The 288,358-nt window shown below is 40.9% G+C and overlaps 1 protein-coding gene, 1 long non-coding RNA gene and 1 other non-coding gene across 10 annotated transcripts; 2 read left to right on the top strand and 1 right to left on the bottom strand.

Moving 5' to 3' along the window:
* The first annotated feature begins 165 nt into the window (after nucleotides 1-165).
* On the top strand, nucleotides 166-3,914 carry LOC148147513 (uncharacterized). Its single transcript, XR_015759642.1, has 2 exons — nucleotides 166-2,381; nucleotides 2,685-3,914. It is a non-coding gene; the product is annotated as an uncharacterized LOC148147513 (long non-coding RNA).
* A 52,175-nt stretch (nucleotides 3,915-56,089) lies between these two features.
* Nucleotides 56,090-263,612, bottom strand: jade2 (jade family PHD finger 2). Of its 8 annotated transcripts, none has more exons than XM_087995275.1 (15): nucleotides 263,238-263,612; nucleotides 261,978-262,220; nucleotides 259,221-259,291; nucleotides 256,871-257,005; nucleotides 245,947-246,021; nucleotides 242,778-242,863; nucleotides 202,014-202,171; nucleotides 161,020-161,201; nucleotides 145,328-145,539; nucleotides 142,809-142,976; nucleotides 138,843-138,959; nucleotides 136,240-136,758; nucleotides 115,126-115,243; nucleotides 82,314-82,442; nucleotides 56,090-67,474 (listed from the first exon to the last, which is right to left on the bottom strand). In XM_087995275.1, the coding sequence occupies exons 5-15, from the start codon at nucleotides 246,011-246,013 to the stop codon at nucleotides 66,528-66,530; spliced, it is 2,703 nt and encodes a 900-aa protein (XP_087851401.1). In that variant the 5' UTR covers nucleotides 246,014-246,021; nucleotides 256,871-257,005; nucleotides 259,221-259,291; nucleotides 261,978-262,220; nucleotides 263,238-263,612; the 3' UTR covers nucleotides 56,090-66,527. The 8 variants fall into 8 exon arrangements, with proteins under 8 accessions (XP_087851401.1, XP_087851408.1, XP_087851403.1 ...); XM_087995282.1 differs by having other exon boundaries at nucleotides 82,356-82,442; XM_087995277.1 differs by having other exon boundaries at nucleotides 261,982-262,220.
* trnas-aga (transfer RNA serine (anticodon AGA)) lies at nucleotides 255,976-256,057 on the top strand. Its single transcript has one exon. It is a non-coding gene; the product is annotated as a tRNA-Ser (tRNA).
* Nucleotides 263,613-288,358: the final 24,746 nt, after the last annotated feature.

Here is a 288,358-nt window from a genome sequence, read left to right as displayed (position 1 = left end):
AAAATAGAAAAATTTGATTCTTTATGTTGAGAAAAAAATTTATAATTTTCCACTTGGGATTTAAATGGCAAGTTCTGAATCTCACTAATGAGTTGTGACTGCATTATTTCCATGCATCAGTATCTAATTATTAACTAATCATACCTTGTATATTTGCAGGTCCCAATTCTCTCCTCTTTCCAAAAGAAACCAGATGGCAGCAATACTTGACATGAAAATCAAAGTGATTACCTGGCAGGCATCTCACCCTTTTCCAGGCCTTCACAAACTCCAGCAGCATTATTTGCCCAGCATGCTCCATAGACACTGTCCCTTTCCCCTCTTCATCCATGCAAATGGACATCACCAAACCATCAGTGTCACCACATCATGATGGCAGCTTTGGTCCAACTTACACACCACTTCAGCTCTTCAAGTCTTTACTGTGGAACACAGGGATAATTAAGACTTGCATACTTAGAGTCATAGGGTCATCGAGATGTACAGCATGGAAACAGACCCTTCGGTCCAACCTGTCTATGCCGAGCAGATATCCCAACCCAATCTAGTCCCACCTGCCAGCACCCGGCCCATATCCCTCAAACCCTTCCTATTCATATACCATCCAAATGCCTCTTAAATGTTCCAATTGTACTAGCCTCCACCACATCCTCTGGCAGCTCATTCCATACACGTACCACCCTCTGCGTGAAAACGTTGCCCCTTAGGTCTCTTTTATATCTTTCTCCTCTCACCCTCAACCTATGCCCTCTCGTTCTGGACTCCACGACCTCAGGGAAAAGACTTTGTCTATTTATCCTAGCCATGCCCCTCATAATTTTGTAAACCTATAAGGTCACCCCTCAGCCTCTGACGCTTCAGCGAAAACAGCCCCAGCCTGTTCAGCCTCTTCCTGTAGCTCAAATCATCCAACCCTGGCAACATGCTTGTAAATCTTTTCTGAACCCTTTCAAGCTTCACAACATCTTTCCGATAGGAAGGAGACCAGAATTGCATGCAATATCCCAACAGTGGCCTAACCGATGTCCTGTACAGCTGTAACATGACCTCCCAACTCCCTGTACTCAATACTCTGACCAATAAAGGAAAGCATACCAAACGCCTTCTTCACTATCCTATCTACCTGCGACTCCACTTTCAAGGAGCTATGAACCTGCACTCCAAGGTCTCTTTGTTCAGCAACACTCCCTAGGACCTTACCATTAAGTGTATAAGTCCTGCTAAGATTTGCTTTCCCAAAATGCAGCAGCTCGCATTTATCTGAATGAAACTCCATCTGCCTGTCAGGTCTCTTTGCACACAGGGACACATACATATCACACTCATCTACACACGATGCATCTTATGGCTCTCAGCTTACTTTCTCAGCAGTTACTCAGAGGCTGCCATCATCTGTCACTTGCATTCTTTTCAGCACAGACAGAGAGGCAGGCAGCTTATGACTGTTTAAAGCACTGAACTGTCAAGAGGGTGGAAATGTTGCTGTATGGCACTGTGCTATGTCAATGTCACACCTGCAGCTCGTTCCTGCAGCTTACAAGGCAAACACACTGCATAGACTTCAAGCAAATCATAATCTCCGAAAATCAAATGGGCCAGTCCTTGATGAAATGAAGCTGGGGCCAAGCTCGGTCAGGAGCTAATGTCACAATCAGTCAAGGAGTTGGCCCTTTTCTAATCAAGAAAATTGGTCACGGTCAGTCAAGCACTTGGTGCTGCCAGGATCCTTCCAATCCAGAGATTGGGCCAAGGTCAGTCCTGCAGGTCAAGTGTAACCAGTCTGAGGATTACAGGTAAGTCAGTCAGGGGTTTTTGGAAATTTCAGTCCAAGGATTGGGCTGTGGTTCACCAAGGTTGTCCTCAAATGTCACTGCAGAAGTGTTGGCCAAGGTCAGTCCTGGGGTTTGGACACTCATGGACAGGGTGCATCTCAAGGGACAGTCCATGGAGTCCTGGAGAAAGTAGGAAGCCTTAGTCTGGGGATGTGGTTCACTAGACTGGGCTGCTGAGGGAATGATTACAACTCAAGATAGAGGGGTGGGATTTTATAGTGCCTGGGAGGGAATGGCAAGCAATGCAAGTCGCAGTAATTCTGACCTCTACATAAGGAGAGTGTATGGGCAACAGGACCTAGATTCAGGGGCTAAATTATTTACATTTATTGCATTTGTTTGAAGGGGATGAGTGGAAACAAGGGAATACTGAAGATTATTTGTGATGGAGAGACAGAAGCTCAAAAGGAAACATGGAAAATGGAGGTGATCATCATGCATCTCAGAAAGAGCCTGCTATCACTCCCTTATGTTATCATCTCAGCATCACATTTTATATCTAATACAAGAAAGCAGCACTTCAGAACTGCCATATTTGCACGCTGCAGAGTAGGTATAAAGAACATAGTCTATGATGATCAAGGATTTTTTTTTGTGGAAGAATATGCAATCATGGTGAATAAGAGCCGAAATTTCACTCTCCCAATGTAGCATTAGCCCTTTGGTTCTGCAACTTGCATCCGGATATGTTCACATAGCTTAGAGTTCCGTATCAGGACAAAACATTAATCTTCACGAGAAACCTCCATGCTACATTATGTCGGGGCATAACATCACACTTCATAATGATTGATATGAGGCCTGAGGAGTACCGTTATTGAAATGCTGTTATATTTCTCACATTCCCCACAGAATATCCGTTCTCCCACCTGGGATTAACTCTGCAGTTGGAACATTTGTTGTAGCTTTGGCTCTTCTCTGATGATAGCATTGAAGGAGAGAACAATTACAGCATTGTCAGCAAGCGCAACAACTCCAGCAGCTACTGCACAACCCTCAGAGGGACAAACAGCAAGTGAAGGGTCTACAAAGAGCTGGAGGAGAATGACGAGGACTCAACTGGTCTACTGACTTCATTGCCATTTTCCAGAGCTTTCAGAAACCCAGTGCAGGTAGAGTCAAAAGATGTCCCAGCTAATCACCATCCAACTGTGTCATTTGTTGGAGCAAGACCAGTGCTCAGAGGAATGAGTGACAATCCCCTCCTGGTGGACATTTAGGTTACATCAGCCCTGAATTTTTATGCAACTCTCAACCATTTCTTTATCTTTGACTATGTTAATGCCTCACTAATGCCCTTTTCTCCAGATTATGTGATAAGGAAAACCCAGCAGCAAAGGCAATAGATTGTCCTACACTCCTGACTTCCACCTGGTGCAGGCTGCTATAAAACTGCAAACATGTTCTTTGAAAGTGCAGAGTTTATCAGCTTGATTGTGAGCATTGCTGCCAGGATTTGGAGGTGTCCAGATATTCTGAGAGCCATCTTGATGCATAAAAGCTGAATAATTCAGAGATTTCTACCTCCTTTGAAGCACACTTGGCCATTCTGGGATAGTTGCAGGGAGACAATGGCCACCTGCTCAAACATAGCTGATGACAGTTTTACGAAAGTCTCAGGCTGACACTGCTCCAAGTGGAAGAGACCACTGGCCTCTTTAAGATACCTGGACTGCTCAAGCAGGGCCATACAATACAGCCCAGAAAGTATGTGCTGAATCATTGTGGCATGCAGTACCTTTCACAACTGGAGCTGACAGAGGATAGATGCCTTAGCTGCAGAGGAAATGGGGGACATCAGCAGCAAGCTGCTGAGGCCAAAACCAAGGATGAGGATCAGGCCATTTACAAGGCCAAGAGACCTTGATAGATCTGTGCACTATCTAGCACAGGAGGCAGAATAGAGCCTAATTGAACACTGCTTCCAGCCTGAATGAGTTGGGTTTGGACATGTTTGCATTGTACGGCTTTGTGTTGGTTATATAACAAGCTACCGTTACTCAGTCTGAAGTACATGTAGACCTGGTTATTTTTGCACTCCTTAAATACTTATGGTTATAAATTCATGTTTTCTGAACCATATGAATGTATGCATTGTATCTTTGGGCGATCCTGCTTTCAAATATCTCCAATTTACAGATCTTCTCCTCCACTGTTTGTGAGGAAGCAGTAGTCTCTTCCAGTCTATCAGACATGGCACTAACAATCACATCGCCCTAAGTTTAAATTTTAAAGCTTCTGAAAGTGTAAGGTATCCAAGTGATATGTAGCAAAGTCTCTTGTGGCAGGTTGCAGGTTTGAACAATCCTGAGGCACCTCCTTTTTGATCCTTCCATCATGTGTGAGCCTGTAACCTCTCAGAGTTTGCATAGACTGTAAAGTCACTATGAAATTCTTGAGCATCTTGTACATAGCATTGGACCTGTGTGAAACCAGTGTTTTGTGCAGCTTTTCTTGGCAGACCCATGTACTATGAGGGAGAGTGGAGAGACAAACTTCCTATTGCACACCTCCCAACCTTGAGTGGCAGTGTGCCCCCTTAAGAAGAAGATAATATGAACCATTGACTTCAAAGATACCTGGAATCATCATTGATTCAACACTCTAACTCCCAAGGTGAGTGCAAGCATGCAGGGCCAGGTTCCATGGTCTTCACAGAATCCCTACAATGTGGAAGCAGGCCATGCGTCCCATTGAGACCACACCAATCCTTCGGAGAGCATTCCATCCAGATCCAACCCATCCCTATAACCCTGCATTTCCCATGGCTAATCCATCTAGCCTGCACATCCCTGGACACTAAAGAGAATTTAGCATGGCCAATCCACCTAACCCGCACATCTTTGGACTGTGGGGGAAGCCGGAGCACCCAGAGGGAACACATGCAGACATGGAGAGAATGTGCAAAGTTCACACTTAGTTGCCCAAGGGTGGAATCAAACTCAGATCCCTGGCACTGTGACATAGCAGTGCTAACCACTGAGCCACTGTGTCACTCCATGTTATGACCACATTTAAGTCTTAGCTGCTGTCAACAACGTCCAGGATCCCTGATGTCTAATGGTATCTGCAGTTAAGCAGTTGGTTGCTTGTAAGAGGTGAGCAATGCTTGGCCATACAGCGTTTTTCATCCTGGGATGTCTGACAAGGCTGCTCATTTTTCACATGCGCAAATTCACCAGGTTTGAAAGCAACGAAGACACTAGACCAGGTATTTTAAGAGCGCAAGTGAACATTTATATATACAAAGATGCAATGTTATATACATTGAGGCATCATGTGTATCTCCTGGATAGCTTTTCTCTTTCTCTCCCTGTCACTCTATCAAAGTAGTTGCAGCTGGACCAGAGGAAGCTTGCTCTGTAGTTGGCCTGAAGGTCTTGGCTGGTTTTCTCGGGGACATTTGTGCTTAGAGGACCAAGGCCTGCTGATTATGTCCTTCCCAGATGCAAACACAATCCTCTCAGTTTGACTTCTGCATGCAATAATGAGAGTTGCAGTCTGTAAGCCTTGTGTGTTTGAGTGAGTGGTGGTCTGGATGTGAGATAGCAGAGAGAAAATGACACTTGTCCTTGGGGAGTGGAGAAGGTCCTGCTCTCTGCACAATATCATCGTGAACACTGCACTGACCTGGGTCACAAACCCTGTCCAAGCAGGCCAGATCTGGTGGTGTGACCTCCCTTGATGGTCTTCTTTAGACCATCCTGTCCACCAGCACCTCAAGGTCCCTGATGCTGAAATGGGTGTGAGGTGTCCTTTGTGAACCAGATTCTCAGTAATTACAGTGAAATACCACAATGTAGTTCACAGCACACCACAGGATGGTTTCTGTTTTTGGAAAAGTACTTGCAGAGTAATGGAGTGACAAGGAATGTAAACTACTTCATCCATTTCTCAATGTAGCACCAATGCTTACACTCTTAAATGGCTTTGTCAAGAACTTTGGAAAATAATATGATGGCTTATAAACACAATGGAGCTAATTTTAGCACTGCATGATCGAATAGACTTTGAGAGTTGAAATCAAACAGTATTCCTTGCTGAAGTATTCATAGCTAATCTGTTTTATTTAATGAGGAATGACTGTTCTATCTTGAATGTTATGACAATTCTACTCTGTTTTAATGTCACACAGCCATTTCTTTCAAACATTTTACTTCCTTTAGAAACAGGAGTATTCCTTTACTTGTCTGGTGTCTGGATAAACAATAATGAGATCCATTCTACTCTGGTTTACTGAAATGTATCATTTATTGCAATCTGATTAATTATGAACTCTATGGCGCAGGCTATAAATTCAGACAAATTTGTTTATTCGGGTAAATGAACAATATTCACTACAAACTGTCAATTTACATTAATTTACAAACTACTATAACATAAATGCATCTCTTGAACTATCATTCCAATACTGGCCTTTTAATGCAATTGCTCATATCTGCCTAGCAGAGCATTACCACAGAGTTGGACATGACCTGAATCATGTCCAGCTGAATCTGTCTAAATGTCTGGGCACAGGTAGATGCAGACAAAATGAAAGATTTCTTGCTTTCAACCAAAATAGTAAGGTCAACCATTGAATTTCTTTTTTTACTAATCTATTTTTCTAATCATCCTGTTTGGGGAAGTTGTTACACACCTCTTGAGCAGGTGGGACTTGAAACTGGGCCTCCCAGTCCAGGTATAGGGACATTACCGCTGTACCACAAGAGAGCTCAAAGGTCAGCTATTGACTCTTTGCCTTTCTAAAAGGTCTCACCTGTTAATCCACTGAAGGCATAATTAAAATCTTTTCTCCTATAGAAAGCCAGTCATCCCTTGCTGGAAATGAGTGCTGAGCATTGCACAAGATTATTCATGTCACACTGCCAGCTCACTATCATGAGTCAGGATTGCAGTCAACACTACCCAGGCTGCCTTTGGCTCTGAGCCTATTTGGGCACAGGAAAGCATGCATGGTGCTTAAGGCAGCCAGGACCTCTCAAAAGGATGGTGCACTCTGACTGCAAACAGTAGGGAATCTTTCTCCAAAGGACAAAATGTTTGTAAGAGTTACAGGGAGAGAAGCCAGGTTCATTAATGCAGCTTTGAAGACACGTGTTTAGAATATGACAGAAAGTGGGAGATTCATATTCTTCCAAGAGGAAGAAAGCTCTGACAACACCTCTGCTAATGGAAAATATTCACTCAGAAAATGAATGCAGGACCCTAGCTCTCAAGACAAGAAGTTCAATGACCTCACCAGAGCTGTGAAGGTAAGAATTCTACCTTTCGCGTCGCCTGTAGTCCCACTACTCACAACTCTTCCCTTTACAGATCGAAAAGCAGAATATTGTGAATACTGAAGTCTGAAGTAAAATAAAAACACAAAATGCTGGAATGAACTCAGCATATCAGGCAGTGGCTGTGCAGAGGGAGAAACAGAGTTGACATTTCAGGTCTATGTCCTTTCAGCAGTAGGAATATTAGAATTGTAATAGATTTTGAGCAAACATAGAGTGTTGGAGAAACCCCACAGATCTGGCAGCATCTGTAGGGAGAGAAATAGAATTAATGTTTTGAGTTTCCTTTCACTCTCCCACAATCATTGCACCACTATTCTGGCCACTTCATTCTCCCCACACTCACTCACGTACCAAGTTACCTATTCTACCATGACAACAGATTCCCTAAAGGTTGCCCAAATCCATTACCTATCTTTATTGCAGGAGAAGGTCAAGTAAAACATTTCCAACAATTAATAAGCAAAGAAAAACTGTCAATCTGAAACAAATACAGATGAAGATGTGAACGCTCATTTAATAATTCAACTTCTGTGGAGAAGTTGGAAAAAGATACTGTTTTGAGCAGGAACCTTTCAAAACAGAAAAAAACCCTTTCGAAATACAGGAGAGGCATTGACTGCACAGTCACCTTCACTGTACTCCAAGGCCTCTAATCAATTTTCATGTGAGAAATAATTTGCATATACTTCTCAAACATAATACTTGGTATTTTCTATTAGCTGTAGTATCCACTACAACCGCAAAATCAGTACAAAATTAGGTAAATGTTTTAAACACCTACATCTGGCTGTAAGTCCCCTAGTAGCTCACTAATTTGACTGCCCTTTCCATTCTAACTGTGATTTGACATTGGCTTCTTGTTTTTCAAACTAAGTTAACAGAGTCCCAGGACTAATGTTGAATTGTTTTCTTCGGTGCGTTGTTACTTTAATTTCTTATCCTCATAGCCATTTCACAACACATGATCAATGGTGACTGTAAAAAATGACTAAGAAGGGTATTGATTAAATATTATTTTATTTTTGTAGATAACTTGTACTTTAATTGACAGAAAGGAGCATTTTCTCTTATACATGTCTCACATTGCACTCAGCATTGAACTAAAGGCTTTATGCTAAACAGTCCACAGTTGTGCCCAACTGCCAGTATGTCCTTATATCATGTTTTTCTGAACAGTAACTTTTCAGTGATTATCTGTAGATCACCGTCCTCAGTTTTGAGTTTCTTACATCCATCACAATAGTAAAATCTGTTCTGATGATGCTTCTTTCTCTGAACATGCCAGAACAAAACTCTCAGAATTTGTAGAAGACTGAACGTTGCATATCTTTGGAGACCATTTCCTTTTCATATCTGGCTATGATACTTTGCAAAGGCAAGTAACCATTTCACACTGCGAGCCATGTAGAACCTTGATTGCTCATTATATCCATTGTTTTATTGTGAAGCCTGTAACCTAATCTCCAAAATGGCTTTTGCTGCCCTGTTCCCTCTGGCTAAGTGAAATATATTAAGAATATAAAAACATAAGTAATCCATTTAGCCCCTTGGTGTACTCCATCATTCCACAAGATCATAGCTGATCTGATTGTTGACTTAACCCAACTTTCCTTCTTGTTTCTATCCTTGCCAAAACCTTTAACTCCTGCTGAATCAAAAAAATTGTGTAACTCCCAAGAGAGATGAAACAGTCATACTTAGAAATGAATATTCTGACTGTACTGAACCTCCATTCTGAACTACTGTATACAGGACAAGTCAGACAATTATTTTGCAGATGGCAGATTTTTTGGTTTTTCCTTCGAGGTTGACTTTGAATATTGATTTTTGAGAAGATTTGTAGATCAGGTTGATGAAAAGCCTGTAAGTTAGCTTGCTGAGCTGGAAGGTTTGTTTTCAGATGTTTCATCACCATGACGAGGCAACATCATCAGTGAGAGTCTCTGGTGAAACGCTGGTGGTATGTCCCGACTCTCTGTTTATAGCACTTGGTTTCTTCAGATGGGTGATGTCATTTCCAGTTCTTTTTTTCAAGGGAAGATGGTTGGGATCTAAGTCAAAATGTTTATTGATGGAGTTCTGGTTCAAATGCCATGCCTCTAAGAATTCTTGTGCGTGTCTTTGCTTTGCCTGTCCTAGGATGTGTGTGTTGACCCAGTCAAAGTGGTGTCATTCTTTGTCTGCATGTATGAAAACTAGTGATTGTGGGTCATGTCTTTTGGTGGCTAGTTGGTGTTCATGTATCCTGGTGGCAAGTTTCCTGCTTACTTGCCCAATGTAGTGTTTTTTTTACAGTTCTTGCATGGTATCTTGTAAATGACATTAGTTTTGCTGGCAGTATCTAATGGATCCTTTAGGTTCATTAGTCGCTGATTAAGCGTGTTTGTAGGTTTGGGCTACCATGATGCCAAGGGCTCTGAGTAGTCTGGAAGTCATTTCTGATATGTCTTTGATGTAAGGTAATGTGGCTTTAGTTTTTTTGGTTGCATGGTGTCTGCTTGTTTGGTGTCTGAGGAATCAGTGGATTGTGTTTATTGGGTACCCATTTTTCTTGAAAACGTTGTATAGATATTTTTCTTCTGCTGTTTGTAGTTCTTGGGTGCTACAGTGTGATGTAGCTCATTGAAATAATGTCTTGATGCAGCTCTGTTTGTGGGTGTTGGGATGATTGCTTTGAATATCTCCAATGACCCACCTCCACTGCTTTTTATCAAAAAAGAATTTCAAACACTAACAATTTTGAGTGAAGAAATTCTTTCATCTCTATCTCAAATGGAAGTTCCCTTATTTCAAAACTCTTTCCCTATGAGAACATGAGGGGAAAAACGCTTTCAGCATCTACCTTGTCAAACTGCCTCAGAACCTTATCTTTCAAAATGATCATGTCTCATTCTTCTGAACTCCTCTGTCTAAAGTTCCATTCTACTCAGCATTTCCTCATAAGACAAAATCCTCATCCCAGAAATCAGCCTAGGGAACCTTCTCTGAACTGTTTCCAATGCAAGTGCATCCCTTTTTTTTAAGTAAGGAGACCAAAACTGTACTCAATTTGGGAAGCATTGAACAAGCATACATGAAGAATTGGCTGTGTAAACAAAGTACTGATAAACTTACATCAATTAAAAACCATATCCCTGAGTAAAATACATCCTTCAGGTGAGAAGGGGATTATATAAGAAAAAGAATTGCCATGTTAACATCCTTTAGGAACTTTCCTTAAAGGCATGTTCACATCAGTAGAAGATATTTAATATATCTGCTTATTGATATTTGGATAATTTCCACCAAAATAACTTGGTTTATCTAATGCAGACCAAGTAAAATTTTAAAATCTACAGGAAGATATATACAGAAGTTAAATGGGTCATCACATTGTCATTTTAAATATCTCTTCTTTTACCTAGAGGATCTGCAATTGAAATCACCCCAGCTTCACAGGGCACAAATCTCTCTCTAGCTGTCTATCGGCTCCTGCCTAAAATGGATTTGGATTATACACTAGTCTACTCACATGTCAATCGAGGAACTGGCACAAAACATTTATCTACTAATGGATAACCACTAAGCTGGACTCGAGGACACTTTACACTCGAATGACAGTTCAGCATTGTATTCTGTCTTCTTTCTATGCCCAGTTAATTGTATGCATTAACAAGTTGATTTGAAAAAATAATGATTAACAAAACCACTCTGTTCATGTGTTAGATTGAGACTATTGCTGACCTGAGATATATAAATTGATTTAAAAAGTCAAAGTTTGCTTTGGTGAATATGCAGCTGACAAGGTGCAAATTGTTTTGGACTAAAGATCAGTTGAGATCATTGATAAGATGCCCTAGAAACATGTTTACAGCAATTTGGATTGGCTGCAACAAGATGGTGAGTCATTTATTGAAAACAGGTTGAAGGAGACTGCGGCTGCAGCAGGAAGTACAATTACTTGGATGGTGCAGTTTAGTCAGTGCAACCAAAACAGTTTTAAAGAGGAAACATTTAAAACAGAAAGCATTTTGCATGGAGTGTTGGTTAGAGCAAATTGGGAACATTCTAATTCACTTCAGCATATCTGTGCTGAAGGAAGCGAAAAAATAGTTTGTGTTCTCAGGGGAAAAAGGGGGAAATTTGTAAAAACAACTATGAGGAAAATTGATCATTTTTACTCCATTTATCCCAGAAAACATTGCATAAAGCTGAAACTACATTTGATAATAGGCCAATGACTTGAAATAATAATTCAGTTTCTCTTTTCACAGATGCTCCTGACTTGCCGAATGTTGTTTTAGTATTTTCTGTTTTAATTACACATTTCTGTTCATGTGTTCACAGTTGTGGCTTTACCAGTGTGGTGTCTTATTGTTCTGTTTTCAGAAACATCTATTGCCCCAGAAAGTGCTCTGGTTACCTTTACTTGTAACAACCATCACAGATTTTTTAAAAAACTGGCTTAAACACAGAAAACAAAGCATGGTAGATGGTAATTTTTCAAACTGAAGGATTTCAACAGTTGCATTCCCTAAGGTTGGTATGAAAAGCTTGGATCTCTGCTTTTTTAATAACCTATACAAATGACAAAAAGGAATTTCAAACTTTGATGATGACACCAAACTTGGAGCAGTAACAAACAATGTGGATCAAACAGATAAAGGCCACAATCAAATCAATCATGACCTTATTCAAAAGCAGAGCAGACTGTATTAGCCGAAGAGGAGAAAGTGAGGACTGCAGATGCTGGAGATCAAAGTCAAAACGTGTGGTGCTGGAAAAGCACAGCCAGTCAGGCAACATCCGAGGAGCAGGAGAGTCGATGTTTCAAGCATAAGCTCTTCAACAAGAATGTATTAGCCGAATACCCTACTCCTGCTCCAGTTTCTTATAACCTTTTATTCTTAACACCCTAATCAACAAGGCATAGATTAGTAAAATTGACAGAAAAATGGCAGATGAAATTGAACACAAAAAAATGTGAGGTGACAATTTTAATTGAAGGAATTTGGAAAGTCAATAGAGACTTAAGGGCACAATTCTAAACATGAGTTAGGAACAGAAGAACATGGGAGTACATGGCAACGGTCTTTCAGTGACAAATGACACATTAAAAATAATAAGATATTTGACTTTCATAAGTAGACAGGTTGTGCAGAATCTTTGTAAAGCTCTGGTTAGGTTCTAACTAGAATATTGTGCCATTTCTGGGCACCACATTTAGATCCTAAGGTCATTGAGAAAATGCAGACAAGAATTATTGGAATTTTTTTATTCGTTAATGAGATGTGATCCTCAATGACTAGGCCAGCATAAATTACCCTTCCATAATTGCCCTTGAGAAGTTGACGGTGAGCTGACTTCTTGAACCTTGTGATCAATCGAGTTTAGGTAGACCCACAGTTATAATAGGAATCAATTCCAACATTTTAGCTAAGCAACAGTGAAGAAATGGCAATATATTTCCAAGTCAGATGTGTGTGACTAGGAAGGGAACTTGCAACTGATGGAGGTCCCATGTATCTGCTACATGTTGTCCTCCTTTGTGGTATCTGTTGAAAGAGCTTGGGTGAATTACAGCAATACAAATTATGAATGAGGTACACTGCTACCACTGTACATCAGTGGTGGAGGGAGCAACAGTTAAAGGCTGTGCTGTCAATCAAATGGACTGTTTGTCCTAGATGGTGTCAAGTGTTGGGAAATGAAGTGCAATGCATCACACTCCTGACTTGTGGCTAGTAGTTGGTGAATAACCACCAGGGAGACAGAAGGTGAGTTTTTGCAGAATCCCTGCCTCTGACCTGCTCTTGTAACCATAGTAATTTAAATGGGGAAGCAATTCAGTTTCTGATCAACGATCAACCAAGGTGTTGAGAGTGGGAGAACTCAGCGATGACTGACTGTCAGTGGAAGATGACTAGATTCTCTCCTTTTGGAGATGGTCAATGCACGGCATACGTGTGGCACAAATGTCATTTTCTACTTATCAACCCAAGGCTTATTGTTGGAAGTGAGGGTGATCATTGATTTCAAAAATAAATCAGGTGGCTATTGAGGGAGGTAAATTTGATGGATTCTTGAACAGAGTGGAAATGGCAGAGAATGCAGAGATCCAGCATCAACTCAATCAGCCACATGGCTCCTTTTGTGCCACTAAGACTCCAGCCCATGAAGTAATGAGGTAGTTATTAAATATTTAATACCGACTAGAATGTTCAATAGAGAATCCAATCCAAGCAATAAAACAGATTTCAATACTAATTGAAAACATAAAGAAAAGCAATACAGTTTGAGCTAGTAAATGTAAACAGTGTTCTCTAGCAGCAATTCCTGTTTAATTCCCAATGGAATTCTCTCTCAATTATGGAAGCAATACAGATTCTTCCATAACCCTACAGAAACTCTACCAATGCTTGTCTTTCACTAGGTTCTGGATGAGGGAGCAAAGAGCACTTGATTAAAGTCAAGTCATGTTAAGTGATAGAGCTGAAAATGTGTTGCTGGAAAAGCGCAGCAGGTCAGGCAGCATCCAGGGAACAGGAGAATCGACGTTTCGGGCATAAGCCTGAAGAAGGGCTTATGCCCGAAACGTCGATTCTCCTGTTCCCTGGATGCTGCCTGAGCTGCTGCGCTTTTCCAGCAACACATTTTCAGCTCTGATCTCCAGCATCTGCAGACCTCACATTCTCCTCATGTTAAGTGATAGCAGTACAAGCTATAGGTCACCAGATGCCTTCATTGCCCACATGCTCTGACAACAGGTTAGTCTTGTTAGTGATGCCATCTGAGAAATACAATTTACTCCTGACCATTGACTCTATTGAAATTTATACTCAGATTTGTACTTATAAGCAATTCTATTTGAAATTGAAGCATCTCTCAGAAATTCCTTCCATGCTGTTTCAACTCTGCAACATATTCTCTGCATATCCTTCATTTCCTTGATCTGGAGGTGTCTGTGTTGGACTGGGGTTTACAAAGTTAAAGATCACACAACACCAGGTTATAGTCCAACAGGTTTATTTGGAAGCACTAGATTTTGGAGCGCTGCTCCTTCATCACCTGATGAATAGGCAATACTCCAAAAGCTAGTGTTTCTAAATAAACCTGTTGGACTGCAACCCAGTGTTGTGTGATTTTTGTTTACTTTTTTCATTTCCTTTCCTTTTTTATTAATAGGGTATTTCCTAATAGGACATTTCCCTGTCCGGTGCCAGGAAGTGGTAGATTTATTTTTATTCAAAGAACCGTCCACTGATTACTCTGAATTTAAAATGGAGGATGTAGTGCAACCTACTGTCATTGAGCGATTATTTGATTAGTTGACTGATTAGTTTGACTCATTACTGTTATGAATCTCCTAGGCACAGGTCCATTTTGCAGCTAAGATCCAGCCATTACACCTACAGTTTCCGCATATTTAGTTTGGTTGCTGCTCAATTTCCAGTTATTCTATCCATCAACTATGTGCATCTTTGGTCACTAACACATGAGGTGAGTAAATTGGAAAAAAACTGTGAATGGATGTTCTACTGTTAATGCTGAAATCCAGTTTGCTGGTCTGTTAATGCATTAAATAACCAGGAGGTGTCTCTGGCTGCTTGCACATGCATCAATCTCTGGTACAACAGGAAATAGAGTGTTTAGAGTGAGTCTTTTTCTGACTGGCAAGGTGTGACAAGTCAATTCCCATGGGGGTCTGTACTGGGCCATCAGCTTTTTACACTTTATATCAATGATCTGGATGAACTGAGCAAAAGCAGAATAGCTAAATTTAAACCAAAAGAGAAAATGCTGGGAAATCTCAGCAGGTCTGGCAGCATTTGTAAAGAGAGAAAAGAGATGATGTTTCGAGTCTAACTGACCCTTTGATAAAGGGTCAGTTAGACTCGAAACGTCAGCTCTTTTCTCTCCTTACAGATGCTGCCGGACCTGCTGAGATTTTTCAGCATTTTCTCTTTTGGTTTCAGATTCCAGCATCCGCAGTAATTTGCTTTTAGCTAAATTTACAGATTGCACCAAGATAGATAGGAATGTGTGTTGTGAAAAGGACGTAAAGAAGTTGTAGATTGATGTAGATAGTTTGAGCAAGTGGGCAAAAGTCTTGTTGACACAGTATAATGTGGGAAAATGTGAATTAGTTCACTTTGGCAGGAAGAGTAAAAGTTTAGTGTAGAAGGTGCATAGGATACTAGGTGTGGTCGAGCATGAGTCATAAAAAATTACCATGCAAGTATGGCAAGGAATTCAGAAATCTAATAGAACATAAAACATGAAAAAGTACAACACAGAAAAGGCCCTTTGGCCCACAATGTTGTTCCGAGGATTAATCCTAATGTAAAATAAAATAACTTAACCTACGCACCCCTCAATTCACTGCTATCCATGTGCATGTCCAACAGTAGCTTAAATGTCCCTAATGACTCTGCTTCCACCACCACCACTGGCAAAGCATTCCATGCATTCACAACTCTCTGCGTAAAGAACCTTCCTCTGACGTCTCCTTTATACCTTTCTCCTAAAACTTAAAACTATGACCCCTTATGCCAGTCAATCCTGCCCTGGGGAAAATCTCTGGCTATTGACTCTATCCATGCCTCTCATTATCTTGTATACCTTGATCAGGTCACCTCCCTTTCTCCTTCTCTCCAGAGAGAAAAGTCTGAGTTTAGTCAACCTCTCTTCATAAGGTGAGACCTCCAATTCAGACAGCATCCTGATAAACCTTCTTTGAACCCTCTCCAAAGCCTCTGTATCTTTCTTATAGTAGGGCGACCAGAACTGGACACAATATTCCAAGTGTGCTCTCACCAGGGACTTGTAGAACTGTAGCAAAACATTGCGGCTCTTAAACTCGATCGCCCGTTAATGAAAGCCAAAACACCATTTGCTTTCTTAAAAACCCTCTCCACTTGGGTGGCAACTTTGAGGGATCTATGTATTTGAGTACCAAGATCCTTCTGTTCCTCCACACTGCCACAAATCCTGTCTTTAATCCTGTCTTGAATCCTTCAGCATTCAAGTTCGACCTTCCAAAATGCATAACTTCGCATTTATCTAGGTTGAACTCTATCTGCCATTTCTCAGCCCAGCTCTGCATCCTGTCTATGTCACGCTGTAGTCTGCAATAGCCCTTGATACTATCAACAGCACAGCCAACCTTTGTGTCATCTGCAAATTTACTAACCCACCCCATAACCTCCTCATCCAAGTCGTTTATAAAAACCACAAAGAGCAGAGGCCCAAGAACAGAGCTCTGCGGGACCCCACTCAACACTGACCTCCAGGCAGAATACTTTCCATCTACAACCACTCTCTACCTTCTGTCAGCCAACCAATTCTGAATCCAGATAGCCAAATCTCCCTGTATCCCATACTTCCTGACTTTATGAACGAGCCTACTATGGGGAACCTTATCAAATGCCTTGCTGAGGTCCATATACACCACATCCACTGCTCGACCTTCGTCGACCTGTCTTGCCACCTCTTCAAAGAACTCAATAAGATGTGTAAGGCATGATCTGCCCCTCACAAAGCCATGCTGACTGCCTTTAATCACACTATGCTTTTCCAAATAGTCATAAATCCTATCCCTCAGAATTATTTCCAAAACTTTGCTGACTACAAACGTAAGACTGACTGGTCTGTAATTACCACAGATTTCCCTATTACCCTTCTTGAAAAGAGGGACAACATTTACCTCCTTCCAATCCTCCGGTATGACTCCCATGGAGACTGAGGAGGCAAAGATCTTCGACATCATATAACGTAGGACTAATGGACTGCTATCCTTTATAACAAAGGGAGCTGGACATATAAGTAAGGATTTTATGTTTCAGTTATACAGGACATTGGTGAGAACACATCTCGAATACACTGCACAATTTTTGTCTCCTTAGTCAAGGAACAATGTAGATATGTTAATCACAGTTTCAAAGGAGGTTTACTGCATTAATACCCGAAATCAGCAGCTTGTTTTATGAGGAGTGGTTAGACAGACTGGTTAGACTCCACTGGAGTTTAGGAGAGTGAAGGGTGACTTGACTGAAGTGTGTAAGATCCTGAGCAGTCATAAGGTGATTGTGGCAAGGTTGCGATAGATGTAGGAGGCACAGTCTAAAAATTAGGGTTTGCTCTTTTAGGATAGGGTTGTGGAGAATTATTTTTTCTTAAAGGTTAGTGTGGCTTTGGAATTCAGTACCTCAGAAATTGTGAAGACAGAGTCATTAAATATTTTTAAGGCAGAGATAGATTCTTTTTAGACAACAGAAACAAAAGGTTTGGTGGTCGATGAGAATGTGGGATTCTCAACAGTGATCTTATTGAATGGTGGAACAGGCTCAATGGACTGTATGGCCTAATTCTGTTTTAAATTCATACGATCATATATCACCTGTTTATACAGTGGCAGATATCAGGTAATCTGAGTGTTCTGCCATAAATAGGTAAGTGGTTTACCTAACCTTTCTCATGGTACAATTGAAGCTTGATTTAAGATGTACTACCCTTGTAAGGGTTTCCCAAAAGTTGAGACATGTAGCTCCACAAAGTAAGTGCCTTTTGCAAGAATACTGCCCCATATTCCCAACAAGCATAACTTAGATTCATTTAGCACCTTTAAAATAATGCAACTTCCCAAAGTCCTTCAAACTTTGCCGCCAAATCATGCAAGAAGGTAGTGTCCTTAATTTTCATAAACATGGAGATCTCTTCTTTTCTACAATAATGGTGATGGAATCTCAAATCCTGATCATTGTACCTACCATTTGCACAAAGGTAGAATTTGAGTTAAATATTAAGTTGCATATCCATGATTTACGGAGGCTACTGGACATGTTGAAGAGCAATTGTCTCAGGTTGATCTGATTTATTGCCTGTGAGATATCCAAAACACACTTTTGTTCATTAGACCTAGTAGGTGAAGATTGAAAGCTGCTAGAATTCTTTTGAGGAGCAGGGTATTGGTTTAGAATATTTCAACTCAGTACATCAACATGCTATAAGTCAAACCCCACTATTCCCAAAGTTGTCACAAATGTGAAAGATTTTATAAAGTATGCAAAGTTGCTCAATTTACCTGATTTGCAGACCCAGCTTGATGGAAGGCACGGATCAGGTTTCTGTCTGTCAAGTAATCACTATTTATTAACAGTAAATAGACTCTAGCTAGAGATAAACAGTCATAAATATTTGGTATATAACACTACAGGTTAAAACACTAATCCTTTTATAAATTCCATCTGACACATATAGACAGAAAAATAAGGCAAATAGGTTATGGGCAGAGGAGAAAAATGGAAATATAGCTCAGTAGTTCCCAGGTTCTGTTGTTGAGTTGGTCCGTTTGACTTTTCTGCAAGTCCATGGGTCACTTCAATTATCTCTCTTGATGTCTCTGTTTGTTGGCATGAAACACAAGATGGTGGTCTCCTTAAAAAAATGAATCTCTGACTTATCAGTTAAAGTCACATTTTACAATAACTGTCGCAAGTTTTACTCAGGCATTTTGACTGCAGAGAATAGACATACTGTTGAGCTGGAGAAGAACTGAACATTTGAATAAAAACAAAATATTGCTGATGCTAGAATTCTGAAACACAGAATGCAAGAGGAACTCAGCAGGTCTGGTAGAATTTGTGGAAAGAGAAAGAGTTAATATCATGATCCTGTATGACTCATCTTCAGAACTTTACTGCCCTATAAATTCTCCTGAAAGAAATGTCACACCAGACTTGAGACATTAACTCAGTTTCACTTTTCAGAGATGTTGCTGGATCTGCTGGATATTTGAAGCATTTTATTTATTGATGTCTTTATTGTCGCATGTATTTGTTACAAATACAGTGAAGAGTGGTATATAAGTTACGGCTCTCTGGTGTCATCTTAAAGCACAGAAATAAACCATACATTGAATATAAAGGTTGAAAAATAGGGAAATAAAGTTAAAAGTTCAACATTACAGTTCTTCTTAAATGCATAGCTATGGGCCTGGCTTCAGGCTCATCCACCCCAATGCTGACACCAACATCAGCAAGAATCAACTGGCCAACCTTGAGTTCCTTTACTATGCCATTGCTGCAGAACTGTGTTGCCATTCTTCGGTGCCATCTTGCCTCTACCAACAATACCACCATGAGAACACGCTGAACTGTCCCTGTATCTCCTGGGCCCCACACTGGGCACTGCACCCAAAACCACCTCCTTCCACCATTGCTGACAGGAGCACAACTCAACTCTGTCTGCTGCTGGCAGAAACAAATCTTGCCTCCAACGGACACGTCAATGCCGTCCAAGTCCTCCTTAAGCTAAGTCAAAGTTTTTTTCAAAAAAATTTCAGAGAAAGAAGAAAAAGAAAGGAAAAGTGGATGAACTTCAGACTCCTAGGCCCAAATGTTGCATTGTTACTCCACCGCCATCTTAGTACAGAAATTTATGTGTTTGATTGAGAACTGAGCACTTCACTGTGTGTAACTTGTTCCCAACTTCAAGTTGTTTGGTTACCTGTGAACCAATCCCACATCAGACAAAAAATCTCTGCCACTGATAACTGATCACTAGTCCATAGACCATTTCAGCTTCTTATTGTTAGAAAAAGCTGCACTCATACACCCCATCAACTCCAAATTATCTGCAACTCCTTTGTTTCATTACTGCATGACAGTACAGTGGCTCAGTAGTTAGTGCCACTGCCTCACAGTGCCAGGGACCTGGGTTTGATTGCCTTGGGTGACTGTCTGTATGGAGTTAAAAATCACACAACACCAGGTTATAGTCCAACAGGTTTAATTGGAAGCACACTAACTTTCGGAGCGACGCTCCTTCATCAGGTGATTGTGGAGGGCTCGATCGTAACCCAGAATTTATAGCAAAAATTTGCAGTGTGATGTAACTGAAATTATGCTATAAATTTTGCTATAAATTCTGTGTTACGATCGAGCCCTCCACAATCACCTGATGAAGGTGCGTCGCTCCAAAAGCTAGTGTGCTTCCAATTAAACCTGTTGGACTATAACCTGGTGTTGTGTGATTTTTAACTTTGTACACCCCAGTCCAACACCGGCATCTCCGAATCATGTCTGTATGGAGTTTGCACATTCTCCGCATGTTGCGTGGGTTTCCTCCAGGTGCTCCAGTTTCCTCCCATAATCCAAAGATATTTGGTTTAGATGAATTGGCCATGCTAAATTGCCCATAGTCTTCATGGATGTGTAGGTTACATGCATTAGTCAGGGATAAACAGAGAGTAATATGATAGGGGTATGTGTCTAGGTGGGTTACTCTTCAGAGGCCTGTTTCCACACTGTAGGGATTCTGTGAATTACAGAGGAAGGACAGTGCTATGTTAGCTGCTATAGGTTAAGATAGTCACAATAATTAGGATGGAGCCACTGTAGCATTAACAAGTTATGTAACAGGACTTTTCCATGGCATCACTTGGGACTACAACCTGAAAGATCAGACTCTCGTTCACAACTGCATCAGGAGTGTGACTGATATGTTTTGAGGGGGAAATAACATTTAACATTTTGGAGAAGAGGACTGGAGATGTCACATAATTGTGATATGCTGGTTAATTTGTGTAAACCAGAGGAAAGGTGTTCCACTGGTTTCTGAACACAAGCATGTGATCTTGCACATTATTGTCCATTATCCAGCGAGTACATGTCATGCTATTATTATGCTGCAGTTCACGCTGGCTCCATTATTTGCAGATCTTAAGAGAATTAACAGTTGGTTAATGGCAGACCAGGGATCAGGATCCCAACTGGAAACAGTTACAGAACAGTGCATCATAAATATGTTGTGGTTCTGTTCGCCGAGCTGGGAATTTGTGTTGCAGACATTTCGTCCCCTGGCTAGGTGACATCCTCAGTGCTTGGGAGCCTCCTGTGAAACGCTTCTGTGATCTTTCCTCCTGCATTTGTATTGGTTTGAATCTGCCACTTCTGGTTGTCAGTTCCAGCTGTCCGCTGCAGTGGTCGATATATTGGGTCCAGGTCGATGTGCTTAATGGGTCGACCTGGACCCAATATACCGACATATAGAACTCGGCAAACAGAACCACAACAACGAGCACCCAAGCTACAAATCTTCTCACATACTTTGAACATCATAAATATCAACATTATTACTAAATACAGTTTAGAACTAAACCTGTGATTCTGTTGTTTATTTCACTTTTTTAGCAGTTTAGTTATTTACTCAGCTAATTACTTAGGCAATGGCTGACAATCCAGTCAAAATCTTCAAATCAACACACAGCCATTCCATCTTACACCATTTTATCATCCAACAAATAATAAGCATGGAGTTGGATCATGAGGACAACTGTGGACCTGCAGTCCCACAAGAAGAGAATGAAGTAACATAGAAGAATTTCATCCAGGATAATTCATAGACCCTGCCCCAAATTCCAGGGATGAAGTAATTTTCTTTGTGTTACCTTTCTGAGACTTTACTTAGGTTACTACAAAGAGATCCTATGAATCACTGAGGTCTACTGTCGCTGAGATCTGTGGTCCATCGGCTTCAGAACACCTGCTAAGGTGAAACAGACAAAAGACATGTTGTTGACAAATGGAGAGCCAACACTGATTAGATTCCCTACAGTATGGAAACAGGCCACTTGGCCCAACAAGTCCACACTGACCCCCTGAAGAATACCCAACCCAACCCAGACCCATTGTGGAGGAATATTTCGGGAACGTAATGCTGAATGATCCCAAAGGATAACCAGACAAGGGGAGATGAGGTTGTTTACAGATTTGTCTAAGATGAGGAGCAATGCAATCACCTCTATTTGAGCCAAACTCACCCTACAGGGTCTGATTAATTTAACTTTGTTTTCCTGTTGCATTTCTGTGCCTTAGATTAAGTTGTGTTTTGACTGAATCAATGGTGAATTTTATTTGTCTTTAGGGTTACTTGCCCAGATAAAGTTCAAGTGAAGGCCTGTAATGAGTGAAAAGCTAATTTGTGTTACTCAGCAGCAATGCAGTTCATAGCATGTTTAAAGCATTGTTACAAAAATCTAAACTTTATTGCCTTTTAGAGCTGTTCATTTGAAATCTGATACTTTTCTGACTTTTGACATTTTTGTGAGGTCCAGAGCAAGTGGGTTGGCATGGTGGCTCAGTGGTTAGCACTGCAGCCTCTTAGTCCCAGGGACCTGGATTCATTTCTACCTTTGGGTGACTGTCTATATGGAGTTTGTACATTCTCCCTGTGTCTGGGTTGGCTTCCTCCCACACAGTTCAAAGATGTACAGGTTAGGTGGATTGGCTGTGGTAAAGGTAGGGTAGGGGGATGGATCTGGGTGGACTGCTCTTTGGAGGATTTGTGTAGACCTGATGGCTGAATGGCCTGCTTCCACACTATAGGAAGGATATGAAATAAGTGGCTGCTATGCATTGTGTAGTTAGAAAGTCAAGTTCAAAACATCACAGCCTGCTACAGATGTATCTGGTGCTTTAGTTAGATTCCAAGGAATTTAACTATGTATGATACCTGACATTTCCAAATCCTGAACAGAATCCTACCTATTTTAATTATAGTCCCTGATCATATATAGTCAACCAATTGGTAGGTTCATGCTGCTCATCTCTGAATCCAGTAACCCACTATTATGCAGACACTCTTAAATTAGTAGTAGACACTCTTAAAACTGTAGTTCCCTCATAAATGAACAGCAGAATAGAGATGAAAAACTGTCACTATGTACAAAGTTGACACACAAAGTAAAGACCGCACTGAGATTCAAGTTATTTTAGCTGAGCAACATCAAAACAGTGATAAAACTGATCTAAGAAATTCTTAGGAAACTTGTAACTGAGTTAATTGGTAGCAAAATTAAAATTAATTCTTCATCGAGATGCTGCATTTTGGGAAAGCAAATCTTAGCAGGACTTATACACTTAATGGTAAGGTCCTAGGGAGTGTTGCTGAACAAAGAGACCTTGGAGTGCAGGTTCATAGCTCCTTGAAAGTGGAGTCGCAGGTAGATAGGATAATGAGGAAGGCATTTGGTATGCTTTCCTTTATTGGTCAGAGTATTGAGTACAGGAGTTGGGTCGTCATGTTGCGGCTGTACAGGACATTGGTTAGGCCACTGTTGGAATATTGCGTGCAATTCTGGTCTCCTTCCTATCGGAAAGATGTTGTGAAACTTGAAAGGGTTCAGAAAAGATTTACAAGCATGTTGCCAGGGTTGGAGGATTTGAGCTACAGGGAGAGGCTGTACAGGCCGGGGCTGTTTTCCCTGGAGCGTCGGAGGCTGATGGGTGACCTTATAGAGGTTTACAAAATTATGAGGGGCATGGATAGGTTAAATAGATGAGGTCTTTTCCCTGGGGTTGGGGAGTCCAGAACTAGAGGGCATAGGTTTAGGGTGAGAGGGGAAAGATATAAAAGAGACCTAAGGGGCAACGTTTTCACACAGAGGGTGGTACGTGTATGGAATGAGCTGCCAGAGGATGTGGTGGAGGCTGGTACAATTGGAACATTTAAGAGGCATCTGGATGGGTATATGAATAGGAAGGGTTTGAGGGATATGGGCCGGGTGCTGGCAGTTGGGTCAAGATTGGGTTGGGATATCTGGTCGGCATGGACAGGTTGGACCAAAGGGTCTGATTCCATGCTGTACATCTCTATGACTCTGTTTACTTCCCAATTAGAGTGTGGATAATGGAGGGAGCTATTGAGCTTGCCCAATAGGGAGGATTGAGTGCTTAATGCTGTTGAATCAGATTTTTCTTGCCTTGATTTTTCGGTAATTTTTGGACAACTTGCAAGTTTGTTTTAGTTGATCCTGGTTATTGGTTGGTCTCAAAAGATAACAGTGCATATTGAAGGTTGCATGGACATCGTCCATTTGATTCATCCTAATAATCCCTGATTAAGGAAACTAACTCCTTCATCTCATGATGCAGTGACCATATCATAAGCAATTTTTCATTGCTCTGGATGTGATTCTCTATTTTGCCTTCAGGTAATGTCTTTGTTCTACTAACTGATAAGGGAGATGTTCCAAAGTGAAGTAAAATTGCTTATTTGAAAGGGGTTTATATACAAATGGAAAGATAAGCTCATTCCTGGTAATATTATTCCACCTCTTCCTGCTTATCATAACTAAAAGAGGATTATTGCCTTCCTCTGATTACGTAGAGCAATTTCAATAGCATATTACTCACAATAGATTAGAGTGGTGCTGGAAAAGCACAGCAGGTCAGGCAGCATCCAAGGAGCAGGAAAATCAATGTTTCGGGCAAAACCTGATGAAGGTTGCTTGTCAAACTTCCCTGTGGGACTCAGAGTAAGGGTGGCAGAATGGACATTCCTTCAGAGATATGCTCCATTAACATTCCACCCTGGGCATTCAAACAAAAATTAGTGTCAATCCAATGAAGAGGAAGAAACACCAAAAGCTTGGCTAAAAAGGTAGGTTTTAAGGGTTTTAGAAGGATCATTTAAAAAATATTGAAGAACGTGGGATTTTTGATAGGTCAAGGCAAAAACCCCAGTGGTGAGGTGAAGGATGGTGAGAAACAGAGAAATCTAGTGTTAGAAGAATGACAAGATTAGCGGTTAAGCTATCAGGATGGATGAAATTACAATGTTTGGAAGGCGTAAGCGCATGAAAAGATTTAAACAATAAGTTGACAATTTTGAAGACTGTAACTGAAAGCCAGTGTAAATTAGCAATGCCTGAAATTGCAATGGTATTCTTGTGTTATCGAAATGTAGCACAAATGGGGATTCTGTTTACTTGAAGGCTTTCTGGCAGGTGGGTGTAACTTCCAGACACTGCGTGTGCCTACAGTGCTGTGGAACAAAGTGCCTATAGTTTGTGGTCATGTGACAACATTGGGACACTAAACTTATTTGCATATCAATCTCTTAAAGGGACCTTATTCTGAAGGTGTGAAATAGTGGAAGAACATGATTTTCCATGGAATAAGATCTGAACAGCAGCTCATTTGTTGCTGCTGGCTCCTGTCTAATTCTATCAAAATGCACCTTGCAACAGTTTAGAACTTGATGTGGACCAGTTTTGTCCCTCTCCATAACTATTTTAAAATTACTAGAACTATGGTGACTGCTCCCAAAATACTCCCCCGTTGTCACCTCCATCACTTGTCCTGCCCTATTTGCCAAGAGTAGAGTAGGTTGAGTTTGTCCTTTCCCGAGTAGGATCCTTTATAAACTGCTTGAGAAAACTTTCCTGAACGCACTTAACAAATTCCACCCCATCTAAACCCTTAAAGCTTTATGAAGCATAGGGTAAAGAAGTCAGCCAGGAGAACTGTAGAACATTTAAACCTGACAGTAAAAGTGAAGCTTCAGCTTTAGTCCAGCTGAGACAGGAACAGAGATAACTATACTAGGTGAAAATAAGCTGCCTTTGGAGTGGAGTTTATAGATTTGGAGTTCAACCTCAAATAATACACAAATATTATGAACAGTAAGGTTCAACATGGGACAATGGCAGTGGAGTTTAGAAATCATTAAGAATTGTATTGAGTTTGTTGCAGGAGTTGAGATTACAGTACATCTATACTGGCCAGGTGGTTGACCACAGAAAGCCAGTCACTGCACTGGGGATACAGTAGAATGGTAGAGCTGGCTACTGTTAAGATATATCTGTAGGCCCCCAGATAGTCAATGGGAATTAGAGGAACAAATATGCAGAAAGACTGGGGAGACTTGCAGGAGAATAGGGTTGTCATAGTAGGGGATTTTAATTTTCTGAACATAGGCTGGGACTGCCAGAGCTTTAAGGGTTTAGATGGGGTGGAATTTGTTAAGTGCATTCAGGGAAGTTTTCTCAAGCAGTTTATAAAGGATCCTACTTGGGAAAGGACAAACTCAACCTACTCTACTCTTGGCAAATAGGACAGGACAAGTGATGGAGGTGACAACGGGGGAGTATTTTGGGAGCAGTCACCATAATTCTAGTAATTTTAAAATAGTTATGGAGAGGGACAAAACTGGTCCACATCAAGTTCTAAACTGGGGCAAGGTGCATTTTGATAGAATTAGACAGGAGCCAGCAGCGGTTGATTAGAGTATTTGTTTGCAGGCAAAAGGACCTCTGGCAAGTGAGAGGCCTTTAAAAGTGAGACAGCCAGAGTTCAAGGTCTATATGTTCCTATGAGGGTGAAAGGCAAGGTTGGCAGGAATATGGAACCCTGGATGACAAGAGACATTGAGGCTTTGACCAGAGCAAAGAGGTGTGGCTCAGGTACAGGCAGCTGGGATCAAGGCAATCCCTGGAGGTATACAGGGAATACAGAAGTTTATTGAAGAAGGAAATCAGGAGGGCGAAAAGAGGGTATGAGATAGCCATGGCTGAGAAGGTTAGGGTGAACCCAAAGAGGTAAGCATAGTTAAGGAAAAATAATAACTAGAGAAAGAATAGAATCGCAGGAGATGGGTGAGGTTCTCAATGAATATTTCTCTCCTGTGTTTACCATGGAGAAAGACATGAAGATATGGGAACTTGGGGAAGTTGGTGGTGATATCTTGGGGACAGTCTATATCACAGTAGAAGAGGTGTTAGATGTATTAGAATGTATGAAGGTGGATAAATCTCCTGGTTCTGACAAGATATATACAAGAACACTGCAATAGACTAGAGAGAAAATTGCAGGGGCCCTGGCTAATATCTTTGAATGAGGTTCTGGAAGACTGGAAGGTAGTGAATGTTATGCCATTATTCAAGAAGTGATGTGGAGGTGCCGGTGTTGGACTGTGTTGGACAAAGATAAAAATCATACAATGCCAGGTTATATAGGTTTATTTGGAAGTACAAGCTTTCAGAGCGCTGCTGCTTTGCCAGGTCGCCAGAGGGGCAGGATCATAGGACACAGAATTTTTAGTAAAAGATCAAAGTGTCATACAACTGTTGCAATGTATTGAACAAACTTTCCATCATTCCTGATGAAGGGATTTTGCCCAGATTGTCGATTTTCCTGCTCCTCGGATGCTGCCTGACCTGCTGTGCTTTTCCAGCACCACTCTAATCTAAACTCTGATCTCCAGCATCTGCTGTCCTCACTTTCGCCTAGATTGCTGTTAAGTCTTAATCACTTAAAATGGGTTGCAGGCTTCGATACATTAATATGAAACCCTAGTCCCTTTCAAGTCACAGTCCCAAGATAACTTAAGGTTTTATAGAAAAAAAAGTGACATCTCAGCTCAGACAATACATTAAAGGTGTGAGGTTACAGTATCAGCCTCAGCTCAGTGACTCTGCATTGTTGCGTGTCCCGAAGTCTGCTTTGGAGGATGGTCACCTGAAGATCCGTGGCTGAATATCTTTGGCTCCTGAAGTGTTCTGGGACGGAACAACCCGGCCTGGCGATTGTTGCGTGTGTCCATTCATTCATTGCCATAGTGTCTGCTTGGTCTCGCCAATGTACCATGCCTGGGATATCCTTGCCCTTTCTCCCACACGCACATACACACACATATAAGTCTATGGGGTGAATTTGCATTTGGAGATTTATATTTGCAGATACATCCTACTTGTTCCAAAAGCACACAATCTGTAGGCAGTCAGTCCATGTGACATCTTATAAATTCATACTTTGGAAATAGAACTAGTCTGACTCAAGTTTGGAATACACACCTTTAATGCCTTGTCTGGACTGAGATGTCACCTTTGTTTTAATAAAACCTTAAGTTATCTCAGGAATGTGACTTGAAAGAAGTTCTGGGATTTACATATTACTGAATTAAAACCTGCAACCCATTCTAAGTGATTAAAGACTTAACAGCAATTTTTGATCTTTTACTGTAAGCTCTGTGTCCTGTCATCCTGCCCCACTAGCTATCTGACAAAGGAGCAGTGCTCCAAAAGCTTGTACTTTCCAGGAAACCTGTTGGACTATAACCTGATGTTGTGTGATTTTTAACATTTTTCAAGAAGGGCTACAAAGAAAAACCTGGGAACTATAGACCAGTAAGCTTAACATCTTTGGTAGGTACGTTTCTGAGGGATAAGATATACATGCATTTGGAAAAACAAGGTTTAATTAGTCAGCATGGCTTTGTGAGTGGGAGATCATATCTCACAAATTTGTTGGAATTCTTTGATGAAGTGATAAGGAAGTTTGACAAGGGCAGGGCGGTAAATGTAGTCTATATGGATTTCAGTCAGGCCTTTGATAAGATTCCACATGGTAGGCTGCTGTGGAAGGTTAGATCGCATAGAATCCAGGGTGAACTGGCAAATTGGATGCAAAATTGGTTTGATGGCAGGAAGCGGAGGGTAATAGTGGAAGGATGCTTGTCAGACTGGAGGCCTGTGACTAGTGGAGTGCCTCAGGGGTCAGTGCTGGATCCATTACTATTTGTTGTCGATATCAATGATTTGGATGAGCATGTACAAGGCATGATTAGTAAGTTTGTTGATGACACTAAAATAGGTGGTATCGTGGACAGTGAGGAAGGTTATCAAAAATTGCAACAGAACCTTGATCAGCTCGAGAAGTGGGCTGAGAAATGGCAAATAAAGTTTAACTTAGATAAATGTGAAATCTTGCATTTTGGAAATCAAGGTAGGAGTTTCATAGTGAATGGTAAGGCCTTAAGGCATGTAGTGGATCAGATGGATCTTGGAGTTCAGTTTCACTGTTCTATGAAAGTGGAGTCACAGATAGAAAGGGCATTGAAAAAAGTTTTTGGCATACTGACCTTCATCAGTCAGGGCATTGAGTATAGAGATTGGGAAGTTATGCTGCAGTTATACAGGACAATGGTGAGGCTGCACTTGGAGTATTGTGTTCAGTTTCGGTCACCTTGTTAAAGGAAAGATGTTATTAAACTGGAAAGAGTGCAGAAGAAATTTACAAGGATATTACTTGGACTCAATGGTCTGAGTTATAGGGAGAGATTGGACAAGCTAGGACATTTTTCTTTAGAGCGTAGGAGACTGAGGAGGGACCTTATACAGATGTATAAGATCAAGTGAGGTATGGATAGAGTGAATGCACTCAGTCTTTTTCCCAAGGTTGAGGGAATTGAGTTTAAGGTCAGAGGGGAAAGAATAAAAGGGAACCTGAGGGGCAACTGTTTTTTACACAGGATGGAATGAGCTGCCAGTGGCAATTGGTTGAGGCAGGCATATTAACAGCATTTAAAAGGCATTTGGACAAATACATGGATAGGAAAGATTTAGAAAGATATGAACTAAGTGCAGGGAAATAGGGTTAGTTTGGATAGACATTTTGGTTGGCATGGACCAGTTTGGGCCAAGGGGCCTGTCTCCGTGCTGTAGGACGGTATGACTATGACCTGATCTCCATGCCTGCAGATGATACTGGAAAGTGGAAATGAGGAAAAGAAGAGGATACAAGTATTTTTTCCTGGGGAAATACTTGAGATAACAGTGTCAATGCAAGAAGGGAAGGCATTTCTGATAATGTCTTGCAACAGTATCATTGCACCCAGTGGAACCAGTATAGGGTAAGTATATTGAGTTGTGGAGCTGACCAGTGCAAAAAGGAGGAATTGTGGATTACACTGTGAGAAATGCTGCAGAGAGGTACAAGTGCCTGAAGAGTCATAATGCACCATTATCACGACCACAGAGGAAGTCATTTATGATTGTGCTTAAAGCCATTTCAGTGCTTTTACAGGCAATTCTCTGAAGAAATTTAAAGACGGAGTTGCAGGACAGACAGTCATAGATAGCGGGGCAACACCAAACCCCATTTTCCTAGCTAGTGACTTCATCCCTCTCCTCTTTGAGACAAGAGTCGGAGATTAAATCAATCTTTTCACAACCTTTTGTCAAATTTAATCTTGAGATAAGATACTGACTTCTTTTGTGCCATCACTGAGACTGCTTCTTTTTCACCTCAGAAACATTATTAGACTTCACCCCTGACTCAACTCATCTGTTCCTGAAACATGCATTCATGTAAAGACAGCTTCAGGTAACTTCAAATGCAATTGTTCCAACTCACTCCTGCCGAATCTCACATTTTACCTTCCATAGACATGAAATCATCTGGGGATTCAAAATGGCGGTGACCCTGTAGGGTCCAAGGTTGCTGAGCTCTGCCCAAGACCCAGACAAAGTGGGGTATCTACCCTCCCTTCACCTCTTAAACTACTAAAAATAGTTGTTTTTTTTCCTGGCTGCTATAGCCATTTTGCACCACACTTTAGCAGTTTTGGACATTCTAAAATGACCAAAGGTAAAGGAGCATGGAGTTCGCAAAAGGCAGGGACCCACTTCGCCACCCCACCCAGTAGCAACAGAGTGTCCACAGCCACCCCCAGGGGACTTACTGGCAGAGGCGAGCCTGGTCTCGGAGTATGATGGAAGAGACCTGGTCCAGATGGGAGTCAATCTCGGTCATGTTGCCGAAGCATGACCAGGAGATCGAGTGCCTCGTGCAGCGTGTTGGAGGGGTGGAACAATGGGCTGCAGCCTCCAAGACCGCGGCTGAATCATCTGTGGCGCAGGTCCGGGCACTGAAACGCCAAGTCCAGGTCTTGGAAGAGCAGGTCGTTGGAAGAATATCCGGTTGCTGGGCCTTCCTGAGCAGGAGGAAGAAGGCCAGCTTGTTAGCTTTTTGGAGCAATGGCTCCCACAACTGCTGACGCTGGAGTCTGAGTTAGGCTGGGTGCAGGTTGAGCGGGCCCACCGGGTCGCAGTGCACAGGCCTGGATTGCAACTCCAGCACTACAGAGACAAACAAATGTTGTTGACGGCCTCCAGAGCACTAGGTAGGATCCCCAAGCTATGGTATACAAGGGATCCAAAATAATGGTGTTTCAGGACTTCTCTCTGGTTGTGATATGCAAGAGGAAGGCGTTTGATGAGGTAAGGAAGCATCTGAGGGATTTAAGTATTCAATATTCCATGAGATACCCAGCAACACTGCGCTTAAGTCATGGAGGGTCTGTGAATAACTTTGGGTCGTTGGAAAAATCAAAAGAATTTTTGGATGCTCTTAAATAGATTGATTGACCTGAATTATATGGACAATTAACTGGGTGTTGGGGGGTGATTTTGAGTTTTTCTTTAATATATGTCGGGATTGTAATTTTATATATTTTATTTCATGTTGCTGCTTTCCCAAGAATGCCTAGGGTAATAATATGGAACAGACGGGTTAGATGCCCACTTTTAATTTCCTTGTTATAAGATATTGGCATTTGTTTAGTTTACTTTGCGATATCTGGGGCGAGGGCGTGGCCCCAGCTGGAAGGAGTCATGGTGGGATTATGGGATGGTAGGAGTGCCCCTGTGTTTATGTTGTTATTTCTTAGAAGTCGTTTTTAGTAGTTTTGTTTTAGTGGTTTCAAAGGTTGTATTTTTAAATTTGTGTGAATATTGTTTACAGTCTCTATTTAATGTTTTTTGAATGGGGTTCTTCCTCCTGGGGGAGTCTCGGATTTTTCTGAACAATCTTGGTTAGCCATTCCTTTAAATGGTGCACCTGGAATGTCAAAGGGAGTCACTCGCCAATTAAAAGGAAAAAGATACTATCAAGCCTTCAAAAAAGAGAAGGTCAATGTAGCCCTTTTACAGGAGGCACACCTAACTGACAAGGAGCATTTGAAGCTGCAGCAGGGAGGATTTGGTCAGGTGTTCTTCTCAGCTTTCAACTCGAAACGTAGGGTAGAGGCCATTCTTATCCGGAAGAATCTTCTGTTCCAAATTTTAAGCCAGATAAAAGATGAATCTGGGCGGTTTATAATACTTAAAGCTCTAATATATGGAGAGGAGTATGAGATTTTGAATGTATATTGCGCCCCAGCATATCCTTTTAAATTCATAACAGATGTGTTTTCCAGACTGATGGCCCTTGGGTGTGTCACACAATTATAGGGGGACATTTTAATTGTATTATTGATCCCGTGGTGGACAGGATGCCTAGGAGCTCTGCGGGTATATCTCTGCAATCTAGGCAGTTGGTTGATCTGAATAGGGAGTTGGGACTGATCGATGTGTGGAGCTGTCTTCACCCCGAGGGTAGAGATTTTACTTTTTATTATAATCCACACAAGCGCCATACCAGAATCAATATGTTTTTTGTCCCCTCAACCTTTCTGAATTCGATACTGTCCTGTAAAATAGGGAATATGGCTGTTTCCGACCGCACGGCACTGTATATGGAGGTCAAGGCTAGTGATGATAAGATGGACTCCCCGCACTGGTGTATGGACCCATTCCTATTGAAGAATAATAAGTTTATAGAATACTTTTTGCAGGAATTTAAAACTTTCTGGGGCATTAGTTTAGGTATGGCCAATAACCCGTCGGTAGACTGCCAAGGCCTATGTGCGGGGCTAGATTATCTCATCTTCTACGACCAGGAAACAACAGAGGGGAGAACAATAGCATCTGCTTGAGGCATGTCTGAAGGCAGTTGAGTCAGCGTATGTTGATAGGCTGTCCATAACTAAATTACAGAGGATCACAGACCTCGCAGCCCTCAGGGCTACTTTGAATGCTGCACTTACTCAAACAGCAAAGAGTGAGATACTATTTGGGAAGCAGAGACTATTTGAGTATTGTGACAAGCCAGAAAGAGGAAGGCTCCCCAATCTATTACATCTATTAGAGCGGGTGCTGGTTCTTTAACTTGTGATCCTAAAAAGATCAATGCAGCATTTAGAAAGTTCTATTTTGAGCTGTATCAGTTGGAGGGCTGTAAGGATACAACGAAGAAGATGGAGTCTTTTTTTAAGAACCTGGACCTTATGGGCATAACCTCAGAGCAGGTACCTTTTTTGAATGACTCCCTGACAACTCAGGTAGTGCAGGAGGCGGTGAGGAAGTTCCAGAGTGGAAAAGCACCTGGACCAGATTAATTTCAGATTGAGTTCTATAAAGAGTGTTTAGACAAATTGGCTGGACCACTTATAGACAAGTACAACTATTCATTTAGTAAGGGTAGTCTCCTGCCCTCTCTGAGAGAAACAAATATTTCTTTTACCCTTAAGAAAAGAAAAGCCCCAGATGACTGTACTTTGTACAGGCCTATATCCTTGTTGAATTTGGACTTTAAAATCCTCTCAAAAATGCTGACATTAAGACCAGAGAGGATTTTGCCATTTATTATAAAAGAGGATCAGACGGGGTTTATTAAGGGTCACAGATCTACTAATAATATTAGAAGAGTGTTAAATATGGTACAAACATGCCAACAAAGAGTGACACTGGGAGTAGTCATCTCCCTAGATGCAGAGAAAGCATTCGACCGGGTGGAATGGCCGTACCTTTTTTATACTATGGAGCTTGAAGAGGTTCTTATCAGATGGGTCGCAGTGCTATATAATGACCTGAAAGCAGCGGTGATTACAAATGGCATAAGATCAGATAGTTTTAGTGTTGGCAGAGGTTGTCATCAAGGGTGCCTTCTTTCGCCACTATTATTTACACGAGTGATCAAACCGTTGGCGGAAGCCATCTGAACAGACCCCAGTAGAAAGGCCCCAGAGGAATGATCAGGCAAGCATAAAATTACTCTTTATGCGGATGACGTCCTTCTTTTCTTAAATGATCCATTGACATCTATCCCTCGCTTAATTCAAATGGTTAATTTATTTGGTATGTTTTCAGGGTATAAAATTAATTTCACGAAATCAGAAGCCATGCCAGTAGGAGATCTTATTAGCATATCCAACTTTGCGGATGAACCCGTTTCCCCTTTCGGTGGTCACAGGGAGATTTTCTCTGTTTAGGTATTTTTATTACCCCAGTATTTGGTCAGCTATATAAAGCTAACTATGCACACATATTAGAGAAAAATAAGGCAGGACCTCCAATTTTGGGAAGCTCCCCCGATATCCTGGTTAGGAAGAATATCTCTGGTCAAGATGAATGTTCTCCCTCGCCTATTATACCCTATGAGAATGTTTCCTTTGATGTTGCTGAGACAGGCGCTGCATAATCTTTATGGTTGGCTCGATTCCTTTGTTTGGAATCATAGATGGCCCCTTATTAAATTAGATAAATTGCAGCTCCCACAAGAAAAGGGAGGTCTAAATGTCCCAGATTTTAGGAAGTACCAACTGAGCTCCCTGCTATCATATGTGACTGATTGGGCCTCTTGCGATCCACAATCAATTTGGCTGGATATTGAGGCATCCCAAGCAAAATGCCCCCTCATCAGTCGATTGTTTATGGATAAGATGAGAACAGTCACGGATCATTGTAAAAGCCCGATTATCCTAAACACAATCAAAGCTTGGAGGATGATCCGATAGGTTGAGGGTAATCTACAAAACCTTCCCCCTTTACTCCGATAGTGGGAATGTTGGAATTTCAGCCAGGCTTGATAGATGCTGGACTTAAAATTTGGGAGTCCAGAGGAATCTCCTGCTTGGGAGATCTGTTCGATGGAGAGGTCATGATGTCCTTCAAACAGTTGCGTCAGAAGGTTGGGTTACCAAGCAAGGATTGCTTTCAATATTTTCAAGTACGAGACTTCATACAAAAAAGACCACATTGATGACTAATCCTTATAAATCAGATATGGAGAGGAGAGTGCTTTGATCAATGGGTGCCCCTCGGTCAGTACACTATATCACTCGCTAGGTAATAATGTATCGAAGGACATGGAATAGCTATATGAAACCTGGACTCAAGAATTAGGGGTGAAATCTCCTCAGAGATGTGAGAGGACATCTGGGAAAATGCCAGGAAGATCTCTCTCTGTAATAGGACTCAAGCAATTCAATTGAAGATACTTCATAGGGCCCAAGTAGCACCAGAGCAGCTTGTAAAGTTTAAGGCAGGAGTGTCGCCAATGTGCCCTAAATGTAAAACAGAAGTTGGTACTCTCACTCATTGTTTGTGGACATGTCATACGATCTATAGATACTGGGACGGTGTAGTGAATGCCTTGGCAAAGATTTTGGGAATGGAGATTGGGCTGGACCCGGTGTCTCTCCTTTTGGGCTTTCCTAATCTTTGTTCTCTAGATGCATACGGGAAGAAACTGTTTACTATCCTCTCCTTTTGTGCAAGGAAAAATATTTTAGCAAGCTGGGTATCGGAACGTCCCCTAGGATTTTCGAATTGGCATAGGATAGTTCTGGAACATATTCCCCTGTACTTCCTTACAAATATAGTGCACCAAAAATTGGAATTGTTTCATCGAACATGGTGGCCCTTTTTGAACTACACTGATGCAGACGTATCGGCCATACTATCTAGGGCCGTTGTTTAGCCATGAGGATGATGTCTATCGGCTTGGGGGCCCCTAGGAGGAAGATTCCCGTATAAATACGGATCTTGTTATGACTTGATATAATTTTACTTTGAATGTTTATTTATTTATTTATCTTCTTTTCTTATTAGTTATGTACTGTATTGTAGGTTTTTTTTGTATATAAAGAGTTTTTTTCTTATGTCTTACTTTGTGTTTTGGTAGTTTGTAGAATTGATTAAGAGTTTGTTTTCTTTATTTATACTGATGTTGCTATTATATTGTAAAGTAGTTGCACTATTTTGTATTAGTCCTATTTGTAAAAATAACATGAAATCATCCAAATTTCTGCTGTCTATTTCTTTACATGCAGCAACTATACCTCTATCATCTGTCAAATACTTTGGTAACTGGTCGATGAATCTCTTGATTTTAAAGTTCTCCATCCTTGTTTTAAATCCTTTCATGATCTCACGCCTCTCTGTCATTGCAATCTCCTCCAACAACACAACCCATCAAGATATCGATGCTCCTCCAACATAGACCTCTTATGCATTTCCAATCATAATTACTCTATCTAGGAGACCATGCCTTCAGTTTCCTTGGCCCAAATCTATGTAATTTCCTCCAAAGTCATGTAAATTCCTCCTCTTTAATACCCTCCTTAAGCCTTATGTCCTTTTAAGCCAAATATTTTTGATTTGGATGTGTGCGGCATTGGCTAGGTCAGCACATATTGCCCAGAGAGCAGTTTAGAGTCAACTGCACTGTTGAAGGTCTGGAGTCACATGTAGGCCAGACCCGGTAACAATGACTGATTTCCTTCCCTAAAGGACTTTAGTGAAACAGATGGGTGTTTTCAACAATCGACAGTGGTATCATGACATTCAAGTTGCCCCTTAATTGTGCCATAGCGGGATTCTTTTCTTTGGACGCTGTTTCATACTTTGCAATAAAGTGCTTCTGCAAAGTGCCTTGGAATGTTTTATTCTGTTAAAGGCAACATCTGAATGTAAGTTATTGTTGTTGCTGTTTGTGTGTGCTTGTTTACAAATTAGCTGTCACTTCATTGATCGTAAATCCCTATGGATTGTCTTGAACTTTTGAAAGTCACTATATAAACATAAATGTTTCTTTGAACCAAAATCTTTTGACCCACAGCTGAGAGTACGCTACTGAGCCAAAGCTAATACAACTGTTTTGTAATGCAGCAGCAGAAATCATTTGCTTCAATGACTCCAGTATATGCAGTATCCAAATCAATAATAACCACCTTCACGATTATTGTTGCACAGTACATAGCCTTGTCAGCTTTAAAGTCATGTGCATCTAGGTGATAACTTCTTTCCTTTCATTTTCTCCTTTTTTTTGTGTTGTCTGGTAGAAGACTGGAATAATAAACAAATGTGGCAGAATCCCTGTGGCTACTTTGTTTTCATAAGTAGTCCTTCCAGGGTTGTCACCATAACTGGAGAACACACCCTCAGGAACTGATGACTCGCAGACATGGAATTTCCCAAATGTCTTTTCAAAAATAAACTTCTAAAAAAATTTCATCCTCCTTTTCAATCTCACAGAATCATACCGTACAGAAGAGGCCTTTCAGCCCATTCAGTCTACACCAATAAAAACTGCTCTAACTCCACACACTAATCCCACTTTCCAGCACTTGGCCCATAGCCTTGAAGATTTTGACATTTTAAGCACTCATCCAAGTATTTTGTAAAGGCTGTGAGGTCTCCCACCTCAACTACCCTCCCAGACAGTGCATTTCAGATTCCTACTACACTCTTTGTGAAAAATAAATTTCTCAGATCCCCTTAAACCTCCTGCCTTTCACCTTTTAAAAATCTTTTCATCTTTTATGTACCCCTTGTTATTGACTTTTCAACTATGGGAAACTGCTGCTTTCTATTCAAATTGTCCATGCCCCTCAAAATCTTACAAACCTCACTTAGGTCTCCTTTCAGCCTCCTTTGCTCTAAAGAAAACAGCTCAGACTTTTCCAGCCTCTTTTCATGGCTAAACTGCTCCATCCCAAGCAACAGTCCAGTGAATCACCACTGCACCCCTTCTAGTGTGATCATGTCCTTCCTATGTTTACCAGAACTGTTTACAATATTCCAGCTGTGGTCTACGCAAACAGCTCTAAGACAACCTCTGTCATCTCATTATCTATGTCATGACTGATCAAAGCAAGAGTCATGTATACCTTAGTAAACTTATTAATATGTCCTACTGTCTTCAGGGATCTGTGGCCAAGTACTCCATGATCCCTGTGTTCCTTTGAGCTATCTAGAGTTCTACCATTCATTGTCTTGTCATTTATTCCAAAGTGTGTCAACACACACTTTTCAAGGTTAATTTCCATTTGACACTGATCTGCCCATCTGACCAATCCACCGATATCCTCCTGTAACCTAAGACCGTCTTCCTCACTGTCAACCATGTAGCTAATCTTTGTGTCTTCCACAAATTGCTTATTAACTCCCCACATTTTCTTTTATATTGTTTCTATATCATTAACAATAAGGGACCCAGCACTGATCTCTGTGGTATGCCACCAACCTCCAGTAACACAAAGAGCTTTCTACCATTACCCTCTGTCTTCTACCACTAAGCCCATTTTAGATCCAAGTTGCCAAGTTACCCTGGATCCCACATGCTTTTAACATTTTATCAGTTTCCCATGTGGGATCTTGTCAAGGGCTGTGCAGAAACCAATATAAAATACATAAACTTACCCTCATCCAGATATTTTGTCACCTTCTTGAAAAATTCAATCAAATTTGTTCGACATGACCTTCCTCTGACAAAACCATTTCCCGCAGCAAATCTTGCCTCTCCAAGTGGAGATTAATTCTCTCCTTCAGAATTTTCTCCAATAGTTTCCTGATCACTGATGTGAGACTCACTGGTCTGTAACTCTTTGGTTTATCTCTACCATACTTCCTGAAAAATGGAAACACGTCAACTTCCCTGCAGTGCTCTGGCACCTTACCTGTGGTTACAGCCCCTGCAATTTCCTTCTCATCTTCCACAGCATCCTGGGATACAACTCATCCAGACCTGGGGATTTGTCCACTTTTAAGCCCCCCAAAATTTCAATAACCTCCTCACTCCCTATGTCAAATTGCTCAGGAATTTCACAGTCCCACTTTTTGAATTCTGTACCTATATCGTCCTCCTCCAAAGTGAAGATAGATGTGAAGTAACATTTAACACCCTATCAATGTCACCTTGCTCCATGTACAGATTGCTTCCTTGCTCCCTAAAGAACCCTACTTTATCCTTAGTTATCTTCTTCTCCTTGATATACTTATAGAATATCTTGGGATTGTCCCTAATTTTACCCACCAGTGTTTATTCACACCTCTCTTTGCTCTCTTAATTGTTTTCTTGAATAATCCTGCACTTATGCCTGCACCTTCATATTCCGTTAGGGGCTCCATTGTTTTGCTCCCTTTGTATCTGTTAAAAGCTTCTCTTCCTTCTAATCCAGTCTTGAATATTCTGAGACATCCTGTGTTATCTGGGCTTGTTGCTCTTACATTTCGCCCTAAAGGGAACACGAACGGCCTGCACCCTTGTTAATTCCATTTTAAACGCTCCCACCTCTCTCTCCACCCCCCCGCCCCCAGCCCCCCACTAACTGTTCAGTTGTAGGTAAAAACAAGGACTGCAGATGCTGGAAACCAGAGTCTAGACTAGAGTGGTGCTGGAAAAGCACAGCTTGTTCAGTTGTCGATTTACTTCGAAGCAGCTGTTTTCAGTCTGCCGAGGCCAGACCTTCCTTTATTTCAATAACATTTGCTTTCCCCAATACTGCACCATTTGTTTTTGAAGACTTTTTGTTTGCTTTTCCATAATAAACCTAAAACGTATAGTGTTGTGGTAGTCATCACCAAATGGTTTCCCATTGCCATCTCAAACACCAGTCCAGCTTTGGTCAGCAGCATTCCTTGTTGGGCTTTCTGAATGTTGATATAAATAGCTTTCCAAAATATGCTTAAAAAAAATCTGCCCTTGGGGAAGTTGAAATCCTCTGACAGAATTACCTTAGTATTGTTTTTACACACTTCAGTGAATTGTCTACATAGCTACTCCCCTATTGCCCCACTGACTGGAGGGTCTATAATACAGTCGTAGAAAGGATGACTGCTCCATTTTTATTCCTAAACTCTGCCAAACAAAGAAGAAAAGACGCTTCTAAGATATCATCCCTCCCTAATGCAGTAACTGACTAATTAATTAATAATGTGACACGTTCTCCCTTTTACACCCTCCCCTGTCCTGCCTGAAGATCCTGGAATGTTGAGTTGCCAGTCCTGTACCTCCCTCAGTCGTGTCTCTGTAATGGCAATATTGTATTTCCATGTATCAATCCATGCCCTTAACTCATTTGTCTTATATATAATCCTCCTGGTATTAAAGTACAGGCCATCCAGCCTCACTTTACTCCCTTGAATCTCAACTTGGCTGAATTCCCTTCACCTTGTGTCATTTAGTACAGTATACATTGTGTCCCAATTGTACTAACACTGTCCCCCTCACTCACCAGAACTAGGTTAGATTCTTCTCAACAACTCTTAGCAAACTCACCTCAAGGATGTTGATCCCATTCTAGTTTCAGGTGTAGACCGTTACACGTGTACAGGTGCCACCTTGTGCAGAAACTGTCCCAGTGATCCAGGAATCTAAAAACCTTCTCTCCTGTATCAACACTTAAGCCGTGCATTCATCTGCTCTATTCTCCTATTTCTGTACTCACTAGCATGTGGCACTTGGAGTAATCCAGAGATTACAATCTTTGAGTCAAAAATCACACAACACCAGATTATAGTCCAACAGATTGAATTGGAAGCACACTTGCTTTCGGAGCGACGCTCCTTCATCAGGTGATAGTCTACTGCCTAGCTCCCTAAATTCTTGGTGCAAGCTCTCATCCCTTGTTCTACTGATTTTATGTTGGTACCAATGTGTACCACGACCTCTGACTTATCATCGTTCCCCTTCAGGATATCCTGCAACCACTCAGTGACATCCTTGTCCCTGGCACCAGAGAGGCAACACACCATCCTCGTGTCATGAATGTGGCCACAGAAATGCCTGTCTGTTCCCTTAAGTAATGAAACCCCTAATCATTATCACTCCTGTTTCCTTCTTCCTCACCTTCCTGTCCACTCATGGTGCCAGGAACTCAGTTCTGACCAGCGCCCTCCTCAACTTCCAAAACAGAGAACCAATTTGTGAGCGGGACCCCAGGGACTCCTGCACTCTCCGTCTCTTCAACTGCTTGATGGTAATCCATTCCCTTCTTTACTCCAGACCCTTCAGCTGTGGGGTGGCCATCTCCCTAAACCTGTCTCCATGAGCCTCTCACCCTCGTGATTGTATCACAGTATCTCTAGCCACCTCTTGAGCTCTGAAAATGGAGCTCAAATTTCTGCGGTTGGGAGCATTTCTTGCACATGTGGATGCTAATCATGTATATGACGTCCCAACATGAGTACAACAGAGGTTCACTAGACTGATGCAATGGATAGCAGGAGTGTCCGATGAGGAAAGGTTGGTTTCGACTGCGAGAAAATCTGATTGAAATGTATAGAATTCAAACAGGGACGGACAGACTAGATGCAGGAAGGATGTTTTCCGTGGTTGGGGAATTTAGCACCAGGGAACACATTCACAGGATATGGGATAGACCATTTAGGACTGAGATGAGAAAGCAAACCTTCACTTAAAGAGTAGTGAACCTGTGGAGTTCTCTACCAGAGAAGATTGTGGAAGCCAAGTCACCAAATATATTCAAGAAAGAGACAGATAAATGTTTAGGTTTTAAAGTCATCATGGCATATGGAGAGCAGGAATATGGCATTGACTTGGATGATTAACCACGATCATACTGAATGGCGGAACAGGCTCGAAGGGCTAAATGGCCTACTCCTGCTCGTAATTCCTATGTTTCTAACACAGTAATAGACCACAGCTCAAATAGAAAGAAGTACATTATTGAGTGTCCATATCCTCATCCAGAGGCACCAGACTCATAATCTGCCCACATTGAACATGGAAGAGAAGGTATGGAGCATGGACCAGCAGAGAGGGGGGCACTGTGATCATGGGCTAGCAATAATCATGATCATACCTTGACTTCAATTAAAAATAAATGCTATTGACTAAAAGGGTTGCATACCTCGGGATACACTCTTACTACACAATCAAAAATGACAAAGAAGGAAGACTAGGAGAAAGTGAGGACTGCAGATGCTGGAGATCAGAGCTGAAAATGTGTTGCTGGAAGAGTGCAGCAGGTCAGGCAGCATCCAAGGAGCAGGAGAATCGACGTTTCGGGCATGAGCCCTTCTTCAGGAATGAGGAAAGTGTGTCCAGCAGGCTAAGATAAAAGGTAGTGAGGAGGGACTTGGGGGAGGGGCGTTGGAAATGCGATAGGTGGAAGGAGGTTAAGGTGAGGGTGATAGGCCGGAGTGAGGGTGGGGGCAGAGAGGTCAGGAAGAAGATTGCAGGTTAGAAAGGTGTTGCTGAGTTCGAGGGTTGGAACTGAGACAAGGTGGGGGGAGGGGAAATGAGGAAACTGGAGAAGTCTGAGTTCATCCTTTGTGGTTCATCCCTTGGGGGGATCTGAGTTCATCCCTTGGGGGAGGGGCATTTCCAACACCCCTCCCCCAAGTCCCTCCTCCCTACCTTTTATCTTAGCCTGCTTGGCACACTTTCCTCATTCCTGAAGAAGGGCTCATGCCCGAAACGTCGATTCTCCTGCTCCTTGGATGCTGCCTGACCTGCTGCACTTTTCCAGCAACACATTTTCAGAGAAGGAAGACCGTCAAAGAATGAATTTGGATCAAACATGTCCACATCTTCCACAAAAATAAAACTTTATATGCATTCAGGTTTATGAAATCACCTCAGAGATTATCCCTGTAAAAGAAATTTTGAGGGGACGTATAGGAGGATGTGTAAGCACCATCTGGGGACAAAATCTTTGAGGAAGATGTGGAATAGAGGATTAATTGTTTCAGTCCTCTAACATGTACATACTGAGAATCATGATGATGTAAAATCATAAGAGACTGAGACCTGCTGAAAGAAGTTACTAGTGAAGGCCTGCTTTACCTTGTTTCAGCATATACTTTCAAATTAATAATTGCACTAGTCTGATTGAACATAGAACAGTACAGCACAGTACAGGCCCTTTGGCCCTCAATGTTGTGCCGACCTTTTATCCTACTCTCAGTTCTAAATAACTTACAACCATCCATTTTACTATCATCCATTTACCTATCCAAGAGTCACTTAAATACCCCTGATGTATCTGATTGTACTATCACCACTGGCAGTGCATTCCACGCACCCACCACTCTCTGTGTAAAAAAAACAACCTCTGACATTTCCCCTAAATCTTCCTCCAATCACCTTAAAATTATGCCCTCTTGTGATAGCCATTACTACCCTTGGAAAAAGTCTCTGACTATTCACTCTATTTATGCCTTTTATCATCTTGTACACTTCTGAGTTGCCTCTCACCCTTCTACACTCCTTATTAGTTTCCTCAACCTTTCTTCATAAGGCATGCCCTCCAGTCCAGGCAGCACCCTGGTAAATTTCCTCTGCACCTTCTCTGAAACTTGCACATCATTTCTATAATGAGGCGACCAGAACTGAACACAACATCCCAAGTGTGGTGTAACCCAGACTCTACACAGCTGCAGCATAACCTCATAGCTCTTAAACGCAATCCCCCTGTTTATGAAAGCCAACACACCATACGTTCAGTTCTTGCATGGTCTAAGCTCCTAAAGGCTGCTAATAGTATTCCTACAATCAGAGCTGATGGAGTGTGTAGATAAGTCTGAAAGTTTCTAAGTGGCCAATCATCAGTCTTGGATGTCAGGATGTTGGAAGAAGGATTGTTATTACTTGAACAACAGTCATAGTACAATTCTGCTGATATCAAAAGTGCTGTGCTTCACTGAAATAAGCAGAAAATGTAACTGCTGACTGGCTAATACATTTAGAAAATTTCTGTACAATAAATGAGCAGTACATCAATTTTTGGGAAGTTTTGTCTGGCGATTTTCAGAAGAAGGGATTCTGGCTCAACACCACAGATGCTGCCAGACCTGCTGAGTTACTCCAGCACTTAATTGTTCTTGTTTCAGATTTCCAGTATCTAAAGTATGTTTGCTTTTATTCTGACTCATCCATCCTCTTCCCTAAACTTGGGGCATTGTAGCAAATATTTGTGACCCTATTGTTCTGTTGATAAGAATGGATCCCACTGAGCACAGCATGTAACTCATGTATCTGTCAGGATTACTGGCCATGGTTGTTATTGAAAAAAATCGATGCAAAATTCCTTCTTGAACAGCTGACATCCACGTGATGTAGGAACACCCAGCAGTGTTTTTCGGGAGGGAGTTTCAGGATTTTGAGTCAGTGATAAAGGCTCAATGTATTTCAATGTCAGGACAATGTGTGACTTGGAGGGGATCTGGTAGTTGATGGTATTCCCATGTGCTGGCTATCCTTGTTCGTCAAGACAATAGAGGTCACAAGTTTGGATTGTTAAGGTGCTTGCCCATGTCAGGGAGCTCTGTAAATACCAGTGAATGGGATGTTCAATTTATACACTAATTTGTATTTATACACTATTGGTCAATTTATTATTGATCTATTGGAAGATGTTTCTTGTGCAATTGGATTGCAGATATAAAAATTGCAAACATACAGGAAGCATTACTAATTCCTAAAGAAAGACATTGTTGAACTAAAGTATAGATTGATGTCATCTGAGGACTTGATGCTAATGAGTGTTCAGTTGTATTGAGTTGGCATCCCTCAATCACATTAATGAAAGGTTTCTGACAGCTGAAACTGATTAAAATTGAGTCCTGGAAACATGTTTGTCAAAAGGAAAATGGACTAAACAGAAATTAAACTGGTAAAATATCTTTATATCATTGATTACAACTTGTATAAACAATAGTAAATGAATCACTTGCATTTTAAAACATGACGCAAAATGGTTAATCAGTGGCATTTTATCAGAAGGCTGATAGTTTCACACTGAACTGATCTAACATAGGAATTATTTAACTAGGGGCACAAATGGAATGCAAAACCGATAACCTTACACAAATTGTGGTTCTGTCCTGGAAATTTCCAGCCAGCATCCACATTGAGCCAACTTGCAGATATGTCATGGGGATGGGGGATGGTGAAGCTGATATTGTTTGGGGTGGTGAGTTGTGGATGTGGGTTTGGTCTGACAGTGGCTTGCAACATTGTTGTAGATTCAGGAGGGGCATGCCTGCTCCACCTGGCTTCAATAGAACCTTCAAATGTTTTCTGGCTGCTTCTTCAGCATGATTCTAAGTTCCCTTTAGGGAGTCGAGTACAACTAGATGAAATGTCCTACAAAATGCTTAGGTCCTGATTTTCTGACAGAAATAGCCAAACACCTGCTATAGGCAACACTCAGTTACATACCTAACTTGATATGGTAACAGATAGACGTGTGGCATTGTAATGATTGGGACCAGGTAGACCTCATAGACTACAAGGTTCTTGATTGGTTCAGGTTAACAACCCCAATCAGGGAAGTATTGGCTGACCAGTATAACCAGGAGATTAGAATCTCCTCAGCTGAGGACTGACTCTGAGTTGGCTGGCTACAGCCAATGTACTATGCCCTAATAAGTAAAGGGTGACTGGGTAATGGGACCCAGCCTCTGTGCAGTTATTTCAGGCATTAACAGGGCACCTGAGATATATTCCAACAACCTATCAAGCCCCTCCAATTTTCCTACTCCTTTTGGAGATTCAAAGAAATTTTGAGATTTCCCTCATTTCCTGGTGACTTACTTTAGAGGCAGGGATCTTCTTTCAAGTACCTTTATTTCCCTCAGCTCCAAGCGAAGGACTCTGAGAAGTGGAATGGCAGACTGACTGTAACACAACCCATATTCCATGGAAGAGGAATTGAAACAACATGCCTCTAAGTAAAATTAGAGTTTCCATTGGACCTCTCATAGAGTTGGTTAGTTAATGTCAGATCTTCAAAGGTAAGAGGTGCAGGATTGGAGGGCTGAAGGGCCTATTCCTGTGCTGTAATTTTCTTTGTTCTTCGTAACAACTTGATGTAAAATGATTATACAAGTTAAATATTTTCCAAGGTGCTTCACATGAGCATTATTGTACAATATTTGGCACTGAGCCAAATAAAGAAATTGAACTTCAGGTGCAAAGAAGGTTTTAAGGGAGAGCTAAAAAGAGTACAGAGAAAGACGGAAAGGTTTTGGGGGGCATTTCACGAGTCTAAACCTTAACCGACTGTTTGGATGGCAGCTAATCATGAAACTATGAAATCAGGAATGTGCAGAAGGACAAAATTGGAGCAGGGCTGAGATCATGGAGGATGTTACATCAGGAGAAAGTTGCAGAGCAGCATTGGAATAGGTAAGCCTGGAGATAACAAAATCATGAATACAATCCAATCACAGTTACAGTCATAGTTAAGCTGGGAGAGAAGAGGATTAGGGCCATATTTTGGATTTATATTTGACTGTACCTTCTGAACCAAGGTGCTTAAAACAACTTATAGTACTCTGACCATAGTCAAATTACTGTCTTTTAAAATAAATAATTAATTTCTTATTGTTGTTTCCATGGTACTATTTATAACCCCAAAATAATACAGATCATTTTTCTGACTTCATCTCCCTGCACTTAGACTCCTTGACTTCTCCATACCTCTAAGCCTTGCAGAATCTTTGCAATGTATTACAGGCTGGATTTTCATCCAGGGAAAATTCCTGTATTTGTTTGCCTGCCTCAGGAAATACCAGCTCCATGATTTTCATTCCAGATAAGGAAGGAGTGGGCATAGGACTCCCAGAAAACTATTCAGATGTCACCATAGGGGCTGCTAAAAGGTCCACCTTGGTGTTGTAGGACATCCACCTAGATGCAATAAAAATAAAACAGACCCTTTAGCCCTCAGCCCTAAACAGTTGTCAAGCTCTATTCAGTCCACCTTATGTCCTCAATTGACCATCATGCCCCCCCATGCCAAAGTATGTTCCTCTTCTCACTTCCCACAGCCCATCATGAACGCCATGTCCATTCATCCATTATATATAGTACTGAACTAGTGAACCTGTTTGTGACAGTTTTATGGGTTAGATAGAAACCTTTTAAAAATGAGATTCATTCATTACTTTCCACTAATCTTAGCAATAAACATTACAGCTGTATTCATAGCATTTTAATGTAGTAAAAGTCCCAAACCATTTCATAGAAAAGTTATAAAGTAAAATGTGGCACATATATTAGTGTGATAACAAAAAAAAGTCACAATATTTTAAGAAGAAAATAGAGGTAGAGAAACAAGTAGGTTTAGAGAGCTAAGTTCAGAGCTTAGAATCTAGACAGCTGAAGGTACTGTCACCAATGTTGGAATTCTTCAAGAGGTGAGAAGAAAGGAAGCCCAGATATTCTCAGCGGGTGATGGTGCTGATTAAGGTTACAGAGATAAGGAGGGATGAAACCAAAGAGGAATTTGAAAACAAGGATGAGAGTTTTAAAACCAAGGCATTGCTTAGTCAGGAGGCAATACAAGTGAGTGGGCAAAGGGGCAATGGGAGAATGTTGACTTGGAATGAGTAAGGACATGGCTAAGTTTTAGACGAGCTCATAAATTTGATATGTGGAAAGTTGCATGATTGCTCGGAATGGTCAATTCTAGAGGTAGCAAAAGTTTGGATCGGGTTTTGGCAGCATATGAGTTAACATTCAGGTGATTAGGGAGATGCAAAGAGCCCATCTTTAATGATGATATGGATATGTACATCTCTGGGTCAAATCTGAGGTCAAAGTGGTGAACAGGCTGTCATGACCATACACTAAGTCTTCAGAGTCATTCATGAATAGAGAATTTGTTTAAGTTTCTAGACCTCTTTTACTTCAAATGTTTCCGCTTGTAAATAACCAAAAGCACATCTTTATACTCTAAATACGATAAAAATTAGTTTTGTTTAAATTCACTCATTGGTTCCGGATACCTCTGGCTAGGCAGCATTTATTTTCCATCCCTAATTGCCCAGAGAGCATTTAAGAGTCAGTCACATTTTCATTGAATTTCAAGAGGTCTCTAGTGATTTCTTCTTGGGGTAAGTATAGCCCAATACCAATACTAACTGAATCCATTTGGCATCTGCAAACAATCTTGTCAAATCTCGTGTGCCATTTTGAGGATAGATTAGTTTTATTTATAAAGTATACACATTCGTAACAATTCTGATTCAGCATCAGACTATTAGCAAGGAGAGTGATGAAGCTGCTAGCTAAAGATGGGTTTGTAGAGGGGAGCAGTGATAATGGATTCCATCTTCTCAATATTTAATTGGAGGAAATTTAACCCTTATCCCAGCAACTTGTATTTAATAGCACCTTTAACATTGTTAAATGTTTTAAACCTAGCCTTTGTTCCTGTCTGTCAGAGATTTCTAGGCAATTTCCTGATGAAGGGCTTTTGCCCAAAACGTCAATTTTCCTGCTCCTCCGATGCTGCCTGACCTGCTGTGCTTTTCCAGCACCATCTAATCTAAAAACTGTCAGAGATTTCTATTTCAATGCGCTGAAATGTAACTTGAACCATACAGCAGAATATTTATGACAAGTTTCCTGTGATACCTAATTAAATTTAGCCCATAGGAAGACTTGCATTCAAGATGATAGATTTCATTCAATACACACAATTATAAGACTTGGCTGTTCAAAATGGATAAAGATTCAATCAGTTTACAAAATAACTCTTAATATCAGGAAATTACCATTCTAATCTAAGACTGATAAATGTGGTTTGTACAGCCCTTCAGTAAATAACAGGTAAGCTGTGCTGGAAGAATGAAAGAAAACCAAGCATCATTATGGACTGTGGAGAGGAGGCTAGCTTGGATTGTATGGGGAATGAGGTGACTGGGTAGGTCAATGGTAAGTGAAGGGAGATATCAGGGGATTTGGGAGCATGATTAACTCAGCAATGAAGCACTGCAGCACCACTAAGGTCTGAGGTGCACAAGGTCTTGTAGAATGTGAGGCAATGTTTAAACATTTAAAAAGCATTTCCTTTTAAGTCAACTTTTTACTACAAATATGCATTTGTAGTTCTTATTGTAATATATGTGCACCATTTTTCACATAACATCACAATCTGTTATTATCATATTCCAGTATTTGTTAACAAGATTTTGAAAGGTCTATTAACCTTAAGACTTTTGTTGAAACAATAATATATTTGAAGGTTTGTGATGTAATGGCAATTTCTCTAAGCCTCACTCTGCTAATATTTGACATACAAAAACATATCTCAAAACTATTTGATTTACACATGCAAACCCTTGGAAACTGGTTTAATTGGCTATTTACTTGTAGAATGGTTGGTTAGGCATTAGAGCTGTGAATAATTAACTGGACATAAATGAATAATGGAAGTTTCATGAGAAATAATTTTGATATTAACCTTATCATTTATCATAAGTAGCAAGTGGGTGGTAATAGTGTAGCTATAACTGGATGATTCCACCCCATGTTTTCCTGTGCAGCTTTGAAATGTTTCCTGCACATTTTCCTGTGTACCGTAAACACACATTAAATATATCTTCATACTGTATGTATGTGAATACAAAAATATTTATTGATGAAGTCTTAGTAGTGTATTTATGAATTAGAGTGGTAGAAGACTGTTCAACTCACTTGACTGTGGCACACCTATACTGTCCAATGGAGATCATTTGATCAAAACATTAGTTTATTTTCTCAGAACCCCAAGTGCATGAAGGAGTGTTACACAGATGGGAGAGTGTATTTGTGACTACCTCGCCTCATTCCCTATATAATCCAAGCTAGCTATCTCTCTCCTATCCACAATAACAATGGACCATCAATGGTTTTTGATGGTTATTAAGGTATAGCAAGTATGAAGTATAGTGTTCATATTATTAATAATGCAGAGGCCTAAGTTTTTTTATTCCTTCTTGAAATATGGGGTCACTGGCTAGGTCAGTGTTTATTGCCCATCTCTAGCTATAGAGTTGTACAGAATGGAAACAGACCTTTTGGTCCAATTCATTCATACTGACCAAGTTTCCAAATTAAACTAGTCCGACTTAACTGCATCCCTCAAAATCTTTCCTGTTCATGTACCTGTCCAAATGTCTTTTAAGTGTTGTAACTGTACCTGCATCTACCACTTCCTCTGGCAGTTCATTCCACATACGAACAACCTTCTGTGTGAAAAGGTTGCCTCTCAGGTCCAAATTAAATCTTTCTCCTCTCACCTTAAAATTATGCCCTCTGGTTTTGAATTTCCCCACCCTAGTGAAAAGACATTTTGCTATTCACCTAATCTATGCCCCTCATGATTTTATAAACCTCGATAACGTCACCCCTCAACCTCTTACGCTCCAGTGCAAAAAGTCCCAGATTTTCCAGTCTATCCAGACTCTCCTTATAACTCAAACCCTCCAGTCCTGGCAACATCTTGGTAAATCTTTTCTGAACCCACCAATTTAATAATATTTTCCTATAGCAGGCTAACCAGAACTGGACACAGTACTCCAAAAGTGGCCTCACCAATATCCTGTACAACTTCAACAGGATGTCCCAACACCTGTATTCAATGGTGTGAGCAATGAAGGCAAGCATGCTAAATGTCAGCTTAACCACGTCTACCCTGTGATACAACTTTCAAAGATTATACCTGAACCCTTAAGTTTCTCTGTTTAATAACATTACCCAGCCCTGAGAAGGTGGTGGTGAGCTGCCTTCTTGAACCACTGAAATTTATTTCATGTAGATACCCCACAATGCTGGTTGGGAGGAAGTTCCATAATACAGAAATGAAAGCTCAAATCAGTTTCTGGTGAATTAAAATTCAATTAATTAAATAAAATCCAGAATGCCAGTATGAGAAATGGTGGTCGTAAAATTACTTTGGTGTAAAATCACCAGCAGTTCCAGGATTTTGAGTCCATGGAGGAACAATTATGTGATTCCAAGTCAGGATGATATGTGGCTTGGGGAGGAACTTTCAGTTAATGCTGATCCAATGTGTCTGCTACCTTTTGTCCTTCAAGATTATAGAGGTCACGGGTTTGGGAGATAACGGTACTGTTTTGTAGGTACTGTGTTGCTGCAGTGCATTTTGTAGATTGAACATACTGATAACACCATATGCTGTCCATGGAGGAAATGAATGTTAAAGGGTGGTAGATGATGTTCCAATCAAGCAGGCTGAATTTTTCTGCATCCAGACAAGCTGCTTAGGTTTTACTAAATTTGGACTCATCTAGACAAATGAAAAGCATTCCATCACACTCCCAACTTGTACCATGTAGACGATGGACAGGTTTTGTGAAATCAAAAGATGAATTAATAGCCATGGAATTTCTGTCAGCTGACCTGCTGTTGTCGTCACAGTGTATATATGTTGGTCCAGCTTAGTGTCTAGGCATTGATCATCCCCAGAATGTGGATAATGGGGTACTCAATTATAGTAATATCATGGAATGTCAAGGGGAGATGGTTAGATTTTTTTTGCTGGAGTTGGTCATTGTTTGGAACTTGTGCACCATGAATGTTAGTTACCTGAATGTTCTCCAGATCTTGCTGCAAATGGATACAAATGCTTTTGTATCTGAGGAATTGCAAATGGTACTGCACATTGGGTAATCATTAGCAATCATTCTCAATTCTGTCCTTCTGACTGAGGGGAGGTCATTAATGAAGGTATTCATGCTTAGGAGACTACCCTGAGACGATGGATGATGGATGAAGACTCGCCACCTGAGGTAGTTTGGGCTGAGGTTAGGAATAGGAAAGGTGAGCTCACCCTGTTAGGAGTTTTTTATAGGCCTCCTAATAGTCCTAGAAACGTAGAAGAAAGGATTGCGAGGATGATTCAAGAGAAGAGTGAAAGTAATAGGGTGGTTGTTATGGGGGACTTTAACTTTCCTGATATTGATTGGGAAAGCTATAGCTCAAGTTCATTAGATAGGTCAGTGTTTGTCCAATGTGTGCAGGACGGTTTCCTGACACAATATGTAGATAGGCCAACAAGAGGTGAGGCCATACTGGATTTGGTTCTGGGTAATGAACCAGGCCAGGTGTTAGAATTAGAGGTAGGTGAGCACTTTGGGAACAGTGACCACAATTCGGTGACTTTTACTCTTGTGATGGAGAGGGATAAGTGTGCACTACAGGGCAAGAGTTATAGATGGGAGCAGGGAAATTATGATGCTGTGAGGCATGACTTAGGATGTGTGGCCTGGAAAAGTAAGCTTCAAGGCAAGGGTGTAATTGATATGTGGAGCTTGTTCAAGGAGCAACTATTGAGTGTCCTTGATAAGTATGTGCCCGTCAGGCAGGGAGGAAAGGGTCGTGTGAGGGAGCCGTGGTTTAATAAGGAATTGGAATCCCTTGTTAAAGGGGAGAGGGCGGCCTATGTAAAGATGAGGCGTGAAGGTTCAATTGGGGCGATTGAGACTTATAAGGTAGCCAGGAAGGACCTGAAGAGAGAGCTAAGAGCAGCAAGGAGGGGACATGAAAGGTCCTTAGTTGGTAGGATTAGGGAAAACCCTAAGGCTTTCTATAGGTATGTCAGGAATAAAAGAATGACTAGGGTAGGAATAGGTCCAGTCAAGGATAGTAGTGGGAAGTTGCGTGTGGAGGCTGAAGAGATTGGGGAGACACTGAATGAATACTTTTCGTCAGTATTCAATCAGGAACAGGACATTGTTGTCAATGTGAATACTGAGTCACAATTAAGTAGAATGGATAGCTTTGAGGTATGTAGAGAAGAGGTGTTGGAAATTCTGGAAAGGGTGAAAATAGATAAGTCCCCTGGGCCTGATGGCATTTATCCTAGGATTCTCTGGGAAGCAAGGGAGGAGATTGCAGAGCCATTGGCCTTGATTTTTATGTCCTCGTTGTCTACAGGAGTAGTGCCAGAAGATTGGAGGCTAGCAAGAAGGGGATTGGGATAACCCTAGTAACTATAGGCCGGTGAGTCTCACTTCTGTTGTGGGCAAAATCTTAGAGAGAATTGTAAGGGATAGGATTTATGAACATCTGGATAGGAATAATGTTATCAAGGATAGTCAGCATGGTTTTGTGAAGGGCAGGTCGTGCCTCACAAACCTTATTGAATTCTTTGAGAAGGTGACTAAGGAGGTGGACGAGGGGAAAGCAGTAGATGTGGTGTATATGGATTTTAGTAAGGCGTTTGATAAGGTTCCCCATGGTAGACTACTGCAAAAAATACAGAGGTATGGCATTGAGGGTGAGTTGGAGGTTTGGATTAGGAGTTGGCTGGCTGGAAGAAGACAGAGGGTAGTAGTTGATGGCAAAGGTTCATCTTGGAGTGCCATCACTAGCGGTGTTCCGCAAGGATCTGTTTTGGGACCATTGCTGTTTGTCATTTTTATAAATGACCTGGAGGAGGGGTTAGAAGGTTGGGTGAGCAAGTTTGCGGATGATACGAAAGTCGGAGGAGTTGTAGACAGTGAGGAAGGATGTGGCAGGTTACAGCGGGATATAGATAAGCTGCAGAACTGGGCAGAAAGGTGGCAAATGGAGTTCAATGTAGCTAAGTGTGAGGTGATTCACTTTGGTAAGAGTAATAAAAAGATGGGGTACTGGGCTAACGGTCGGATACTTGGTAGTGTGGATGAGCAGAGGGATCTTGGTGTCCATGTACACAAATCTTTGAAAGTTGCCACCCAGGTAAATAGTGCGGTGAAGAAGGCATATGGCGTACTGGCTTTTATTGGTAGAGGAATTGAGTTCCGGAGTACTGAGGTCATGTTGCAGTTGTATAAGACTCTGGTGCAGCCGCATCTGGAGTATTGTGTGCAGTTTTGGTCGCCATACTATAGGAAGGATGTGGAGGCACTGGAACGGGTGCAGAGGAGGTTTACCAGGATGTTGCCTGGTTTGGTAGAAAGATCGTATGAGGAAAGGCTGAGGCACTTGGGGTTGTTTTCACTGGAGTAAAGAAGGTTTAGGGGTGACTTGATAAAGGTGTATAAGATGATTAGGGGTTTAGATAGGATCGACAGTGAGAATCTTTTTCCACGTATGGAGTCAGCTATTACAAGGGGGCATAGCTTTAAATTAAGGGGGGGTAGGTATAGGACAGATGTTAGGGGTAGGTTCTTTACTCAGCGAGTCGTGAGTTCATGGAATGCCCTGCCAGTAGCAGTGGTGGACTCTCCCTCATTATGGCATTTAAGCGGGCATTGGATAGGCATATGGAGGATAGTGGGCTAGTGTAGGTTAGGTGGGCTTGGATCGGCGCAACATCGAGGGCTGAAGGGCCTGTACTGCGCTGTATTCTTCTATGTTCTATGTTCTAATCAGCGTACACACATTGCTAAGCTGACAATGTCTGCACTAGCTTTGTCATGTTTGTCAGATGGATAATGCCAGTGTATCCAAAAATCTTCAGCACAACAAACTGGTTACTGGGCCATGACCTCCTGGACTTGTAGGACACCTGCAAGCAAGGTATGAAATTGGCAGACACTGATAACTGTGACAGTTGCTGATTGCTGTGAGTGCTAGAGGCTGACTGTTTGGAGGGACATTGGAAAAGCCAAGTAGAAATAAAAATCTCAGCTGACTAGAAAAGGGCAAAGAAGATAGAGTCTGAAGAAGGCTCCTTGCAGAAAAGAATGGCTAAACTGCTATTCCTGAGAAATCACATAAACTACACTAGCTCTGTGAAGTTGGGAGTGAGAAGTCAAGAATAAATTTCAATCAGAACTTGGAGAGAATTTCGACTCAGTAAGCACCCAATTGTTGGTGGATGCAGAAGAAGCCACTTGCCACTTATGGTTGCAGACCTGGTGGAGAGGATGGGGCAGCACTATCAAGCTGGAGAATTAGTTCCCTTGCACCCACCAAGGCCTTCAAGCATTGTCCAGCAGAGTGGGGGTTGACATATATAGGAGAGTAATTGCTTTGTATAAATGAGCAAGATTAGAAATTGGAAAGAATCCAGAGGCAGTACTAATTCGGTGAAGCTTGGTGTCTGAAAAAGCTGGAGTTGTATTTGAGAGTGAATACTGAAGTTCAGTTTCTACATTCCACAGCAGTATCAGGTCAGGGCTGGAGGATTGCACTGTTGCTCTTGTCTCAGGACTCCACAGGCTACAATATAAAATAAAAATACATTTACTAGTTACCAATTTAACTAATGAAACACCTTATTATGTTAGGTTTCAATCAACAAGATCAGTCAACCAGATTTCATAATAGACAGTTATTAGTTTAGCTAACAAAATTAAATCAATAACGATGCAATAATTGATTAACATATAAAGTGATGGTGATATAAATGCTTATACAACTAAATATCCCCAAAATATACACTCTTTATGAAAAATAAAGATTTCTTTGTAGAGGTTGGATTTCTGAAAAAAAAGTTTGGTCATTGGTTTATGCTGGAGGGCAAAAGGATTAAAATAGGGTATCCTGGAGTCTATTGCTTTGACATTCTGGCATATGTACTCAAGTTATTAATCATGCATTTTCTGTTATCTTTTGTGAAGTTTTATTAAGATTCATTAACATAATAACAGTAATGCAGCTGGGGGTAGGGATAAGGGTTGCCAGAGGTTAATTGTATGAATTTATTTCTCAGCAATGTTGCAATTGTATTTTCTGTTCTGTGGGATGTTTGACCATAGTTTTTTCTTTTGTCCTTCAGGATTATAGAGGCCACTGGTTACCCATATTTGCCTCATTTTAACTTTGGGTTGCTGGAATGTCAATAATCTTTGTGTATTTGTTGACGTATAACATATGATAAACTAGTTATTCTTTGGGTAAAGAAACCTGGCTGACTTGTTATATCTGTTAAAATATTTTAGCATGACCAATAGAGGAGTGGGTCTAGAAGGAAGTGTTGCAACCGTCCATCCTTGGTCATTACAGAGGGAAATGTGTTGTCCTTACCTGGCCTTATTTAACTCCAGATTTAAAGCAGTATGGTTGATTCTGATTAAACTGCAATTTAATGTAGTCTAGCCAACCACTCCAATATATTTAAAAATGACAGCTCACCATCTGTTCAAGGGGAATTATGGATAGCAATTAATGCTGTCCTTAATGCAGACAACATCCTATTAATGAACAAGTGAGAGCAATGACTTGAAATTATTCAGCGTTTTCCATGACCACCAAACATCCTGAGTTGATATATATTCAATAAAGAATGGGAGGCAACTCCAAGCAACAAGAGATTGGCAGCTTTACTGTCCAAGGTAGGGCTATCAATATATGTAAGAGAGAGGATGCCCCATGATGGAAATGTATTGTGTACAAAACATTCAATAAACTTTGAATTTAATAAAGGCCAGAGGTGCCAAGTTGTCAGTTCTTCTCCTGGTCAATGCTTGAGGACCTTGGTGGGTGCAAGGGAAGTAATTCTCCAGCAGGATAGTTCTGCCCCATCCTCCCCACCAGGTCTGCAACCATAAGGCTCTCTCCATGTCCACTCCAGCTTCTCCCAAAATGAAAATGGCTAAGCTGGAAGGCCAGCACACTGCTCTAAGGCATCAATATTTGAACATTTCCACCTCTGCTTCCGACTGGAATTGAAAATTCTGCAAATATTTCCCCTGACAGCTGGTGAACTGCCTCCAGGATGAGTTACTTTACACGTACAACTGGGGTCATCGGCCTCAGGATAAAATGGAGAGAAAGTAATTGAAAAGTAAGACTACTGTTTACTTGTAAAACACTGCTTTATTGATTGTATGCTGCCAATGATCTGACAAATGCCAAGTTATCAAACTCATTAATCAGCGATTTCTTTCTCTTTGTGTATAGAGTCCCTCTCTGCACAGTCTCCTTCTGTACAAGATGTTCCAGTGTCTGTCGAGGGTCTCTTCCTCTCTCTCTCTCTCAAGACTCTGAACTGCAACTTATGCTCCAATTGATATCAAAAATTGGACAATTAGAGAACTTAGCAATTCCAAGTCAACATTAACAGCAATGCAGTTACACAAAGTACACAACTTCTGATACATCATATTGCTTTAAAGGTCGCTGACATGGAAAATGTACAAAAGATTAATAAGTCTGCAGTTTATACGATTCCTTTTGCACTAATGGAAAATACATTTCTTCTCTACAAAGGATTTATAAGTACTCTAATACAAGAAAATAAATATTGCAAAAAAAAAGCCAAAAATAATTTAAAATAGCATTTCTTCTTTATATATATCATCTCCATTATTCTCTTTATTAACAAATGGCACATCACTTTTCCTTGAAACAAAAGACATACTCGGTCCCCTGCTTGCCATAATTGTGTGACCTCCCCAAGAGCTCACACTGAATTTTAATATTTTACATACAGCGCAGACAGCAACTTAATTCGGACAACAGACAAGATTCCTTTCTTTTGCAGTTTCTGTAATGAGTACATATGATGGAAGAAACTACTCAGCAGGCAGTATGGTCTAGGATTGGAATACAGTATCAGCAAACAGCGTATATGTATATATTTTGTTAACTGTTTAAGCACATTGAAACAAGCACTGGTAAAAGGCAGTGTGTTTAGTAAGGTCTGGACTTCCTATGGTACATACTGTTGCTACAGTCTAACAAAACCTGAATATGGAAAGCTGTTTTTTCAAATGTTGTCTATATCTCTGTATACACTACATTACCGAATCTATATGCCCTTTACATTGATACAGCAAGCACGGGTAATCTACAGAGTCTGAATGTGACTCCTTTTGAGAAACTGGAGCAGAATATCCATTCTGAAACATCTATAATTTCATCAGTTTCTTCAACTTGTTAGTATTGGTCATGAGCTGACCATTCAATAAGCTTGTGCAATGACTCCAAATCAATGATGGTGTGTGAATTATTTATACTAGTCTATGTATCCTACAACTGGAAATTTATATGAACCACAATGTTAGACACACTGGATACCTCTTCTTGAGAAAGTATTGTTGCTTTTTTTCCATACGTATTACATGGGTCTTAGAATTCATTAGTTGCAAGTTATTTTCCAGTAAAATGCAGTAATACCTTCACAATCCTGAGTTGTCAGCACCATCTGACATCAACAATAGTTGATAGTATCTGCAACTCAGATTTATCAGTTCAAAAGTAAAATGCACAAATTATCTCATCTCCTACTAAAAGTAAAACAGCACAATCTTTAAAAACACAATTAACAGATCAGGAACAACTTCAAGGCTAGAATTTCATCAAGTGGAGTCAGGTGAAAGTTTTACATGCTCAGCTTATTAACAAACTCCTGCGCCAGTGATAACCTCCTGGATGCCTGCTGATTAAACATGAAAATCAACAGGAATCACTGAATCAGATTCTGGTCTGTAATGCACTCCAAATATGTTACTGACTTTAGAATAATTAACCTGTTCAGATCTGTGGGGCAAGTGGGACTCGAACCCATACTTCTGGACTTTACCACTGTGCCATAATACCCTCATTTTAATACACTACTACACACATACAGCTGTCTGATTCACTCAGTTAGACCATTGGTCACAACTTGCTCCCAGAATTTGTCACTCTACACACAAACCAATATAAAGCTCCTGATTAGAGCCAAATTTACGTTCTTGAATGTTCATCATTCTGTGCATTACAGAGACTTATGAAATAGACTTCTTGCAAACACTGTAATTCTTCTCTGTACCTTAATGATTTTGAGAAATTGCAGAGGGTGCCTAGATCTGAGCTGGATGGGATAACTATACAGGGCAGTTGAGCTGCTCCAAGAAAGTTACTTTTGCTTGGTGTAGTCACTCTGACACAGATCTTGCTTAATTTAAACGTTAGTGTGAAGCACAAATTCTATGCTAACACATCAGATTCCAAAATCTCTCTTTTTCTTGCCCTCCTTGTTCGTGCACACAGTCCCGTATCTCAACTCCACCTACCAATAAGTTAGGCCATTCCACAGACTAACAACCTGACAAGCAACTAGTTCTAAAACTGCCACACACTTTCCCTTTTACTATGGTTTATGTCTGTTTAGTTGTATTAAGACACTCCCTTCACAAGCAGAGAGTTATTCAGCTTTGGTCTGCAATAGACATCATTCATTTTCTCTTTTTAGATTTAAATATTTGGGCTTTTGGTTACATAATGTCTGTAAATGTTGATGGAGCTCCACTACCCATTTTAGACTACAGAGGCTGCATGGGGAAGAATGGGGAGGTGTGCCAACACAGGGCATATATATGTCATTATTGCTAAGGCATCTCTACATATATCCTTTGAATTATATATTTCTCATTACTTCTCTAATCCAGAGCATTACCTTGGAACATGCTCATTACTTATGAGAACATCGTCTGTCTGTAACATCTAACTGTGAGTGCATATTAATGGGTCTATAACAGAACTTGGCTTTGCTATATATAAAAGCCACATTCAAAAGTCATTTTGATAAATTACACAATGTATTTGTCAATTAGCATATTATGAGAATCCTGAATGTTTATAAGAGTACAATTCAAGAAGCTGAGGTATTTACTCCAAAATTTATCTACCATTTTGTCTTCAGTGGTACCATAAACAGGATTTTTGTAGGCTCAGAATCCTTGATAGGTTTTTGAAAAACGTAATCAACTCATGCTTCTACCAGCCCAACTCACTGATTAAATCCAGCTGCATACTTTTATTCCTATCTTGACAAGAGGTTAATAAAACATGAATCAATCTTTGACTAAAGCAATTGTTCCAATTGTATGCTTCTAATCTTGGTATACATTTCACCAATTTTACTCTACAAGGAAATATGGATGAATGACTTCTACATCAAGTTGTTAAAAGTTTTTTCCAAAATTATTAACTCAAAGCCTATGGTTGGAAACCCATTGATAGATTTTAAAAATGGAGAGATTAATATCTAGCATGATAAATTGATCAGGATTTTGTACGTTTTACTAATAAACACACAACTTTATCTTAAGAGATAAAGATTATTCTGTTGAGGAAGGTACAGAACAAATGAAAGGAAATGGAAAAAGCAATGAATTGAGAAGTCTAAAATAATATAAACTGTAAGGTATCAATGAATATCATTTAACTCAGACACACTTAGGCTGTTTTTATTTTGTTTTTAGGCTGTCTTATGGTTCTGCCCAGGACTACCTGGGCAAATAGATCTGGGCAAAATGTATTGGGACATGTTGTGAAAAACCATTGTTGAAGACTTAATAAACAATTTCACAGTTGGTACACATGCACTCTACAGGAGTTTAAATTAGCCTGTGATTTTTCCACAATCACCGTGCTTTTTCCTCTCCGCCAACTGTTTTCTTGGGTTTACAAGCACAAGCCACGTAATATCTACTGACAGTTTCAGATTGCAGCAGTCGGAAGAATGATCACTGTATGTGATAATGGGATTCAGAGTGGAGCACAAACAACATTGACAGAAAAACAAAGCAAATTTAATATTGAACTTCTCACTAACATTGTGCCGTATCAATAGGCTAGCTGGTAATTAGTTCAACTATATGATAACCAATTAGTGAGCTGTGCACACATTCCAGGCTGAGATTGTAGTTTAACACACTTGTTTCTAATGACATGTACATAAAAGATGGTTACTTATAAAAACAAGAATCGTTTAGGTGCAAAATGGCATTAAAAGAGCACAGCACAATTCGATGACTGTGAGGAACAATTTTGTTTGCTCCAAAATTGACTATCTGGGGAAAAGGCCAACGGTCTTCCCTGAGGAGATGAATTGAGAATACCAGAGGGCCAGTCATGTGTGGGTTATTTCCATGTATCCAGTTGTAATGAACTCATAGCGACATCAGCAGAAATCAGGGAGGAGGCCCTTTTCCTCTCAGGAATACAGGCTGTGTTTAATGCAGGGAAACTAGGCTCCTGGGATCTGATATTGTATGCTTACAATGAAGTGACATTTACTTCTCTGATGGTTTAACCAAATAGCTTTTTTGAAAAAAATGCATCACATATGTCTTAAGGACATTATTGAGTATGGGCCAAGGCAAATAAATATTCACTGATTGATGACTTCATTATATCCAAAATGATTCATTAGATGGGAATTGCTGAGGAGCTGATAGATTACAAAGGGAATGACAAGCGTTTTCTGTTTTACTAAGTGAAGGCTCTTCCTAACCTTTTAACAAAAAAATTCAATTTAATTACTTTTACTGTTAAAGTGACTTGAGAGGAACAAATGTTTCCAATTGCATTTTCCTTAAATTAACAGTGCTCTTGATAAGATTGTGCTAGTCTTTGATTCTAAGGATTCAGTTTGCAGACCCAGGTTCAGTGTGTTCCATTCTTTCCAGACTGCCTCAAGTGGTAATGTAATGAAGCAAAGCATCAAAATAAATGAGAGATTCCAGTCCCTTGTTACATTTAGTTATTAGTGTGACAATAACTGAAACACCCTCAATTTTTGAGGAGTTCAGAGACTCCAATCCATACTCTAATCGTTGCAATTATCAGCAACAAATGCCAATATATAGTCATCATCAGGTGTCTCTTTGAAGTTATGCATGATTAAAGTCAAAGTGCAGGAACAGTAAGTCTTTTTTCAAACCAATGATATGTGCTAAGGACACGGATAATACCAATGGCCCTTTTTTCCTTCCCTCCTCTCCCGAAGAAAATGACTCGAAATGAGGAATCAACTACCAGAGGCCACACCAAATAACCAATTCACATACGTGACCTGAGAGTGTAGTGAGTACTATGGATAGGCTAAGGATAAGGCTAGACTGCTAAACTCTAATCTCACATATTTAAACCCATCAGACACCAGTCAGGAATAACACATCCAGATATTTTCATTCTTTTTTTCTTGCTCGGAGACACTACTGGCTAATGACAACTCAGGCCAAGATCAGCAGGGATTCAAACCTGGAACTTTCCAAGTCTGTGTGGCTTACTACCAAATCATACAGAAATGTACCACATAACCCACTCAAAGACCTGTGAGACATCCATGCTCAAGGTCACTGTTACTAAATTGTGAAAGATGCTGGTCTTGATGTAAACAGATTCTTACAATAGTCTTGGCATGGGTCAGTCGCTGCGGGAACTCAACATTTTATGTTGTTCATCTGAACTTTCCTTTATTTGGTGTCATTTTCACATGTGTTTGAATGTTTATGAGCTAAAAGACTCGACACACGTGACATATCAGTAAGACAGAATGGTAAACTTCTCATGAACTATGAGTTACCTTTTGTTGAAGTAATGTCATTGGTACAGAAGCATATTTGGGGGGGATGCTGATCGTCTTCACAACATCACATGACAGTTATACAGGAATCACCCTAAACTAAATGGGATGGCCAGACAGCAGCAAAACTGGGAAGATGAGGCTTCCTTTTATGGACAGTCACGGATCTTCTAGCCTGGCTGCATTTCTATTTGCTTTTGGCACATAATGAAGCAAAACACAGGTGCAGATTCCTCAGTTTTCCAAACAAGGAACCTCTTAAAGAGAACAGATACCAATATATAATTTACACTGCCTTCCCAGCCAAAGTTATTTATACCAGGGAAAGGAGCTGGTGGCTGTTAACAGAAGCATCCCAATTATTTTAGAGAGAACTCAGTGAAACTATGCAGCTATCTAACATACTGACCCATATGAGAGGAATACTAAGACAATGCAATAGAGTCAACAACTGTTGGTAGTTTACTTCAAGGCAAGAAATAGCAACTGTGATTTTATAGAACCAGTTAGATCAATGAATCTTGCTTTATCATTTGTCTCAATTTTAAGTTGTATTTTTTCTGGCAAGTTTGATGGAAATGCATTTTTGAAACAGGCTCAGGATTAAGACCATTTTAAACAAATTATGTTATTTGGTGCAGGAGGAGTAGAAAGACATGGTACTCAAGGTTTCAATATAGCACAATACTGAGAAACCCAGAGTAAGCCCTAAACTGCAGCAGATCTAACCCAGAATTGTTCCATACTGGCAGTGAAGGCAAAAATGAAACTGTAGTTTTGCTGGCCTTATGAATATACAGACCTTATTTAACTTGAGATTTAGTGCATCACAGTGGACAGACAGCACAATCTAAATTGTGCATTTTAATGGAGTCCTTTGAAGTTCTGATCACCGCGAATCTGAATTAATCATCACAGTCACGTGCTATTTCAGGCCCATATGACAAGGCTGCAGGTGCTTAAGAAACCACAAGCAAACCTCATCTCAAATTAGGTTTTCAGTCATAGTTGCTACTTATTGGCCAGAAGTGCTGTAACTTTGGTTTAGATATCTCTGGTTAACAACACATCCTGTGAGTTTTCAGTAAGTACCAATGTTATCAGGAAGTTCTTTTTGTAAGGACTTCCTTTGTTGACAAGAAATTCCTATCACAGAAGTGTTCTGTGCAAGGTAATGTATCATTAGCAAAAAATTTTAAAAAGTTAACCTGAACCATTAGTAACACATTCAATGACTAACAAGTTTAAGGAATGAGGGACTAAACTTTATCTTGCCTCCAACTTATTTTTTAAGTGGCTGAAAGCTTCCCGAGAAACAAAATGATCTTTTAGCTTATAATATAAGTGTGAGTGGTCATCTGATAAGCCTTCTTTGAACTTACCACAAACTTGATTGTGGTTGTAAAGTTTAAAGACTGTCACAGTTGAAATTTGAAATGGTCATATCTTTGGGTACTAATAGCAATCTATATACAACTTTCATTCAACACAAATACTTTAATCTTACTGCCTAAAGATTAAGTCATCTGTTTAATGTAATACATTAGGGAGGAAGTTCTGAAGAATAACATTGAGTTAGCTGATGGCCTTGGCACTAACGGTGAGTTATATGGAGGGGTTAATCAAAAAAGCCAGAATGGGCGAGTTTAAGGGTCTGGGAGATGGAGTGGTACGAGGCCTTAATAGGATTGTTGACAAATCACCAAGACTTTACATTTTAAACACTTACTGACTGGATTCACTATAGGCCAGCATGGAAAAAATGATGGTTAAGTGAGACAGAAATTGGGAAATTCCTCTAACTGTTTTGTTCACACGGCTTCACAGGAGATGTTCTACAACTTCCAATTATGTGCGTAAGCAAGGTTTCATCATGCTTGCTGAAAAGTAACCTCAATGGAATACCAGCAGATCCAATTGGTTTGCTCAGTTGGCTGGATGGCTGGTTTGCAATAGAGAATATTATCAATGATATGGATTATGCAGTAGATAAGCTTATCATGAAGGACTTTCCTTCTCAACCTCTCCCCTTGCTTGAGGCATGGTGATCAGGCATCTCTCTCTAATGAGAGAGCATTCTTATAGTCTGGTAGGACTATAGCAACTTTAGCTTTTAATGTGGGATATATGGTGACATTTTTAGATCAGCTAGAGTTTAATATGTCAGTGAGGAAGACATTAAAGGAAACAAAGTCACAGGTGGGCAACAGTTCTGTGGTTTAAAAAAATGAGATGGAATTGAGCCAGTGATTGCAGTAGATGAACAGCTAAATTCTGATGGAATAAGTGGCCAAGGAGGAAAGTAAAGTCAATGATAATGATGCAAGCCTGGTGAGGGCTGGAACTGTTGACTTCCAAGTGTTTACTTCACAGACATCTCATTCACAGCTTGATGTCAGGCAGACAAATCTGGAAGCACAGAGGCGGTAGTGGGACTGAGAGAAACAGTGTAGAGGTAGAGCTGGATGTCTTTAGCATACATATATGGAAACTGACCCCCGCCAGTTAATGTTACTACTGAAAATCAGTGTTGTAATCTATGTACATTGTCTTTTGAAAGGCGGAAGTATGGAATATTGAGATGTGTCCTTTGGATTTAGCTTTCACTTACCCAATACATCCTTTAAATGTACATTAGTGAATTCGGTGCTGATGCTGAACATGGCATTAAAATAGCTTTAGAAATTTTGATACTTGAAAATGTTTTACCAAGTAATACACCCTGATATTAAGCAATGCAAAATTATTTTACATTCAACAAACTGTTCTACAGGGGTTTAACACTCCTGCATACACTATAATACTGCATATTACTGGACAGAACACACCTGAATGTATGTAATATATAGTAGATATTGTTTTAGATGCTGTATTCACTTGTGTAAAGCAATGTGTGACCAAGACATAACAGACCTCTGTTATAGTCTAGGGTTGATCATAATTCCAGGCAAAAATGTGCGGCCAGCATTCTGCTGGTGAGAGGCAAGATCCAGTGAAGGGCTCATTGCCTTGCTGCTAGTCAGTTTCATTCCCCAAATGGACACCCATGCTGCAACCCTGTGTAGGATTAGTAATCTTGGAGGTCAACAGGCAGGGAGATCTGGAAGGAATCGGGTCGGGGATCTGAAAAATGGCTGAAGTGGCAGAGGTCCACCTTATTCTAGTGGATCCCCGAGTAGCACTCCTGCCTCCCCTGGGCCAATAAAACAATGTTAGTTATTTTTGGAGCATCTTCCTCTTCCACACAACTCAACTGGGTTGAATTTGGTTAGAGTACACTCTAACGAGCCAGCCCTCTGAATTGTACTGAGGTCCTAAGTACATCATAAGATCCCATTTTGCATACACTAATGAGGCTGCTGGCCAAAATCCTTTTTAGAACAATGAGTGGGCCACAGCAATTCTAACTCCATGATACTGCCATTACTGCCAAGCAGGCTGAGTCATAGTTTTCCCTAATAATTCATCATTATTATACTCCTGTTTAGCTGTATATGTTGTGTGTTACATATAATGTTTTGGGCCCAGAAGTCATGCCTTGGGATATCTGAGTATGAATGTTCATGTTTGCTTGAAATTTCTCTCACTACTTTAGTGGAAGTGTTCACCTGTTTAAATAGGCCAATTTGTCTGTTAAAATAGTGGAGAGATGAATTTCAAACATTTATACTCAATGGCACAATTTCAAAGCCTATGCATTGTTACTGGGTATGTACTCAAATGAGTTGTAGGGTGTTACACTTCTACATTATAATAGTGTGTAACTGTCTATAACATACCTAGAGCAATATAAACTGTGTTACTGGGTATGACTCCAGTATACTTTATAACTGATACTGCTGTAGCTTCCTTTTTAGCATCTGGCTACTTCCTAAAGTCTCTAAAAGTACAAAAAAAAGTCCCTTTTGCTTTGCAACTCTTGAACGGCCTATGAAGTCAGCACATCCTTCGTTGTGACAGACTTCTAAAAAGTGCATTTTGTGCTTTATTTTTAGTAGAAGATAAATGCCACAAAATTCTAGTCATTTTTGTTTTTCTGCTTGCTTGTTGTCATCACCATCACCGAAGAGTAGCTTTGTTTTTCTTATTCAAAATCTTAATCACAGGAGAGTGACGTCTGCCAACAGATTGCTCATGTGTCAACATGATGCAGACGGATTGCCAACCTGGATAGAGCAATGATCTTGCCCCCAAAATAGTAAATAGGGTGACTGTTTAGCCTCCTGTGACTTTATGACAGTGCAGAACCAGAAACTAAACTCGGCAAATGTTTCTACATTAAGTGTAGGATAACAGATGGCTGGTGCTGAGTTATGAGGCAGCAATTCAATCAACAACTCTGGATGATGCCACAAATCTCAAGACTAAAGCTTGAAGGGTTTATGAATTCTTTCAAAGACTGAATCACTGCCTTAAACTTACTGTCAACCAGTTAGCTTTATAATATATAGTGTATAGTTTCATCTGTTTTTTAATTATGGTTTCTTTTCCTACTGTCGTGCAGGAATTGGGTAGAAGAAGCACAATACAGGAGGAGAATAAAGAAGACAGTGATACAATGCCTGAAGTTATAGGGCATCAAATAACTGGCACTCTGGAATCATGAAATTATTATTTCATGGATCACCAAGGTATAAACCACACACTATATAGCATGGTTAGTTACTTTGATTGCATGCTGGCTTATTACAAGTTGAATGACCTACTGTTCCAAAGGGCTTTTACTGACTAGAATTTTAAAAGTTCACTACATGATCTTGTTAGGCTGGCAGCTGTAGGGGAGAGAATGAAGAGAGGCAGTGACACTGAATCTTTAACCACTAAGTCAGAACTTGCACAGAAAGCATTTCAAGGGTCAGATGACCAGCAGAGATGAGCGCATGAGTTGTAATTGGAATTGAGCCACCTGACTTTTTTATCCAGTTACCCTGGATACTCAGGAAGCTAGAATGCTCCTTCTGACAACCTCTCCACCACATTTTCGGTGTACCACCACGCTTTCTGAATTCAAGCGCTGAAGCCTTTGTGACCTATTTGCCATAGATTCTGTGTCCGAGTCACTCATTTCAGCATCAGAAAAATAGCCATCAGTCTCGTTGTCGAAGAGTTGCTTCATTTTTGTTGTCTCTTTGGACTTTTTTTCTCTGTCAGGGCTCAGCTGCTGATATTTGTTGCCCAGATCCTGCTTCTGCACTTGTGACTTCCTGCTTTCTCTTGGTTTTGGAATCTTGAAAGTTACCCAAGATTTAGGGTTTGTGGATGCATTAGGCACTTTAACTGAAGAACTGGGTTTAGATGAAGCAGGTTCAAAGTAGTCCAACATTTCACCAATGTGAGTGATATTCCTTATTGGGGACGTACTGGGGAGAGCTGCTTTAGAACTGGAATGCTGTGAGGCCTGCTTTTTGCTGATCTTTCGCATATCGTTGGCCCTTTTGTGACTTCCATTGGCTTTTGACGCTGGTCCCTTTGACCCATTGGTGTAACTGCCCTGCGTAGAAAGTTCAGCGGAGTTATCACACCAGGACGTGCAATCTAGTGGACAGTTCAGCTGTTTCTTTTGTTGATTCTTGGTGTGAATGATGCCTGTGCAATCTTGTAGGGATTTAGGCTTGCTGTCTTCTCCTGCTTTGTACCTGGATTTCTTTTCCAGTGCGTAGGATGGTTCTGACTGAGGATCGCTGGCACGGTTCACTGAACCGATGCTAAGTAATGACTGCTCGTCATGAAGAAGTTTATCTGACAGGAAACTTGGTGCCTCTTCATTTCCTGCTCCACTGTGCAAAGACCAATGGCTCAGGAGGTTTTCTGTCTTAACCTGAACAGTCTGGGCCAACCAATTCTGCAGAAGTTCCCCATCCAAAGAAATGGAGGATGACAAACCTGGAAAAGAAATACCACAATAAGCAAATCTCAGTGTTATACTTTATTTCAGATAATATACACATGCTTAGGATAAAGATTCTTCATTAACTCTCAACTACAATTCAGAATTATTCCATTTCAGGCCAAAGTGTAACAGGCCAGTTTTCAGATGAAGGGACTGTGGTATGAGATGACAGCGCCTGATGAAGCTTTAAGGTTTTGGGGGTGGTGGTGGTTGAAGGGGGAGGGGAGGACAGTGAAACCACAGCATTGGGAACCAGCAATTTTTTTCCCCTTCCTGCAGGCTGCTTAAAAGGTAGACAGCTCCTGGAAATCTCTCCTTCAGAAATCCAAAGGAAGATTGTCACAGTTTTGTTGGCAGAACCACTTTTGAGTAAAAGGCAGACGGAAATCCTCCGAAGACAGCCTGTGCACATCAAAACAATGGGAGTGGTCCATCAGCCACGGCCATCACCTCAGAATCCGCTCACGGGGAAAAATGGAGGGAAAAAATACTTTGAATGGAGAAGGAATACCAAGGTGTATCAATGGCTCACTATAAACAAGGAAATAGTTGGATAATCATGAACCAGAACTTAGTTCACCTTTAGCCACCACATCTGCAATACAGCTTCCAAAATAATGGTGCCATATCACTTTATCAACCTTCCAAATATTAACAGTTGCACCGGCAAATTACAAGAGTCAGAAGGATTCTGGGTAATCCAAGATGGAGGAAGGGAAAAATCTCAGTTAACTAGAAGAATAATACGGTAGTTACGGTAGCAGATTTTAACTTTCCAAACATAGATTGGGACTGCCATAGTGTTAAGGGTTTAGATGGAGAGGAATTTGTTAAGTGTGTACAGGAAAATTTTCTGATTCAATATATGGGTGTACTGACTAGAAAAGGTGCAAAGCTTGACTCGCTCTTGGGAAATAAGGCAGGGCAGGTGACTCAGCTGTCAGTGGGGGAGCACTTTGGGGCCAGCGAGCATAATTCTACTAATTTTAAAATAGTGATGGAAAAGGATAGACCAGATCTAAAAGTTGAAGTTCTAATTTGGAGGAAGGCTAATTTTGACGGTATTAGGCAAGAACTTTCAAAAGCTGATTGGGGGCAGATGTTCACAGGTAAAAGAGTGGCTGGAAAATGGGAAGCCTTCAAAAATGAGATAACGAGAGTTCAGAGACAGTATATTCCTGTGAGGGTGAAAGGAAAGGCTGGTAGGTGTAGGGAATGCTGGATGACTAAAGAAATTGAGCGTTTGGTTAAGAAAAAAAGGAAGCATATGTCAAGTATAGACAAGATAGACTAAATGAATCCTTAGAAGATAATAAAGGCAGTAGAACTATGCAGGGAAACCTCGATGATCTGAACGAGATGGATGGGCACTATTTCATTCGGATAATCGATTATTCGGTTAATCGATTAAATGTCTTTTCTCTGGCGCTCGAAGTTTTTAAAATCCGCTCCCCGTTCAGGAGACTGCAGAAGCACACAGTGCACGAGCCCCCACCCCCAACCCTGGCCAACCCTGCCCCCCGCAACTGACCAACACCACCCCCAAACTCTGTCCAACACCTCCGCCCGCCTGGCAGCACCGCCACCCGATCGTCCAACACCTCCCCCGCCCGTACCTCCAATACCATCCCCCTGACCGCCCCTGTCCAACATAGCCCCCTGCCCGCCACCCCCATCCCCATCCAGCACTGCCCCGCCCCCTCTCCAGGGCAGCCAGACTGGACACCAACAATAAGACTGCGGACGCAGCTGCCTTTGTGGGGTAAGTCTCCACACCCACACACACAGCCACAACCACACACACAAACTTTTACTGCAACTTTTTGACAGGATCCATCTTTGCACTGAACAGGGCAATGTTGGTCAGACTATCTGGAGAAGAGGAAGGGATTAGGGTACACCTCTTTGTAAAACTCCAGCGAAAGTGTGGGAAGAGAGGGCGGGAGGTCAGTCATTTGGAGGCGGTGCCTGTTTAATCACTGTAAACAAAAGACGGGATCAGTGTTGGAAACACATCTTTGATATAATGTTTCTATCGGGGCCTCGAGCTCTCCTTTGGATAATCCGATTTTCGGATAATTGGTATTTGGATAATCGAGATTCCTATGTACTTAAGAGGGAAAGCAGGAGGGCAAAATGGGGACATGAGATAGCTTTGGCAAATAGAGTTAAGGAGAATCCAAAGGGTTTTTACAAATACATTAAGGACAAAAGGGTAACTAGGGAGAGAATAGGGCCCCTCAAAGATCAGCAAGGCGGCCTTTGTGTTGTGCCACAGGAGATGGGGGAGATACTAAATGAGTATTTTGCATCAGTATTTACTGGGCAAAGGGCATGGAAGATACAGAATGTAGGGAAATAGATGGTGATAGCTTGAAAAATGTCCATATTACAGAGGAGGAAGTGCTGGATGTCTTGAAACACAGGACCGGATTAAGTGTACCCGAGAACTCTGTGGGAAGCTAGGAAGTGATTGCTGGGCCCCTTGCTGAGATATTTGAATCATTGATAGTCACAGGTGAGGTGCCAGAAGACTGGAGGTTGACTAACATGGTGTCACTGTTTAAGAAGGGTGGTAAGGACAAACCAGGGAACTATAGACCAGTGAGTCTGATGTTGGTGGTGGGCAGGTTGTTGAAGGGAATCCTGAGGGACAGGATGTACATGTATTTGGAAAGGCAAGGACTGATTAGGGATAGTCAACATGGTTTTGTGCGTGGGAAATCATGTCTCACAAACTTGATTGAGTTTTTTCAATAAGTAACAAAGAGGATTGATGAGGGCAGAGCGGTGGACGTGATCTACATGGATTTCAGTAAGGCATTCGACAAGGTTCCCCATGGGAGACTGTGAGCAAGGTTAGATCTCACAGAATACAGGGAGAACTAGCCACTGGATACAGAACTGGCTGAAGGGTAGAAGACAGAGGGTGGTGGTGGAGGGTTGTTTTTCAGACTGGAGGCCTGTTGCCAGTAGAGTGCCACAAGGATCAGTGCTGAGTCCACTATTTTTCGTCGTTTATATAAATGATTTGGATGTGAGCATAAGAGTTGTTGTTAGTAAGTTTGCAGATGACACCAAAATTGGAGATATAGTGGACAGCGAAGAAGGTTACCCCAGATTACAACAGGATCTTGATCTGATGGGCCAATGGGCTGAGAAGTGGCAGATGGAGTTTAATTCAGATAAATGCGAAGTGCTGCATTTTGGGAAAGCAAATCTTAGCAGAATTTATACACTTAATGGTAAGGTCCTAGGGAGTGTTGCTGAACAAAGAGACCTTGGAGTGCGGGTTCATAGCTCCTTGAAAGTGGAGTCGCAGGTACATAGGATAGTGAAGAAGGTGTTTGGTATGCTTTCCTTTATTGGTCAGAATACTGAGTACAGGAGTTGGGAGAGAAAGTGAGGGCTGCAGATGCTGGAGATCAGAGCTGAAAATGTGTTGCTGGAAAAGCGCAGCAGGTCAGGCAGCATCCAAGGAACAGGAGAATCGACGTTTCGGGCATAAGCCCTTCTTCAGGATTCCTGAAGAAGGGCTTATGCCCGAAACGTCTATTCTCCTGTTCCTTGGATGCTGCCTGACCTGCTGCGCTTTTCCAGCAACACATTTTCAGTACAGGAGTTGGGAGGTCATATTGTGGCTGTACAGGACGTTGATTAGGCCACTTTTGGAATATTGCATGCAATTCTGGTCTCCTTCCTATCGGAAGATGTTGTGAAACTTGAAAGGGCTCAGAAAAGATGTACAAGATTGTTGCCAGGGTTGGAGGATTTGAGCTATAGGGAGAGGCTGAACAGGCTGGGGCTGTTTTCCCTGGAGCGTTGGAGGCTGAGGGGTGACCTTATAGAGGCTTATTAAATCATGAGGGGCACGGGTACGATAAATGGACAAAGTCTCTTTCTTGGGGTGGGGGAGTGCAGAACTAGAGGGCATAGGTTTAGGGTGAGAGGGGAAAGATGTAAAAGAGACCTGAGGGGCAACATTTTCACACAGAGGGTGGTATATGTATGGAATGAGCTGTCAGAGGAAGTGGTGGAGGCTAGTGCAATTGCAACATTTAAAAGGCATCTGGATGGGTATATGAATAGGAAGGGTTTGGAGGGATATGGGCTGGGTGCTGGCAAATGGGACTAGATTAGTTAGGAAATCTAGTCGGTATGGACGAGTTGGACTGAAGGGTGTGTTTCCATGCTGAGCATCTCTATGATTCTATGACTCTATTTTGTTTTCAGTAAGATACTGGCACAGGTAAAAACAATGATTGCAAATGCTGGAAACCAGATTCTGGATCAGTGGTGCTGGAAGAGCACAGCAATTCAGGCAGCATCCGACGAGCAGCAAAATCGACGTTTCGGGCAAAAGCCCTCCTGATGAAGGGCTTTTGCCCGAAACGTCGATTTTGCTGCTCGTCGGATGCTGCCTGAATTGCTGTGCTCTTCCAGCACCACTGATCCAAGATACTGGCACATTTCACTATCTTTGGCAAAATGGTATATAATGGAGAAAATGTGAATTTGAACAGTTTGGCAGAATTGAAAGAAAAGTATGTTATCGAAATGATGATAGAGTGCAGAGCTTTGGGATATGGAGGGATCTGGATGTTCTTGTGCACGAATCACGATTGGTCTGTATGGGATACAGCAAATAATTAGGAAACCTCATGAAATATTATTATTTCTAGAGTGGGACAATGAATACAAAAGAGGGCTGTTCTGCTGCAGTTATACAGAGCCCTGGAAAGACCACATCTCTACTGAGTACATCTTATGAGGAATGATGTAAATGCAGAGGCAGTTCAGAGAAGGTTTAATAACCTAATATCTGGAATGAGGCAGGTTATCTTACGAGGGAAGCTTGGACAGACTGAGCTGTAACCACGTGGGTTTATAAAATTAAAAGCTAACTTAATCAAAATATGTAAGAGGGGTCTTGACAGGTGAGATGAAGAGGATTTTACCTGTTATGGCAGAACACAGAGCTAGGGTGTCCTATTCGAAAAAACAGTGGTGGCTTATTTAAAGCAGAGAATAGATTATTTGTTTTCTGAGGGTTGAGAGCCTCTGGAACTCTCTTTCTGAAACCATGATGGAAGCAGAGTCCTGGAATACTCTTCAGGCAGAAGTAGCTCAGATACTTGTTAAGCAACAGATGAAAGGTTATCATAGGCAGGAATGTGAATCAGCCATGACCTTAATTAAAGTCAGAGCTGTTTCGAAGGGCTGAATGGCCTACTTTTAAATTATATGTTTGTAACCCTTTACAAAAGGGAAAGAGGAAAATCATGTGATTTCCCACAGGGTATTGATATAGTAGCCACAACAATGCAGTTCGTACCAGATTGTTTTGTAATGTTAATGGCTTTATGCACTGAATGACTTAGCCCTGCCTGAGTTTCAGCCACTGCATTTAAAACTTCCTACCAAACTGTCCCCACTTCCATTATGTGAAGTCAGTGCTGGAAGCAATGTTCTTTTTCTAAAACGCGTTTTTACCCTTCGGAATTTGTTTTGGCTCACAATCTGAAATTCCTGTCTACTCATAGCAGATGTTTGGGAGCATCAAAGCAGTCTGTGGGCACGTAAAATTGCTGTAACAATTTCCACGACTGACTTGTTTGGTTGGCTCTAAAGGTGCAGTGTCTGTGCCTCTCCTGTATAAACCTTTCTGTGAAAATCTCACTTGTACTGGCCTTGATACTTGGAGCTGTTGTCATGTGTATCTGCCGCTCGCTTATTTCCTTCCTGTTGGCCTGCCTTCCCCTCCTGGGAAGTGGTTTAGACACTGGGGGTGGGTGAGGTTCCAGATTGCTTGGTATTTCCTCAGTTCGACCATCAGTTGTTTGGATAGGTGCTTCAGCTATGTGTTTGTGGTGAGGACAGCTATACTCTGACCTCGCATGGAGCTGCACCTTCCTGCAGTTACAACTTAGCACAAGCTTTGCTGCTGTTCTGTGGAGACCTCTCCGACTCTAGTGGGCAGTCCCACTTGTCCCCTGACACAAGAAAACTCCAGATTTTAAAACTATTCTAAACTCAAGCAAAACAACATTGTAAACATTCTCTTCAGTGCAGTTTCAGGAAAGGACTACAGGTTAGCAAGGTGAAAAAAAAGCATCCTGGCTTATTTCCAAAGGTGTAGAATTTTTAAGTCGGAGATTTGTGCAAAACATTAGTTAGATTATACTTAGAGCAATATGTGCAGTTGTGGTTGTCATGTAATAAAATTATTTAGACATATTGTAGAGAGTGTATAGAAGATTTATAAGCATGATACCAGTAATGCTTGAGAATACATGTCAGGAAAGGAATGGAACGCTGGGTGTGCTTTCATTATCGAAAATACATCTGAAGGGTGATCCAATGGAAAATTTTAAAATTATAAAATGTTTTGATAGAGTGAATAAGGAAAGAATGTTTGTTTCTGTTTGTCAGGACTAACTAGGGAACATTACCACATTACACTCACCAAAACGTTTAACAGGAAATTCAGAAGAAACTTTTTACATAACTTGAAAAATGAGGAGAGTACAAGCAGAAATAATCCACCATCCATGCTTCTCCACACGGATTCATTCTGAATCCCTACCTGAGCTCTGAAACTTTAAAATACGTAGCTCAACAGGGGTTATGTTTGATCAAACCAAAGTTGAGGTGTTTGCTTGATTGACAACTTTATGAGGTTATAATGAGTCTTTCTCCGGTCCATGTCCATATGTTTATTTTTAAGAGGTGTAAAGTGGGGAAAGGTTCTGTTGCTTTCATGACCGTGTTTGAATTACACTTTTATAGGCTTCACAACCAGCAGTTTTATTTTTCAAAGCAGTATTTCTAATTTTTTTTTGTTTCAAAATTTGAACAATTACCATTGTTATTGTATGGCTCTTTTGTTCCGGACAGAGTTCCTACTGGATGAATGCTTATGGAGGTATCATGAAGGGCAATGGGAAGTGGGTAGGGAGAGATGAAAGCATGACTAAATCAATTCTAATAAAATTGCGATGAAGTCTCAGTCTCAGTGAACTGAGATGGAATCTTTGATCAAACCTATCTCAGCCTTGCCCACTCCTGTGGTTGCCTATCCTCTGCATCTGGGACCATCTGGCATCTTTCCCACCTCAATCTTTTGAAGTTAAGATTCCATTTAATCGGGTTTTTTAAAGTGAATTAGGTGTGCTGACACAGGAGGTTTCCTGAGATGAATCACACCCCTGGATAGTGAAAATCCAACCAGTGACTTCACATCACTGTGATAGGCAGCTGGGAGGGAAATGCAGATCCACTTTCATTCTTGATTGTCACCTTGTGATTTTCAGATTCCACCCCATGGCCAAACATTTGCCAAATTTCACTGTTCACGGTCACTGTTCACATTCATAAGTGAATTACAGTCAACTGGACAAGATACCAGTGATCTTGGAGAAAGAGAACCAGGGAGGGCTAGAGGAGAAGAAGCTGCTAAAAATATCATGTTGGTGTTCTGAATAAGAATCTTAATAAATATATATGAGTTCCCAATGTAATGTTGAATGGTGATTTGGGGTCGTGATGCCCATTTGGGCCAGTTTGCTCAAATGGCCAGCTGGATAATTGTGGTGCTGAATAATTCAACGGTGTGACTTCAATCACCGCTAGGCTCAAGGCTACTTCCTTAAGTTTTGCCCAATATAGTGCTATGGCTTTAATGGTGACCAGAAACCATTAACAATGAGGATGCTACTTGAAGAGAGAGAAAGAATAGTAAGTTACCTTCACAATTCTTAACTTCCTACCCAAATTAATCAGATAAATGTGACCCCAATTCCTGCTGTCTGTGAGGCACTTCACCCAATTTAAGTTTAGACATTCTCAACTCAGTTGCTTGTGAAAACTGCCCCTGGCCTGGTTTACATTGGGAATTCTCAACAGACTGTCACGATCATAGTAAAATGTCGGACGGTAAATTTTCAATTTGAATTATGTTTATTTTCATTCCCTAGACCGCTATGGACTAAGAAACATTGACACATTTAAAAAAAAAGGAACAGGAGTAAGCCATTTTACACTTTGAGTCTGTTCTGTCATTCAATGCAATCATTGCTGATCATTCAACTCAGTACCCTTTTCCCTCTTTCTCCCTTTGATCCCTTTAGCCCTGAGAACTATATCTAACTCCTTTTTGAAAACATTCAATACTTTAGCCTCAATGGCTTTGTGTGGCAGAAAATCTTTCAGGCTCACTACTCTTTTGGTGAAGAAATTCCTTCTCATTGCAATCCTAAATGGCCTATCCCATATTCTTAGACTGTGATGGTCTTTAGAAATAAAGAAACATGGACTAGAAATGGCTGCAATGAACACCTATCCACAGACTGAGACAAGTTCTGGAAACCACTGTGGTATAAACAAAATCATCTGAACTTAAATTTTATCCAAAGAGTCCGATATCAATAAAATCCCATTTCCTGTTTTAATGTGTATTTGTACGGTAAGTTACAAATATCTGACAAAAGGAGGTTGCTTGCAACTCTTCATCTTGGAATGCCAATCAGGCCAGATGTGGGAATATATAAAAGAACCATTTTGCAGTTGCTGCTTGGTAGAGTAGCAGAGAGAAAGTGAACAGAGTGCTAATAGCAAGGCCTATAGCTCTCTCTCTTTTTCCCTGTTTCGTTCTCAACATCTCAAAAGTAAGCACTGGTGATAAAACAATTCAGAGAAATATTCACTTAAAATTCAAAGATTCTACAAATTTTGCCACTGCTGACTCGGCAAACTATTAACTAAACAGCTGTGGTCTCAGGTTCAACTAACCTAACCGAAAGACTCTCACAACCTATTAAACTGCACATTCTATAACTTCTTCTTATATCAGACACTCTCTTTTCTTAAGCTTTATAATGTGCTTGAATGTGTGCTTGATATCATGTTTTATTATTTTTCTTGGAGTTAGTAAATAATAAAATTCTTCTTTCTTTCACTCAAGAAAACTTTGAAATTGGCTCCTTAATTCTGATCTAGTGACTGCACTTTAATTGAAGTATGAAGTAGCTACATGCTGAAAAGCATTAACAATCTCCGTTGTGGTCTCAGGATGGGGTTAAAAAGCAGCAGATGCATCCACCTGGTCATAACAAGAGGTTACAAGGATGGGTAGTTGGTAAATGGACAACAAAACTATCAAGCTGCTGCAGTAAAAGATGCTTTTCTGTTAAAACTGAGGAGAGGAAGCTTTATTCTGTATATGCATCAGATTAATTACTTCTTTTCCCTTGGAAACGTCAATGGAGCTTTGTTTTGCCTCCATCCAGCATCAATTATAGGAAACACTTAGTAACTTCTCTGAATGATTTACCTTTTTCCCTCCTGTCTAGAAGTATCTGATCACCTTGATTTTCTTCCTATCATTAGAAATCTAAGGTACATGCATCAGGATTCTCTTCACGGCCCAATGTCCCTTGGCACGTTTATGACAAAGATGAATGGAAGTACTGTTTCACTAATGCATTATAATTTAAATACAGCATCCCTGGACATGCACAAATTCTGTTTCATTGTTGATAACAGTTCTTCAGTTTTGAGCGATTTTAACTAGTCTATGATTTCCTTTTGCCTAATCCCTTTTCTCTAAGTTTCATGTTGATCAATCAAATAGAAAGAAATTTATCACTTTTTGCACTGCACGATATGATTAGATTAAAGATTAAATTCCCTACAGCGTGGAAACAGGCCCTTTGGCCCAACTAGTCCACACCGACCCTCCGAAGAGTAACCCACCTACACCCATCCCCCCCCCCCCCCTAACTAATGCACCTAATACTACGGGCAATTTAGCATAACCAATTCATCTAACCTGCACATCTTTGGACTGTGGGAGGAAACAGGAGCACCCGGAGGAAACCCACGCAGACACGGGGAGAATGTGCAAACTCCACGCAGACAGTCACCTGAGGCTGGAATCAAACCTGGGTCCCTAATGTTGTGAGGCAACAGTGCTGACCACTGAGCCACCGTGTCACCCCAATATTTTAGCATTTATTACTTAAATAGTATTTTTCAACCTATGGCGGAACCACAGCAACATTTTAAATGTTGCTGAATTATACCCATTTCTGACTCTTTTCTCATCCTAGACACAACTCATTTAGTTCAAGTAGCTCTATAATACCTTTTACTGAAATATCAGTTTTAAGGCAAAACCCCTTACTTTCTTTAAAACCACCTATTTCTACCCTCCATAGTACTGGCGGTCTCTGACCCAACCTCAGCTCATCTGATGTTGAAACCTTCATCCATGTCTTTGTTACCACTACACTTTACTATATCAATGCATTCTTGGCTGGTCTCCCATCTTCCACCCTGTGTACACCTGAGGTCCATCCAAAATTTGACTGGCTAGTTCGTAAATTGCAGCAAATCCTATTTAGCTACAGGCTAAGTGTTTGCTGACTTGCATTGGTTGCCAGTGAAGCCACACATTGTTTTTAACATTCTCATTCTGGTTTACAAACCTCATCTTTCGTTATCACTCTTCTTATATCTGTAACTTCCTCCAGTCCCAAAACCCTCTCAGAATCTTTGCTCATTTAACTCTAACTTCTTGATCATCCCTAATTCTAAAGTGCACCACTGGTAGTTACACTTTCAATTACAAGGCCCTAATCTCTGGGGTTTTACACTCTCGGAATCTCTCTGATCCTGTCTGCTCATTTCCTTCAATTTTTCTTTTATTTAATTTTATTAAAGATTGGATATCCTTAAGAACCCTTGGGAATGCGGTGATGAGCTGCCTTCTTGAACTGCAGTGGTCCATGGGCATTCGGTATTAGGGACAGAGTTCTAGAATTCTCATCCAGCATCTGTAAAGGAGTGGTGGTCTAGTTTCAAATCATAATGGTGTGTGGCTTGGAAGGGATCTTGCAAATGAGGGTGTTCCCATGTACCTGTTGCTCTTGTCCTTGTCCTTTGAGGTGGTGGAGCCCATGGGTTTGCAAGGTATCAGAGAAGCCTAAGTAGGTCACTGCAAGTGCCTCTTGTAGATGTTACACATAGCTACCGCTGTGCGTCGGCATTAGGAATGAGTGAATGTTGAAGATGGTGAATGGGTGTTGATGAAATTAGCTGCTTTGTCTTGATGGTGTCAAGCTTCTTGACTGTTGTTGGATCATGCAAACAGGCAAGTGGAGAGTACTCTGTCACACTCCTAACTCATGCTTGTAAATGGTATATCAGCTTTGGGGAATCAGATGGGCCTATGGTTTGAGGAGTGGATGATGGAGTTTAATTTAGATAAATGTGAGGCGCTGCATTTTGGAAAAGCACACCAGAGTAGGGCTTAATGGTGAGGCTCTGGGGAGTGTTGTTGAACAAAGGGACCTTGGAGTGCAGGTTCATAGTTCCTTGGAAGTAGAGTCACAGGTAGATACGATAGTGAAGAAGGCATTTGTTATGTTTTCCTTTATTGGTCAGAGCATTGGTCAGAGTATAGGAGTTGGGAGGTCATATCGCGGTTGTACATGACATTGGTTAGGCCACTTTTAGAATACTGTCTGCAATTCTGGTCTCCTTGTTGTGAAACTTGAAAGGGTTCATAAAAGATTTACAAGGATGTTGTTAGGGTTGGAGGATTTAAGCTACAGGAAGAGGCTGAATAGGCTGGGGCTGTTTTTTCTGCAGTGTCGGAGGCTGAGGGGTGACCTTATAGGGGTTTATAAAATCATGAGGGGCATGGATAGGATAAATAGAAAATGTCTTTTTCCTGGGTTGGGGGAGTCCAGAACTAGAGGGCATAGGTTTAGAAGAGGGGCAAGATATAAAAGGGACCTAAGGGGCAACTTTTTCATGCAGAGGGTGGTACATGTATGAAATGAGCTGCCAGAGGAAGTGGTGGAGGCTGGTACAATCACAGCATTTAAAAGGCACTGGGATGGGTGTATGATTTTGTAAATCTCTATGGGGTCACCCCTCAGCCACCGCGCTCTAAGTAAAACAGCCCCAGCCTGTTCAGCCTCTCTCTATAGCTCAAATCCTCCAACCCTGGCAACATCCTTGTAAATCTTTCCTGAACCCTTTCAAGTTTCACAACATTTTTCCGATAGAAAGGAGACCAGAATTGCACGCAATATTCCAACAGGGCCTAACCAATGTCCTGTACAGCTGCAACATGACCTCCCAACTCCTGTACTCAATACTCTGACCAATAAAAGAAAGCATGCCAAACACCGCCTTCACTATCCTATCGACCTACAACTCCACTTTCAAGGAGCTATGAACCTGCACTCAAAAGTCTCTTTGTTCAGCAATACTCCTTAGGACCTTACCATTAAGTGTATAAGTCCTGCTAAGATTTGCTTTCCCAAAATGCAGCACTCGCATTTATCTGAATTAAACTTCATCTGCCACTTCTCAGCCCATTGGGCCATATGATCAAGATCCTGTTGTAATCTGAGGTAACCCTCTTCGCTGTCCACTACACCTCCAATTTTGGTGTTATCTGCAAACTTACTAACTGTAACTCTTATGCTCACATCCAAATCACTTATGTCAATGACAAAAAGTAGAGGACCCAACACCGATCCTTGTGGCACTCCACTGGTCACAGGCCTCCAGTCTGAAAAACAACCCTCCACAACCACCCTCTGTCTTCTACCTTTGAGCCAGTTCTGTATCCAACTGGCTAGTTCTCCCTGTATTCCATGAGATCTAACCTTGCTAACCAGTCTCCCATGGGGAACCTTGTCGAATGCCTTACTGAAGTCCATATAGATCATATCTATGCTCTGCCCTCATCAATCCTCTTAGTTACTTCTTCAAAAAACTAGATTAGGATATCTGGCTGGCATGGATGAGTTCACTGAAGGATCTGTTTCCGTGCTGAACATCTCTATGACTCTCATTAAGCGTCACAGAATTTATAGCTTCTGAGCTGCTCTCAGCTTCCTTTAAGATGCTCTTCAAAACTTACGTATTAAGGCCAACCTTCAGTTCCTCTATCCTGAAAACTGTACATGGATCAGTGTCAGGTTTTGTTTGGTATTGCTGCTATGGAACACCTTGGTAGATTTACATAAAAGGATTTTAAATAAATGCAAACAGTTGTTGTTAACTAACACTTTTAGAAACCATTCAGATTCTTGGTGGCCAGGGAGGACCTGGTTGTGACCAGATGCACTGTGTAGATCTGCAGCATAGCCTGGGGGCGTAGAGGACAGAGAGAGAAAGAAATCTTTGGGGGTGGCTATGGAGAAGGCATTTTGGGATGGGGTTAAGAGGGGTATTGGGAACTAGATGGAGATTTTAGCTCCTGATGGGTCATAGATTACAGAAAGGGACTCCAATGACTGAGGAGAGAGCAGAATTATTGTGTACAGTATATTACCTGGGGAAGGGAAGGGCAGTTATTCCTGATACCATTTGCTCATATAAGCAGTGCCTGAAAGACTCATACCTTTTCCATTCAACTGATTATGCCTTCATTTTGCCATTTGAGCTTCCCAAGGCATGAGAAACCTAGCTAGGCAATGTTAAATCTGAGGGATGCAATCTTGTCAAAATGAGGGTGGGTGGGTTGTCTCTGTTAAAAGCCACAAGTTTGCAGGCTGGGTTTGAGCATCTTTTTGTCTATTTGGTCTTCTCACATCACCTGAACACACCTGTTTTTAGGATTCACTTAGGGCAATATCAAATCATGGATGGTAAAATGACATGCAACCCTTCCAGGAAATTCCAGTTGTAAGTCTTTCACCCACTCCACCATGTCAAGAAAGTATGAGTGGAATTGGGTGAGAGTTCTCGGGGATATTTCAGGATATTTGACCTTCCTTTGCTGTCAGTTGGGCTCAATGGAGTTCTCAAATAGGGTTTGGGTAAACTTCCATCAAAGTACAAGGAAAGGCTTTAAAAAGTCTTCCAGACAAACATAACTGAGCTTGAAGCAGACCAGTTACCCTGGTTCCTCTGGTAATTGATTCCTTTTGGAGCAGATGAGTCATTAAACTCCACTTTGTGTTTGGTCCACATTTAGCCTTGGGCACTTCAAGCAGAATGGCTGCAGGACATTGCAAGACACTGACAATTTGCCCCTTGACAATGGTTCTATTCCTGCAACTCAGAACTGGGTCTCAACCTTTGGTGATACTGCACAGCACTTTGATCACTGGAGTGAGCTGGTTGGATTCAAACACAACAGCTTTGGTTTCTAGGGAATTTGAATCCAGAACTCACATAACTGGGCAATTTATTTCATGAAATTGATAAACTAACAGTTAAAAATTAAATACAGGAACAGGAGGAGGCAATTTAGCCCGACGAGCCTGTTCAGCTAATCCAACACTAAAAGATCACCTCAGTGTTATATAAATGTTCAAACGTTCAGAATATCTCACGTCATTGAGTGTTCTCCCTTTTGGCTTTTCCCACATGATGTGGTGTTATCATAATGTTAGTTGATGACCTTTCTCCGCTCATTTCAAACAGCACTTTTGGATTTGGCAGGTGTTTTACAGCATGATGCTCTTCCTGACTCTGACTCTCTCATCTCCACATACTACTGGCATTTATACACATTATCCTGCTCGCATTAGTGGTTGCTTCCTTCTATGGCTGTGGACTGGGCCTTGAACCTGGAGCATGGGAAGTGAGCAGATTGGTTACCAGGAATCTGAGATACCTCCTCATTTTGGGGAAAGAAAGCTTTGTAGCAACACCCTCCCCCCCGACAAAAGAGTTTGACAATATCTCCTGCACAAAGAACATCTTCCCCTTTGCTCAGACCCTGGCTCCCAGACACACAACACTGGATTGTCAGTATGTTGTAGTTTCTAATTTTCTTTGGTACTAAACCACAAGATAACTTACCAAGTTGTTTCAGTAAGGACCGCGTTTCACTCTTTAACTTGCCTTTCTTCTCGATACTGCCCTTCGATCTGTTCTTCCCACGCTCCTTTGGGTCACTCAGTTTTCCTTTTGTTTTTTTCCCAGAGTATCCTAGGGCAGAGAATCCAACATCAAATTACCTAAATCTGCCAACGTGACTGACTGCTATTTTTATTTAATAGACAGAAAGCTGTGGGAGCAAGATGAATATCTCGAGTGAATATTGCAGAATCTAACCCAGGTATAACTGAAGTCTGGATTTACTCAAACAGATTCCACACAACAAAGTGGTGCAAGCTGTGTGGCACACTAATGTGTCTCTTTACAGAGCAGCTAGACATTAAATATCATGTCTGAAATTATCTTAGTCACAATGCTGGATGAAGTCAGAGAAGGCAACTTGTCGTCAGGTACTGTCACAAATTTCTTAGCAACCAATTCTGTTGGGAGAAATTCAGGATGAGGTTCTCTGTCTGACTGTTTTTTGAAGTGTAGTTAATGGGAGAAAATAAATAGATTGTTTTGAATTCTTTAAGTAAACTTTATATGCATTTTAGGAAGGTTGTCATCATACTTGAAAATGAGTTATTAAAATGTTAGCCCAGCTTAGCTACTTAGAAAAACTTGAGCAATGAAATGAAAGCTCAGGGGAGGATGATTTATCAAACAGTCAAAAAGATGACCAGGTTTTATTATCCAACACTGCACAATTTTCAAATGTTAGGTACAATTTTACTACTTTATCAAAATTAGCTTTTAAATAACCATTGTTCTGAAAAGCTCTGAATTTCTTACATTTTACTTATATTACAGACTCAACATTGATCACCAACAGTAACCTATGGTTGCACAATTTCTTGCAGATTTTTCCTACAAATTTAAGTTTGTTCAGGATCTAACATATTTTAAATAAAAACAAAAAATGATGGAGAACCTCAGCAGGTCTGGAAGCGTCTATGGAATGAGAAACAGGTTTCAAGTCTCATATGACTCTTCTTCAAAAGTATTCTTCACTGGCTTATTTTAGTTGGTGTGAACTGGAGTAATTCTGTAAATTATAAATAATTGACATTAGAACGAGTGGCAGTTTAGGATGCATGCATGGTCAGATCTAATGTGGACAAATTATCAATTAACAGGAATGAATATAAAGCTGGTCACAGAGGCCTGCTTAAGATTTTCAATTTTTAATTCATCCGTTGGAAGTCTTCAATCACTCCCCTCATAAAGGTAACATCTGATGCAGACTTGTGCTTAAGGCACACAAAGGTTACAGGTCAGTGCTGATTTAGCTGATCTCACTGCATAGAATAAGGAGCAGTATATTTATTGCCATTGCCATGAGCTAAGATGGGTAATGATCCATCAGAACTCCACTGTGTGTGTATGTGTGTGTGTGTATGTGTCAGTGTGAATGCAAGGATAGGGTTCAGCTCAACTATAGGTGGTCAAATTGCTTGCTGATAACTGGAGAATGAATATAATTGTTGGGTCTGTGAGGCATTGTTCAGCACCTTCAGTTAAAAAAAGGGAAGTAGGGAAGACTGGTGTATTAACACTAAAAGACAATCTGCTCTGACCATGCTCGTAAATTATGAAAACTGCCTTTGGTGCTAAAACCTCACATCTCACCATTCCTTGATAAAACCCATGATACTACTTTCCCTCCTGAAGAGGGTTTTAAAGTACTTTATCCTGCATTTTTCAATTCCTCTGAATGTTCGAAAATGCTGTACAGTCAATTAACAAAACAATCAATAGCACTTAGCCCTGTAAGTATTCAGCACTGTTAATGTTTAGCACATGCTCATCCAATTATTATTTGAAAGACAAAATTGAATCTGCTTCCACCACCTTTTTGAGTCATGCATTCCATATCAAACTACTTGCTGCATGAAATATTTTCCTCCAATGCGCTGTTTTACTGAGAAACAAAGCAGCCAATCCTATACACCAAGGTTCCACAAACAGCAATGACAGTACCACCACAATTTCTTTGAATGATGCCTTGGAATCGCTCATAGCTGCTTGAATGAGTAAACAGAACTTTGGTTTAGCATTCAATTCAAAAGGTATTACAGTTAGTGAGTGTAGCACTCCCTCATGATTACGCTGAAGCGTCATCCTAAATTATGGGCTCAAGTCTTTAAAATAGACCGTGAACCCATGACCTTCTGACTCAGACATAGTGGTGCCATCCCCAAGCAAAGGCTGACGTCATAAATAATAAATAATATTAACACAGAAATTTATTCAAAGAATGGTAAAGCAAATGGAAACCTGCCACTATCCAAATGTCCAGCAGAGTTGGCATTCCTGTCTGACAACACACAGAATGATTTGGAGGTGCTGGTGTTGGACTGGCATGGACAAAGTTAAAACCTGGTGTTGTGTGATTTTTAACTTTAACACACAGAATCTCCAAGTTAAGAAAACTCCACCCCCTGACCTTCACTTAGGGCAAGTATTGGGCACATATGTGACAAGGTGGGCCACAAATTTTGTAAACCCTGAAACCATGGATCTGGACTTCTATAACTTTTACTGATCATGTATTTTCTGATTTCAAATTGTCTACAAAGAAAGAAAACTTGCATATCTGTAGTACTTCACCACATCTTCAAGAAACTGAAAACTACTTTAGGACCAATTAAATAATTTCTAAGTGTGACCATTATTACAATGTTGACAAATGCAGCTGCCATTTGAAGCCAGCAAGATCCCAAACATCCAGCATTTTCATCCATACTCCCATTTATAAACCACTGCCAAGTGACAATCCTGCACACTGGGTATGTTGGGCCATTTAAACTGACCTGAACACTGAAATTTAGATAGGTTAAGCCAACACTCAGAAAGACAGAGGAAGTGGAAAATGTCTGTCATATATCAAAGTAACACTTATCAAAACACTGTAGCAATTCTTTTCGCAACCCCAGTTGAATTCCTTAGAAATGAATTACAGAAATCTGAACAGCTTCTCTTTGCTTAAAAACCATTTAAGTAATTCTGAATAGTGTGCACAATTCCTCCAGCAATATCTTAATATCTCCCAGGACTGGATCTCTTTATAATGACACATGAAACAAATTTCACGGTTAACAGCACAATTGCTCTCAACAAAGATATTCTAAAGGAACATCAGGCACTTATCAAATCTCTTCACAAACTGACCTTTGCGCTGCAGCTTGATGCTAGTAAGCATATTTAGTCTATCAATTAGCTCTAGTACAGACCAGGAACTACAAACTAAACAACATCAATTACAGGAGTTCTTCTGTGTGAAAGCAACATAAGCACAATGACTGTCTGTTAATTCTGAATCCCAAGGTGCCTGTGCCTCAGCCAATGAAAATTCCAAAGGAGCAGTGACAATGTAGCCAAATGGGTTTCCAACACCTTCAAAGAGTGTAACAAAGAGTAACTGAACATTTGCTGACATTATTGAATCAATGCACAGTACTGAGAGCAAGTTGTATATTCGTAAGGTAGAACAATTCTCTGAAAAGGTGCATCAGGTTCTCAAAGTTAAAATCACACAACACCAGGTTAAAGTCCAACAGGTTTAATTGGAAGCACTAGCTTTCGGAGCACTGCTCCGTCATCAGGTGGACCAGCGCTCTGAAAGCTAGTGCTTCCAATTAAACCTGTTGGACTTTAACCTGGTGTTGTGTGATTTTTAACTTTGTACACCCCAGTCCATCACCGGCATCTCCAAATCATCAGGTTCTTGATTGTTTTGTGTCTAAATGCAAAAAGATTGATGTGGTACTGAGTCACAAACTATGAAGGTCACAGATCTATATTGAGTTAGTTAATTTTAACAGAAAAATAAACAAACTTTTATAAATACTCAAATTATTCTAGTTTATAAATAGGCAACATAAAAAATGACTGTTTTTCCCAGTTTCCTGTTAGTCTGTCATGGCTATCAGGATAATTACCTCATTCAGGCAGGAAGAGACACTAATTGTTACTTGTACAGAGTATCAAAATACTGAACTAATTCTTATATAGCATTCATATTCTAAAGTGTTAATTATATTGTCACATAGCAAATGTAAATGACCCTGACTGGCTGCAGCACAGGTATCATTGAAAGGGGTGAATTCTCATGACAAGCTTATCAACATAGCCACATCATCCAAGAACTCTTTTATAGATATTTTCCAATCAAACCTGTTCAGAGATGTTTTGATACACCTATGCAGCAGGGAGGACCTTGAATCCAGGCCTCCTGGCTCACAGGCAGGGACACTACCATTGCACCACAAGAGGCCCTAAAATTCCAACATCGGCCTTAGTTGGATTTGAAACTGTGTCCCCAGAACATGAGCTGAGTTTCCTGAACTAATTGCCCAGCGACAAAAGCACTAGGCCTTGACCTGCTTCCCCTCCCCCCATACCCAAGAATTCTTTTGTAACCAAGGAATCTTTATTGAAACTTATAATAATGGACAGTGAATGAGTAACGTTAAGGTGCCTTCCCTAAGTGTTCAGTTCTTTAGCAACTAAGTACCTAAAACATTGCAATTAGGTACTTTTTTGGTTTTCCAGTTCACTTCGAGTTAGATAATCTTAATTGAATCTGCAGAAAAAGCAAATATTTCAACACTTTTTCTTTCATTCATGTTTGGGGCATGAGCATTGCTGGCTGGGCCAGCATTTATTGCTCACCTTTAACTGTCCCTTGATCTGAGTGGCTTGCCAGTGCCATTTCAGTTCAGTCAGCCACACTGATGTGCATCTGGAGTCACATGTAGGTCTGGTAAAGACGGCAGACTTCCTTCCCTAAAGGACATCAGTCAACCTGCTAGTGGTTGCCATTAGACAGATTGAATTCTAAACCTTTTTTAAAATTCTAAGCTTGCCAATGGTGGGATTCGAACCCATGTGCCCATTGGATTAGCCTGGAGTTCTGGATTATTAGCCAAGTGACATTACCACTACGCCAACAGCAAGTCAATCAACATTCCTTCATCCAGCCACTATCTTATAACCTCTACTAGAGATGTTCAGTTCAAAAATATATGATTAGGCTCAGCCGTAAAGTCTATCATCAGCTACACAACCTGCTGACACTTGCGATAAAGAATCATGTTTTTGTTGCATGGATGTGGATGGCAATGGCAAACTATAGAATGGTTTTGGTATAGCCCATTGAGCCTACAAGAACAATTTACCTTGTCCTTTTCCACCCTTTACTTGTGACCCTGCAAATATTTTCCCTTTTGTGCTTATTCAATTCAATTTGATGAGCCACAATAGTATTTGCTTTCATCACCATTTCATGTGGTGCATTCCAAGCCTAACAACTTTTGGCACAACAATGTTCTTCCTCAGGTGGAGAAAGTTCTTGAACTGTAGGAGTCCATATAGTGCAGGTATACCCATAGTGCTAGTAGGGGAGGATTTTGACCCAACTATATGGGCTTTTATAGATCCAAGGCAGGATGGTGTGTGACCCGAAAGGAAACTTGCAGGTGATATTCCCATGTGACTGTTGTCCGTCTAGATCAGCGTTTGGAAGGTACTGTCAAAGGAGATCTGGCAAGTTGCTGAGGTGCACACCGTTAATGTTATTGTGAATGGGGAGGGTGTGGTAAAACTGAATCTTGTGGAAATGGACTAGTGTAGATGGTGAAATTTGAATTCAACAAAATTCTGGAATAATGGGTACTGTGTGAGCACAATTGATTATCATATATAGACCTCATCTGCTTCACTAATACCCAATAGTGTAGAAATCTGTCATCCTTATCTGGTTTGGTCTACATGTGATTCCAGACCCATGTGATTGACTCTTAACAGTCCTCTGGGCAATTAGGGATGAGGAATAAATGTTGGCCTAACTAGCGACACCCACATCCCATGAATGAATAAAAAAAACTAGTGAATGCTTAAAGAGAGGGGTGGGTAGAGGATTAAGCTATTTCGGGGTCCTGGATTCTGTCTAGCTTCTTGAGTGTTGTTGAAGTTTCACTCATCCTGGCAAGTGGAGAGTATTCCATCATTCTCTCGATTCACACCTTATAAATGGTGGACAGACTTTGAGGAGTCAAGATGAAAATTATTTGCCTCAGGATTTCCAGTCTTTGACACAAATGGAATATTTAGATTAGATTATCTACAGTATAGAAACAGGTCCTTCGACCCAACAAATCCACACCAACCCTCCGAAGCGTATCTCACTCAGACCCATTCCTCTACTTTATATTTACCCCTGACTAATGCTCCTAACACTCTGAGCACATCTAACACTGCACATCTTTGACTGTGGGAGGAAACCGAAGCACCTGGAGGAAACTCGCGCAGACACAGGGAGAATGTGCAAACTCCACACAGACAGTCACCTGAGACAGGAATCGAATGCAGGTTCCTTGCACTGTGAGGCAGCAGTGCTAACCACTGAGCCATGCTGTGGTATGTTTATTGGAAGGGAAATGGAACACAAAAGGAGAGAAGTTTTGCTGCAAATTGGATATGGCATGGATGAGATCACATTTGGAATACTGTGTATAGTTTAGATCTCCCTACGTGAAAAAATATATAAATGCATTAGAAGCAGTTCACAAAGGGTTCAACAACTAATTTCTGGGATGAAATGGTTGTTTATGAGGAAAAGATGGACACATCAGACATGTATTCATTGGAATTTAGAAGAATAAGAGGTAATCTTATTGAAATATCCTGAGAGGACGTTTCCCTTTGAGTAAGAGTCTAGAACTCGGAAAGAGATTTTAAAAAGAAGGGGCCTCCCATTTAAGGCAGAGATGTGGACAATTTTGTTTTCTCTTAGAAGTGATCGGTCTGTGGGATTCTCTTTCTCAGAGAGCAGTGGGGTTAGGACGTGAAATACTTTCAAGGCTGATTTAGATAGATTCTTGATTGACAAGTGAATCCCAGGAAAGTAGATTTGAGGCTACAATCCGATCAGCCATGATTTTATCGAAATGGTTGAGCCGGTTTGAAGAGCCAAATGATGTGTTTCTAACGTTTATACTTGGGTTCATAATGTCCAGGATGCTGCTGGAGGCATTTTTGACAATGGTAACACCATTGATAATTGGATCCTTGCTGGATATATTCATTTATTAGCAATTTTGCTGCAGGAATGTCACTTGCCATCATCAGCCCATGCCTGAAAGTTGTCCAGGTTTTGTTGCATGCAGGTCTGACCTGTTTCGTTATAAGACATGAATGAAACTGAAGATTGCACAATCTTCAATAGACATATTCACTTTTTAACCTTACGATGGGCAAAAGGTCAGTGGTAAAGATGGTTTGGACACAGATTGAAGGAATCTTTGCAGTGATATCCTTCGTCTGAGATGAGTGGCCCTCTAAAACACCACCAGCTTCCTTTGTGAGTCAGTTTTCCCCTGATTCCCAATGGCTTCAATTTTGCTTGGGCTTCCTGATGCTACACAAGGTCAAATGCTGCTTTAATGTGGCTCTCACCTCAACACTGGAGATAAGCTCTTTGTCGAAGAATAATGAAACCTGAAGCTGAGTATATGCAGCAGTACCTAAACTGAACATTTGTGGGCTTATTGCTATGCCTTGTTTCTGAGCATAGTTGATGAGCTCCTGCATTACTTTGTTAATGATTAAGGATAGCCTGATTTGCATGTCAATTACAGGGCAACTTCAGTTATCCGAACATTGATTATCCGAATTTCGGATTATCCGAACAAGATCTCAAGGCCCCGAGCGTGGGTAAACTGTGTTATCCAAGGATTCGATTATCCGAACAAAATACTCCCTGCTTGTAGTTCAGATAATCGAGATTGCCCTGTAGTTACATCAGGTATGTTTCTCATTTTGTGGACAGGTCATAGTTGGGCAATTTTCTACTTTATTGGCAAGATGCTAGTGTTGTTACTGCACTACATCAGATTGGCCAGGGGGTTCAGCTCTTTCTGGCCACGTCTTCAGCACTTTAGCCAGAATATATCTGAGCCAATGGACTATACCATATCCAGTCAGCCCATCCATTTCTTGACACCTAATGAACTACAGGCTGAATGAAGACTGGTTTCTGTGATACCGAGTACCTCAGGAGGAAGCCGAGATGGATCATCTACTCGGTGCTACTGATTGAAGATGGTTTTAAATGCTTGCCTTTCGTACTATATATTGGGTTCTGTCAGTATCAAGAACGGGGATGCTCACAAAGCTTCCTTGTCCCCTTAGTTGTTTCATTGTCTATTAATATCCGTGACTGGAAGTGGCAGAATGCAAAGCTTTGATCTGATCCATTGTTGTGTGATTGCTCCATCTGTTTATAGTATAAACAAAAAAAAAGGAAATGCTGGAAATTCTCAACAAGTCAAGCCTTTCATCAAGACTGTTATAAGGGAAGGCCAACAGCCTAAAACTTAACTGATTCTCTCACAACTGATGCTGCCAGGCCTGTTTGCCCATAACCAGTATTGTCTGATTTTATTTCAGATTTACAGCATCTGCAGTATTTTATTCCTGCCCACGGAATGCTGCTTCCATTATTTCGTGTGCATGTAATTCTCTTGTAGCTTTAGCAGGTTAATTTAGGTCTGGCTGGTGCTGTCCTAGTGTGTCCTATTGTACTCCTTAATAAACCAAGGTGGATGGTTAATTTGATAATAATGTTTTAGTAAACTCTGCTGTTATCAGTGGCCCATAATACATTGTTGATGAGCAGGGATGAGCTGCTGAATCTATCTGACATACCATGGTGGATGTGCCATGCAACATGACGATTATCCTTCAGTGTGAAGGTGGGATCCTATCTCCACGAAGACTATGCTATGACCACTCCTCCAATACAGTCATGGATCAATGTACTTGTGATTGGTGGAACAGTGAGGAAGAGGTAAGGTGGATTTTTCTCATCTTTATTTACTCACCAGCTGCTCAAGTCCAGTATGGCAGCAATATCCTTGAAGACTTGGCTAGCTCAGTCAAGACTTGGCTGATAAGCTGTTCTTGGTGATAGACATTGATGAAACAGTTAATAATGGCCTTTAGGGCAAAGTAAAGCATCTGTTCGAAGAACAGATAAGTTAATGCTTCAAGTAAGCATCTTGCAAATGAACATTGAGGCAGGAATGACTGACCATGTGAAGGTAAACTTATCAGAAATGACAGTGAGAAGGAATAGCTTAGTCCAGCTACTTTTAGGGTATGTTCACATATAACAGAAATATAACATGCCTCCAGGCAGGGAACATAAGATTTCATCCTTGGTCTAGACTATTAGTAGTCCACCTTCTAATAAATGCTACACAGGTACAGACTGGATTGTAAATGCAGTATGATGGTTCTGTCAGATGGGATTAGTCTGTCTCTATGGCCTGTTATAGGTTCACATCCAATGTTGCTGGTCCAGCTCTTATTGTTCCAAGAAGAGTAACAGGGCAATTCAATGGGACATCTCATTTATGGCAATGTTACAAATTTGTAAAGAACAGAAGTGTCAAAACACTGAGGAACATAGGAACAGGAGCAGGCCTTTGAGCCCAAGCCTGCTCCACCATTTAATACAACCATGGCTGATTGAATACTTCAAGATATTTTACCCACACTATCCCCATAATCAATTATATCATTAATAATCAGAAATTTATCAACCTCTTTGCTTTAAATACACTCAAAGACTTAGCTTCCAGAGCCTTCTGAAGTAGAGAATTCCAAAGAGTCATCACCCTATGAGTTAAAAAAAATTCTTCCCTCTCAGTCTAAATAGCATTCCTCTTATTTTTGAGTTGTGGCTACTGTTCATAGACTCCTAATGAGGGGAAACATTTTCCTGCATTTACCCTATCTATCCCTTTAAGTATTTTGCAGATTTCAATGAGGTCACCTCTCATTCATCAAAAATCTAGAGAATATAGATTCAGTTTGCCCACTTGGGAAATCAGGCGCAACATTTCCAAGTCATCATAAGTGTTAAGGATCTTTATAATTGTTTGAAAAACTTCCCAAATTACCTGTGTTTTTACAACCAGGTATACAGAAAGCCTAGATCAGGTTTCTTCGCGTAACAATAATTTACTTATCTATTTATTAAAAACAGATTCTGGCCACAGGTAAACAATTATGAATACATGCAACTCTCCTTACTAAACCTCTAAGCTCCTTATAACTCCCCTACACACAAATGCAGGCAGACACAACCTCAATCTTTCTTCTTGAAGTATTTTCACTTGCTTGTCCCAATTTATAACGTCTCTGACCCATTGTTTGAAAGCTGACAACTGGGGAGTGAAAATAAAATGGCCTTTTTAGGGTTTAGGTATTTTTCACTGTAGACAAAAGGACACCATCCACCATCTTACTTCTCAGAAGACTTCTGGCTATCTAATCCACACCCACAAGCTGTTCAGCTGTCTGGGAGCCAATCACAAGTTGTGGCAGTAGGAAGGCCTTTGCCATCGACAACTAGTCATCACTTCACAGACTAATCAGCTACTTGTTGTCGTCCGAATCTCCCTTCGTACATATCACCTGACCCCAGCTTGTTAACAGGCCCCCTGCTGCTTGAACAAACAGCAATGTAAAAAGCACTTACAATGAGTGTTGGTAATCTGCTTTTAAAGAGTGCTGTAATCTTTTTCACAATCTTTTATCTTTAAAACGGTTCTTTTCTCATTTTAGTACACATTCAAAAATACAGAAAAGTAAAATGGACCGATATTTTCATAGGTCAGTCCTGCTATCATGGAACAAATCTGGTGAACCTTCCTCTTTCATACCACATTCGCACTTATCATTGAATCATCTGCAAATACAGAAATATTACATTCTGTTGCCATGTTCAAAATCAAAGATATATATTGTGAGTAGCTTGAGCTCAAGTACTGATCCTTACAGTGCTCCCACTAGTCAAGTCTGCGAACAAGAGGAAGACCCGTTCATTCCTTCTCTCTGTTTTCGGTCTGTTAGTCAATCATTAATCCATGCCAACTCATTATTCCATGTACCATGCACTTTAATTTTGCTAACCAATCTACTGTGGGGGGAACCTTATCAAAAGCCTTTTCAAACACAAAAATACTACATCTACTGACTTCCCTTTATCAATTTTATTAATAAAATAATCAAAGAACCCCAACAAGTCTGTCAAACACGATTTTCCATTCACAAATCCATGCGGATTATGCCCGAGCTTTTTTTAAAATCATGTTTTTTATGATAGATTCCAGGAATTTCCTCACAATAGATATAAAGCTGATGGACCTGTAATTCTCTGTTTCTTGCTTGCTACTTTCTTAAAAAGAGGAGTGACATTTGGAAGCTTTCAATCTGCATGAATCATGCCACAATCTATGGTATTTTAGAAGATGGTTACCAATGTATTGACTATCTCAACAGCTATATCCTTCCAAGGGGCTTATCAACTTGCAGCCCAAAACTAATTTCTCTAGTATAATACAATCGTTTTAATATTAATTTCCTTGAATTCCTTATTCTCCTGAGTCACTTGGATCTCTGATTCTAGGAGCTTTCTTGAAGCTTCCTTAGTGACATAGGACACAATGTAATCATTTAGATTCGCTGTCTGTTCTATGTCCCCCAATATAAATTCACCTGTCATTGCTTTTAATGGAGCAGCATTCATTTTAACTAAACAACCTGCCTACCTACTTGTAGACTTTCTTATGGTCTATTTTATGCCTTGTGCTAGATTGTATTTAATGTAAAACCTCGTCAGTGACTAAGTGGTGAGAGGAAAACTGATAAAAAAAAGTACAGAAAGCTGGAAAACTAGGTTCAAAAAGCACAAATCAATAAGGTATCTTCAAATGCATTTTAATTTACAGTACAGCACAAAGCAACACAGAATGCCTATTGTATACAAATAAGGTTTGCGATTCAATGCTTTTCTCCTGTAATTGCATTGGTGGCTAAATTATGTCACTAGAGACTCATTAAAAGATGGAACTGGGAAACTGGCGAGCTATTCTAGTGACTCATGAAAAGACAACTGGAAAATTGGACAAGGTGCTAAATAAAATGACATGTGGTGTAATAAGTCTTTTCCCATATTTCCAACTAATTACCTGTTATCAAGTCGAATCAATCAGAAATTCTACTCTTGTATTTTTTTCTTTATAGTATGAATATCATTGTTCAGTAGGACCTGTGGACCCATAAGACATATGGGCAGAGATGTCCATTCAGCTCATGATGTCTGTCCCGCCATTCGATAAGATCATGGCCAATCTGATAATTCTCAATTCCATTTTCCTCCCATTCTCCCTATAATCTTTGATTCCTTTACTGATTAAAAATCTGTTTACTTCAGCCTTAAATATACTTAATGACGTAGCCTGTGCAGTAATAAATTCCAGATATTCACTATTTTCTGAGGAGAAATTCCTCCTCATCTTGATCTGAATTAAGTGCCCCTTGCTCTGAGATTATGCCCTCTGGTCCTTAACACTCTCAGGTCTCCATCTCCACACCTACCCTGTCAAGTCTCTTAAGAATTTCACATGTTTTAATAATGTTACTTCTCATTCTTCTAAAGTCCACTGAATACAAGTCTCACCTATTCATATGACAGACCCTCCATTTCCGAGATCAACTGAGTGGACCTTCTCTGGACGGCTAGTATAACTTTTGTTAGAAAAGGGGACCAAAACAGTTCATAGTATTCCAGGTGGGGTCTAACTAATGCCTTGCCTATTTTCAGTACAATGTCCCCAATTTTATACTCCATTTCCTTTAAAAATAAAGGCCAACAGTCATAGAGTTATACAGATGTACAGCACAGAAACAGACCCTTTGGTCCAACTCATCCATGCCAACCAGACATCCTAAATTAATTTAGTTCCATTTGCTAGCATTTGGCCCATATCCCTCGAAATGCCTCCTATTCATATACCCATCCAGATGCCTTTTAAATGCTGTAATTGTACCACCTTGAAAAGATTGCCCCTTAGATCCCTTTTAAATCTTTTCCTTCACATCTTAAACCTCTCCCCTCTAGCTTTGGGCTCCCCTACCCTGGGAAAAAGACATTGTCTGTTTACCCTATCCATGTCCCTTATGATTTTATAAACCTCTATAAGGTCGCTCCTCAGCCTCTGACACTCCAGGGAAAATAGCCCTAACCTATTATGCCTCTCCCGCTACTCAAACCTTCCAACCCTGGCAACATCCTTGAAAATCCTTTCTGAACCTTTCAAGTTTCACAACACATTTCCTATATCAGGGAGACCAGAATTGAATGCAGTATTCTAAAAGTGGCCTAACCAAAGTTTTGTGCAGCCACAACATGACATCCCAACTTCTATACTCAATGCACTGACCAATAAAGGTATGCACACATACCAAACATTGCCTTCACTACCCAGTTTACCTGCAAATCCACTTTCAAGGAATTATGAACCGACACTTCAAGGTCTCTGTTCAGCAACACTCCCCAGAACCTTACCATTAAGTATATAAGTCCTGCCGTGATTTGCCTTTCCAAAATGCAACACCTCACATTTATCTAAATTAAACTCCAACTGCCACATATTGGCCCATCTGGTCAAGGTCCTCTTGCACTCTAAGGTAACCTTCTTTACTGTCCACTACTTCACCAATTTTGGTACCATAACCTCGTATATTCACATCCAAATCATTTAGGTAAATGACAAAAAGCAGTGGACCTGCACCAATTCTTGTGGAACACCACTGGTCACAGGCCTCCAGTCCAAAACGTGAACTTCCACCACCACTCTGTCTCCTGCCATCAAGCCAATTTTGTATTCAAATGGCCAACTCTCCCTGTATTCCATGTGATCTAACCTTGCTAAACAGTTTATGCTGACTCTGATTATTAGGTATTTCTAAATGCTCTGCTACTACATCCTTTATAAGAAACACCTTTTCCCCAATAACAGACGATAAGCTAAACAGCCCACATTATCTGCTTTGTACATCTTTCCCTTTTTAAATAATGGTGTCACACTGGTATTTCTCCAAACCAATGGAACATTTCCAGAATCTAAGGAATCTCTAAATATCACTGCCAGTGCATCCACTGTGCCTGTAGCTACTTGTTTTCATATCTAGGATGCTTCCAATCATGTCCTGGGGTCTTTTCAGTCCTTAGTCACATTAGTTTCCTTTTTCTCTCGTGATAGGAATTGTGTTTATTTCCTCTCCTCCTTTTGTCCCTTGATTATTTAGTAATTTCAGAATGCTGGTAGCATCTTCTACTGTGAAGTATTTATTCAACTCCTCTGTCATTTTCTATTATCCCATTATTATTCACCCAACCTCATACTCTAAAGGGTCAATGTTCACTTTGTTAAATTCCTGATGAAGAGCTTATGCCCAAAATGTCGACTCTCCTGTTCCGTGGATGCTGCCTGACCTGTTGTCCTTTTCCAGTGCCATACTTTTTGACTTTGGCCTTATCTCCCTTTTTATATACTTTAAAGAAGCTCTTGTTGTCCATCTTGAAATTACCTGCAGATTTAACCTTAAAGTTTATCTTCTCCCTCTTAATATTTTATTTGGTTATTTTCTGCTGATTTTTAAAACTTTCCCAATCCTCTGCCTTACCACTAATCTTTTCCATATGTTATGTTTTTATCTTTCAACTTGATGCTACCTATAACTTAACTGTTTAACCAAGGCAGCTAACCTTTTCCTAGAATCCTTCTTTCTTACTGGGCTATTTGAACAATTTTCTTAACTCCTGCCATTATCTCTCAATCATGTTGCTACACACCTTTCCCAGTCATAGAGTCATAGAGATGTTATTCTTAATTAAGCTTAATACAGTCGTTTCTGACCCACATTTCTCCCTCTCAAACTGAATGTTAAATTCTACCCTGATGGGGGTCACTGTTTCTTGGGAGACTTCTTACTAAGATCATTTATTAAACCTGCCTCATTACACATTACTGGATCTCTGGTTGGACCTATAACATGTTGCTCTCAGAAAATGCCCCAAATATTGTCTATGAATTCTCCCCTGTGGCCACTTCTGCCAATAAGACTTTCCCAGTCTTAATGAAGATTAAAGTCATTCATGATTAAAGTATTGCTTTTTCTACATGCCCTCAATAACTCCTCATTTATTCTTGTCTAACCATATAACTATTGATGGGGAAGCCTGGAGCCTCTATCTACAAGTGCCTTCTTCCTCTGTTACTTCTTACCTTCCCCAATATGGATTCTGAATGTTCCAATGCAAGATAATTTCTTGCTATGGTACTTAGTCCATACTGTATTAAAACTATCCCACCATCCTACCTTTCTTAGCTGCCCTTTTGAAAAGTTAGAAACCCTGAATATTATGTTCCCAGTTTTAATTTCCTTATCACAATGGCTACAAGATCATGCCCATTAACCTCTAGTGCGCTGTGTTTCATTTACTTTGTTCTGAATACAATGTGCATTCAAGAGCCATTAAAGAACTTTTTCTTTTCCCTCTTGAACTCTATTCACTGCTGTCAGCTAATCACATGGCATAAACTAAAGTAGTTTACTGTATGCAGGGTCAAAGATTAGAACAGCAGACATAAACAACCACATTAAAAAACCGATGTCCATGGTGACACCTTGTTTATCATATACAAATGCTAAGGTAACTGTAATCAATGAGAAATATGGGTGAAGATTAGTTATATCAGATTTCTGTCCATTTTATTCTTTCATGGAATGTGGGTGCTTGTAATCAACCCATCTTTGCTATGGTTTCCATGGTCAGCAGTGCTGGCTTTTAATTAGCTTTAAAAAGAAAGTTCTAATCAACTTGCTTAGCGATGTGATTACATGCTTCTGGAGCAGATGGGACTTGAACCCTACCACTGTGCCACAACAGCCCCCTAGGGATAATTATGGAATTCAAAATCCACCACCTGCCAAGATGGGATTTGAACCCAGATATCCAGATCATTACCTTGGTCACTTGATTAATAGAAAAAATTGAGAACTGCAGATGCTGGAAAGTCAGAGTCGAAAAATGCGGTGCTGGAAAAGCACAGCAGGTCGGGCAGCATCATGATGAAAGACTTATGCCTGAAACATTGACTCTCCTGCTCCTCGGATGCTGCTGACCTGTTGTGCTTTTCCGGCACCACACTTTTTGACTCTGATCTCCAGCATCTGCAGGCCCCACTTTCTCCTGATTATTTCTAATAGCCTGTTCCTCAATTTTCACTGTTACTTAATCAGCTTTCAACCAGCATCTGAATGCTGCAAGGGAAGCTCTGACTGCTCTCATCTTGGCTCTGGACTCCAGTATGGAATGGAACTTCCAGAGGGTTACAACACTCTTGCAATCAATCGTCTAACTGATTTTCTCCCTGTCCTTCTGGAGATATGGCCTCATGAGAGCCCTTCTCTTCTTCCAGCAGCTTCTTCTGCTTAACCTCCCCATCATGGATGCCAAGTAGAAACTACTGGGGTACGATGATGCAAATGAAGACTTGAAGACAACAAAAAGGCCAGTGCCTTTACTGCTTTACTCACTGTAAAACGTTGCCAAGTTGCTATGGAAAGCATTGAACATATACAAATTGTACCAACAGCCAGACAAATTCAACCAGTAACTATTCTGTAAGTAGTTGACAATCACTTTCAATAGCAATGGTGAGGGGGTCCTTCATGCTGTTTCATGTTTGCATTAGCTGTGTGAAGTTAATAGGAAAAAATTGACTTGAGACTCCAGCTTCAATTTGGCCATGCTAGTGTCAATTGAGCATTGCATGCTGATTTATGTCATTGTCTGTCTGCTGTATGTCTACAACTTAGAGGATTGTACTTGGACTCGTTAATGCCTTCACTAATCCGGCACATGACACAATTCATGGCAGAACTGTACCACACACAGCAGACCCACTTTGGACCCCAAATGAACTCTGCAGCACTCAAACAATAGGTCCCAGCAGACTGAGATTTCCACCTGCAGTACCTCATACATATTCATGAGGTCAAATGCAGTGAAACATAAATGTCATGAAATATTCTGGTGAATTTAAACTTAATATCTTACTTTTTCTATGTTTCTTTTTGATGCTGTCGTTGTGAACAAATTATCCATTTGTTTTGGTGCAACACCTTGTTCTGCTCTGCTCTGATTTTTTTTGTAGTTTTATATTTTACTGTAAGTGACTGCAAAATTAACCTTAAATTGATCTCTAGTCACAAAAGAAACTAAATAAATAAACATTTGCTGATGATGACAATGATGGTGTGGATTTGGCATTTCTTTGGGTCCTAAGTGTTTGTGCTCATTCAAACCTGCTTTAAATTTGATCATTTCCTAATAGGACATTTGGATATTTGGGGATAATTTGACACTGACACAGGCAGATAATGAACTTTTCCAGGTCTACCTACCATCATTTGCTGCCCATCCTTAACTGCCATTGAGAAGGTGCTGCTGAGTGGAATTCTTGAATCACTGTCGCAATGTTGTTAAGAAGGGAGCTCAAGGATTTTTACCTAGTTTCAGTGAACTAATAGTCATATAAAGTTTGTGAGAAGATTTGTAGCTCGGGTGCTATTTGCTATGGTTCTGTTCGCCGAGCTGGAAGTTTTTGTTGCAAACGTTTCGTCTCCTGTCTAGGTGACATCCTCAGTGCTTGGGAGCCTCCTGTGAAGCGCTTCTGTGGTGTTTCCTCCGGCATTTATAGTGGCCTGTCCCTGCCGCTTCCGGTTGTCAGTTTCAGCTGTCCGCTGCAGTGGCCGGTATATTGGGTCCAGGTCTATGTGTTTGTTGATGGAGTTTGTGGATGAGTGCCAAGCTTCTAGGAATTCCCTGGCTGTTCTTGGTTTCGCTTGCCCTATAATGGTAGTGTTGTCCAAGTCAAATTCATGTTGCTTGTCGTCTGCGTGTGTGGCTACTAGGGATAGCTGGTCGTGTCGTTTCGTGGCTAGTTGATGTTCGTGGATGCGGATCGTTAGCTGTCTTCCTGTTTGCCCTATATAGTGTTTTATGCAGTCCTTGACGTATGTTCTTGTCAAGAACATCTCTGAAATGACAGCCAGACTACTGCGACCACTAGGACTTATAACAGCACACAAACCAACAGCCACCCTCAGACAACAATTCACCAAAACGAAGGACCCGATACCCAGCACAAGCAAAACTAACGTAGTGTACAAAATCCCATGCAAGGACTGCACAAAACACTATATAGGACAAACAGGAAGACAGCTAACGATTCGCATCCACGAACATCAACTAGCCACGAAACGACACGACCAGCTATCCCTAGTAGCCACACACGCAGACGACAAGCAACATGAATTTGACTTGGACAACACTACCATTATAGGGCAAGCCAAACAAAGAACAGCCAGGGAATTCCTAGAAGCTTGGCACTCATCCACAAACTCCATCAACAAACACATAGACCTGGACCCAATATAGTGTTTTATGCAGTCCTTGACGTATGTTCTTGTCAAGAACATCTCTGAACATCGCCACTACAGCGAACAGCTGAAACTGACAACCGGAAGCGGAAGGGATAGGCCACTATAAATGCCGGAGGTAACACCACAGAAGCGCTTCACAGGAGGCTCCCAAGCACTGAGGATGTCACCTAGACAGGGGACGAAATGTTTGCAACAAAAACTTCCAGCTCGGCGAACAGAACCACAGTAATAGTCATATAGTTCCAATTCAAAGTGATGTGTGGTTTGGAGGGGAACAGGTTCTTATGTTTCTGTGCGTCTGCTGCCCTTATCCTTTTTGTTGGCGCAGCTTAAAGATTTGCTGTCACTGATGAAGTTCTTTTTGTCAATTATTATCCATTCACTGGACATGGCCTCGCCAGTAAAGGAGTATTTATTGCCCATCCATACTTACTGTTGAAGTAGTGATGGTGAACCACCTTCCTGAGCTGCTGCAATTGTTGCAATGAAGGTACTCCCATAGTGACCACTTACATAGAGGTTTCAGTGAAATTATATGGTTAGCTAGGCCACTTCAGAGGGTAGCCAATTACGTCTCTGAAGATCCAGTATGTATAATCACTTTTTTTTGAAATCACCAGACCTGCTAAAGTTGACAGTCCTTTGAGAAAGATAATCCATCTAACAAAAATCAGCAGTTACTTGGTATCCATTAATGATACTTTTATCCCAAATGACAGAACACTACAAGGGAAGCCCGGATTTATTTCTTGTTTTTAAACCTTTTTCATGGTGAAGCACCAAAATTTACTTAGCTGAAGATGAATATTTAATTTAATTTGCCTGCTGTAGGAAAAGCTTTCTGATTCCCAGTTGCTGCAAGGACCTCATTTTATGCATTCTGAAAGCAATTTCGCAAACTGGCTTCCCTTCAATGAGGTGCTGTTTTGACTTGAAGGTCTCCTTTCTCTAGCCCTCTCTGCTGCTGTCTACTTATTGTCAATCATTACGCAGCCATTGAGGTGGCCTAGCATTACATACAAAACATCCTCTTTCACACCAACACACAGCCAGCAAGATACCTCCTTTTTCCTGCCAGTCAATGGCACAATACCTAAAATCTAACCTCCCTGCTGCTCATTCACATCACTGCCTGCAGAGGTTAGTTCACACAAAAAAAACTGATGGTTAACACAAGTCTAATTTATCACGTATTCTTAAGTTGCAAGCAGAGAATTGCACAACAAGCTATTTCACATCATTCTGACTTCACTCACCAGATTGATTAGTGTGTGGTTGGCCTTCCTTGTGAGCTAGAAACACTATCAAACTGCCTGGTGTCCACTACATGGAGTTCAAAACGCTGATAAAGCAAACTTTAAAATAACAAACACCCACACAGAATGAGATTAGATGGCCCCACGTCACCCAGTGCAATTAGCCTCAACCCCTTGTAACAAAATGTACAACTGGAATTGTACAGGAAGTAACTGACATCATCCAAAATTTTCCAGTTATGATCTGGCATGTACACAACAACAACAACAACACAAAGCTGGAGTCAGTGCATTCAATGCTTTCAGCAACATGCAGTTAAACAGTCCAGCTAAGCAAGGACTCCCATTTCAACACAGCAGAGATTTTTAATTCAGCAATCTCTCCTCTACACGATATATCTGGTTCATTAATAGGCATTAGATAGAGAAGCATATTAAGGCTACTTGGCTCATTGAGTCTGCTTTGATCGTGATTGATATGTGTCTGAACTTCATTCTCCTGCTTTCTCCCTGTAACCCTTGCTCCCCTTCCAAATCTATTTATCTCTGTCTTATGGATGTGGGCTCGATGGCCTTTGTGGCAATTAGTTCCACATATTAACCATCTTCTGGCTGAAGAAATTCCTCCTCATCTCAGTCCTAAAGGGTCGTCCCTTCATTTTGAGGTTGTGGCCTTGGTCCTAGTCTCTTCTACCTTCTCCATATCCACTCTATCCAGGCCTCTCAGTATTCTAATATTATTGCTTTCAGCGGGAAAAACACTAGACACTCACACATTCACAAAGGATAGCTTAAGCAGTATTCACAACCTCATGTCAGTGGTAGCACTCTTATCTGAGTCAGAAAATTGTAGGTTCAAGTTCCAATCAATTGACTTAAGCACATAATCTAGGCTGACTTTCAGTGGTGGGCTGTCTTTTGGATGAGCTGCTAAACTGAGGACTTATTTGCCATCTCCAAGTAGAATTAAATAATGCCCCAGCACAAAGAAATAATAGAAATATTATAGAATCCCTACAGTGTGGAAGCAGACTATTCAGCCTATTGAATCCACAATGACCATCCAAAGAGCATCCCACCCATACTCAGCCCCCTTACCTCAGCGTGCACATCCCTGGACATTCTGGGGCAATTTAGCATGGCCAATCCACCTAGCCTGCACATCTTTCAACTGTGGGAGGAAACTGGATCCTCACACAGACACAAGGGGAACGTGGAATCAAACCCGGGTCCACTGTGCCACTGTGAGCCACTGTGCCGGTCCTATTCTCAACAGTATCTCACAGAAGAGGAAGGGGAATGTGCCTGGTGTGCTGGCACCCAACATCAGTATAACAAGTCATCTGGCCACTTTTCTAATTGCTGTTTTGGAATTACTCTGTGCGCTACTGGTAAGCAACATTGCAATAATAACTTCAAAAGGAACCAGGAACATCTTGAACTTGTGAAAGACATCACATTAATGCAAGTTCTTTCATACCTATTCGTTTACTCCTAATTTTATTTTCTGTGGAGTCAAGTGCACCATTTAAGACAATCACAATGTCACTGGCAACAAAAAGGCAAAATATCCATTTGTTTTAGAGTCATTCGCCACCCAATAATCAAGGCTTATTGGGATAATAGATTTTCCCAGCTCCTGAATGACACATGCAAGTCAGTTGGGAAAACACGGCGAGAATGGAAATATTAGATTCTTGGTGTTGAGAAAAGATATCGGATTTTCCCCTAATGACTTCAATAGCCGAAATGTAAATCTTACCAGTCAGTGGTGAGGGGCCTATTTGCATGCACTGATGTCTCATTATTACCTAACTGAACCCTATTTCTACGAAAATTGTTATTTTCCATAAGCAGTGGAGGGAAGATAGTCAGTGCCAATTCTCAACATGAAAGACAGAGGAGACTTTTTTTATTCATTCACAGAATGGGCAGTTATTGCCCATCCCAATTGCCCAGAGGGCATTTAATCATCAACCACATTGCTGTGGGTATCGACTCACATATAGACCAGATTAAGGATGGCATGAGCGAATGATGGGATTTTCATTGCCATCATTTAGACTCTTAATCCCAGATTTTCAGTGAATTCAAATTCCACTATCTGTTGTGGCAGGATTCGAACCTTTGTCCCTACAACATCACCTGGGGGTCTCTGAATTAACAATCCAGTGATAACACCAGTAGGCCATTGCTTCCCCATTTACTTGGGTTTGGAGCTTAAGGACATCTTCCAAGGGTCACCATCTTGGTCAGCATTTGCCAGCATGTCAGGGCAGTGGTTTCCTGCACCCTCCTTCCATGGAGCTTGGCATCAGCAAAGCACCAGTCTCACCACATGATCATGGCACATCTTGGACTCACTTAAAATAAAGTTCACTATTTTAGCACGACACATTTGAGCATGTCGGACCTTACGTTGCAATGTTGTTGCTGGGCAGCTTTGCATACAGGTACAGCCAGCTATCTCATGCATTGGAACAGAGTGCACTTCTGTGCTGTTAGCTTGCTTTCTCAACACTTACTCTCTTTGAGCCCACAATTGATAAGCACAGCTCATGCACTGCCGTGCCTTCATGTGGATTACTGCTTCATTCAGAACTTACAGGCTCACAATGTTTCTCTATCTTATTTGTTTTTTCACACAGACAGAAAACCAGGCAGTTTGCCATGTTAGTCTGCAAAGAACAGTCAAGGGAATGGACATGTTACTGTTCAGCAATGTGCTACATCAATATCATGCCTACTTCATGTGCCAGCAGCTTATGCGATAAGCTCACTGCATATGTTTCGACCATATGGCCATGTCTCAAAGTCTAAGGGTGCAGTCCCTTGTTCAATCAAGAAGGACTATGGTGACACAGGGGCTGCCACTACAGTCAGTCAAAGGCATAGTTAAGTCTTAATCCAAGAGCTTGGACACAGCCAGTCAGCTGCTTGATGTGATCAGACGAGTGCCATAGCATGTATATTGTAAAGATGGTGGGTCACAGTCGGTCCTGGGGTCTGCTCAGTGAAAATCAAGGGGAGTTATCTGTCTTTATCACAACAGTGATGGGGAAGTCAAATGTGGATTTTGGAGATAGCATACTGGGATGCAAAGGGGATAATAATTCTGAAGGGAGGGTCAATGCAATATGTCAGAGTGGAAGTAGGGTAAAAGAGTTTTCATCATGGAGTGGGGTGAGCATGACTGATGGACTACTACCCTAGCTTCAACAGAATGTGGCAGACCATAACAACGTTTAGCATAGCTCATTTGTAGGGCTGTGACTCATGAGGGAAAGTGGGAGATGGAAAGGGACCGAGGGAGGCTCAAGCCTCTCGATGAATTGATGCAGGGAAGAAAGGAACATGAAGGTTTAAGGGGGGGGTCGCTAGATTAACATATTAAGCCTGCAATGTACTCTGTACTCATCGCTGTGTTCCCTTCTGTTCTCATCTGAATCACAAATGTGCCATGGAAATGAGAAAATGGCTGCCAACACATCCAAGGGGAAAGGAGTAAGTGTTTTATTTCTGTCTGAGGACTTGAGCTGTGGATTTGCAAGTGCTGTAAGGCTCTTCAAGGGACAAATTCATTAATCAGGCACTTAGACATTACAGGCTGAATACATTTGTAGTCACAAAATTCAGTATGTCTGCCTCATGCAGTGACAAACATATTGATTACAAATCCTGGGCACAAGCAAGCTTGACCTTAACACTGACGATTACAAATTAATCCTCATTATCTTCGTGAAGCACAAGTATTGACAAATGACCTATAAATTGACTCTTGCGGTCCACAATTCACAAGCGTGTTCCAAGGTCTCAAAGGCTGTACAGGGGCCCAGAGTTGCTTTCCTCAGACATTGGACTGCAAGACTTTCATAACATATGGACTGGCAATAAAATGCTAGCCAGCCAGCAATGTCCACGTCCTATGGTCTGAATTGTAGTGCGGGGGGTGCCTCTCTTGGGTGATGTGAGGGGTGCAGGTAAAAAGTGCCATTAAGATGTCAGAAAGCATTACGGTTAACTTTCTCTTCCACTAAGTCTAGATGCCATCCTGAGTTCCACAGCTGGGATGAAGGGAGGCTGCCCTATTGTGAAGCCTGCTGGTTTTGGGGGCATTACGCAGACAACCCCAGAGGTGTTTTTGACCCAAACATTCAGATGTGCTCAGAGTAACCTGGGTCAAATACAGGTTTGACGTTTCGGGCATAAGCCCTTCTTCAGGAATCCTGAAGAAGGGCTTATGCCCGAAACGTCAATTCTCCTGTTCCTTGGATGCTGCCTGACCTGCTGCGCTTTTCCAGCAACACATTTTCAGCTCTGATCTCCAGCATCTGCACTTTCTCCTCAAATACAGATTCACCTTCCTCCACTTCAAACTGAGGGTCACAAGCAAAGTGGAGGTGGTGGAGCTATGTATCGCTGCACTGTCCTGAGGTGAAACCTCTTGGGCTATGTATGTGGTAGCGTCCCACTTCCTGATGGTATTGTTCTGTCTTCTTGTGAGGAAGGTCTCCTGCTGCCTTGCCATTGGTGCTGAGTAATGGAATGTGGGTCTGCATACGCCTCCAACAGCCGTTGAGCATTCTGTCGGACATCACTCTCCAGGGCAACTACTGGTCTGTCCATGCAGACGGCCAGGGACATAAATGCGAAGCCAGCACAGTACAGCTCATATTGGTGGGACTCCTCCAACCTGTGATCCAGCTTTTCAAGTGCCTTTGACAAACCTGCCTGCTGCGCCTGTGCCAGATTGAGCATTCACACAAAGCTCTTAATGACACTATGGGGTCTTCCCTTGCTTAGAGGCCTGAGCAGATGCCTTGTCTCCAAAATACCTGTAAGTGCAGTCACCTGGGATGTCTCCCAACTCTAACTTCACAAAAGAACCACTGGCTACCTGAGCTGCTGGAGGGTGCAGAAAGCAGCCTTTCTGATTATTCCTCTGAGGGATCTGTGTCTTCCTCTTCAGCGTAAAGGAGGAGCTGGTGGAGTAGTAAAGAGATGATGGTGACAATTACCCTTGCAGAGTACAGAAGGTCATTAACCTTCCTGTACTGCTGGGTATTCCTCTGGAGCATGGAAATGGCAGTGACCCAAGTTGGATTTGATTTGATTTATAATTGTCACATATTTCAGGATATGTTGATATGTATTGTTTTGTGTGCTAACCAGACAATCATTCCTTACCTAAGTACATCAGGGTAATAGAACAGAATGCAGAGTATAGTGTTACAGCTACAGAGAAAGATCAACTCTAATATCAGAGAATCTGTTCAGAAGTCTGATAATAATGGGGAAGAAGCTGTTCGGAATCTGTGACACGTGTTTTCAAACTTCTGCCCAATGGAAGAGGGTGGAAGAGAGTATAATAGAGCAGTGGGAGAGGCTACTGATTACATGAGCTGCTTTCGCCAGGCAGTGGGAAGTATAGACATAATCAATAGATGGAAGGCTGGTTTGTGTTATGGACTGGGCTATGTTCACAGCTCTTTGTAATTTCTTGCACTCTTGGGCAAAGATGTTGATGTACCAAGTTTTGATACATGTGGACAGGATGCTTTCTATGGTGCATCTAGAAAAATTGCCAGTTGTTGTTGTTGTCACGCCAAATTGCCTTAGGCTTATGAGGAAGTAGAGACACTGTGTGCTTTCTTGACAGTAACATCGACATGGATGGACCAGGATAGATTGCTGCTGATCTGAAGTGGTTGGCAGTGGCTGGTGCCACAGTCTCTAGCAATCCAGAGGCCCTCCTCTCTACCATCCCACCCAACAACCTCCAGGTTCCTTTTGTAAACCACAGTGGTAATGTGCCTCTCAGCTATATGTGTTGGAGATCCCCACACACCGTGAGGATTTGTGTAGGCCTATTTCTGGTTTTGAACTGGTACACAGCTGGGGTTTAAACATAGTGCTAGCAGTGCGAACACAATAAGGTCCCAGCACCTGCATTCCCTCTGCCTCTGCCAGGTGAAAGACAGCATGTGAGTGACATCATGGTGTCAATTCAATGAGGTAAATACTTTAAAACAGTGGAAGAAGTCTCATTCAAACTGGGAGAGAGAACCCTCCATGAAACGTCCTGAAATTGACACTTGTCCAAATTTTGGGGAAATCCCATCTAATGTCACTGATCATTGCTGCTTATCACTAAACATCTTCAAGAATGATCCTTGAACCTGCAAACAATATTACTATCAAAGGAGATATTGCTTGAAAAGCAACAGAGCACCTGCTACACAGAATAGAGCTTCCTCAAAAAAATGTTCTGTCAAGACGTAGACACCGTGTATTCCTCAAGAGAAAGTTCTTCACTCAGGTTTGTTTGGTAACATGACGAGGTTAAAATCCTGTCCAGTTTTATTAATCTGTCTATTATCATTGCTTAATGTAACATACACCAACTATGGCAATACACAATGCAGACTGTTCTCTGATGAATCACGTGTACAATACAAATCAATAATCTTGTGACATTTAATCAGGTACAGGTTCTTTAGCATGGCTGTCACCATTTGTCAACTTCATACAGCGTTGCAGAACTTGATGTCTGCTATCCCATTTGCTGATATTAAAAATATCTTCAGCTATCATTTGAAGCTCAATTCAGAATGCAGCTGTGTTAAACTAAACTGCTTTTACATTTAGCACTTTGTAATTTGGTGGTGTGCAATCTACCTGCTGTCTCTGTAATTAAATTATGAAAGTCACCTCACTTGACCTGACAAGAGTATCACAGACCACTGGAAATGCAAGCCAAACCACATGCAAATTAAATCTAAAGGGATCTTTAAAAATTTCTTCTTTATACCTTCGCTTCTTCAAATGAGCTACTGGTCTAGTTCCTCCTGCTTGGAGGGATAGGGGTTAGCAGTGAAGAGGAAGAAAATGTTTGGCTATTGAAAACTGAGTTGTGAATATTTCATGTTTATCTCCTATCTTTTCCAAAAAGAAATGAAACTGAGGAAAGGACACCAAGGAAAATTCTTCCCCAAACACTGACAATTAACTTTAAAAAGAACAAAATTGTTCAGCCAAGGAACAGTTGGCTATCAGAGTGACAAGGTAACAGGAAAACATTGAGTTATGTTACAACTATGCGAATCAGATATAACTTGGTGTCCAATAGCAAGCTTAAAGTTGCTGTCCCAGCACTTGCCATCTCACTGCCCACTCAAGTAGTTCTATTCCATTTTTCTAAATGACTTTGGTTGCAAGGAAGTTGAAACTTGTGGTTACAGTTGGGGGCACCCCTTCATTTATCAATCTGAGTAACATGCTCTGCAGTTACGGAGAGTGCTCGGTGTAGTTTGTCAACTATTAAGCATTTCACAATTGCTTTTGAGCCAGCGGTTAGCATTTTTTGTCTCTGAGTCACAAGGTTTTGGGTTCAAATCTTCTGCCAGGACTCAAGTGCACATAATAATAATAAAAAAAATCAGGGCTAAGACTGTGGTGCAGCATTAAGGGAGTGCTGTACAGTCAGACGAGTCATCTTTCAGATTAGTGATTAACATGAGGCTCTATTTTACTGTGGTGATCCCCCTCAGAAGTACTTTACTGGCTGTAAAGTGTTTTGAAGAGTCCAATGGTCATTAAAAGTACAATATAAATACAACTTTTCTCATCTTATGGCTTTTCTTCTTTGATGATAGTCAGCAACTTTACTCAATGTAGCTGATCCTTCTTTGATATTTAACTGGAGTACATCTGGTCAGTTTGGGTGTATGTCTAATTGTCTTCTGTGTACAAGAGCATTTCAAGTAATTCTAAAGGCAAGTCTGAACAACAAGAACTGAAAAGGTCAGTATAGTCTTGATGCTGTCATTAACTGTTCCAGAAAGGACTCAAAATGTTATGGGAACTTAAAAAAAAAACAACCCAGGTGCAGAAATTTAACTTAAGCAAATGTCAGGGGAATTCCCTGAATACAGTCTGAGTGCGCTATAGTAATGTGAGAAAGGATGTTTGTGTTTTGTTTTGAGACGCTGGATTTTACCGCTATCAGAGCTGCACTGTAACTAACTGTAGTGTTTTACCTTTTCAACCACAAACTAATAAAAGTTCTCTAAAATCTGGAAATGCATCTAAGACTCTAAGATATCAGAGTAGATGTAGGCCATTCAACCCATCAAGTCTCCTCTGCTATTCAATGCAATCATGGCTGACCTGATAATCCTTAACTCCATTTTCTTGCCATTTCTCTATAACCTTTGATTGCCTCACTGATTAAGAGTCTATTTCAGCCTTCAATATAATTAATGACCCAATATAATTTGACAGCCCTCTGTGGTAAAGAATACTAGACTCACTACCAACTCAGAGAAGAAATTCCTCCAGACCTCTATCTTAAATGGGTAACCCCTTATTCTGAGATTATTGTTTCTGTTCTCAATTCTGCCACCGGGGAGACAACCTTCCTTCACCTACCCTGTCAAGTCCCTGAAGAATCTTTTATGTTTCAATAAGGTTGCCTCTCAGTCTTCTAAACTCCAATGATTATAGGCCCAACCTCCTCAACCTTTTCTAATAAAACAGTCCCTCTATATCTGCTGTCAGCTGAGTGAACCTTCACTTGACTGCCTCCAATACCAGTATATCTTTCCTTAGATATGGGGCCCTCAAAACTTAAAGAGCCGTAAATGTGCCTACTAATATTTCAGCCTGAACTGTCCAGTTTGGTCCCAGTTTCCATCTCTACTCTGTACTGAGCAGACCTCCGCTCAGCAGTTCCTTCCTGAATTTACTTTTCCCCCTCTCTCTCTGTCCTCTTTTAAGACCTTCTTTAAAACATACCCCTCTGTCTAAACTTTAGGCAGGTGTACTCATACCACCACAGAACACACCAGATAGCTTCCTTCTTTAGAGACCGCAATTTCTCTTCCCATGTGGTTAACGAGGCATCTCGTCTACATCCCGCACCTCCGCCCTCAGACCCCACCCCTCCAACCGTAAGAAGGTCAGAACCCCCTGGTGCTCACCTTTCACCCTACCAACCTTCGCATAAACTGCATCATCCGCCGACATTTCCGCCACCTCCAAACGGACCCCACCACCAGGGATATATTTCCCTCCCCACCCCTTTCCGCATTCCGCAAAGACCATTCCCTCTGTGACTACCTGGTTGGGTCCACGCCCCCCAACAAGCCACCCTCCGATCCTGGCACCTTCCCCTGCCACCGCAGGAATTGCAAAACCTGTGCCCACACCTCCTCCCTCACCTCCATCCAAGGCCCTAAAGGAGCCTTCCACATCCATCAAAGTTTTACCTGCACATCCACCAATATCATTTATTGTATCCGTTACTCCCGATGCAGTCTCCTCTACATTGGGGAGACTGGACGCCACCTAGCAGAGCGCTTTAGGGAACATCTCCGGGACACCCGCACCAATCAACCATACAGCCCTGTGGCCCAACATTTCAAATCCCCCTCCCACTTAGCTGAGGACATGGAGGCCTGGAGGAAGAATGCCTTATCTTCCGCCTCGGAACATTTCAACCCCAGGGCATCAATGTGGACTTCACCAGTTTCCTCATTTCCCCTTCCCCCACCTCACCCCAGTTCCAAACTTCCAGCTCAGCACTGTCCCCATGACTTGTCCTACCTGCCTAGCTTTGTTTCCACCTATCCACCCCACCCTCCTCTCTGATCTATCACCTTCATCCCATGCCCATCCACCCACTGCACTCTTTGCTACCTTTCCCCCCACTCCTCCCTGACCTATCACCTTCATCCCCTCCCCCACTCACGTATTGTACTCTATGCTAATTTCTCCCCATCCCCACCCTCCTCTCATTTATCTCTCCATCCTTCAGGCACTCTGCCTGTATTCCTGATGAAGGGCTTTTGCCCGAAAAGTCGACTTTCCTGCTCCTCGGATGCTGCCTTAACTGCTGTGCTTTTCCAGCACGACTCCATTCCAGCATCTGCAGTCATTGTTTTTACCTAGTACTTATATCATATCCAGTTTGGTGTTAAATTTGGTTTCATGATGGTCCTGTACCTCTTCGTAGAATCATTCTCCAAAAACTTAAATAATGCAAGTTGTTGCCGTAGTGTGGAAATTAAGAGGATAAGAATGGAGGTTGACTGCAATGTATGCATGCATTCTGAGAGTTGAAAGTTACTGTCTCAGTTCTCAGGCAGAATGACGTCCTGAGGGAAGTAGGGTTTAACGATGGGTCATAAATGCTGACCTTGCCAGTTGTGCCCAACTGAACAAATAAAGGAAAAGCAGCAAATGACTGTTTGTGAACAACAGACTACCTAAAACAAGACAACAGACAAAGGGGGTGACTTATATCTGAAATACCAGCAGAGAAGTAAATATATAACATAAGAAACAACTTGTTATCCCACTGTTAAAATGAGCTCGTGATAAAGAATGTCTGAACAAATGAAGCTGGCTTGAGCCTCTTCACAACTAAAGTTATTGCTACATTTAAACTACCAGTTATTTTGTTCTATTTTGGTATAAATATAACATCAAGATGGCTCAAAATGCTGTGCACCTTCATGTTGTGTGCAAAAATTCTATTGGCTAACAAATTTCTAACAATGTCCAAAATATTGCAATGAGATAAACAACCTGTTAAATTTGTTTGGGAGAAAGTGAGGGCTGCAGATGCTGGAGATCAGAGCTGAAAATGTGTAACAACACGACAGCTGGAGGAAGAGCGCCTCATCTTCCGCCTAGGAACCCTCCAACCACAAGGGATGAACTCAGATTTCTCCAGTTTCCTCATTTCCCCTCCCACCACCTTGTCTCAGTCCCAACCCTTGAACTCAGCACCACCTTCCTAACCTGCAATCTTCTTCCTGACCTCTTCGCCCCCACCCCCACTCCAGCCTATCACCCTCACCTTATCACCCTCACCTTAACCTCCTTCCACCTATCACATTACCAACGCCCCTCCCCCAAGTCCCTCCTCCCTATCTTTTATCTTAGCCTGCTTGGCACACTTTCCTCATTCCTGAAGAAGGACTCATGCCCGAAACGTCGATTCTCCTGCTCCTTGGATGCTGCCTGACCTGCTGCACTTTTCCAGCAACATATTTTCAGCTGTTAAATTTGTTTATTTATGTTTAACTAATCAGAATATTGAGCAATCAAGGTTTGAGCTCAGAAGCGAAGATTACAGTCCATTGCAACATTGAGCTACCTGCAGGATTGCCAGGGACACAGTTCTCCTTATGAGACATAAACCTCTGTCTGTTCTGGAGGATAGGATCAATCCCAATGAACAGAGAAGAGGCCATTCAGCTCTTCATGCTTGTCCACTACAATATTCAATTAGTCCTGACTGATCTATATATCTTAATTTCAGCTACATTTCTTGTTTTACTAACGGGCAATACCCCAACTAACAACCTTTATTTTGAAAGTTTCAGTCAGTCTTGGTTCAGCATGCATTTTTTTTTAACCCCAGTAGGATTGTGGAGATAACTTCTAGATGTTCATTGTGGAAAGACGTGCTTCCTGGCATCACTCCTTAAGAGTATTTTTTGTCCACATGATGCACCCTTGTTTCGGGTTATTCTATGAGGGGAAATAGATTTTCCCTATTTACCCCATTAAAACATTGGAGCTATTTAAACACTTAGCTCACACGTTAATGTTCTATATCTATGGGACTACAGGTCTGTGCAACTTGTCCTGATAATTTAATCCTATAGCTGTAATACCATTTTGGTAAATCTGGAATGTACTGTGCTGAAGGCAGGTTCCATCGAGAAAAAGGGTGTTGGATGGTTATTTAAACAGACACAAGGGAAAAGACAAGAGAATGGCACTTAGTCACAGTGCTTGTTTGGAAAGCTGGTGCAGACATGAAGGACCAAATGGCCTCCTCTCTGCTATCACACTTCTGTGAGTCTGTGGGTTGCACCCAATTCAAGGCCATCATATCGTCCCTCTGGAAGGGCGCTCAGGATAGATTCCAGATGGGGATCTCAATTGATGGCTCTCTGTTGAAACATAACTTCCAACTCTTTTTATACCAGTCTCTATTGAGTTATCCAGGATTCCATTAGTCTTTAATTTTTTTGTAAATCCACCATTTAGTTTTCAAAGGTTTCTATTCTTGGACCCTTAATTCTCTCTGCTCATCTACATCTCAGCACATATTTTTGAAGAAAAGCAGAGATTCTCCTGGGGTCACAGACAACGTTCATTACTCAGCTAATACCACTGAAACAAATCAACTAAATAGTTTCATGCAACTTATAGGATGTAGCTACAGGGAAATAGCTGCAACATATACTTGGATTGTACTTTAAAAATAATTGATCTTGTGGGAACAACTTACTGTTATAGAAATGCAAGCTTTATTTATCCACTGTTACATAAAAATAGCAAGGGAGTCACCAGTGAATAAATTTTAGGATGAAATACTGAGAGGAATATTTCATTTCAAATTAAGAAATGACACTGAAATTCAAGCTAAAATTCTGCCCAATCTTTTCCAATTACTCTCATTTCATGTTACACTGTACACATTCCTTCCTTTGAGATTATGCCCTATATATATATTGTGAATGTTCACTCAAAGAAGCTGTGCATTCGGATTTGGTTCTTTACTGGCACAGGTTGTTAGCATATAATGTTCACTTGTTTGAAATTTTCACCTCACCACATTGATAATGGGACATTCCATTAAATCATATTTCAACAGTTTGATATACTCCCATTTGGATTTCAATGCTTTAATCTCAGTCAAATCGTAGAACAAAAATGTCAGGGACAAGGCGCAATGAAAATTATTTTGAGTGCTGTTGAAAATAAACATTTTCCCCATGGCAGTGCCATTATCAATCCATGCCCACTTGCCAAACGATTAGCACTCTCATGCAGTTTAAATGTTGGTTTTCCTCTTGAATTTGTATTCTTGCGGGTTATCCTGATCATTGTAAGGTGACAAACTATTTGTGGAGCCTTGATATGTGGAAATTAGATGCTGTGTTTGCCTAAATATTAAGTGATTACACTTCAAAAGTATTTGACTAAATGGAAATAAAAGCAGACCGTTTGTATGATGAGCAGCTGTTTTCTGTCTATAACATTATAACCAAATATCCATAAAGTTTGAGGCCAACGGAGAGGCTGTCAGCTGAGAAAAGAGGATTCATATAAAACAAAACTACTTGAATTCAGCAAAGCCTTACCTCGATGTAGATCTTCTTCTATCAGTTTGGTCTGATGGTGAAATATTTGCTCCTGAAGTCTACAGACTGATTGTTTCATTTTCTCTCTCCGCGTCACCATGTAGCACAAATTCCTAACCTGTTAAAACAAGCACATTATTGCCCTTCTGGATATTTACATGGGAATATATCAAAATACAATCAATTCAGTGTCAGTAATCAGCCTTCTATGGGACAGCCAATTTGCTTCCACATTAGTAAACACCCAACGGACCACCAAGCCAAAAGGTCTGCAGAATTGATCAACCGGTCAGGGAGTGATACAGAAAATCTTTCCAAAACGGTTCAGACAGTTACATCACATGAAAAGTCCGAACTGACCAATAGTCTGACTTCATGTCCCAAGTAAATATATGATACTGATGTGACAGATTTGGTATTGTGTCAGTTGCTAGAACAGGAGCATTCATATGGGAAGGTATTGGGAAAACATTATCATAAGAAAGATAAATGGATTGAAAAGTGATATCTAAAATAACCATTACAATCACAGCCCTCATTAACAGAGCTTTGCCTTGTTTTAAACAGGACTACTGGGTGGAAGGGAGTGTCAGTTCTCATTTGCTGATGAATTCTGTATTCAGTGGGATAATGAAATTCCTCCATTTTGGGCATGTTTCATTTCGAAACCAGCTCCCCAGAACATTACCTGGGTCTTTGGATTAACAGTCCAGCATTAACACTGCTAGGCCACCGCCTCCCTGTCAAGAGAACTACAGTACTACTGAATAGGGAGTTGCATACAATATTGGCCAGTCATGACGAAGGAATGACATGATCTTTCCAAAGAAAGAAAATCTGTGACTTTGAGGGGAACGTGCAGACAGTGGTATTCTCATAAACCTGCTGCTATTATCCTTCTGGGTGGTTGAGGTTGAGGGCTTAGAAGGTGCTACTGACGAAGCTTTGTTGACTTGCATCTGTTAGATGGGACACATGTCAGCACCAATGGTCGAGGGAAAGACTGGCTCAAGTAGTGGATTTCAAATGGACAGGCAGCTTTGCCTTGGATAGTGTCAAACATCCCAAGTATTTATGGAGCTGTACTTAACAAGGCAAGTGGACAACATTCTATCACAACTCCTAATTTGTGCTTTGTCAATGATAGCTGTCTTTGGTGAAACAGGAGATGAGTATCTACAGAACATCCAGCCTCCAATTTGCTCTTGCAGCCAAAATATTATTTAGCTGGTCCAGTTCAATGTTTGGTTAATGGCAATTAACCCGGATATTGATGTTAGATATTTGGAAATGATAACGCCATGGTATGTCCAAATAGGTTGCTCAGACTCCCTGGTCATAGCCTGGCATTTGGGAGCCAGGAATTTTATTTGCTACTTATCATCACAAGCTGTGGCTGACCTTGTCGAGGTTTTCATCCTCATTATCTCAGGAATTGCATTCTGTGCAATCATTAGTGATCATTCCTATTTTTGAGTTTATAACAGAGGAAAGGCCATGTCAAAAACAGCTGAAAATAATTGTGCATAGGACACTATCCTGAGAAACTGAGGGCCCTCTTGTGGTAGTGTCCCTGCCCCTGGACTAAGAGACCCAGGTTCCAGTCCCTCCTGCTCCAACATCCCTGAACAGGTTGAATAGAAAAATAAGTCAAATTTTAAAAAAACTTGTGAAACTGCTAGGGTGCTTGTGGCACAGTGGCAGTGTCCCTATCTCTGAGCCGGGGCCCAGATTTTGAGTCCCACCTGCCCCAGAGGTTTGTAATAATCCCTGAACAGATTAATTAGAAAAGATTTATTCTGAGGAATTCTGTGACCTCTTGATACATAACATAATGAAATGGCACCAGTAATAACTAAAGATCAGTCATACTTACCAATGATAAAGGAATTATACATTCAATGTGATGTACTTTCACCTACTTTATTGACACAAACTCGAAAAGTTTTATACTTTCTTACTTGAACACAATATCCTTCATCAGCTCCTGCGCTTCAGTAAGCCATAGACTAGTTAGGGAATTTCTCCAGTACAATCAGATTGTATTCAGGAATGGTTTATTGTTGACACTCAGAAATAAATATATTGGATCTACTAAAACCAGAGGGAAGCACTAAAGCAGACAATGCAGGTGCATTTCACTTTGGCTGCAGATCAACATTCCACTTCATGATACATTCTGTTGAGGTCAATAAAGAGGCAAGTTTGGTTGGGTGAATAACAAACCGTTTATCCACTACTGGCAATCTTCTAGTCACACCTAAAATGAAAATTACTTGCAATATTCCCATTAGGCAGGAGACTCTGTTTTCTTGATAAATAGCATCACCTCTCTTATTTACTAATTACATTGATCAGGCACCAACTGCAGTCAAACTTGTTGGTAGCTCCCTGGTTTCTTCAGCATGCTCAATAAAAAGGTACACAATTCAATCCTTTCTCTGGTTCCCCCAATGCACTCCGCAGATGTATGCCTGACTGTCGACTTTCTCACAAACACAGACAGAGGTCAGCAACTCTCAGATCTTTCAGAATAGCTCATGTGTCAGAACACAGTTGACTGCTCCTTGGTTCCTGATATTGAACTGGTACAGCTAGAATTTTAGAAACAGGTCCTCATAACTGGTAAAGTTCAGCAAAATGAAATATTGGAGGAAGGGACAGCAGAAAAGGAAATAAATTAGAAAGTACTCTAATCACAATGTATGGGCTCAATGCCACCTGTATTATAAAGCATTGTTCAATGTTTAACAAAGACTTGATACAAGTTCTAACAGCATACAGCTATTTAATAATGTAAAAAAATTGCTATAAGTAAGTAACATGTGGAATAAAAAGAAAACCTGTTACATCATAATTAACATTAATTCAGCAACACTAATTTCAGAACAGCAGGATTTATAAGTATCTGACATTATTATGAAATTTGTTGTGAAGTCACTTCAGCATTAATTTTTTTTGAGGAGTCATGTTTAAAGGATCAAGGACAGTGATTCATTGGAAAAGACTAAGAAAATATTTGAACCTGTTTTATAAACAATGGTCACTAAAAGGATGCAGTGGAGAAAGCTGATGGATTTTTTTTTATTTTAATACAAAGTATTGGTCATATTGGTAACTAGGTAAAGCATTTGAATTTATGTTGTGACCAGAGGAGAAGATGAACTAGTGCATTTCCGAAACCTCAATCGCAACAATTTCATTTTATTCGTTCATGGGACGCGAGCTGGCCACATTTATTGCTTGTCCCTAGTTGCCCTTGACAAGGTGGTAGTGATGTGCAAACTCTGTTCATCAGTGGTACCAATCAGAAAGAAAAATGTAATTTGCATGGTCAGTTTTAAAAGATGGTGATAAATCTGGTGAACAGGGCTGAGTCTTAAAGGAGATAGTATCAGACGATAGTGGTTGGTGCCACGATCCATAAACTCTGGTGGCTAGTGCTGTAAAATCACCAGGCTGTTACTTGTATGTTTCTGCAGTTGTGAGCTCCGTAGAAATTCACTTTTAAAAGGAAGTTGAAGAACCAGTTAATAGCTGAAAGAATGACACATTCCTTGCACATTATAGGACCATAAGAATTAGAAACAGGAGTAGGCCATTCAGCCCTTACTGCCACTGAATGAGATTTTGCTGACCTACTACCACAACACCATTTTCTTCGACTTTGCCCATAACATGGAGACATCTATTGATCACAGTCTTGACATACCACTATCACTCCACATGATATCAAGAAAAGATTGAAGAGAGTGGGTTCTGCAAAGGTTAGAGGACCTCACAACATTCTGGCAATAGTACTGAGGACTTGTGCTTCAGAACTTACCACACCCCTAATCAAACTGTTCCATTATAGCTACAACACTGGCATCTACCCATGTGCAAAACTGCCAGGTGACAGGGAGTAGTGATGGCTTAGTCGTATTATCACTAGACTATTAATCCAGAGATGGTGCGTGTATGGAAAGAGATGCCAGAGGAAGTGGTGGAGGTTGGTACAATTACAAAATTTAAATGTGAATATGAAAGGTTTAGAGGGATATGGGCCAAATGCTGGCAAATGGGACGGGATTAGTCAGGATATCTGGTCAGCATCAATGTGTTGGACAGAAGGGTCTGTTTCCATGCTGTACATCTCTATGACTCCATGACCCAGTTAATGTTCGAGGGACCCGAATTTGAATCCTGCAGGTGGGGAATTTGAGTTAAAAAAGAGAATCTGGATTTAAAAGATGGCCATGACGCTACTGCCAATTATTGGGGAAAAGAAAATGTGATTCACTAATGCTCTTTAGGGAAGGAAACTGCTGTTGTTACATGGTCTAACCGACTTGTCTTCCCAGACTCAAAGCAAGGTGGTTGATTCTTAAGTGTCCTCTGGGCAATAAATGCTCACCTAGCCAGTAACTCTAAATCCTGTGAATAATTTTTTTCAAAAATGGCCTGGACACAACAAGGAGGACAACTTCAACCTAGCTAATTTTCAGCACATTCAGTCTACTCTCAAGAATCAGCCAAGTGATAGAAAGTTTCACCAACAGTGTTATTGACAGTCAGTTCAGGTTCTGCCAGAAGTTTGGGTTCCTGACTTCACTTATAGCAGTGGTTCAAACATATAGACAAGAAAAGTTGAATTCCAGAGAGAAGGGAAATGTGACTGCCCTTAACCGAAAGTGACACCAAACTGGACTCAATGAGGAATCAGGGACAAAGCTCTCTGCTGGCTGGAGTCACACCTAGCACTAAGGAACATGGTTGTGGTGGTTGAAGGTCAATCATCTCAGCTCCAGGACATCTCCCATACGAGTTCTTCAGGGTAGGGTCTTTGGCTCAACCATCTTCAACCGCTTCACCAGTGACCTTCCTTCCATATAAAGTCAGAAGGAAGGTTGTTTGCTAGTGATTGCAAAATGTTCAGCAGCATTCATGACTGCTCAGACACTGAAGCAGTCTATGTCCAAATACCCATGGGCAATGAGAAAAGAAAATCTAGCCATTGCTCCTTTATATCCAATGGCACCATCATCACAAAATACTGCAGTATCAACATTCTGGAGGTTACCACCAATCAGAGACTGAACTGTTTATGTAAGTACTGTGGCCAAAAGTACAGACCAGAGTCAAAGTCCTGGACCTTCCTCCCTAACAACATTATGAGTCTAGCTACACCAAATGGATTGTAGCAATTCAAGAAGGCAGCTCCCCATCACTATCTTAAGGGCTGTTAGGAATGGCAATAAATGCTGGCCCACATCCCATGAGTAACTAAAAAAAATTGAGCCCCACAGACCTCTGCAACAGAGAATTCCAAAGATTTGCTGCACTCAAACTGAAGAAATTCCTCCTGATTTCAGTCCTAAATTTGCTCCTTATTTTGAGACTGTGTCTCCTAGTTCCAGACATTTCGGCCATAGGAAATATCCTTTCTACTTCAGATAGGTGAAGAATTTTACTGGAAACAATGTAAGAATTGAATGGACTTGAATGAGATCACCTTCCATTCTCCTAAACCCCAGAGAATATAGGGGAGGGGATAGCATAGTGGTAATCCAGAAACATAGTAATGTTCTGGGGACCAGAGTTCAAATCCCAGCACAGCAGAGTTTGAATTTTAAAAAAATCTGGAATTGAGAGTCTACCGATAACCATAACTCCATTGAAAAAATCTATCTGGTTCACATTCAGGGAAGGAAACTGCCATCCTTACCTTCTCTGGCATACATGTGACTCCAAACCCATGGATATGTGGTTTACTCTTAATTGCCACATGTAAATTGGTATAGGGGAAGTAAAATTAATGAGGTAAATGCATGGGTCAAAAATTGATGTGGGAGAAAGAGGTTCCAAATCATGGAGACTGGCACAAATACTGATTGGGGAAGGACAGAACTGTTCCATTGGGATGGGCTTCATTTCAATCATGCTGGGACCTGTGTCCTGGTAAATAGTATTACTGGGGTTGTAGATAGGGTTTTAAATTAATCACTGGGTGGGGAGTTATGGTTTCAATTGAAGGGATGCTTAAAAAGCCAGAAAGAAATGAGAAAGTAGAGGTGCAAGTGACAGAAAGGGGTAGAAAATCTATGTAGAAAAATGCAGCACAAATTAGAAGCACAGAGTAATAACGCTAAAAAAAAATCAACGTTTAAGTCTTCATCTGAGCACACATATGTATCTACTAGAGAAGGGCAAAACTTGACCTGCACTTGGGAAATAAGGCAGGGCAGGTGGCTGAGGTGTCAGTGGGAGAGCACTTTGGGACCAGTAACCATTATTCTATTAGTGTTAAAATAGTGGTGGAAAAGGATAGACCAAATCTAAAAGTTGAAGTTTTAAATTGGAGAAAGGCCAATTTTGACTATATTAGGCAAGTACTTTCAAAAGCTGATTGGGGGCAGATGGAAAATGGGAAACCTTCGGAAATGAGATAATGTGAGTTCAGAGACAATGTATTCCTGTCAGGGTGAAAGGAAAGGCTGGTAGATGTAGGAAATGCTGGATGACAAAAGAAATTGAGCGTTTGGTTAAGAAAAAGAAGGAAGCATATGTCAGATATAGACAAAATAGATCGAATGAATCCTTAGGAGAGTATAAAGGCAGTAGGAGTATGCTGAAGAGGGAAATCAGGAGGGCAAAAAGGGGACATGAAATAGATTTGGCAAATAGAGTTAAGAAGAAACCAAAGGGCTTTTACAAGTACATTAAGGACAAAAGGGTAACGAGGGAGAGAATAGGGCCGATTCCTGAAGAAGGGCTTATGCCCGAAACATCGATTCTCCTGTTCCCTGGATGCTGCCTGACCTGCTGCGCTTTTCCAGCAACACATTTTCAGCCAGTCAAAAATCAGCAAGGCGGCCTTTGTGTGGAGCCGCAGGGGATGGGGAGATACTAAATTAGTATTTTGCATCAGTGTTTACGGTGGAAAAAGACATGGAAGATATAGAATGTAGGGAAATAGATGGTGACATGTTGCAAAATGTCCATATTACAGAGGAGGAAGTGCTGGATGTCTTGAAATGCATAAAAATGGATAAATCCCCAAGACCTGATCAGGTGTACCCAAGAACTCTGTGGGAAGCTAGAGAAGTGATTGCTGGGCCTCTTGCTGAGATATTTGTATCATCGATGTCACAGGTGAGGTGCCGGAAGGCTAGAGGTTGGCTAACGTGGTGCCACTGTTTAAGAAGGGTGATTAGGACAAGCCAGGGAACTATAGACCAGTGAGCCTGACCTCGGTAGTGGGCAAATTGTTGGAGGGAATCCTGAGGGACAGGATATACATGTATTTGGAAAGGCAAGGACTGATTAGGGATAGTCAACATGGCTTTGTGTGTGGGAGATCATGTCTCACAAATTTGATTGAGTTTTTTCAATAAGTAACAAACAGGATTGTTAAGGGCAGAGTGGTGGACGTGATCTATATGGACTTCAGTAAGGCTTTCAACAAGGTTCCCCATGGGAGACTGGTGAGCAAGGTTAGATCTCACAGAACACAGTAAGAACTAGCCATTTGGATACAGAACTGGCTCAAAGGTAGAAGACAGAGTGTGGTGGTGGAGGGTTGGTTTTCAGACTAGAGGCCTGTAACCAGTGGAGTGCCACAAGGATCCGTGCTGGGTCCTCTACTTTTCGTCATTCATATAAATGATTTGGATGGGAGCATAAGAGGTACAGTTGGTAAAATTGCAGGTGACAACAAAATTGGAGGTGTAGTGGGCAGTGAAGAAGTTTACCTCAGATTACGATGGGATCTTGATTAGATGGGCCAGTGGGCTGAGAAGTGGCAGATGGAGTTTAATTCAGATAAATGTGAGGTGCTGCATTTTGGGAAAGCAAATCTTAGCAGGACTTATACTCTTAATGGTAAGGTCATAGGGAGTGATGCTGAACAAAGAGACCTTGGATTGCAGGTTCATAGCTCCTTGAAAGTGGAGTTGCAGGTAGATAGGATAGTGAAGAAGGCGTTTAGTATGCTTTCCTTTATTGATCAGAGTATTGAGTACAGGAGTTGGAAGGTTATGTTGCAGCTGTAGAGGACATTGGTTAGGCCATTGTTGGAATATTGCGTGCAATTCTGATCTCTTTTCTATCGGAAGGATATTGTGAAACTTGAAAGGGTTCAGAAAAGATTTACAAGGATGTTGCCAGGGTTGGAGGATTTGAAATATAGGAAGAGATTGAAAAGGCTGGAGCTGATTCTGCAGCTTCGGAGACTGAGGGGTGACCTGATAGAGGTTTATAAAATCATGAGGGGCATGGATAGGATAAATAGACAAAGTATTTTCCCTGGGGTGGGGTACTCCAGAACTAGAGGGCATAGATTTAGGGTGAGAGGTGAAAGATATAAAAGAGACCTTAGGGCAACGTTTTCACGTAGAGGGTCGTACGTGTATGGAATGAGCTGCCAGAGGAAGTGGTGGAGGCTAGTACAATTGCAACATTTAAAAGGCATCTGGATGGGAATATGAATAGGAAGGGTTTGGAGGGATATGGGGCGGGTGCTGGCACTAGATTAGGTTGGGATATCTGGTCGGCATGGACGAGTTGGACCAAAGTGTCTGTTTTCATGCTATGTGACCCTATTTGTAATAGGGGAGATGAGGTGATGCCACAAACAGAAATAAATAAATATGATTAGACAGCTAATATAGAGACATAGTTACAGGGTGGCCAAAACTGGGAATTCAATACTCATGGGAATTGCTTGCCACTTCAATACACCACCTTGTTCCCTGGCCAACATCTCTGTCTCAGGCTTGCTGCAGTGCTTCAGCAAAACTCAGTGCAAGCTAGAAGAACAGCACCTCATTTTCTGCTTGGGAAATTGACAGTGTTGTGAACTCAATATCACGTTCAACAATTTTAGGGCTTGATATACCTTCTGCCATGTCCTTACCCCAACCCCCACACACCAGGCTTTGTTATCAATACCCATTGTGAGCCACTAATAGTCCCAATTAGCAGCCATTAATTTTCTCAGGCTGACCATTATCCACTCCTTTGTCTGTCCAACTGTTCTTCTCTCTCTTTGGGCTCTACCTCTTACCTATCGTTTACTCCTTACCCTCCACCATAAATAACAACTTTTTCCCAGCTGCCACCTGATCTGAGAAAGGATCACTGGACCCCAAAACGTTAACTCTGATTTCTCTCTACAAATGCCCTGGAATGCCCTGCCAGTAACAGTGGTGGACTCTCCCTCTTTATGGGCATTTAAGAGGGCATTGGATAGGTATATGGAGGATAGTGGGTTAGTGTAGTTTAGGTGGGCTTGGATCGGCGCAACATCGAGGGCCCAAGGGCCTGTACTGCGCTGTATTCTTCTATGTTCTATGTTCTATGCTGCCAGACCTTCTGAGATTTTCCAGCAACACTCATACTCTGGATGTTCAAGTGTCGGCAATAAGGGAAAGAAGATGGGGTAGCTTTGTTAATAAAGGATATTTGGTACAATGATGAGTATTGATAAAATGCAAGAGATCGTGACATGGAATCAGTTTGGATGGAAGCAAGAAATGCAAGGGAAGGAAGTCCACAGTGGGAGTCATCTATAGGCCTCCATTCAGTTGCATCATTGTAGGGCAAAGTATAAATTGGCCAATGACGGAGGCACATGAGAAAGGCACTACAATTGTCATGGACAAATCAGATGGGCAAGGGTGATGTTGAAAATGAAACTCTAGAATTCATCAAGGATTGCTTCATAAGACATATGTTACAGAACTCACCCAGGTACAGACTAATTTAGATCTGGCAAGTTGTAAGATTAATTCGAGATCTCAAGGGGGTAACAATTGCAACATAGTAGAATTTCAAATTCAGTTTGAGGAATGCAGAGCTACGAAGGAGAAGTTGTCCAAAGTGGGCTGGGAAAATAGACTAATGGGAAAGGCAGTGGTTGAGCAATGGTAGAAAATTAAGCAGATATTTCAAAAAGGTCAGCAAAAGTTTATTTTGGTCAAAAAGGGTTAAGTGAGAAAGATGAAGCGCCCATGGTTAACAAAGGTAATCAAGGAGAGTATCCAATCAAAAACTTAGCCATATGCAGTGGTGAAAGCTAATGGCTATATCAGAGGATTCTGAATTTCTTTTCAGGAACAAGCAGTAGTTAATTAAAAAGCTTATAAAGAGGGAGAAAATTGGTAATGAAAGTAAATTGGCAAAAAATCTAAAATCAAACACCAAGAATCTCTATAGGTTTATTAAAAAAAAGTAGCTAAACTAAGTATGGGACCCTTGGATGATTTGGGTGAGGAACTTACACCAAGAAACAGGGAAATGGCAGATAATTTAAATCATAATTTTGCAACAATCTTCATAGTGGAAAATGTTTACATCCAAAGATATCAGATAAGCAAGGTGTTCATGGGCAGAATGAGCTTGTTACAGTTTCTGTCATGAAGGACAAAGTATTTGACAGTTTAATAAGACTAAAAGCATACAAGTTGCTAGGACCTGATGGCCTGCATCCAAGACTTTAAAAGAAGTTGCTACTGAGAAACTGGAGGGCATTAGTTGGAATAAGACCATAAGAAACAGGGAAAGGCCATTTAGCTAATCGAACCTGCTCCGCTCTTCAATAGGATCATGGCTGATTTGACATTCCTCACGTCAACTTTCTTCCTCTTTTAGGATGTAGGTTTGCTTGTTGAGCTGTAGGTTTGATATCCAGACATTTCATTACCTGGCTAGGTAAAATCATCAGTGGCGACCTCCAATTGAAGCGAAGCTGTTGTCTCCTGCTTTCTATTTATATCTTTCTCCTGGATGGTGTTCTTGGAGTTTGTGGTAATGTCATTTCCTGTTCGTTTTCTGAGGGGTTGATAGATGGCATCTAGATCTATGTGTTTGTTTATGGTATTGTGGTTGGAGTGCCAGGCCTCTAGGAATTCTCTGGCATGTCTTTGCTTAGCCTGTCCCAGGATAGATGTGTTGTCCCAGTCGAAATGGTGGTTTCTTTCATCTGTGTGTAGGGCTATGAGGGAGAGAGGGTCGTGTCTTTTTTGTGGCTAGCTGGTGTTCATGTATCCTATGTAGTGTTTGTGGCAGTCCTTGCATGGAATTTTGTAGATGACGTTGATTTTGTCCATGGGTTGTACTGGGTCTTTTAAGTTTGTTAATTTTTTGTTTGAGTGTGTTGGTGGGTTTGTGTGCTACTAAGATTCCAAAGGGTCTTAGTAGTCTGGCTGTCATTTCTGAAACTTCTTTGATGTATGGTAAAGTGGTTAGGGTTTCTGGCTGTGTTTGGTCTGCTTGTCATGGTTTGTTCTTGAGGAATCTGCGCACTGTGTTATTTGAGTATCCGTTTTTCTTGAATGCGTTGTATAGGTGGTTCTCCTCTGTTTTCCGAAGTTTGTCTGTGCTGCAGTGTGTGGTGGCTCATTGGAGTAGTGTTCTGATACAGCTTATTTGTGTGTGTTGGGATGGTTGCTGGTGTAGTTAAGTATTTGGTCAGTGTTTGTCAATTTTCCATATATGCAGGTTTGTAGTTCTCCTTTGTCCTTTCTTTCGACTGTGACGTCCAGGAATGCGAGTTTGTTGTCGGTTTCTTCCTCCTTGGTGAACTTTATGCCTGTGAGGGTGTTGTTGATGATGTTAAATGTCTCTTCTATCTTGTTTCGTTTTGTGGTGATAAAGGTGTCATCTATGTAGCGGACCCAGATTTTTGGTTTGATGGTTGATAGGGCTGTTTGTTCTTGTCTTTGCATTACTGCTTCTTCCTCTTTCCCTGCAATCCTTGATTCCCCTCCTGGTCAAGAATCTATTTATCTTAGTCTTAAATTTACACAAGAACTCTAACCCCACTGCTCTCTGTGGCAAGGAGCTCCAAGGACTCACAACCATTTGAAGAAAAGAAATTTGATTTGATGATGATGATATGATTATTGTCACGTGTACCTAAGTACAGTGAAAAGCTTTGTTGGAGCAGTACAGGCAGATCATAGTAAGCAAGAAAATACAGATCACTTGGTGAAAACAATACTTGGACAGAGTGAGGCTACACGTTAGACTGCACAGGACAGGTGCAAGACAAGAACTACATTAACAAGATCAACAATATTTGAAGTGAGAGAGTCCATTCATCAGCCTAAAAACCACCGGGAAGAAGCTGTTCTTGAACGTTCTGCTGCGTGTTCAAACTTCTGTATCTTCTGCCTAACTGAAGAGGTTGTAGGAGAGCATTACCAGGGTTGAATGGATCTTTGATGACGTTGGCAGCCTTTTGTGGCAAGAAAGATGTAAATGCAGTCCATGGATGGGAGGTTCAATTCTGTGATGGTCTGGGTTGTGCACACAACCTTCTGTAGTTTCTTACGGTCCTGGGCAGAGCTGTTGCCATACAGGACTGTTTTGCACCGGGACATTTGGCTTTCTATGGTGCATTTGTAAACGTTGGTGAGGGTTCTTATGGACATGCCAAAGTTCCTGAGCTGCACGAGGAAGAAGAGGCACATGTAGTTGTGCCTTCTTGACTGTTACATCTACGTGGGAAGTCCAGGTTGTTGATTTTCGTCACTCCTAGGAACTTGAAGCTCTCAACCTTCATAACCTCCAATCCATTGACATAGATAAGGGATGTATTCTACTTTCTTTCTAAAGTCAATTATCGGTTCTTTAGTTTTGCTGACATTGAGAGGCATCATCATTGCACCACATCACCAAGCCCTTTATCTCCTTTCTGAATTCTGACTCATCATTGTTTGATATGTGCCCTACCATGGCGGTATTGTCAGCAAATTTGTGGATGGCATTCCTTCAGAATTTAGCTATACAGTTGTGAGTGTACAGGGGGTACCGTAGGGGGCTGAGAATGCACTCAAGGAGGGCTCCATTGTTGACTGCTATCGTGGAGGAGGTGCAGTTTTCTATCTTCACTGATTGCAGTCTGTGGGTCAGGAAGCGGAGGATCCAGTTGTAGAGGGCGATGCCTTGACCTAGGTTTTGGAGTTTTGAGAGCAGTCTGGAGGGGATAGTGGTGTTAAAGGTGGAGTTGTAGTTGATTAGTATTCTGACGTAGGTGACCTTGTTGTCCAGATGTTTCAGAGATGAGTGCAAGGCTGGGGAAATGGCGTCTGTTGTGGACCTGTTACCTCGGTAGGCAAATTTCAGTGGATCAAGGCAGGCTGGGAGGCTAGAGTTGATGTGGGCCATGACCATCCTCTCTAGGCACTTCATGATTATGGCGGTCAGAGCCACTGGGCGATACTCATTAAGGCACATTGCATGTGCTATCTTTGGTACTGGGAATATGGTGGTTCTCTTGAAGCAGTCGAGACTTCAGTTTGTAGGAGGGAGAGGCTGACGATGTCAGTGAATACTTCCGCCAGTTGGTTCATACAGGATCTAAGTGGATGGCTGGATACAGTGTCTAGGCCCATCGCTTTTTTCGGGTTTACTCTCGGGAAGTTGATCTGATGTCTACAGCCGTGACTGAGGGAACGATTGCATCCAGGCGGTCGGGACAAGTGACACTGTGCTGCTGGCATTCTGCTCGAACCGAGCATAGAAGGCATTGAGCGCATCGGGGAGGGACGTATCTTTGTCCACCATCTCACTCTGCTTCCTTCTGTACCCTGTTATGTTGTTCAGGCATAGCTACAGGTGGCAGGAGTCCTTATGGTTGGTTTGGGTCTCTAACTTGTTCTGGTTCTGTCGCTTGGGCACTGTCTCAGTCTTAAACTGGCAGCCCTTTATTCTGAGAGTATGATCACTCGTCCTAGATGCTCCCATAATGGGAAACAACCTCTCAGCATTTGCCCTGTTAAGCCCCTTAAGAATCCTAAATGTATCAATGAGATCACCTCTCATTCTTCTAAATTCCAGCGAGAAAAGTCTCAACGTGTTTTGCCGTTGCTCATAACACAATCCCCCTTCAGCAGGGATCATCCTAGTGAATGTTCTCTGAATGGCCTCCAATGAAATGACATCTTTCCTTAAATATGGGGACCAAAACTATTCACAGTAATCCAGATGTTGGCTGACCAGCATCATGTACAGCTGCAGTAAGACTTCCCTACTCTTACATCCCTTGAAATAAGGGCCAACATTCTAGAACTCCAGAATATTTCAGAATTTCAGGTGCTTTCCAGTGGCTTGGAAAAGTGCTAATGTGCCACCCACCTGTTCAAGAAAGGAGGGAGACACAAATCAGGAAACTATGGGCCTGTTAGCCTAACATCAAATGTCATTGGGAAAATGCTACAGTCCACACATAGGGAAGAAAAATCAGGGCATTTAAAAAAAGCTTAACAGAATTAAACAGAGTTAACATGATTTTCTGAAAGGGAAATTATGTTTGACAAATTTGCTAGAGTTCTTTGAGGAGATAACAAACACAGTTGCTAAAAGAGAACTGGTAGATGTGCATTTGCATTTTCAGTTGGCATTCAATAATGTACAACATAAAGTTTACTCCACAGTTGAGGGGTTCACAGTATTGGGGGTAAAATATTAGTATGGACTGGTTAACACACAGAAGACAGAGTTGAGATTAATTGGTCGTTTTCAGTTCAGAAAGTTGAGACAAGTGAAGTGCTAAAAGGAACAGTCCCATGGCCTCAATTATTCCCCAACTATATTCATGACATATTAATTCAGAACATAAACTTGCTTATAATACAAAACACACAGGGAGGGAATGTTATGATGAGGACACAGGAATTTACAAGAGGATATAAGTTGGTCAAGTGAATCAGTAAAAACTTGGCAGATAGAATTTAATGTAGTAAAATGTGAGGTCAGGCACTATAATAGGAAGAGTTGAAATTGATTCCTGATGAAGGGCTCTTGCCCAAAATGTCGATTCTCCTGCTCCTCGGATGCTGCCTGACCTGCTGTGCTTTTTCAGCACCACACTCTTGACTCTGATCTCCAGCATCTGCAGGCCCCACTTTCGCCAGATTGAAAGACAGACTGCTATTTAAATGTAGAGAGAGAGACATCAAAGAATGCAATGCAGAGTGACCTGGGTGTTCTTGTGCATGAAACACAAAAAGGTCAGGTGCACCAAGTAATTAAGTAATCAAATGGCATGTTGGCCTTTATTGCTTGGGGATTGGAGTTTTAAAATAGGGAAATCTTGTCACAAATGTATAGAGGTTGGTGAGGTAGCACTTGCAGTACTATGTATGGTTTGGTCCCCATATTTAAAAAGCACTACACTGGCATTGGAAACCACTCAAAACCGACTCACTCGGCTGATTCCAGGGATGAAGAAGTTGATTTTTCAAGAACCGCTAACCAGGTTGGATTTATTCATTACAGTTTAGAAGAATGAGTGACCTTCTTGACACATACAAGATTCTGAGGGAACAAGGTAGATGTTGAGAATATAATTCCATTAATGGGGAACTTTGAATCAGGGAACATAGTTGCAGAAAAAGGGGACATTCATTTAAAACTTAGATATCAAGGAATTTCTTCACCTTGAGGCCAATGAATGTCTGAATTCTGTACGCCAGAGAATTGTGGAGGCAGGATCACTGCAAGTATTTAAAGTGGAGGTAGTTAGGTTTTTGCAATATCAGGGATTACTGAGCTGACATCTGCAGCAGGTCAGCCATGATCTTGCTGAATGGTGGGACAGACATGAGGCCCAAATGTGCTACTCTTATGTTCTTTATTACAAATGCTAAAATTTTCTCAATTTTTTTCTCCTCCTTTCTTCAATACTGGGGTTACATTTGTCAACTTCCAATTTTCGAGGACCATTCCAGTACCTAAAGAATTTTGAAAGATGATCACCATCTATTATCTCGACAGCCATATGAACAATCTGGGATCTAGATCATCAGGCCCAAGGGAATTATGTACTTCAAGTCCCATTATTTTCTTCCACTGTTTTTTAAACTAATGTTAATATCTTGCAATTTCTTGATTATATTGGTTCTCAGATTCTCTGTTGTTTTTGTTTAGTATTTCCTCCATGAAAACAGATACAAAGCATTTATTTAATTTTGCTGCCATTTCATTCGTCTCCATTACAAAACTGCATGATGCTGCATGAATTGGACTCATACTTGTTTTTGCTAACCCTTTCATTTTACACACCGATTGCAGCTTTAATAATTGGGTTATGTATTTCTCGCTTCTTACTCTCATTTTGCCTTTGTTACTCTTTTCTTTGGCTTTCCTCTGCAGAATTCTAAACACCTCCCAATTTTCAGTTTTAATTCTTTTTTGGAAACTTAATAGGCCTTCACCTTTGATCTATTATGCTTCCAATTTCTTCTGCTAGCCGTGGCTGAGGTATGAATGGAACAGCTTCTTTCCATCTTCTGCCCGGCCCGCTTATGACTTTGAAAGCCTCGATCAAGTCTCCTCTCAGCCTTCTGCTCACAGAGGCTAGTCCCAACATCTTCAATCTCTCCTCTCAAATGAAGTTTCTCTTTCTTGGAACTATTCAAGTAAATTTTCTCTGTGCCCTCTCCAATGCATTCACATCTTCTGTCCAATGTGGCACTGAACTGTACACAATACTCCAGCTGAGGTCTAATAAGTGTCTTACACAAGTAAAAATATCACCTCCTTGCTCTTGTACTCTATATCCCTAAAATCAAAGCTGAGGACACTATAATTTATTAACTACTTTCTCCACCTGGCCTGCCACCCTCGATGATCTGTACACCCATACACGGAGTTAAAAATCACACAACACCAGGTTATAGTCCAACAGGTTGAATTGGAAGCACTAGCTTTCGAAGCGCCGCTCCTTCATCAGTTGGTTGTGGAGTACACAATTTATAGCAAAAATGATGAAGGAGCAGCGCTTCGAAAGCTAGTGCTTCCAATTAAACCTGTTGGACTATAACCTGGTGTTGTGTCATTTTTAACTTTGTACACCCCAGTCCAACACCGGCATCTCCAAATCATCCCACACACGAAGGTCTCTTCTTCTGCACTCCCTTTAGAATTGTATCCCCTATTTTATATTGTGTTACAATAACCTTCCTACCAAAGTTCACCAGCTCAAACGTTAACCTCATCTGACACCCATCCTTCCACTCAACAATGCCCTTTTGGATCAGGATTCAATTACCAAACAATCAGCACTCTCTTCCCATGGAGTATAAATGTCAGGTTTCTTTTTGCATTGGTATTTCAAATTGTCCTGATGAGTGCAAGACAAAAAGCTTTGACAAAATGTGTATAGTACTTAAATTCTATATGATCAAATGACTATATATTACTCTGCATCCAGGTAAGCTCAGGAACAAACCAGTTTCTGACAAAAGTCACTAAATGCTCAGCCCAAGTTTAGTGTATTATGGCTTGTTGAGTATAATTACTTTTACTATCGTTTGAAAACTGAAGCAGAATTTCCTCAGTATTTTACAACAAGAATTAAGCAAAGCTGTACTCACAGCTGAACCCCACTAGCAGCAGAAGTAGCTGAAGAGTTGTAGCTCTAAGCAATGGAAATCCATCTCAAATCAATGTATTTTTTTAAAATGATGACTTGCATGACTTAATTTTGTAATGAGAAATATGATCTTGTCACACAAACAGCAGATACAAATTTCACCTAATGTGCTTAACGCTGGCATCTTATGTGACTATGACAAAGGTTCCTGGCCTTATGAGCAATTCTGCACCCATCTTGACCAGTCTGCAAGCCTCAAACCATTGACCTGACCACATTCTTTCAAGATCTCTCACTTTCAGCTCACTGGGTGAGACAATACTCACCTACTTTTATTTTATCCATCTCACCATACCAAGAGCATCACTCGCATAGCTTCTCATTTTGCTCCAAGATAGTTACCTCTGGTACTCCTAAGATTCTCCCTCCTATTGCTCATCAATATGTTGCCTCTCAGCGATATTAACTGGAAGCAAAGCACTAATTTTCATGTGGACACTAGCAACATTCAACTCCACCTCATCGTCACCACTCAATTTCTCAACTCACGCTAAATTTCCAGACTGCTTCTCCAACACACAGTACTGGATAGAAAAAAATCTCCCACAACTAGTCATTGGGAAAAGTGAAGTCATTTTCTCCTGTTTGTGAGCTTGGTGTCATATTTGAGATGAGCTTCAGATTACCATCACTAATATCACCTCTCTCTACATCCTCAAGATCACCCAATGTCACCCTTCTCTCTGACGTTGAAACAATAATGGATGCACTTGTTACCTCTGGACCTGACTATCCCAAGGCATTCCGGTCTGGCCTTACACATTTTGTTCTCTGTAAACTTGAAGTCACATGCAGCCAATGTCCTAACTTGCACCAAGTCCCGATCACCTATCACACTTGTTCTTGCAAATCTGCATTGTTTCAAGGTCAAGCATCCTTGTTTACAAATCCTTCATGACCTCTATCTTCCCTATCTTGAATCTCCAGCCCGACAACACCTCAGGCTATCCACACATTTACTTTTGGCCTCTTGAGCATCCCATATTTTAACTGCTTCATGATTGATGACTGGAATTCTATCAATGGAGTTTCTGGAATTCTATCAATGATTCAATACCTCTTTTCTCTCCTTTAAGCTCCAAAATCACCTTATGGTGGCTACCTAACTTTACCTTTTAACACTCCTGTGAAGCAGCTTAAGGCATAGTATAAATATTAGGTTTTGTTGGAATGAGACAAGAAGTAAAAACTTATTTTGTCTTGCACATATCAGGAACTAGGATATAAGAAACAGCCTTGATAAAACAGACACAGAATTATACAACATTAGAAGAGGGTATTGGTTGAGTCATAGTTAGCGTGAGGGAAATTAGATAGTTTGCTAGTTCATAAATTTCCAGAGAGTCTTATTATGTTGTTGATATCTTAACTTAGCCTTTTTGTACCTTTGTTTCAGGTATATAAGTACGTTATTGATATCAACAACATAATTAGACTCACAGGCAAGAACAAGCAAGTAGTAAGTTGTTACTGTAGTAACGCATGTAGCTCTAGCTACAGAAAAACAGCAGCTAAACAATTTTGTTGCCTGCACATGGAATCCTCATCACACCTCGCAGTATGTTGCTAAATTAACCTCAACATTGGACTGTTGGAGATGCGTTTTGAAAATTGGCTCAAGACTGCTTAACTCATTTCAGATAGAACTACACTATCCATAGGGAAGGAAGGTTTTTGTTCAATTGGCCTGATTCAATTTCAAACACTTGCCCAGGTATGAAGGCGAAATGCAGTCTCACAAATTACTTCCCACTTCAAGGTCCTGCAGTTGATTGCCAACCAGTCAAGTACTCATAAATTTGGGTTTGGGGTGCAGTCTACAGTATTAAATGAACAATTAATTTTAATGTGATATTTCAGAGGCTGCTACTGGACTGACCACTGTGGCCTCAGAGAATATTTCAATGCATCGCCATGAGTCCAGAGCTGCACATAATTCAGAATCCACATTTTTTAAACTAATCAACTAAATGAGTTAAATTTAAATTACATCAGCTGCTGCAGTGGGATTTTAACCCACCGCTCCACATTAGCCTAGGCTACTGGATTACTAGTCCAGTGACATTATCACTAGGCTACTGGATTACTAGTGACATTACCACTATACTATCAGTCCCCTGCATTGTTTTTATGATTTAATGGTATATACTCGTGGACAATAATTTCCACAGTAGACAATGAAGTGCTCAGATGTTCCATTGTGTAAACTCTTAATTTGGAATGTGGTAAGACTATGTTGCAAAGTAAAGTTTGTCCCCCTCATCTTAAGTCCAACAAGCTAAATCAAAAGCAAGAGGAGGGCAAAGGGTGGAAGTCACTCACAGTTGTGATAGCCTGTAATAATTTAGTGGCTGGCTGGCAGGACTTGTCATTGGTCGGTTCCTCAATTTGAGGATGGTACCCATTCAGGGTCCTCGGGATATATTATAGGTCTCCACATGACTGCTCAGGCTAATTTTCAACTCTCTGATCTTTAGGTATGTGGGAGATGAAGATCCCATGAGATAGGGGATCCAGAGGGCAGTCGTTGTTGTGCATCATCATTATGGTGGAAACTCAATAGGTTTGATAAAGCTTGATAGATAATTGTTGCCTTTGTGAATGAATGGTAACAGGCATCTCCCAATTATCAATTCAATGCTGCGGCACTTTATGGAGAGTTTCAGGGTGTCTTTGAAGTACTTTCTTTGTCCTGCTCTGGAACACTGGCTATTTAAGGATTGGGTGGAAAGAATCTGATGGGGATAATTTTCAACCAGACGGACACAATGTCCAGTCCATCGAAAAGGACTTGTAAGAGTTTTATCTGGATACTCAAGAGTTGATCTCAAGATGGACTTTGGCATTTGACAGTCTTCCCAATGAACAAAGGATGTGGTGCAGCAACTGATGATGAAATTTATCTAGCATTCTTATAAGTCACAGATGCATAATGACGAATGATAAAACTATAGAGGGTATGTTGTCTTTAAAAGAAGGGTCCAAATAAAAATAATTTGATGACTGTATGATTGCTTGTTAAATAAGAAAGTCTATAATTCAAGAATCAGGAATGAAGAAGCAAAAAAGTTAGGTGTCACTATGATTGTAGGACATAGGGTAGACAAAAGGAACAAAGTATTTTCAGATGGCCATGGGAAGCAGAAACTAGACAATCCTTTTTGAGGAGCCAGAGATTGTTTTACCATACTAACGTGAAAATGACAGAGGAATGGATCATTTCACCAATTCCACATTCACCAGTTTACAACCACAGCTAAAGCGGGGAACTAAGATGATAGCTCTCCCAAAGCACTCTTATATTTCACCTAGTTCACCAATGTGATTGTGCAATTTGTAAGCATGTGTATGAGGCCACTGTATTAGAATAAATCACTTACATTTATGATTAATTTCTATTCAAATTTTGGAACAGGTTCAATTTATTGTACATTAGCGCTCAAAAGCTAGTACTTCCAAATGAACCTGTTGGACTACAACCTGGTGTAGTGTGATTTTTAATTTAGTCTACCCCAGTCCAACACCAGCACACCCACAGGTGAAGTCAGTATTAACCATTGTACTTGTGCATGTTCTTAATGCACAAAAATATCCACACAATAATGTTCAGGATTATAAAATAACATAACCAAGTGATCATTGGCTCTATTGTAGTCTGCGAGAGATGTAGTTAGCTAAGATCTTATACTCACCCTCTCCAAATCTTGTCGAAGATGTGTGAAGAGCCGCAGTCGTCGGTATAAGATGTCCTGTTCTTGCTGGGCGAGATTATCCACTTCATCGGTTTTTGGAGCCAGCAGCGGTTTGTTGAAATTTGACTTTCTCTTGAGTCTCCAGTACTGATAGAAAAAATCCACCAGGACATCAGACACCTGCAGCTGCTGGGCCACATCGGCAGGATTTACTAGTTCATAGAACTCCTCCTCAAGTTGTTGCAGCTTCTGTTTCCTCAGGCTCGCTTTCTCCAGGTCACACTCACTCTGATTCACCTCCACCATCCCTTCAGGGGTTGTGGAGAGCTGCCGTGTATCGTTCAATTTGCTCATGGCTTCGTCCCGTTTGCTGCAGGAATTGGTGATAGTGCTGCTGTGATCCAGGCAATAGGACTTAAACTTGACTTCATCATTCTCTGCAAGAATAGTCCTCATTTCCAAATTATGGTCAAATGCACATGTCACATGGAATGCTGTTATACAGGAAGCCATTGAGCACTAGAAAGAGGAATAAAAGTAAATACTCATCAGTGTAATGATACACTTATTAAGAATACTCCAAAGAGAACATCTATACCTGCACCATTTGATTTAGTTTACGGTTTTCAATTTTACCTCCAAGTTAACCAGCTGACCCCCATTTTTTGATGATGACAGTACAGCTCCAGCATGGGGCAAGTGGTGTTAAGCAGGATTTAAGACTCCAAACCACAAACTATAAGGGAATCAAAAAGCAGTCTTTGTGAGATTTAAATATTTAACTATTGCACCCTTTGATACTAAGATTTGAAGATGATATATGCAAATGGTTTGAAGCTGACAGCTTGCCATTTTAATGAAATGGCAAAAGTAGCTTCAAACAATTGGCATGAACTTGTTCCATCTGTTTTTAATGCTTCTGCATCCAAAGGATATGCTTTCAATTCTGATTTTTGAGTCTGATCAGAAACTGTTTGTCTTCGATCCAGTCAAAAGCTTCTACTTTATAATGCTTCTGAGGGGTTCCTGCGCTTTGTCAGAAGTTCTATCAATTATAGCTTTGAATAACATCCCCAAACAAGTCACAAAGTTAAGCTAATCAATCAACACAACAGAAAAGCAGGCTGGTTAGTGTTCAAGCTCTGAAAACTAGGAAAAGCCTTTTCCCAATTTTTAAGGGATTGCAAACTGCAGTCAGTTGAAGCAATCCTGTTCTCCTGAAGCATCTTACATGCCTAGCCATTATAATTAGGCCAATGATATCGTCCTGAGGATTTGCACATTTCTGTTGTAACCAAGTCCTCCTCCACTACACTTCTGCTGATGGAAGAGTGACAGCCTCACTTCAGTTCAAACCTGAAGAATAGCTCAGAAAGCCCAGAAATACCAGTGTCAGGATAGATGAGAATGTGAAATTTATGACCACATAGCTGGTTTAGGTGATTACTATAGATCTATTAAAGGGAAGGTGGATGAATGCATGAGGGAGAGAGTAATAGACTAGTTATGTTGTTGGGACCAGACAATGTAAGGTGGAAGATGCTATGCTATCACTTTAAGAGAGACCAGGCTAAGTCACCAGCATATAGTACATGTGAGTAGCAGTCATCACTATCTGGTTTACAGTATGTAGTGTGAGGGAGAGTTGCTGGGCTTTCCTCTAGTAGTATTTGCTGAATTTCTGTAGCAAACCTGCCTGCTGTGCAATCCCATAACAGATTTTCAAATAAACAGAAGCTATTATCAGTCCTGGTGTGACACTGGTTATTATATGAATGTAAACTCAAAGCACTCAAACACTAGATCTGTTGGGCCAAATTGTTTCTGTGCTGCAAATTCCACGTAAAAGTAAAACCAAAGCTATTAAGATTAACTTTAATAGCAGGAAATTTATTTCAAGTGAGAACTTTCAAACATATCCGCAATAACGTCATATGCAAAACTAGCCCTCACTTTGATATGTCTATGCTGTTAACCCTCCATTTCTTTCCTGTCCATTTTCTCTTTCCACCTGATAGTCTAATTGATACAGTTCTCCAAGTAGCAGTGGTCTGTGGGTAAATGAACATCTGTAATGTATGAACTTAGACAATGATCATTGGGGGCTGTTTGCCCACAGATGGCATTACACTGCAATCCTGATTCTGTCTTCAGTCCACAAAGATGCACATTTGGAAAATGTTGTTCAGCAGAGATTGGTAGTGGAAACCCAGATGAATGTTTTTCTTCCTCACTCTGGAGTGCTGTGTCAACCTGCAAAGCTCTGACTGTTGCTTTGGTTAAGATCAGCTAATTTAGCACAGATTAAGTAGGGAAGGTGGATCTAATTTGGAGCATTATTGTTTGTATGAGTCAGCCATTCAATGCCTTAATAAACTATCACCATGAAGAGAATCCAAGACAGTTACATTCCAAGTTTCCATAAAGATGTCCACGATGAGTCAAAATAAAGGTCCAGACAAAAGATGCAGGGAGCTAATTATCACACAAGGTATAATATGGAACTTTAAGCACTTCTACAACACCTACCAGAACAAATGGCATTACACTCTGATTGTAGCTATAGAACAACACTGAAAATAGACAAATACATTCACACTGACCTGAATACACGTTCCAGTCCGTTCACTGCAAAGGCTACAAGACAGAGCCCATCTGCTAGCAGGAATGTGTGACACCTTTGTAATGGGTTCCATCTTCTCAGGGCAACCTATACTTACCTAAAAAATATTGAAACACAGTAAAACGTAATTAGAGAGAGCATGCAATATTTGTGGGCATCTTTTCTTGCCTTTTTTATATTCATAGACTTAGGACCTATCTTGTTACTGTAACAGCAGAAATCTTTCCACAGCATCTACCCATATCGTGTAACTGGTCGCTACAACACGTGTGATTCAGGGAGATTCTGCAAACTGCTAAATGGTCAAAATTGGACATAGACATCACTGGTCCTAGTTTGTGGCCCGTTACTGTCATGTTTCGTACACGAATGATATAATTTCTTTTCTATCTTATTCTATTTGTCAAGCTGAATTGTAACTCAAGTTTGGCAATGTAAATCACAAAGCAAGTACTGTAAAGGATCTAAATCAGCAGCTAATTGGCATCTGACATTTTTTGACAGAAGATCAACCTAGTCTATTCAGACAACAATCCTGTAACATAGAATTGGCACTGCATTTTCTTTTGACAGACAGTGTAGCTTTTGAGAAATAAAACAGAACATACAAAAAATCGGAAATAAAACAGTAAAACTGAAAATGCAGCGAGGTCAATCAACATTTGGATGACAATTGATTTATTGCACATTTGTATTGCTTTCTAGTTTTAGTTTTACTGTAAATTTGATTAGTTTATACTTAACATACTTTCATATCTAAACCAATGGCAACTAATGCCTTTCATGAAGCAAACACTCATTTTTGTGTGGAGCACTCACAAATCAAAGTGATTTCCCACCATAACGGATCACCAGAAAACAAATCCAGAATAGATAGCACACATAGTTAAATACAGGGCAAGGTTCTCTTGACTGCTCAACTTCATACCTTAACTCTAGACTCAAGATTGTGAAATTAAACCTTCTTTTATTATTCCAGGGCAACTAATATGCCTTCAAGGTGTAATCACAGAAAGATAACAGCATAGGACGCTATGTGACCCAGTATGTCTGTGCTGGGCTTCCGAAAGAATAGCTCACTTGGTGGAACTTTCCTGCCTTTCCCTGGCAGTCCATTCTCCCTTTTCAAATAACCCATCCCTCTTGACTACCTCGATTGAACTTGCCTTCACCACACCTTCAGGCACTGCATTCCAGATCTAAGCGCTCGCTGTGTGAAAAAGCTTTCTCTCATGCTACCCTGCTCCTTTTCCAATGATTTTAAGTGCGTATCCTTTCATTCTTGATCCCTCCATCAAAAGGAAAAGTTTTTCTCCTAATCTACTCTGTCCAGACTCCTCATGATTTTAAAAATCACTGTCCAATCTCGTTTCAACCTGCTCTTGCCCTGGGAAACAGTCCCAGTGTCTCCAATTCTTCTCCATATGATAGGTTCCTTGTCCCTAGAACCATCCCTGTCAATCTTTTCTACACCCTTTCCATTGATTTCACATCCTTCCCAAAGTGTTGTGTCCAGAACTGGATGCAATACTCCAGTTCAGGCCAAAACAGAGTTATACACAAATTTAATGTAACATCCTTGGTCATGTACCGAGCCTCATTCCTGATGGGTTTATGCCTGAAATGTTGATTCTCTTTCTCCTCAGATGCTGCCTGACCGGCTGTGCTTTCCCAGCACCACACTCTTCGAGTCCTTGGTCTTGTACTGAACTTGACTACTTGTAAAGCCTAGGATACTTTATATTTTATTAACCACTTTATTGACATGTCCTTCCATCTTTAGGATTTATAAATACCTAGCTGCCTCTGTTTCTGAACCCCCTTTGGAATTATGCTTTCATTTTATATTGTCACACCATTTTTTCTACTGACTTGAATCACTTCACATTTCTCTGCATTAAATTTCACTGGCAATTTGTCCATCCATTCCACTAACCTGTCTATATGCTTTGAAATAACTATTTTTCCCCCAATTCGCTATACTTCTAAGTTTTATACTGTTTTCAAATTTTGAAATTGTTTCTTGCACACCAAAGTGTGCATTTAGGTAATTAGAAGATAAATCAGGAAGAGAAGGGTCACAACACTACTCTCTGTCGGCCCCAATACAAATTCTCCTCCAGCCCAAAGACACAGCCATCAACTGTTGTTCTTTGCTTTCAATCCTTCAGCCATATTATTACTGTGTCTTTCTTTCCCACAAGCTCTAATTTACTTCTCATTTCTGTTGTGCATTATTTAATTGAATGCCTTTTGCAAGTTCATATACATCACATCAATGGCATTGCCCTTCACCGGTATTCTGTTACCTCATCAAAAACCTGAAGCAAGTTAGTTATAACATATTTACCCTTCTCAAATCCGTGCTGGCTTTCTTTCTTAGCTGAAACATACAAGGTCCTGAGGGTGAGGTAAGGATGTTTCCTTTTGTGGAAGAAACTAGAAACAGTGGTGGCAATTTAAGAATATGGAGGGGGAATGGGTGTTCATTTAAGAAAAAGTTGGGAAATTGTATTTTTCTCTCAGAGGGCTGAGTGTCTTTGGAACTTTTTTCCTCAAAAAGAGATGAATACAGAGTCTTTGAGTGTCTTAGAGGCAGAGGTGGGCAGATTCTTGGTAAGAAAGGGAGTGAAAGGTTAGCAGGGACAAGCAGCAACATGGAATTTAGGTGACAATCCAATCAGCCACCACCTATCCTGTTAAATGGCACAACAGGCTGAAAAGGCCACTCCTGCTCCATTCCCCGAGCAATTACTCATCTTAATTCATATTATCGTTCCTAGAAGCATTCCCACCATCTTGGCTGAACTGACTACATTTGATGGCAACAATCTTTACACTATTCAGGCAATACATAAGTACCTCCAGCTCATTTTGTGTCATCTTTCTAGCCAATACACAGGAGCCAATTACTCTTCTAATAATCTAATTATAAAACACCCATGGTCTGCCTGCAATTGTTGCAATTAGAATCTGCACAACATAACTTCAGCAGAAAGATGAAACAAATGTGCAGCGATGCCTTATGGCAATAAAGATGGGTTCACTGCATGCGTGTGAATATCCTAACACTCCATCACAGAAAATGTGCAATGACAAAATATTAAGTCCTTAGACCTCCACTGGGTATAATTTATTTTAAATAAAGTGAATAAGAACCACTAGTATTTCAGTGCAAGCTCACATTCACATTTCTTCCTGATTTAGATGGGATTGTAGATACATAAAGCAATTTTATTTTTTTGCTTCCCAATTAGTTTGTGTTTATCAAACCAAGGGAAGTTTGTGCAAATATAACACATCTGTAATATTACAGGGGGCCATCAAGCCCTCCTAGAAGAGGTATTGACCTGGCAAATTCAGAGAAAAGCCTCTTGTTGAGAGAGCAGAAGAAACCTTAATCTTAAACCTCAGAAGAGTATCAATGTTGCATCAGTTTCTTTTGCTACATTAGCCACTTCTGTGGTCTCCGAATGAGATGGCGAGTTGCTATCAAATTATGAGCAGATCAGTTCTCTCATTCTCATGAGGAGAGGAGGGTTAAGACTGTCCACATTCATTTCAAATGGGACATCTGCAACCAACTGAGGGGAAATACTTCATCAGACTCAGATGAGAAAGCTGTGTGTTGAATCTGTTATATCATTTAATTCTCATGAACGCATTTATCATGCAAGGAACAGAATTTGTGAAAAAAATTCCAATAGTTTACAGAGAAAACTTTCACTTACATAGTTTCACTAACCTCTTAGTGTTTAATTCTAGAAAAACGTAACATGACCACATCATTCACAGCAATGCCAATTCTCAACTATTTTCCTATCAACTAAGTATTTATTTTACTCGTTCAACAGGAAAAGTCCTGGAGAACCCTTTGTTTCATAGTGTGATCCATAGTAGTTTGTCAAGAGCCTGCTGTTAATCTGCATGAAGATGGATGTCTTACTTCAGGTATCCATAAGGCACAGCTAACATGGACCCACTTTGTGCCACTGCGTGTTGGCTTCAAAGCACCTCCTCTCTTGGGACACAGCAAACACTTCGGCTGAACCCCCAGGGCACATGTTCGACACAACCAGCTGCCAAGGGGCACTTTCAAGATTCCATAACATGCCTGTCATGATTTAAAAAATAGCAAATGGTCAGATGTTTCCTGTGAGAACCCGAGCAAATAAACCTTTATGTAGATAACTGTGAAACTGTCATAATCAAAGTTAAAAATCACACAACACCTAGTGATGGAGCAGCGCTCCGAAAGCTAGTGCTTGCAAATAAACCTGTTGGACTATAACCTGGTGTTGTGTGATTTTTAACTTGGTCCACCCCAGTCCAACACCAGCACCTGCACATCATGTCATAATCAAGTCAGCATTCAACTGAAACCTTCATAGAATTAACCATCTTAGCTGATGTTTGAATAAGTATTTAAATGGGATACGTAAAATGAATTGGAATTTTCTTCTCACACATAACGGATAGCACTTAAATTACCTTTTTTTAAACTGGAAAGAGACAAGTTACTGTTAAGACAAACAACTGTTTATCACATATACATACTGTGAGGATAATTTCCACAGTTCTCCTGCTCTAACTTTGAAAGAGCATGCGGAATAACACAAATAGCTATCTCTGGCAAACTTCTGGAGCTTGGATCTTCTATTCAAATTATGACAGAGAACCTAAAGAAATTCAGGATGGGTGTTTTGTCAGACATCATACAAACCAGTTCGCTACTATCTGAGAATTAGCAAACTCCAGACCACTATATTTTATTTCTGAGTATTTACCACACCCGTGATGTGTGCGCGCGCAAGCAGTTGGTAATCACAGTTTAAAGGATCAAATCCTGGCATTTATCATCAAAGTAAAAGCCTAATGTTGACCTAAATCCCAAATATAGGCTTGAAACTTGATAATTTCAGAGCTCTAGCGCAAAGCAAACATTATTTAAATTTCGACAAAAGTGAAGCAATAGTACAAATGGTATGTTATTTATTGCACTCTGTCTTGCCGGTTATAGCGCAGACAGAGGTAACATGGATTACTACTAGCTTTTTTTAAATGCAAAATGTTGCACTGTTGCACATCTTCAGTGTATAGCAAGGTATGAATGGAGAGATTTGGAAACAGTGGGCAAAGTTTTGGTCAAAGTGATGTTGGAGGAAATTGTAAAGGTAAAAAGGTTACAGTTTAAGGGGCAGATGAAAGAACAAAATGATTATGACTGTTGAAAACTGAAAAAAATACACATTGCAGGAATCAAATAGTGCTGCTCTGCTTTGTCAGAGTTCTGTACTAAAGCATTCAACTTATTTAGAACTGATTAAACGGTTATGCCACTCCATTCCCTTATACATATTTTGTGGAGCTATTTGCAGTATACATTTATTTGCCAGCTGCATTTGTCGAGCGAATACCATTTAGAATCATATGACTATTTAACATAGTTAAGCCAAGTAGAGCTTTAAAATTATTTTGCTCTGGCATATCTTCAAATTAATCTAGAACTTAATGTGGGCTTCAATGAAACTAGACAGCAGTCTAAATTCAGCAGAGATTGGGGTCAAGTCTGCAATGCAAGTGGGAAAGAAACTGTGCCGCTGGTTAGTTTCATGCTGAGTGGTAGTTTGGTGGGGGGGGGGAACTACCTGTTGTTTAGGAGCTTTGAGGAAATTTGTGGTTTGTAATTACAGTAAGTACACTTTTGTACAGATTACTATTTAAGTACCTGACGAAGATCATGATGCTCCTGTGGATATACTTAATATGGGGAGGGTACAGTACAGATTCAACAGAATGACACCAGGGACTAAGGGTTAAATGCGATATTATATTGTATAAATTTAATATTGATCATGTAAAAGACATGATGCTTTCCTCCAAGACCAAGTGTCAAATGATAAGGCTTTTGTGTTTGATTTCTGGGCCTTCCTATCTTTTCCCTTACATCAGGCAGTAAAACTACACCCAGCCTCATCAAAGACTCAAGGTTCACTTACCAAAGCAGCCCCTGGTTTTAAACTCAAGGAAATGTTTAAACCACAGAGCATGACACCAAAGGTACAGAATGCAGTACTTAAGGTCAGCTCGATACTTAGACATGTTGTACAGTGTAGGGGAAACTGTGTAGAACCTTTACTTAGAAATGTTTACCAGGAGAACAAGTAAATATTGTGAATTCCATTGAACAGTAAGGATCTTATATGTTGAAAATATAGGCTTGATAGACTTAGTGGCCTTCTGTATTATCATTCTGACTGTGCATGATCATCCTACATTCTCATGTTAGATGTATATTAGGCTTTAGCGTAAAGCTCCATTGATTATGTTCCAATTTCCGAAGAGCATTCCTTTTTCTCACACCTGTTACCATTACATGTCGATGCACTTAGACTATCAAAATAAGAAGTTGTATTCATAAACATTTGCGCAACATTGAAGATATGATCAAACAACGGCATTTACCTGGTGAACGCAGATATTGCATTTGTCACAGAAAACCATCTCATTACCATCTTCTCCCTCTGGGGAACGGCAGACATCACACACCACATCCTCATCGTATTCAATCCCGAGACCCTCTTCTGTCTCAATTGCCAGGTTCATATTCTCTTGGCACTGACTTTCTAGCTCCTCAATGATCCTTTCCATCATCAGTTCATCAACTTCAAGCATTCCTGGCAAAACAAATGTAATTACTGTCTTGTTATGATGATATGGGCTTTAGCAGAGATCTTATTTTTAAATGTACTTAAGCAGCCTCTCTAATGCAGCTCACCCCTTTCCACACACACATACATTTCATCCAGCTGCAGCTACGGATACAGAAAAAGAAACCTTCTCGTTTCAATCGGTCTGTGCTGCTACATATCCTTTACCTGAGTAAATCATATTGACCCACCATGTTCTAATGTCCCTTCACCCCCTATACCCTTTCCAACCTAATGAGTACTGCCCATTTCTGCTACAACCTCTAACCCGCAAGTTTCTTTCACAGCGGCACAGCTTTGTGCAAGAAGTTTCTCTTAGCCTCTATTCAAGGTCTCTGTTCAGTTAAACTTTGTACTTATGCTCTTGAGCTCTCAGCATTGCAGTTCATCTGGATATACTGACCCTAGAGAGGGGACAGTCCAGATTCAACGGAATTACATCGGGGCTTAAAGGGTTAAGTTTCGGATTGCATAAAATGGATCATTGGATCTGGTTTTAGACATTTGTGGGTGATCTAAATCAATGCGTTTAAAATTCCAAATGAATTTACTAGGATAGATATGGAGGGTCCAAAGGGGAGATGGTGATATTATGAATGGTCTTGCAATCCAGAAGCCTAGGTTAATGTTCCGGGGACATGGGTACAAATCCCACCATGGCAACTTATGGAATTTACGTTCAATTCACAAAATCTGGAACTCTCAGCAATGAAGGCTACAATGACATGAAATCCCATCTGGTTCACTGGTGTCTGCCACTTGCTACCAGGTTCAGCCTACATGTGACTCCAGACACACAGCAACGTGAACGACACTTAACTGCCCTCTGAAATGGCTGAACAAGCCACACAGTTCAAGGGGCAATTAGAGACGGGAAACAAGTACTGACCTTCCCTATAATACCCACAACATATGAAAACATTTATTGCAATGGAGTAAACAGGTTTTCAAATAGAAATAGACACTTTTGCCACACAAAGTGTAATGGAAATCTGGAATACTTTCCACCAAGCAGCTCGAGATGCTGCTCAATGCAAGTTTTCAAGAGTAAGATACACAAGTTGCTGCAACATAACGTTACTTAAGAATACTAAGTAGAGGTGGCCAAAGAAGATTGAGAAACAAATTAGTCAAGGTCAATGAAACGGCAGAACAGCCTCAAGAGGATGAATGGCCAACTTTTGCAAGACCATATTTTAAATCCATATTCTAAAGCAGCCTTGCAATAAATAAATGAGGTATGCAGGTTCAGTTTGACTGTCTATATGTCACTTACATTTTATTCAGTGGAGACACAGGCAAAAAAAGGCAGTCAATTTAATTGTTATCAGTTTCCCTTGACAACAATTATGTTCAAATTTCTCCTGTAGTTTCTAAGGTTTTGCAATTTCCTCCTACATTTCAGGATCTGAGGATGCATACTATTAGGACCTGGAGCTTTGATTTCCTTTGGCTCAACTGTCTTTCCTGAAACATTCACCCCCTTCTGCCATTTCGCAATCAATCAAGTGCACATTCTTCTTTTCAATAAAGACCAATATGAAATATTGACTAAATAGCTCCATCCAATTTGGTGACACAGTGGTATAAAAGAGCACAGTCCTGAGACTCCATCAAGTCTCATATGATCAGAACAAACAAAGGCAAGGGAATCTCCTGTTGATTGCCATGGATGTCTTCTCTGACCCCTCCCTCCACTCAACTGACAAATCAACACTCCTCCATGTTGAACACCATTTGGAAGAAGCACTGAAGGTGATAAATACATTGAATGTACTCTAGGTGGAGGACTTCAACATCCATCGCCAAGAATCACTCAGTGGCACCACTATTGACTGAGCGTGCAGAGTCCTAAAGGGCATAGCTGCTAGACCAGGTCAGCAGCAGGTGGTGAGCGAATCAACAAAGAGGAAAAACCTATTTGACTTTGTCCTCACCAATCTACCTGCCGAAGATGTGTCTGTCCATGACACTATCAACTGGAGTGATCCCTGCACTGTTTTTGTGGAGACAACGTTCTATGTTCATAACTGAGGATGATCTCCGAGATACTGTGGGGCATTGCTACCATGTTAAATAGGACAGATTTTGTCTTGACCCACCAATTTGAAGCTGGGTACCCATAAGATGCTGTGGGTCATTGGCCGTAGCAGAATTCAATTCAATCACAATGTATTACCTGGCCTGGAATATCCCTCAAGACCAAGGATCAATCCTGGCTCAACAAAGAGTGCGGGGCGGCATGCCAGGAGCAGTACCAAAAAAGAAAAATGAGGTGTCAATCCAGTGAAGCTATAACACAGGATCAATTGTGGGACAAACAACATAGGAAGCAAGTGATTGGCAGAAGTAAGCAATCCCACACCCAGTCTTGCCACATCCAATCACGAATGGTGATGATCAATTAAGCAACAAATAGGAGGAGGAATTTCCACAAATATTCACAAAATCAATGATGGGATTACCCAAGATATCAGTGCAAAAATCAAGGCTGAGAGGCAGTTGCAGTCACTTTCAGCCAGAAGTGCAGGGTGGGTGATCCATCCCAGCCTTGTCCAGAGGTCCCATATATCAGATGCCAGTCTTGGGTAAGTTTGATTCACTCAATTAATCTCAGTAAATAGCTGAAGACACCAAATACTGCTAAGGTTATGGGTTCTGACAACATTCTGGCAATTGTACTCAAGATTTGTGTTCCTGAACTAGCCCCAATTAAACCACTCTAGTACAGCGACAACATCGGCATCAACTGACAATGAGGAAAATTGCTCAGGTACGTCTACAACAAGCAGGATAAATCCAACCCACCCAATTACTGTGACCTCAGTCTACTGTTGATCATCTGCAAAATCATGGAAGGGGTCACTGGCAGCATTATCAAGCAGCACCTACACAGCAATAGCCTGCTTACCAATGCTCAGTTTAGATTCCATCAGTGTTGGTGGAAGATGAAGTCTCTATGTCCTGGCCCATACCTTTGGTATTCTCAATGCTGATTAACAGTCTAGACTTGTTGCAGAGCCGAAGAGAACTGGTCTAGAAGTTGTTGCAAATGAACTTCAGTATAGTATGCTAGAGTAGCGTTATCAGCAAACAGCAACTCATGCACTTGGACATTATGCACTTGGACCTTAGCATGTAATGTTGCCAGACTGAACAGCTTGCCATGTACGTGGACTCTTGTGTTGAGCCTCTGCAATTGCTCAAAAACAGCACAAAGAAGAATTTGCCAGAGAATTTGTATCAGGATGCAGCCCTGCTTTACCCCGTTGCCGATCTTGAAAGTGTCTGATGTTGCTTCATTGTATTAGAGAGAATTGTATCGTGCTCTCATACCAAGATAATAATGAGCAGCCTATTTCTGCAGTAGTTTGAAGAATCCTGCTTTGTTGCTGAGATCAAAAGCCTTGAGGAGGTAATTGAAAGGAATGAAGAGTGGTCTGTGGTGCTCAATGCTGTTATGTAACAGCCAAAGTGAGAAAACCATATTGACTGTTGATCTGCCTGCTCTGAAACTACAATGCAACTCAGACTAGATGCTTGACAGAAGGGCCTGCAATCTGGTAAAAGTAACAGAAACAAAGATCTTGCTGACAATTCTTTGCAACAGTTACTGAGAAATCTCCAGCACCTTGTGTTTTGGTTTTAATTTCAGATCGCCAGCATTTGTAGAATTTTGCTTTTGTTTGAGTGTTTAATCCACTGCCATTTCTCCTCCAAGTATGTTCACTTTGAAGAAGTTCTGCTTTTCTCTCATAAGGATTTCTGTTTTAGTCTATTGGTTCTTTCACATCCATTGCTTTCTATCTCCCTCCTGGTGTTTCATGAACTGTTTACCAAAACTTGCTTTCATGGCCACATCTCCTTCCTTTGTGACTGTCTCTGGTTCCATCTTACCCAGCATAGATTTCAACTGAGACGCCAATTTTCATGTTTCAAATCTACTCAGGCTCGGTTTCTGTATGACATCCAATGCAGCTTGGTCAGTTACTCCCACCACATCCCAAGTTCCACACTTGGTGCCATGCACCAGCTCTACCTCTCTCTTCATCAGCACTGCCTCACACTAAGTCTTAGCTGTCCTGGCCACCAGTTCCATTTCATTCTTTGTCTCATTTGACATCTTAACAAGAAACTTTCTCTCTTCCTTTCAGGTGTGAAGGAACACAAAACTCAGGTACTGATGCCCCTCTGGATTCTTCCTCGCCCGCCCCTTCGCTCTGACTCCATCCCTTCTTCCTATTTCACCTCTTGTCCTGTATTTGTTCTTTCAACTAAGATTCAGACCAGGCTCAAAAAGCTAGTTTTGTTTTTCTCTCTCTACAGATACTGCCAGACTTGCTGAGTTCCTCTAGCATTTTCTGTTCTTAATTCAGACTTCCAGCATCTTGCTTTTTTTTTTATCTGAGCATTTTTCTGACCTCTTTTCCCGAAACAGCGAGTGCAGAATTATAGATGGTGGTGTGCAAATGACCCAACTTTGACACAGCATTCTGGCCATGAACACTTATGTCTATAACAGTGTGATCGAAGATGCTGAGGAACTCCTGGGTCCTTCCTGGGTCAGCAACAATGGCATTTTGATCCAATGAGTGGGACAGTTTTGTTGGGTGAAGCCTAACTTTGCTACACACCAGGGAGTGGCCAATGTCATAATCAGCGCTGAGATAGCTAGGAGTGATGAAGAGACTGTTCAGCATGATGGGTTGGATGTCAGTGGTATGGACTTGATTTTTCCAGGAAACCTTGTGGCATAGCTTGACTTGGAAAGTGCTGTTTGTCATAGGCCCATGGTAACTGCATAGCCCCACTAACCTCAGTCTATTTTCATTCATGTTGCTGATTCCTTTGTGTCCTATGGACATTGACCAAGCTTTATAATGGGCATCCACACTTGCACTCTAGTCTCCTAAAAGGTACAGTGTCTCAGTGCTTGGAACTCTGCTGAAGGCAGGACCAAATGTCAGGATCTGATCCTGGATCTCAGGAACAGAGAGGTGTGTCATGGCACTTGAGATTAACAAAGTTTATGCTTATTGATAAGAGCTTGAGGCTGTTGAAGATGTCAGCAAAAAGGGTTAGTGTTTGTATTTACTGTGAAACATGCTACAGACTCCTGCTGGGTTTTCACCTGCTATAAAAACATGTGGTCTTTCTCTTTCATAAAGCCATTTCGAGGAGTCTAGTTTCCTGCAGCCAGCACCATGTCCACACTGGACCTTATAAGTTCTTTCTTGATCACAGCTGTTACATGGGTCATTATCCTGCAGAAAGTTGTTGCCAAGTCTAGGGTGTGCAGTCTCTACATTCCAGTTTGTGATACAAACAACTAGGGTCCCCTTTGTTGAGGGTGTCTTGCCTGGTTCATCCATGGTTGAATCGCCTGTTGAGAAGTGACGTTCTAAGCTCCAAGCACCCAGTAAGCAAGCAGACCATGGCAAGACAGCACCTTACTGACTGAGGACTTCTCAGCTTGAGGAAGGCAGTAATGATCTGATGAGAGATGATCATTTCTCCCATCAGGGGAAGTAACGCTGAATGTTCAGACTGTACACTAATCGGGTAACAGCTTAAAACCAGAAACTCTTGCTTCTTATGGTGTGCCAGTGTTATGCCTTGAAGTTCATGTGTCCTATCAACAATGTATGAAGATGCTGGGTTGGTACTTCATGCCGTTTAGAAGGATGAGGGGGCATCTCATTGGAACTGAAAAAATACTGAGAAGCCTAGATAGAGTGGGCATGGAAAAGATATTTCCTATAATAGGAGGGACTAGGGCCCAAAGGCACATCTTCAGAGTAAAGGAATTACCATTTAGAACTGACAGGGAGGAATTTCTTCAACTAGAGGGTGGCGAATCTGGGGAACTCATTGCCGTAGAGGACTGGGGAAAGTCTAGTCATTGGGTGTCTTTAAGACTGAGATGGATAGGTTCTTGATAGGTAAGGGGATCAAGGGTTACCAGGAGAAGGCAGGAGAATGGGGTTGAGAAACATCAGCCATGGCAGAACAGACTCGATGAGCCAAATGGCCTCGTTCTGTCCTATTTCTTATGATCTTAAGGGTGCAGGCACAATAAAACAGAGTGAGGATCCCAAGTTGCCCAAGCATCAGTATTCTTCTCTTGGCATTGCTAGTATTGTTTAGAGGGAAGGATATAAACAGCACCGTTCGTATGCCGGTTCTGTTATGGGAGTTGCCAGCAAAAGTGCCTGATAACTGAGATGACTTCAGTCTGGATTTACCGTCAAGGCCTTACTCCCATCATCTCCTCTCCCCAACCCAAAAAGCAGTGAGGTTATTTAATCACAGTTAGGGGCCCGCTTTGGGGGCACCAGGGTAGAACCATACACCAGTGGGTCTTAGTGTTACAATCAGGAAGGCGCGGGCCTCCTCAGACACTCCTGTGGTTAGATTCACGACACCATGAGGTCTATTTCATCTGTCACTCCAGAGGGGCACTGCACAGGGTTAGCCGAAGGAAAGTATGTAGAAATTTATATACTCAATTCTCTTTTGAGTAATACTTAACTTTCACCACTGGCTACCAATATGGGAGTGAGGGGTGAAAAACATGATCCACCATCCACTATACTAACACACAACCCAAAGAATTACAATGAAAGAGAGAAAAGGTCATTCAGTCCATCAAGCACAGTCCTTAATTAAACCCATTCATGGCACAAAAGCAGATCATTACAACTCACTAACAGTCAATGTGTTACACTGATTGTACTCAACACATGGCTCGTAATTCTGATTCTATTACAATTGCTTGAAGTAATTTTCAAACATTGTCTGATGAGACACATAATTGAATTGGTTGCCCAGCCTTCCTGTCACAAACTTCAACACATTTAATTTATCACTCTCCAAGGAATTTACAGCATGGTTTAATCATAGTAGCTGTGAAGTATTAAATCAAATGTCTGCTAAAAATAAGACTACTTCTTATAATTATTCACAATCTAACACAGTCAGAACAATAAAACTGAACTAATACTAGGCTTGACTAAAACTGATTCTAATCTACTTTCTGATATCTCAATTTACAAACTCTACTTTTCCTCTTATAGTTCTTTAGTATAATATAACATAAAACGTCGAACATTACAATGCAGCACAGGCCCTTTAACCCTTGGTTATACCACCCTCTGAAGCCCATCTATCCTACACAATTCTATTCTTGTCCATATGCCTATCCAATGATCATTTAAATGCCCATAATGTTGGTGAGTGTACTGTTACAGGCAGTGCGTTCCACACCCCTACTACTCTGAGTTAAGAAACTATCTCTGATATCTGTCCAATATCTATCACCCCTCAAGTTGAAGCTATGTCTCCTCGTGCTAACCATCACCATCCGAGGAAAAAGGCTCTCACTGTCCACCCAATCTAACCCTCTGAATATCTTATATGTCTCAACTAAATCACCTCTCAACCTTCTTCTCTCTAACGAAAACAGCCTCAAGTCCCTCAACCTTTCCTCGTAAGACTTTCCCTCCATACCAAGCAACATCCTAGTAAATCGCCTCTGAACCCTTTCCAAAGCTTCCACATCTGTCCTATAATGCAGTGACCAGAACTGTTAGCAACACTCCAAGTGCGGCCACACCAGAGTTTTGTACAGCTGCAGCATGACCTCATGGTTCCAAAACTCAATCCTTCTACCAATAAAAGCTAATACACCGCATGCCTTCTTAACAACCCTATCAACCTGGGTGGCAACTTTGAGGGATCTATGTACCTGGACACTGAGATCCCTCTGCTCATCAATACCACTCAGAATCTGACCATTCGCCCAGTACTCTGCATTCCTGTTGGTCCTTTCAAAGTGAATCACCTCACACTTTTCTGCATTAAAATCCATTTGCCACCTCTCAACCCAGCTCTGCAGCTTAGCTATGTCCCTCTGTAACCTACCACATCCTTTAGCACTGTGCACAACTGTACCGACTTTAGTGTCATCCACAACTTTATTAACACACCCTCTACACCCTCATCCAGGTTGTTTATAAAAACGACAAACAGCATTGGCCCCAAAACAGATCCTTGTGGTACACTGAACTCCAGGATGAACATTTCCTATCAACCACTATCCTCTGTCTTCTTTCAGCTAGCCAAATTCTGGTACAAACCGCCAAATCACCCTCAATCCCGTGCCTCTGTATTTTATGCAGTAGCCTACCATGGGGAACCTAATCAAACACCTTACTGAAATCCATATATACCACATCAACGGCTTTACCCTCATCCTCCTGTTTGGTCATCTTCTCAAAGAACTCAATAAGGTTTGTGAGGCACAATCTACTCTTCACAAAACAGTGTTAACTATCCTAATCAACTTATTCCTTTCCAGAGAATTATAAATCCTGTCTCTTATAACGTTTTCCAACACTTTACCTACAACCAAAGTAATGCTCACACCTTTATAATTACCAGGGTTGTCTGTACTCCCCTTCTTGAACAAGGGAACAACAGTTGCTATCCTCCAGTCTTCTGACACTATTCTGTAGACAATGATGACATAAAGATCAAAACCAAAGGTGCGGCAATCTCCTCCCGGGCTTCCTAGAGAATCTGTAAATCCTATCCAACCTGAGGGGTTTATCTATTTTCACACTTTCCAGAATTTCTCAAACCTCCTCCTTAAGAACCTCAATCCCATCTAGTCTGGTAGCCTGTTCCTCAGTATTCTCCTTGACAACATTTTCTTTTTCCACTGTGAATATTGACGAAAAATATTCATTTAGCGCTTTCCCTATCTTCTCTGACTCCACGCACAACTTCCCACTACTGTGCTTGATTGGCCCTAATCTTACTCTAGTCATTCTTTTATCCCTCATATACCTATAGAAAGCTTTACGGCTTTCCTGATCCTATCTGCCAACAACTTCTCGTAGCCCCTCCTCACTCGTCATAGCTCTCTCTTTAGGTCTTTCCTGGCTATCTTGTAACTCTCAAGCATCCTAACTGAGCCATCACATCTCATCCTAACATGAGCCTTCTTTTTCCTCTTGACAAGAGATTCAAATTCCTTCGTAAACCACAGCTCTTGCGCTCGACAGGTACATACTTATCAAGTGTGACACACTGTAATTGTTCCTTGAATACGCTCTACATTTCCATTGTGCTCATGGCCTGCAGTTTCCTTCCCAATCCTATGCATCCTAAATCTTGTCTAATTGCATTGTAATTGCCTTTCCCCAGCTGTAGCTCTTGCCCTCTGGTGCATACCTATCCCTTTCCATTGCTAAAGTAAACATAACTGAATTGTGGTCACTATCACGAAAGTGCTCACCTACCTCCAAATGTAACACCTGGCTGGGTTCATTACCCAGTACCAAATCCAGTGTGGTCTTGTCCTTGTTGGCCTGTCTACAGAATGTGTCAGAAAACCCTCTTGAACACAATGGACAAAACCTGACCCATTTAAAGTACTTGAACTACAGTATTCCCAGTCAATATTTGGAATGTCGAGTCCACCATAACAACTAGCCTGTCACTCCCACTCCTATCGAGAATCATATTTGCAATCCTTTCCTCTCAATCTCTGGAACAGTTCGGATGCCTATAGAAAACTCCCAAGAAGGTAACCTCTCCTTTCTTGTTTCAATTGACGAGTCCTCAAACTTCCTTTCTGCAGCCGTAATACTGTCCTGAGTAGGTAACAAAAAGTAGGTGAAACAATATTTAAGTTAGGAGCAGGTTCTTCTACTTTATAAATATTCAAAGAATCTGCTTCCACCACTGTTTGAGGAAGAGAGTTCCAAAAACTTACATGAGAAAACATTTTTCCTCATCTCTGTTTTGAATGGAAAAACCCATATCTTGAAACAGTCACCATTATTTCTGGATTCTGCCACAAGAGAAAACGAATCTTCCATATGCACCCTGTCAAGACTCCTCAGGATCTTATACATTTCAATTAAATAAATTTACCCTTCTAAACTCCAGCAAAAGGAAGCCTAACCTGTCCAACCTTTCCTCATAACACAACCCACTCATTCCAGGTATCAGTCTAGCAAACTTTCTCTGAACGGTTTCTGATGCACTTACATCCTTCCATAAGTAAGGTGACTAATACTGCACAAAATACTCCAGATGTGGTCTCATCAGTACTATGTACAACTGAACCATAACCTGCTTACAGTCAGTTCTGTTATAACTAGTAGTTCTCGTGCAATCTCGTGTTATAAGAAAATCGTATTATAGCAGCACCATTTAAACAAATGGGGTTGGAATCACATTATAACCAATACACGCTTTAAAAGTTTGTTCTTTAGAAACAGTATTCCCAATTTGTCAATCGCGTTACAGCAAATTTGCATTAACGAAACACACATTATCGCAGAACAACCTGTACTTATGTACACAATTCCCTCGCAATAAATAAGAACATCCAATTAGCTTTCCCAATTACTTGTTGTACCTGTACCATTTCAACATTTTAATATTGGATATCCAGGGATGTTTGAAATTAGATTTCAAAAGACTGAAATGGCCATGCAATTCGTTACATGGTACAGTTTGTTTCTTTTTGAAAATATTCATTTTTTATTTAAAAAACTGAACGTTATAAATCACACAATGACTTCTAACTACGTGACACTGTAAATGAGCCAAATAGCTTCTACAACACTTCCATGCATCACTTCAAGCACTTTTACCAGTTGATGCCAAAGTGCTCCAAAAACATTACCTAAACAGTCTCAGCTTTGAAAATCAATCACAGTCAGTGGTGTGTTCTGGTCATGTCAGAAACCATGCCTTGTTCCTTGCATTAAAGATCAACAGCAGTCAAGTGCAAATTGCATCCAGTAGTTTGGGATTCTTGACACAATTTATTCGGAACAAAATTATTGCACTGAAATACTGTAGGCAATTATTAACCAGGGCATTTATTAAAACACAACGTGAATGCATAGTAAATACAATGTTACTGGAAGAGTCAGCAGATAATGGCAATGTCTCGGGACTATATTCCCCACAGGTCCAGGCAAATGAATTAGGGGCAAGGGTTCAAATCTCATCAAGGCAGCTGATGGAATTTAAATTCACTTAATGAAAATGGAATTGAAAACTAGTCTCAGCACTGGGTGTCCGTGAAACTCTCATCAATTGTGGTTTAAAATAAAAAGTTCATTAGGGAAGGAAATCCACCCTTCTTACTTCATGAGGCCTACAAGTGACTCCACACCCATGGCAATGCCCTCTGAAATGATGGAGTATGTCTTTCTATTGAAGGACAATTAGGGATTAGCAACAAATTCTGGTTTTACCAGAGAAGTCTATGTGCAATGAACGAATAAAATAAGTTGAAGACTCTAAGTGAATCTTATGTCAACCAATGTCCAAAGAAAAGGAAAGAAATTAAATTTTAATTCCTGGACATTGCCAACATCTTCAGTAGCAACCAATAAAATTGCAGTTTTTGAAGGAAACTTTAGATTTTCTGGTAAATTGCTTAACTGGAAATGATTATCAGGGAATAACATCATCTTAATTCTCAAGGGATGTTTACAGACTCAAGATCATTGGACACAGCAGACACTGAGACTTACAGCTCTCCATGAGGTTGGCACATGGTAACTTCCCAAATGATGTCTTAGTTACAATACCAAGGAACTCTCTGGTTTTATCTTTTCTGGTTCCCACCTATTCAGTCTATATTTATCATTATGAAATGACAACGTTATGACAAGGCAAAGCATCCTTACCTGATCACACTAATTATTTTTCTATAAAATTCAGGTCAAACATAATCTTGCATCCCTGGTCTGCAACTCACCTTCTTTTACGTGATACAAAACCATGCATCATATTTCAATCAGAAACAGAACATGAATATTTAGGAGGAGTCAGTGCAGTATAAATGAAGACAGATCCAACTTACTCTCTCATATATATAAAAATCCCAAGCCAGGTACAAAATTCATATTGTTCTAAGCTCATTGTTGCTTTGGAAGATGCAATGACCCAAAGTGATACTGTATTTCCCATGACGATACTGCAGAATTCAACCATTCAGAGGGTATTTGAGTAGAGGTGCAATTACTTAATTGGAGCTGTAACAGCTAAGATACATCATTCCTTAACTATTACCAATTAACTAATTGTGCTTCACTAGCAATGTTTTCTGCCACAGCACTTCCACAGAGTAATATGTAATTAGCACGACAAAGTGCAAACTGCTTAATTACTTTGCGTTATTAATTAGAAAAATATGACAATCAACAATCTAGTTAATAACCAGATAAATATCTGATGAGACTTCCCTTTTCAGGAAAATATTCTGAACAATACATCAGGTGACAGTTGAGTGCTTGGAGATGACTTGTTGCTTGTGATAGTGAAAGGATCTAATTGGAATGAGTAGTATCATAGAGGATAATGAAAGCATATTAAATGCATTGCCATGAGTGGTAATTTTCTCTCGTAAATTAATACCAAAGCATTAGAGTCATAGCTATAGAGTCATATAGCATGGAAACAAACCCTTCGGTCAAACCAGCCCATAATCCCAAACTAAACTAGCCTCACCTTCCTTCGTTTGGCCTATATCGCTCCGAACGTTTCTTACTCATGTACTTATTCAAATGTCTTATAAGTGTTCAAACTGTACCCACGTCTACCATTTCCTCTGGAAGTTAATTCCACACAAGAACCACACTGTGTAAAACAATTGTCTCATATATCCTTTTTAAAATCCTTCTGCTCGCACTTTAAAAATATGTCACCTAGTCTTAAAATCACCCCGACTAAGGAAAAGACATCTGCCATTCACCTTATCTATGCCCTTCATGATTTTATAAACCTCTATAAAGTTATCTTTCCAACTCCTATGCTCCGGTGAAAAAAAGTCCCAATCTATCCAGCATTTCCTTATAACTCAAGCCCTCCACTCCCAGCAACATCCTAGTAAATCTCTTCTGAACTCTCTCCACCTGAATAATATTCTTAATTTCTAAACAACCAGTTCAAGACGTTATTACACAACTCTGGAGCAGGTGGAACTTCAACTGAGGTTTCCAATGCATGACATGCACTGAGTGAAAACAAGTGATTGTTTCTTATCAACACTGATGATGAAATTTTAAGCAATGAATCTTTTTCCACTACTTGCATCCAATATCAGCATGAAGTACTCAGAGCCAAGGGTAAATATTATGCAAAGAACTTCTGGTTTTGTACTCCTAAACCTCTACTAAATCTTGAAAGAGCATATTCACAATGCATCAATGATCATTCATATCTCCTGTCAGCCAAATAATGGGATTTTTTGTTTAAGAATAAAACGTGGGTAGGTATCCAGGTATGTAAATTCACCTGGAAAACATCTCAAACTTAATTTTATCCAGAAATAAATTGCTTTGGATTTTGTAAATCTTAAAATGTAAACAGAGAGTACTGAAATACACCCAAAATCAAGGACCCTTGGCGGTCTTAAACTCTCACCTCCAGAGCCCTTCCAGAAAGTAAGAGGCCACTAGTTGTCCATTGCTGGCCAATGGGATAGGTTTTATTTGTCTGTCCTGTCTAAAGTTGTCACAATCTGGTAATGGCTATCAAATCCCACACAACCTCATCCCCTCCCATTCTCTTTTGCTCCACAGAGAACAAGTCCAGCTTCTCCAATTTAACCTTGTAATTAAAATCACTCAAACCTGTAACAATGCTGGCAAGGGTCTACTGCACTGTCTCAAAGACGCTCACATCCTACCTAAAACATGGGGGTCAGAACTGAATGCTATGCTCTAAACATGGTTCAACCAGAGCTGTACATTGGTTCAGTATCAATTCTAATGTTCTAATGAAATGCCATCAGGACCGAAAATGTTATCTCTATTTTTCTTCACAGTTGCTGTCTGACCTATTAAGTATTTCAACATTTTCTGTTTTTATTTCAGAATAACCTCCCTGCTTTATTTCTCAATACTTCTATTTATGAAGCTTTGCTAACTGCTCCCTTAAGATCTAAACAATAAAAGGGCAATGCAAAATATGCCACTAGTGATTTTCCAAACTGCTTTATCTCCACACTAATGTTAATCCATCAACATTACTTCAATTAATGAAGCAATTTAAATATTGCTGATAGGAGAATCCATGTCAAGTCCACTTCCCTCAGACAGATTAATACTGTAATTATGCAAACATTCCCAAGTACATGGACACATTCTGCATGCAACTAAAACTGCAGACTTTGTTCTAAATGCATTGTATATTATTTATGGAGCAAGACAAATTTGCATTGTTCTCATTCACATGTACATTTACAGTGGCCTTGAAAACCTACAATGACAATTTTAGAGTATGATGCTTTTATTTAAAGGGGCTATACGACAATGTTGGAAATGGACTTTCCAGAATAAAGGAAGTATATTTTTTCCTCCAATAGTCCTAATTTCAATATCACATTTTTTTGGTGACCAAAGGTCCTGAGAGCATCAGTGTCACATCTGCTCATTATTTTCAGAGAAATCACACTCAGCAACAAGGATCAAAACTCACTTGGTTTACATCAGCATGATGGCACACATTGGATCTCTTTAAAAGCTGACACGTTGTAGGTTGAACATGTAAAATTTAGATTATGTTCCAACACAACAGAGAGAATTCAAATTTCATGACGAGAAAGGTTTCTCCAATGGGTTCTATTCTCCAAAGCATCAATAGATCAAAAACTCACAGGATTTCTTTTATAATTCCAGGCAATAAATCCTAAAAGCTGGAGAATGTATCACAAGTACAGTGACAGTTTCTTGATTTCTTGAGATTGCAGATGACATCTCGATAAAACTACCCTCTGTACCATGCATGCAAATATAAACAATGAAGTATTATAATGGAGCTATACTGACTCTTTTAAATGTTCTTTGCATCTGAGTGAGTGTCTGTGAAACTGGCCATTGAAATTTTAAGGATTTGTGCCTGAACATGTGTGTGTGTGTGTGCCTGTGGGTATGTATGTGTTTGTGTGTGTTTAATCTAAAACAGCAAGAATAAGTAGTCCTGCGCACGTTTGGAGAAATAATACAACCATTTTATTTTCAGTAATGGCAACACCTCCTCTACGAGCTCTTGTTCAGAGAATATTTGAATTCACCACAGGCAGGGATGGTTTGGCTTCCACTTACAGATGATTAGTATTCACATTGTACTCGAGAGATCTGTAGCTAGTTCTCTTAACTGTACAGGTGAGTTTTCCAGCTCATTCAACAAGAGAGCTGCATGCAGAAGGGTCAATCCCTGAATGCCGAAGGTTGAAAGTTGTGAACCTCATCAGCAAGTTGATGAGGCTGAAAGACCAACGATAAAACTGATGATCATCTACTAACAGAGTGCCGATCTGTTAATGTCAAATGTGAAAATCCCTCAACAACAGGGGCAGTCAGCAATATCTGAGCTACTACCCGCACTGGTTAGAAATGAACAAAACAATACCTGCTCCTTGAAATTCTGCATTCACCAGTTCCAACCAGTAGACATCAACCTCATCAAGGTCATAGCGACATGTACTCCTGGAAGGCAACTTCATGTCCACATAGCCAGACTCAGAGCCAGTTAGAGTGTCCAACACTTGTTCTTGTGGAGTAAAAAGTGTTTTCTCAAATTCTGGTAAAACCCTACAGAAGAAATAAATGAAACCAAAAATTAAGTCATATTCTAGCAGAATTTCATCAGGCCACAAATTTAAGCTTGCTTTTGTCACCTTGCTATTTAGTACTGACCCATTTTCACTATTTTAAAAATACCTGACCCATCGCCAACTGGGTTAATAAACTGCCTTCAATTATGAGCCTTTTATACAGAAACTTGCTCTTTGATGGCTACATCCATAGAACCTTTCCCTTTTACTATTCCATCTACTTAAAAGGTGAAAAATCAGAGGACATTTGCAAGAGGAACGTTGCAGGAACGAGAAGTTTTAGGCACATTGTAGGAACAAATGACTGCAGATGCTGGAATCTGTACCGAAAACGACAAATGCTGGAGATCACACCTGGTCAGGCAGCGCCCATGAGGCGAGAGTAAGCTAACGCTTCGAGTCTAGATGGTTCTTCATAAGAGCTCTGATCAAGAGGCATCTAGACTTGAAATGTTAGCTTACTCTCTCACCATGGATGCTGCCTGACCCGCTGTGATCTCCAGTATTTGTTGTTTTCAGTTTTAGCCAGAAGCTTGGTTTGGAGAAATGAAGGTTTCTCCTTCGGGAAAAGAAGGAAGATTTAAAAGGGACCTGAGAGGTAACGTTTCCACACAGAGGGTGGTTTGTGTGTGGCATGAACTGCCAAAGGAAGTGGCAGATGCAGGTCAAGCTATAATATTTAAAAAACATTTGGATAGGTACATGAATTGGAAAGGTTTAGAGGGATTTGCGCCAAATGCAGGCAAATGGGATAGTTTAGTTTTGGAAACTTGGTTGATATGGACAGGTTGGACTGAAGGGTGTGTTTCCGTGATGTATGATGATGATTATGTGAAAATGGCCATGTGCATTTAGAACGGTCCAACGCAAGTGACTTGGGACCAGTTATCTAATAAGAGAACAATAACATTTCAATGATTCAGCCAGACCAGTATCATCCCCAGGCAACGGAAATCTGATATCCATCACTACCCAGTGCACTTAATTGTACAATATTCAAGACAACACACAAATTCAGATTAGGAGTAGGCCATTCAGCCTCTTGAGCCTGATTTGCAAATTAACAAGATCAAGGCCAGTACTTTGTTGCCTACTCTCTGTACCTTTGACTCCCTTGTCCATCAAGAATCTATCCAGTTCAGCCTCACAAAAATTTAATAACGCCACCTCCACCACTTTAAAACACATTCTCCATGACAACTAAACATCACATAGTGGCAGACTGAATACTGGTCTCAGTAGATTTCAGCACATTTAAACATATAAAATTATATTCAGCATCAGTGGATATTTAAGATGTATCCATTGGTGGGAGAGATTAGGACCCTAGGGTACAGCCTTAGAGAAACTTCTTCAGCCAGAGAGTGGCGAATCTATGGAATTCACTGTGACAGGAAGCTGTGGAGTCCAGGTCATTGATTAATAGCAGAGGAGACTCAATGGTCTGAATGGCCTAATTTCTACTCCTATGTCTTATGGTCTTCTGGTCTTACACTGCACAATCATTGTACCGCAAAACTAAAGTAGTGGCATATCTAGAGATGAGCCACTTTAGCTCCTCCTTACTCCTGTTCAGAATCACATCAAGAGTTTTCATCCTTGTCTATGCATTCTCCTAAAATAACATTATCCAATATCATTCTATGTTTATGCCTAATAAGTTACAAAGTAATTGATTCACTGAGGTACAGAAGGAGACCAGTCAGCCCATCAAGTCAATGTTGGCTCTTTCACAGTAGATTTTTCACAAATCTCATCACCAATTACTGTCAATACCTCGTCCATAAACTATTCCCTTAGCTATCTCTCTCATCTGTTAAACTGTCTCAGAGGTCCAGCACTCCTACTTTCCAGTGTCCATTTCTTCATTAAGTAATGCTTTGGAGCACTCCCTATTGTGTAAAGATGCTATGTGAAAGCAAGTTGTTGCTGCTTATATTCAACAGTGGCAATAAACATTCATGACTGCTCCCATCCTACTTTCAAAGAACAAAACGGAAACTAAACCTATCAATATGTTTTTGAATTTTGCAATTCCCTAGCTGACATCCGAGATTCCACTTTGGTTTGTGCAACTGCTGATGACGTTAATGCTAGGATTAAACGAGATTATCCCCAACAATGCGAGATAACAAGAGCTCTTTAGAAATCTAAATTAAAAATTGTGGCCTGGAGGTTCATTTGCGACAGAAGATACTGCTGAGTCAAATGTCTGAAACACCTTAAAGATGAACAATCTCCTTCTGAAAGCAAATAAACACTTCAAATCTGAATGCTGAGAAAGAGGTTTCTGTATAGACAATTCCATTCCTCCCAAGGGCATGTGGACATTCTGAGGTGATACTGTAAAGAACTAAACTTAAAACATGAGCAGCTTAACTGGTAACATGCCACATCTTTATTCTTCTGCGCAGCTGGACCCCTGAATTCACAGAGGTTGCAAAGGAGAGGATGCAATTTGCATACTATTTGGGTACGATGAGAAATGCTCTTCTACTTACAGAAGATAATTCATTACATCAAAAACAAAATGACTAGATGTGTTAATGACCCATAACCAGTACAATGCCTCCTCAAGCTCTTCCTGAAAAAAATCATGTGTTTCCTTTGGTGGGACAGGAGAAATGATCCAACATGCGGTACCCATTGTGCTAATGTTCTCTATGTAGCTCTGGCACCAGGTGACTCAAGCTACCAATAGGTGTCAGATGGTGCAACCAAAACAGTCATTGAATAATAGTTTACAGTGTATCATAAAACTACAGCAGCTCCCAAAGTCAGCAGCTTGGGTAATCTGCTAGTTGAGGCACACTGTAATGCACAGTTCCTGGCACCCAACATCATATAAACTACATCTTGGATATTGTGTACGAGTGATGTCTAAATTGAAACCTGTTAAGACACGTGTTCCTCACACATCATGATATCTAGAGTCGGGCTGTGTATACCATTATTGGCTTACTGAATAAATGACAAGTCCCAAATCAGAGCATCCATCTCCACCAGAGTCTTTGTAATCCAATGTTCCACAAAACACGCTTACATTGTTCACAAAAGCTCCAACATTTTTACGCAATTCAATTATGCCCTTCAATTATAGCAATTGGAGAACAAATTTACGCAAAATAAAAACTATGATGGGAAAACAGTGCAAAATTAAATATGGACCCAAAATGTGAATAAAAGTGAAATCCTTCCCCCAAATAAGAGTATTTTTAATTATGAGTTTGAACAATTTAAAACGTAACGTTCCAACAACATCGCGTAAATGGCAGTCTTTCAGGAGGAACTCTGAGACTTCCTGCCACCAACACCATTTCCTTCTGTATCTGCAACACTGATTGCTTACCCTGATAGTTCACAGTGTTCCTGCCAAGAGCTTAGACTCCAGGCAGTTTAGTCTGTGAAACTCCAGAAAGTTTATGAAATAAATTTGCATCTGTCAGTCGTGTGTGCTTGCTACAACTTGGAGGAGAGCTGCCCACCCTTCTCCTTGGCTTGGGATGATTAGCAATATGGACAATTCACCAGAAGCAAAAGAGAAATATGCTGAGTATTACTCAAAAGTAATAGATCGGAGGAAAAAACTGTAAGTTAATAGCGATTCACAAATCTCATGGTTTGCAATGTAATTTGAAGTCAAGATTAGATTGAGATGTGCAACTCATTCTTACATAATTGCTATTGTAATTACAAACAACTGACATAAAATATTTGACTTATATAATGGATATCCAGGTGAGAATCTGCAACTGAATATTCATCTTATATGTATCAAATCTAAATTTCTTTAATAAATATGGGATTCTCAGGGGAACGTAGCACGAACAGCCAAGTTTCTGGTATTGAGACTGGCTCTAATGCAACGAGGGGTATGTCGGCTTCCAAGAGATCAATTGTGTTAGGGGATTCTGTAGTCCGAGGTACAGATAGATGGCCAGCAGAGAAAAAACAGAATGATGTGTTGTTTCTCTGGTGCCAGGATAAAGGATGTCTCAGAGAGGTGCAGAATGTTCTCACAGGGGAGAGGGGCCAGCTAGAGGTCATTGTCCACATTGGAACCAATGACATAGGAAGGGAAAAGGTTGAGACTCTGAAGGGAGATTACAGAGAGTTAGGTAGAAATTCAAAAAGGAGGTCCTCAAGGGTAGTAATATCTGGATTACTCCCAGTGCTATGAGCTAGTGAGGGCAGGAATAGGAGGATAGAGCAGATGAATGCATGGCTGAGGAGCTGGTGTATGGGAGAAGGATTCACATTTTTGGATCATTGGAATCTCTTTTGGGGTAGAAGTGACCTGTACAAGAAGGACGGATTGCACCTAAATTGGAAGGGGGCTAATATACTGGTAGGGAAATTTGCTAGAACTGCTTGTGAGGATTTAAACTGGTAAGGTGGGAGGGGTGGGACCCAGGGGGATAGTGAGGAAAGAGATCAATCCAAGACTGGTACAGTTGAGAACAGAAGTGAATCAAACAATCAAGGCAGGCAGGGACAAGGTAGGACTAATAAATTAAACTGCATTTATTTCAATGCAAGGGGCCAAACAGGGAAGGCAGATGAACTCAGGGCATGGTTAGGAACATGGGACGGGGATATCATAGCAATTACGGAAACATGGCTCAGGGATAGGCAGGACTGGCAGCTTAATGTTCCAGGATACAAATGCTACAGGAAGGATAGAAAGGGAGGCAAGAGAGGAGGGGGAGTGGCATTTTTGATAAGGGATAGCATTACAACTGTGCTGAGGGAGGATATTCCCGGAAATACATCTAGGGAAGTTATTTGGGTGGAATTGAGAAATAAGAAAGGGATGATCACCTTATTGGGATTGTATTACAGACCCCCTAATAGTCAGCGGGAAATTGAGAAACAAACTTGTAAGGAGATCTCAGCTATCTATAAGAACAATAGGGTGGTTATGGTAGGGGATTTTAACTTTCCAAACACCGACTGGGACTGCCCATATTGTTAAAGGTTTAGATGGAGAGGAATTTCTTAAGTGTGTACAAGACAATTTTCTGATTCAGTATGTGGATGTACCGAATAGAGAAGATGCAAAACTTGACCTACTCTTGGGAAATATGGCAGGGCAGGTGACTGAGGTATCAGTAGGGGAGCACTTTGGGGCCAGCGACCATAATTCTATTCGTTTTAAAATAGTGATGGAAAAGGATAGACCAGATCTAAAAGTTGAAGTTCTAAATTGGAGAAAGGCCAATTTTGACGGCATTAGGCAAGAACTTTCGAAAGCTGATTGGAGGCAGACGTTTGCAGGTAAAGGGACGGCTGGAAAATGGGAAGACTTCAGAAATGAGATAACAAGAATCCAGAGAAAGTATATTCCTGTTAGGATGAAAGTGAAGGCTGGTAGGTATATGGAATGCTGGATGACTAAAGAAATTCAGGGTTTGGTTAAGAAAAAGAAGGAACCATATGTCAGGTATAAACAGGATAGATCGACTGATTCCTTAGCAGAGTATAAAGAAAGTAGGAGTATACTTAAGAGGGAAATCAGGAGGGCAAAACGGGGACATGAGATAGCGTTGGCAAATAGAATTGAGGAGAATCCAAAGGGGTTTTACAAATATATTAAGGACAAAAGAGTATCTAGGGAGAGAATAGGGCCCCTCAAATATCAGCAGGGCGGCCTTTGAGTGGAGCCATAGAAAATGGGGGAGATACTAAGTGAATATTTTGCATCAGTATTTACTGTGGAAAAGGATATGGAAGATATAGACTGTAGGGAAATAGATGGTGACATCTTGCAAAATGTCCAGATTACAGAGGAGGAAGTGCTGGATGTCTTGAAATGGTTAAAGGTGGATAAATTCCCAGGACCTGATCAGGTGTACCCAAGAACTCTGTGGGAAGCTAGAGAAGTGATTGCTAGGCCTCTTGCTGAGATATTCATAAATAGTCACAGGTGAGGTGCCGCAAGACTGGAAGTTGGCAAACGTGGTGCCACTGTTTAAGAAGGGTGGTAAAGACAAGCCAGGGAACTATAGACTGGTGAGCCTGACCTTAGTGGTGGGCAAGTTGTTGGAGGGAATCCTGAGGGACAGGATGTACATGTATTTGGAAAGGCAAGGACTGATTAGGGATAGTCAACATCATTTTGTGCGTGGGAAATCATGTCTCACAAACTTGATTGAGTTTTTTGAAGAAGTAATAAAGAAGATTGATGAGGGCAGAGCAGTAGATGTGATCTATATGGACTTCAGTAAGGCGTTCGACAAGGTTCCCCATGGGAGACTAATTAGCAAGGTTAGATCTCATGGAATATAGGGAGAACAGCCATTTGGCTACAGAACTGGCTCAAAGGTAGAAACAGAGGGTGGTGGTGGAGGGTTGTTTTTCAGACTGGAGACCTGTGACCACAAGGATCGGTGCTGGGCCCTCTACTTTTTGTCATTTACATAAATGATTTGGATACGAGCATAAGAGGTATAGTTAGTAAGTTTGCAGATGACACAAAATTGGAGATGTACTGAACAGAAAAGAGGGTTACAACAGGATCTGGACCAGATGGGCCAATGGGCTGAGAAGTGGCAGATGGAATTTAATTCAGATAAATGTGAGCTGCTGCATTTTGGGAAAGCAAATCTTAGCAGGACTTATACACTTAATGGTAAGGTCCTAGGGAGTGTTGCTGAACAAAGAGACCTTGGAGTGCAGGTTCATAGCTCCTTGAAAGTGGAGTCACAGGTAGATAGGATAGTGAAGAAAGCGTTTGGAAGCTTTCCTTTATTGGTCAGCGTATTGAGTACAGGAGTTGGGAGGTCATGTTGCGGCTGTACAAGACATTGGTTAGGCCACTGTTGGAATATTGTGTGCAATTCTGGTCTCTTTTCCTATCGGAAAGATGTTGTGAAACTTGAAAAGGTTCAGAAAAGATTTACAAGGATGTTGTCAGGGTTGGAGAATTTGAGCTATAAGGAGAGACTGAACTAGAGGGCATAAGTTTAGGGTAAGAGGGGAAAGATATAAAACAGACCTAAGGGGCAACTTTTTCATGCAGAGGATGGTACATGTATGGAATGAGCTGCCAGAGGATATGGTGGACGCTGGTACAATTGCAACATTTAAGATGCATTTGGATGGATACATGAATATGAAGGGTTTGGAGGGATATGGGCCGGGTGCTGGCAGGTGGGACTAGATTGGGTTGAGATATCTGGGCGGCGTGGGCAAGTTGGACCAAAAGGTCTGTTTCCATGCTGTACATCTCTATGACTCTATGACAAAAGATTCTAAGATAACAACTGGTGGGTTTGGAAGGTGGAAATGACAGGTCTCACTTGGTGGTAACCGTTGATACCAAGCAGAAATGGAATACATTAAAAGGAATTTAAAATGGAAACAATTCACTAACTGGTATGCCCATGATTCAGAAAATTCAGGATTAAAGTGAGCTCAGAGCATTTTTTGCCCGATGTTTTCCAATCAGACATCACTTAGGAGCTTCAAGAGACACATGCCACAGGAGTATGTGATTGTCAAATCTCTGTGCAGGGTCCAGAAGCCATTCCAAAGAATTGGCTTTGGCCTGCTGTCAGCTTTTCTTCCTCCGATGATTCCTGATAAGATTGCTTTTGGATTGTATCCAACTGGCTAACTGAGCGCTCTTTCAGGTTGATTCTTTCGTGAGGAAGGAGGTTTGGCTGCCTGCTGGATATCTGAGGGTTATTGAGGCTGGTGACAGCTCCGAATCTGCTGTTAGGTCAAAACTCCCCAAGTGCTTCCCCTGTACTGTGTGACTGCTTGACTGTGTTCCCATCCATTGGATTCGAATGGCTGGGTGGAAGGAATGTACAGTCACTCTGAAGGACACTACCTTCATCACCTACTGCCGTTGCATCTTCACTGGTGGGAATGTTATGATAAAGGGATTCCATTGCGGATGACCTGGGAGGTGCCATCATCACCAAGACTGTCTGCGGTCTGATGAAATAGTCAACACCACAGTACAGTACCTCAATTATTCCTTGCACAGTTGCAAAGGGCTTAATACATTCGGAGTTCTCGGAGTAGCATTTTCTTGTATCTGGATGGCATCAATCTGTGCATTTAGGAGCTACGTATGGCTTCAGGCCTGTCCTCTGATCAACTTGTCCCTGTACTTCTGTTACTATTTGCATTTACTCCTTTTCAATCACGCTGTGTATGACATTTCATGTTCCTGGCTTGAATTAATGTCAAATTTCCAGATTAGTTAATCCTGGGCTGGGCCTTAGCAAAAAAAAATCTTTTATTTGATCAAAACCTGACCTTGGTGACAAATATCACTTGCTAATGCATGCTGGGACAGAATATTAGTGCCTTTTTTTTGCCAGCTACTTCCTGATGATTAAACGACTGTTTGAAACAAATTGTGAAGGCTAGTAAATGCTACAGAGATAAATGACAAACCTGGAGATATAAGCTTACCAATCTTATGTGCAGGTTCAAAGGGCTTTATAGAGATACATTTGCAGACCCTCTTTCCTCCACACGAACTGGGGCATCAACTGGAGGATGTAGCACAAGCTATTTCATATTATTACCCTTTGATGTAGGGTTCCCTTTTTCTGCAGCACATTTCTGCAAGTGACTGGTGACTCAGTGACTGAATAATACTTAGGATGCTCATTAAGCACTTGGTTCCTGGACAGACCATAACATACGTGCAAGAATTTGCAGCATACAAGGGGGCACTGATGGAGTTAGTTTCGTTAATTATTAATTTAGCACAACCATAGACATATTTTCCCGGGATCTGTGTGATCATTTGCAAAATATTTGAAGTTGTCCCAAAACGAGATTGCAGCTGGGTCTGGTGTTCTTTTCAGATGCTGGGCTTTCCATTTCATAGCTTCGATTTGGGTGAGGGAAAACAGGTGGCCCTAGGTCTAAATCCCAATCTGGTAAAACTGTGGACAGTTGGAGTCAGTATGAAGTACAGCTGGGGCAGCCTCTCCCCAACAGCAAACACATGGCTAGCGAACTGTAAAATGCTGTCATGGCACAACAAAGCATGGGAAGCAGAAACATTTAGTGGGAGGAAAAGGCAATAATAGATCGGAATGATCCAAGACAGGTGGTGGGCTGCCTCACATATGGTTCCTAACCCCCTGAGAGGAATCACCTCAAGCAACTGACTGAACATGCCCAAGCCCTTAACTGGAGACTGCATTTAACTTACTGTGCTTGGACTCCCTTACTGAAGGCTAAAGTCAAAAATCACAGGACACCAGGTTATAGTCCAACAGGTTTATGTGAATACCCATTGCACTATAACCTGGTATCGTGTGATTTTTGACCTCGTCCAGTCTAGTCCAGTCCAGCACTGGCACCTCCACATCATCCCTTGACTAAGGATTACCCCTTTCAGACACGGAGTCATGACCAATTGATTAAGACAAGATAGAAAGATTGTGAGCTAGCACCGGTATGACTGGCCAAATGGCTTCCCCTTCTGTGATTCTATAAAATGTCTTCATAAGCATCATGGGAAGCTGGGTTCATTCATTTTTCATTGCGAAACTGATATTATTGATAAGCGCTTTCAGGAAATCAAGATTGCATCTTCCTCTCCACCTACGATTTATCTTGGGACACTCTCCCAGAAAAGATGGCTGATCTCTGGCATCTTAACTCTGCACTGATTCTTCATTTGTGAAATGATAATAAGTATCAATAAATTATTGGAAGCTTCAATTAAGTAGAACCAGCATTAAGTTGAACCAAAAGCTACAACTTCTTTCCAATGACAACTGACCTGATGCAAGGTTTTCAAAATCAGGAATTGTCATAATGAAGTAAACAATCACAGACGACTTTCACTGGTCAGTGTGACAGTAACAACAGGATACAAATTTAAGATTGCCACAAAAGAGGTGTTTTGAAAAATCCCTTCCAAAAATAGTGCTCTGCCTGAGAAATTCTCTGCCACCAGCATCTGTACATTGTTTTCCTGAATTAGTGAGTTGCTTGAAAGATCGAAATTTTTAAAAAATTCATTCACAGACTGTGGGTGTGATTGACTAGGCCAGCATTTATTACCCATCCCTATTTGCCCAGAGGGCCATTAAGAGTCAACTACAGTGCTGTGGGTCTGGAGTCACATGTAGGTCAGACCAGGTAAGGGCAGCAGTTTATTACACTAAAGGAAGGTGAACCAGATGGATTTTCCCAACAATTGACAATGGCTATCATTAGACTCTTAATTTCAGAATTTTATTGAATTCAAATTCCACCATCTGCTGTGGCGGGATTCAAACCTGAGTCCCCAATGCATTACCTGAGTCTTTGGATTAACAGTCCAGCAATAACACACCACTAGGCTATCGCCTCCCACTGAATAGAGCAAAGCTGGCCTGTTTCTTTACTATAACATTTTGTGGCATTATATATCCATTTACAGGGTCACTGTAAAGCAATTAGCAGAGAAACCCTGTCTGTCCGAGCTGATTTTTCTGCCTTGCCCTTGGAACACTCAGGGCAATCCTTAGCAGAAAACAGCTACATCAGCATGTACACAAACAAAAACAAAATCAATTCAGAGACCTTCCTGATCTCTACTGTTCAGTACTGGCTTGCAAACCACAATGCTGTTGGTACTGCTCTTAGGTGGGACTTTTAAGCAGAGCACTAACTTACCAGCAATCTGGCTCAGTGATAACATTCTTTTTTTGTCTCAACATAAAGCCACTCAACACTCTACAAAGTTGTCAGTGAGTATCTAAAGATTACAAGCATGAGCTGTATCTGTTATCCAAAAACCGTGAAGCAAAATAAAATTGCTTTTAATCAGTGTGGACTTGATTTTGAAGCCAGGGGATAGGGAACTGATAGCTGAATCATTTCCATGTCCTGGACTCATGCTACAAATAAGGCCAAGCGCTGTCAGGATCTGAGAATTCACTGCTGAGCACAATTCTCAAAGGCAGGCTGCAATCATGGTGGGGCGTACAGCTGCCTTACACAATAGAGTAGGCAGGACAGCAGAGAGCCAACAGCTTCACAATGAAGAGAAATGGCCAAAAGGCCAACCAAAGGTCCAACACCCGATGTGAAGTGGTAACATTTAGTACAAACACTTTTCTTTTGGAATAAAACATACTACTTGATGGGCCTTCAGTTTGCAGCAAACAGCTACGCACTAGCGAAATCAAGCTGCTTCAGTTTTGATTTGATTTGATTTGATTTGATTTATGGTCATATGTACTCAAGTACAGGATACAAGAGTACAGTGAGAAGTGTACAATGTCACCACTCCTGGTGCCATCTTAGGTACAAAGGCATCTGGGTACAAAAGTGTTTGGTATAGAAAGAGAAAAATAAAAAAGTGAGCTAAAAACATTTCAGCACTACAGTTTCTTCCAAGTATAAAAGTAGAAAAATAAGGAAATAATTTAGCCAATCTACAATATGAGAATTGCCTTCGGGTCCTCTCCAGATCATTAATAAGTTTTTCAAACAGAGTGTAACCTGCTGGTAACTGGAGGGAAGTAGGTTCATTGCTCTCCCTGCTTCCCTTGATTTGAAAATGATGTTGAGGTACTGGTGTTGGACTGGGCTGGACGAAGTCAGAAGTCACACAATACCAGGTTGTAGTCCAACAGGTTTATTTGAAATCACAAGCTTTTGGAAGGCTGCTCCTTCATCAGGTGAAGGGGTGGCGCTCTGAAAGCTTCTGATTTCAAATAAACCTGTTGCACTATGACCTGGTGTCGTGTGACTTCTGACTTTGATTTGAAAATAGCAGCACTCTGGAAGTATTAGGAACACTGACACACCACCCAGAAGCACTATTTTCCAAAATATGCTTGTTTCTGTTCTCACCTGCTGAGACAACTAAAAATCAAGCACACCTATTTTATTGGCATTTATTCTTTTGCTCTGGAACCCAGGTTGACTTAACGCCGAAATATGAATGGTTCAGGATAGTGACGGAACTGGCACTCTAGAAATTTGAGTGAAATTTAATAACAGTGCAAAAGAAATGTGAAGTGTAAAAGAACTGCCTACTGCGATGGCACAACATGGTTAAAATGTTATGTTTCACTTCAGTATTCTGCCAAAGCCAGTAAGAGGCTAGAAGCCAATATCAACATATTATCATATTTCTAAAATGCCATTATAAATAAATACACATTTTTGCAGCTTATCAAACCTGAGTTGAGAGCACAAAATTAAATGAGTAGATTATCTAAGCAAGCAAGACATGAGATTGGAATGACTTCTACCTCATGGTGTAATAAAGGAACAAGATTTCTGAAACTAAATGTTTGGAAAACCAAAGGCATCATCATTGTTTCTCCTTCACCTACTCTGTTCCCTAGCTACCAACTTAACTCTTAACCAAAACTCAGCTGTCTGTTCCAAATCCTATTCACGCAAAACACCTCCATTTGATCTAGGCTGATTCCTAGTCTGCTAATGAATCTATTTTAATAAACTTTTTCATCTTCAAAGCCTTCAATGGGCTTTCTTCTTCTGTTCTTGATAATCTTCTCCAGCCCTACAACCTGTCAAAATCTCTACCTTCCCCCAACGTTAGCTTCTTGTACATTCCATTTCTCGGTGCTCCACCATTTGTGGCACTGCCTTCAGGTGGGTTCATGCCAATCTCTGCAAATCACTTTGAAATCTTCTTCTCCTTTGCAGCTCTCTCCCTTGGTTGAAGACGCTCGTCTTGGACAACCATCTAATTTCTCCTTAGTGTCTCACTGTCAAATTTTGTTTGAGAATGCACCTACCTGCAAAATGCCTTTGGAAGTTGTATTATATTAAAAAATATTCAATAAATTCAACTTGCGTATATATAGGGAAGACTTCCAGTTAATACCATTAAAACTGTACCAATTAAAATGCTATTAACAAGTAGAGGAAATAATAAAATAAAGTACTGGATTGGACTTCACATCCAGAGGACTTGAATACAACAGCGCAGAAGCTATAGTAGTCATGATTAGTGCAAAGCTGACGTACTCTGGGCATCACCCCACATGAAGGACATATGAGTTTGGAGGCATTGGAGTGCAAGTCTACCCAAATGACACTTGGACTCCAAGAGTGAAACATGAGAAAAGATTACACAAGCAGGTGATATATTCTGTCAAATATAGCAAGTTAAGCAGTACAGCTATATGACCTCGAATCTACTGGATCTTTATCCACTCCAAACAACAAAAATCTATCAGCCCCGGAATTAAAAATAACCGATACAGAATCATTGTCAAATAGAGTGCACAGCTGTCTGTGTAAGAATGTTTTCTAACTTCATGTTGCAAAGGCCTGTCCCTAACTCTTAAGACTCTGGAAATAGTTCTAGATTTCCCAACCAGCAAAAATAGTTTTTCTCTATCTGGTCAATCTAATTCCCTTAAAAATTCCTTCTTGAAAATCTGAAATCAGATCTTTTAAATTCCAATGGATATAATTTTAATTTGTGCATCAAATTGTAAATTACTGAAATAACACCATTCTGACGAAGGGTCACTGGAGCCGAAACATTAACTCTGCTTTCTCTCCACAGATGCTGCCTGGCCTACTGAGTTTCTCCAGCAATTTATGATTTTGTTTCTGATTTCCAGCAACCGCAGATCTTTGGTTTCTTAATTTATACAATCTCTCCTAGTAACTCAAGCCATGGATTTCAGATATAATTACAGTAATTCTATGCTGCACTCCAGCAAAGGCCAACATTGCCTTCTTTTGGTCTGATGCCCTGAGCTGCTCTCAGTTCTCCAGCTGTGGGAGAACCAAGTCTTCTGTAATTGTACCTTCATTGATTCTCATAGTCTAGCGGTGTTGCAGAATGTAATGTCGAACTTATTTTCTGAACATCAGCTTAACTTGGCTTCTGATAGAGAAATTTTACTTTTTTTTGGACAAAAAACAGGTTTGGTAGAGTTCATAGGAAGAAGTACAGGGAAACTTTAGCCACATTTTGTTTACACAATGTACTACAAGTATGCAGCTCTTCCTTCAGTTGTTTTCACCCCCGGTGCTGCTCAGCAGCTACCAAACTGAAAAATGCATCTCTTCATTAAGAACCTCCCTCTTGGTGAATAATCTAGTGCCCAATTCAGATCCAAAAACTTGCTCTAAAAACTTCACATTCTGACAACTGTAACAAACTGCACAACTACTGAGACAATCCACAACATTCTAAATAAACCCGTCGATGTTGCAAAAATAAAATCAATTCAACCTCTCAATCTTAGCAGATTCTTTAAAAGATCTAGATCTGCATCTTTGCCAGAAATGAACCAGATATTTCTTGTGCCAGACCCTAATAATGTACTAGGTTAAGTTGAAATCTGCACTGGAATTCTTGGAGATATATTGTTTACAAACAGACCAACAATTGAGATCAAACTTTTAAGCCCACCTTTCGAGGCAGAAGTAATAAAATGGATTATATGCAGCCAGCAATAAGAATAGGCTTATACCCTTTTCTCACTGTCAATTTTATATGCCGGGTTGTGTCTGAGTCCAAAAATACACAGCTTACAAACCCATCAATGAGCAGAACCAGTGTTTCTGAATATCAATTCCATATCAATTGCAAAGATGTTTGGAATCATTTATACTGGTGGATACCTGCCTCAGGGAATTCAATTGCTCAAAATACAGAAATGCAGGCCTTGTCTGAGAGTGGGACATTTAACATGGTTCATTGGCTAACATCTCAATGCATACTGCCAATGAGGCCTATTGGAATCACAGTTCATAATATTGCAAAAGGCATATACTATGACCGATAATCATGTATTTAAGCCAGTGCAGCTAAATAATTTCAGTAGAAGACTTTTAGCATCAATGAACAGTAGGTCTGAAGCAAAGCCTTATATCTGACGCTGGTTAAAATAAATTTATGTTCTAATTGGGTTGATTTAAATTGAAAATATGCCAACATTTCAAAGGATGGGGAAAGCGGCCATCAAAATTTCAGATCCTTCACTCAATTGTTGTAACTTGTTTTTAGGAATTAGTACTCAAAAGCTCAATCTCATTTTTCAAAAGTCTCATTAAACATCACCAAACACAACTGAAGGACAGTATTCAGAAACATACATTCCACCTTGTCTTTTTCCTCCTGTACAGACACTGGAATCATTGCTTCAATATTCTCATGGCTTATTCCACCAGAAGTTAGATAAAGGTAACAATTTCTCTGAACTGATATTCAAAGTTAAGAGAACAAATTAACATCACTGAGCCACCATCAAGAGCCATTCTTCAAATGGCCATAACACATTACTGAACGTCCCCAGGTTAAAGTATCACAGCTGTTAGAAAATCTTCCTGTCACCAGCGTTACTTAGTTGTAATAGTCCAAGGTGACTTTGAGGTGAATGAATAGAAACCCCTGCAGTGAATATATATACATTTATATCATGTGACTCTTTGGCATCCTGTCACCAGAAAGAAAAGCTGTGCAAACTCAAGCATTTCACTCGTTTCTGGTGCTGGGAAACAAACAGTGACCTATTTGATGCATACAAGAACCTGACTGATCTAACAAATACCAACAGGATTAATACCAGATAGTCAATAAGATACAACATTACAGTTCTGACTTGAAGAGCAAGAATCTCTGTCCTGTCAAAAGGTCAAGCTCTAGTTGATGACCTAAAGATCTACCTCTCTTTATTTTGAATATATTCAAGGCTAAAGCACCCTCTGGGTAGAAAAATCCAAAGACCGACAATTCTCTGTAGAAATACAGTTTTCAATGCGATCCTAAATGTTTTCTGAGACTGTGAGCCCTAAGTCTAGACTCACAGGCAGGAATAACATCTTCCCAGTATTTACTGCAGCAAGCCTCTTAGAAATTTTACACCTGCTGCAACAAAATCACTTTTTATTCTAAATACTTGGAAATCGGTGTGCATTCTACTCAATTTCTCATTAAGATCGCTCCACTCATTCCAGGGACCAGTCTAGCTAAGCTTCCTTATACCCACTCTCAGATAAATATAATCTTCCTTGAGCGGGGAGGCAAAATTCCTCCCTGTGCCCTAGATGTGGTATCATCAACATCTTATATAATTGCATTTAAGAACTGATTGATTTATTTATTGTCATTTGTACTGAAGTACAGTGAAATGCTTTGTTTACAAGCAATACAGGCGGATCATAGTAAGCAGGGATTAACAGATTGTTGGGTGTAAAAAAACGTAGATAGTGGCATTCAGGTTATGTTGCACAGGGCTGCGGTAGGCAAGATCAACATTAGCAAGATCAGCATTATTCGAGGTTAGAGAGTCCTTTCATCAGTCGATTAAAGGCCGGGAAGAAGCTGTTCCTGAACCTGCTTGTGTGTTCAAGTTTCTGCACCTTCTGCCTAACAGAAGAGGTTGTAGGAGATCATTACCTGGATGCAATGGATCTTTGATGATGTTGACAGCCTTTCCATGGCAAGGATGGAAGATTGGCTTCCGTGCTGGTCAGGGCTGTGCACCCAACTTTCTGTAGTTTCTTATGGTCCTGTGCAGAGCAGTTGCCATACCAGGCCTGGACAGTATGCTTTCTATGGTGCATCGGTAAAAATTGGTGAGGGCCGTTATGGACATTCCAAATTTCCAGTGTTACCAAGGCATTGCTGTGCCTTCTTGCCTGTCGCCTCTACGCGGGAAGGCCAGGACAGGTTGTTGGTTATTGTCACTCCGAGGAACTTGATGCTATCTACCTTCTCAACCTCAATTCCGTTGATGTTGATGGGGGTGTGCTCTCCTCTTTTCATTCTGAATTAGTGTCAACTGAAGAGGACTATTTGCTTTTCTAACCACTTGGTGAAATTGTCTGGGTAGAACTTTATGATCCCTCAACTGTCGGCTGGAAGAGGTTGGGGGGGCGCTGGGTTCAGGATGTTAAATTCAATGGATGACATCCTTGTTACCCTCTTAGGTGCCCTGAACTGTCCACAATTCTACTGTGGGTGGTAATGGTCTAGGTTGGCCTACTCTTGCCCCAAATGAAGTTCTTACGTGAACAATTAATGACCACTTAAGGGTAATTTCCTGCCCACCTTCAATTTGGTGGCAGGCAGGCAGGGCCAGGCAAGTCTTCCTTCTCAGGCCTTGGAGGTTAAGGCTGGGAGAAACCAAAACAGTATTACTGCTGCTGAAACCATGGACATATTGTCAGATCCACTTACTGCAAAGCATGTAATTCCCATCATTATCTTCTCTGAGGTTGAAATGTTTTGCGACTACAAGGTATTCACATCTACCCTAAGAACATAGTGAAGCATAGCCAGCATACACAAACCAAGACCATTCATCAAATCATGAACTGGTACCTCAGACTAATCAGATCTTTTGAATGGGAATCCAATACTTGACTGAATGAGGGAAGGAGAATTCTTATTTATGGCAAAGATCATTCAATATGCTCACTGTCCTGTCAACAACAGGAAACAAAATGAGAAAAATATATAGTTTTAGACTTAATGGAGTCAGACAGTTTAACGCCTCCATTTTATCAAATGTCAAGTGAGATATAGGACGCACAATGTTAACTATTATAGTTCTGATCACATCTTCCCACATAACCCATGGCTCATGTTTCCAAAACACTTGCAGGTGTCATTCAATGTAAGATCAGATTCTTCAACCAAAACTGCTCCTCTGAATCTGGAGTAAAAATGACAAACAAGTAAAATCTAAAACTAGGATGCGTTACTCATTCTTGAAATCACAACTCAGACAGTGACAGCTATTTCTTTAATTAACTTTGAAACGTTGTCAAGTGCTGCAGAATAAAACAGTGTTTATGCTTTACCAGTGAGTATGAAAGTGCAAGTCAAAATCTCACCCCATTATTCATGCATTTTCTAAAAGAATTTCAAAGCAGTCACTGGGTTATCTTATTATATGATCATAAAGGACAAATGATGAAATTACATTTTGAAACATATGGCTTGTAAGTGACAACAACGTTGGTGAAATTAAAGGTTGCATGATAAATTTCTATAATATGTGCCAGTCTATAAGGTTGCTAAAAGGATTCCATTTTGTGCTGCTTCTGACTGCGACATGCCAGCAGATCTGATGAGGCATGTGGAATACATTATTGAAGAAATATGTGCTTCTCTTGGCCACTTGTTAATGTTACCTAAAATGAATCTCCCAATTCAACCTATTCAAGTGGATATTATTGCAACTTATCAAACAATAAAGAGTGCCATCAATAGAATTCACGCACATTTTCCACTGACTCAGTCACAAACCACAAAGAGCTCTGAATGCAGGCATACAAAATCCTGGCAGCGGTCCAGCATCTTGCCCTGTACCTCAACGTATGCAGTGAAATATATTCCACACTGTTCAGAAAAAGCATCAGATGTCCAGCGGTGCAAGCTTCTGGCTGATCTGGCAGCTTCTCCTGTGAGAGAGGTTTTTGTTGCTACTGTGCACCAAGTGGTTAAAAAAAAACTTTAAAAAAAATAGAAGCCGGTAGCTTGAGTAGTTCTATTGAACGTGGGTGTTACAGTCTGAGTCAGGGCAGAGCCATTATGACTCATTGCTTTCTGAGAAGGTTAAAATGAGAGGAAAGATAGGAGGATCAGGCTTACAATATAAATCAAAGAGTTAGTAAATACTGTAAGAAATCCAACTGGATAAGTTCCAGTAAACACACAATGCAGAGAGATACTTGATTATCACAAAGTAACTACATAAATCGTTGATTTCATAAAACAATTTATCTTCCATAGATAACAGAATTCATTCAGCAGAATATAAGCACTGTCTTTTGTTTAATGATTTTTAAAATTGAATTTAACCTCCCTTTAGTGGCATTTTTATTCTTCCCTGTTCTCTACCCTTTCCCCTTGAATTTCAAACCAAAGAGGTTGCTTCCAAATCTTTATTGATGCTTCTCCATTCCTTGATTCAGAAACCTAACCGTGTGCTTGGTCTGGATTCTACCAGCCCTCTGGGGATGGGGTGGGAGTGGGCCTATCCCCTGTGGTTACCTGGTGCCTATCTGAAACAGTGTCAATCATCCGCCTGCCACCACACTATTTTACAAACAGTGAGCGAACTGGAGGACAGCCCATCTGCCCAGTGTTCAGTTAAACCAATTAAATGGCATTTTAGCAGTGGTGTGGTGTGTGTGGGGCATAGGTATCTGCCGCATGAGGAAGCTTGGTGGGGGACACCATCTATTCTCCTAATTCCAACAGTAACAGTGGTGGCTATCCTCAAAAACATCAAATTCACTGCGGCCTGCCCAACAGGCCCTCGTTCCCTCAGATCCCATTTACTTGTTTTGGAAGGCAGTGTGCTTCCACTGTATCATCATCTTCCAGCCGCAGTCTCAGCAGTGATCACTACTCCTTGTGGCGCTGCAGAACTGCCAGCTCTCTGAGTGCCCAATTGCTTCTGCAACCTGGCAGCTGTTCTTAATAATGGCTCTGCAGATCATTGGGCAACTAATTAGTTGCCTGATACCTGAAAAACATGCAGTCAGGGGACCTACAAATGGTCAAGGGAAGAGTTCTGTGGCGAAGTGGCCCATCATTATGCTCCCTATAGGTCATTCTGGTAGAAAGCGTGTTTCGTTAACACAAATTGGCTATAACACGATTAACGAATTGGGTAATGCAGACTTCCTACTGCATGGGTATAGTGATCTTCTACAGCATGATTTTCTATAGCGATTTCCCATAGCACGATTTTCCAAAGCACAAGATTACAAGCCCCAGAGGAATGCAACTGTCACGTCATAGCAGAACGACCCTGCACAGCAAACAAACTCAGCTTGGCCAATTCACTGCTTGCAGGTGGACCCTAAGTTGTGCTACAATGCAAGGTCAGAGTACCTGGAACTTTACTACTACTCAGTATTTGATGGATTGGACACTTGCAAGTAAATAGAATCTGTAAAAATGCCACACCAAATGGTTCTGAATAACAGGGAGTCAATGATACCTGGGTGGTGGTGAAAACATAACAAACTTCAAACACCAGAGGCAATTCTATTATTCTGACCTGCAATATCAGATTTCTTTATATATTCCTAAATAATGAGATTAAAACATGGCAAAGTTTGGTTTTAAAAGCCAGCATTGTCATAATAAGATTTCTACATGCGTCTCTGCCATGTTTAGAATCAGGGCGCAAATTATTATATCTAGTTTTATCATTTTTTTTCCTCTGGAATTGGCCAGTCATAGTTTATTAAACTGCTGCACAGCAGATAAAGCATTGACTGCAGTGTGCAGTCTTCTGCCTGAGGATGCAACTTCTCATTCAAATCTGGCTGCACCCAGTGATAAGCCTGTCACATCTCTTAACAGAAACAAAAACCAACCAGAGATCAATCAGTTGCACTGACCAGCTCAATCCAAAAACCATCTCATCACAGCAGGCAAACTGGGAAACAGCTGCATAAAGCAGACTAAAGCGATTTAGAAGTGTCTCTCTGAGACATTAATTTGGGATGACGCAGAACTAAATTTCAGAAAACTGTTAAGTTTCGATGTACATTACTGACTAAACTAATGGACAAATGTATCTTGTGATGCAGACATTTAGTCATTTGCTGGAACCGCCCAGAGGGATCATCTGAAAATGTCCCAAGAATGGAGTTAGGGAATTAGCAGAGAAATAAAATTCAACACAGCCCAATACTTCACAGATGTAAAAATCTGGCACATTTTTCTCTCCTGCCAACTGTCCAATGACTTCTGTTGAATGAACTCAGCTGTTGTCACTGAGGACAGGGTCAGGCATCCGCTGTGATGCCCACTCATTGCTCCATTCAGCTCCCATTACCACAGGAATTTTGAACAATTCGACAAGATACAATTGATAACTGACATCCATGGAACTGCATTCTAACAAACATTGATGCCTTTAGGAGAGAAGGCAAGAAAATAATTGAGGTACAGAGCTTATGGCTTAAATACTTTATACATTTGTAAATTAAGCGTAACCCCAGGAAGTTAACAATAAGATTCAGTAAATGAGTGTATCCTCTATTGAGGCAGCAGCATTAATTGCAAGATTTTAGAATCAAGCTTTGGCTAATGCTGAGCCAAGATAATGGTAGTGGGCACCTTAACTGGCTCCACTAGTAGGTCCATTAGGGTCCAAGTATCTGATCAAGGCTAAGAGTCCTGGTTGCTAATTTTGTGGTATTGCTTTATGGATATTGGAGCATGGAAGAATCTGGTTCATGTGCAATGCCAATTAAAAGTTTCTGTCTAGATTCATGCCTTAAAAGGATGCAGGGTACGAAAGGATGAAGGGAAAAAGGGATGAAGGGGAAGGCGATATTTTCTCATCAACTCATTCAGTGTTCTTACTACCCACCCGTATTTGAGACTTGAATCCAGGCCTCCTGCCTCAAAGATGGGAACACTACCACTGCCAAAACAGCCCTCAAAATTGGGGGAAGGGATATGTATGTAGGGAAGTGTACGTTACTGAAAATGGTTTAGTGCATGAGCATTCTGGATCTGTGGTGGGACTACATTTTCTCTGGAGTTCATTATAAATAGAAGGTAAGGACAAAAACAAAATCCCCTGACCCCCTGCTCCTTTTTATACCAAAGCTGTTTTGTGCAGACCAGGCTGTTCAAACAGAAAAATCAACAATAACAAAGCCAGCTGTTCCACCCAATTAAATATGTACGGAACAATCAAATAGGCTTTTGCAATAATGAAGAGTTCAGTTTAAAAACTACTAATTCAAAATTAAACCCAACAATGAATCACTTCTATTTTTGCATGACCACTTCATTATTCAAATGCTTGTCAGCAGTTCCTGGTTTCTCTACTTTGAGTTTCTTCTGCACACTAGGTGCCTTTTGTGATGCAGTAGTAACATCCCTACCCCTGAGCCAGGAGGTCCATGTTCAAGTTCCATCTGCTCCTAGACATGTGTAATCACGTCTTTGAAAGCACTGATTTAAATCAAAACCCTCCATCCACTTATTTAGGCTCCCTGGGTTGTCAATACATACATGTTCGGCCATGCTAACTGGTTAAGTGATGCAACCTGCAAATTCACTGGGCTGAATTTTCCAAGGCTCGCAGAGTCAGGATCAAGAAAATAATTTTAAAGTCACCAGTTTGATCAGCTACAGGACAAGGAGCCAAGTCAGCCCATCCAAGATCCAAGAGGAGGAAAGTTGAAGGTGCCATTGGAATCATGGATAAATGGAGGCAGACAACTGGCAGCAGTAGGTCCACTCTCCCCAGAATGGATTCACTGTGACTTGATGACCACAAATGTAATACCAAACTATCCGCCTCCAAATTGATAGGCTGTGGCCATCTAAATTTTTAAGAATTCTTCCCTACCCCACAAAGTGCCAGGGAATATCTTTTTACTTTTTTTTCCCCCAGAGTGTCAGGGCAGCATGGTGGCTCAGTCAGTGGCATGGCTACCTCACAGTACCAGGGACTAGGGTTCGATTCCTCCCTCGGGCAACTGTCTGAGTGGAGTTTGCACGTTCTCCTTGTGTCTGCGTGGCTTCCCTCCCACAGTCCAAAGATGTGCAGGTTAGGTGGGTTGGCCATGCTAAATTGCTCATGGTGTACAGGCTAGGTGGATTAGCCATGGTAAGTGTAGGGTTACAGGGATGAGATGGGGTCAGGGTGGGATGCTCTTCGGAGGGTTGGTGGAGACTTGATGGGCTGAATGGCCTGCTTCCACACTGCAGAAATTCTATGATTCTATTTTATTCTCATTTTCAGGCAGATCTCCCTGTAAGTCCTCCCACTTCTGCCTGTTGTCCTTCATTGAATAGGGCTTGGAGGAAGCTTCATAACTGGCCATGTCCAGGATGGTTGTGACAGACTTTCTTACCACAGTCACTTCTGCACTGCGACCCAACTGAGAAAATGCAGACCACTGTTGATTTGAAAGTCTTTCACCCCATCCACACAGCTAATGATAACGTCTAGTCTGCGAGAAGTTACTGCAGAACACACACATGAACTGCCACACTATTATTAATACTACAACACAAATACATTGTATTTTAATCAAAGGTAAAAGTATCAGTTGAGAACAATAAATAAAAGCAAAATAATGTAAATCAAAAGCAAGTGATCTTTTCTCCATGAACATATATTTGATATGACATAATTCAAAAATACTGAGCAAACTGGAAATTGGAATTTTTATACTGAAGTTGGCCATTAACTTTCTCTCCAGTTTCTGTCAGTGCAAATTTTACAAATAGGTGCATGACACAAATCTGAGGAGTCATTTGCTTCGAATCACTCCACCCACTACAAGTTCATGACCAATAATGGCCAGATCCAGCTAAATAGCTACAATCTGTAATCACAAATGTACTGTGCCAAAGAGCCCCAGTGATATACGGGCTTACTGCCAGCTTTATGCTTTCCAGAATCGAGCCATGTACTACAGGTGCCTCCACTTACTTGGCCTCAGAATGCCAACAGCATCCCAGTGCTAATCCCAATTAAGGTTTTATCAAACTTTGTCTTCTGCCATAGGGCAGCACAGCGGCTCACTGGTCAGCACTGCTGCATCATAGCACCAGGGACCTGGGTTTAATTCCAGCCTCAGGCAACTGCCTGTGTGGAACATAAACATAGAACATTACAGCACAGTATAGGCCCATCGGCCCTCGATGTTGTGCCGACCTGTGAAAATAGTCTGATTCCTATCTAACCTATGACCGTTCCATTATTGTCCATATGTACATCCGATGCCCATTTAAATGCCCTTAACATCAGCGAGTCTACTACCGCTGCAGGCAGGCCATTCCATGCCCATGCTACTCTTTGAGTGAAGAAACTACCCCTAATATCTGTCCTAAATCTATTACCCCTCAATTTAAAGCTACGTCCTCCCGTTTTAGCCTTCACCATCTGAGGAAATAGGCTCTCACTGTCCATCATATCTAACCCTCTGATTATCTTATACATCTCGATTAAGTCACCTCTCAACCTTCTTTCCAACAAAAACAGCCTCAGTTCACTTAGCTTTTGCTTGTATGACCTCCCTTCCATACCAGGCAACATCCTAGTAAATCTCCTCTGAACCCTTTCCAAAGCTTCCACATGCTTCCTATAATGCGGTGACCAGAACTGTACACAATACTCCCGGTGCAGCCTTACCAGTGTCTTGTACAGCTGAAGCATAACCTCGTAGCTCTGAAACTCAATCCCCTACCAATAAACACCAACACACCATATGCCTTCTTAACAACCCTATCAACATGGGTGGCAGCTTTCAGGGATTTATGCACCTGGACACTGAGATCTCTCTGTTCATCTACACTGCCAAGAATTTTACCATTAGCCCAGTATTCTGCATTCCTGTTATTTCTTCCGAAGTGAACTACCTCACACTTTTCTGCATTAAACTCCATTTGCTACCTCTCAGCTCAGCTCTGCATCTTATCTATGTCCCTCTGTAACTCACAATATCCTTTGGCACTATCCACAACTCTGCCTACCTTAGTATCATCCGCAAATGTACTAACCCATCCTTCTACGCCTACATCCAGATAATTTATAAAAATGACAAACAGCAGTGGACCCAAAACAGATCCTTGGGGCACACAACTGGTAACTGAGCTCCAGGATGAACATTTCCCATCTACCACTACCCTGTCTTCTTCCAGCTCGCCAATTTCTGATCCAAACCATCAAATCACCCTCAATCCCAAAACGCTATATTTTGTGCGTTTACTGAAGTCCAAATACACCACATCAACTGCTTTACCTTCATCCACCTGTTGTGTCACCTTCTCGAAGAACTCAATAAGGTTAGTGAGGCATGACCTACCCTTGACAAAACCATATTGACTATCCCTAATCAAATTATGCCTTTCCAGATCATTATAAATCCTATCTCTTATAACCTTTTCCAACACCTTACCCACAACCGAAATGAGGTTCACTGGCCTATAATTACCAGGGTTGTCCCGACTCCCCTTCTTAAACAAGGGAACAACATTTGCTACCCTCCAGTCTTCTGGCACTACTCCTGCCAACAATGATGGCATAAAGATTGAAGCCAAAGGCTCTGCAATCTCTTCCCTGGCTTCCCAAAGAATCTGAGGATAAATCCCACCCGGCCCAAGGGACTTATCTAATTTCAGATCTTCCAAATCTGCGAAAATCTCCTCTTTGTCAACCTCAACCCCATCTAATCTTGTAGCCTGGATCTCTGTATTCTCACTAACATTGCCCTTTTCCAATGTGAATACTGACGAAAAGTATTCATTATGCACTTCCCCATGTCCTTAGATTCCGCACACAACTTTCCACTACTAATCTTACTCTAAGAGTTTGCACATTTTCCCCACGTCTGCATGGGTTTCCTCTGGGTGCTCCGGTTTCCTCCCACAGCCCAAAGATGTGCAACATACATAGATTGGTCATGCTAAATTGCCCAAGGGATGTGCAGGCTAGGTGCATTAACCATGGGAAATGCAGGGTTACAGGGAAAAGGCAGGGGGCGGGTCTGGGTGGGATGCTCTTCAAAGGATTGGTGTGGACTCAATGGTCTGAAAGGCCTGCTTGCACACTGCAGAGATTCTGTCCTTCTGCCAGATTCCTTAGTCTATCCCAAATAAAAACAACATGCTTGAAACACTCAGCAGGTCGAGCAGCATCTATGGAAAAAGAAACAAAGGTGATACTTTCCATCAATTATGTACTCAGGTCAGTTCCTTCTTCAGAACTGGCCTGAGTACATGGGCATCCCAAATCAACAGGTAATAATTGGTCCAGATATCACATTATCCAGATTGGAGCTACGGTCAGGACAATGCAGAATCCCAGATGTAGCAGACTCTGTGGGAACTGTGTACAAATGGAAGGTTCTGACGAGAATAGCCCCCAGCAAAACCCCGTCTGTGGCCTGACCAGAGACACACTCTCATCATGCAGGTTGGACACCTCCTGACCCCGTTAGCCCTTTGTTGGTCTGAACCCCACAGCATGTGCCAGTCTGACACCTCCCAGACAACATACTGATATCAAAGAACCCTAAACACCCCATCACATACCTGATACCTTCCCTATCATGGCAGCCTACTTCCCTGGCACCTTAGCCCCCTTAACCAACTGCCACCCCATACTTGCCCTACATTCGTAATCCTTCACAAGAGCAGTCTACATGTTTGGTTGCACTGCTGAACATTTAATTCACAGAACACAGCTCACTGATTCCTGCAAAAAGGGGTTGTGGTTTCTATAAAGATTTTCTTTGCTGTTGGATTTCTGGACAGATTCCTAACAGGAGACCCCTTACCATGAATCTCCAGCACAAAAGCCATTGAAAGTTGAGTAGCTATGTTTTAATCCAATTGGGGATACAGAAAGGGTTTTCAATTCTGATTGAAATATGTACGCCAATGGGTTAGGACCATCAGATTGAACCTTAAGCCTTTATGTTCCCAATCTGGATTTGCGGTTCTGCTAGAATATATCACAGAATTTACAGAAGGACATTTTGAAAATGTTAGTGCAATTAGGCAAGCTCCACATGGTTTTCTGAAAGAGAAGTCATGTTTGATTAACTTACTAGCTTCCTTTAGAGAAGTAACGAGCAACTTGGAAACAAAGGATCCTGTGATGTAGTGTACTTGGATTTTCAAAAGGTATTTGATAAGGTATCATGTCAACAAAAAAGCAAAAAATGCAAGCTCAAGGTACAGGGGGTAGCATATAAGCATGGACAGAGGGTGGATGGCTAACTTGAAGCAGCATGTAGAGAAAAATATATCATTTGAAAGTTGGAAAACACTAACCAATAAAGTGCTGCAGGAAGGCCAGTGCTGTGAGGTCAACTCTTTAAAAGCTATGATGTAGAGGTGCCAGTATTGGACTGGGGTAGACAAAGTTCAAAACCACACAACACCAGATCATAGTCCAACAGGTTTATTCAGAAGTACCAGTGGAGTGCCACAAGGATTGGTGCTAGGTCCACTACTTTTCATCATTTATATGAATGATTTGGATATGAACATAGTTAGTAAGTGTGCAGATAACACCAAAATTGGAGGTGCAGTGGACTGCAAATTACTCAGATTACAATGGGATCTTGATCCGATGGGCCAATGGGCTGAGGAGTGGCAGATGGAGTTTAATTTAGACAAATGAGAGGTGCTGAATTTTGGGAAAGCAAATCTAAGCAAGATTAGATTTAATGGTAAGGTCTTAGGGAATGTTGCTGAACAGAGACGTTGGAGTGCAGGTTCATAGCCCCTTGAATGTAGAGTCGCAGGTAGATAGGATAGTGAAGAAAGTGTTTGGTACGCTTTCCTTTACTGGTCAGAGCATTGAGTATAGAAGTTGGGAGGTCATGTTGCAGCTGTACAGGACATTGGTTAGGCCACTTTTGGAATATTGTGTACAATTCTGGTCTCCTTTCTATCGGAAGGATGTTGTGAAACTTGAAAGGGTTCAGAAAAGATTTATAAAGATGTTGCCGGGTTGGAGGATTTGAGCTATAGGGACGGGTTGAACAGGCTGGGATTGTTTTCCCTGGAGCATCGAAGTCTGAGGAGTGACCTCATAGAGGTTTATAAAATCATGAGGGGCATGGATAGGATAAATAGACAAAGTCTCTTCCCTGGGGTGGTGGAGTCCAGAACTAGAGGGCAATAGGTTTAGGGTGAGAGGGGAAAGATATACAAGGGACCTAAATAGACAACTTTTTCACGCAGAGTGTGGTGCATGCATGGAATGAGCTGCCAGAGGAAGTTGTGGAGACTGGTACAATTGCAACATTTAAAAGGCATCTGGATAGGTATATGAATAGGAAGGGTTTAGAGAGATATGGGCCAAGTGCTGGCAAGTGGGACTAGATTAGGTTAGGATATCTGGTCGGCATGGACGAGTTGGACCGAAGAGTCTGTTTCCATGCTGTACATCTCTATGACTCCATGACTCTACTAGCTTTCAGAGCGCTGCTCCTTCATCAGGTAACTGTGGAGCAGGATCATAAGACACAGAATTTATAGGAAAAGATCACAATGTCATGCAACTGATACGATATATTGAACAAACCTAGATTGTTATTTCCTTTATGCTGCATCCTTTAAAAGCTGTACAAATGGCTTTAATGAAGGGACCAAACGTATGGTTGATAAATTTTCTGATAACAAAAAGATAGGAAGCAAATTAATTTGTAAGGCATATAGATAGGTTGTGAGTAAGGGAAAAAATGGAAAGTGGAGTATTATGTGGGCAAATGTGAACCTGTCCACTTTTATAGGAAGATTAGAGAAGCAATATGTTATTTAAATGGAGGAACATTGCAAACACTGCACAATAAGGGGTGCGGGAGTCTTGCTACTTGAACCACAAAAGGTTCATATGCAGGTACAAGAAGTGATTACGAAGGCAAATGGAATATTGCTGTTTATTGTAAGAGAAATGAAAATATAAAAGTTGGGAGGTATTGCTCCAATTCTATGCTGCATTGGTGAGATTATACCCGGAGTATTATGCACAGTTTTAAACATAAAGAATGTAATAGTATGCATAGCAGTTCAGAAAGGTTAACCCGACTGATTCCTAGGATGAAGGGGCTCCCTTCTGAAATGAAATTGGACATGCAGTGATTGGAACCAAGGCCAGGTGGATCTCAGACTATGAGATCCTTGATTGGGCTTGTTAACCTGGGTCGATCAGGGAGCTCTGGTTGACAGATATAAACAGGAGATACAGAAGGCCTCCTCAGTCTAGGGACTGGCTTTGGGCTGGCTGGCCATAGTCCATGTACAGTACACATGTAAATAAAGGTTGATTTGGTGATGGCATACCGGCCTCTACGCAGTGATTTTAGAGAGATTTGCTATGCATTCATTGGGGAGTTTAGATAAATGAGTGATATTCTTATTGAAATACATCAAGATCACAAGGAGAATTAACAGGGTGTGGATGTTGAGAGGATATTTCTGTTTGTGGGAGAGACTAGAATTTCAGTACTTACTTTAAAACGAGTATCGCATTTAAGACAGAGATAAGGAGAATTATTTTTCTCTCTGGCGGTCATTAGTCTAAGGAATTCACTTCATACTGCATGATTGAACGTTTTTAAGGCCAGTTAGAGACTTTTGATGGATGTGGAAGTCAAAGTCAAAGGTATGGAGGGAGGCAGAAAGGTGAGTTGAAGCCACCATCAAATCAGCCATGATCTTAACAAATAGCAGAGCAGATTTGAGGGTTAAATGGCCTACCGTGCCTCCTAATTTGCATTTAAGCTCTAGTTGATAATAACACAGAGCTGAATTCTACCTTCTCCTTTCACACAAATGGGCACACTGTTAATGATTCAGACAAAGAGTTGCAATGAACATCTAACAAAGGCCTACCTTAATTCAGAATCCAAAAGCATACTTAATATTGCTCTATTGTTTACTTTGCTCCTACTTCCCTCTCCTCTGAGTCACCGATAGCCCTCAAACCTTTTCCATTATTTGTTCACGGGTGGTGGGTGTTGCTGCCTAGGCCAGCGATTATCAGCTATTTCCAAATGCCCTTGAGAAAGTGGTGAGCAGTCTTCTTAAACTACCGCTACCTTTGATTTGTAGATCCACCTACAATGTTGCTGCAAAGGAAGTTCAAAGATTTTGACCCCACAACGGTGAATGAATGGCAATTAAATTTCGAGTCAGACGATGTTTGGCTCGAAGGGGAGCTTGCAGGTGATGGTGTTTTAGTCTATCAGCTGCCATTATTCTTCTAGGTAGTAGAGAATATAAAAACCACAAGCAAGAGTAGGTAGTTGAGCATGTCAAGCCTGTCCTGCCATTTGATACGATCCTGGCTGAGCACACCTCAGCCTCAATGCCAGGTCACAGGTTTAAGAGGGGGATGTCAGAGAAGTTGCACAAGCTGCTGCTGTACATCTTGTTGATGATACACAATGTTGCTACTATTAGTTGGTGGTGAAAGGGGTGAACATTGAAGGTGATGGACTATCAAGAGGGTTGCTTTGTCCTGGAAAGTGTCAAGCTTCTTCAATGTTGTTGGTGCTGCACTCAGTTAAATAAGTGGAGAGTATTCCATTATAGTCCAAGCCAGGGTATCAACTCCGATTCAATGAAGATTGCAGGAGGGCATGCCAGGAACACAATCAGGCACACCTAAAATCAGGCGTCAATCTGGTGAAGCTACAACATAGAGTTGCTCTTTTGGCATTTAGAATAAGCAGCACGTGACAGAGTTAAGTGATCTCAGAACCAAAGGATCAGATGTAAGCTCTGCAGTCCTACTGCATCCAGTGGTCAATGGTGGTGGACAATTAAACATTCATTGGAGCAGAAACACCATAAATATCTCCATCTGTAACAATTGGGAGCCTAGCAAAAGCCAAGGCTGAAACAGTTGTAAGCATTTGCAGTCAGGACTGCTGACTGGATGATCCATTTTGACCTTAAGATTCCCAGCATTATTCGGTCAGCTTGATTCATTCTATATGACATCAAGAAAATCAACAAGCTGAAGATACTGGATACAGACCCTGACGAAATTCCAACAATAATATTGAGCACTTGTGTTTCAGAACTAGCTGCACCTCTAACCAATACTGGTATCTACCCAACAACTTGGGAAGTTGCCCAGGTGTGTCCTGTCCACAAGAGTTGGACAAATCTAATCTGGTCAATTATCACTGCATCAATGATCCCTCAATGATCAACAATTTGATGAAAAGGGTTGTCAACAGTGCTATCAAGCAGCACTTGGTCAGCAATAACCCAAACATCGATGCTTAGTTTCAGCTCTGCCAGGGCCTCTCAGATTCTGACCTCATTACAAACTTGGTTCAAACACAAACAAAAGAGGCGAACTCAAGGTGGGGGAGTGAGGTGACTGCCCTTAATATTAACATGGTTTTTGACTTGAGTATGTCATCCAAGAATCCCAGCAAAACTGGAGTCAAAATGAGACAGGGGAAAGTTCTCAGCTGGTTGGAGTCATTGCTAGCACAAAGGAAGATGGTCATTTTTTCAAAAAAAATCATTCATGTTTGGGACTAGTCTGATCTCAGAGCATTTGAGAGGTTGTGGACGTCTGGAGGAGGGCAAGGTGAGTCAATGGCGTTCTATCGTTTATTGTGAGAAGGTGCTCAAAAGTTGACGGGAAGGCACCAAGAACTCAGCTTTCAGATTTCTACCTCCCTCCTGCAAAGAAAGATCACTCAGCGCATGGTTGTAACTGGTGACTTGCAAAGTGGAGGAGAGGAGTTTAATCTATTTTTACAATATAAGTGGAATACTAGTCCCTTTCATATCCATGGTAAAAAAATGATCACATTGCAGTCAGAAGCTTAAGTTCACCTGGAACAATTTAGAAACACTTCCACACATGATTAATTTTATTTCCTTTGCAGTTTATCACAATAGATACATGCCTATATATTCATTTATGCTGATGTTCACAACAAAACTAAATCAAAATTAGCAACTAGTCTCTTTTTTGCCAGTCACCTTAAAAGATCATCATGTCATTTGGGAAACACATATGGCACTTGAAATTATGTGGTGTGCTGCCATAGCCCGATTTTCTGAGAGATCTTAACCACCTTTTGTGGAATAATTAAGCATTTCATCATGAGGACGAACCTTTTACAAACAATTTGCCAACCACGAATAGCATCTGTGAATTAAGGAACTTTCATTGTACAAACCACTTGCTTTGATTTACTGTGATACAAGTAAAGACGTACATACATACACTCACTGGACTATTAACTCAGAGACCCAGGTAGTGTTCTGGGGACCCAGGTTTGCGTGCTGCCAATTTGAATTCATTAAAAATCTGGAATTAAGACACTAATGAAACCACTGTCAATTTTCAGGAAAAACCCATCCAGTTTAGGAAGGACTTTTCAGGAAACTGCTTTCCTTACCTGGTCAGGCCCACATGACTCCAGACTCACAGCAAAGTGGTTCACTGTTGACTATCCTCCAGACAATTCTGGATGTTCAATAAATGCCAGACAGATAGTGATGCTCACAGACCAAAAATGAATAAAGAAGAAACTAAGACACCAGTGAACTGAGCCATAAAGAATCCAAAACAATTGCAAAGAAATCAGAGGTTCCATTACTAATCATGCATTCGTTTTCCATCAAACTAATTATTACCTATTCAATGAAAATGGTTTTTACTGCTGTGTTAAACCTTAGTTAGAATTGTGAAGGGTTCAACATTGTAAATTATTCTTTTTACCTGTTTAAAATCATTTTTCCTGCAGACATGAAAGAGGGAGAGAGAGAGAGACAGATGGTTGGGGGGGGGGGGGGGGGGGGGGGGGAGAGAGAGAGAGAGAGAGAGACAGAAAGAAAAAGAGGGAAAATGTGTGCATCAGAGAGATAGCATGAGAGAGAGCGAGATGTTTATATTGTCAGCCCTGTTGAAGTTGAACAAGGTCTCCAACACGAAAGCATAGCTTGTCATACCATAAGGTTAGATCTACATAGATTCTGGTTTCTCTTTGATAACTCAGATTTCTTTAAGGGAATCCTTTCTCTGAAAGGTCTCCCTATTGCAATACTGCTACATTTCAAAGACTCATCCAATTTAGCACACTGCAATATACCTGTCTTGCTAATGTGTAATTTTTCATATATTTGTCCAATGTAAAAGTAAAGGACAAAGAGCTCTCTCATGAGAGTTATCCAATGTAGCAGGACAGGTTAGCTCCCAATTAGGGAGAAGCAGCAAGCATTTCAACTGTCAGTATTTGATATTAATTTGTCACTTGTTTTATGTCTGTATTATATTCTGCTGACATAAATCAGCTCAGTTAGTCCTGTCTGCTAATGCATTTAATGGGAGAGAAACAGGTTAATCCTGGAAAACATGCACAGAAATCACGGCACGCGATTAATTTGCTCCTTCCATTGCATTACAGGTAGCATGGTAATTCTTTTTGCTGCCACTGCTTTACATGGCTTTTGCATACTGCCAAAGTTAACTATGCTGTGAATGGCTACACACACCAACAGGGGCCCCATATCACTTGGAGCGAGTGCTACTTAAAGACAATCTCCAGCTCTTAAAGGGGAGATGCCCTGTGGCTACGAATGATCCACAATGGATGGACACACAAGAAAACACATACCAAAGTTTTCCAACACTGCACTGGAAGTCCTGGTAAAAGAGTTGGCAAAGTAAGGAGAGACATCCTTTATCTGCAGCGTAACAGGGGTTCTTCCAGATACAGCATGGGAAAGCAGTGGAGGTCAATGCCAGGAATAAGACTAAGGGCAGGAAGAAGTTCAACTACCTCACAAAATCATCAAGGTCATCTTCAATGGCATATCTTACCAACTACATCACTAGACTCATCCATTGCTCAATGTACTATATTCCCATCACTCACTTACCAACAATGCCCAATCTGCAGTCAATTCTTCATGCAACTTGCTTTTACTCACAATCTCACATTTAGCACTGCTGCAGTCTCACATCCACACTTATCACTTGCACAACATAGGTAATTATTTAACCAGGAGTAGTCATCCTATTGGATTCTATTATTATATTCCGCTGTACAATTGCACATCCTATTATCTTCATCAACAATGAAAAATCATGTGCCCAATACAATTTTCCTTTTTGCAGCTAAGCAGAGAATTCCAGGCCTGTTTTAATCAAATTCTTTTCTATTTTTCTAAATCAATCGGACAAGTATCCATGACTTGTTTAAGTGAAAATTTGTCCTGTAGACATTTCTGTGATCTAATGTTCTTATCTCTCCACACCTGCCTCTACCTAATTTCTCCTGAAGTCAGTAACTAATCATGATGCTGTACAATTATACTGGCCTCAGCAATCTTTTAGATCATTCTTTATGACAGTCTAACTGAACTTTTTAAACAGCAGGAACCATCAATGTAAAAATAAAAGCAATTCTAATCACACTTACAGAAGAACAAAATCCAACCAAGAAGCTTGCAAACATCTAATAACGTTTCTATAATTATTGGATATGGACAACTCCAGAATGAATTTCAGGCTCTTTGTGATAGATGCTCAGGGTCAGATATACAATTCAAGGGTGGTGGATTTTCCACCCTGAGTAATTTTACTCAATACATCAACAATCTTTTTGACAATAGTTTTTACTGTCGACTTTCAACCTTTAATCTTTTGAGGGTTGATGGTCCTAAAGTGCTGATAGAAGCTTCAAGTTTCACAGACCCCCACCCACAGCACACTGGACCACATTCACTTCAAACAGATAACATCAACTTGACCCCATTCTACCTATGAACCCACAATTCCCACCTAATAGCATTTGATCTTTGCTGACTTTGAAGTTGGTCCAAGTTCCGCTCTAAGTAGCCAAGAGTTTTTAAATCAAAGCTTTCTTGTTTCATCTGTGCCATGTTGTGATTTCAGTGAAGACTAGGCTCTAAGTGCCAAACAATGTCAAACCATAAGGGAAACCTGGCAAGTTGCAAGCAAATGGTCAGAAAAGGCCAAAATAATTTTCCGAAAAATTTTTGGCAGGATACCTCAGTGGTCCCCAAGGATGACAGTATTGTCACAGAGATGCAAATCTTTTTTACACATCGTGAGCACCATCCATTCAAATATCTGCTTCCATCAGGCATCAATGAAAATAAAAACTTGTGAAAGTTAGCCACAAATTTCTTCCATCTGACATCGTTCCAAAGAGCAATGGCCCAAGGAGCTGCCTTATTTGTTTTTTATAAGAATGTCGATGATGTTTCTACACCTAGTGCATAAAGCAAATAATCCCTTTCTGGAACAGAGCTTAGGATGGAATTCTGCCTTGGGAAATCTTGAAATTTAAGAGAAATAAGCTACAGGCATTGGTATCACTTTTACCAAGTAGAAATTAAAGCAGCAAAAAGTCTGGTGGCTATGCTCATTGTTCATGTGTTTGTAAAGAGGAGCTCCAAGTTACATATGTGTATTCTAACAGAGGTCAATTGATTTTTAAATTTATCCAGACAGGAAAAGTTCCAGATGCGACGCTTAAGAAATTTTAAAACTTCAATTTGTTTTTCTCAACTGAAGTTAGTGTTAGAATTTACTATTGTCCTGTGAATAGAGGGAAGAATACTGTAGGAAGAGGGGGACCTTAAAGAAGTTTATAAAATCATGAGGGGCATGGATAAATAGACAAGATCTTTTCCCTAGGGTGGGGGGGAGTCCAGAAATAGAGGGCATAGATTTTGGGTGAGAGGGGACAGATATAAAAGGGACCTAAGGGGCAACTTTTTCATGCAGAGGGTAGTTGTGTATGGACTGAGCTGCCAGAGGAAGTGTTGGAGGCTGGTACAATTAGAGCTTTTAAAATATAACTGGGTGGGTATATGAATAGGAAGGGTTTAGAGGGATATGAGCCAAGTGCTGGCAAATGGGACTTGATTAGGTCGGCATGGACGCGTTGGACCGAAGGGTCTATTTCCGTGCTGTACATCTCTATGACGCTAAATGAGACTAGATTAATTTAGGATATCTGGTTGGTACAGACAAATTGGACCGAAGGGTCTGTTTCTGTGCTGTACACCTCTATGACTATGTTCTATTATGGGAAAAGGAGGCGATTATATTCTTAGGAGCACAAGTCACGGCTGGAATACTTAATGAGTAGTTTGTACTACTGTTTACAAAGGAAGAGAACTGACATAAAATATCAGAAGTGAAGATTGTGATGGTTGAGCTGCAAATTCAGAGAAAATTAGATCTTGGAAAAGCTTGCAATGCTTAGACTGGTTAAGTCATCTGGTACCGATGGCTTACATCACAGATTGCGAAACAAAGTGGGAACAGTGATAGCAGAAGAGCTTCCCTTAATCACCTTAATTCCTTCAATATACGAGGGATGCCAGAGGACTGGATTGAGACAAATGTGACATCTTTATTCAGGGATAGGTGTAAGACTTGACCTAGCAATCAATTAGTTTAACATCATTAATGGAGTAACATTTCAGGAACAATAATCAAAGGGGAAAAGAAATGAGGAAATAATGATGTCCATATAGATTTTATGAAGATGTTTGACAACTCATCACCTAAAAAATTGTGGTTCATGGAGAAGTGTCAGCTTGGATTTTTAAAAATGGCTCCAGCACGAAAAACAGCAAGTTGTGGTTATTTTTTCAGATTAAAGGATGGCAGAGAGTGGGTCAATGCTGGAATCACTGTGCATATATAAATGACTTAGATACAATAATACAAAATAAAATGTCAGAATTTGCTGATGAGAGCAAGGAGGAGCAGCAAACAGTGAGCATGATATTAATTAACTACAACAGGACATAGACTGGATGGCAGATGGGGAGACAACTGGCTATTCAAATTGAATCAGATAAGTGTGATGGCATACACTTGGGCAGAATAAATAGGAAGAGGCAATATAGATCTATTGGCACACTGCTAAAGAACATATAGGGACAAGGGTACCTGAGATATATTATTGAAGTTGGCAAGATATTATGAATGTGCCGTTGGCAAAATGTATGGAAAGTGAGATTTCCTAAATGTGTACAAAAACAGGAAAACTCTAGATAGTCACAAGAAGAGTACTACATCTAGTTCGGGTCACCACACTTTAAGGAGGATGTGATGGACCCTATATTAGCACTGCTCCATGGATGGGAAATTTTAGTTATAGATTTTGATTGGAGAAGAAGGGGTGGGACTCAAACTTGAAGCTTCTGGCCTGGAGGAAGGGACAGTACCACTGCACTACAAGATGGCTTGAAGGTATAGAAACTTATTTCTCTCAATCACTTCCTGAGGTAGCAAGTCCCACATTCTATCTATTTACTGTTTTCAGAAATATCTCCCCATTTCCTATTGGATTTATTAGTAACTGGCTTGTATAATTGCCCCTAAGTTTCTTGTATTCTCTTACAAAATGACAACAGTTTATTCTCATCCACCCCTTCAAACCCATCCATAACTTTAAAAGTCTCGATCAAGTCAACTTCAAGTTTTCTCATTTGAGACAGCTGTAATCAAACAGTCCTGCTACCATCCTTGTATGTCTTTTTTGTACTTTCTCCAGTAATCCAAATGCTTTTCTTTTTCAGTATGCAGGCTAAAACTATGCACAGTGCCATAAGTTTGGTTGACCAGAGTCCAATACAAGTTTCATGTAACTTCACGATTTTTGAATTTGGTACTCCTAGAAATAAATTCCAGTATTTTGTTAACATTCTAAATTGTTTTGTTGACCTGCCATGTGGCACTTAATGATTTATACACTTGGATTCCTAGATTACTTTGATCCACTACTCCATTCAGCTTCTTAATTTTTATGGTTTGGTGAAGTTTCTGATTTTCCAAGCAAAATGCGTCACTTCAGATTTATCAACATTAAATTTTCCACTCAACTTCCAGTCTACAAATGTTCTAATGTTTTCTGTGCTGCAATTTTCTCAATGTTAGCTATGTTTACCTCTGTCCAACAAAACCAAAGTTAGGTACTTTCTATGAATTCCAATATAGAGTTACTTATTTGCAAGTTCAGATCATTAACGTACCTGATGAATAACTATGATCCTAGCAGGGATCCTTCTGGAATAGTATTTCAATCTTCTAATCAGAAAAGGTATCTTGTATCTTTACTTTGTGCTTTCTTTTATTTTGGCAATTTGCAATTACTTCAGCTTTTTGTTCAATGACATCACGCCCCTACTCTTTGTCATTCACCTCGCGTTTGGTATCAGAGGTTTTTTCAAAATCCAAGTATATGACATCTACTACACTGGCCTTTTTAACTCTTCCCTTTACCACTTCATAAAACTTTATCAGGTTAGTTATTCATGACTTTTGGAACCCTCACTGATTTTTTTTGGGTATACCTTCAGTCTTCAAATGATCTTCATCACTTAACTTAGTACAGATTCCAATATCTTTCCTATCACTGTCATTATGCCGACTGAGGTTCTGGGTTGTTGGCCTATCATGATAAGAACGACATTAGCAGCCTGGCAGTTCTCCAGCACAACATATTCTGTAAAATCTCTGTACATATGAACTAGAATCTCTGCTACGTCCATCCTGGTCTCCTCAAGCTGCACACCACAGAACATGGGTTTTATTTCCTTTTCATGTTTCCAATTTGTCCATTATTTTTTCTCAATCTTTGAAGTTATTCTCTAAAGCAGGTATCCACCAGTGTCATTCTGCTTCTGCAGCACAGACAATTTAATGGAAATTTAATACTAATTCCCCAAAAGTTACACTATCCAGGACAATTTTACATTTCAGGCCAAACTACCACTCAACACCAGTACAGTATCACTTCAGTTGCCAGTGTCAATGCATGTGAGGTGGTCCTGGAAACTGTCACTTGGCCCCACAGGCTCATCGTCATTGATCCAGCACTGTGTTGTCGCGGAGACAGTGCCCAACCTCAGCAGGATTATTTTCTAGAGTCATACAGCATGAAAACAGACCCTTCAGACCAACTAGTCCATGCCAAACATGGTCCCAAACTAAACTCGTTCTACTTGTCTGTGTTTGGCCCATATCCTCCAAGGCGAAAGTAAGGATTGCAGATACTGGAGATTAGAGTTGAGAGTGTGGTGCTGGAAAAGCACAGCAGGTCAGGCGGCATCCGAGTAGCAGGCAAAGTGACGTTTTGGGCAAAACATCTTCATCATTCCTGAAGAAGGGCTTTTGCCCGAAACATCGATTTTCCTGCTCCTCGGATGCTGCCTGACCTGCTGTGCTTTCTAGCACCACTCTCGATCCATACCCCTCCAAACCTTTCCAATTCATGCACTTATTGAGAAGTCTTTTAAATGCGGTAACTATACTTGCAGCCACGATTTCCTTTGGCAGTTCATTCTATAAACGAACCACTCCATGTAGAAAAGTTGTCGCTCATGTCCTTTCTCCTCTTAGCTTAGCTTAGTTTTGAACATGCTAATGAAAACATCCTTGCTATTCACCTTATCTATGCCCCTCATGCATTTATAAACTTCAATAAGGTCACCCCTCAACCTTCCACACTCCAGTGAAACAAGACCCAGCCTGTTTTTATATCTCAAACTCTCCAATTCTGGCAACATCCTGGTAAATCTTTTCTGAACCCTTTCCAGCTTAATGATATCCCTCCCAAAGCAGGGCACATTCATTTCACGAGTATCTCATTAGAGCAAAGCAAGTGCTGGTCTGGCCAACCAACATCTTTGGTCTCACTCGCCACCAATTAATATCAGTGACAGTGACAGTCCCAACCCTTGCAGAGCAACAGTGCACCCCCCACACCATGGCAGTCTACCTGCCACGCAGTGACAGTCAACTAACCAAAGAGTAACAAACCAACATAAATATCGCATGACATACACACACGTCAAAGATAGATCCATAACCCAACAGAATTGTTGCTTAACCAGTGATTAGTTTCATAATACATAACTAAAAATAAACATATGCTTAATTTTATGATTAACTCTTGCAACCTAAGAACACTTGTGCTACAGAGAATCAGTGGAAAATTTCAGAACCCGTACTCTAGTGATGTGTCAATTTTATTCAAGTTTTTGTTAGTAAAAGCTGAAGCAAAGTGGTTATGCAATAACTGCCATTTATACCGTCACCCACAAGTTTATTGTGCTCACCATTTAGTGACCTGATTCATAATGTAATTTTCCTTTTGTTATTCGTGTATCACTGCAACACTTCATTACTTTTTATATTAACAATTTGATTTTGGAATTTCTTTTCGCTTCCAGATAACTTTGTTTGTTAAACATTCATAAGTTCTTTATATTGCCCTGTGTCCAATTCTCCTTTAAAATCTAAATATGTTTTATATATATATCTTTCCATAGACACAAATTTTCCCTTCAATTTTTTTATTATCTAAGGTGCCCCAGAACTGGCTTGCTTGCTTTTGGCTTTTATTCAAATACATTTCTCTTGAACCAATTGCATTTTAAGGATGTCCTGGAGTTTTACTGTTTCTTTGTTCTTCAGAATTTTCTCTCAGTTTACCTTTGATAGTATAATTCTCACTTCCTCATAGCTGGTTCTTTTCTGATGTATACCTTCTTTTCACTAAAAATTCTGACAATACTCATGACCAGCCCCTTTGTGACTGCACTTTAATGTAGCTTCTCAATCCTACATTTTTTTAAATTAAAAGACAAAGCTATCACTGATCACTTCCATGTATTCTTCTCCATCCCCTATCCCTCTACGCACTCAAAATCATTCTTTATCCGCCTTAGAACGATCTCTCTGCACAATATTCATAATTAGTCCATTGTCGAGGTTTATTTTAAATTGACCATGATACTTCAGTAACTGCTAACCTTTTCAAACACTCACTCTCCTCCACCTTTGGTATCCTGGCCTCCAACGTAATTTGGCCTAGTTGCTCCCATGCTATGGTCACCATCAGGGTTCAATAGGCTTCCTGTTGGAGTCAATACTAACTTTGCCGGAGATACATGCTTGAATTTCCCCAGTAAGGCTTCCATCCCTGCCACAGAACTGGAACAAGACTAAGCAAAGTCACAAATGACACCTATTTCTGACTGCAGCCATGGGGCATTATTGATCCCAAGCCATTCTGTAAGTTTTGAAACATCCACCATACCATCCTCATTGCAATGCCTCTCTTCCATGAACCCGCTCAGTGGGGCTGCCATGGCTTGGTTTCATTTTCACCTGCCAAACTATCACCAGAACTACTCCAGCAAAAGCATCTCTTCCAACATAGGAGGCACTGTATAAATGCAAGTTGTGATTGTACTTGCACATGCGCGTTCTATGCATTGCTACACCTAGTCACTCAGGAGTTCCATAGAATAACCAGTTTAATCATGACCTACCTCACCACTGGTTCAGGGATTGATTCCGTATTAGCTGGCACCTGAACACCTTTTTCCCATTCCTGTCGCCACTGGTCAGCTAGAATGTAGTACTCATCCACGTTTAGCTGGTAGGACTCAGGGAGCTTCATGGCAGTGATCAGATCTGTTCGAAAAACCTTTTGAAAAAAGCAAGAAACAAAGTATTAGCTTGCGCTGATTCCCTGATTGTCACTTCACAGCATCAAGTAATCCTTTGAGAGAGAAACTTTACTATTGGGTTGGAAGACAAGGTGGTCAAAGCTAAAGGTGATTCCTTTAAGAGTAAATATAGAAATACTCCAAATGAAATAAGGAAAATACAGACTTGCTGAGTAATTACTTTGTGTCAGCTTTCACAATAGAGGAGATAAATCATATGGCATTCCAGAAATTAGCTGAAACTTTATTGCTGGAACAGCACAGCAGGTCAGGCAGCATCTAGGGAACAGAAGATTCGACGTTTCGGGCACATGCCCTTCTTCAGGAATGAAGAAGGGCATGTGCCCGAAACGTCGAATCTTCTGTTCCCTAGATGCTGCCTGACCTGCTGTGCTGTTCCAGCAATAAAGTTTCAGCTTTGATCTCCAGCGTCTGCAGACCTCACTTTCTCCTCATTCCAGAAATTAGTAAAGGTCAGACACTGGAACTCACTAATCTCAGTTTCAGCCAAAATAAAAGTATAAGATAAAATAAAACACATACAGTTCCCTCTACAACACCCTGACCCATTCTCCAACAATCCCTTGCCCTTCCTATACCACATTTCCATAAAATCCATGGAAGTGCAGCACCTGCACTTTTACTTATTCTGTGAGCATTGTGAAAGACAGTCTAAAGGAGGAGACAGAAATCTGTGTGTACTTCTTTCAATGTATACACCTAATTTGTGACTCATAATGCAGCCTGCTCTCTACTGGGGCGACAAAATGCATACTGGGTAGCCACTTTTTGGAACATTTCCGTTCAATTTGCAAATGTGAATCCAAGCTTCCAGTCACTGCCATTTTAATTTTGCACCTTACTTACCCTGTGACCTGTCTGCCCTTGACAGTAATCAAGTAGGCAAGGTCAGGAAGTAGACATAGATCCTTATGAATGCTAAGTGGCCAGAAAAAGCACCACTCCAGCTGCATTGCCATTTTTGGCAGATGATAAAATGCCAACATTTAAATGAGTCAGTAATGACTTGGAGACTTCATTCACCCTGTTATCAATCATCAACTCAATTCATTCCAGCATAAAACTGACATCTAGAGGCACTGGGTGATGCATGTCAGTAGGAATCAATTTAAAGGGAGAAATCGGCACATTATCAGGTACTATACTAATTTAGTTCTTGTAATTTTTTTGTGGTTGCCACCTATTCTTTTCCTCTGCTTTCTTTGCTATACCACCCATCATTTTTACCGACGGGTTGCAGTGGCAAGAGACCATAAGGTAGCTACATAATGGGTACTCATATGACACACCCCTGCATAGACAGATATTGACAGACAGGGACACCCAGAGTCACTCCTACCCGAATGGAAAGCAGAGCTTTAATTTATAAAGAAGGCTTTGCTTTATGAACGCATTTGTCAGTTATCCTCCACACTGCAGTCAGGCTAACCTTATGTACTGCTCCATCTGTGGCTATTAAAAGTCACCAAAATCTTATGCCAAGTCATCATTCGACTGCTAGTGGGTAAATCCATGCCTCAAATCCAGCAAGTTTCAATGCACTGCTGTCCAGTCCTAGCTGCCCAGTAATATAGCACACTGCAAATTTAAATAAGTGCTAGGATCCCTCAAGGCCCAAGAAGTTACAGCTGGCACAAATGTGGTTAAAATGCTCCTTTTATTGATGCTCATATATGTTGACGGAAATGAATATTACTCTCTAAACAAGCAAATTATTTGTTGCTTAAAACAGCACATAAGTCAACATGTTGCTGGCTGTTAAGACATTTTTGTTAGTTGAAACAGGAGAATTTTTTGTTGACTGAAATATCCAACAGCTGCATGGGCAGTCCTGTCTGCAGCTCCGTAACCCTTCCCACCACAAATATGCCAGCATCCACAGACCCTTCTCTGTGCGCATCCATTTTCACAGTTACCATTCACTGCAGCTCATCAAAGCAACTTCCAGTCCTTGCCAAGAACAATATCTACGTGCACAACTTTATGCCATCATAATTTTACAGACAGCCACACTGCACGTCTGTATGTCTTATTCTTCACTAGTACTCAAACATGGAAGGAATCACTCACAATATGATCAAGCAGCATTTGCAAAGGAATAACCTGCTGAGTGACAAGCAGTTTGGGTTCAGCCAAGATCACTCAGTTCCTGACATTGCTACAGCCTTGTTCCAACACGGACAAAAGAGCCAAATTCCAGAGGTGAAGTGAGAGTGACTGCCCTCGACATCAAAGGATGTTTTAGTATGGCATTAGGGAGCTCTAGGAAAACAGGAGTCAATTGGAATTGGGGAAAACTGTCCTCGAGTCAAGTCATACCTAACACGAAAGAAAGATAGTTGTGCTTGATGGAGATCAACTATCTCAGCTCCAGGAAATCAAATCCTCAAGGGAGTGTCACTGGGTGCCCTAGCTCCAACCATCTTCAGCTTCTTCATCAATGACCTTCCCTCAACCATAAGGTCAGAAGTGGGGATGGTCGATCATGGCTGTGCAAGGTTCAACACAATTCACAAGTCCTCAGATACTGAAACAGTCCTTACCCAAATACAACAAATACTTGGGACAACAATCAAGTTTAGGCTGCTAAGTGGCAGGTAAAGTTTATGCCAAACAAGAATTTTATTCAAGAAGGGAGAATCTGACAATAGCTGTTGGATGCTCAACAGCATCATCATCACTGAATAACCCATTATCATCATCCTAGAGGTTATCATTGACCAGAAATGAAACTGGAGCAACCACATAAATACTGTGGCTAGAACAGCAGGTCAGAGACTCTGAATCCTGAGGCGAGTTACTCATTTCCCGACACCCCAAAGCCTGTCTGCCATCTATAAGGTACAAAACAGATGGGCAGGAAGCTGGTAGAACATAGCAAGCCAGGCAGCATCAGGAGATTGAGAAGTCAATGTTTCGCGTGTAACTCTTCGGAGTGTGATTGACTACTTCCAACTTGCCTGGATGAGTCAACTTCAACAACACTCAAGTCATTGGGCACCATCCAGGAAAAAGTAGCTGCCAAACCGGGATCCCACCTTCAATATTCACTCTCTTCACCACCGTTGCACAACAGCAGCAAAGTATATCAAATAAAGGATGCACTGCAAGAATTCATCAAGACTCCTTCAATGATACCCTTCAAATCTACACCCACTATCACCTCGAGGGCAGAAGGGCAGCAGATACATGGCAGCACAATCACTTTCGAGTTCAAGCCACACACCATCTTGACATCAGTGTTCCTTCACTGTTGCTAAATCCTGGGATTCTCTTCCTAACAATTCTGTAAACAGAGAACAAAGAACAGTACAGCACAGGATGATGTGCTTCAGCTAACAAGATTGCACATCCATATGATGCCTTTCTAACTGAACATCCTTTGCCTCTACACAGTCCATATCCCTCTATTCTTTGCGCATTCATATATCTGTTAAGGTGTCCTTACAATCCAAGGAGTGCGGCAGTTCAAGAAGGCAACTTACCATCACCTTTTCCAGGGCAATTAGCATTGGAGAAAAATACTGGCCTAGCTAACAATGCCCACATCGCATGAACAAAGATTAAATAAAGAGTGTCCATGCCCTAGTCTTCTAACCACAATGCTTTTTCTTCATACTCCTTGTATGCTACAGAAACTCTCGACCCAAATCCTACGTTTTTGCTCGCTGGAAGGCTACCATGCTGGCATGGAAGCATCTTGGAATTCAGAGATCTTCACCGACATGAACATGCTGCAGGTGTCAACGTTGTTCTACCAGTTTCTTGACCCTGGGCCAACGGACCCACACATAAACATTGCAGGTAGTGGCATCAGGAACATGTTACAATGCTGAGAAAGGGCAACATTGCAAACGCTCACTCTCCTCGTGTTGCCAGGACTGAACACTGACTCCTCATCGCCAGGGTTCTGTCAGAAAGCAGATCCAACTGCACCAGTGAGATTGTGGGGGGGAGGCAATAAGTATTCAAAAACAGGCTTTTGATAGGCTGGATGCATTAGAGACTGAGGATAAAGAATATTTTGAGTTGAAGACAGGTTTAGATGGCATTGTAGAATTTCCTGGGCATTGTTAGCAAGTGAATTACATCTTTCAATAACTTGTGAAAGGGAGGTCATTCTAAGTGATAGATGTGCTCAGCCATGCACTGCATCCTTGTCTACTCTGATCAGGTCATAAGACATTTCCAGCACTGAGCTGCTGGATGTTGGCACCAATTGTTTTTGCTACCACTTGCCTCTCGTCATGTCCCTTACCATATTTCTCTCGGACAAATGGTGCCTCCTTCCTCTGCCCGGGATCATGTAAAACAAGTTCTAGCCCTTCACTACTGAACCTGGAGAACCTGGCTGGGCCCTCCTTAGATATTCCAGAGATTCGTTGTGCTTCCAAAACCAATGTTGTTAGTGTTGTTCTTTTAAGATATTTATTGAAACATATTAGCTTCCACCTCAACAGTCCCCACCTCGGTCCCAACTGTCACCCTTTCCTAGCTCCCATCACCACGTGCAGAATGTTGGGAGCCAATCACAACTGTTTAAGGTTAGCCTGCTGTTGGGAGCTTTGACAGAGTTGGGCATCTTCTGTTAAGTGGGTCTCCGTTGCCATTTTACTATTTGTGAAAAACTGAAATACATAGCTGCAGATATATTGCCTAATTCAGAAATATCAACATTTATTTGAGCTTGATATCTACATAGCAGTGTTCTGTCTCCTCTTAATTTCTATAAGTAAATCCCTCAAATAGCCAAATTTGCACACCTTCTGAATTTCTCAGCAAAAATGCTGGTAGCTCTCAGTCCAAAATAAATACAAATAAAGCCCACCCTTCCAAGTGGGAGAACAAATTTGTTTTTTCTGGCTAAGCAAAGTGCCTATCACATGGAGTGGCACACTTTACTTGGTTATGTTCGTCTTTCTCAGGACAGAAACAACAAAGCAGTCAAGGATCACATTACTTGTATTTTGTTCAATCGTCACAGTCAGAGTGACCAATGAGTGACCAGGCAGATGCAACAACCCCACACTTTCCATGATATGGCCACATTCACCATAACCTATCAGATGTCATTCCACAGTCAGAAAGGTAAGCAACCTGGATATGAATATAACAAAATAAAAATATATTTACAGCATAACATATAACTCCTCCATTTATAAACACATGTGCTGATGGAGATTTTATAAACAGAGTAGGCACCAGAGACTTGTGATTTATAATGAGTAAATCATTCACGATACAGCCACCATAATTCATTGACTCTTTATGTGGTTAACATTCCTCAGTGGTCCATTTTCAGCAATGCATCACTCAAAAACACATATTCGCAACTTATCCTCAATCCCATGGACTGATTTTTTTTAAACTTCAGTATCTCTCTTTTCCTCTGTGTTTAATCATCACACCAGCAGTAGAGAGACTTCAGCAGCCCCAATAGCCTAGGGGACAAAGACATTGTTATGGCAATGCACTGGAGTTATACAAGGCTAGACAGCCTTTCATCTCAGTTGTTGTCTGCGCTGAGTTAGCTGGCCCCATTTGGGACAATTTTGAATCATGTCCCACCATGAGGCAAAAGCTAAAGAGTGATTCAAAATTTAGCAAGAAGAGTAGTTATTTCAGTAAAGTAATGAAGTACTGCTGGTGCTGATGGATTAATTAGCTACTGCCTTTGAGAGTTTGACGGGGTGGGTAGAAATTGGGAAGGGAAAGGAAAAAGTAAATAACAAATTTACTTGAAGAAAAGTGCTGATTAAATGGCAACCATCCATCACATCATCATTATTTTACTAGTGTATTGCAGCAATGCAGTGAAATTCATCACTTAGAAAAGCAATGTGATTATACCACTGAACCAAATCTAATTAATGCCCAAAAGCTGGGACAGAACAGCCCCTCTCTTCAACATGATGCACACATTTGTGTAAAGATTGCTTTTCTTTTCTGCACGACATTAATTCTGAAGTAACTCACTTTTGTAAGATCACAACAGCTTAAACAAAAAAGTCGCACTTAATTCTTTAATATTTTCAAAATCTAGATAGAAGGCCTGATCCCCTTTTTGTGCAAGTGATTTTGTGAGGAAAGAGTGAAGACAGTCTACTTGTCAATTAAAGCATTTTGCTTCAATTTTGCATGAAATTGTGCAGACAAGCAGGATGCTAAATACCTAGACTGTGTGTTGCATTGTGAACTAATTAGTTAACTACATTAAAAAGTACAGGGGTCTCTTAAGGCACGGTGGTACTATTCCTACCTTTGGGCAAGAAGGCCAAATTCAAGTCCCATCTGCTCCAGAGATGTGTTATAACATATCTGAACAGTTTCATTAAAAATATCTATTAAAACTTACAGGGGTTCTTGTGGCATAGTTGTAGTGTCCCTACCTCTAGGCCAGAAAGTGAGTCAATTCCCAGCTGTCTTGAATGTGTGTCTTGACATGTCTGAAGAAGTCGATTGAAAATATTTATGAAAATACATAGGAGAGTCAGCTAGGAACTTGTGGGGTTCTATGGTGTGTAGTTGGTTGACACAAAACTCAAATTAGAAAGTGCATGTTTGGACTTTGTCAAAAAGCAATAAACGTCCAGAGAAGGTGTTCAGACTGTACAAATATTGAAGTCGATATTTAGTCCTGAAGGCTGCAGAGTCCCCAGTCGGCAAACGTGGTGCTGTTCTGTCAGCTCCTGGACCACTGTAAGCAGGCATGAAACCAAAAGACCAGCATAGCAACATGGTGTTGAAGTGACAGGCAATTGGAAGCTCAGGGTCATGTTTATGGACAGAATGTAGGCGTTCTGCCAAGTGATTGTCCAGTCTGTGTTTCATTTCCACAATGTACAACAGGTCACATTGTGAGCAGCAAATACAATAGGCCAGATTGAGTGATGTGAAAGTAAATTGTTGCTTCACCTGGAAGGTCTGTCTGGAGCCTTGGAAAGTGAGGAGGGGCGATGTAAACAGATAGGTTTCTGTGATTGCAAGGGAAGGTGCTGTGGGGGACAGAGGATGTGTTGGGAGTGGAGGATGAGTGGATGAGGGTGTTTCGGAGGGAACAGCTTCTGCGGAATGTTGAAAAGTGAGGGGAGGGAAATGCGTGTCTGTTGGTGGCATCTGGCTGGAGTTGGCAGAAATGGCAGAATCTGGTGGGATGGTAAATGAGGACCAGTGGGACCCTATCGTTGTCGTGGGAGGGAAGAGGTGAGGGCCGAGGTGCGGGTCATGGTTGGTCACAGCTGAGGGCCCTCTCAACCACGATGGCAGGGAGTCATCAGCGGTGCATTCAATATCCAGCCAATTGGCACCTTTTTCCCTTTCCTGTTACTCCTGATCAGAAGGAAGAGCTATCTGAAGATACATCAGAAATGGACTCTGCTTCTGAGAAGGCACCATCACACGTTCCATCCATCTTCAGCATAGATTGCTGAGCAATAGTGAGACAGAAGAGTCTATGTGTTGTGAAACACCCAGTCTGAAGGAATAGCACCACGTTCTGGTAACAGTACAGCCCAGGAGAGGGAGGGGGCAGAGGCAAAGCCTTTTTCCAGCTCTGATAATAGTGCTAAGCATAGTATCAAGGATCTCCGGAACTGACTCATGAAAGAAACCAACTCATCCCACACAAATTGTTATAATCCGTATTGGAAGACCCGCTAAGGAGATTCAGCACTATGGATCTAAGTTTGCACCAGTTTGTTTCCATCTCAATGCAGTATGAAAGGAACTTCGCACTGTTGAAGATGCTGCTAAACCAAACCTTCATCTGCACTTTCAAACAATCATATAGTAATGTTTGAGAAACATCAGTTCAATTGGCCATTTGCTTCATTGTGTTTGCGTGAACTTGCTACATGCAAATGGGCTACATTTTCCTGCTGGAGTAAGTCCACTTCAAAAGTATTTCACTGGTTGAGAATCTGAAAGATGTCGAAGTGCAAAATCTTCATGTTTTTCTTTCTTTCTTTGCATTTCTGAATCAGGATGTTTTTTTGAACTGTTTTGCAAAACAAAACTGACGTTACTGTTTCCTAAATAATTCAAAGTTGTCTGAAAGTCCATTTGACATGTTGGCCACTTTTTCAGTGCTGCCTTTTACTAGATTTAACCTTTGTCCCTGTGTTCAACTGTCATCATTTTTCTGAGGTGTGCAGGTGAGTCCTTCAGAAGTCTGGCCCTGCCAGAACCATGGGAAATGCATGGTTGAGTTAAACAGCCACGGCTTGAGCAACAAAACTTTGGGGCTCCCCAAACAGAGTGGGTGGGTATGATGACAAGAACTGTCTCTCAAAGGAAGAATTTCTAATGAAACGAACCCCAGCACAGCTAAAGGGCTCACCAGCCTGGGACCCAAGGCTGTCACAACCACAGGAATCCAGAGGAGATCTGGTGAGGCCACTCTCTGGGTCTTGCTGCAGGATCAAAAGGACTACAGTGAAATGTCATCTCGCACTGAAAGGAAGGAGAGGAAACTTCCTTGGTCCCCTCCATCCTTGGAAGTCAGCAGCAGGAACGTACTCCCTCCAACCTGGAGACAGCACACCAAAAGCACCACAGGAGACTATATCTGTTGGGTGACACAACACTTTAAGAGGCTAACCCTCCCGCCCTGGCTTCCGTAGAAGCCTCCTGCACTGACACACCATGCAGGCACCTCACATTTCCATCTGAGCAGACCCTCAACCTATTTCCCTCAAAAAAATCAATGCTTCACCCTTACTGCCCACAAATGATATCCTTACCTCCTCTTCACACAAACCATTAAGAACACTCACAGCTCTCCACCCTGCATTCTCTCCTTGCAGAAGAGAGCACACAGCTAGCAAAACACAGAAACCCACAAGGGATGGACAGGATGGTCCTCCATTGACAAGCTTATAAACCTGCTCCACTGGGAAGGAGGTCTTGTTAAAAGACATTGTAAATGTAAGCAGGGGTCTGCCATAAAAATGTCAGAGGTTTCTAAAGGCACTGGTACTGTTGGGAATCTGATCCTCCATCTACAGATAATGTTCTGGGGTCTGACCTTCTTCCAGCTGGATCAGTGTCCATTCCCTCTGCCATCTGAAGAGGCATACAGCAGAGGGGAAGACAGCTAGTGCTCCTAGCTATGTTGGCCCCGTTACTTCTGCTGCTGACGCTGTTGGTGGTGATGTGGTTTCTGCTCATACCTCTCAGAGGTGGAAGATGGAGCTACATAAAGTGGGCCGGTGCCATGGTGAAGGCTGGAATAGGCAAATGCATCTGAAGGAGGGTGAAGTACAGGCAGTAAAGTGTCTTGCAAGAAGTTGGCAAACATCTGTCAAGCTGTGTTAGCACTCTCGAAGACAGGACACGCTTGAAACAGCAGTCTCCAAATAACCATGGCTGGGGATTTTCAGGGTAATTTGTCAAAAGTCTTCTAAGAATGTCACTTTCTCAAATGAAGCCCTTCTGAAGGTTAAAATAATTTCACTTCATTAAATGGTGCTTTTTGAAACAGCGAAGTGGTGGCTGGCATGGTGGCTAGCACTGCTGCCTCACAAACTGTCTATGTGGAGTTTGCACGTTCTCCACTTGTCTGTGTGGGTTTCTTCTGGGTGCTCCGGTTTCCTTCCACAATCCAAATGTGCAGTTTAGGGTGGATTGGCCCTGCTAAATTGCCCATAGTGTTAGGTGCATTAGTCAGGGGTAAATATAGGGTAGGGGACTGGGTCGAGGTGGGTTACTCTTCGAAGGGTCGGTGTGAAATTGTTGGGCCGAAGGGCCTGTTTCCATACTGTAAGGAAACAGAGTGCCTTCTGAGTTAAGGAAATCCTGCCTAACAACAGTCCTTGGTTGAGCTATGGTGTTAAAAGCTGGTGAAAGTTTTGGTGGCTTTGACAAACTGCTGATAGGTCAGGAAACAGATTTGCCAGCAGAAATTCAAGATTCAGGATTAAGACAGATCTCACAGTCATATAGCATGGAAACAGACCTTCGATCTAACTACTCCGTGCCTAAACTAATCCACCTGCCTGCTCCTGGCCCATATCCATCCAAACCTTTCCTATTCATGTTCTTATCCAAATATCTTTTAAACGCTGCCATTGTACCCACATCCACCACTTCCTCAGGGAGTTCATTCCACACGTGAACCACCCTGTGGAAACAATTTGCCCCTCATAACTTTTTAAAATCTCTCTCCTTAAAAAAGTGTGCCCTCTAGTCTGACAATCCCCCTTCCTTGGGAAAAGATAATTACTATTAACTTTCTTAATTACATCTTGGACAGTTCCAAAGGTGTGTCTCACTCATGGCTACTCCATTATGTGGAAATGCCCTCCGAAAGCTTGTGATTTTAATTAAACTTGAAGGTTACTCCAAACCAAGCAGGTTAAAGACAGGAAATGTGCAGGAGGATGTAAGGGCTCCAAAGCAACACCAATTTCACTGGATTTATCTCCCAGTGAATAGGCAACCCAATTTCCAATCGGATGGAAAGACTTCTCCTACTAAACTCAAATACCTTTCTACTTTACTTTCTGTCACAATTTAACTGGAAAGAACACACCAATAATTGTGCCCCACTGTTCCACTCACTGTCTCAAATACATAAATGTTTAAAATTCCAATGAGACTAGCAAAATAACTAACTTGCCAGAGCGATGCTATTCAGGGCAATTTCCAAAGATTAAAAATCTGGATCACAAGGTGATTAGTCCTTTTGATTTTTGTAACAATGTCATTGTCTTGGCTGATTGTTGTTCTTTGATTAGGTGGTTCTCAATCTTCTCTTGTTTCAATTTTTTAAATATAAGTTTCCTTGGTTTTTCTGCCCTTTATCCTACATGGAAAGTGAGAGTAAGAGTGTGTGTGTGAGAATGGGAGTGTGTGTGTGTGTGTGTGAGTGTGTGAGAGAGAGAGAGAGAGAGAGAGAGAAAGAGAGAAAAAGAAGAGTGGGAGTGAGAGAGTAAGAAAGAGAGAGAATAAGAGAAATGGATGCTTTCTGTTTACAAGCTGTGGATGTCTGACACTTACAGCTTTTAATGTTCTACAGCTCATCCAAGAGCTGTTGTTAGGCAGAATTTCCTTAATTCAGAAACAAGTTGCAATTAATTCTCGGATTTTCCCCTGCAATATTTAAAAAGGAAACATTCTACTATATAGCTCAAAAGATATGTTCAGCATTTATTTTCAAGTTGCAAATCTCTCCCATCATTTCAGTTAGTCCAATTTCCATTTCAATTTATAGTCTATCTTCGTACAATCCCAGTACAAGGTCAACATTCATTCATCATAGAATCCTTACAGTGTGGAAGCAGGTAATTTGGCCCATTGAGTCCACATCAACTCTCCAAACAGCATCTCACCCAAACACACCCCCCTACCCGATTCCTGTCACTCGGTATTTCCCATGACTAATCTATCTAGCCTGCACATCCCTGGACACTATGGCCATGGCGAATTGCCCAATCCACCTAACCTACACATCTTTGGACCGAGGGCGGAAACCAGAGTACCTGGAGGAAACCCAGGATGTACGGGGAGAATGTGCAAATGCCACACATTCACCCGGGGGGTGGAATCAAACCCTGACACTGTGAGGTGGCAGTGCTAACTAATGAGTCACCGTGCTGTCCCCACTTATTTTCAAAACTGAAAAGCCATTCTCTAAAGACAGATACTGACATAAGTGAATAGTCTCTTCGTAAATTTGCTTTGGGGTTTACATTACTTCCTCACGGCTCATTGACTGGATCTGAACACAGTCCTGCACACTGTGTAGTTTCAGAATGGCTTTATAAAATAAGCTTACTGTTTTGGCTATGAATCAGCATTTTTTAATTGGTTTTCTTGCTTGATGTTATAGTAATTGAATGCGTTGCAACTACCAAAAGTATCAGCCTTGGCTCAGCGCTAAGACTTCAGCCTCGGATTCAGAGGGTCATGGATTTCGGTTGACATGTGAAGAAAGTCCATGCAACAGAAATTATACAATTTTAAATGAGGTGGGTACAAGCAGAGAAAGACTTTTAATCTTTAAAGGTAGCAAGACAGGTAACAACACAGTTAAAAAAGCATTTGGGATCCGAGGCTTTACAAATAGAGTGCAAATGCTGGGAAATTATCAGCACAAGACTAGTTAAACCTAAGATGGAATACTGCGTCCAATCTTTGGGAAGTACATGAAAGCTCTGGTGAGAGTATAGAAGCAAATTATTAGGATGTTTTCAAGTGTGTATGATTACAGGTAAGTTGTGCGTTAGACTGGCAAAGCAGTGTTTTGCACTGAATACTAACAGGAGTTTTGATAGAGTTGTTTAAATTCATTGACAGTTTAGATGCATGACTTCAGGAAAAACTTTTCCCGAGGAGTTCATGAGGCAAATAGCAACATGGCCTGCATCCACTGCAGGCCCAATTAGCTTTCAGATATCTGCAATTACAAAGCTGGTGTACTGGCAACCATGTAACAACTGTCAATTCTCATCATTGTTTACGTTTGGTCAGAGCACCTGGATGTTGAGGGAGTGGACTCTCTTTTAGTTGCAGTATTGGCAGATTTGATATGTGTGCAGTAAATGACAAATCTCCATGTACAAAACAGGGGAGTCTGCACACATATCAAACCTTTGTTTGTTCTGCCTGATTGTCTCTTCTTGGGGACAATGAAATCGCTCTTTGAATATGAAACAAAATTTTCCCTCATTAAAACACTGGCTGGCAAACCCAAAATGCTGCAAACATCCATAACTCCAGCTAGCAAGAAGCCAGACACTTCAAAGTTTATCTTCACCTTCACAACCACTGTCAATGTCGTCCTCGCCCTGCTCTGAGGTTACAGTTATGACTGAAGCAGATGGCAGACTTCAGTGAATATGAAATGCAGGTATCACACATTATTCCTAGCTGAGGTTCAGCCAGTGAACTTGCTCCCTCAGCAACCTGGGTGGAAATGGTCTCCACTTGAAAGGCTTTCTGCCCATTGTCTTACTTGTCCTGATATCAACAGCTTGTTCTGTTCTGTACATCCTCTGTTCTTACCACAAGTCATGCAGTACTTCAAGGGGAAGGCCCATGAGGCAACCATGTCCATGAGCAATTAGTTTGTATAGAAACCCTGTGGTCAGCAACAACTCCTTCAGTACCTGCTTATATCTCTGTAGACATTTGAAACTTGAAACTACAGAAAACTCCAAACTGTTGTAAAATCAAAACAATAGTTAGAAGAAAGCAACCAAGTTGTAAGTAAGTTGATGGTCCCTTTGAACAGCGCTCATTATGGGATACTTCCTCCAACTAATTATCATAAACTCAGCTGAACAAGGTTAACAGGAGTTTTAGCTGGGGTTCCCAAATGGCACCACCGGCTGTTACTGATTTGCATCGTAAAACATCTATTCTACACATTCCAAGCTGTCACTCACTGTACCCATCAGCTATACCCTCAGCACAAGTGTGCCACAGAGGCTGCTTTGGACACAAAATAACACAAGAAGCATCAAAACTGCCAGCACTAACAATCTTGGGATATTTCTGATGCTTTCTTAAAATGGGGACAAGAGGAGATGTTTTGGATCTTGTACTTCACACTTGTGGCGTGGAGTTGAGCTGTCCAAAATCACATTAACTCACTCGAAGTTAGTTCTAGCCACCAGCTCAAGCTGGAGTAATTCTGGCATTCATCAACCACCTTTTTTTTAATAGATTCAAATCACATTAGATCAGCATTCAGAAACAATAAGACTGTGAAACCATGTTCAGAAATATGGGTAAGTACTTTGTGAAAATCTTCATTATTCACTAATTTTTGTTTTTGTTGTTGTTTATGGAATAAACCAGAATTAAGACTTACAACATGGACGAGCAAAAATAGGCCATTCAGCCCATCGAGTCTGCTCTACCATTCAATGAGATCATGGCTGATCTGTTCATCCTTGCTTCCCTTACCCCAAAAAACTGTGAACCCCTCACTAATCAAAAATCTGGACTATCCCAGCCTGGAATATATTCAATGATGCAGTCTCGACAGTGCTCTGTGGCAAGAAATTCCACAGATTGACTACTCGCAGAGAGAAAAAATTTCTCCTTACTCAGATTATGCCCTCTGCTCCTAGACTTCCCCAAAAGGGAAAACAACCTCTCCAATGTAACATGTCAAGCTCCTTAATTATATGTTTCAATACAGTCTCCTCTTATTCTTCTAAACTCCGAATACAGGCCCAACCAACATAACATTTCCTCATTGAATCCCTCCACATCCAGTATCAATCTAGTGAATCTTTACTGAACTGTTGCCGAGGCCAGTAGATTATTCCTCAGAAAAGTAGACCAAAACTGGTCAGTCTTCAGAGTGTGTTCTCCTACTACTTTGCATGGTTTTAGCAAGCAGTGTTTGTGGAGGAATAAGACGGTGTTATTTTCTGGGTCTGTAGATTGTGAAGGAGCAAAAATGGCCTTTACAGTGATATGTACTTCTTGTCAGATGTGGGAGTTTAAAGAGAGTTTAAGGGTTACTGCGGATTATATCTGCCATAAATGCTGTTGGATGCGAATCTTATCAGATCAAGTGGATCGGTTGGACAGACAAATAGAAGCGATGACGAATTTGCAACAGCAACAGTATGTGATGGATGGCAGTTATAGAAAGTGGGGATGTCTCAGATACAGTCACATACATGAGTTAACTCCAGGAAGGGTAAGAGAGGTAAGCAACTAGAGCAGGAGTCTTTTGTAAATATATCCATTTCAAACAGGTATGCTGTTTTGGAAAATGTAGGGGGTGATGGATTCTCAGGGGAACGTAGCACAAACAGCCATGTTTATGGTATTGAGACTGGCTTTAATGCAACGAGAGGTACGTCAGCTTCCAAGAGATCAATTGTGTTAGGGGATTCTGTAGTTAGAGGTACAGACAGACGTAGCTGTGGCCAGCAGAGAAAAAGCAGAATGGTGTGTTGCTTCCCTGGTGTCAGGATCAAGGATGTCTCAGCGAGGGTGCAGAATGTTCTCACGGGGGAGAGGGGCCTGCTAGAGGTCATTGTCCACATTGGAACCAACGACATTGGAAGGGAAAAGGTTGAGACTCTGAAGGGAGATTACAGAGAGTTAGGTAGAAATTTAAAAAGGAGGTCCTCAAGGGTAGTAATATCTGGATTACTCCCAGTGCTACGAGCTAGTGAGGGCAGGAATATGAGGAGAGAGAGCAGATGAATGCATGGCTGAGGAGCTGGTGTATGGGAGAAGGATTCACATTTTTGGATCATTGGAATCTCTTTTGGGGTAGAAGTGACCTGTACAAGAAGGACGGATTGCACCTATATTAGAAGGGGACTAATATACTAGCAGGGAAATTTGCTAGAACTGCTTGGGAGGATTTAAAATAGTAAGGTGGGAGGGTGGGACCCAGGGAGATAGTGAGGAAAGAGATGGATCAGAGACGGATACAGCTGAGAACAGACGTGAGTAAAACAGTCAAGGTAGGCAGGGACAAGGTAGGACTAATAAATTAAACTGCATTTATTTCAATGCAAGGGGCCTAACAGGGAAGGCAGATGAACTCAGGGCATGGTTAGGAACATAGGACTGGGATATCACAGCAATTACGGAAACATGACTCAGGGATGGGCAGAACTGGCAGCATAATGTTCCAGGATACAAATGCTACAGGAAGGATAGAAAGGGAGGCAAGAGAGGAAGGGGAGTGGCATTTTTGATAAGGGATTGCATTACAGCTGTGCTAAGGGAGGATATTCCTGGAAATACATCCAGGGAAGTTATTTGGGTGGAACTGAGAAATAAGAAAGGGATGATCACCTTATTGGGATTGTATTATAGACCCCCCAATAGTCAGAGGGAAATTGAGAAACAAACTTGTAAGGAGATCTCAGTAATCTGTAAGAATAATAGGGTGGTTATGGGAGGGGGTTTTAACTTTCCAAACATCGGTTGGGACTGCCATAGTGTTAAGGGTTTAGATGGAGAGGAATTTGTTAAGGGTGTACAAGACAATGTTCTGATTCAGTATGTGGATGTACCTACTAGAGAAGGTGCAAAACTTGACCTACTCTTGGAAAATAAGGCAGGGCAGGTGACGGAAGAGTCAGTGGGGGGAGCACTTTGGGGCCAGCGACCATAATTCTATTCGTTTTAACATAGAGATGGAAATGGATAGACCAGATCTAAAAGTTGAAGTTCTAAATTGGAGAAAGGCCAATTTTGATGGTATTAGGCAAGAACTTTCAAAAGCTGATTGGAGGCAGATGTTCGCAGGTAAAGGGACGGCTGGAAAATGGGAAGCCTTCAGAAATGAGATAACAAGAATCCAGAGAAAGTATATTCCTGTCAGGGTGAAAGGGAAGGCTGGTAGCTATAGGGAATGCAGGATGACTAAAGAAATTGAGGGTTTGGTAAAGAAAAAGAAGGAAGCATATGTCAGGTACAGACAGGATAGATCGAATGGATCCTTAGAAGAGTATAAAGGAAGTAGGAGAATACTTAAAAGGGAAATCAGGAGGGCAAAACAGGGACATGAGATAGCGTTGGCAAATAGAATTAAGGAGAATCCAAAGGGGTTTTAGAAATATATTAAGGACAAAAGGGTAACTAGGGAGAGAATAGGGCACCTCAAAGATCAGCAAGGCGGCCATTGTGTGGAGCCACAGAAAATGGGGGAGATACTAAATGAATATTTTGCATCAGTATTTACTGTTGAAAAGGATATGGAAGATATAGACTGTAGGGAAATAGATGGTGACATCTTGCAAAATGTCCAGATTACAGAGGAGAAAGTGCTGGATGTCTTGAAATGGTTAAAGGTGGATAAATCCCCAGGACCTGATCAGGTGTACCCAAGACCTCTGTGGGAAGCTAGAGAAGTGATTGCTGGGCCTCTTGCTGAGATATTTGTATCATTGATCGTCACAGGTGAAGTGCCAGAAGACTGGAGGTTGGCAAACGTGGTGCCACTGTTTAAGAAGGGTGGTAAAGACAAGCCAGGGAACTATAGACCGGCGACCCTGACCTCGGTGGTGGCCAAGTTGTTGGAGGGAATTCTGAGGGACAGGATGTACATGTATTTGGAAAGGCAAGAACTGATTCGGGATAGTCAACATGGCTTTGTGCATGGGAAACCATGTCTCACAAACTTGATTGAGTTTTTTGATGAAGTAACAAAGAAGATTGATGAGGGCAGAGCAGTAGGTGTGATCTATATGGACTTCAGTAAGGCGTTTGACAAGGTTCCCCATGGGAGACTGATTAGCAAGGTTAGATCTCACGGAATAAAGGGAGAACTAGCCATTTGGATACAGAACTGGCTCAAAGGTAGAAGACAGAGGGTGGTGGTGGAGGGTTGTTTTTCAGACTGGAGGCCTGTGAACAGTGGAGTGCCACAAGGATAGGTGCTGGGCTCTCTACTTTTGTCATTTACATAAATGATTTGGAAGCCAGCATAAGAGGTACAGTTAGTAAGTTTGCAGATGACACCAAAATTGGAGGTGTAGTGGACAGTGAAGAGGGTTACCTCAGATTACAACAGGATCTGGACCAGATGGGCCAATGGGCTGAGAGGTGGCAGATGGAGTTTAATTCAGATAAATGCGAGTGCTGCATTTTGGGAAAGCAAATCTTAGCATGACTTATACACTTAATGGTCAGGTCCTAGGGAGTGTTGCTGAACAAAGGGATCTTGGAGTGCAGGTTCATAGCTCCTTGAAAGTGGAGTCGCAGGTAGATAGGATAGTGAAGAAGGCGTTTGGTATGTTTTCCTTTATTGGTCAGAGTATTGAGTACAGGAGATGGGAGGTCATGCTGTGGCCGTACAGGACATTGGTTAGGCCACTGTTGGAATATTGCGTGCAATTCTGGTCTCCTTCCTATCAGAAAGATGTTGTGAAACTTGAAAGGGTTCAAAAATGATTTACAAGGATGTTGTCAGGGTTGGAGAATCTGAGCTATAGGGAGAGGCTGAACAGGCTGGGGCTGTTTTCGCTGGGGCATCTGAGGCTGAGGGGTGACCTTATAGAGGTTTACAAAATTATGAGGGACATGGATAGGATAAATAGACAAAGTCTTTTCCCTGGGGTCGGGGAGTCCAGAACTAGAGGGCATAGGTTTAGGGTGAGAGGGGAAAGATATAAAAGAGACCTAAGGGGCAACCTTTTCATGCAGAGGGTGGTACGTGAATGGAATGAGCTTCCAGAGAATGTGGTGGAGGCTGGTACAATTGCAACATTTAAGAGACATTTGGATGGGTATATGAATTGAAAAGGTTTGGATGGATATGGGCCGGGTGCTGGCAGGTGGGATTAGATTGGGTTGGGATATCTGGTCGGCATGGACGGGTTGGACCGAAGAGTCTGTTTCCATGCTGTACATCTCTATGACTCTATGACTCTAAGAGCTTCCTTTTTATTCGCTCAATTCCCTTTTAAATAAAGGCCACCTGTCCATCTGCATTCCCTATTACCTGCTGAATTTGGACGCTATCTTTTAATGGATCACCCATGAGGATCCCAGAGTCCCTTTTACTGTAGCATTCTGCAATCTTTAAAATAAAGCTCTTCTATTATTGCTACCAAAATGTGGAACATCACATTTTCTCCCATTATATCCCATGGTCAAGCTTTTGTCCATTCACTTCACCGTTCTATATCACTCAGCTGACTCTGTGGGTCAACCTCATTAATTGCCTTCCCATACGTTTTGTGCCATTCACAAACCTGGCTACAGTACACTCATTCCATTGTCCAAGTCAGTAATATATATTATGAATAACTGTGGCCCCAGCACTAATCTCTGTGGCATGCCACTAGTAACACGCTGCCATTCTGAAAATGTCCCCTTTATGCCAACTCTGTCATGTATTAGTTCGCAAAATCCTCCATTCATGTTAAGATACCAACAGTATGGGCTTTTATCTTAAGTAGTCTTATGTGCGGTACTTTAATAAATGCCTTTTAAAACCTAAAAAATATAAAGTCACCTTCTCAGAGCTCAGCTAACCCTGAATGCATCTGACCAAGCTCCTGACTTCATTTGAGTCTTAATCCAAACAAGGACAAAAGACCTGAACACCAGAGTGGAGGCAGAGTTAACAAGGCAGCACTTGACTGAGTCTGACATCAAGGAGCAAAACTGGAATCAATAGGAATCAGGAAAAATCTCCCCACTGGCTGAAATTATCTCTAACACAAAGGATGATGATTACTGCTGTTGGAAGATAATCGTCTCGGCCCCAGAGCTTCTCTGCAGGGGTTCCTCAGGGTAGTTCCCTAGGCCCAAGCATCTTCACATAGTTCATCAGTGACCTTCCCCTTCAACATTGGCCAGAAGATGGGATGTTTGTGGAAGATTTCATAATGTTCAGCACCACTGTAATTCCTCAAATACTAAAGTAGCCCATATCCAAATATAAGACTTGGACAACACCCAGGCTTGGGATAATAGGTGGAACCACACAGGTGTCAGAGTGACCATCTCCAAGGACAAAGAAACCAACCATCATGCCTTGACATTAAATGGCATTCTATTGTGGAGTCACTCACTATCAACATGCTGGGGTTTACAATTGACTAAAAACACAACTGAACAGCCATATAAATACTGTGGCTGGAATATTAGATCAGAGGCTAGGAATTATGCAGCGAGCAACTTACTTTCTATCTCCCAAAGCCTGTTCAGCATCAACAAGGCACAAGTCCAGAGTGTGATAAATACTTCCCACTTGCCTGGATATGTGCAGCTCCAAAAACAGAGCTCAAGCTCTCCCACACTAAAGATTAGCATGTAAAATTAAAGTGTAAAGGACTGGGGGCAGAGATGGATAAAGAACTGACTGGCAGACAGGAAACAAAAGGTAGGAATTATTGACCATTTTCCAAGTGGTACTAGCGGGGTACCACAGGTATCCTCAGCTATCCTCAGTGTATATTACTTAAATGAGGGAACTAAATGTAATATTCTCAAGTTTGCAGATGACACAAAGCTGGATGGGAGGATGAGCTGTGAGGAGGGTGCACTGAGGAGATTCTTCAGTGGGATTTTGACAAATTGAATGAGTGAGCAAAAATATATAGCAAATGAAGTATAATGTGGACAAACATGTGGTTATCCACTTTGTAGCAAAAACAGGTAGGCAGATTATCTGAATGGTGACAGAACGGGAAAAGGGAGAGGGGTAACAAGACCTAACTGTCCTTGTATACCAGTCATTGAAAGGAAGCATGCAGCTGCAGCAGGCAGTGAAAAAGCCAAATGGTGCGTGGCCTCCATAGCGAAAGGATTCCAGTAGAGGAATAGGGATGTCTTGGTGAAACCACACATGGAGTTGTCTATACAGGTTTGGTCTCCTTATCTAAGGAAGGATGTTCTGCCTATGGAAGGTGTGCAACCAAGGTTTACCAGGCTGATTCCTGGAAGGCAGGGCTGACAGATAAGCAGAGATTGGATCAATAAGGACTATATTCATTGGAGTTTAGAAGACTGAGGAGGGATCTTACTGAAATCTATAAAATTCCAGCAGGACTAGACAGGGTGGATGCAAGTAGAATGTTTCTGATGACCATGGAGTCCAGAGCTAGGGGTGATCATCTAAGGATAGGGGAGTTAGGCTGTTTAAGATTGAGATAAGGAAATTTTCTTTCATCAAGACAGGGGTGAGCTTGTGGAATTCTCTGCCATAGAAAGCAGTTGACACCAAAACATCGGATGCTTTCAAGGAGGAGTTAGATATAGTTCCTATGGCCAAAGGCATCAAAGGGTAGAAGGAAAAAGTGGGAACTGGGTACTGACTTGGGTGATCAGCAATGAACATATTGAATAGTGGAGCAGGCTAAAAGAGCTGAACAGCCTACTGCTCCTCCTTCATTTTATGTCTCTATGGTTGATTCTCCCCAGCTCGTCTCTGCATTCAGTTTTATTTCGTTTTCACCCTGTACGTCATATTGTTACCAATTCTAGGAGCGTGGCAATTTCACTATCATTATAGCTTCACAAGAAAGACTGATTGTAATGATTTCTTCAGAATTCACCTTGCTATAGGTGCACGTCTTGTAGTCCATGACATTAACTGAAGACATTTTGACCCTCTGTCAACATAGCCATACAATCAAACTAACTAGGTGAGCTCAATATTTGTCAGTGAAAGCCTTTATTTCAAAGAATTAATTTATTCTCACCAGATTTAGTGGCAAGGTCCTAATTGCTAACATTTTATAGAACCAGAACAAAAGTAACACCTTAGCAAAACTGACTATTTTAATGAAGCACAGTGACTTCAATGAGCAGGATGTAATGCATACAACCTATCAAGTCCACAAGTGGCATACCACCTTACAACAGACAGATATCACAGTTGCTTTATGTTTACTGTGTCTCAATCCTAGGACTCCCTCCCTAACAGTGTTATGGGTGTATCGTCACCACATGCACCGCAGCAGATTAGGAAGGTGGCTCACTAACACCTTCTCAAAAGCATCCCTCTCAAAAGGAACGGGCAATAAATATGAGCCTCACTGTTGGCAACGCCCACAGCTCAAGAATGAATCAGTTGGTGCATTGGTGGAACAGCTGCTGCTGCAGCAACCACAAGTATAAATGTTTACAGCAGCATGACCAATGTGTTGGTTTTTATAAAAGCAGAAAAAAACTGGCAGGAAACCAGCATATCCAAGACAGGGAAAATATATCAGGTTAATGTTTCAATTTAACCCCTTCACTGGGACTGTCAATCTGTCTTTTCCTTATTTATAAGTTGCTGATACATTTAAAGCGTCCAACAGTTTCTCTTTTGCTTTCAGATATCCAGTGGTGTACGTGCATGCATATACTATAATGTAAATGTTGCAGCTAAAAACAACAACGGATAAACAAATTTATATGGGATGAAGGACCACATTTCTACACAAACACAGTAAACAAGCCACATTAACCTCAATATAGCTGACTGAACTTGTGTTTATATGAAGATAGGCTAACTGTTGTTATTCTTAATGATGTTTCATAGCAACACTGATTACTTCTCATTACGTTCAAGCCCACTAGACTCCTCATCAATTAATGCCTCCTCATAGAATCTAGTATTCACAAAAGAAACTCAATACAATAACTTTTTTTTTTAAAGAGTTTTGAATGGAAATGAATTGAATGGCTATTGGAAGATAAATCAGTTCTTCAACGAGAGTATTATTATATACTTTTCTTGTTACTGTATTTAAACATGTAATTCATCAGAGGTTATAGATTTTACATTGATAACAGCATGTATGGATTAGAAGGTGCAAAAAGAACTGGATGGCCCATGGAAAAACTGGAAAAGATTCAAATACAGACAATAAGGATGATAGATCCTCTTAATTCAATGATCACAGCAAGGTGAAGAGAAATTAATCTCTTCACATCAACAATAAGATTTCAAATCACAAGAGAAATCAAGAAGGGCAGTTGTAGAGAGTTTGTGTATGTTGAATTAGGAGAAAAGAAAGGCCAGGATTGTAGAATAAAGTAAATTTGAAATAAACAATTGTTAAGGGGTAATGACTTCACTTTTGGAGTCAATTATGGAGCCAAATGACACGAAGTGTGAACTAGGTGCAGTAATTCTAACCCTAATCCTGTTCGAACATGAAGGGAAGGTCTACTTGTGGGCTTTGGGTCTCTGAAAATGGACTACAAAGTTGTTACACATCTACCGCCTTACTGTAAAGCCCAGCAAGGACCTAGAATTGGGGACTACAGTCTCAGAATAATGGGAAAGCCATTGAGGACTGAGATGAGGAGCGATACCTTCACTCAGAGGGTACTGAATCTTTAGAATTCTCTGCCTCAAAGCAGAGATAGTGGGCGGCACGGTGGCACAGTGGTTAGCACTGCTGCCTCACAGCGCCAGAGACCTGAGTTCAATTCCCGCCTCAGGCGACTGACTGTGTGGAGTTTGCACATTCTCCCCGTGCCTGCATGGGTTTCCTCTGGGTGCTCCACTTTCCTCCCACAGTCCAAAAATGCGCAGGTTAGGTGAATTGGCCAGGCTAAATTGCCCGTAGTGTTAGGTGAAGGGGTAAATGTAGGGGAAGGTCTGGGTGGGTTGTGCTTCGGCGGGTCCGTGCGGACTTGTTGGGCCAAAGGGCCTGTTTCCACACTGTAAGTAATCTAATCTAATGTAAAGCTGTGGAAGTTCTGAGATTGATAGATTTTAAACTACTAATTACATCAAAGGAAAATAGTGTCAAGGTATATAATCAGCCATGTTGTAGGTTGATAGAGCAAGTTCAGGGTGTTGACTGGTCAATGTCTATAAACAGGCATTAAATGGCCTAAAAGTGCATAGAAGTCCTATAAGGTACAAAGTTAAAAATCACACAACACCAGGTTATAGTCCAACAGGTTTAATTGGAAGCACACTAGCTTTCGGAGCGCCGCTCCTTCATCACGTGGTTGCAACTGCGCTGGGAGAGGTTTACTAGATTGATACATTGATTAAAAGGATTATTTTATGAGGGGAGGATGGACAGGCTGGGCTTGAGGTTTTCAAGAGTGAGGGATGACTCAATTGAAGTGAATAAGATTTGACATGGTGGATATGAAAAGAATGCTTCCTTTTACAAGTCAGTCCAGAAGTAGGAGGCTCTGTTTTAAAAATTAGGAGTCGATTTTCAGGACAGATATGGGGAGAATTGATTTTCTTTCAGATTGTGGTCCAAATTTGAAACTTTTTGGCTCAGAGGGCAGTGAAAGTACAGTTGTAGTATATTCTTGTTAGGTAGGGAACTAAGGATTATTGGGAAAGTGGAATTCAAAACACAAACACATCAGCCATGATTTTATTGAAAGACAGAGCAGGCTCAAGAGGTCAAATGGTCTCCTTCTGCCATTTCTTTTGCCCATATGGCCTACCTGAGTGAACGTATACATTGACGTCGATTTAATATCTCAAAGGTTGAGTACCAATATTAATCTAAGAGGAAGTGGTGGAGACTAGTTCAATTGCAACATTTAAAAGGCATCTGGATGGGTATATGAATAGGAAGGGTTTGAAGGGATATGGGCTAGGTGCTAGCAGGTGGGACTAGATTGGGTTGGGATATCTGATCGGCATTCACAAGTTGGACCAAAAGGTCTGTTTAGAGTCATAGAGATGTACAGCATGGAAACATACCCTTCGGTCCAACCCGTCCATGCTGACCAGATATCCCAACCCAATCTAGTCCCACCTGCCAGCACCCAGCCCATATGCCTCCAAACCCTTCCTATTCGTATACCCATCCAAACGCCTCTTAAATGTTGCAATTGTACCAGCCTCCACCACATCCTCTGGCAGCTCATTCCATACACATACCACCCTCTGTGTGAAAACATTGCCCCTTAGGTCTCTTTTATATCTTTCCCCTCTCACCCTAAACCTATGCCCTCTAGTTCTGGACTCCTCAACCTCAAGGAAAAGACTTTGTCTATTTATCCTATCCATGCCCCTCGTAATTTTGTAAACCTCTATAAGGTCACCCCTCAGCCTCTGACGTTCCAGGGAAAACAGCCCCAGCCTGTTCAGCCTCTCCCTGTAGCTCAGATCCTCCAACCCTGGCAACATCCTTGCAAATCTTTTCTGAACCCTTTCAAGTTTCACAACACCTTTCCGATAGGAAGGAGACCAGAATTGCATGCAATATTCCAACAGTGGCCTAACCAATGTCCTGTACAGCTGCAACATGACCTCCCAACTCCTGTCCTCAATACTCTGAACAATGAAGGAAAGCATACCAAACGCCTTCTTCACTATCCTATCTATCTGTGACTCCACTTTCAAGGAGCTATGAACCTGAACTCTAAGGTCTCTTTGTTCAGCAACATTCCCTAGGACCTTACCATTAAGTGCATAAGTCCTGCTAAGATTTGCTTTCCCAAAATGCAGCACCTCGCATTTATCTGAATTAAACTCCATCTGCCGCTTCTCAGCCCATTGGCCCATCTGGTCCAGATCCTGTTGTAATCTTAGGTAACCCTTTTCGCTGTCCACGACACCTTCAATTTTGGTGTCATCTGCAAACTTACTAACTGTACCTCTTATGCTTGCTTCCAAATCATTTATGTAAATGACAAAAAGTAGAGAGCCCAGCACCGATCCTTGTGGCACTCCACTAGTCACAGGCCTTCAGTCTGAAAAACGACCCTCCATCACCACCCTCTGTCTTCTACCTTTGAGCCAGTTCTGTATCCAAATGGCTAGTTCTCCCTGCATTCCATGAGATCTAACCTTGCTAATCAGTCTCCCATGGGGAACCTTGTCAAACGCCTTACTGAAGTCCATATAGATCACATCTACCGCTCTGCCCTCATCAATCTTCTTTGTTACTTCATCAAAAAACTCAATCAAGTTTGTGAGACATGATTTCCCACGCACAAAACAATGTTGACTATCCCTAATCAGTCCTTGCCTTTCCAAATACATGTACATCCTGTCCCTCAGAATTCCCTCCAACAACTTGCCCACCACCGAGGTCACGGGTCACCGGTCTATAGTTCCCTGGCTTGTCTTTACCACCCTTCTTAAACAGTGGCACCACGTTTGCAAACTCCAGTCTTGTGGCACCTCACCTGTGACTATCGATGATAGAAATATCTCAGCAAGAGGCCCAGCAATCACTTCTCTAGCTTCCCACAGAGTTCTTGGGTACACCTGATCAGGTCCTGGGGATTTATCCACCTTTAACCGTTTCAAGACAACTAGCACTTCCTTGACTGTAATCTGGACATTTTGCAAGATGTCACCATCTGTTTCCCTACAGTCTATATCTTCCATATCCTTTTCCACAGTAAATACTGATGCAAAATATTCATTTAGTATCTCCCCCATTTTCTGTGGCTCCACACAACGGCCGCCTTGCTGATCTTTGAGGGGCCCTATTCTCTCCCTAGCTACCCTTTTGTCCTTAATATATTTGTAAAAACCCTTTGGATTCTCCTTAATTCTATTTGCCAAAGCTATCTCATGTCCCCGTTTTGCCCTCCTGTCTATATCTGACATATGCTTCCTTCTTTTTCTTAGCCAAACGCTCAATTTCTTTAGTCATCCTGCATTCCCTATACCTACCAGCCTTCCCTTTCACCCTGACACGAATATACTTTTTCTGGATTCTCGTTACCTCATTTCTGAAGGCATCCTATTTTCCAGCCGGCACTTTACCTGCGAACATCTGCCTCCAATCAGCTTTCAAAAGTTCTTGCCTAATGCCATCATAGTTGGCGTTTCTCCAATTTAGGACTTCAACTTTTAGATCTGGTCTATCCTTTTCCATCACTATTTTAAAATGAATAGGATTATGGTCGCTGGCTCCAAAGTACACCCCCACTGATACCTCAGTCACCTGCCCTGCGTGAGTAGGTCAAGTTTTGCACCTTCTCTAGTAGGTACATCCACATACTGAATCAGAAAATTGTCTTGTACACACTTAAGAAATTCCTCTCCATCTAAACCTTTAACACAATGGCAGTCCCAGTCGATGTTTGGAAAGTTAAAATCCTCTACCCTAACTACCCTATTATTCTTACAGATAGCTGAGATCTCCTTATAAGTTTGTTTCTCAATTTCCCTCTGACTATTGGGGGGTCTATAATACAATCCCAATAAGGTGATCATCCCTTTCTTATTTCTCAGTTCCACCCAAATAACTTCCCTGGATTTCCAGGAATATCCTCCCTCAGCACAGCTGAAATGCTATCCATTATCAAAAATGCCACTCCCCCTCCTCTCTTGCCTCCCTTTCTATCCTTCCTGTAGCATTTGTATCCTGAAACATTAAGCTGCCAGTCCTGCCCATCTCTGAGCCATGTTCCCGTAATTGCTATGATATCCCAGTCCCATGTTCATAACCATGCCCTGAGTTCATCTGCCTTCTGTGTTAGGACCCTTGCCTTGAAATAAATGCAGTTTAATTTATTAGTCCTACCTTGTCCCTACCTGCCCTGACTGTTTGACTCACGTCTGTTTCCATTCTGTGCGTCTCTATCAAAGCTTGGAAAGTGGCTGGGCTGAATGCTTTCCCTTTTTGTTTTCCTACATTTTGATACTAGCTCTCCTTGCCTAATACATGCACATAACTGTGGAAATCAGGAATACAAGTGTTTGCAACTCACAACAAATGCTGCAAATGAATTCTTTCCAAAAACAACTATATAGACCTCGAACCATTTGGTACAAATGATAAGTTTTTGTCTCAATACTAAATCCAGCCGTTCCACAGCAATTCATTTTTGAGGAAAATATTAATCTAAACTAATGTGCATTAAATATTATTACAGAGTAGTTGACATCCTATTTGAGAATCTTTCTGTAGTTTTCATGACAGAACAGAACTGAAATGACTTCTTTCTGAGCAGGACTTATACACTTAATGGTAAGGTCCTAGGGAGTGTTGCTGAACAAAGAGACCTTGGAATGCAAGTTCACAGCTGTTTTCCTGGAGCGTCGCAGACTGAGGTGACTTCATAGAGAATTATAAAATCATGAAGGGCATGGATAGGATAGATAGACAAGGTCTTTCCTCTTGGGTGAGGGAGTCCAGAACTAGAGGGCATAGGTTTAGGGTGAGAGAGGGGAAAAATATAAAAGAGACCCAAGGGCAACTTTTTCACACAGAGGGTGGTACGTGTACGGAATGAGCTGCCAGAGGAAGTGGTGGTGGCTGGTACAATTGCAACATTTAAAAGGCATCAGGATGGGTATATGAATAGGAAGGGTTTGGAGGGTTATGGGCCGGGTGCTGGCAGGTGGGACTAAATTGGGTTGGGATATCTGGTCGGCGTGGACAGGTTGGACCAAAGAGTCTGTTTCCATGCTGTACATCTCTGACTCAATGAGTCTATGACTCTTGGTTTAGCCTAGACACCTGGCTCTGCTGGAAGCAATGTGTTATGAAAAGCATCATACAGTAGCATCCTTGTCCACCCCAACAGATCAAACATTTCTTTCATTTCACCTTCAATAGGTGAGGAAAACATAACATGTTAGCACTTCAATTTCTGATCATTCTTTAAATGAGTTACTTTACGACAGATACAAAAAAAAACTGCAGATGCTGGAATCCAAGGTAGACGAGCAGGAGGCAACACAGCAAGCCAGCCAGCATCAGGAACTGGAGAAGTCATCATTTTGGTGTAACTCTTCTTCAGGACTGAAGAAGGGTTATACCTGAAACACTGACTTCTCCACCTCCTGATGCTGCCTGGCTTGCTGTGTTCTTCCAGCCTCCTGCTTCGCTTCCTACTATATAAGAATATAAGCTTCTAAGAGACCTCTTAAGTGTCCAAAAAAATGAAAAGTGGTCAACTTGCAGGAGGATAACATATATACAATCAGAGCAGGTATGTGTGCTGTCATTTTAAAATATGAAAAAAAATCCGTAATTGATAGTAATGTGACACAGTTTACTGAATAAATGAATTGTACAAGAGATACCTTTAACCATATTTGAAGTGTTTTAAAACAACAGAATTTATTGTTTTCAGCATCCATCACTAAAAGGTTAATCAAATTCATGAGGTGATTTTGGCATTGCAAAGATCACGTGATACTTTTGGTTTCGGAAGAATCCTTCACAACAAACCATCTTCCTCCCAAGGGGTGAAAGTGAGGTCTGCAGATGCTGGAGATCAGAGATGGAAATGTGTTGCTGGAAAAGCGCAGCAGGTCAGGCAGCATCTAGGGAACAGGAGAATCGACGTTTCGGGCATTAGCCCTTCTTCAGGAATGAAGAAGGGCTAATGCCCGAAACGTCGATTCTCCTGTTCCCTAGATGCTGCCTGACCTGCTGCGCTTTTCCAGCAACACATTTCCATCTCATCTTCCTCCCAACCTAATCAATTGGATATTCCAAATTTTTGAATGATCTGATACAGTTTGTGTATCAATAGCATTCTAGGTTGGATGACAAATCACACAAAACATCAAGCAGGGCAGCATGCATATTTTCACTCTTCTAACAGGTTCTTTTCTTCATCAACCATTCACCTATTTCTTTGCTTTATTGAGGCACATTTCCAAAGATTATATTTTTGACATTAAATCCATTGGTACAGCTGCACGGTGTATGTTTTACTTTTGGCAGACACTTCTTGGTTTCAACGGTTAAATGGAGAACTGAACATGCAGTACACTAATAAGGTTTATTCTTCATCTAGGCATTGCTAGTGGCAATGTACCCATTCTGACAATTCTCAAAGACTCATTTTGATACGTGCTTCTCAAGATCAGGTCACTAGCTGCTCTTGAATTCTAAAGATTCATTTGGTCTTGGGCATTTTTTCAGAACAGATTCTTCGTTCCACTCTCACATGGGTTTTTCACAGACACGTCATTGCTTCACTGCATCAATCATTTGACAAAATGGAAAACGTTACAACTTTTAGCTTGAAACAAATTTCAAACTTCATTTGCTTTGTCAGAAAACTTATTTCTTTGCCATTTTCCATTTGAGTCCTAGTCTATGTGGCCATAACATAAACTCCCATGCATCTTCATTAGATGGCTTCTAACGCATGCTGGATCCATTGCATCAAGTTATAAGGTAAATAAAACATGCATTTTTAGGGCATAAAATTGAGGCTAATCATTAATGTGAGAGTAATTTTAGAAATAGCATAGAATCAAAAGCTGCAATGCAAAAAAAAAGAGTTTCTGGCACCAGAAAACAGGGCAAACTTCTACAGAGTGATCTACCATGTGCACATATATACAAACAAAATGTTTTCCATGTAGTTATTAATATCAATAGGACATGTGTGAATAGTACTGCCAAAATGAATCACAGAATGCTGTGACGCAGCATTCAAACATGTGATTTCCACAAATTTCCCAAGAAACATTTGGAAAGAAGCTCCCTATAGGGAATGAGCAATGAGCCAAAGAGCCCGCCATCTGAGTTGCCACCATATTCAAATGAGCACCAATTCAACTGTGGCAATTACTTGGAAGGAGGCTTCTGAGAACTTACCTTTGCACTCATATCATGTAGAATTCAATGAGTCATTTCCTATTCATTTCCAATTGGGGAAGTCCCAAAACAAATGCAAGCTTAATTTATTTAATACATTTCTTGGCAAGTTAATTATAGATTTACTGGTCTTAATTTATATACCATAAATTACTTTTCATCACTTATTGGGTCTGTATGGTATCAGAACTTTGAAGAGACAGTGCCCGATTTTTTTTTTGGCAGCACAAAGAGCTGTAATGAAACCACAGAGCAGCAGCAGACTGTTCCTGGGAAAGCACAGCCCAGTGTATGTTCAATGGGAGGAGGATTGTGGGGAGTCGATGGCCTATAGGTATTGACAGTAGACTGTTAATGCAGAGACCCGGGTAATGGACTGGAGACCTGAGTTCAAATCCCACCATGGCAGCTGGTAGAGTTCGAACTCAACAAAATAAAATCTGGGATTAAGAGTCTAATGATGACCATAAATCCATTGCTGATTATTGGGAAAAAATGATTTAGTACACTAATGCCCTTCAGGGAAGGAATATGCCATCCTTATATAGTCTGGTCTACATGTGACTCCAGACCCGCAGCAATGTGGTTGACTCTTAGCTGCCCTCTGAACAATTAGGGATGGGCGACGCCCTCTTTCCATGAATTAATTTTTAAAATTGCCTGACAGTGTACTTATAGAAAATATGTTCACCATCAATCCAGGGATGTTACATCAAACTAAATTAGCCATAATTCTTCCCTTTATGACTAGTTCACATCTGTCACGGCAGTACTGCTGTGATCGACACCCTGACAACTGAAAAAAGGGGTAGATTTGATTGAAGTGTAGAAGGTTGTGAAGGGCCTGGATAGAGTGGTCAGGAAGATCCTTGTTCCCTCAGCAACACGGTCATGGACTACACAGCACAGATTTTAAAGTAATCAGTAGGATTAGAGGGAAGGTGAGACCCGCACTGAGGATGGTAGGGGTCTGGAACTCATTGCCTGATAAAGTAGAAACTCTCAAATCATTAAAATGCACCTGGCTGCTTCAACTTCTAGAGCTTCCAGGATTGTGGACCAAGTGCTGGAAGATGGGATGAAAGTGGGTGGGTTCCTCCTATAGTGTAAATCTGAATATTAAACAAATGCAGGAATATGGAAAGAAGGTGAAAAGAGTGGCAGAAAGTGAATTGTTCCTTAGAAGGGCTATCACAAATGTAAGAGGTCAAAGGGGCATCTTCTGATTATCATAGTTTTATCATTCAAGAATAATAAAAAAAAAATTGCTTGGTAGTACAGAACTTAAAAATTGCTAAAAGGGGACAAAAAGTCAAAGCTTTTGTCTTGCACACATCAGGGACTGTCATGCAGGGAAGACTTGAAAATGGAACACCAATTTATACAGCAGGGGAAAAGGCTGCTGATTGGTTGGGCATTCGTTGGGATAGAGGTGCAGCAAGAACAGTGAACCGTCAATTATAGCTCTCACACCAGGCAGGCAGATTCTAATTGGTCAGTGTTGTGCCATGGGAATGCAACAGAAATAGACTAACAGTCTCCATGACACATTTTTCATTAAAAGGTTGCAAAGTATGTACAAATTATTGTTGCTTGCATAAAACAGGGACCAATATATGGAGCTTTGAGAACAAATGCCTGCATCACATTGTGAGCCCAACAGGTGATCTTAAATTGGTTTCCAATAGAGAATCACACCTAATGGTGGGCATACACTCTTAAGAGTGGTTTGGTTGAATATCACTGGCATGCTGCCCACCATGAATGGTGAACAGAATGCATTCTTTGATATATGGCCAATATGCCTAACATCAAACCAGCACTTAAACTCACATCACATTATTCTTTTATGCAGTAGGCAAAACATTATTTTGACTTGAATGTAACATCCTACAGATGATGGTCTAATGGCACTGCTGTTGGACGAGTAAACCAAAGGCTTCAGGTGCCAGGACCCAGTTCTGAGGTGCCTGGGTTCGAATGTAGATGGTGAGACTTGAAATTTTTTAAAAAGTCTAATGATGACCATGAAATCATTGTCAATTTTTGTCATAAAAACCCATCTGATTCACTAATGTCCTTTCGGGAAGGAAACTGCTGTCCTTAACGTGGTCTAGCCTATGTATGACCCTCGACCCACAGTAATGTGGCTAATTCTTAATTGCCCTCTGAATTGGCCTAGGAAGCTACTTAGTTGCAACAGTTATGAGCTCAGATGGTAGAAAGGAAAAATAAACGAGTGAAATCAGACAGACTGCCTGGTATTTGTCAAATTGGGGATCAACCTTGGTTCAACTGAGAGTGCACAAGGGCATAGAAGGTGCAGAGCCAGACAGATCTAAAAATAAGATATCAACCTGGTGAATCAATAAAACAGGACTACTTGCATGCCAAACAGCAAGCATTTCCACAACCAAAGGATCCATGAATGGTGGTGGACAGTGAACCAATTCATTGGAGGAGTCGTCTCCACAAATACCCTATTTTCAATGATGAAGAAAGTTACAATTAACAGTTAATAATATTTTCTGCATCTCCATGCCCATGACCATCCAGCCATTCTGCATCCTCTTCTCATGCTGTATAAATTGGTGCACCTCTTTCCTAGTCTGTTTCTTGCATCATAGTCCCTGATCAGAGCAAAGACTAAAAAAACCTCAACTTCTTGCTTCCTTTTAGTAATGTTATTATGAGAAAAGCTTAAACCCAATGCTATTGTACAAAAATTAGGTGACTTAACATGATTAAAAATAAGGGTATCTGGCATTAGATTTAAGGTACATTTCAATCTCGGATATTTGCTGCACAAATCACTCACGTTTCTTGTTCTCTGTTTGTGATATCATGTGGGCCACCATAAATGTTTCCTGTCTACAGTTTTTAAAGCCTTTCCTTTAACTGATTGCAGTACAATATTATAGGATGCTCTCCTGTTACATGCCACATTCATTCTGCATGTTTGCTGTATCATAGATGATGTGGGAGAATTGACAACAGCAGCATTGCAACATCAGCCAATTGCCTTCAGTCAACAATATTAAACAATGCTAAACAACGTTGAGATTTTTTTGAGGGGGTATCATTGGTAATTTATAAATTAGTAATTTCATTTACAGCTGCCAATATCATACTTTCAAGTTTAGAATGGCCAAACTCATCTCTCATTCTCCTTCACCAACTGGGAGGCATGTGGAAGGGTGTTGAAGGCAAAAATAAAATCATTCTTACACACTTATTAGAAGCTGGAAGTGTGCCATAAAATCTACCTTACCTGGAGTTTCACAGCCGTACAGGCCAGATTTTAATTAGTCAGCAATCAGTGCAAAGGTCCCAATTAATAAACCAGATTTTTGGTCAGGTATATATCTTGACGCATTGGTCATATAGTAGGTCACACAAAGGTAAGTGTGCCTTAACATTACAGACAAGGTTTGGAAATTTAGGAATAATGTGGTGGATAATAATGAAAAAAAAAACACTTCTGGAGGATTAAAAATATATTGAACTTCAAGCTACATTTCTAGCAGCTAAGCTGAACTCATTCATTATTACAAATTGAAAGGGTGGCATCATGTTTGGTTTCTTCTGAGGGATGGGGTGTATCTCTTCCACAATATGGTTATCTTCTTGGTTTGTCATTGGATTAAAGAAAGAGCTTTGTCCTTCTCAGAATTTCTCAATAGTCCCAAGTTCTAAAGGATGCTGTTTATTTTTCCAAAGTTCAAACTTGACAAAGGAAAACAATTGCATTTCAGAACTGCGTCATTTACTATATTATCTGGCAGAGGTCGAAGTGCACACACTGTAGTCATTTACTATGACAGAGAAATCAGAGATGGGTGTGGTATCATCCTGCTCTTAAACATATCAGTGAATGACTTCCCTTGGGGAATTAGCAAACCATTATCTCAGAACAGTGGACTAGATCATGAGAGAAGAGACCATTCACAGAATATTCTACCCGATTATTGTCACACACAGCAATGATAAATGGAAGTCTTGATAGTAAAACTGCACTGCTGCACACAAAGAAAATGAACAAGACTATTACTTCTCACTCAAGGGATGTTTCAGAGTGAGTCACCTCCAGCATTTAGAATACATTCACAATCCACCTAGCCTGCACATTCCTGGACACTATGGGCTATTTAGCATGGCCAGTCCACCTAACTAGTACACCTTTGGACTGTGGGAAGAAACAATAGCACCCAGAGGAAACCCCACAGACCTGGGAAGAATTTCTGTGTGCCGTTTGCACAATCACCCAAGGTTAGAATCAAGCCCAGGCCCCTGGCGCTGTGAGGCAGTGGTGTTAACCACTGAGCCACCATGCCGCCCTCAGAGATAATATCGCAAATAGGAACAGAGCAGCGACATTTGTTAAAGGTCTGATAATACTGAAAAAGGTACCAAAAGGCAGGATGGGTCAAATAACATCTAACTGTACTGTATAAGATTCTATTCAATTGCTATCTGCCATATTGTATTCCTATAGGTGAAAGTGAGGACTGCAGATGCTGGAAACCAGAGTTTAGATTAGAGTGGTGCTGGAAAAGCACAGCAGGTCAGGCAGCATCCAAGGAGCAGGAAAATCGACATTTCGGGCAAAAGCCCTTCATTATGGGGAGGAAAAGGAAAGTAAGGTTCCAGATTACACCACCTAACTGCAGGTGCTACCATAATACAATGAAATTTGACATCACATTTGAGAGAGACAAAGGAGGGTAACAAACTAGAGTTTAAATTTAAGGAAAGCAAGCTTCAAAAGGGCAGCCTTGCAGTTCTTAGAGCTTCTTGCACGGCAACTACTGGCACAAAACCATAACCACAAATGTTCAGCTAATGAAGACTCAATGTTTAGAAATTAAACGTGGTGATATTTGCAAACTGCAGGCTAATAACATGTGATCAAATATCATTAGTGTTGAAATCACGTGATCAAACCCTGTCTATGGAATACTCTTCCTCAGGGAGCGGGGTTGTTGAATATCTTGAAGGCTGTGTTTGATAGATTTTTGATTGGTTTGGGTGAAATGGTACATGAGTAGAGGAAAAGTGGAGTTCAGGCCACAATCAGATGAGCCATGATCTTAACAAATGGCAGAGTAGGCTCGCCATTGTTCCTAATTCATTATGCTCCTATGTTCATAATTGGTCCGATGTGAAAGAACAATATCATAAAGATTTCTATCAGGTCACTGCTTAAATTTAACAGCATTGGTGAAACATCCTTAATGGCTCAAATTACTCACAGCTTCACAGCTATAATATCATCTCTGATGCCATCCTAAAAGATTACATTAACTAATTACAGTTGTCCATAGCTGTGCAAGTTGTACCTGATGCAACAAGAACAGCCATAATGGGAAACCAATTCTTTTCAGTGCATACTTAATGGTATTTTTACTGTAAGTCATTAACTGCCTCACAGATAAGAGATAACCCAATGGCTCAAATTTATTTGATAAACTCTGAACGGACAATAAGGTGTTTAATGGTGATCACTATGACTTAGCCAGTGCATGTAATAGAAATCATTATTTAGATTTAATATCAAAAAATCTCCTATCTTTTTTCGGTCACCCATGCTGTGGCAAAGTCCTAGTCAGTAATTCATTAAGTCCCAAAGCAGCAGATTGAAATCCAAAATGTAAATCAACTCCAGGTTTCCGCTAACAAATACTGTGGTCTGACCAGTTACATGACACACAAGAAATACCCCTCATTAAATCTTAGTTTTCTTCAATTTGATTCAATGACTTGAAATCAAGTTTAAGAATATTTGATTCTACCCAAATCACTGAAAGACAGGGCAGGAAACTGAGGTGTCAGTTGGGGAGCACTTTGGGGCCAGCGACCATAATTCTATTCGTTTTAAAATAGTGATGGAAAAGGATAGACCAGATCTAAAAGTTGAAGTTCTAAATTGGAGAAAGGCCAATTTTGATGGTATTAGGCAAGAACTTTCAAAAGCTGATTGGAGACAGATGTTTGCAGGTAAAGAGACGGCTGGAAAATGGGAAGCCTTCAGAAATGAGATAACAAAGAATCCAGAGAAAGTATATTCCTGTTAGGGTGAAAGGGAAGGCTGGTAGCTATAGGGAATGCAGGATGACTAAAGAAATTGAGAGTTTGGCTAAGAAAAAGAAGGAAGCATATGTCAGATATAGACAGGGTAGATCGAGTGAATCCTTAGAAGAGTATAAAGAAAGTAGGAGTATACTTAAGAGGGAAATCAGGAGGGCAAAACAGGGACATGAGATAGCTTTGGCAAACAGAATTAAGGAGAATCCAAAGGGTTTTTACAAATATATTAAGGACAAAAGGGTAACTAGGGAGAGAATAGGGTCCCTCAAAGATCAGCAAGGCGGCCTTTGTGTGGAGCCACAGAAAATGGGGAAGGTACTAAATGAACATTTTGCATTAGTATTTACTGTGGAAAAGAATATGGCAGATATAGACTGTAGGGAAATAGATCTTGCAAAATGTCCAGATTACAGAGGAGAAAGTGCTGGATGTCTTGAAACGGGCAAAGGTAGATAAATCCCCAGGACCTGATCAGGTGTACCCAAGAACTCTGTGGGAAGCTAGAGAAGTGATTGCTGGGCCTCTTGCTGAGATATTTCTATCATCGATAGTCACAGGTGAGGTGCCGCAAGACTGGAGGTTGGCAAACTTGGTGCTACTGTTTAAGTAGGGAGGTAAAGACAAGCCAGGGAACTATAAACCGATGAGCCTGACCTCGGTGGTGGCCAAGTTGTTGGAGGGAATTCTGAGGGACAGGATGTACATGTATTTGAAAAGGCAAGGACTGATTAGGGATAGTCAACATGGCTTTGTGCATGGGAAATCATGTCTCACAAACTTGATTGAGTTTTTTGATGAAGTAACAAAGAAGATTGATGAGGGCAGAGCAGTAGATGTGATCTATATGGACTTCAGTAAGGTGTTCGACAAGGTTCCCCATGGGAGACTGATTAGCAAGGTTAGATCTGATGGAATGCAGGGAGAACTAGCCATTTGGATACAGAACTGGCTCAAAGGTAGAAGGCAGAGGGTGGTGATGGAGGGTTGTTTTTCAGACTGGAGGCCTGTGACCAATGGAGTACACAAGGATCGGTGCTGGGTCCTCTACTTTTTGTCATTTACATAAATGATTTGGATGCGAGCATAAGAGGTACAGTTAGTAAGTTTGCAGATGATACCAAAATTGGAGGTGTAGTGGACAGCAAAGAGGGTTACCTCAGATTACAACAGGAATTGGACCAGATGGGCCAATGGGCTGAGAAGTAGCAGATGGAATTTAATTCAGATAAATGCGAGGTGCTGCATTTTGGGAAAGCAAATCTTCGCAGGACTTATACACTTAATGATAAGGTCCTAGGGAGTGTTGCTGAACAAAGAGACCTTGGAGTGCAGGTTCATTGCTCCTTGAAAGTGGAGTCGCAGGTAGATAAGATAGTGAAGAAGGCGTTTGGTGTGCTTTCCTTTATTGGTCAGAGTACTGAGTGCAGGAGTTGGGAGGTCATGTTGCGGCTGTACAGGACATTGGTTAGGCCACTGTTGGAACATTGCATGTAATTCTGGTCTCCTTCCTATCGGAAACTTGAAAGGGTTCAGAAATGATTTACAAGGATGTTGCCAGGGTTGGAAGATTTGAGCTATAGGGAGAGGCTGAACAGGCTGGGGCTGTTTTCCCTGGAGCGTCGAAGGCTAAGGGGTGACCTTATAGAGGTTTACAAAATTATGAGGGGCATGAATAGGATAAATAGACAATGTCTTTTCCCTGGGGTTGGGGAGTCCAGAACTAGAGGGCAAAGGTTTAGGATGAGAGGGTAAAGATATAAAAGAGATCTAAGGGGCAACTTTTTCACACAGAGGGTGGTACGTGTATGGAATGAGCTGCCAGAGGAAGTGGTGGAGGCTGTTACAATTGCAACATTTAAGAGGCATTTGGATGGGTATATGAATAGGAAGGGTTTGGAGGGATATGGGCCGAATGCTGGCAGGTGGGACTAGATCGGGTTGGGTATCTGGTCGGCATGGATGGGTTGGACCGAAGGGTCTGTTTCCATGCTGTACATCTCTATGACTCGTTTTGCATTCAGTCCTGTTGGCTTTTAGAATGTTTTCTGCCATCATGCACAAAGAAATATGGCAATGGAATTTACAATGCTTTAAATAAATTAGTGAAATTTCTTTGCCTTCACAAATCTGTATATAAGTGTTCCTTTAAAAAGTGGTAGAATATCTGTAATTGGATCACTAGCTTCTTTCCTCACTTTCTTCTGATCAAGATAATAAAATTTTATCTTACACTGTGATTACAAGTTGATCTTGTTAAACGGATCATGATTTGCTTGTACTGTTCAGGTCAATCTGAATTTGTCAAATTTTTGTTAAGTGTTATCTACCCCAATTTCCTGGGATTGCTCAAATCAATTTGACTCTTATTATTTTTATTGTTTTGCAAATTAGCTCTTAAGCCTACTGATTCAGTCAGAACACACGTTTTCTCAGGGGTTTCAAAAATCTTGTTCAATGTGATAGGGAGATTAGTGATCATGTTATTCACTGTTTCTGTTAGAGACAGTAAATTGAGGTGTGTGGACAACTTAAAAGGCAACAGCATCAAGGTGAGTACCACAAAGATCACATTTTACAAAGTTGACTTATTCTTCCAGTTGGGAAACTCATCAGTGCCAGAACAGGTGATACCCTATGTACCAAACTGTGCTAATGGCACCTAGTGGTAGTTAACAGACACTGTAACCATTTCGTAGGTGACTGAGCAGCCCACTTGCTTGGCATGAAGAATTATATGAACACTTTTTACTGTTCCATGCGCTGGATTTTTTTAAAATAAAGAATTTGTTTATTAAGTAGGCTAACTTCCATTACTAAGAGGCAAGCAGGAATGTAAGATTTTAAGATAGTATGGATATCTGAACTGCACTGTAAACATGATAATTAAAAGGGTTGGCTCTTATAGAGGGGTAGGGATGGTCGGTAGGGGGTGGCTGAAAGAGGAGGAAAACAAATGGTCAGACAGGGAATCTGAACATGACCACCTAGCAAGATGGATAAGAGATAGGAAAACAAAGAAACGGTACTTCCTAAGGGGTTCTTAATTTTAAAAAAAACAAGCATTAAGAACACAGCGATCAGAAGTTCCAAGGAAGGCGGACCAGGTTTAAAATTAAAGAAAAAAAAGTTACATGATGACGAAAAACTTAATTATGCAAATCACTGTGCCACTAATGAAAATGAACAAACATCAGTAGCTATAAACAATGCTTAGAGTTGATGTCAACATGCTAAGCTGCTTTTGGGATCTTTCCCCATTAAAAGGAACAATCCAAGAAAGGGGTTAAAAAAAAACATCCTGCACAAGACCCAAATGGCTAGCCAACAAATGAGGCCTCTTGTCCTCATCACATTATGTCCCTGAGATTAGACTTGAAGTAATTAAATCCTCCTTCCGCAGCAGTCTGGTTGCGTACTTGACAGTGGTGAGTATGATCAGAATTAACTTAAACATTGTGCTACCACACTACAGATGGCATCCTGTAACTCTGTACTACCATCTGTGAAGCTACCAGAATAAAAACAAAAACAAACCAAGTTTCGCTCAGTTACATACTTTTGAACAAACAGAAAAGCAGAAATGGCAGCCTATGACTCAATCGTTCAAATCCCTATGGCCAGGTATGAGAGAACTCCATTGTATACACAGACAGAAGTGGCAGAAAAATTTTACCAATTTTAAGGAAGATAACTTTTTTTAAAAGAATGTCATAAAAGTTGGCAATTATTCATCAAGATGACAGCAACTATGTGGTCTTTTTGCTTTCTCCCCCCGAAGAGATGGAGTGCCTTTTTATTACACCTTGTGTTGCACAGGAAACTTCATGGTAGCATACCGTACAATGTAAAGCAACTCCTTTTCGAAAACCCAATAAGTAGATACAATTAAAATCCATTAGAGACAAGGGCAACAAAATTATTATTCAGTAATTACACAAAATTGACCTTGAGGAGTCAGCAATCCAATTTACACCACAACAAATTCTCTACCAAATAAATTTGAAAAGATTAGCAGCCACTAAAATAGACAGCCATCACCAGAGTTCAATTTTACCTAAAAATCTTGAAACTACAAGCCCATTCAAACACACACATTCAACTCTAAAAAGTCTAGTAGTGAATTCAATAAGTTCACATGGAGTAAATGTAAGCATGATGATTATGTTCTGTTTTGTTGATATGAAACAAATTTACTATCAGTGCCAGTGACATCTGAGTACCCAACATCAATCCTGTCAAGATTTATTTCTAATTAACTGGATGTTCAATTTTTGATCATTTCTGAAGCGTACACATTAACAGAAACATGTACTGGATATTAATTGGTTAGAATGATGGAGACAGCTATTCATTTATTCAACCAAAAAAGTTGTCTGCATTGGGGTATAAGCACATTTAAGTCAAATGAAGGACCTCTTTGGCTGGAGTTTACAGGTTAACATCGGTCTCTTCCTCCTGTGTGAAAGACAAGCAATTGCGTTGAAGTGTAAATAATAAGCTAGTGAGGAGAGAATTGTTAAGCGCACTGACAAACCTCTGAAGGCTTCTTCTCTTCCTGCCTTGTCCAGGGGTGCTTTGTGTTTGCTGTCTTAGAACTTCGACACCATAATGTTATGTGACCTTGTGAAAGAAGATCGAAAAAGTTACTCTGCTGATGACAATGAATGGAAATTATGCACATTAAGGGGACGCTATTGGATAGTAAGATAATTAAATGGACACCAACTGATTTAGAAGGCACAACAAATCTCAGGTAAAAGCTAACGTTCAAATAAAAAACTGACAGATTCACCGGGATCATCTTGAGGTTGTTTGCTAAATAAACAATAATACAAAAAACTGGACTATGAGAGCAACTGAGAACACTTTCACTGAGTACAGGACTATGCCTCTTTTCATAGTTTCCCTCTCATTTTCTGGCCAAGAGAACGGGTTGGTGAACTATTTCAAGACCTCTGCCAAGATGGTCCATAATTCAGCATGGGGATATTAGGGACAGATCAATTCTTTCCTCTTCTAATCAAAGAAAAACTCACAGTCTCAGGTAACACCTTTATTCAGTTGCACAACAGGACGTCAGAACATAATATGCCACAGACAGGCTATGGTGACCGGTCATGACGCCTAGATTAACAATGCAGAGGATCCAACTAATGTTCTGGGGCCACAGGTTCAAATCCCACCCTAGCAACTGGTACAATTTAAATTCAATTAATTATAAATGATAGCTATGACCATGAAAACATTGTTGCAAAAATCTATCTGGAAGGACATCTGCTATCTTTGCCTGGTCTCAGTGACTCCAGATCCGTAGCAATGTAGTACATTCTTAGCCATCAATGAATTCAACCTTGCAAACTATCCAGTTCCACAACAATTAGGGATGGGTAATACATGCTGACCTTGTAGATAATGCTCACATTCCAAGAATAAATTAGCACTCCAAGGTTAAGGAATCTCCTCACTCTCTGGTGAAGAATAGTGGAATGCTATCTTAATGAATATGAGCATCAGTGTTAAACTGCCTTCAATGGAACAACCAACTTGTAATAAAATGTTTTTTGCTAAACCTTCACTTTTTGCTTCGGTGTTAAATTCTAACTTACTTAAATGTCCCTAATGTATCTGACGCTATTACCACTGCTGGTTGTGCATTCTACGCACCTACCTCTGACATCGCCCTTAAACCTTCCTCCAAATACCTTAAACTTATGTCCCCTCATGATAGACATTTCCGTTATGGGAAAATGTCTCTATTTATCTACCTACGTCTGTCAACATCTTGTACACCTCTATCAGGTTACCGCTCATCCTTCTTCACTCCAATGAGAAAAGCACTAGATCCCTCAACCTTTCTTCATAAGACATGCCCTCCAGTCCAGGTGAATCTCCTCTGCACCCTCTCTAAAGCTTCCACATTCTTCCTATAATGAGGTAACCAGAACTGAACACAATATTCCAAGTGTGGTCTAACCAGGACTGTATAGAGCTGCAGCATAACCTTGCAGCTCTTAAACTCAACCCCCCGGTTAATGAGAGCCAACACACCATAAGCCTTCTTAATAACCCTATCAACCTGGGTGGCAACTTTGAGGGATCTAGGGACATGGACCTCATACTGCCAAGAACCCCGCCTTTAACTCTGTAATCAGCATTCAAACTCGACCTTCCAAAGTGAATGACTTCACACTTTTTCTGGCTGAATTCCATCTGCCACTTATCAGCCCAGCCCTGTATCCTGTCAATGTCTCATTGCAACCTACAACAGCCCTCCAACACAATCCACAACTTCACCAACCTTCGTGTCATCGGCAAATTTACTAACACACCCTTCCACTTCCTCATCCAAGACATTTATAAAAATCATAAAGAGCAGAGGTCCCAGAACTGATCCCTGTGGAACACTACTGGTCACTGAGATCCAGGCTGAATACTTTCCATCTACTACCACTCACTGTCTTCTAATGGGCCAGCCAATTCTGTATCCAGACAGTTAGGTTTCCTTGTATTCCATGCCTCCTTACTTTCTGAATGAGCCTACCATGGGGAACCTTATCAAACATCTTGCTAAGATCCATGTACACTACATCCACTGCTCTACATTCATCATGTTCCTCACATTTCTCACATCCTCAAAGGATTCAATAATGTTTGTTAGGCATGAACTGCCCCTCACAAAACCCATTCTGACTATCTCTAATTAAACTATGGTTTTCCAAGTAATCATAAATCCAGTCTCTCATAATCCTCTCCAATACTTTGCCCACCACTGACATAAGACTGACTGGTCTGTAATTTACAGGATTATCCCTATTCCTTTTCTTGAACAAGGGAATAACATTCGCCATCCTCCAATCATCTGGCACAATTCCAGTGGATAGTGAGGACGTAAAGATCATCGTCAAAGGCGGAGCAATCTCTTCCCTCACTTCCTGTAGTTACATAGGGTATATCCTGTCTGGCCCAGGAGATTTACCTAGCCTTACAATTTTTCAAAATATTTAGCACATCCTCCTTCCTAAAATCAACCTGTTTGAGCATATCAGTCTGTTTCACACTGTCCTCAGAAACGTCAAAGTCCCTCTTAGTAGTGAGTACTGAAGCAAAGTATTCACTAAGGACCTTCCCTACTTCCTCCAACTCAAGGCGCAAGTTCCCTCCACTATCCCTGATTGGCCCTACCCTCAATCTGGCCAGCCTCTTGTTCCTCATATAAGCATAGAACGCCTTACCATTTTCCTTAATCCTACCCGCTAAAGCATTTTCATACACTATTCTAGCTCTCCTAAGTCCATTCTTCATGGCATTTTCCTAGTCTCCCATAGTCACGTGTAAGAGTCTAGTGTAAAAGTCTATCCTTGGTATTTAAAGATAAAAATGCCATTACAGCTCAATTTATTCCAGGAAAAGCTGTGTTAATTATCAAATATTCCCTCAGAATTGAATCCTTGCACAGCACAAGGCACGTTATCTATAGTGCAAACTGAATTATTGTCACTATTCATCAACTGTTATTAATTTCTGTCAGACCGAAGGACACATTTTTGCAAGTTTCCACATTCACTTGCTATAGTCTTGCGACCTGGGAATATGGATTTCAAAAAAGATTTGAAAATTCTTGGACCATGAGTCTGTAGAAAAATTCTCCATGACAATTCACTGTTTCCAAAAAGGGATTTTGAGTCCCTGATTGAGGTTCTTACTGTCAGTGGTGTCCGAGTCCTCACTGCTGGTGGAGAACTTCCTCCGTTTCATTATTTCATTATCCATCTGGAGATCTGCAATAATTACAAGCAACCTTCGTCAATTCCAGTAAAGTTGGCAAGATGTTCCCGAAATAACCGTTTTGATTTTAAAAAATGAGAACAATTTATACAGTACTTCGCACATGATGAAATAGGACACTGCAAAAAAAGGGGACGTTAGGCCAGCTGACAAATAACCTGGTGAAAGAGGTAAGTTTTTCGGGAGTACTGTAAGAAGGAAAGGAAGTGGAGGAAGGAAATTCCAGAGTCAACATCCAAGACATCTGAAGGCTTGGCCATCAATAGTGAAATGATTAAAATCAGGGATGTGCATTACACCAGAATCAGGAAAATCTCAAATATCTTGGAGGCTGGGGGAGGTGAGTTAGGATTACAGAAATAAGAGAGGCTGAGAATTTTAAAATCCAAATATCTCTTGACCACGAGCCAATCTAGGTCAGAGTGAATGGGACTCTCCATTTATAAAGGTTCTATAGTAAAGAAATAGGCTATTCTCAACCAGCCCATCCTATATTTATGTTGCACTAGTGCCTCCCTCCTTAATTAATCATGTAAATCTATTAACTAACTTCTCCTTCAAATATTTGTCTATCTTCTCCTTCAATCCATGAATGTCATTAGCTTCAAGCCGAGGGAGGGTGAGGAACATGGGAAAAATAAAGGATGGAGGTCATACTTTGAAGTTGCAGAGCTCAATCCTAGAGGATGTAAAGTGCTGAAGCTGAAATTGAGGTGCTGTTTCTCCAGCTGGCATTGTGTTTCATTGGAATGCTGCAGCATGCCAAGAACAGAAATATTAGTACGGGAGCATGGTGGCTTATTGGAATAGCAAGCAACTGAGAGATCAGAGTCTTTCCTACGAACAAAGTAGAGGTATACCGCAAAGCATTCACCCAGTCTGCGTGTAGACTCACCAATATAAGTGAGACCGCACAGTAAGCAGTGAATACAGCAGATTGGATCCTGCTGAGATTCTTCAGCACTTTGTTTCTTTTTATTTCAGATTTCCAGCATCTGCACTATGATGCTTTTATTTTGTTGGAGGTGAATGTTGTGGTCAACTGCGTCAAAGTCTCCAAACAGGTTGAGAAGGAAAAGGATAGTGTATTTTTATCACAGTCACATAGGATTATCATTTGTGTATTTGATAACAGCTTTTTGTTACAGCCGAAAGGGTAGAACTTGATTGGAGAGATTCAACAAAGAGTGTTTGGATAAGATAGGAACTGATGTGGAAGACAAAATATCCGAGGACAGAAACCACCAGACTGAAACAAGTTTGTGTATACAGTCAGTGGGAATATGCAATCCACAGGGGTACAACAAAAACCTGTAGATATTATCACACCTTTAATGCAAAATAAATATCCCAAGGTACTTCTTAGAATTTAAAACTGATTTTAAAAAATTCATGCTAAGTCAAAGAGAGGGAACCAAACAATTTGTCCAATTATGGCCTTTAGAACCGGACAGGGTTAGGGAAGGGAGTCCAGAGCACAGGGTCTTGACAGCTCAAGTCATGGCTACCATGGTGCTGAAGGAAGAGAGAGTGCAAAAAATGGCCAGAGTCAGAGAAATGGAGAGTTTAAAAGGTTAAGGACAGAGAACTAAGGACGTGTGTGAATATTAAATTGAGGTATTGAGGTTTCTCGAGGTCAGTAAGAACAGCTGATAGGAGAGTAAACTTGGTGCAAAATAGAGTACAAACAGAGGAGTTTTGCCTGAACTTTACAGAGGATGACAGACCAATTAAAAGAGAATGCTAACAGTTAAGTCTAAAGCCATCAAAGATGTGGTTGAGGGTTTCAGCACCAGCCATCTGGTCAAAGGAAAGATTGAAGATATGCAATGTCATTGAAGTGAAAGAATCAGTCCTCATGAAGCAGAAGTTAGAATGGAGCACTGCAATTGCAAACAGTCTGCTTCAATCTGAGACCTTTGCCATGGATGGGATGGAATTAGTGGAACAATGGTTGCGATGAGTTCTGAAGACAATCAATTCTTCCAATTCATTACTGGACGAATGTCAGCTCATTCTAAGGCTTATACTAGAGACCATCTATTGGGCACTGCAAACCAGGAAGCAGATCTTTCTCAAGAGTCATTATGAGGCCAACTATCTTGTGCTTGACAAAGAAATACAGCCTGGGTCACTACAATTGTGACACCTTTATGAAAGTACCATTTCACAGGATAGTAGTACACGATGTATCTGGCTTATTCCTTCAAACTTGCATGCAAATACCAAAACAGCATTCTAGAGAAAGGACCAGGTTGCCATAAGTGGACAGCAGTATCCTGCTGGTCCTCTCAAGAATCAAACTGGCATGACAGGTGGCCCATTTCAGTGTCTCCTGTACAACGAGGTACATTGTACAGCATTAGCCGATAGTATCACCTAACAGCTTCATTAACCTGTTTTCATATTTTGTCTCTGACATGATAAAAAGTCACAAGGTAATTCACAGGGGCAAAGCACAATGTGAACGAAGCATACAATGACACTGATTTCTCTGGAATCAAATATACAAAATACATCTTGTGCACTGAGAAACATACCGATACAAGATAGAGACACTCGTCTCTGTGCTCATACAAACATGGAGGTCGCAAATCCCTGCAAACGTCAGTAAAAATGGAGATCTGAGCTGCCATGAGGTCATGTAATGCATCAAAGGACTGTTCATTTGTCCACGGAGGAGTCCTCCAAGTCTGGGTTCTTTTGCAGATCCATTGTTATTTTCACAAAAATAGAAAGGTCTCTTTGAATGGCAAAGTTGTCGATGGCACATCCAAAAGCATCTACAGAAGATACTCAGAACAAAGCATATTACTGAGGTCCTCCTAATGCATCAAAGCAACCAGAGCTTCCCTTTAAAAGGTCCCAATGGAACATCAGAGTTCCAAGATGCAATGAGAACTCTGATAGAAGAATGAACTTACTTGTGATCCTCCTCAGCTGCAGGTTTTGCAGTCAGTCACCTACTGCCCAAGAAATCAAATGATAATTGATCATGAAGAGCTCAGAGGAAACAGAATTCCTGAGATAGGGGGCTCTTGTGGTCTGGTGGTAATGCCCCTACTTCTGAGCAAGTAGGCTTGGGTTCAAGCCCTACCTGCTCCAGAGGTGTGAAATAATATCTCCGAACAGGTTAATTAGAAAATGTCTAGAACTCCTGGGGAGGGTTGTTGTGTTGTGGTGGTAGTGTTCCTACTTTAAGACAGGATGTCTGGGTTCAAGTATCACCTGCTCCAGAGGTGTCTCACAACACATCTTAACAGGCTGGTTAAAATATCTAGAATTCTTGAGGATGACAGCTACACTGACAACTGCTGGCATCAACATGTGGGAAATGTCTTAACAACTAATCAATAATGATCTGAACATTGATATGTCTCTCTACATTAAGAAGATCAAGGATGTTGATTGTTGGTGTTCGCAATGCTGTATGCCCAGCTATTGAATTGCATACATTAATGAACAGATAACATGACAGAAATGGAATGTCTTCACACACTGCTACCAATGATTGCTGTCATGCCAAACTGGATAAAATTCTTCAGTTCTCCTAAAAACACATGTGTGACAAATGCCCATCTAAGTGACAACTTAGCTGATATTATAGTGATTTCTTTTGACTCACAAGCCAGGTGACTCAAAACAGTTTTTTCACAAGTTGTGAGACAGGTGCCCAAGCAAATGATACTGGCTGCAATCTTTCATGCAGATATTGGTTCACAAGCTAGAAGAGATAAAATCAGAGAAAAGAAACTCCATATTTGCTTTTGTGAATCCAGTGATCACTCTTCAAAGCTTCTCCAGGCTCCAAATCCAAAAACTTCTGTAAGGGCTATCTAATTTTAAGTTAGCCTTGGTACATTCTCAGCCAATTAAGTTGTGGTTAATTCTACATTTGATTATAATGAGCCTCACAGGATGCTTTGGCATCGACTTGACAGTGCCATTAAGAGAAGATGGAAACTCAGCATAAACAGGTCCTAAGCAAATTCCAAGCCTCATCACTCTAGTGTACCATGCCACCAAGCTAATCTCAGAATTACGCAAAAGTACCTCTTTAACACCAATTTTCAGCTTTCTAAAAGACTTGTTATGCCTCTGTTCCTGGCTGATGACATGCCATAAACCTGTCCTCCCAATTCATACATTATCTCCATCAGAATCCCTGGCCTATATCTCAACCCAAAAAATCTTTATTGATGATAAGTGCAAAGAAATTCTTAAGGCATTCATTTGACGGTTCTGTTATTTTAACAATTAAACTGTGTTTTTGAGTAGCTCAGCACCTCAATTACAATGGCAGTGTCATGCAAATGTATTAATAATTCAACCACTATTATCACTGACAATAACATCTCTCTCTAATTGCCACACGCACTCCATTAAGCATTTCAGTTGCTTCCCTCAAATTATCTGTTCTAACTTTTACTCAACACCTTGTCTCTTTTAATTCTGTCTCCACTCTACTCCTATTTGGCCATTCCAACAAATAATTGCTTACCTCAGATTGTTTCTAAGGTTTTTACACACTGCATAAAAAAATGACACTCAATTACTTTTGCCTGTACTTTACTTCAGTCATATGAACTATTAGACACAGACATATTTATAATTTCTTACTTTTCTTTCTTTGCTTTCATTCTTATCAATATCATTTTTACACAGTTTGGATCAGAACTTGGATTTGGGCTGTAAAGTTAAACAGGCAGTATTGGCCTTGCTAACATTGTTTTAAGCCCAGCTAGATTTTTCACTTTACTGAAGCGAATGGAAGTGAATATCAGGCAGAGATAATAGTGGATGACCAATACAAACACAGCCAGCAGATGAGGCTCATTATTACCTGTATGAAATCACAATAGGTTGTCTTCCCACGTCAACTACTTTTTAAATGCCGTCCTCACTTGTTTTATGTCTGTTCACACAATTCCACCATCTATCCCCCAGTTATGCCTTGCACCTTCAATTAAATTGCACGCACAACAATTCTCTCATTCAGTAGCATCACAGAAATTGCCAAAACAGACTTCATTCAATTTGTCCTCTGCATTATGGCTAGTCCATGCCTAAAGTACTGATGATTGTGTTTGCATGAAAAAATGACCCCACTCCTGCTCAATTTCTGGTATACTCCCTGACTCTATTAAATATCAGAATTTTCCCAAACGTAACACCCACACAAAAGACACATAAGTAATGTATCCCAAACTCCAACTGGTACATTTTAATAGCATCTGGGCGGCACAACAGTACAGTGGTTAGCATTGCTGCCAGGGAACCAGGTTCAATTCTACCCTTGGGCAACTGTCTGTGTGGAATTTGCACATTTACCCTGTGTCTGCACTGGTTTTCTCCGGGTGCTCCGGTTTCCTCCTACATTCCAAAGATGCGCAGGTTAGGTGGATTGGCCATGCTAAATCGCCCATAGTACCCAGAGATATAGTCACAGAGTTATAGAGATGTACAGCATGAAAACAGACCCTTCGGTCCAACCCATCCATGCCGACCAGATATCCCACCCTCCAAATCCTTCCTATTCATATACCCATCCAATACCTCTTAAATGTTGCAATTGTACCAGCCTCCACCACATCCTCTGGCAGCTCATTCCATACACGTATCACCTTCTGCATGAAAACGTTGCCCCTTAGGTCTCTTTTATATCTTTCCCCTCTCACCCTAAACTAATGCCCTCTAGTTCTGGACTCCACCACCCCAGGGAAAAGACTTTGCCTATATATCCTATTCATACCCCTCATAATTTAGTAAACCTCTATAAGGTCACCCCTCAACCTCTGACGCTCCAGGGAAAACAGCCCCAGCCTGTTCAGCCTCTCCCTGTAGCTCAGATACTCCAACCCTGGCAACATCTTTGTAAATCTTTTCTGAACCCTTTCAAGTTTCACAACATCTTTCCGATAGGAAGGAGACCAGAACTGCACGCAATATTCCAACAGTTGCCTAACCAATATCTGTACAGCCGCAACATGACCTCCCAACTCCTATACTCAATACTCTGACCAATAAAGGAAAGCATATCAAACGCCTTCTTCACTATCCCATCTACCTGCGACTCCACTTTCAAGGAGCTATGAACCTGCACTCCAAGGTCTCTTTGTTCAGCAACACTCCCTAGGACCTTACCATTAAGTGTATAAGTCATGCCAAGATTTGCTTTCCCAAAATGCAGCACCTCGCATTTATCTGAATTTACCTCCATCTGCCACTTCCCAGCCCATTGGCCCATCTGGTCCAGATCCTGTTGTAATCTGAGGTAACCTTCTTAGCTGTCCACTACACCTCCAATTTTGGTGTCATCTGCAAATTACTAACTGTACCTCTTATGCTCTGTGTAGATTAGGTGGATTAGCCATGGAAAATGCTGGATTACAAGGATTGGGTAGGGGAGCGGGTCTGGGTAGGATGCTCTTTGGAGGGTCGGTGTGGATTTGATGGGCCAAATAGCCTGTTTACACACTGTAGGAATTCTAAGATCTTGGTCATATGATACAGAATAAAAATTAAATACGTAAGTTAACTGAAATACTTTTATATAAATGAAAGGCTATATACCTGTGCTTTTCACAAAATAATATAGTTTAATCAATGCCCAAAACACCAGCAAGAATTTAGTAATAAATTATTATAAGCAGAAGGCAATGGTGGATGAGTATCACTGAACCAGTAATCCAGAATCCCAGGCAAATAATGTGGGTATGTGGATAAAAAAAATTTAGAATTAAAGAGCTCACCTAATGGCAACCATGTCACCATGGTGAATTGTCATTAAAAAAAATCATCCAGTTGACAAATATCCTTCAGGGTATGACATCTGCCATCTATATCTAGACTGGTCTACACCTGACTCCAAGCTCACAGTTACCTACCTTCTGAATTGGCCGAAGAAGTTAAGTTGTATCAAACCACTACAAAGTCCAAACAAAGAAACAACACTGGATGAACCAGCTGGCACTGACCTAGACAGTGGCAAGGATGATGGCAAATGCAGCCCTGTAAAGTCCTCCTTACTAACATCTGGGGTGGGGTAACTGGTGGGGTTCCCGCCTCAGGCGACTGACTGTGTGGAGTTTGCACATTCTCCCCGTGTCTACGTGGGTTTCCTCCGGGTGCTCCGGATTCCTCCCAAAGATGTGCAGGTCAGGTGAACTGGCCATGCTAAATTGCCCGTAGTGTTAGGTAAGGGGCAAATGTAGGGGTATGGGTGGGTTGCGCTTCGGCGGGGCGGTGTGGACTTGTTCTAAACTGCCTGACACAGTCATTCTCACGGAATATAGCTAACTTTGGCCTCACTGATCGACCTGCCACAAATGCACCTGCACTTGACAATAATCAGTAAGAGTGATCATTGCACAACCTTACTAACATGAAGTCCCATTTTCTGACTTAAGGGTAAAAACATTGACGTGTTAAACCAGCCATGATCATACTGAATAGTCCTGCACCTATGTTCCTCTACCCTATTGTGTGACACCATTATTTAATTCAAACAGACCTATCAACTCAAAATTAAGCACTCATGAAGCTTCATGGAGCAGCACCAGACTGTTAATCAAACACAATCTAAAAAATTTCCCCCACTCTACTATTACCATCAAACCAGGAGATCAACCCTTGTTCAATGAAAAGTGCAGAAGGGCATGTCAGGTGCAACACCAGGCATACCTAAAAATGAAATGTCAGCCTGACAAAGTTACAACTTTGTGCTTGCATGTCAACCAAGCAGCAAATCACTGATTACACCATCAACATATCAGATAAAAGCTCTGCAGTCCTGCCACATCTAGTTGTGAATGATGATGGACAACTAAAAAAACTCACTGGAGGGAGGAAGCTCCACAAATATCTCTATAATAATAAAGGAGTTCTGCTCATCAGTGTAAAAGATATTTGCAACAAACCTTCAGCTGGAAGTGCCAAGTGGACGACCTAACTTGGCCTCCTCCAGGGGCCCAGCCAATCTTCAGTCAATTCAATTAATTTCCCTTCATGTGAGAGCAAGGTGCAGCTGAAGGCGCTGGATATTGCACAGGCTATGGGTCCTGGCAACATTTGGCAATATTACTGGCAATGTATACTCAAGAACTTTCTGCACGCCTAATTAAGCTGTCCCAGTACAGTTACAACATTGGAACTTGCCCAAAAACGTTGTTCCTTAGAAAGCACCTACCAAACCCATGATCACAACCATTGACAAGAACAAGAACAGCAGATAGATAGGAAGACCACTACATGCAAGTTCCCCTTAAGCCCCTCACCATTTTGAATGAAGTAGTGGTAATATATTTTCAATGTTGCTGGGTTAAAACCCAAAAGATGTCTCTATATGGAGGCATCTTCACAAAATGGAAGGCAGCACCATTATTTAATTCAAACAGACCTATCAACTCAAAATTAAGCACTCATGAAGCGTCATGGAGCAGCACCAGACTGATAATCAAACACAATCTAACCAATTTCCCCCACTCTACTATTACCATCAAACCAGGAGATCACAGAAGCACCATCACCCTCTCAATAGCTATAAGGGATGGGCAATAAATGCTTGCTCAGGCAACAACACCTGCATCCCATGAATGAATGTTTTTGAAAAAGAGGCCTCTTAACCTCGAGCATGTTGTAAAGTGTCCTGCAACAAATCACTAATACATCTTGGCCAACAGATCTCAAATCATCACAGCCATCATTCTTGTAAGATGGCCACTCTTCCCTCCAGATGTCAATAATACTGTATGTCTCAAATGCAGCCCACATACAAAATGGTGCCCAAAGAATGATAGAATTTATAACTCTATTCAGTCCAGGTTTCGTTGTATCAAACAGTGAAACAAGTAAGTTGCTAACCAGTTTATGCTTGCAAAGGATCCTATATTTCATCAGCAGACCTGCAATGTCAAAGTGATAAAGTAACTCTCCAAAGCACCAAAACAATCAGTCTTACATCAATAACTACCACTCTCTCCTCCTCAATCACAAGCAGTGCATCATTTTGTGTTGTCTCCTGCAAATTTACCAATGCTTTCCAAAATATTTCAAGAAGTGTGCAGGTTGTAGAATTGCCTTTGATGGTCCTGCAATATCAGTTTGTTTCATTGAAGTTTCTGGTCTTTCTGCAGAAAGTGTTTTGGGGCGGGGGGGACACTGATATTATTGCAATGACAGTATGTGCTCCACAGCAAACCATAAACAAAGCCCTGAACTTGATGCAAATGAAAATCACTGCTAGTATATTTACACTGCACAAATTATGTCATCTACATAAACCTCAATATCTCCCAGACTCTGCACCATCAACCACCCTAGGAATTACATAATGATGCCCTCTTACTAGATAATGGATTCTATTTGTTTTGTACCCATCACCCTCCTGAAACAGGAGCAATTCCTGAATACTGTCTGCTGCCAAAAAATAAAATCACTGTCACTTGAGATGTAATTTTGGAGAGAAGGGTAATACTGCACCACAGTATAAACATTGCATGAAAATGTAGGAAAAAAAACTTGCTAACTGAAGATGGAAAAGAAAATTCAATTTGTTGCAAGGTTTATTCCATCTATGCAATATAACTGCCCTCAGCTCCTCATAATGAGGTCTATAGCTCAGCTTCATTATCTCCTTCTTGTTTATGCTTACAGCTTTAGGAACTAAATCTGAATGAACAATACCATACACATCTATGAAACAATTCAGGCAAACATGACCCACTCCACTCTTGCCACAATAAAGCAATGTATACTAATTTACAATCACTCCTATCAGTGTGACAAATATGACAGAGATTTTCATTCTAGATCAGTGGTGCTGGAAGAGCACAGCAATTCAGGCAGCATCCGAGGACAGGCAAAATCGACGTTTCGGGCAAAAGCCCTTCATCAGGAATAAAGCTTCGGGCAAAAGCCCTTCATCAGGAATAAAGGTTCGGGCAAAAGTAGTCGTGGCCGAGTGGTTAAGGCGATGGACTAGAAATCCATTGGGGTCTCCCCGCGCAGGTTCGAATCCTGCCAACTACGGTGATCGTTAGAGATTTTCATTGCTTACCTGGGTACTTCCTAATAATAGCAGACCTTCACCTACACATCCTTCCAAGAACACACATAGCCTTCAGTAACCTATGTATGAATTGCTCCCCTCACGTTCAGCATTTTCTCTTTTCTGGTGGTTTGCCCTTCTGATAAATAAAACGTATTCATTCCCTGTGCTGTCCACAAGACCTCATAGCATATCATCACAAAGCAAGTTCTCCTCATCAGCCCTGAACTTGTGCACTCCACAGCTGAATTAATGGACTGAGCATCGTCAATAGTGAACTCATGATTTTCGAAAAGACTAATGCTGGCCTAACCAGCCACGTTCACATTCCATGGAATATATTTCTAAAATACCGATATGGAATCAACACTGCAAGTTTTTACCCATTTAATTATCCCATTTGTTATAGGGTGAGGAATGATTGCGCATTCAACAATTTGTGATGATTAAAATTTCCCAACATTAAATTGCTAAGCTTTGATGAAATTTTAAGAGAAACACACACACAATGCTGCCAATGTCATTGTGTGGGAACTCCCACACAAACTTCTGGCAACTATGCCCAAATGCAAGTCAGCATCCTAAAATGATTGGTTTGCACTGCAGAGACATCAGAGGGACAGCAAGACAACAAACTCAAAAATACATGCCATGAAGGAAGTCGGAGTTTAGTAATGTAATCTTCCAGAGATATCCAGCCAATCAGTGAATACTTTAATGGGAGAAACATTCCAAAAATATAAGATTTCCAGTAACTAATCAGAGACAACTAGAAACCAATAAGGAATGCTTACCTTGTGATACAATCTTCTGGTCTTCTCAAATAATTTGTCTGTTTTTCCAGATTATTCGCTCAACAGCTACATCTTGCATTGCGAATTCTAACAGCATTTCCAGCCAATCAAATGCATCCACAAGTGTTAAGGCATCTAAACATGAACAGAAATGTTACCATATTGCCTTCATTCAAAACTGAGGTCTGAAAAAAGTTCAAGTTAGAGCACTACAAACACTCGTGATTTTAAGATGGCTTTTTAAAAAAAGTCACTTTTGCAGAGTGAGTCGTGTAGTGGGTTGCACCATATTTTTCCACCTGTGGGCTTGTAATCATATCCAGCTGGAACTGCTCCTCCAACTCTTTACTGACATCTCCAAGTGGCTTGAGTTTACAGTAGTTATGAACTCAGTTCTTGTGTGTGTAAAATGATCTAGAAATCATTTAAGAAATGTCAATTTTGCTCAATTTAAGTAATAAGAACAGCTAGTCAGAAGTGACAATGTCATCTTAATGTGATGTGGGTGGGTACTAAGAGGTAAAGCTTTAAATCATAGAAGTGCAAAACATTTATTTGTTAAGTACAATAAAATCTTAAAACACATCTTTAGCCACATCAGGAATGCAAAGGATATCTGCCCCACATCGCAGAGAAATCTTTGTGTTCCAGCAGAAAACTGGCATATATGTAGTTTGTAGTGTCTTTGACCATGGTGTGCTGGACAGGAAGAGGAAGAAAATTCCTCACTGGTGAGTTTTCTCAATAAAATTACTCACATTATAAACTGTCTCCCTGAAGTACTGTAACTTGAAGGAATTAGCAGTTTGATGGAAACTTTCAAGTCCACATTTAGCTCTACAGTACAATAATACAGATCTCTTATGGGTTGAGATAAAACCCACACTGAGGCAATTCAAAGAATAAAACATGTGTTGATGTCATGACTCATACAAATCAATATGAAGTCTCAATGTTTTTACTGTTTGATGCTGTTAGTGGAATTTTCTAACACAGATTCTTAAGAGTGTTTATCCGAAATCTACACTGTTCTTATTAAGGATATGTGTTAACATTTATTAATGAGTCCTTTAAATTCAGGACTTAGTTTGGAAGAAGGAAAAAAACATTATAAAGAACATTACGCATTCCTCTGCACCCCTTCATACCATTACCACCACCACCCTTTATAAACAGACATAAGAAAGTGTGAAATTAAGTTTACAAAAGAGCTATCCTAAATATTTAAGATGTATATTTTGACACACTGCTTTCTTGATGTTCAGAGATCTCACTGAATTCTTGAGATTACAAAATGATCAGTTTAATGAGGGTGGCAACATGCATCCAGAGCAAAACTGGTCTGCAGGACAATAAGAGTTCTTCAGTAAATACAGTCACCTCCTTGCAGCACTGAAGACCCGTGCACACAAGTCAACTGCTCACATCGCCAAACTGTTACACTTTAGCTCTGACATTATCAGGTAAATGCCAATGTGGAAAACAGACTAGCTATGTCCTATCCACAAGAAACTAGACAAACATAATTCAACCAATTACTTTCCTATCAGCCTACTCCAAGATGGAAGGAGTAAACAATAGCTCCAAACAGTCACCAGTTGCTAGCCAGCTAAGTTCTGTACATCATTTCAATCTTGAATGAAACATTTCCACAACAGCTGATTGTAAGAAAAAAGTAACAGTTACCTACATCCATCAAGGAAGCATTCAATGAAACAATACACCAAAGAGCTCGAGCACAACTGGTCAGTAGGGGGCCAAAGTAAAATCCCTCGGTGGCCACAAACATACATAACATGAAGGGAAGAAGGAAAGATACCTTTAGGACTACCAAAATTATTCAAGATGGTAGGCTGTGGGCCAACATCATCTATAGAAGCTTCATCAAAAGCTTTAATTACAATGTCAGGAGTGAGATCTTTATCAATGATTCAAAAATATTCAACTCCATTCAAGACTTCTCCAATAACAACACAACTAATGCCAACCAATGGCAGCAGTGTGTATCACCCGCAAAATGTTACTCACCAAGGCATCATTGAAGGCGCCTTCCAAATCTGCAATTTATACCACCAAAAACAATGAGGGCAGCAAAAACATGGCAACACCACCAGCTGCAAGTTCCTTTCCAAGCCACATACCTTCGTGATCTGGAACCATATTCCTTTAATGTCCATGGGTCAAAACCTCAATACCTCCTTCCTATCAGCAAGGGCTGCAGCAGTTCAAGAAGGCAGTGATGTCCTTTCCCCTGGGCTCAACTTTGACAGTCCCTTTGCTGGTGGGCTATGACTGCAACAATCACAATCTATTGAATGCACTCTTCAAATCATCAGGATTATTTTCTTACCTGCTTGAGCACAAAGAATACCTCGTAAGCAAGTTCTCCAAGTTCTCCTCCAGCTCACTCACCCTTGTAACCTATAATAAATCACAATTGTCACTAAGTTAATATCCTGGAATTCCCTACTTAATGTCATTCAAGGACCACCAGCACAGGGAATCAGAGACACAAACTGAACACCCAATGTGAATGTCTCAATGCCACTAAGGATTAGCAATAAATGGAGTTTATTCAGAAGGCTGAACAGTTGTGTAACTTCATACAATGTCGTGTCTCTCTTGATGTCATTGCATATAAAAGGATTAATTAACCTGTAAACATGTATTCAAAATATGTCATTAATTATAAGGGTCACTACTATAGCTAATTTATTAAGTTAGATTTGGCTACCTGCTTTACCAATTAGTTTTTGAATAGTTTTGTTTACAGGCTCTTCTGGTAACACTATTTATCCACAGATTATTGTTCTAAAATGATCCATGGAAAGCAAGATTTGCTTAAAATCCATAGACTTCCACAGTTGTACACATTTAATATGTTGACTCTCAGATCAACCACAGACTCATTACTTGAGGGTAAATTATCCTATTTTGTTGCATTTTTCCCCTCGTGATCTCCTCAGGTCAAGAATAATTTTGGCCATAAGAGCAGGTGGACTATGTGTTTCATGCCTTCCAACAATATTAGTCTAAAATCCACCACTAGGAGGTGTGCAGAAACCACCCAGGAACAACATTGGGAGAGAAATTCACTCACAGGCAGTGAGGTTGAGATGTTGCTAAAGGGGAAGGTGATGTGGTCGCAATCAGAGGTGAGAACATGAAGTATTGCTAACAACAGCCTATGGCTTGAATCTTCCATCAAACTGCACATTAAGAAGTATACTTTTTAAACGCGTCACTTTTTAGTGGCAGCTTGCAGCGGTGCCTGAAAAGACTCATTGCTAAGTCTATAAGCAGACCTGATTTTCCAGAGTATTGCCAACCAATGCTGACCGCATTTTAGCAACACAACAATATTATAAACAGGCTTTAGGCCCTGTACTTGCATCAGCAAACGACCTTCTGTCTTCTGCAGACATGGGCCCTTGACACCTTTTGTTCCTTATACCAATATCAATTCCCTAAAACAACATAACTGAAAATCAACAGAAAAATCAACAAAACATCAAACTTGCATCGGACTTGAATTTTATTAGTCCTACACATTATGCAACCATGTCATTTAATGCACTATCTAACCACCATCAATCCAATATAATTCATTTCAAATCAAAAGGGGCAGACAAGGACTACAAGCTCTACAAAGAAGTGTTCCTTTTAGCTTACTGCTCATAAAGAAATAAAAGGACTTTATGGAGAATACTATCATCAACATTAACCGCACTTGCATGTCACATCTCAAAGTAATCTCAGACATAATACCGACCTCTAGATCACTTCCTTTTAACTCACTGTCATAGAATCATAGAATTCCTACAGTGTGGAAACAGACCCTCCAAAGAGTAACCCACCCAGACCCATTCTCCTACCCTATTATCCTCCATTTACCCCTGACCAATGCACCTAATCTACTCATCCCCGAACACCATGGGCAATTTAGCATGGCCAGTTCACTGAATCTGCACATCTTTGGATTGTGGAAGGAATCCGGAGGAAACCCACACAGACATGGGGAGAATGTGCAAACTCCATACGGACAGTCGTCCGAGACTGGAATCAAACCTCGCTGTAAGGCAGCAGTGCTAACCACTGAGCCACCAGGCTGCCCATTTTTAAAAAAAATGTTTTCTTAAAAAACTGTGATCACAGTTTTTTTAAAAATGTCTTTGCCCTTCACCAAAGCAATGAAGCAAGGGAGGAACACAATACAAAAAAACCCACAAGAACACCAGTTTGCAAAGTAATGCAAAGCCAAGAGATGTTCAAAGGAAGGGGGAGGGGAACCACAGCACAACTGTCACATTTCCCTTTCCACATTTATATACTTTGTCAAGGTTGACACAAACTCTGAAACGTGTCATAACTATAGCAAATAAACTTCAGAAATTCAATTCACTGTTTTATAACCCAAGTTGTTTACAAACACAGCCCATGTGAAAACACTAAATTTTTTTACCATAATGATAAAAAGTTTAAATTATTTCCTGAATAATTACAACCACTTCTAATTTTGCCTGTGGGTGACACAGTGTGAAATATTCATTCTAACTAACAAAAATATCTGCAAGTTATTTCATCTTCCATTTCCAATTAAAAAAGACATGACACTTTACAAGTTGGATTACGTTGTGACAGTCCTTTCTATTCCCCTGGAGTACAGTTTAGTTTTGCACGCGAATAATCAGGTTCTCAATTCTTCAACTGGTTTTTACACTGTTCTGGGAAAAAAAAATATTTTCATCACTGGTGTTACACTGCTTGTATATTTTGCAAATTAAGATGATTAAAGTTGTCCAACACGCCCCTCCCCCTATAATCAAAATAAACTACCAGTACAGAGAGAGTTAATGTAGGTCAACGGTCCCTCCTCTTCCTCAGTCTGTAGGTCTTCGCCCAGTGCGTGATGCAGCTACAGGTCAAGTGATTACCACTCGGCATCAGGCAACACACACGTGTGCATCTGTCATTTTTAAACATAAAAAAAAGTTGTGCATCCAGAGGAGTTTTCAAAAAAAAAGGGGGGGGGGGTGTGTTAGAGTTTGGATGGGGTTGGGAGGAATCGGTGCTGACCAAGTTTTGGTGCGTGCTGTGCAAGTTATACCTGCCTGTAGAATTCAGCAACTTTTTTTCATCTGGCTTTGCCTTCCCTCTTTCTCTGTTCGCTGGGTGGATGATGTTGTTGTTATTGTTGCTGCTGGAAAGGGGGTGGTGGGTGGGATGGAAGGGGGGGGGGGTTGAAATTGGACGAGCCACGCCTCCCCCCCGGTGAACCTGAGCGCAATGAATTCGGGATAAACAACAGCCACTCCCCCTAGAGTCAGCAGCGCAGCTTGCATTCAGGAACCTACATGTACACAGAGAGAGAGAGAGAGACCATTTATTAAACGTATTATTTTTTTTAAAAAAACCACAGCTCCTACGTTGCAAACGGTTGTCCCAACACACACATCCCACACCCTCCCCGGATCACTCCAATTCAAAATGATGTAACTCAATAAAGACGATGCATTTTATGAAAATAAAACATGTCAATGCTCATTTCTTCCTCCTCCCCCCCCCCCCCAAACACTTTACTCTCCACCCCCTTGAGAATCTACATCCCTCTTAAAATATATTTAAAAAGCAAGCACCCCCTACCACCACCATCCCTTCCTTCCTTCCTTCCCAGCCTGGGGTGCCAAAATATGTAAACATTTTTTTTGTGAAGAGTCCCGGACTGCAGTAACTGGTTACACGGAACAGCGATATTATAGCAGGGGAGAGAGAGAGGGGGAAAAAGTTGAGGCATGCACTTCTGGACCCCAAAATAAGTAGAGAGGAAAAAAAAGGGAATGTGTACGCGTGGGGTGCAGATCAAACCCCTCTTTCTTCACAGCCCCCTCCTTCCAAACATTCAAACAGTTACTTAGCTCTCTCTACTTAGAAACGATCAATAATAATTACCATGTATTTTTTTTTGCCTGCTTAAGCTTCGGATCTATATGCCTCTTTTTTTTTGCGGTGACTGTCCTCAGGCCACGATGGTGATGATGGTGTTGTAATGTGAATGCGATGGTGCTGATATATGTTAAAAGCGGCGCAGGAGGAAACGCACATCGATCCAATTGTCCATTAATACATTTAAATCTGTGTGTGTGTGTGTGTGTCTCTCTCTCTCTCTGCCCCCTCCCCTTCCCCTTCCCTCCCTCGCTGTTAAAAAAAACATGCAGTTACACAGGGCTGAGATGGCTGCCAATGAAATGCAATGGGCGCTCTCTCCCTCTCACACATACACACAGAGAGAGAGAGAGACACACACACACATACACATACACACAGTTTGCAGCTCCGCTCCTCTGCTCTCTCTCTCTCTCATTCCCACCTTTTCAGATCACTTTAACGCAGTCCTGTTGCGTTTCAGATCCTTTCGCCCCGATCCGGATTTTTTTCTCTTTTTTGTTTTGCAAACTGCATCTTGTGTGGGGGTTTCTTTTTTTTCTAGCTTTGCTACTTATTTCTTTTTCCCCTCTCTCTCTCTCTCTTATCTTCCCCCTTCTTGGGTTTTTTTTGTGTGTATGTGCAGTACGATCCCTTTCCGGATAATTTGGATGTAAAAAAAATAATAAAAGATGAGAGAGGTCGGACCTTAGATCTCAGGACGAACTAGACTCACTTTGGGAAATTTACCTCCAGAAAAGCCAGAGATTTTTTTCCTCTTTTTTGGCACTGGCGGACACTACAGGACCTAGCAACGAAATAGCTCATACTTCAAAATCTTTTGGCGCCATATTAATGACGTACTTAAAATTGCCTCTTGGAAAAAAAGACACGATCTCCCTGCGTCAAAGCCGGCGTCTTTTACTTAAATGTTGCAACGCACCAAAGACAGGGGAAACTCAAGAGAGGCGTGCAAAGAGGAAGGGGAGAGGGAGAGATGCACGCCTTTTTTTTTCAAAATATCTTGTTTTGCTCTTATTAAATGTCAGTTTCCTCCCAGCGACTGCATGCAATTTTATTTTAAATATTTAAATTATCCAGTGGTGTTGCAATGAGAACGCCTTACTTTTCACGGTGGGGATGTTGACACATGCAAAAATTACTGACCACACTGAACATTAAAGTACAGGATGCAATTAACAGATCTGGAATGTACTGTCACCACTCTGGAGATTAATCTCCGAGGTCATTGAAGCAGAAATAAAGTTATCAACCACCTTACACTCAAGTGCACCCTTAAGGTCAACTGGCCACTTACTTTTGGGGAAGGAGCTTCTAATTGTTAAATTTCAAATTTTTGTCAACTCATCATTACATGGTCAAACGTACTCCGAAAATGGTATTATAATCAAGTGAATTGTGCGACACTGAACACTAAAGTATAGGATAACTACAAGGCGATCTAATCATAATCAAGTGGAGAAATGATGGTAATCCATCACGTGTCTCTTTCATTGTACAAACTCAACAAGTTCTGAAAGCTTTATTTACTGTTTTATTATTTTAAATAGATGGAGTGCAGGAGAGATATAGACAGCGGTGAATTGACTTGCCTGGAGAAGCGTGTTTCCTTTCCGCACTTCAGTTTGTTACCTATCTTGTTATGTGTACGTGATAATAGTTAGTTCCATTACTTCATGATAATCGACGAAGTTGAGTTTTGTTCGTCGTCAAATTGAGCTGCAGCGTCTCTTTCATTCAAGTGCACTGATAGAACTTCTTTCTATTGTGTGTGAGGCAGTCAAGGACTTTGCTTTTAAATGAGAATACGGCCTGTAAAAAGACACTACAATGCTCTTGAGGTAATAGTTTTACTAAATCTCCAGGTAGTCCCAAATATTTGTGATTATGCTCTTTTCAAACTTCCGTAGATCTATTCAAGGAATTAAGCCACAAGTCTGTTGTATATTATATTTGAATATATTTTAAAAATTACAACTGTCAGAAAACGTTTGTTCCTAAAGGGTTAGTTGAACTGGTAGTTGCATTGGAAATGTGCACCTAACAAGGTATTGTCAGTGTAGATGTTCCATAAGCAATTTACACATTATGGGCTCAGACTGGTTTTGTTAAACAAAGTAAAATTGTTTTATTTTTTACCAATGTGCATACTGTGATTTAACTTTGGTACATTTTATCAATATCATTTAGGATATAATATAGCATCGAAACCATATAAATCTCTTATAGAAAAATGTAACAACATAGCATTCAATTCCAGTCTGTCACAACTTAGGTGTCACCCTCAGCACCTTGTGTCTGTCACTGTGTCTCACACCTGCACACACACAACATGGGTGCTAGGGAAAAATAAACACTACTGCAGTTAGGCGGTAGTATGGGGGTTAAAAAAAAGGAAAAAAAAATAAAACATTACATTCTCTGACTTTATGTGAGCAGTGCCCTCAGTGATAGACGAGAGAATATGCCAATAAAAATGTGTATATATTTTGTCTGTATCACTTAGCAGTATACAAATTCCCCCATAATTCTCAAAAGACATGGGAACAAAGCAAGCCACTTGTAAAGCTTTTGATATCTTAAGGTGTCTTTCACACTGAAGTTCTATATGTCTGCAACCTCTGACTGACTTTGGCAATACACTTACTTAGAAAGGAAAACATGCAGAATTCTGACCCAAATCTGAAAATTCCAAGATGCTTACAGTCTATAATTTATTTCCACCAAATGAAATTGAACACTGATTAACCTTGCCCTCACATTAACAGAAGTTAAATTGTTTGACTGCAAATGGTCAGGTAGAAACCAGAGCAGGCCATTTAACCCAGTGAGGCTGTTCTGTCATCCAGTTAGATCATGGTTGATAACTTACCTCCAATGCCATTTTCCCACATACCCTCCATATCACTTGATATCATTAGTCTGCAGAAAACTATTGAACTTTGTATTAAACATGCTCAACGATTGAACTTCCACAATCCTCTAGTTTACAGGATTCCAAAGTGAAGAAATCCCTCCTCATTTCAATTTAAATGGCCTACAATTTACCCTGAGATTATGTTCCCAGGTGTTTGACTCACTGGGCCAGGAAAACATCTTATGCACATCCATCCTCCCACTCCATGTATTTTGTAAATTTCAATGAGTGTCCTCAACCTTTCCTCATAACACATCCCAGAGATAAAGCTGATGCTTCCAAAACTTCTAGGACAAGTATATCCCTTCTTAGATAAAGCAACTAAGGTGACACCATACTCCAAGTGAGAGTTCTATAAAACTGCAACAAGACATCTTTCCTGCTTGTACTCAAATCCCATTTTGATGCAGGTTAACATGGTGTTTGCCTTCTTAGATATTGCCTTCTTAAGATATTGCTGCACCTGTATGTCACATGTTAGTGACTCATGAATAAGGAAACCTAGGTTCCTTTGGACACCTATACCTCCCAACTCCTTAGTATTTAAGAAATATTTTGCTTTCATGCTCTTTCTACACTTATTCATATAAATAGTCTATTTACTCAGCCTGTGCAAGTTCTCTTGAAACCTCCTTGCATCCTTTCTCACAACTCTCAATCCCACCCAGTTTAGTATCATCAATAAAGTTGGAAATTTTATGATTGTCTCCCACATTCAAATCATTTATACAGATTGTGAATAGCTGTGTATCTAGCTCTGGTCTTTCTGCTCCAACAGAAGTAACAGCTGACAGTTTATTCCTACTCTCTGCTTTCTGTCTGCTAAACAAGTTTTGATCCTTACTGTGTATTTTCCTCCAATCACACGTGCTCTAATTTTATTTAATAGCCTCCTGTGTGGAATCTTATCAAAGCTTTTGAAAGTTGATCTATCTGGTAGGTCTACATATTGAACACATCCTAATCACTTGCCAATAAGTCCAGTAACAACTAAGAGAATCTGTAGGTAAGTGCAAGCCAGGTACAGAGAGTGCTCTCAAGCACGTACTCACCTTTACCAATCTCTGCTTTTAAAGTTACCAACTTTAAAAAGAACAAAGAGCCTGCTGATGTACATTCTTGTGGCAGTCAGGAAGGTTTTTTTTGGACAGATTACATAACATATTATAAACTGAAGATATATTTCACAATTATTATTAAAAAGATCATATTAAATATGCTAAGAAAGCAATTTAAGACTTCTGAAAATCCAAAATCCACATGTACTAGTTCTCCCTTAAGAATGTCACATGTAATATCCAACAAGTTTGTTGAACATAATTTCCCTTTCACAACTTCACATTGACTCTGCATAATGTTATTGTTCTTTTTAAAATATTAGTTATCACATTCCTTATAACAGATTATAATATTTCCTTACTACTGATATCAAACTAACTGGTCTGTAAAAAATCACACAACACCAGGTTATAGTCCAGCAGGTTTATTTTTAAACCACTAGCTTTTTAAGCGCTACTTCTTCATCAGATGGTGGTTCACAACCACCTGATGAAGGAGCGTCGCTCCGAAAGCTAGTGCTTCAAAATAAACCTGTTAGACTATAACCTGGTCTTGTGTGATTTTTAACTTTGTCCACCCCAATCCAACATTGGCCCCTCCAAATCATAGTTCTCAAATTTCTACTCTTCCTCCATTCTTAATTTAGTTTTCACAGCAGTATTATGCATCATTATAATTCAATATATCAGCTGCCTTATCATCGGGCTTATGCCCGAAATGTCGATTCTCCTGCTCCTTGGATGCTGCCTGACCTGCTGCGCTTTTCCAGCAACACATTTTTTAGTGCTGTCTTATCATAAGCAAAGCTACACAGGAAATCCAATAATTGGTATGTCCAGTTGCATCTGCAACAAACTTTGACTTTTGTACTTGAATGTTGCATTTATTAGTAAGAATATTTGTCTGCAGCATTCATATGTGATTGCCTTAATTTTACTTTCTCACATTCCACTATCCAGAACCTCAAATACTCAATTGGGATGAACTAGGAATTCACCTATGTTTCTTCCAACCAAAAATGTCTACTGCTTTGAATCCTTCTGTTTAACAATTTGTACACCAAAGGTAGGTAGGTCAGCTCTCTTCTGAATGCCTTACTTCTATCCACAAGTACAGCGTCAACCTGTCACTTTGATTTTTCATCCCACAGTTATGCATTCCTCTCTGTCCTTTTTAAACTCATTACTCAGATGTGCATGTTGTTGGAAAGGTCAGTTTTACTACCAATCTACCATTTGCTCAGAGTAGGTATTGATGCTCTTCTTAGGTACATAGGAACAGGAATAGATCGTTGAATCCTTCAAGCCTGTTCCACCATTCAATGAGATCATGGCTGATCTGTGGCCTAACTCCATATACCTGCCTTTGTCCCATTTCCCTTAGTACCTTTGCTCAACAAAACATATCTATCTTAGAGGTTTACAAAATTATGAGGGGCATGGATAGGGTAAATAGGCAAAGTCTTTTCCCTGGGGTCAGAGAGTCCAGAACTAGAGGGCATAGGTTTAGGGTGAGAGGGGAAAGATCTAAAAGAAACCTACGGGGCAACTTTTTCACACAGAGGGTAGTACATGTATGGAATGAGCTGCCAGAGGAAATGGTGGAGGCTGGTACAATTGCAACATTTAGGAGGCATTTGGATGGGTATATGAATAGGAAGGGTTTGGAGGGATATGGCCCGGGTGCTGGCAGGTGGGACTAGATTGGGTTGGGATATCTGCTCGGCATGGATAGGTTGGACTGAAGGGTCTGTTTACATGCTGTACATCTCTATGACTGCCAGTTGTGGAAGAGATTTCCAAATCTCTATCGTCCTGTGTCTAGAAGTGTTTCCTAACATCACTTCTGATGGTCTAGTCTAAACTTTTAGACTCTGCCCCCAGTTCCAGAATCACCAACCACTGGAAATAGTTTATCTTTATCCACTCTGTTTTTTCCTTTTAATAATTTGAAGACTTTAATCAGTCACCCCTTAAACTTTAAATTCCATAGAAAATATGCCTAGTTTGTATAATCTCTCCACATAACTTAACTCTTGAAGTCCAAGCTATCATTCCCGTAAACATGTGTTGGACTTCCTCCATGACCAATATTTTCATCCTAAGATGTGCTGTCCAGATATGCTGACTGACAGGACTCCAAATGAAAAGGATTTCTATGATGTGGAGGTGCCGGTGTGGACTGAGGTGGACAAAGTCTGAAGTCACACGCCACCAGGATGTAGTCTAGGATGTTTATTTAAAATCACAACTTTAAGATGGATGCTCCTTCATCACCTAATGAAAGAGCAGCGCTCTGAAAGCTCGTGCTTTTAAATAAACCTGTTGGACTATAACCTGGTGTCATGTGACTTAGGATTTTCTACAGTTTCAGCAAACCTTCTGCATCCTTGTATTCTTGTCCTCTAGATTTAAAGGTCAGCATTCCATTAGCTATCTTGATTAATTTCTCCACCTGATCATGGCATTTTAAAGATCAATGCATGTAAATTCTCAAGTCTCTTTTGGCATTGACAGGAAATACCCCAATCTGTCCTTTTTCAGTCCAAAATGGATAACTTCTCACTTGCTTACAATGAAATCTATCTGACAGAGTTTTATTCATTCACCACGTCTGTACCTTTTTAATTTATGCTATCATCTTCTTGAACATTGCAGTGCAGATGAAGGCAGTGCTTCCAAATTGCTGTTTCAGAGTTCATGGGTTTTGGTCCAGTGTTGGTGAAGGAATGGTAATACATCTCCAAAGTACCATATGGAATTTTGAGGACAACTTGGAAATGATTGTGTTGACATGCATGTTTTATTGAATCTGTTCATTTACAGAATGTTTACATTGCTAACTCAACATGTATTTGGCACTCATCCCTAATTGCCCTTGAGAAGGTTATGGTGAGCTGCCTTCATGAACCTTTGCAGACCATTCAGTGTAGGAAGTACACAAGTACTGTTAGAGAGTTCTAGGATTTTCATCATGTGACAGTGAAGGAATGGCAGTATAGATCCAAGTCAGGATAGTCTGACTATTGTTTAAATGGAGAAAAGATGCAAAAAGCTACAGAACAGAGGGATTAGGGAGTCCTCATGCAAGGATTATAAAAAATAGTGTCCAAGTTCACCAGGTGATAGGGAAGGAAAATAAAATGTTGGCTTTAACATCAAAGGCAATAAAGTATAACAAGAGGGGAGTTTTGTTAAAACTATACTAAGCACTACGAAGACAACAGCTGGAATACTATGAATAGTTTGGGGCACCTTATTGAATGAAAGGTACACTGGCATTGGAGGCAATTTAGAGAAGGTTTACTGAACTGATACTGGGTATGGAGGGACAGTCTCATAAGGAGAGGTTGAGTAGGTTGGGCATGTACTCATTGGAATTTGGAAGAATGAGAGGCATCTATATTGAACAAGATTCTCAGAGGACTTTACAGGGTAGATGTAAAGAGATGTGGGAGAGTTTAGGGCATAATCTCAGAATAAGGGGTCACACATTTAAGACTGAGATGAGGAGGCATTTCTTCTCTGAGAGGGTAGTGAATCTATGGAATTCTTTACTGCAGAGGACGTTTGAGTCTGTGTCAATAAGTGTATTCAAAGCTGAGATTGACAGACTTTTAATAAGAGAACCAAGGGTGAAAAGGAAAAGGTGGGAATTAAGGATTATCAGATCAACCACAATCTCATTGAATAACAGTGCAGACTCAATGAGTTGGATGGCCTACTTCCACTACTACATTTCTGGTCTTATAGTTTCTGAGTTAAAAAGGTTTCTGCAGGTGGTTGTGTTTCCTGGCACCTGCTCCCTTGTCCTTCTAGATGATAGACGTGGTGGGTAGAAAGGTTTATGTAAGGAGCCTTAGTAAAGTCCTTCAGTGCACCTTGCAGATGGTATAGATTTCTGTCACTCTGTATTGATTGTGGAGCAAGTGAATGTTAAAGTTGGTGCATTGGGTACCAAATAAAGTCTGCTTTGTTCTGAATAGTGTGGAACTTATTGAGTAAGTTTTGGTTGTAAAGAAGGTTGTTTGGTACGCTTGCCTTTATTGGTCAGTGCATTTAGCATAGGAGTCAAGAGTGTAGTGCAGGTCAGGCAGCATCCGAGGAGCTGGAGAATTGATGTTTCGGGCATAAGCCCTTCATCAGGAAGGGGGTATGCCTGAAATGTCGATTCCCCTGCTCCTCTGATGCTGCCTGACCTGCTGTGCTTTTCCAGCACTACACTTGACTCTGATCTCCAGCATCTGCAGTCCTCACTTTCTCCTATTTAGCATAGGAGTTGGGAGGTCATGTTGCAGCTGTAAAAGATATTGTTTAGGACACTTTTGGAATATTGTGTTCAATTCTGCTACAGGAAATATGTTGTTAAACTTGAAAGAGTTTAGAAAAGATTTATAAAGGATGTTGTGGAGGTTGAGGGATTTGAGCCATTGGGAGAGGCTGAATAAGCTTGAGACTATTTTGCTTGGAGCATCAGAGACTGAGAGGTGACCTTATTGAGGTTTATAAAATCATGAGGGGCATGGATAGGATAAATAGACAAAGTTTTTTTCCCCAGTGTAGGGGAGTCCAGAACTAGAGGGCATAGGTTTAACTTGAGAAGGGAAAGATTTAAAAGGGACCTAAAGAGTAACTTTTTCATGCAGAAAGTGGTGCGTGTATGGAATGAGCTGCCAGAGGCTGGATACAATAATATTTAAAAAGCATCTGGATGGCTATATGAATAGGAAGAGTTTAGAGGGATATGAACCATGTGCTGGCAAATGGGACTAGATTAACATAGGATATCTGGTCAGCATGGAGGAAGTCGGACTGAAGGGTCTGTTTCCATGCTGTACATCTCTATGATAATGATCTGCCACCAAGTGTCAGTGGTCGAAGTAATTTGTGGATGTGGTACCAATTAAGCAAGCTGTTTTGTCCAGGATGGTATCAAGCGTCTTGAATGTTGTTCCAGGGGGACCCATCCAGGCAACTGGAGAGAGAGTTCTATTATACTGCTGCTTTCTAATGTGGTTAGGCTTTAGGGAATCAGGAGGTGAAATACTCGCCTCAGAATTCATAGCCTCTGGCTTGCTCTTGTAGCCACAGTATTTATTTGGCTAGTCCAGTTTAGTTTCTGCTCCATTGTAATAGTAAAAATGTGAATAGTTGGGAAATCAGTGTCACTGGCTCCATTGAATGTCAAGAGGAGATGGTTGGATTCTTATTTGTTGGAAAAAAAACTCATTTGCTGCCACTTCTTTGCAGCAAACATTATTTGTCACTTATTAGCCCATTCCTGATGAAGGGCTTTGCCTGAAATGTCGAGTTTCCTGCTTCTCAGATGCTACCAGACCTGCTATGCTTTTTCAGTACTACTCTAATGTTGACATTTATTAGCCCAAGCTTTGATGTTATTCCAGAGTTTTGTTGTATACAGACACTCACCCTTTAGTATTTGAGAAATCATAAAAAATATTGAACATTATGCAAAAATGATGGATTAGACCCAAGTTGGACCTTACGTTGGAGGGGAAGGTCATTAATAAAGATTGTTGGGTCTATTGTATTATCCAGAGGAACTTCAACAGAGAAGTCCTGAGACTGAGATGATTGACCTTTAACAATCACAACCATCTTCGTTTGTACAAGGTATGACCCCAACCATTGGAGAGATTACCCACAATTCCCATTGAATTTAGTTTTGCAAGAACTCCTTTTTGCTAGCTTTGATCAAATGCTGCCATAAGGTCAGCTTCCCTCTTGAACACAGTTTGCTTATAAACGTTTGGACTAAGGTTGTCATGAAGTTAGGAGCTTAGTGGTTCTGGTGGATCCCAAGCTGAGCATCAGTGAGCAGGACACTACTGAATAAATGTCCCTTAATAATTCTGCAACATTAACCCTAGTCCCTTACACCATTTTAATGACTATCTTGGTTAGACTGGTCGAGTGATACTGATTGAATTGGATTGTCCTGACTTTTGTAAACAGGACATACCTGGGAATATTCAACATTATTGGGAAGATGCCAGTGTTGAATCTATGTTGGAACGGCTTGGTTTGAGGTGAGGCTATTTCTACAGCACAAGTCTTTAGCGCTGCTGCCAAAATGTTGTCAGGGTCCATGGCCTTTGCAATAACCAATGCCTTCAGCAATTTATTGTTATTAAATTGATGAATCAAATTTGCTAAAATCTGGCATCTGTGAATCTGGAAACTAAGGGGAAGGGGCACTTCTGGTAGAAGATGGTTGCAAATGCTTGCAGGGTGAGGATATTGGTGGATCTTCTTATTAGTTCACCATCATGCATGACTGGAAGTGGCAACACTACAGGGCATATATCCTATCTATTGGTTGAGTGATTGCTTAATTCTTCCACATATTCTGCCTTCACTGTTTGCCATGCAAGTAGTTCTGTATTATAACTTCACCATGTCGACAGCTGATTTTTATATCATGTATCGTTGGACATCGGAATGCATCTGTGAAAATTAACAAACAGTGAATCACAACTGATCTTGGAGGAACTGTTGGGAGAAGTTCACAGCACAGAATCAGATAAGTTAATAATTGTTTTAAGTGTGGCATACGGAGAATCTGCAGTAGTGAGTAGAGTGGGTTCTTTCATGATTATATGTTTTTGGAGATATGTCTCTTGATTAAACTTAAAATATAAGCCATAACTATTAATTTAATCTGGGGCAGTGTTTGTAGAGGAATAAGATGGTGTTAATTTCTGGGTCTGTAGGTTGTAAAGGAGCAAAAATGGCCTTTAATAGTGGCCTTTCCAGATGTGGGAGTTTAAAGAGAGTTTAAAGGTTACTGCAGATTATATCTGTCATAAATGCTGTTGGCTGCGAATCTTATCAGATTGAATGGATTGGTTGGAGAGACAGATAGAAGCGATGAGGAATTTGCAACAACAACAGTATGTGATGGATGGCAGTTATAGGAAGGGGAAGGTCTCAGATACAGTCACATAAATGGGTTAACTCCAGGAAAGGTAAGAGAGGTAGGCACCTAGGGCAGGAGTCTTTTGTGGATATACCCATTTCAAACAGGTATGCTGTTTCTGAAAATGTAGGGGGTGATGGATTCTCAGGGGAACGTAGCACGAACAGCCAAGTTTCTGGTATTGAGACTGGCTCTAATGCAATGAGTGGTATGTTAGGTTCCAAGAGATCAATTGTGTTCGGGGATTCTCTAGTTCAAGGTACAGACAGACATTTCTGTGTCCAGCAGCAAAAAATCAGAATGGTGTGTTACTTCCCTAGTGCCAGGATCAAGGATGTCTCAGAGAGGGTGCAGAACATTCTCACGGGGGAGAGGAGCCAGCAAGAGGTCATTGTCCACGTTGGAACCAACGACATAGGAAGGGAAAAGGTTGAGATTCTGAAGGGAGATTATAGGGAGTTAGGCAGAAATTTAAAAAGGAGGACCTCGAGAGTAGTAATACCTGGGTTACTCCTGGTGCTACAAGCTAGTGAGGGCAGGAATAGGAGGATGGAGCAGATGGATGCATGGCTGAGGAGCTGGTGTATGGGAGAAGGATTCACATTTTTGGATCATTGTACAAGAAGGACAGATTGCACCTAAATTGGAAGGGGACTAATATACTGGCAGGGAAATTTGATAGAGCTGCTTGGGAGGATTTAAGATAGTAAGGTGGGAGGGTGGGACCCAGGGAGATAGTGAGGAAAGAGATCAGTCTGACATTGGTACAGTTGAGAACAGAAGTGAGTCAAAGAGTCAGGGCAAGCAGGGACAAGGTAGGACTAATAAATTAAATTGCATTTTTGCAAGGGGCCTAACAGGGAAGGCAGATGAACACAGGGCTTGTTAAGGAACATGGGACTGGGATATCATAGCAATGTCAGAAACATGGCTCAGGGATGGGCAGGATTGGCAGCTTATTGTCCCAGGATACAAATGCTACAGGAAGGATAGAAAGGGAGGCAAGAGAGGAGGAGGAGTGGCGTTTTTGATAAGGGATAGCATTACAGCTGTGCTGAGGGAGGATATTCCCAGAAATACATCCAGGGAAGTTATTTGGGTGGAACTGAGAAATAAAAAAGGGATGATAACCTTATTGGGATTTTATTATAGAACCCCTAATAGTCACAGGGAAATTGAGAAACAAACTTGTAAGGAAACTTTCCAAACTTAGACTGGGACTGCCATAGTATTAAGGGTTTAGATGGAGAGGAATTTGTTAAGTGTGTACAAGAAAAATTTCTGGTTCAGTATGTGGATTCACCTACTAGAGAAGGTGCAAAACTTGACCTACTCTTGGGAAATAAGGCAGAGCAGATGACTGAGGTGTCAGTGGGGGAGCACTTTAGCACCAGCGGCCATAATTCTATTAGATTTAAAATAATGATGGAAAAGGATAGACTTAAAAGTTGAAGTTCTAAATTGGAGAAAGGCCAGTTTTGACGGTATTAGGCAAGAACTTTCGAAAGCTGATTGGGGGCAGATGTTTGCAGGTAAAGGGACGACTGGAAAATGGGAAGCCTTCAGGAATGAGATAACGAGAATCCAGATAAAGTATATTCCTGTCAGGGTGAAAGGAAAGGCTGGTAGGTATAGGGAATGCTGGATGACTAAAGAAATTGAGGGTTTGGTTAAGAAAAAGAAGGAAGCATATGTCAAGTACAGACAGGATAGATCCAGTGAATCCTTAGAAGAGTATAAAGGAAGTAGAATTATACTTAAGAGGGAAATCAGGAGGGCAAAAAGGGGACATGAGATAGCTTTGGCAAATAGAATTGAAGAGAATCCAAAGAGTTTTTACAAATACATTAATGACAAAAGGGTAACTCGGGAGAGAATAGGGCCCCTCAAAGATCAGCAAGGTGGCCTTTGTGTGGAGCCACAGAAAATGGGGGAGATACTAAATGAGTATTTTGCATCAATATTTACTGTGGAAAAGGATATGGAAGATATAGACTGTCGGGAAATAGATAGTGATATCTTGCAGAATGTCTATATTACAGGGAAGGAAGTGCTGGATGTCTTGAAACGGGTAAAGGTGGATACATCCCCAGCACCTGATCAGGGATACCCTAGAACTCTGTGGGAAGCTAGAGAAGTGATTGCTGGGCCTCTTGCTGAGATATTTGTATCATTGATAGTCACAGGTGAGGTGCCGGAAGACTGGAGGTTGGCTAACATGGTGCCACTGTTTAAGAAGGGTGGTAAGAACAAGCCAGGGAACTATAGAACTTATTTCTCAGTTCCACTCAAATAACTTCCATGGATGTATTTCCGGGAATATCCTCCCTCAGCACAGCTGTAATGCTATCCCTTATCAAAAGTGCCACTCCCCCTCCTCTCTTGCCTCCCTTTCTATCTTTCCTGTAGCATTTGTATCCTGGAATATTAAGCTGCCAGTCCTGCTCATCCCAGTGAGCCTGATGTCGGTGGTGGGCAAGTTGTTGGAGGGAATCCTGAGGGACAGGATATACATGTATTTGGAAAGGCAAGGACTGATTAGGGATAGTCAACATGGCTTTGTGCATGGGAAATGATGTCTCACAAACTTGATTGAGCTTTTTGAAGAAGTAACAAAGAGGATTGATGAGGGCAGAGTGGTAGATGTGATCTATATGGACTTCAGTAAGGCGTTTGACAAGGTTCCCCATGGGAGACTGATTAGCAAGGTTAGATCTCACGGAATAAAGGGATAACTAGCAATTTGGATACAGAACTGGCTCAAAGGTAGAAGACAGAGGGTGGTGGTGGAGGGTTGTTTTTCAGACTGGAGGCCTGTGACCAGTGGAATGCCACAAAGATCGGTGCTGGGTCCCCTACTTTTTGTCATTTACATAAATGATTTGGATGCGAGCATAAGAGGTACAGTTAGTAAGTTTGCAGACGACACCAAAATTGGAGGTGTAATGGACAGCGAAGAGGGTTACCTCAGAATACAACAGGATCTGGACCAGATGGGCCAATGTGCTAGGAAATGGCAGATGGAGTTTAATTCAGATAAAAGCAAGGTGATGCATTTTGCGAAAGCAAATCTTTATAGAACTTATACACTTAATCGTAAGGTCCTAGGGAGTGTTGCTGAACAAAGGGAGTTTGGAGTGCAGGTTCCTAGCTCCTTGAAAGTGGAGTTGCAGGTAGATAGGATAGTGAAGAAGGCATTCGGTATGCTTTCCTTTATTGGTCAGGAGTTGTAAATGCCATGTGTTTGAGAGCAGGTTAGAGGCTGGGTATTCTGGTATCACTGCACAGCAGGAGTACGGGAGTTGGGAGGCCATGTTGCAGCTGTACAGGACATTGGTTAGGCCACTGTTGGAATATTGCATGCAATTCTGGTCTCCTTCCTATTGGAAAGATGTTGTGAAACTTGAAAGGGTTCAGAAAAGATTTACAAAGATGTTGCCAGGGTTGGAGGATTTGAGCTATATAGAGACTGAACAGGCTGGGGCTGTTTTCCCTCGAGCGCCAGAGGCTGAGGGGTGATCTTATTGAGGTTTACAAAATTATGAGGGGCATGGATAGGATAAATAGACAAGTCTTTTCCCTTGGGTGGGGGAGTCCAGATCTAGAGGTCATAGGTTAAGAGTGAGAGGGGAAGCATATAAAGGAGACCTAAGGGGCAACTTTTTCACACAGAGGGTGGTACGTGTATGGAATGAGCTGCCAGAGGAATTGGTGGAGGCTGGTACAATTGCAACATTTAAGAGGCACTTGGATGGGTATATGAATAGGAAGGGTTTGGAGGGATATGGGCTGGGTGCTGGCAGGTGGGATTAGATTGTGTTGGGATATCTGGTTGGCATGGACAGGTTGGATCGAAGGCTCTGTTTCCATGCTGTACATCCCTATGACTCTATCTGGTGCTGTTCCTGGCATACCTTCTGCAATTTTTATTGAATCTGTAATTGTCCTTATTGGAGGTGAAAGGCTGGGCACTTGGGAAGTGTTGCTGACATAGCCTTGGTATATTGCTGCAGTGCATTCCATAGATAAGACACATTTTAGCCAAAGGATTGTTTTTTTGTGGAGTTATTGGATGTTTATGGCTAATGGATGAAGTGTCAATGAAGCAAATCTTTCATCCTGGATGGTACCAAGTACTTTTGAGTAATGTCATTGCACTCATCCAACCAATTGGAGAGTACTCTACCACACTCCTGCGGTGCTGAGTAATTCACCAAGAGACTTTACAGACTGAAACTGTGCAGTGATACCAGAATACCCAGCCTCTAACCTGCTCTCAAACACATGGCATTTACAAACATTATCCAGCTGAGTCTTTAGCTTTAAGTAGTGGCCCTCAGGTTTTTGGTGGCAAGACCTTTGGCAATTGTAAAGCCATTGAATATTGAAGGAAAGTGGTCAGTCTCTCAATTTTTTGAGATTCTATACATTGTTCCAATTAAACTCAACCCATGCTAAGAAATGGAGCCTCATTTTTCCATTAATATGAGATGGGTGCACTTTTGGGATATTGGGGAATTCTGGTTCGTGTTTGGGCTGGGAATTCATTTTGGTACAGGGTCAACAGAATGTTCTGCACCTTGAAATACCTACTTCCCCTTGTCTTTCAAGCGACCAGAAGTTGTTCTGTTTTGCCTGTTGTTGCAGATAGCGCACGCTGCTGTTACTGAAATCAGTGAAGGAGGGAGTGAACATGGTCCCAGTCAAATGGGCTGTTTTGGTCCTGGATGACAGAATTTAGAATTAAAATTAGGTTTTGTGCATTCAAGTACAAGGATATCAGAGTACAGTGAAAAGCATACAAAGTCACCATTCTTCAATGCCATCTAAGGTACAACGGTACATCGGCACAAATTCTTAGATATAAAGTAGAAAGTAAAGAAATAAAGTTGCAAGTTTAGAATTACAGTCCTTTTTATGTGTGTGGTGTCAAGCTTCTTGAGTTTTGTGGCAACTGCACTCATCCAGGCAAGTGGAATTAATTCCATTACTTTCAACTTGCGTCTTATAAATAGTGAACAGGGTCTGGGGAATCAGGAGGACATTTACTCACAGCAATATTCATTGTCCCCAGCCTGTTTTGCAGTCCATGGACTTAAATGTCTACTACAGTTCAGATTTTGGTCAATGGTAACCCCCAGGATATTAAAAGTGGGGGAATTCAGTGATGATGATACTATTGAATGCCAAAGGAAGATGGTTAAATTGTTTTTTGTTGGAGATGGTCATTGACTGCCACTTATGTGACATAAATGTTATATGCTACTTGTTGCCTGGATATTGCTGCACTTGGGCATGGACAGTTCCATTATCGAACGAGTCGTGCATGGTGCTGAACATTGTGCTGAAATATTGACTTAACTTTTATTAACTGGTTAAGAATAATGTGAGACTTACTGAGTGTTTCCACCGTGTTCATGTTTTATTTCAGCTTTCTAGATCTGCAGTAATTTGCTTAGAATATTTTGTGAGCCCATAAGAATATCAAGTACAATATTGTAGAAGTCTACAATATTGTGGAATTTATGTGCAATATCAACTCACCAGATAAGCCCATTCATGGCTCTCAAATCCGTCATCCTTTTTTAATATAACACACTTCTCGCGTTTTTCTAATTCATTTTCTAACCCTTCCAGACCATCAAACTTTCCTTTACCAAAGTGACAATCAGTTTCTATGGCTGAGACCATGAAGTGATACCCCTTCTCAGCCTCCCCAACCCCTATGCAGACTTGACAACACCAACCTCCTTCAACACCTCTTCTTGGTCTCCTTCACTAATTTCCATTCTTACTAAAGGCTACTTACTTAAGACTCCTCTTCTCACAAGAGCAATAAACTCCAGACTATCCATGGATCTCTCTTTAGCCCCTTCACTTCCTTACTTGGCACCTACATTCAAAGCCGTGACTTTAGCTTTCACATATATACTGATGGCTCTTCTCCATTTCATCTCGCAGCCCACCACTACCATTGTGTTACCAGATTTCTTGTCTGACATGCAATCTTGGAGAAGTTGCAATTTCTTTCATGCCATCACGTAGACCATTTCCTTCCACCTGTATAACAGGATCTGCCTCAATCTCTGCTTCACCTTTTCTGCTGCTGAAACCTTCATTTCCTTTTTATCATCTTCAAACTTGACTAATTTTATGTTGCCTGATCAATCTTCCATCTTCCATTTTTTATAAACCTGAGCTTCCAAAGCTCTATACTCACAGCTACACTAAATTCTCTTAAACCTATCCTTGCTCACATTGGCCCTCAGTGCCCCAATGCTTCAAATGCAAAATTCTTATCCTCATGCTCTCATCATGTGCAAACCCACTTTGTCCAGAAACTGCTCTTCCCTCATGTAGATCTCCAACTTTCTTGATCTGCCTTAATGCCTACACCCCACGTGCCTTGAGCCACCATTCCCATGGTTTCGTATTTCCTTCCTAACTTCCATTCTCTCTCTATCTCTCCTCTTTAAAATCCTCTTTTAAACCTGTCTTTGACCAAGCTTTTGGCCACTCTATCTCACTTTGCCCAGATTTCATTCTTTTACACCTCTGTGAAGTGCCTTGGGATTCTCTTTTACTTTAAAACCAAATGCTGTTTCAAATATGTATGCCCTTTTTAGCAGTAATCACTTATCCATAGGCTATGAGCCTTAGCTGATATTTTCTCCTCACTACCCAAGAGTGCTCAGAACAGTTGTAGTTAACCCACTGAGAGTACAATTCAGATCACCACACTTCTCTTTTGGGGAACAAATGACAGGAATTATTTACCTAAGCCATTTTTTTTCATGATGGTGTCAAAAGGAAGTGATTTGGTGGTTTGGTTTGAAATGGAGTGATATGCTTCATTGCAGACAATATTATCACTGGGATATGTGCTTGGAAAGCAAATGAGAAAATAAGCACAGATATTTTTGTTTGAAGACAGTGCCCAATCAATTCATCTTCTGTTATATTTTCTAACTGCTCCTGAAAGAAATATAAAAGAAGTACATGATCCCGCTTACTTTAGCAACAAGAGAAACAAAGAAATGTTCGGGTAATTTAAAAAAATGTATATTCTAAAGTATTGAAATAGTACAAGTTTATTTTTTTTATTTGAAAGGATTGTTCTGTGTGGTGACTCAATTCTTCAATCCTTTAATTTTATGAAATGTAAGGTTCATTTTTGTTTGCCAATTTTTAAAGTTTTAATGTTTTAATTCCAATATTATGATGTAATGTATGTGATTTGTGTATGCGTGCATATATAAAAATATAATTTATTTTAGAGAGTGGATTTTGAAGTAATGGCATGTGGGTTTTTTTGTGTGTGCATGAGGGAGTTGAAAGATTAACTTGTCCATATTTATGAAGTAATGATTTTTTTTCAATCCATTATGAGGGAAAGAGTTCCTAGGAGTGATAATAGGAATTTGTTTATGTTGGAAAAGTTTTACAAGCAGGATTTTTTTTTCTTCAGGGAAAAGCCCATTGCTTGGAAAGCTTTCATTTTCTGTTTTTCAAGTTTTGGTTAAAGTCTTGCAATGAAATAGTTTCTCCTGGAGAAAGGAATCAATTCAGATAACTTAGATAACTCAATGTAAGAGTTTTAGTTTAAAGCTCCAGACGAGAAGTTTTTGGTTAAAACAATAAAAGGGTTATTTGAAGCTTAGAAAATTTAAACTCAACTTGTAACTAATCAAGGAAAACGCTACCAAACTATCAAGACTATGCATTGAAAGAAACAGTTAAGTGAACAGTTGTGACAGAGAAGTGATCTGTGTCTGGTGTTTGAGTACTGTAAAGTGATGCAGTTGAGATAGATCTTTTCTTTTGCATAATAAACATCTGCCTTATTGTTAAAACCAAATCTGCAGCACTGCATGCTCATGTTTCAATGAAAGACCATTTTGTTAAATAAAAACAGAATAACTGAGTATAGGAGTTGGGAGGTCATGTTGCGTCTGTACAGGACATTGGTTAGGCCACTTTTGGAATATTGTGTGCAATTCGAGTCTCCCTCCTTTAGGAAGGATATTGTGAAATTTGAAAGGATTCAGAAAAGCTTTACAAGGATGTTTCCCTGGAATGTCGGAGGCTGAGGGGTGACCTTTTAGAGGTTTATAAAATCATGAGGGGTGCTGATAGGGTAAATAGACAAGGTCTTTTCCCTGTGCTGGGTGAGTTCAGAACTATAGGGCACAGGTTTAGGGTGAGAGGGGAAAAAATTAAAAGGGACCTAAGAGGCAACTTTTTCATGCAGAGTGTGGTGTGTGTATGGAATGAGTTACGAGAGGAGGTGCTGGAGGCTGGTACAATTACAACATTTAAAAGGCAAGTAGATGGGTATATGAATAGGAAGGGTTTAGAGCAATATGGGCCAAGTACTGACAAATGGGACTAGATTATATCTGGTCGGCATGGATGAGTTGGACCAAAGGGTCTGTTTCCGTGCTGTACCTCTCTATGTATTCTGGATGTAGGTTTGCTCGCTGAGCTGAGCTAGTTTTCTGCCTGTTTGTCCAATGTAATGTTTGTTACAGTTCTTGCATGGTATTGCAAAAATAAACGTGCAAGAACTGTAACAAATACTACATTGGACAAACAGGCAGAAAACTAGCCATCAGGATACATGAACACCAACTAGCCACAAAAAGACATGACCCTCTCTCTCTAGTATCCTTACATATGGATGAGGAAGGACACCACTTCAACTGAGACAACACATCCATCCTAGGACAAGCCAAACAAAGGCACACACAATAATTTCTAGAAGCATGGCATTCCAACCGGAACGCTATCAACAAACACATCGAGTTACACACCATTTACCACCCCGTAAGAAAAAATACAGGAAGTGAATTCACCACAGGAAATGACATCACCATAGGAAATGACATCACCAACCCAAAGAAACCCAAACATATAAATAGAAAACAGGACTTATCAGCAGTGCTTCGCCTAAGGCCCACTGAAGATGTTACCTAGCAGGGTGACGAAACGTCTGGAAACGAACCTTCCAGCTCAGCAAGCAAACCAACATCCAAAACCTCAACCTGAGCTACAAATCTTCTCAAAACTCACTAATTTCTATGTATCTATGACTCTGAAATCTATGAAGCTAGATTTCAGTCTGGAATGTCACTTCTCCTGTAATAACATCAGCTGTGATCAGAACAAGACCACAATTAAAACAATAAGAGGCCAAATCTTATTGCAACCTTTTTCTACTCCATTATAATATACTGTAGAGTTCTGTATGCTTCCAATTCCTCACCTATCACCAACAAGAAGGGAAAAATGACTGAGGGCAATTTCAGTAATTGTTGACTGTCTGGTGCGAACCAACTTGGTGGTGAGAAGGTCCATATCTGAGGATGGGTTGAGCTGTGGAGGCAATAAGAAAGAAAGTATTTAAAATCAGGGAAGCAAGTAAACACTGAAATGAGCTCCAAAATAACCTGGAAATCTGCATTTCATCAGTTTAGTAATTTGTTTGAATTTTGTGTGTGATGTGTGACAATTGCAGATATGGTTTTATCCCCGAGATTTTTCTCCCTAATCCAAACACACTGCAGCAATATTTAACTTTGAGACACATTGGACTGCTTGACCAATGGCACTAGCAAACAGTATAAATCCTCTTCATGGCTGACTCTGATTACAATATGTGTGACAAATTATTAGTATTCAATAAGATCTGACTCTTCTGCAAAATGTAACAAGGAAGAGAGGGACTGGCGGACGGCAAGATGTATTACACAATGGGGTACTATTCTGAGTGTTGCTGACATATTTTCTGGTCTGATCCTGAATCAGTGTTGTCATAGAAACCAGGCGATTGGCAGTAATCATCACTTTGGTTTGGTCTTACCTTTTTGCACCTAAAGAAGAGCTTTAATGAAGCACATTGGAGCTACGTTGTGCTGTGGTATGAGGTCTGGGTTTGTTCTTACCAACATCTTCATCCTAGACACATCAACAATAACATTTGCACTTATATGTACTTTAATGCAGTCAAACAATATCATTCAATTTTTACAAACAAAATATGTCACCAACACAAGTACGGACAGGTGAATAAAAACCTGGTTAAAGGGGAGCATTTTAAAGGAAAAGAGAGAGCTAATAAGTGGCTTAGGTGAATTCCAGGGGCCAGGTAGCATGTGAGTGATTGAAATGAGGGATGCATATAATTATCAGAATTAGAGGTTGCAGAGTTATGTGAAGTGATTGCAATAGGGGGGAATGTGGAAATGGAGAAATATGAAAACAAAAATGAGAATTTTAAAATTGAGAAATCAACAGACTGGGAGCCAAAGGAGCACAGAGCACACAAATAATGGATGAATGGGCCTTGTTATGAGTCAGAATATGGACAAAAGGATATTGGATGTGTTCAAGTTGATGGAAGTAAAAGATAGCAGGCTAGATGGAATTGCTTTGGAATAGTAAAGTCTGGAGGTAACAAAGACATGGGTAAGACTTTCAGCAGCACAGGAACTAAGGCAATAGTGGAGTTGGATGGTTTAGTGGACATGGAGGTAGGTAATGTTGGAGGTGAAACAGAAATACAGTTGAAAGCTCATCTTGCAATTCTATATGATTGCAAAGTTGTCTACTGTCTAGTGCAGCCTCAAAGAGTAAACAGGGAATGGATGGAGTTGATGGTTAGGGAATAGAGGTTTTGGGAATAGGTATTCCTTCATTCTTCCCAATATTTAGTTGGAGCAATTCTCTGTTTATCCAATTCTCTGTGAAATGTTGGACAAGCTAGGTAAGAAATCAAACTAGGATAAAGAATAGGTTAAGTGAGAGGCAGTGGCAGATTTAAGGGAATAGTTCAGAATGAACAGAACATATACAGAGTAGAAAAGATTCCAAGGGATAGATCCACCATTTGTAGTTATCTAGAAAGGTTAAAAATAGTGTCAAACTTAAAGAAAAAACATACAATTGTACAAAGGGAGGTGATTCCAAGACTGGACAGAACATTTAAAAAAGCAAAAACATGACTATATAAAAAAACAGGAAAACATCGAATACAAGAGAAAGGTGGACGGAAACATTAAAACAGAAAGTAAGAGTTTCAATAAATATTTTAAAAAGCAGAGTGAATAAGGTGCCCATTGATCCTAAACAACGTGAGACTAGAGAATTATTAATGGCAAATAAGGAGATGGTAGATTACTTGAACAGTTATTTTGCTTAAGTCTTCACTTGAGAGTATTCAAGTAACATCTCAGATGTAACTGTAAATCAAAAAATGGAAGGGCAGGAGGAACTCAGGAAAATCACAATAATCAGAGGAGTAGTACTTGGTAAATTATTGGAGCTGTGGGATGACAAGTGACAAGGTCCTGATACGCTTCATTCTGGGGTATAAAATAAATGGTGAATGCAACAGCTGATGCAAGAGTTTCAATTTTTCAAAACTCCCTAGATTTCAGGTAGGTCTCATGAGATTGGAAGATAGCAAATTTAACTACTATATTCAACAGTGGAGGGAGATAGAAAACAGAAAACAATAAGCTAGTTAGTTTTACATTTGTAATAGAGAAAGCGTTATAAACTGTTATGAAAGAAGCTATAGCAGGACACTTAGATAAGTTCAAAGTAGTCAGGCAGGGTCAATGGAGTTTTTTAAGGGGAGATCAAGTTTGACTAATTATTTGAGTTCTTTGAAGAAGCAACATAGGCTAAAGACAAAGGGCAACTGGTGGGTATACTCTATGTAGATTTCCAAAAGGCTAAAATTGAGCTCTAACAAATGCCTGGAGATGTGGTAGAGGAGTTTCAATTTGAGGCATTCAAGAGGGCATTGGCTGATTACTTGAATGGAAATGGTGCAGAGCCATATTGAGAAAAGTCAGAAGATTGGCACTGGTTAATAGAACGGGTGAAGATTCATTCAGCCAGTTGGCCTCCTACTGCACCATAACAATTCTGTGTTTCTGTGAGCAAGGGAAAGGAGTGCACAATGAATGATAGGACCATAGAAAATACAAAAGATCAGAGGAATCTTGGTATGCATGTCCATAAAGCCTAAAGCAACATGATGGGTAGATAAAGCGGTTAAGAAAATGTACAGGATACTTTCTTTATTAGTTGAGACATTGAGTATAAGAGCAATGGAAATCATGATGGAGCTTTAGAAGAGTTTAGTTAGGCCATAATAGGAGCACTGTTAATGCATTCTGGTTGCCTCACCATTGGAGGGATGTGATTGCACATTTTTTTTCTGAAGAATTGGGATATAATCTGAAGCAAATCTAATTAGCGTTTCACAGCCTATTGTATAATATTGGTGCAGGTATGTTTCCAGACACACTATTCCAATTGTTAAAATACCAAACTAGCCGTAAGGCGCAAGTTTAAATGCTAGTCTGGTAAGCTCTGAAATTGAGTGCAATAAGCTTGATAATTTATTACCATAGAATTCCAAGGTGTTTCATCCATGGGAAAACTATTTAGCGACTCTGTCCAGTTTGGTCCAAATGAAACCTCAGTCTTGTAATGTCTTGCTGCATTTCAATATCTTCTAAATCAGCAGGCAAACTCTTCTGCATTAGTAAAATTATCATCACAGATTAGAGTAGTATGAGAAATATCAGATGGATCTTTGTAGCATTGAATTCAGCAACATTCTGCTCAATATCACCTCTAACTTGAAAGAACTGTCCCACACAGCAATCAAGCAACAGCCAGAACACTGACACTCTTATTCATTTGGCCGAACTGGTCCTCACCCTCAACAATTTCTCGTTTGAATTCTCCCACTTCCTGCAGACGAAAGGAGTAGCCATGGGCACCCATATGGGCCCCAGCTATGCCTGTCTCTTTGTCAGCTATGTAGAACAGTCCATCTTCTGGAGTTACACCAGCACCATTCCCCACTTTTTCCTCTGCTACATTGATGACTGCATGGGCGCCATTGCGTGCTCCCATGAGGAGGTTGAAAAGTTCATCAACTTCACCAACACATTCTACCCTGACCTTAAATTCACCTAGACCATCTCTGACACCTCTCTCCCCTTCCTGGACCTCTCCATCTCCATCAACGGTGACCAACTCAACACGGACATTTTCTACAAACCCATCGACTCCCACAGATACCTGGATTACACCTCCTTCCACCCTACCTCCTGCAAAAATGCTATCGCCTATTCCCAATTCCTCTGCCTCCACTGCATCTGCTCCCAGGAGGACCAGTTCCACCACAGAACAGTCCAGGTGGCCTCCTTCTTTAAGGACTGCAACTTCCCCTCCCATGTAGTTGAAGGTGGCCTCCAACACATCTCATCCACACCCCCCACCTCCGGCCTCAAACCCCAGCCATCCACGCACCTGCACCAATCAACCCACTGCCCCGTGGAGGAAGATTTCAACTCCCCCTCCCACTCTGCCAAGGACATGCAGGTCCTGGGCCTCCTCCATCACGACTCCCTTACCACCCAACGCCTGGAAGAAGAAAGCCTCATCTTTCACCTCGGGACCCTTCAACCCATGGTATCAATGTGGACTTCACTAGTATCATTTCCCCTCCCCCCACCTTAGCCCAGTTCCAACCTTCCAGCTCAGCACCATCCTCATGACCTGTCCAACCTATCAACCTTCCTTCTCACCTATCCACTCTACCCTCCTCTCCAATGTATCACCTTCGCCCCACCTCCATCCACCTACTGCACTCTCAGATACCTTCCCCCCAGTCCCACCTCCCCATGCCCCCTCATTTATCTCTCCAACCCGAGGCTCCCAGCCTTATTCCTGATGAAGGGCTTTTGCCCGAAACATCGATTTTCCTGCTCCTCGGATGCTGCCTGACCTGCTGTGCTTTTCCAGCACCACCCTAATCTTGACTCTAATCTTCAGCAACTACAGGACGCACTTTCGCCTAACAGCCAGAATAATTGTACTTACAAGTCATATCTATCATTCAAGTTTGTAGATATCTCTACATATGCTTCTAGGATATCAGCTGCAATAGAAAGTTAAGAAACTGCCTGCTGATGATATTCCTCACCACCAGAATACTTACCACCCTTCCCAAATCCGCACCTTCAACTGATGAATCAGAATTCTTCCTGAACATCAAATGGAAAGACCATTGGTGTACTCTGAACAGAGGACTTCAATGTCCAATACTGTCAGTAGCACAGTTGGACTATCACTGACAAAACTGAGAAATAACCTTCCTGCGAAGTTAGGAAATCCATTGCCAAACCTTATTGTGGCATTTTGGACTGATTTCTTCACCAATTGTTTAAGCTATTATCTGTAGCTGTTTATGCTATTTTCCAAATTGTTCTCAAACATTTTGAGTTGCAATTCCTCCAATTAATATATGAGTCTGCCATGACCACCTAATTGTTTATTTAGTATATGATTTTATAATAAAATTATTGCAAAATTGTTTACTTCCACAAGGAGGGGGAAAGAAACATGTTTTTGTTTAGAGAGTGATATGGCAATCAATGAAGAACATGACTCAAGGTCAGATCAATAAAAGCCACAGATTTATACCTTTTCAAAAACAAAACAGAAAAATAAGCCAACCTTGAGACTGAGGATAGGCAGTTCACAAAATGGTGGTCAGAAATATTGGAGGCATCAAGTACAACTTCCACTATTCAATAAGTTGC

This window comes from Chiloscyllium plagiosum, unplaced genomic scaffold (assembly GCF_037043375.1).
Source record: "Chiloscyllium plagiosum isolate Xiang-an unplaced genomic scaffold, Cpla_swu_hap1 HiC_scaffold_16, whole genome shotgun sequence".
Lineage (NCBI taxonomy): Eukaryota > Metazoa > Chordata > Chondrichthyes > Orectolobiformes > Hemiscylliidae > Chiloscyllium > Chiloscyllium plagiosum.
This window is presented reverse-complemented; position numbering and strand designations above follow the sequence as displayed.

Coding starts and splice junctions, on each gene's coding strand:
- jade2 (XM_087995275.1), bottom strand. CDS start 246,013: ATGGATAATGAAATAATGAAACGGAGGAAGTTCTCCACCAGCAGTGAG. Junction 138,960..142,808: donor GTGCCTTATGGATACCTGAA/GTAAGACATCCA, acceptor AATATTTTTTAG/GTAAGTATAGGTTGCCCTGA. Junction 67,475..82,313: donor GTCCTTACTGAAACAACTTG/GTAAGTTATCTT, acceptor TTTCTTTTCCAG/GTTTGTCATCCTCCATTTCT.